At 40.0% G+C, this 279658-nt stretch overlaps 27 protein-coding genes, 3 long non-coding RNA genes and 3 other non-coding genes across 59 annotated transcripts; 14 read left to right on the top strand and 19 right to left on the bottom strand.

Moving 5' to 3' along the window:
- The first annotated feature begins 1678 nt into the window (after nucleotides 1-1678).
- LOC115756716 (phosphoenolpyruvate carboxylase 4) lies at nucleotides 1679-13723 on the top strand. The gene is made up of 20 exons (XM_030696593.2): nucleotides 1679-2042; nucleotides 2419-2582; nucleotides 2955-3069; nucleotides 3403-3480; nucleotides 3586-3654; nucleotides 3910-3988; nucleotides 4067-4143; nucleotides 4230-4325; nucleotides 5201-5342; nucleotides 6208-6339; nucleotides 6769-6842; nucleotides 6936-7217; nucleotides 8356-8481; nucleotides 8578-8679; nucleotides 8764-8910; nucleotides 9584-9682; nucleotides 9865-9953; nucleotides 11044-11170; nucleotides 11251-11457; nucleotides 12672-13723. Exons 1-20 carry the CDS (start codon nucleotides 1887-1889, stop codon nucleotides 13494-13496), a joined length of 3186 nt encoding a protein of 1061 aa, XP_030552453.1. The 5' UTR covers nucleotides 1679-1886; the 3' UTR covers nucleotides 13497-13723.
- Nucleotides 13724-18283: 4560 nt separating this feature from the next.
- On the bottom strand, nucleotides 18284-23923 carry LOC115727467 (probable isoprenylcysteine alpha-carbonyl methylesterase ICMEL1). 3 transcript variants are annotated; one of them, XM_030657684.2, is made up of 11 exons: nucleotides 23239-23923; nucleotides 22022-22098; nucleotides 21833-21902; nucleotides 21650-21730; nucleotides 21328-21402; nucleotides 20969-21070; nucleotides 20703-20843; nucleotides 20053-20118; nucleotides 19799-19942; nucleotides 19249-19339; nucleotides 18284-18752 (listed from the first exon to the last, which is right to left on the bottom strand). In XM_030657684.2, the coding sequence occupies exons 1-11, from the start codon at nucleotides 23652-23654 to the stop codon at nucleotides 18591-18593; spliced, it is 1425 nt and encodes a 474-aa protein (XP_030513544.1). In that variant the 5' UTR covers nucleotides 23655-23923; the 3' UTR covers nucleotides 18284-18590. The 3 variants fall into 3 exon arrangements, with proteins under 3 accessions (XP_030513544.1, XP_030513558.1, XP_030513550.1); XM_030657698.2 differs by lacking the exon at nucleotides 18284-18752 and adding an exon at nucleotides 18777-19198 and having other exon boundaries at nucleotides 19233-19339; XM_030657690.2 differs by lacking the exon at nucleotides 18284-18752 and adding an exon at nucleotides 18778-19187 and having other exon boundaries at nucleotides 19225-19339.
- Nucleotides 23924-45905: 21982 nt separating this feature from the next.
- On the top strand, nucleotides 45906-51166 carry LOC115728192 (phosphate transporter PHO1 homolog 1). Its single transcript, XM_030658532.2, has 14 exons — nucleotides 45906-46338; nucleotides 46431-46731; nucleotides 47191-47602; nucleotides 47708-47756; nucleotides 47878-47949; nucleotides 48235-48364; nucleotides 48815-48938; nucleotides 49035-49284; nucleotides 49386-49490; nucleotides 49597-49641; nucleotides 49730-49882; nucleotides 50035-50313; nucleotides 50567-50703; nucleotides 50832-51166. Exons 1-14 carry the CDS (start codon nucleotides 46108-46110, stop codon nucleotides 50920-50922), a joined length of 2379 nt encoding a protein of 792 aa, XP_030514392.1. The 5' UTR covers nucleotides 45906-46107; the 3' UTR covers nucleotides 50923-51166.
- Nucleotides 51167-63364: 12198 nt separating this feature from the next.
- On the top strand, nucleotides 63365-71345 carry LOC115725889 (putative phospholipid-transporting ATPase 9). Of its 3 annotated transcripts, none has more exons than XM_030655544.2 (12): nucleotides 63365-63472; nucleotides 64313-64893; nucleotides 65538-66889; nucleotides 67267-67377; nucleotides 67471-67747; nucleotides 68052-68140; nucleotides 68242-68350; nucleotides 68632-68841; nucleotides 68965-69090; nucleotides 69209-69307; nucleotides 69423-69614; nucleotides 70365-71345. In XM_030655544.2, the coding sequence occupies exons 2-12, from the start codon at nucleotides 64501-64503 to the stop codon at nucleotides 70992-70994; spliced, it is 3588 nt and encodes a 1195-aa protein (XP_030511404.1). In that variant the 5' UTR covers nucleotides 63365-63472; nucleotides 64313-64500; the 3' UTR covers nucleotides 70995-71345. The 3 variants fall into 3 exon arrangements, with proteins under 3 accessions (XP_030511404.1, XP_030511412.1, XP_048136007.1); XM_030655552.2 differs by lacking the exon at nucleotides 63365-63472 and adding an exon at nucleotides 63587-63910; XM_048280050.1 differs by lacking the exon at nucleotides 63365-63472 and having other exon boundaries at nucleotides 63936-64893.
- A 139-nt stretch (nucleotides 71346-71484) lies between these two features.
- LOC115727458 lies at nucleotides 71485-73760 on the bottom strand. The gene has a single exon (XM_048280052.1). It carries the CDS (start codon nucleotides 72767-72769, stop codon nucleotides 72269-72271), a length of 501 nt encoding a protein of 166 aa, XP_048136009.1. The 5' UTR covers nucleotides 72770-73760; the 3' UTR covers nucleotides 71485-72268.
- Nucleotides 73761-73904: 144 nt separating this feature from the next.
- Nucleotides 73905-78934, bottom strand: LOC115756722 (proline-rich receptor-like protein kinase PERK9). Of its 2 annotated transcripts, none has more exons than XM_048280051.1 (9): nucleotides 78640-78934; nucleotides 78065-78585; nucleotides 77166-77573; nucleotides 76968-77048; nucleotides 76299-76369; nucleotides 76132-76208; nucleotides 75841-75988; nucleotides 74485-74646; nucleotides 73905-74405 (listed from the first exon to the last, which is right to left on the bottom strand). In XM_048280051.1, the coding sequence occupies exons 1-9, from the start codon at nucleotides 78801-78803 to the stop codon at nucleotides 74226-74228; spliced, it is 1812 nt and encodes a 603-aa protein (XP_048136008.1). In that variant the 5' UTR covers nucleotides 78804-78934; the 3' UTR covers nucleotides 73905-74225. The 2 variants fall into 2 exon arrangements, with proteins under 2 accessions (XP_048136008.1, XP_030552483.1); XM_030696623.2 differs by having other exon boundaries at nucleotides 76968-77054; nucleotides 78065-78578; nucleotides 78648-78934.
- Nucleotides 78935-84145: 5211 nt separating this feature from the next.
- LOC115756738 (5'-deoxynucleotidase HDDC2) lies at nucleotides 84146-89502 on the bottom strand. The gene is made up of 8 exons (XM_030696637.2): nucleotides 89088-89502; nucleotides 88074-88198; nucleotides 87368-87405; nucleotides 86734-86844; nucleotides 86573-86652; nucleotides 86184-86220; nucleotides 84783-84824; nucleotides 84146-84701 (listed from the first exon to the last, which is right to left on the bottom strand). Exons 1-8 carry the CDS (start codon nucleotides 89496-89498, stop codon nucleotides 84616-84618), a joined length of 930 nt encoding a protein of 309 aa, XP_030552497.2. The 5' UTR covers nucleotides 89499-89502; the 3' UTR covers nucleotides 84146-84615.
- Nucleotides 89503-93894: 4392 nt separating this feature from the next.
- Nucleotides 93895-95541, top strand: LOC115756186 (putative F-box protein At2g19630). The gene has a single exon (XM_030695881.2). The coding sequence runs from the start codon at nucleotides 94178-94180 to the stop codon at nucleotides 95390-95392; it is 1215 nt and encodes a 404-aa protein (XP_030551741.1). The 5' UTR covers nucleotides 93895-94177; the 3' UTR covers nucleotides 95393-95541.
- Nucleotides 95542-99383: 3842 nt separating this feature from the next.
- On the bottom strand, nucleotides 99384-113495 carry LOC115726780 (importin-9). Of its 4 annotated transcripts, none has more exons than XM_030656843.2 (33): nucleotides 113144-113495; nucleotides 111889-111950; nucleotides 111268-111360; nucleotides 110173-110344; nucleotides 109734-109849; nucleotides 108930-109016; nucleotides 108707-108823; nucleotides 108542-108605; nucleotides 108301-108443; nucleotides 107943-107990; nucleotides 107786-107854; nucleotides 107477-107552; nucleotides 106276-106406; nucleotides 105622-105681; nucleotides 105391-105460; nucleotides 105245-105309; nucleotides 105103-105164; nucleotides 104902-105025; nucleotides 104768-104825; nucleotides 104574-104686; nucleotides 103534-103611; nucleotides 103365-103427; nucleotides 103147-103242; nucleotides 102936-103045; nucleotides 102067-102256; nucleotides 101547-101661; nucleotides 100880-100992; nucleotides 100731-100808; nucleotides 100369-100434; nucleotides 100163-100286; nucleotides 99943-99995; nucleotides 99778-99854; nucleotides 99384-99680 (listed from the first exon to the last, which is right to left on the bottom strand). In XM_030656843.2, the coding sequence occupies exons 1-33, from the start codon at nucleotides 113268-113270 to the stop codon at nucleotides 99626-99628; spliced, it is 3075 nt and encodes a 1024-aa protein (XP_030512703.1). In that variant the 5' UTR covers nucleotides 113271-113495; the 3' UTR covers nucleotides 99384-99625. The 4 variants fall into 4 exon arrangements, 3 of the variants coding, with proteins under 3 accessions (XP_030512703.1, XP_030512696.1, XP_030512692.1); XM_030656836.2 differs by having other exon boundaries at nucleotides 99384-99676; nucleotides 99774-99854; nucleotides 99943-99993; nucleotides 100158-100286; nucleotides 113144-113494; XM_030656832.2 differs by having other exon boundaries at nucleotides 99943-99993; nucleotides 100158-100286; nucleotides 113144-113494.
- A 2268-nt stretch (nucleotides 113496-115763) lies between these two features.
- On the bottom strand, nucleotides 115764-123879 carry LOC115727956. 2 transcript variants are annotated; one of them, XM_048281290.1, is made up of 2 exons: nucleotides 123484-123879; nucleotides 115764-116899 (listed from the first exon to the last, which is right to left on the bottom strand). In XM_048281290.1, the coding sequence occupies exons 1-2, from the start codon at nucleotides 123801-123803 to the stop codon at nucleotides 116062-116064; spliced, it is 1158 nt and encodes a 385-aa protein (XP_048137247.1). In that variant the 5' UTR covers nucleotides 123804-123879; the 3' UTR covers nucleotides 115764-116061. The 2 variants fall into 2 exon arrangements, with proteins under 2 accessions (XP_048137247.1, XP_030514143.1); XM_030658283.2 differs by lacking the exon at nucleotides 123484-123879 and adding an exon at nucleotides 117193-117783.
- A 2074-nt stretch (nucleotides 123880-125953) lies between these two features.
- On the bottom strand, nucleotides 125954-127639 carry LOC115728035. The gene is made up of 2 exons (XM_030658355.2): nucleotides 127159-127639; nucleotides 125954-126859 (listed from the first exon to the last, which is right to left on the bottom strand). The coding sequence occupies exons 1-2, from the start codon at nucleotides 127488-127490 to the stop codon at nucleotides 125995-125997; spliced, it is 1197 nt and encodes a 398-aa protein (XP_030514215.1). The 5' UTR covers nucleotides 127491-127639; the 3' UTR covers nucleotides 125954-125994.
- A 401-nt stretch (nucleotides 127640-128040) lies between these two features.
- LOC115728014 (pentatricopeptide repeat-containing protein At2g01390) lies at nucleotides 128041-133009 on the bottom strand. Of its 2 annotated transcripts, none has more exons than XM_048281198.1 (4): nucleotides 132176-133009; nucleotides 130672-131699; nucleotides 130251-130549; nucleotides 128041-128681 (listed from the first exon to the last, which is right to left on the bottom strand). In XM_048281198.1, the coding sequence occupies exons 1-2, from the start codon at nucleotides 132948-132950 to the stop codon at nucleotides 130687-130689; spliced, it is 1788 nt and encodes a 595-aa protein (XP_048137155.1). In that variant the 5' UTR covers nucleotides 132951-133009; the 3' UTR covers nucleotides 128041-128681; nucleotides 130251-130549; nucleotides 130672-130686. The 2 variants fall into 2 exon arrangements, with proteins under 2 accessions (XP_048137155.1, XP_030514202.1); XM_030658342.2 differs by having other exon boundaries at nucleotides 130269-130549.
- A 2096-nt stretch (nucleotides 133010-135105) lies between these two features.
- LOC115727393 (S-adenosylmethionine decarboxylase proenzyme-like) lies at nucleotides 135106-137949 on the top strand. Its single transcript, XM_030657612.2, has 3 exons — nucleotides 135106-135339; nucleotides 136247-136396; nucleotides 136554-137949. Exon 3 carries the CDS (start codon nucleotides 136735-136737, stop codon nucleotides 137779-137781), a length of 1047 nt encoding a protein of 348 aa, XP_030513472.1. The 5' UTR covers nucleotides 135106-135339; nucleotides 136247-136396; nucleotides 136554-136734; the 3' UTR covers nucleotides 137782-137949.
- A 688-nt stretch (nucleotides 137950-138637) lies between these two features.
- On the top strand, nucleotides 138638-138709 carry TRNAH-GUG. Its single transcript has one exon. It is a non-coding gene; the product is annotated as a tRNA-His (tRNA).
- A 3298-nt stretch (nucleotides 138710-142007) lies between these two features.
- Nucleotides 142008-145697, top strand: LOC115757408 (protein NSP-INTERACTING KINASE 2-like). 2 transcript variants are annotated; one of them, XM_030697622.2, is made up of 12 exons: nucleotides 142008-142194; nucleotides 142241-142481; nucleotides 142580-142712; nucleotides 142845-142916; nucleotides 143021-143164; nucleotides 143288-143359; nucleotides 143442-143501; nucleotides 143589-143683; nucleotides 143900-144049; nucleotides 144159-144500; nucleotides 144641-145020; nucleotides 145250-145697. In XM_030697622.2, exons 2-12 carry the CDS (start codon nucleotides 142379-142381, stop codon nucleotides 145571-145573), a joined length of 1875 nt encoding a protein of 624 aa, XP_030553482.1. In that variant the 5' UTR covers nucleotides 142008-142194; nucleotides 142241-142378; the 3' UTR covers nucleotides 145574-145697. The 2 variants fall into 2 exon arrangements, with proteins under 2 accessions (XP_030553482.1, XP_030553475.1); XM_030697615.2 differs by having other exon boundaries at nucleotides 142008-142481.
- A 178-nt stretch (nucleotides 145698-145875) lies between these two features.
- LOC115757425 (F-box/FBD/LRR-repeat protein At1g13570) lies at nucleotides 145876-148316 on the bottom strand. 4 transcript variants are annotated; one of them, XM_048280591.1, is made up of 5 exons: nucleotides 147995-148155; nucleotides 147906-147959; nucleotides 146757-147602; nucleotides 146435-146593; nucleotides 145876-146354 (listed from the first exon to the last, which is right to left on the bottom strand). In XM_048280591.1, the coding sequence occupies exons 3-5, from the start codon at nucleotides 147564-147566 to the stop codon at nucleotides 146061-146063; spliced, it is 1263 nt and encodes a 420-aa protein (XP_048136548.1). In that variant the 5' UTR covers nucleotides 147567-147602; nucleotides 147906-147959; nucleotides 147995-148155; the 3' UTR covers nucleotides 145876-146060. The 4 variants fall into 4 exon arrangements, with proteins under 4 accessions (XP_048136548.1, XP_030553493.1, XP_048136550.1 ...); XM_030697633.1 differs by lacking the exons at nucleotides 147906-147959; nucleotides 147995-148155 and adding an exon at nucleotides 148207-148316 and having other exon boundaries at nucleotides 146757-147587; XM_048280593.1 differs by lacking the exons at nucleotides 147906-147959; nucleotides 147995-148155 and adding an exon at nucleotides 148220-148298.
- Nucleotides 148317-152476: 4160 nt separating this feature from the next.
- Nucleotides 152477-159375, bottom strand: LOC115755247 (inorganic pyrophosphatase TTM2). Of its 5 annotated transcripts, none has more exons than XM_030694565.2 (12): nucleotides 159191-159375; nucleotides 157890-158250; nucleotides 156920-157034; nucleotides 156268-156463; nucleotides 156063-156176; nucleotides 155751-155924; nucleotides 155228-155422; nucleotides 154524-154646; nucleotides 154335-154456; nucleotides 153427-153550; nucleotides 153068-153340; nucleotides 152477-152797 (listed from the first exon to the last, which is right to left on the bottom strand). In XM_030694565.2, the coding sequence occupies exons 2-12, from the start codon at nucleotides 158224-158226 to the stop codon at nucleotides 152582-152584; spliced, it is 1989 nt and encodes a 662-aa protein (XP_030550425.1). In that variant the 5' UTR covers nucleotides 158227-158250; nucleotides 159191-159375; the 3' UTR covers nucleotides 152477-152581. The 5 variants fall into 5 exon arrangements, with proteins under 5 accessions (XP_030550425.1, XP_030550445.1, XP_030550438.1 ...); XM_030694585.1 differs by having other exon boundaries at nucleotides 157890-158238; nucleotides 159206-159357; XM_030694578.2 differs by having other exon boundaries at nucleotides 159206-159354.
- A 7437-nt stretch (nucleotides 159376-166812) lies between these two features.
- Nucleotides 166813-169786, bottom strand: LOC115755278 (peroxidase 11-like). The gene is made up of 4 exons (XM_030694596.2): nucleotides 169476-169786; nucleotides 168861-169052; nucleotides 168519-168684; nucleotides 166813-167650 (listed from the first exon to the last, which is right to left on the bottom strand). Exons 1-4 carry the CDS (start codon nucleotides 169713-169715, stop codon nucleotides 167211-167213), a joined length of 1038 nt encoding a protein of 345 aa, XP_030550456.1. The 5' UTR covers nucleotides 169716-169786; the 3' UTR covers nucleotides 166813-167210.
- A 1779-nt stretch (nucleotides 169787-171565) lies between these two features.
- Nucleotides 171566-173928, bottom strand: LOC115755312. 4 transcript variants are annotated; one of them, XM_030694657.2, is made up of 2 exons: nucleotides 173823-173928; nucleotides 171566-172781 (listed from the first exon to the last, which is right to left on the bottom strand). In XM_030694657.2, exon 2 carries the CDS (start codon nucleotides 172753-172755, stop codon nucleotides 171940-171942), a length of 816 nt encoding a protein of 271 aa, XP_030550517.1. In that variant the 5' UTR covers nucleotides 172756-172781; nucleotides 173823-173928; the 3' UTR covers nucleotides 171566-171939. The 4 variants fall into 4 exon arrangements, 3 of the variants coding, with proteins under 3 accessions (XP_030550517.1, XP_030550526.1, XP_048137546.1); XM_030694666.2 differs by having other exon boundaries at nucleotides 171566-172761; nucleotides 173821-173909; XM_048281589.1 differs by lacking the exon at nucleotides 173823-173928 and adding an exon at nucleotides 173503-173770.
- An 890-nt stretch (nucleotides 173929-174818) lies between these two features.
- On the bottom strand, nucleotides 174819-180517 carry LOC115755295 (ASC1-like protein). Of its 3 annotated transcripts, none has more exons than XM_030694635.2 (7): nucleotides 180139-180517; nucleotides 179159-179385; nucleotides 178900-179055; nucleotides 178378-178563; nucleotides 177141-177325; nucleotides 175950-175992; nucleotides 174819-175171 (listed from the first exon to the last, which is right to left on the bottom strand). In XM_030694635.2, exons 1-6 carry the CDS (start codon nucleotides 180274-180276, stop codon nucleotides 175961-175963), a joined length of 924 nt encoding a protein of 307 aa, XP_030550495.1. In that variant the 5' UTR covers nucleotides 180277-180517; the 3' UTR covers nucleotides 174819-175171; nucleotides 175950-175960. The 3 variants fall into 3 exon arrangements, with proteins under 3 accessions (XP_030550495.1, XP_030550504.1, XP_030550488.1); XM_030694644.2 differs by having other exon boundaries at nucleotides 174819-175175; nucleotides 175958-175992; XM_030694628.2 differs by lacking the exon at nucleotides 174819-175171 and adding an exon at nucleotides 175187-175376.
- LOC125315682 lies at nucleotides 177838-178189 on the top strand. The gene is made up of 2 exons (XR_007198971.1): nucleotides 177838-177970; nucleotides 178005-178189. It is a non-coding gene; the product is annotated as an uncharacterized LOC125315682 (long non-coding RNA).
- Nucleotides 180518-182609: 2092 nt separating the features above from the next.
- LOC115726650 (laccase-14-like) lies at nucleotides 182610-185654 on the bottom strand. Of its 3 annotated transcripts, XR_007198736.1 has the most exons (8): nucleotides 185434-185654; nucleotides 185098-185249; nucleotides 184719-184960; nucleotides 184496-184621; nucleotides 183710-184301; nucleotides 183241-183596; nucleotides 182772-182998; nucleotides 182610-182661 (listed from the first exon to the last, which is right to left on the bottom strand). XR_007198736.1 is itself a non-coding variant. In XM_030656619.2 (7 exons), the coding sequence occupies exons 1-7, from the start codon at nucleotides 185539-185541 to the stop codon at nucleotides 182859-182861; spliced, it is 1716 nt and encodes a 571-aa protein (XP_030512479.1). In that variant the 5' UTR covers nucleotides 185542-185654; the 3' UTR covers nucleotides 182673-182858. The 3 variants fall into 3 exon arrangements, 2 of the variants coding, with proteins under 2 accessions (XP_030512479.1, XP_048136715.1); XM_030656619.2 differs by lacking the exon at nucleotides 182610-182661 and having other exon boundaries at nucleotides 182673-182998; XM_048280758.1 differs by lacking the exon at nucleotides 182610-182661 and having other exon boundaries at nucleotides 182673-182998; nucleotides 185098-185317; nucleotides 185434-185553.
- Nucleotides 185655-188605: 2951 nt separating this feature from the next.
- LOC115726657 (serotonin N-acetyltransferase 2, chloroplastic) lies at nucleotides 188606-189473 on the top strand. Its single transcript, XM_030656632.2, has one exon. It carries the CDS (start codon nucleotides 188644-188646, stop codon nucleotides 189244-189246), a length of 603 nt encoding a protein of 200 aa, XP_030512492.1. The 5' UTR covers nucleotides 188606-188643; the 3' UTR covers nucleotides 189247-189473.
- Nucleotides 189474-194440: 4967 nt separating this feature from the next.
- Nucleotides 194441-195034, bottom strand: LOC115726665 (basic leucine zipper 8-like; the record flags this gene model as incomplete). Its single annotated transcript, XM_030656645.2, has 1 exon — nucleotides 194441-195034. A coding segment is annotated over one exon (570 nt), but the record flags the coding sequence as incomplete, so codon positions are not given.
- A 29729-nt stretch (nucleotides 195035-224763) lies between these two features.
- On the top strand, nucleotides 224764-224842 carry LOC115728866. Its single transcript, XR_004013882.1, has one exon. It is a non-coding gene; the product is annotated as a small nucleolar RNA R160 (small nucleolar RNA).
- An 809-nt stretch (nucleotides 224843-225651) lies between these two features.
- On the top strand, nucleotides 225652-225726 carry LOC115728875. Its single transcript, XR_004013883.1, has one exon. It is a non-coding gene; the product is annotated as a small nucleolar RNA R160 (small nucleolar RNA).
- A 13679-nt stretch (nucleotides 225727-239405) lies between these two features.
- Nucleotides 239406-240393, bottom strand: LOC115726482. Its single transcript, XR_004013550.1, has 2 exons — nucleotides 240264-240393; nucleotides 239406-239601 (listed from the first exon to the last, which is right to left on the bottom strand). It is a non-coding gene; the product is annotated as an uncharacterized LOC115726482 (long non-coding RNA).
- Nucleotides 240394-240401: 8 nt separating this feature from the next.
- Nucleotides 240402-244058, top strand: LOC115726461 (transcription factor bHLH49). Its single transcript, XM_030656338.2, has 8 exons — nucleotides 240402-241362; nucleotides 241443-241670; nucleotides 241758-241823; nucleotides 241939-242007; nucleotides 242279-242350; nucleotides 242462-242662; nucleotides 243281-243380; nucleotides 243467-244058. Exons 1-8 carry the CDS (start codon nucleotides 240436-240438, stop codon nucleotides 243505-243507), a joined length of 1704 nt encoding a protein of 567 aa, XP_030512198.1. The 5' UTR covers nucleotides 240402-240435; the 3' UTR covers nucleotides 243508-244058.
- Nucleotides 244059-245333: 1275 nt separating this feature from the next.
- Nucleotides 245334-247699, top strand: LOC115726448 (putative pentatricopeptide repeat-containing protein At1g68930). The gene has a single exon (XM_030656318.2). It carries the CDS (start codon nucleotides 245385-245387, stop codon nucleotides 247614-247616), a length of 2232 nt encoding a protein of 743 aa, XP_030512178.1. The 5' UTR covers nucleotides 245334-245384; the 3' UTR covers nucleotides 247617-247699.
- Nucleotides 247700-251934: 4235 nt separating this feature from the next.
- On the top strand, nucleotides 251935-264940 carry LOC125315350. The gene is made up of 3 exons (XR_007198570.1): nucleotides 251935-251947; nucleotides 255595-255611; nucleotides 264822-264940. It is a non-coding gene; the product is annotated as an uncharacterized LOC125315350 (long non-coding RNA).
- Nucleotides 252295-264097, bottom strand: LOC115726420 (DNA-directed RNA polymerase 1B, mitochondrial). Its single transcript, XM_030656278.2, has 19 exons — nucleotides 263095-264097; nucleotides 262312-262539; nucleotides 262082-262215; nucleotides 261937-262003; nucleotides 261752-261810; nucleotides 261425-261542; nucleotides 261068-261181; nucleotides 260843-260974; nucleotides 260332-260748; nucleotides 258569-258619; nucleotides 257683-257753; nucleotides 256806-256890; nucleotides 255909-256061; nucleotides 255761-255835; nucleotides 255189-255278; nucleotides 255055-255102; nucleotides 254531-254645; nucleotides 254344-254447; nucleotides 252295-253201 (listed from the first exon to the last, which is right to left on the bottom strand). Exons 1-19 carry the CDS (start codon nucleotides 263884-263886, stop codon nucleotides 253091-253093), a joined length of 2964 nt encoding a protein of 987 aa, XP_030512138.1. The 5' UTR covers nucleotides 263887-264097; the 3' UTR covers nucleotides 252295-253090.
- LOC115726433 (heat shock protein 90-5, chloroplastic) lies at nucleotides 264841-272341 on the bottom strand. Of its 2 annotated transcripts, XM_030656305.2 has the most exons (20): nucleotides 271924-272341; nucleotides 271427-271500; nucleotides 271169-271294; nucleotides 270983-271076; nucleotides 270785-270868; nucleotides 270521-270664; nucleotides 269709-269825; nucleotides 269158-269205; nucleotides 268995-269075; nucleotides 268703-268807; nucleotides 268488-268628; nucleotides 267671-267763; nucleotides 267327-267404; nucleotides 266989-267243; nucleotides 266248-266350; nucleotides 265966-266140; nucleotides 265785-265890; nucleotides 265433-265522; nucleotides 265042-265298; nucleotides 264841-264971 (listed from the first exon to the last, which is right to left on the bottom strand). In XM_030656305.2, the coding sequence occupies exons 1-19, from the start codon at nucleotides 272194-272196 to the stop codon at nucleotides 265062-265064; spliced, it is 2424 nt and encodes an 807-aa protein (XP_030512165.1). In that variant the 5' UTR covers nucleotides 272197-272341; the 3' UTR covers nucleotides 264841-264971; nucleotides 265042-265061. The 2 variants fall into 2 exon arrangements, with proteins under 2 accessions (XP_030512165.1, XP_030512157.1); XM_030656297.2 differs by having other exon boundaries at nucleotides 264841-265298.
- Nucleotides 272342-274331: 1990 nt separating this feature from the next.
- On the bottom strand, nucleotides 274332-277043 carry LOC115726469 (alpha/beta hydrolase domain-containing protein 17B-like). The gene is made up of 6 exons (XM_030656350.2): nucleotides 276493-277043; nucleotides 276376-276412; nucleotides 275750-275986; nucleotides 275589-275636; nucleotides 274829-275277; nucleotides 274332-274710 (listed from the first exon to the last, which is right to left on the bottom strand). Exons 1-6 carry the CDS (start codon nucleotides 276792-276794, stop codon nucleotides 274638-274640), a joined length of 1146 nt encoding a protein of 381 aa, XP_030512210.1. The 5' UTR covers nucleotides 276795-277043; the 3' UTR covers nucleotides 274332-274637.
- Between the last annotated feature and the right edge of the window lie 2615 nt (nucleotides 277044-279658).

The raw sequence follows: 279658 nt of genomic DNA, 5'->3' as shown, positions 1-279658 counted from the left end.
TATTAGATGAAAACGAATTTGATATTTAAATACTATAATACGGTGAAAACATATAATTAGGGGTTTGAAAACTTTTCAATTTGATAATTTCCTACTCTTATATCATGCGAAATTTTAGTTTTTAAGATTTAGATAAATGAATGATTTTAATATTTCGATTTGCAAGAGTGACTATGGAAAGTGAATCACTGAATAAAACTCGCAATGCAGCGTGCTGCGTGATGCTATCTTTGGTTGAGATAGATCCATCATCCACGTGATTTCGTTTTTGGTTGAGCAAAGTGAAAAAAAAGCATACTTTCATGTGACTCCCGTTGAATTTCAATAGAAAAGTGGGGGTTATACTACTGGCAAGGGAACCGATCTCGAGTTTTTTTTCACGGATTGGGACAAGTGTCTAAACATGTGAAGAACTAGCGACGTTCACTTGGTCCTAAAACGCAAACTGTGTGCCGTGACCCCGGGATAGCGACTCTAAAGAGAGCTAGGGACCACCCATTTCGAAATCTTAACGTAAATCCCCGAAATCGTTTGTTGGTCTCGAGATTGAACTTATATGGTAGTTTAGAGAAGTACGGAATTTCTACCGTGTTACCTTATCGATATCGAACCCGCTCTAGGCTAAAATCGATGAAAAATCGCTGTCTTTAGTATCCGGAGAGCTGGGAATTCACAACTTGACTCCCGTTCAAGCATTCATAGCCCGTATCTCGTTCAATTTAAATGAACTTTGTCGCAACAATAACAAGACATGTTTTGTGGTCAGTTCTTCTTCATATATTTTAAAGCACACGTCAAGGCATAGCGAAGATATTTGGCTAGAGTTAGAATTAGAATTAAGACTTCGATTGTTTGATGAAAAATGAATTGATTTGAAGAATATCGGCTCCTGTGCCGTTAGCTATGCCCTGCTTGGTCTCCCGAGCACGGCGAAAGCTTCGTAGCGCATCACGAGAAATTTTTATTCGTTCGTCCATTTTGATAAATGATTCTTTTCAGGAAAATGTTTTTCGATTCGCTCATCTTTCGGTGAATAAAAGTAAGTTTTTAGAATAAAGTGACACATTCCCATTTTAGCCCTACGGGGTCAATAATCTCGATTGCCCGGAAGGAGATACAAGTCAGAAGAAGGAAATTTACATGGGGCGAAAGCTAAGGGAATATCCCTGGGATCTCAGTCTGATTCGCAAGGTAAAGAATCTCCGATCATTTGTACTAATTCATAACCAACCAAATCGTCGTTGCCAATATTCTATGCTAAAGCATTTCGTTCGTGGATCTAGCAAAAATTACTAGATTGAAAGATAAGGAAGGTTACTTAAATTTAGGATGCCAACAGGATCGATTCATTGGACGGTCACGATAATTTGGTTCGCATCATGGATCTCTATTCGCTCCATGAACGAGTGAATTTTGTGTAAAAGATGAAGAAATATGCTTGCGGCATCTTTTTGAGATTAAAAAAATTCTTTTTTTTTTATAAGCCAATCCCAGGGATTCAGCAGCAGGAGCACAATCTCCGGGATCACCTGGCCACAAAGCGCAGAGCTTCAATTTCATGCACCGAGAAGACCAAATCTACCCCCCGACATTCCCTCCCTGCCCGCCATCTGCGCTGGGGGTATTTTCGTCATCACGGTGTCCTCGACCCCAAACAGAACTAAACCACTGCAGGGGGGGGCCCCGCATTCACTGCATTGCGCTCTGCAACTGAAAATCACACACTCTTCTCTCCCTCCCTCCGTCAAGTTCTCCTGCCTCGCTCGCTCTGCTCTCACCCTCTCTCTTTCTCTCTCTCTCTCTCCCTCCGTGTGATCGCGTCGCGCTGCGGTACGTCCTCTGTTTGGTTCTTGGTGCCTCTCGCGGCCGCCCTCTAGCCGGTGAAGATGACGGACACCACCGACGACATAGCCGAGGAGATCTCGTTCCAGAACTTCGACGACGACTGCAAGTTGCTCGGCAACCTCCTCAACGACGTGCTGCAGAGAGAAGTCGGAGGCAAGTTCATGGAAAAGATCGAGAGGAATCGCATTCTGGCCCAGGTTGTTCTCGTTCCTTTTTCTACGTTTTTGCTCTCTGTCTCTTCTTTTTTTTTTCGAGCTTCTGTATGCATGCTCTTTGCTCGTTAGAGCGTAGGTAGCCTGCCTGAGTTGTTTCGCCTATTGTTTTTTTTTTCCCCTTTCCTGCGGCTGTTTCCTGGATTTTGCTCCTTTGTCAATGGAAGAGAGGTGCCATGAAAATGACAAAAAAAGAAAGGGCCGTGGATGCCGATTTCTCGATTCCATTCTTGTTTTTTCCTCGTGCGCATTTACTTAAGTGAGGCGAAACAGAGATTGCCAGGCTAAATGGAAGAAAAAGAGGTACAATGCCTGCGCGACGGGATGTTTTCTCTCTTAATGGTTTTGGTTTTGTTTCCAGAGTGCTTGTAACATGAGGTCGGCGGGAATCGAAGATGCAGCGGAGCTACTAGAGAAGCAACTGGCGTCCGACATATCGAAGATGACGCTAGAGGAAGCCCTGACGCTTGCCCGTGCGTTTAGCCATTATCTCAATCTAATGGGAATCGCTGAAACTCATCACAGGTAGTTGATTTAGTGGCCGTGTTTGTTCGGGTGTTCCGGTGGTTCAGTTGCTATGCTTGTTCTCTGATCAAACCACTTCTATCTAAATAAGTATTGCCTATCGGATTCTGATCAGTGGCCCCCAGGAAATTTTTGGATTATACTCAAAATGGAAGAATTAGTGAATAAACGGGACTGAAACTGAAAGTATTACTGAATTCAGAGGTTGGCCAACATTGACCCGTGAGAGAATGAATTGAAAGGGCTACAAGCATCGACGAGCAGGAAGTTTTATGCATTTTCTAAGTTTACATGTTTTCTATGTGTTTGCTTGGTGTTGATAGTTTGATTTAGTATTTGTGCACTCTCAGGATCTTATATCATCTTGCGCAGAGTGAGGAAGTCACGGAATTTGACACATTTATCAAGATCATGTGACGACATTTTCAGTCAGCTGATTCAGGGGGGAGTCTCTCCGGACGAGCTTTATGATACAGTCTGCAAGCAGGTTCAGTGTTCTTGCTTATGTGCTTTCTGGTGGTCCTACCTGTTCTGGTATTTTGATTAGAAAGGATATCAGAGCAAAGAGCTAGTGTTTCCAGGTCACTTGCTATCTGAAAATTCATCTCCCCCATGCTAACTGATAAAACGATATTATCATCTTGGATCATAATTTAATGAGCTTGGGACAGGACTGTATGATGTAGTGAATTTTTTATCAGTAGCTATGCTTCCTCATTTGACACAATGATGCATCTAACATTCGCACCCAGTATGTAGTCAGTAATCTGGCATTAATATTCTGTCATGTGGCTGATTCATTTTTCTCTGGTTCCTTCAGGAAGTTGAGATTGTTCTCACTGCACATCCCACTCAAATTAATCGCCGCACCTTGCAATACAAACACATAAGAATTGCTGTAAGTCATTTGGTGGCTTCAACAAAGATAATGCGAGAGAACTGATGTTTGTCCCTGCAGAGCTCATTCCCCACCTCTATTTACTATATGCATCCTTTTCTTCAGCATCTTTTGGACTACAACGACAGACCTGATCTTACTCATGAGGACCGAGAAATGCTGATTGAAGATCTGGTATTATCTGTATTCTGAAATCTGGAAAATGGGTACTTTGTATGCATTTGCATGCTATATACTTACACGGGCAGGGTTGCTGGTATGCGTGTGCATGCATGTTGATGTTGTTTTCCCGTGTCTGAGACACATCCTTCTGCACTGATAGGAGCCACTCCTCTCTCTAAATTTCTTTGGGAGAAGTTTCTTTGAGAAATGTTGCTAACTGGGGTTTTTGTTTTCTAGTCATTTCTGATTGTCATTGTCCTTTTCTAGGTTAGAGAAATTACTTCCATATGGCAAACAGATGAGCTGAGGCGACATAAACCGACCCCTGTAGATGAAGCCAGGGCTGGTAACCCAAGATACATGCATATTTTAGATACGTGTTGGCAAAGATCTTGTTCATTGTGAAATATTTCATACATCTCAGGGTTGAGCATTGTCGAGCAGTCTCTTTGGAAAGCTATACCTCATTACTCGCGTCGCGTCAGCAGCGCTTTGAAGAAGGTTCATCTCCAGTAGCCCTGACAATTTTAATCCTTGGTTGTAATTCATCACTCCATCTCTAACAATTTCATGTACTTTTACCACAGCATACAGGGCGGCCCCTTCCTTTGACTTGCACGCCTATCAAATTTGGATCTTGGATGGGTGGTGATAGAGATGGAAACCCTAATGTAACAGCAAAGGTATTCTTTCCAACTGGAATAATGCATTACTTAATTGGTATGGAAGTTTTACAAGCAAGCCCTGCATTATGGTAGCCCAACTATAATGTCATCTTAATTCAACACTCAAAATTCCGAGCTTTCTGGGAAAGTGACAGATTGCTGATTATGTGTTGACACCCTTTACTTATGACCCGGAGAATGTTGTTGTACTTAAGATGCAAATACATAGGTAGGATTGTGAATGTATATATGTATATGTATACATCTTTTGATTATACGAAAACTTCAATGGTTCTGTTTGTTCGTCAAATTTGTCCATGAAATTTCGTTTTCCACTTTGTCATGTAGTGAAAGACTTGACTCCAACACAATTGAAGGTTATTATAGTGATTGGACCTCCACTTCACTCTCTTCTATTCTCTCAGCCACTGTTTCCTTTTTTGACGCTTCCCACTTTCTTCATTCCTCTCATTCTCTCTACTAGTTTTGACTCACACGTACCTGTGTGCTCCTTTACTAGTATATTCTAAAATGCTTAGAAGAGACTGGAACAACAAAAGTACGTATACAACCGAATATTTCTTCGTTTGGATTTGTGAACTGTGAAAAGTGAAATTGCTCTAGCGTTTCATGTTAATTTGTTATCCTTTACTTGCCTTGTCCTTCAACCGCTTAAAAGATTCAGATGAGAAAAAAAGAACCTACAAGTTACTCTCCTGCCATTTTCATGAAGAAATTTTATGTTATTTTCTGGGTTCCCTGAATAACAAAAATTGCATATTCCAATGTCCTGGGGACCGGACTACCTTATGGTCTTCAGCTTCATCCTTATGGGTGGTTGTGCCTTATATTTCGCCTTATATAATTGTGTGATCTTAATTTTCTTACTTCAGGTGACGAAAGATGTTTCTCTGTTATCAAGGTGGATGGCAATTGATCTCTACATCCGGGAAGTTGACAGCCTGAGATTTGAACTATCCATGAATAGGTGCAATGACAGGCTATTATGGCTAGCACATGAAATTCTTGAAAAAGGTTAGAGAACTAACATTCTCATGATAGGACTGGATATCCTGCCCATTGATTGGATGTCATAATTATTATGCTTTACTATTAGGAAGGCACTGGGAATGCACTGGAACTTAGTAGTTTGTGAGTCGTATTTTTGACAGTGATAGTGACAAATGCTGATGATCACATGATTGCAGTGGTTTCAATATCTGTTTTCAGATTGGAGCGTCATGCAAGTTTTGTTTTCAATTGAGTTCGTCAATAGGTTACCAATGAACTTTTCTGTTGGGATAAAAAGTGATTAATCCCTCTTCTCCTTTTGCTACCTTCATTGCATTTCGTTTTTCCCCTAAAGCAAGAACAAGAGACGGGAGGCGTTTAGTCTTCTGATATAAGATCGCCTAGGATGAGATTGGACTGGTCGAAAAAAACTCCTTAATTGTTATGTTCGTGTTGTTTTGAGAACGACAGTATAAGGATATATGGTATTCGAGCTGTGTTTAGTGTGAGTCTGGTCAGACTGGACTGGTTTTAACAATACTTCAGATAGGCGAGAAAAGAGGGATAGCTTTATTCGGCGATTATAGAATTATCAAATACTAATCAAGAAATAGAAAATAGCGAAGCAGGCAGTTGGTAGAGAGAGAAAGAGAGAGAGAGAGAGAGTGCCGTCAACACCATTGATGGACATGGCTGGTGAGACAACTGTGTGAAAACCTGGTAATAAATGATGATAAAGTTCAGAAAAGCTGATTCTCTTTTGCTTTTCCTGGTTTGTTGGATAGACCAGCATATGAACAAAACTTGTGCGGGTCTGACTATTATTCACCAGTCACTATTGTTGTTATTGGTTTTGAAGTTGAATGGCTCTTGAAAAAATTCTCTTCAGAAACATCTTCAGAGGAGAGGCTTGAGAGTCGAAGTCAATCTTTGACCAGAAGTCAAATAAAGCTTCACAATCAGCAACTTCCATCTCTTCCAACTCAACTCCCAGCTGGAGCTCATATGCCATCTTGCACAGGTTAATATTCACTATGTTTCTGGCTAAAGTTTTATGGCTCCATGCACATCTAGGATTTTCTTTTTTCATTTGTTGTTGCTTCCTTCGAATGGGGAAGTATGGGACTCCTACTTGCAAGTTGCTGTAACAGCAGTGAGAAGTATAAATGCCTTCAAGAAATTGTTTGGGCTGTGAGCATTTGGATAAACAAAATATTTCCAAGTATTATAAGTGGACAGCATCCCGAACTTGGTGGTTAATGGTTATTAGAGGCGGGTATGGGAAGAAGGGCATCTAATTCACAGACAAACTTGGTTTTGCAACTAATTGTTTTTTACTCTAATTTAGTTCTTATTGTTTATCTTCATTATTGGAAGCCAAATTTTTTTGGCTAGACAATAACGTCATTGTTGGCATTTTTAATTTTTGTTTAATTCATGTCTCTTGTAGAATGCAATGATGGTGACTCTCAGTATCCAAGACTGGAACTTCCCGGTAATGATTACATGCCATTAAATCGTCAGGTAAACCAACTTCTAATGCAATTGTGGTGTGCAGCTGCACCTTCGTGCAGTCAACTTTTTGAGACCCCTGATTCTGTAATAATTCTTCTGTAGGAGGGTCAAGGTTCTTCATGTTCAGATTCTCAGTTCCAAGATTCAGGGCACAGTTCTTGCAAACCATCTGAAAATGGAAATTTGGCTAGCTCCAACAATTTGCAGCCTGCTGGGACGCCACGTGGTTCCTCTTTTGCATCTGGTCAACTTCTTGCCCAAAGAAAACTCTTTGCAGAATCTCAGATAGGAAGATCCAGCTTCCACAAGCTTCTAGAGCCAAGTCTGCCTCAGCTTCCAGGAATCGCTCCTTATAGGATTGTTCTTGGCGATGTAAAGGATAAGGTATTTTCTCTCTTGACTAAGTGACCTGGTTTTACGATACGGAGATGCTCAAGTCAGATTGAACCAAACAAAAATAGAAAGATTCTCGCCTAAAGTTGCTAATCATAGGAGTGGGACCAGCAAACTTTTCTTCAGCCGTGTTGACTTTAAGAGTTCTTTCTTGGAACCCAGGTCTGGAGTTCAAAGGTTGGTAGGGAGAGGAAGAGGACCAGCCACTTCCTTCCTTATTACATTGGCTTAGCTTTTCTTGTTCTGTTCGTAATGCATCAATACTGTCTATTCCTCCCAGTTTCTCTCTCTCCCCCCCCACAGCCCCCCCCAAAAAAAAAACCCCACACGCAAAAGAAAAAATGCAAAGTTTTGGGCCTAGGATAAGTAAGCGAATGCTGGAAAGAAATTAAAATGCTCTCTTTTGCGGCATATCGTATGTAATATTCATCGTTAGCAATTTTCGAAATATATGCAGCTAAGGCTTTTAGGTAATCATGATGGTCAATTAAAAGCAAGCGATTAAGTGTGTGCACTGGGAGCAAAGCTGGTAGTCAGGTCAGATGATTCAAAACAGTCTCACAACTAAAGCCTTAGAAAAGATAAATTGCGTTTCAAATGTTTTAATAGATGCATTTGATGTAGTTTATGAGTTTCATCTGTGTCTCTGCTCCCTTTTTCTCTTGGACCGATCAAATACACGTGTGATACACCTGCTCATATTATTACTGGTATGAGAACTGTTCCTGGCATATTGTTATTTTCAACCATTCCAATCTGTAATTTTCGATTTAAAGTGTTACATGTGGCTTGGGTTTAATAACATGGACCAATGAGCTACCTCCCCTCTATTGAATGGTTAGGAAGTTGGCATCCGTTCAATATGCTTTGCAGGACGGTTATGAGGCATATCAAGTGAACCGATTGTGTTAAGGTGGTTTCCTGTTCTAGGTTGGTTTTGGTTGATATATATGGTTATTTCATGGCAGTCACTTTTGTAACTGCTCATCGAGTTCTTTGACAGTGAAATTTTCAACTACCTTTCCATGTAGAAGCAGGTCACATCAACCAAATCACATAAATGGCTTGTGTTTTTTCTTCTTTTCGTTTTAATTGTGTAACATGAAGTGCCCAAATTTCCTGAGTTCAGCTTATGAAGACACGTAGGAGACTGGAGCTTCTGCTTGAGGAAATTCCTTGTGAACATGATCCTTGTGATTATTATGAGTCATCAGACCAGCTTTTGGAACCTCTGATTCTTTGCTACGAATCTCTGGTACATAGCATCTCCTCCTAATGAGCTCCAGTCCCTGTTCCCACACTTTGACAGTGATTAAGCTCTATTCTCGCTGACAATTCTTGTTATTTGCAGCAATCATGTGGGTCTGGCGTGCTGGCTGATGGCCGGCTTGCTGACCTCATTCGGAGGGTGGCCACTTTTGGGATGGTGCTAATGAAACTTGACTTGCGTCAGGTTTGTAAATAGTAGGTGGTAATATGATCCTTGATGATTGCTACTTCTGCGACTCATTTCAAATTTTCTTCTTTAATGAGTCAGGAATCAGGAAGGCACTCAGAAACACTAGATGCCATAACAAAATATCTTGATATGGGTACATATAGTGAGTGGGATGAAGAGAAGAGACTGGAATTCCTGACAAGAGAGTTAAAAGGGAAAAGGCCTTTAGTCCCACTTTCCATCGAGGTAAGGTCTAGGATGGTACTACTGTAGTGGTAAGTGAGCTTTAAGTATGCAATAAGTAAATTTATGAAATGAAACGTAACTATTGCTAGCCCTAATTTGGTGCCAGTTGTTCCATGTTTACTTGAAAATTAATGTGTTCAATGATGAGAATGTTTGGATCTGGAATTTTTTTATTTTTATCTTATATAGGGCCTTGTTCATGAAGAATTTTTTGACTGGGCTCTTATGAAGTTTAATAATTTTTACTAAATAAACAAGAACGCGGCTGAGAAACATGCCGTTGCTTACGTGCACCTATGCTATATCATTATGAGGGCTTGTATTAAGGGCATTTCAACTCTGGCAATTAGTGGAAAGGACATTCTCTCACAATTCTCCGTAATTTGTCCTTAGAAATGGTGATTATATTATTGACTGTGGCATATTCATGCATAACACATGAATTGAGGAGTAAACAATAAGATATATCAAAGCAACCAAGTATATGTGTTGTGGAGCTGTAAAATCTCGTGTACCTTTCTGAAATACTGTTTCTGTCTGAAAATCGGTCTACATATTTTTACTATATCTTTCTCTTCTATATCTACAAGCATCATTGTACTTTGCCTCATCATGTTCTACTTTTTTCCCTTGTGGCAATATGTATACTGACTAGTGAGTTGAGCCTCGTCAGGTTGCCCCAGATGTCAAAGAAGTACTGGACGCATTCCGAGTAGCTGCTGAACTGGGAAGTGACTCACTAGGAGCTTATGTGATTTCCATGGCTTCAAATGTACTATTCTTAACGGTCAAATGCTATTTTTACTTAACTGCAGTCTACTTATTTTTACCTTCAACGTGCTCTTAACCTAGGAATTTTAGATGCTCACTGTAGTCTACTTATTTTTACCTTCAAGGTGTTGTTAGCCTATGATTTTCTGATGCTAAGTGTATTCCGGAATTGGAACATGGTAGGCAAGCGATGTTCTAGCTGTGGAGCTCTTGCAGAAAGATGCTCGCCTTGCAGTCAGTGGAGAGTTAGGGAGACCATGTCCTGGTGGAACGTAAGCTCATATGCTCTCTACTGTTGATACCTTATTGCAGAGCTCCTTTTCCTATCAAGAATCTACTTCATTCTCAGAATAAGATGGAGTGTCTGATTTGCCATTAGTCTGATCACTTGAGCCATGAATTGTTAGTTTAGATACAGCTATTGTCTGCATCTCGAATGCATTCATAAGTGATGTTGTTACAGATTATAGGCCTTTTGTCATGGGAGTTCATGCTTTGTGCATTACATGGGTGTTTGAACGTCAAGTGGTGCCATCATTTTTGATTGGTTGTTTCAAACGTGAAATCAAGCGGTACTTTCTTAAGAATTCTTGGAAAAGAAGCCACGTGTTTTATGACACTCGTGTCAAATTTTCACCAGTGGATTTATGCATTTACCTCCAGCTGATATAAATACAATATCATATTGTAAAGTCTCAGTTAATTCTTCTTTTACCCTGACGGTACTTTGTTTTGAGCAATATTAGTAGAAAGAACTAATCCAGGTGATTTTGACTAGTCCAGAACATGGATTAATGATCGCTTAACCAGAGACCATTACAGGAGCCAACAAAAACCTTTGCTGATGGTTGAAGATCCATTTTATGAACAAATATCCCTGTGGTATAAGAACACACAATATGATCCTATATGACACTTTATACTTGCATAAGTACCTCTTTCTAGTCCCATTGTGCTTCAGCTGTGACATTACAACCAAGAAAGTGAGTGAAATTGCACTCATCATAACTTCTTTTGGAGAACTTAATCTAATTTCTCGGTCATGTGAGCCGATTCACATTTACTCATGTTCTCCTTGGTTGCTATTTAAAGGAAAATGAACAAGAACCAACTCATAGTCGTGGCTTCTAGGTGTGTGAAATTTGTAATTATTGAACAAGTTCTAATGCTGGAAGCACTTTTTTCAGCAAAGGGAGGTATGCTTTTTAAAATTTTTCACTTTTTGCAAGAATTTGGACGACATGAAATTTCGAATTCAATTCAGCTTCTGAGGCTGTTCAACCTGGTTTGATGGAATGCTTGCTTCTTCTCCTTCATTCTCCCTTGCTTGGCTCTTCTCATAATATCTTGTACTCAAAATAGGTTGCGGGTCGTTCCTCTGTTTGAAACTGTGAAGGATCTTAGAGAAGCTGGGTCAGTGATCAAGAAACTGTTATCAATTGACTGGTACAGGGAGCACATTTTAAGAAATCATGGTGGCCACCAGGAGGTACACATTTTAGAATACATATTCAAGAACTAGTTAGATAACTTTCAGAAATATTAACAAACTTTTAATCGTTTACACAGGTAATGGTTGGATATTCTGACTCTGGTAAAGATGCTGGGCGCTTCACAGCTGCATGGGAACTATACAAAGCACAAGAGGACGTTGTAGCTGCATGCAATGAATATGGCATTAAGGTTACCTTATTCCATGGACGTGGAGGGAGCATTGGTCGGGGTGGTGGCCCCACATATCTAGCTATTCAATCCCAGCCGCCAGGTTCTGTCATGGTTAGTCATCTTGCAAGATGGATCCTTCAACATATATTTGACGATGAGGAGTGATCTGTAGCACATAGACACTCTACCATTAAACTTTTCATCTTGGCTATTGTGAGATTGGGAGGCTGTCTGACTGAAATACACTAAAGGAGCCCATTTGTACTTGGAAACAAAATGGTGCCTACAGGAAGCAAAATAACTGAATGAACTAATAGTAAACCTCAAACCGATCAAAATTGCTCCCGTCCAACTCAACCCAAATAATCGTAAAATCATTTGCAAGACATTATTCAAGAATGAATAAATATAGCATAAGGATAAAAGTAAGTCTTAGGTCCCTGAACTTAGACCCACTATGCAATGTGGTCCTTGAACTTTGAATTTATTTAGTGTGGTCTCTGAACTTTAGCCCAATGCCCAATGTCATTCCTAAACTTTTAATTTGTTTAATGTGGTCCTTGGAGGTTTGGTACATGTTCAATTTAGACTGTATGAAAATGTTAAATGTTGTTTCCGAACTTGAACTAATGGTAGGACAACATTCAACATTTTCATAAAGTTTAGCATGTACTAAAAGTTCAGGGACCACATTGAACAAATTAAAAGTTTAGAGATGACATTGCACAATGGGCTAAAGTTTAGGGACCACGTTGAACAAAATTTAAAATTCAGGTGCCACATTACATATTAGGCCAAAGTTTAGGGACTAGTGTCATTATCCCTAAATTCTGTATTGGATCCCATGTATGGTTGCCTGTTTGATACAAGGACACAGCATAAATGTTTTCAGGGAGAAGCTTTGTCTGTCTCGAGTCATAATTGGACCTTAATCTGGCTGAGAGTCTGTTTGATTAAGCCAATGCACACAAGACAATTTTCAGCCACATCGATTGAATGGTGGTTTGAACTCAAGATAGCACAAGCTAAAACCATGTGAATGGGCCTATTAACTTTCTGGAACATCTTATATTACAATTCATAAGCACTGTTTGTCTTCTCAGTCCAGAACTGCACTTGTACTCCTGTAAACTTAAGGAAATGGGGAGTCTTACTGCACTTCTAGTGGTTTATTGTGCTTTTTTATACATCTAGTGCTGTGTAAGTACTATGACAGTTTTGAAGTTCTGTTAGCTTGTTCATTATATAAAGTAAAGCTAGTTCTGTATCGAGTAGTCAAGAAGCATACAGAACCATTTCTTAGGTACAACCATGGTGCTTGACAGGGTACACTTCGCTCAACTGAGCAAGGAGAGATGGTGCAGGCCAAGTTTGGGTTGCCACAGACAGCAGTAAGGCAGCTGGAGATTTACACTACAGCTGTTCTGCTTGCTACTCTACGGCCCCCACTTTCTCCTAGAGAAGAAAAATGGCGTAACCTCATGGAGGAAATCTCGAAGATCAGTTGCCAAAGTTACCGCAATACCGTATATGAAAACCCTGAATTCCTTGCCTACTTTCATGAAGCTACACCACAGGCTGAACTGGGCTTCCTCAACATCGGAAGCCGTCCCACTCGGAGGAAGAGCTCAACAGGAATTGGACATCTACGTGCCATTCCCTGGGTGTTTGCATGGACTCAAACTAGATTTGTTCTCCCAGCCTGGCTCGGTGTTGGAGCAGGTCTAAGGGGTGTTTGCGAGAAGGGACATACGGCAGAGTTACAAGAAATGTATAAAGAGTGGCCTTTCTTTCAGTCCACTGTAGACCTTATTGAGATGGTGTTAGGGAAGGCGGACATACCCATTGCCAAGCATTATGATGAAGTGCTTGTATCAGGGAGCCGGCAGGAGCTCGGTGCTGCACTGAGGATGGAGCTTTTAACGACAGAGAAGCATGTCTTGGTAATCAGCGGGCATGAGAAACTATCCGAGAACAACCGGAGCTTGAGGAGGCTGATCGAGAGCAGGCTACCTTATTTAAATCCCATGAACATGTTGCAGGTGGAGATACTGAAGAGATTAAGGCGTGATAATGACAACAATAAGCTCAGAGATGCATTACAAATCACCATCAATGGAATCGCTGCTGGCATGAGGAACACCGGCTAGAAAGTGTCCTGTTGGTGGTTCTACCGAATGACCCTGCCGACCAACGAAAACTTTTTTAATCCCTAAGCCTGACTTTTTGGAACAACGTCGCTTTACTGTTTATAAGTGGTGTAATCCGAGGTACACGACAAGGAAAATATGCACTGTTGAACCATGTTTCTAAGTATGTAGAGGATGTTATGCTTGAATTGTTTCATAAAGTAAGCCGAGAATGCTTTCTCGTTCATTGTCAGGCAATTTGTACAGCTCACTAGATTTCACTGACGAGGCAGGCATATAACTAACTGGATCTTAGCTTCTGGCTGAGCTTGGAGACGCAAATGCATTTCCTGCATCCGAAACCCTATTCTACACAGACCCACTGACGCCTTTCTTCTGACGATTCAAACCAAGAGAAGGGAAAGGATTTGGATTTGCTTCTGCGTTTTCTTTGATCCTCATCTCTAAATCTTCCCAAAAAGTGGGGGGCCAAACAGAACTTTAGCGGACGAATTATTTAATTTCTGTCCGCTTCCTCCCTCAAGATTCTAAAATATTGCCCTTTTTCTCACTTTCATGACGGAAAAGATATGTAAGTCACTATAAACAAAAAAATAGATAGATTCACCTAAGAGGTGGAAAATTTAAGGCTTTGACAAATAAAAATTAGTACAAAATAAGAGAATACGATAATTAGCGAACTTTTAAAAAGAGTTAGTAATTTCCTTGAATTTTAACTCATTGTGCAATGGTCACTAAACTTTGATTGTTCAATGTCGTCCCCGAACTTTATTCTTATTATGCAATATGGTCCCTGAACTTTTAATATGTTCGATATGATCCCTGGATATTTGGCACATGTTCAATTAAGTTTTTCTGAACTATATGAAAATGTTCAATATTGTCCTTCCATTAATTTAAGTTCAAGGACAATATTAAATATTTTCATAAAGTTTAGGAACTAAATCGAACATGTACCAAATATTCAGGGATCACATTAAACAAATTAAAAGTTCAAGGATCACATTGAATATGAGGGTAAAGTATATGAACCATATTGTGTCAAAGTCTAGAGACCACTTGTATCATTTTTCCTTTCATAAATTCGTTGGTAGGTGGCCCACAAGTTACTAGAAAATCAAATAACCGGTGACTTTACTCATCAATAGTCTTTGGGACTACTATCTCTTCTCGGACTCTATAAACATAGAAAAAGACATTCTTTTTTTTTTTTTTCAGAACGAAAAAAGGTAGAATCGTTCTTGTGCCCTCCAAATGAAACGTCGACAACGTTTAGTTGACATAAGATTCCCACATATGTGGAAATGGGAAGATATGGACCAATAAGGTCGAGACATGTCATCTCCGCATCTAGCAAGCTGAGGGAACATGTCCAGATGGGGATGTGGATGTGACAGGTGAAGTCGTTTGGCTGAAGAGGGATCTGATTCTACTTTTGCATGGTCAGCTAAGGGCGGTGGCATGTGGAAAGTGCCCTTCTTTCAAAAGATTGTGAGGATGGTTGTGCGCCGGCGGTCGTCCATTATCGCCAGCTAGACCCCTTGTCCCACAATGTCTTCTTTCAGTGAATAGAACAGTCAGGACTGAATTGACCCTCGTTGATTACACTCAGAGTTTTGAATCGGTTGACTCGGTCTGAATTATAATTACTCAGCAGAGCACCACCAGAAAAATAATGTTACAAGTTTATGTATTGCATCAATATACCTGATTAGGATGATGCAAATTGAACGATTTTCACCATCCTTATTTAGAACTTGTGAATGGTGTTACAAGTTTACCATTGAACTGTTCTTTTTGGGCCAAACAGAATTTTAGACACATCTAAAGTGTAAAATCTTGTTCTAAAAGGCTATCAAATGATAACGTCCCAAAGATGATCATGCAACTATTTTTTGCACCGTCAGTTCATCAAGTAAATTGATTCCCATGTAAAATATCTCTTCTTTTTTCACCATTTGAGGCATAGATGCCTGAAAAATTGACAGGCCAAGAAAAGAGTTGTGCCTAAGAAAATGCTGCATCACAATGAGCATATTTCCTCAATTATGGTGTCAGGGAAAAATATGCTTAAGCAAAGCATCTGATACAGGCTTCTTTTTCTGAAAGATCTCTCCAATCTCCATTATTATTCCCCAATTCAGTTGCACATGATTCTGATATTCCATGACATTGTTGATGCAATCGATCGACTATAAATAAAGGGTCACTGGAAGAGTTACCCTTGAGGCCAGCAAGATATTATCTCTTTTCTGAAGAAAGAAGCCCTAGGAAAAGACATGGCATCCCTCAAGGCTGAGAAACCTGCTGGTGCTGGCTCTCAATTGCCTGGCCAGTCCAAGCAAGACCCTCCCAAGCAAAGCAGCAGTGCCCCGAAAGCGCCGGCGACCAAGCCTGCCCCCAAGAAGGCCGAGCCGAAGCCGGCTCAGCCTAAGAAGAAGGTATAGTGTAACACCCTTTCTTCTCATTCAGAGTTAAACGCAATATAGATTCAAATTACGGATATTTTGTTGAAGTTTGCAAAGTGAAGATTAAATGTCGTTTATCATAACTTCATCAAACAAAGTGTTGTCAGGCGTCCGGTGCCAAGAAGTAGATGATGGCGTCGGCGGATTTTGTCGTGCCAGAGACTCGGCCATGAAGCTCGCACTCATGAAGGGCTCTCTCTAATAAGTGTCGTTGATGAATCCGGTGTTGTACTCTAGCTTTTGAAGTTCAACCATGTCCTCTCTCCGTTTCGGCTTGCCTTGATGAATAAAAGATAAAGTATTGAAAAAAACAGGCCTTGTTATATTCTTTTTGCTTGTTTGGTTGCTACAAACTTTGAATGTGAAATGGATTCTCCCACAGCTTTAACGTTACTACTTTGGGAAATCTAGTCTTTTAACGGTTTTTTTTTTTTGGCCGGTAAAAAGATGTACTTCAATTAACCATAAGTTAAAGAGAGAATTCACATGATTATCATAATGACGATGGCTCGACAACGGTCGATCTCTTTGTGACAGTGATGTGGATGCGCAGCTTGCTCATATGACCCCACTTGATCTTAATTGTTCAATTGCACGGATTCTAGGCGGGACTTGCGTTATTCGATAGACGAGATCTAGGTGTGATTACAAGCTCCCGGAACATGCAAGAATTGCTCGGCGATGGTGTTTGTTTTGTAGGAGGAGTAATATCCTATGGATGGCCGCTAAGGCATATTGACTATTAGTATTGACCTCTTGCATGTGTCTGTCACCTCGTAATGGTAGATAAGCCTCCGATATCTCAGACTATTAGTATTGATCTTAATTGTTCAATTGCACGGATTCTAGGCGGGACTTGCGTTATTCAATAGACGAGATCTAGGTGTGATTACAAGCTCCCGCAACATGCAAAATTGCTCGGCGATGGTGTTTGTTTTGTAGGAGGAGTAATATCCTATGGATGGCCGCTAAGGCATATTGACTATTAGTATTGACCTCTTGCGTGTCTATCATCTCGTAATGGTAGATAAGCCTCCGATATCTCAAACTAGCACAGTACATTTTAAAGTCGGGATGGCGCATGGCGATCCGCAACTGGAGCGAAAAATATCCTACTGGCACGGCCCGTATAGAGCTACGCCCACTTGCTTGAAAGTTAGAAGAGCAAATTTCATTGAAATACTTATCAACCGAAGATCTTACCATTGATCTTAAATATTTACTGCACGATTTATATTTGTAACAATCCCAAATTGAGCAATTTCATGAACTTGTGAACCACGATTTTATGCCGAAGTGACAATTGCGATTTAGATGCGCAATACATTACACGATACCCAAATTCTGTGGCTGATAATCAATTCGAGAAATGGCGTTGGGCTTCTTAATGATCTGCAATGATCAAAACAACACCCCTGACAAAAACATTTTTATCAGAAAATTGATAACGTGAATAACATGTTTGAAAAATCTACTGATCCTACATTTGACTGTTTGGGAATGTAACTATGCCATGTTTGTAGTGGACTTATCACGTCAATCTTGCTTTTCTAACTTTGATTTGTGCAGCCAAAATGGACTTTTACGATAATAATAACGAAATGGATGTACGTTGATCTATTCTATAGCCAATAGGCTTCGTCCTAGTAAATAATGTAAGGCTTATTAGTGCTTTTAGAACTAATTAGGATGAAAACAACATTTGTCTTCATGGATCTAAACTAGAATGTCTCACCAATAAAGTGTTGGCTTAGATGGCAGTCGAGCATACTATCAGTCTTGTTTGGTTCACTACAAAGATTAAAACCCGGAAAAAATGCACCAGGCCGATTTAAGGGAGTGCGTCTTTAAGATTTCTCGGCTAAGATGCACTAGTGGCAATACCCGAAAGCTGGTCCGGACATCACCGGACCGCTAAACAAAATAAAAAAAGCTAGAATGCCTTTATCTGCATATGTCTATACACTATGATAGTCTCATAGATAGTCAAAAACGCATCCTACAAGAGATTCAAATTCTAAGATTTTACGAAATAAATAGCTCTATGCTTTTTTATGACTTGATCCAAATAGATTCCAAAACTAGACAGTTTGGTGGTTTGAAGCTACTATAAAAACTTGACACAAAGAAGAATAACTTCAAACACGATTTCTATCAGTATATTGCATCATTTATCTGTCACGGTGTCTGCTTCAATCTTGTTCCTCCAATGAGCTGTAAGCTGCAAAATCTGGTGATCGTAAAGAACCATGAACGTAATTTAGTTCACTTAATATGAAAAGCAGCCAAGAAAATGCAAGTTCCATCGACAAAAGTTAATAAAGAACATCATAAAGCCACGTTTTTGCTATATGCAAATTCATTACAAATACTTGTATCTGTGGTATACAAGTGCATTTTACATCAAGAGCAGTTGCAGGAACTATGCAGTTCAAGGGATCTTCCTTGGAGATCTGAAGAAAGAGATGAAAATTTAAATAGCTAAACAATGACAGTAAAAAGTAGGAGAGGAAGAGAAATACTGTAGCAAAAATACTAAAGTGAGACTTGGAATAGGGCCTAAGCTCTAACTATAACTACCCCGAAACGTTGGTTGTCTTTGCGCTACCAATGACTATATTACAGTTCAAAATGGGCTGACAGCACGTGCTAACTTCAACATACACTCGGGTACCATCCGACGTCTAGGAGGAGCTACTGCATCCTTGGCGAGAGCTTCTGTATCACCAGCATGTATGTAGGCCACCAAATCTTCCAACATATCATCTTTGCCACCCCTCATAGGATCCTGGAAAGTCATTTAGGATAAGTTCGAACCCAAATTCAGCAAATGGAGACTCATCGTAGATGCCAAAATATACTAATGAAATTACCAGTATTTTTTGAAGTTTTAACAAATCAGGCAGTTATTGAACATCTCACTAAATCAAGTCAATTACTGGGTAGGAGATTCAGTAGACAGTCCAATGAAGGATCAAACTGGGGAACCGATTTCAGGAGGAATGAAGCATTTGAAATAAGTAGAAAAACTCCATTAACTTGAATCGGTAACAAAAAGGATTTATCATGCAAAAATAACTTATGATATATATAAATCAGTTCAGAGCATGCTTAATGCAGGAAACTTGGAAGATCCATTGGATGAAATGAATAAGAAAAGGAATTTACTAATTCTTTCCTTCTACCATAGACTCAACCCAAGTGGAAAAGAAGTAAAGAAGACCTCAAGATGTTTTTTTTTTTTTTTGGTGTAAGAAGACCTCAAGATGTTAGCTTCTCCTAACCTGGAGAAATAAATCAGTGTGGGTTTTCCCTTCATATAATATTGATTCCGCTTTCACTCCAGCTCTTCGAAGAGTCTCCGCAAAATTTTTACTGGGAAAAAAATATGTCAGTGGAAGCTATGTGAAAAACAATACCGACATACAAACATCATTCTGCTCGGAATGGCAGCCTCGAGAATAAATATTTATTCATCTTTGACGCACTCAAGCAACGATTACATAGCATATCCACATGGGATATCATTGCTGATGAAACATCATTGTTAGTCAAGAGATATACACGATTTTCAACAAGTTTGAAACAATTTGCATGGTTTACCAACCAGAATTGTGTAGAACAGATCATTGTCTAATGATATACTTATCTTGGTTACAGTTAAATGTCATGATTATTAGCACTTTGCGATTTGACAAGTAGTGTTTGTCACAACATGGCAGGCTCTTTCCAGCACCTACTAGGCCATCCAATTCAGTTTATGCAAGTAGCATTGATGATTTAATCTAAGAATTTATCCTTCATTAGACAATACATCCTGGAAGAAACACAAACCTGGCATCTGATGGAATAGAATAATCTGCAGTGCCGTGAAACAAAATAATAGGAGGCAAACGAGAGACAGCAATTCTTATGTTGGGGTCCTGGGCCACTAAATCGGGAGAATATCGTCGCAATGATGGTTCACCCTCCATAATGCTTTGAAAACAAGGAAAACGAAACACCTCAGATCCTTCAATTTGATGGAATCAACTGCAGCATCGAGTTCTTATAAAAACAAAGATAGTGCACTGGGAAATGGACGGTACCCCAGGAAGATTGAGCGGTACAGGCCTCGACGGTGGAAGTGATCAACGAGTTCTAACAAATTGTACCTGTTCACAGAAATGTACGTAAAAATTGTCCAACAATCAGAATGCAGCAAGTAGGACTCTCAAAACCAAGCTGTAATAGTCAGAGTATTCATGAACCCTAACTTATACAGGTCGAAATTTCAAAGCAATTCGGATCACTGAATTTCCATGTGAAGTTGATCCCAGATTAGCTTTGCTGTTAGATGATACAATTTGAGCAATGAGATAAAAGTGCAATTGGATTGACTAAGACTTCAAAACCATAAGATCTGAACCACAGATACACAAGAATACGGAGCATAAACCAATAAAGCTGTTGTCTCACTACTGACGAAACCGTTAGTTTCAATATGAAACTGAATGCTTAAGGAAAACTTAATCTAAAGTTCAATCCTTGCCACTGACATATGCATGAACTACCAAGCTGTATTTGATGTGGGAAGTTCAAGACTAGCTCTTCAAAGATCATTTACACTCCAGATAAACTCTCCCGTGAGATGGTCCAAGATCAATCAGACACATTTCACTACTCGACGACGACCATATAATTCTCAAATGGCAGTTATGAAAATCGAGTTCACTGGAAGATGTCAAGAGATATTTACCCTCCAGATAAACCAAAGTACGCTTTAGTCTGAGACACGCTCCAAGAAGTGCTCTCTCCTTCACCACAATCTTTAATTGCTTGCTCCAAAAATGCGCAAGCAGCAATATGTGCCCCAGCTGACTGTCCCATCACATAAACTCTACCAAAAGAAAGCATACGCTGTCATTATGACTATAAAAGTTCGACGCCATGTCCCCTCAGAAACTGGCAAAATAACATGAACTGAGTGATTTAACTCTCTTAGGACTTAAAGAGATCTTTTACCTGTTTGGATCGCCTCCATACTCAGCTATATGGTTGCACACAAAAGAGATACCCTGGGAAGCATCCTTAACCATATCGCCAATGGTAACTTGGGGAAAGTTTCTGCAAGCAGGTGCCATTGAACAGCTTGAGGATTTTGCTGATAACCAGAATACTCCTTACCATGCCTATTGAGATGTATATCCAGTGCTTTTGAAAAGGTAAGCATGGAATGAAAACCGTAAAAAGTTATCAGATTTTGCCAACTTCTCTTGGCCAAGTGTTATAAACTAATTATACACGCTCCTTGTCCTAAGGTTTGACTCACTAAAATCATGTAAACTCAACAAGTTTCTGCAGAAACTGAATTCAATGTAAACCTGTAGTCAATGCAGGCCACCATGATGTCTCTTTCTGACAATTGTTGACCTAAAAGAGATCCCCATGCTTTGTAGCTGCAAGAAGAGAAAATTGCAGTAGACTCTTATATCTAAATCACAGCAAATGAGACAGAAAATTTCTTTTCCTTCTTCATCCATGAATTCTGTCAAAAGACCAATGATATTATCCTAAAAGATCTTTCATGCAAAATTTTTAGCAAACATCGCAGTTCTGCCATCACAACTTCATCAAGGATATCCATTCTCAACCAAAGAATTCACTCTCACATTTTACTCCACCGACACATTGAGAAACACTCACCCAATTATCCAGGCTCCACCAGTTATAAATGCAACAACTGGCTTTGGCCCATCCATGTTTTTCGGTAGATATAAATCGAGCCTGCACCAAAAAATGACTTCCAGTGATGGATAGATAATCCGCGGAAGCACATAGGATGCACCTATTTGGTGCGTCTGACATAACAGTCAAGTTTGATGTTACCTATTTCGGGGTAGATCACCATAAACTATTCCTCTGCGTACCTGCTTAGAGAAGAAATAGTAATACCCAACTGCAAAAAAGTAGAAAATTGGTCATATGCGTACGGCATGTCAACACTAGTAGCACAAGCTGGAAGTAGAAAATTAATGTCGGAATGGCGTAGTATGACAAATATAGTAAGGTACAGACCTTGAACAAAACCAGGCATCAGTAACAAGGAATAACAGCCAAGAGCAAGAAATCTTGTAATCCATCTGTAGCCTACCCTGAATAAGAATTAAATGATCGGGCAACGTCAAGAAGTTGATATGGAAATGCATACGAACCTTGTACTTCATGTTTAAAAGGAAATAAAATTCCTAGATGATTTCATATTTTAGCTGAAAAATAAAGAAATAGTATGCATTGCACCCCTTCTAAGCAACAAATAATGAACTTCACTTCCCACTACTCATTTCATTTTTTTTTTTAATATGCCAGAGCCTTTCCAGGTGCATCAGATAGCATCCAATCTCCATTTACTCTTCCACAGTCTGAGCAGTTTAATTACATGACAATCTCGTTGATCGTTCACACGGCAATGTTTGTCATCGTCTCATGTCCAAGTGCCTACACAACAAAGGCGCCACTAAATGCTGAGGTTTCGAACACCCTGATATTTCGTAGTGCTGAAGAATCAACTTCCAGCCACATAACAGTAGTCAGAAATAATGTACGACAGTGAATGGGGTGAGGAGCCACAACTTTTACGTCAAATTTGCATTCACTAGCAAAGAGCTCACTCGAAATCCAACTTAATCCTGCTTAGCAACCATGATCAGGTCACCTTTCTCGAAAGGCTGCTTATGGTTTACAACACATGAAAAACCAGCTAATCTTTAATATGACTTTCTAGTTCAACTCCGGCCCCACAGGTTAAGTTATAATGTCCATTGGTTCTTCTTGCGTAACGCCTACGACCAGCACCCCACATCGAAGTACAATTACTTTAGGGCACTTCACTCCACCCCAAATCAAGGACTCCATGAATTGTTGATGATTTTCCTTTTCTCATTGGAAAAGGAAAATCATCAACAATTTCCAATGCCTATCTGGATGACATGCATTTTCCAAATTCCCGATACTTTTTGGATGCGGCTCAGCCAGACTTTTGCCCAAAACTCAATCAGGTATACAGATCAAAGCATGACCGCGCCCTTGTTTAGTCACGATCATGAGAAAATTAGAAACTTGACGTGCCAATAAGGAATACACTTCCGGGACAAAAGATGAACTCAACGAGGAAATTACTACCCATGAAAGATCGCAGTCAAGTAAGAATGCCATGGGGCTTAATAAGCTAATAACATTACGAGTTCAGCATTCATTGTGCAGAGTATGACCAAATAAATAAACTGCCACATTACCCGAGACATCTCAAGAGCTTCAAGCTGAGGCGAGTGAGCACGAAAGTCTCGGAAGCTGCATCCGCGACCTCGCGGCCCAGCGACTGGTGCCGGCCGTCGTCGGACATCGAGGAGAGGGAGCTCTCGCTGGCGGACCGCCGCCGCCGCTGCTGATAGAAACCGGAGGGGGCGGACGCGGGGGTTACTGTGGAGGCGTAGCTGGAGGCCCCGGAGAGGAGGGGCCTGACGGAGGCGGCCTTCTCGTCGTCGAAAGGGGAGGAGATGAGGAGATTCGCCATCGGGTCGCCGTGGGCGGCGGCGCCGTCCTTGGAGAGGAAAAATGCGGATGACGGAGAAGAAGCGAGGCAGGAGACGGGGTCGAAGGAGGAGGCATGGCGGGAGGACGTATTGGTGATGGGCAGGAGGGGAGATGGCATTGCGATCGGGGCTGAGCTGTGGATTCGCTGTCAGAGCTGGGAATCCGCTTCTCTTGGGGTTGGCTTCGGTGGAGACCCAGAAAATGTTGGGGGGGGCGAAGGACGCTGACGAGGATCGATTGAAGATGAAGGATCGTCACTGTTCCAGCAGAAGCAGAGGAAGAGAGGGAGAGAGATGATCGCAGTTGCAGAGAGAGAGAGAGAGAGAGAAGCCAATGGCGGAATCCAAAGTGTTGAAGTCTGATTCGGAGGCTGCTGGCTTTTCCCCTTTCCCCACTTTCTTGCATATAAATACGAATGGTTAATACATTGTAACAACTATAAAATTCCCTTAATTAGTCGCTTAACAAGAGACGCCCCATGAATAGAAGCTAATGTTTGTGACTTCACGTAACATACAAAAACCGGGATCGAAATTACGAGTCTGGCTTCGCTTTGAACGATGTATCAGCGTCCGGGCAAATACTAGTCGAACATCCGTCGTGATTGCATGTTTCGATTTTCAGAGAACGGATTGTACGAACTGGGAAAAAACAACGCGTTGAAAATACTGGGTTTGGCCCCGTTTAAAATTTTAAACGAGTGTTGCGAGAATAGCCGCTTTTTATGATCGTGCATGCAATAGCAAAATTCATGTAAACGAGGCTTTTCAATATTAAGATGCATTCCGGCTCTATGTAACATGATCAACAATGGAATTGGTGGATTTGTTGAATTACTGTGTTGCCAACGTGATCGGTTCAACAACAGCTCCAGGTTTGAAAATGCCGAAAATGGGCTCATCTGATCAACGGCCAAATTGTTCGGATTTAAGTAAACTGAGATCCACGCGAAGCAAAAGTTTTGTTTTTTCTTTTCTTTTCTTGTGGCGATGTATTTGATGATTTAGATTTGGCGCAACTGCCCAATCTGATCTCTTACTTCTGGACTTAGCCAGACTATAAGAACCAGCAGAATAATGTTAGAAACTAGAATCACATGATTGATGTACGAAAACTCCGATCGATCTCCGATGACGCCGAGCTCATCTAGCTAATGTGAATGGTCGGACTCCTCACCCCGCGTGGGTGATAACTTGACTCTTGGCTAACAATTTAATCCATTTTAACCATCTTTCATCATCTTTCTCACAAAATTTGACTTAAACATCGGAGGGCCTTTTTAAGAGAAACTAACTACGACTTCTAAACTCTTCGATGTACGGATCCAAGCGGTTGGAGGAACTTGGTGTCATTGAAGATCGGACTGAGATTTCATGCATCATCACCAACCCCATTGATTTATAATCTGGAGTCATGCGAACATCAGTTTTTGATAGGCATCACTTTGGTTTTACAATTTCACAATTTTTCCTTTTTTATAGTTTAGATGCTTCCATCGTTGCAACTCCTTATGGATTAGAAGCTCAAGATGATCCTACCAGAGAATGGGGTTCAGTGTTACGGCCCGGTTACGTCTTTTGGCCCAAAAGGCATACTAAAAGGCCGAATGATCGGGCCAAGCCTACGTGACTCTTGTAGCCACAAAGCCCGGCCTATTAAGCCCTAAATGGAAAGCATTCATGAGTAGACAAGACCATTTACTACGGCCGACCAGCCCATCGCCTCCACGCACCACGGCCCGATTTCTTCCTTATCTATACGAGCTTTAAAAGCGGTGCTTCGGGGTATTGGGATGAAGTGCGAGAATTTAAAAGAGGATGGTACAACTGGGTCGTGAGAGAGTGGCGTTGTGACGTTTGTGCTTAGAGCCCATTGGGCCATTGATCATCCCTTTTTTTTGGCTAGGCCTATATCGCAATCGAGTACCATCACATTACCCATCACGGACAAACACCAGATCACGATTAGTATCGTCGAAGAGCCTAACTGTTGCCCGTAATAATTGGAGTTTGAAAGGGTTTTTTTTTTTGGTAAAAATTGGAGTTTGAAAGGGTTCCTTTCCGCAAAGATCAAAAAGCAAAATAAAAGGGTCAAAAAGGAAAAAAGGGTGACCTTTTACTTTGTAAACCATGCTACGCTTCTCCATTATGCATCACTACTGATTTTGTTGCCAAACTTGTTATGCCTGTCACTTTTCAGAAATTTAGGGGTGAGCATGATTTCAGAATAGAATCGGGAACCGGAAAACTGAATCGGTGGAAACATGGTAGGTTTCCGATTTCGGGGTATGTATGATAGGTTTCGGGTTCCAAAATTGGGGAACCGGTTCCGATGGGCAGATTCCAAGTTTTAAGAGGTGGAACTTGGAATAAGTATTTATGTTTTTCTTGTTATATGTCTTCGAGCTTCCTGCAGTTTTGCGGGGTGTAGGATGATGAGTGTGTAATTCGGAACTATTAGTTTGTACTTTCATTTTCATCGATATCTATGATCGAGACTTTTACTTTGTTAACATTTCATATCCTTCGTATGTATAAATATGAGTTATGGTTGGGAGATTGTAGCAGCAAATGGTGGTTATTAGAGGTGATAATTCACTGCAATTGTTCAATTAGGAAAACAAATGAAACTTGAGTAGACCTTGAAACCTATGACATGGTAGGTTCCAGGTTTCATATTATGTATAGTAGGTTTGAGGTTCCAAAAAATGGGGATTGGTTCTAATGGATAGATTCTATGTTTCACCTAGAACTTGAAAGGAACTTGAAACTGCCCATCGCTAAAGAAATTGCATCTCGTTCATGAAGAGGCCCAAGGTAATTCTGCCTTACCCAAAAGAGAACATCGATATCAAATCGTCAGACAAATGGCTGATTTCATTGAACGTATGGAACTCGTGTCTCCTCAATTACCACTCCTCGTTGTTGTGTAGAACTTGTTCTATCCTCGCTGCACAAAAGTTTACGTGACAGCGTATGCATACGACTGCGTTGAACATGCAAAGACACCGTCGGATTAAACAAATGGTAATCCGCATCGGAATCGCACTCGACCTTTCGCAAAAGCTCAACAACGCAAGCCGAAACCACAGTGTCATTCTCTCTCTCTCCCCCTAAGAGAAAGATATCAAGAAGAAAAAGTAAAAAGCAGCGATGATTGCCACAAAGTTCGATTCATCGCTGTCTTTTCCCCGCACGAATGATCTTGATTGTTTATCTTCATTATTTTTCTTCGATAACTTTTTTAGGAACAAAAGGAGTGGGGGAGATCAAATGGGTATTGAGAGATCATAATGATCTTGGAATAGATTGTTTTGTCTACTAGCTTAAGACTAACAAGGAAGAATTGCCGATTTTAAGAAAGTCACGCACCTGTTGCGTCAAATGCTTGATCTTGTGAGGTATGCAGCGGCGTTCAAATCATCTACGTGATTTGCAATTGCGTTCATTCTGATCCTAAAAGAACTTGACAAAGTTTGAATCACAAGTTAAGGGTTATAGTTTCTTTCAAAAACAAGAATTTCAAATTCTAAAAAAGTTTAGTTCTGGTTGGGTCAAATGATTGATCTTATTAGGTTTAGATGGAAAAATTTGTTCTAAAAGTCCTAAGCCTATTGCACTTTGCCAATTTAGTCTTATACATTTTAAGTTTGTCAATTGAGTCATAAGCTTTTTTACTTTTTACCCATTGAGTCCATTTGGTTAATTTTGACTAGAAATCGTTGACGTAGACGCCGGCCGGCATTGTTGAATAATATAACGTCCGGAAACTAACCATGATCTTGCAAATAAGTCAATGCGAAAAACCCAGAGAAATAACAAGAAACGATAAATGACATAAGATATTACGTGGTTTGGATCGAATATCGATACCTATATCCACGGGAGAGCGAGCACGAATAATCCATTATAATCGAAGAATCAGAATTACAATTGCTCAATATGCTCGTGTTTCTCAAACCTAGATTATACCCAAATTTCTAAGTGTTCACAATAAAACAATTCAATTGGATATATAAAATTCACAAAGCATAAATTACCATTTGATTAGAAAATCACTAACAGAATGCATCATCATTCTGTTATGTGTCATAGATTTCGCGGACAACCTTGTCGACTTCCTCCATACGGAGAGTTTTATCCTGTGAGCTCAGAAGTTCGAAACGCGAGTGCCACGAAAGAACCTGTTATTCCGAATCTGTTCGCTCGCTTTGGCTCCAGTGCTTGCCCATATAGTCGAGTGCGGCTCCTTTACTGCTTCGGTAGTCGTCTTATCTAGAAGTGATTTTCTAATCAAATGGTATATCTTTTGCAAGTCTTCTCTACCGATTTATAGTTCGATTTAGATTTGAGTGCTCATCTATTCCGATCTAGAAATAGATCTAAGACTTACAAGGCATTTTATGTGCTCTTTTAACTTGTTAGGGTTGTTGTTAACTCTATACTGGGATGGTGCCAGGGACACATAAACTGGGGACACATAAATTTCTAAGTGTTCATGCGACGTCCTCTTTGCTTCTTTTTTCACTCCGTGCGGCTTCTGCAGGCTTTCTTTTTATTTGACAAAGAGCACATCTGGCAGCCACAATAAAGCACATGGGACAACCTACGGCTCCGCTAAAAGTAAACCTACATTTTCTCTCTTTTCTTTTTGTTCTCCTTTTTTTCCCTTCGATCTCTAATTGCCTTGCGCCCCACATTGCTTCCTTTTTTTTCTTTTCCACATTCACTTCTTGGTCAGACTAGTCAAACGTTGAACAAGGCCAAATAACTGGTGCGTATCTTGTGCTTAGACTTGGATATTTAACAATCCAACAGTATCGGGGTTTCGTAAACAACTCAAACTCCATACATAATATAACATGCATGAATTGGTAAACAAATAATATGTTTAAGATTTTTAGGACAATTTTCCCGATTTAGAGCTTTCAAATTATCTAATTTACATATAGTTATATTCAATTTTGGTTGTAAAAGAACCCCACAAAATTTAAAGCACAAATTAAGAGTCACGGTTGGTTTGGATTGCACCTGACCTTTTCCAAAAACTCAACGACATAAGCCCAAATCACAATCTCGTTATTGTTGCCACAAAGTTCAATTCATCACTGTCTTTTCCCCGCACTGAGCGATTATTTTGTCAATCTTTTTTAATTTCCCGTAACTTTTTTGGGCGCAAAAAGAGTGTCAAAGATCGAATGGGGATCCAGAAAATTATAAAGATCATTGACCAGTGTGTTTTTATTTTGTCTGCTAGCTTGGACCGTCTGACTCCACTTTCTCTCATTTTTCCTATATTACTTTTGAGGATTTTCTTTTTTGGTTCAATAAGATACTTAGTTTATCGTACTTTGATCGATTCAACTATGCAATAGCACCATCGTCAAAAAAAGATAGAAAAAGAAACTATGCACTATTAACAAAACATTTGTGCCCTCGTCCGAGACTCCTAACCAAATTAGTAAATCCTCTAGTGTGCCGTAAACACGCCTTGGTTCGAGTTTAAGCCAGCTTAATGTCCATTTTCTGAAATTTCCCTTAAAAAAAGAAGATACTTATGAGAGCGGTAGAAGAAGCCCCTCATCAAAGACGTGTTGTAAGATAGAGTAACTAATGTATCATGGTTAACCCCATCAGTCATACGCTTAAGTTCTTGAATGAATGTGAATTTAACTGATATGTTGAGTGGGTTCGGACTTGGATTTTTACTGAGTGATCTTTCCAAGATGAAGGTATCACACATCTACTGTGAGAACCGATAGAGCAACAATCTGATTTCGAACAAAAAAGCTAAGCCAAAGATAAAAAAAAAAAAAAAATTAAAAGTGAATATCAAGCCAAAGGCCCGTCGATTTCATGAGTTATGCCAATTTGAAATTCATGCAACCAACAATCATCTCGGAGGGAAGTTTAGGTTTAGCAATTAAAGAGAAGCACTCCAATAAAACGCATGAAAGTGTGAAACAAACAAGGCGTTTGTGATTCTCAGAAAGAGGATTATTGGCCCCCTAAAAGAAACAGAAACTATAGATTAGATGCTGTATGAGCTTGAAAAGAGCTGATATAAGCCGAGCAAGCAAAAAGAAACCGAGAGAGATATATCCGTTTCTAAGAGCAATTTGCTCTCCTTGTGTTTAATTAAATCCACACCCCCAAAAAAAAAAAAATAGTATGTTTGTACTATTTCAATAAAATGTGTCATAATTTTGCCGGGTTTCCATCGTCGCGTCTGAGTCGATATTCTCTACAAGTAGTTTTTGAGCTTTTCATTATTACTAGCTGAAGTAGTAATTCTCACCATGGTGAGCTGAATATTTGCCTTTAATTTCTTCAAGTAAATCTAAGGGCCTGTTTGGTTCAGCATTTGACGAAGGGACTTTGAGAAAATGCAAATATCTTTGGACTAAAGGCCTTTTCCAAAATGCAAGTAGTGTTTGACAAAGTATATTTTAAAAACATATTGGAAAGCAACTTTGACATAAATACTGTTTGGTGAAAAATACACCTTGTAAAGAATTTTTACTTTCCGAAAAGAAAAGTGGTAGTCGACGGGCAGCGATGGGTGGTGGTGGGCAGCGGCGGCGGCGGCGGCGGTAGCGGTAGCGGTGGTCGCGGTGGTCGGTGATGGCATTGGCGGTCGCAGTGGAAATTAGTTGCATTCCGAAAATGCAACTTTCCAAAGTACTTCTAAAAATATGTTGGGCTAAAGGCCTTTATGGGTCTTTGAAAATGCAATTGTATTTTTTCAAAGTTGAGCAAAAAACAAACCAAACGCTATTTGCATTTTGCCATGGGACTTTAGAACCCTAAAGTTCTTTGCAAATACTAAACCAAACAGACCATAACTCCCGAACAGTCAACTTTATTGTTGTGAGATTTTGTGAGATCATCCTAAATGGTAGGCTGGACTTTGGCCTTAAGCTTTGGGAGCCGAAATATGCAATTACAGAGGCAAATATGGATATGAAAAGATTTAAACTGAGGACCTCTTACTCTATATCACGTAAGATGAAGACGCGATTCAATATTTAACTATTCTAACAACTGGTTTGGATTGTGCACTAGTTGTACTCCTTATATGTCGATCCTAGTCAACTTGGTCGTGGTAAATGGTTCCCGACCGTCTAGCTTTGATGCAATTTGCAGAGACCTTAGACTTGAGCGTGGCGATAGAAATGCGTTGAAACTATGACGTGCAAGCAAATAAGAAAGCGGGCTTTTGGATTTGGATAGCCTAATATTGGGATTTCCGTGACATCCATGACATTACTCAAATCAGGCCGTCCAAATGAAATTTACGGCTTGATTTGAGCCATGTCATGTGTTGAAAGAGAGGGAAAAAATGTGGGCGGGAATTTTTTTGGGGTTTGAAAAATTTTGAATCTCAAACATGGCTCAAATCAAGTTGTCCATTTTCATTTGGACGGCCTGATTTGAGTAATATCACGCATGTCACGGAAACCTCAATATTAGGCGATCCGGATCCTGCTCTATTGAAGATAGTACAAAAATACTAAAATGATTCATTTGCTTTCCTTAAAAAGATCGAAAGTGTGCAAGTTGCTCTTACAATAATGTCTAATTCTCTTACTCTCAGGTTGTTTGGTTTCCTCGACTTGTGACAAAAGCTCACCCGCCTAAGCCACTTAGCAATATATGCCCCCTACTGTTTCCTCTCTTCCTAAAATCGGCGCCCAACCCCCCTCCTTCTGCAGCGACTTTTCTAAGAAGGAAAGGCTCTCCCTCTCCCTCTCCCCTCCCTCCCCCTCTTTGTTTCCCTATCTCTCTATATCCTAATCTTCTTTAAGACTTCTTCATAGATTTCGTGGACAACCCCATCGACTCCCTCCATATGGAGAGTTTTGTCCTATGAGCTAAGAAGTTCGAAACGCGAGCGCCACGAAAGAATTTGCTATTCCGAATCTGTTCGCTGCCTCTGGCTCCAATGCTTACCCATATAGTCGAGTGCGGTTCCTTTACTGGTTTAGTAGTCAGCTTATCTAGAAGTGATTTTCTAATCAAATGGAATATCTTTTGCATGTCTTCTTTATCGATTTATAATTAGATTTAAATTTGAGTGCTCATCTATTCCGATTTAGAAATAGATATGGACTTACACAGCATTTTATGTGCTCTTTTAACCTGTTGGGGTTGTTGTTAACTCTATACGGGAATGGTGCTGAGAATGCAGAAACTAGGCGTGTATCACCTTTTGGCAAAGCTGTAGTTAATGGAGATGGAAATCTTCGTGTGTGCTTATCAACGATATTGATACAATATGCGGTTGTCGGCCGCTGGTTGTGCTTTGAAGTTATGACAGATCCTTCTTTGTGGAATGAGCGAGTATCTCAGAGATTGTATCAAATTGATTTATCTTTTAGACTTACTTTCTTTGTTTGATTTGCATCTTTATATTGAAATTATTTACCTCTCTTTCAAGTAAAATGATAATTTTCCAGCTGAAAAAAAATAATGTAATTTAGCAATAGCATACCTTGTCACCAAGGTGTCAAAAAACTCTTTTTATTTCCCATGCATAAGCATGCAACACCACACCACGCAAGTGCTTCACATGTGCACATTCGATGCATCATCATAACATGCAAACGTACTTCATGCAGGAAAATTGTTCAAAAAGTCCTAAACCTATTGTATGATGGCCAATCTAGTCTTAAACCATTCAATTATGTCATTTTAGTCCTAAACCTTTTGATAATTTTTAATTTAATCCTAAATCTTTTGATAATTTGTTAATGTAGTCCTTTCAGCCAACTATCAAAATAATAGGTTTATGACTAAATTGGAAAAATTTTAAAAGGTTTAGGACTAAACTAGCACAAACGAATGTTTAGAAGTGAATTGGCCACCGTACAATAGATTTAGGACTTTATCCTTATTATATTAAATTATATAAAAAATAACAGTAGGATAGCGAGAGAATTAGAGAGGCGTGTGTCTTTAAGAGCAACTTTCTCAGTTTTGTGTTTTTAGTGAGATCTACTAAATTGTTGAGTGTCCCTATACAATTTCAACATATTTGTGGCCTTTTTTTGCATATCATTTTTTTTTTCGGGTTTCCACCACCACACTGAAGTCGAGATTTTCCACTATACGATCTTGAAGTTGATATTACATAGAGGTGGCAAAATGGGTCTAAAGCTCATATTTGACCCATATTTCATGGTGGTGGATCATAAATAGGTTCCTTAAAGTGGGTATGACTCATAAATAGGTTTTAAATAGGTCATAAATGGGTTAGCTAAGAAAATTATAAAAAAATTAGCAATATATATCTTTAAAAATGTATAAGAACTAATTTTTTCTAAACTGGATTTTAATATTAAAGTGTTTTAACAATATACAGAGGGTTGGGTATGAGTTACTAGATTTGTATAGCATGAAAATAGGTCAAAACAGGTTAAATGAGTTAATATGAGTCGGAACATATTCTACCGACGCATCTATTTGACACCTCTAATATTACCTAAGCGACGAGTAAGAACTTCTGAAAATTATTATGGAGAAGACATAAGTTCAAATAGCTCGTGTCCCATCAAGAGCAACTATTTGTTCCTCACGAATACCAACATTTAATTTTTGCTGAAAACGTATATCATTGCTAAATGTTGCTTATGCGTACCTATTTTTGGTGAAGCCCATATGGACCCGACGAAGTAAATTAGGTTTAGCACTCCTTTCTTTGGACGTGTTTGGATGTGTTTGGGTGGTACGCTAGAATGGAATGGACTGGGATCACTCTCCTACCTTATATCCCGACTTTGATGGACGGTAAACTTAGGAAAAAGTATCAAAAAAGTCATAAACATATTCTATTGATGCTAAATCAGTCCTAAACAATTTAATTGGATCAATTTAGTCCTAATTTTTTTACATTTGTGTCTGTGTAGTCCATTTGACTAATTTTTGCTAGAATCACTTACATGGGCACCGACTATCCTACGTGGCACATGTTGAGGTCTGTTTTATCATGAATAGCTATTATTATGTATAACGTTTTTCTCTTGTAATTGAGAGTTATAATAAAGATGTGATAGTTGTTAATTATAATGGAATTCTTTGCTAGATGTAACCCTAGTTTAAGGGTAAATCATAATAAACCTTATGTCTTGCTTGCTCTTTTTCATATTTAATCTCTATTTTGTTATGGGTGTGTGCCTAATCCTAATAGCACAACGAGTGCTGATGTGGGCAAATTTCACAGATTTTGTAATATTTTTTTTGAATATTTTAAACTTTTTAATTATTTTTTCATTGTAGTCGATTGTTGGGCGAGGGCCAGGCAGCAAGGATGGTGCCCTTGCCCTTGCTGAATTTGGGGAGGGCTTGGCAGCCCTTGCTCATGGCCGACAATGGCCTAACCGAGAGCCGTGACCCTCGCAGCCACAATGAAATTATTGAAAAAGATAAGAAAAAAAATAAAACCATTAAAAAAATTTATAAAAACTATCAACGTCGGTGTTAAGCGTGCCAAGTAGGATGGCTAATGTCCATGTTAGTGAATTTCGACCAAAATTGGCCACATAGACTACATTGATAAAAATACAAAATGTTTAGGACTAAATTGGTCAAATTGAAAGATGATTTAGACGTGAATTGACACCAATATAATAAATATAAGACCTTTTGGTTCTTTCCCCGGTAACTTTGGAACTGGAATTGGGGAATTGGAATTGGAATTGTGAGCATAGCCTTTTCTACAAAAGTATGAATTTCTCTTCTCTCTTCATCTTTAAATGTAGAAAATCTCAGTTTCCGTGTTTCTCATATCTACATATTTGTAAACACATGGGAAAAGAGTCAAAAAAGTCATAAACCTAATGCCTTTGTACCTATTAGTTCTAAATCTTTTGCATTGATGTCAATTCAATCCTATACATTTTACATTTCTGTTAATTGAGTCATTCCGGTTAATTTTGGCCAAAAATTCATTGATATGGACGTTGGTTGTCATACATGGCATGGCTAGCGCTGTCGTGGATATATATATATAATATATTTATGTTTTTAATAAATATTTTGGTTTTTCTTCTTTTTCTTTTCTCAATCATTAAAAAAATATTAAAAAATCAACGTCATTGTCGGTCATGCCACGAAGAATAACCGACGTCCACGTCAGCGAATTTTCAATCAAAATTAGCAGGGTTGACTCAATTAACAAATATGCAAAAGGTTTATGATTGAATTGACACTAATGCAAAAGGTTTAGGACTAAGTTGGTATCAATAAAAAGTTTAGGACTGAATTAACACCAATATAATAGGTTTAGGACTTTTTTTTACACTTTTCCCGTAAGGACATTTGATATTCGAAAGTGAACATTTTTGCCTTAGGGTTTCTATTTGCATGCAAATTTGTAAGTCTCATTTTCATTCATTTAATCCTTTTTGCTCGTTCCATTCCATCCCTGTATCGCACTTCATTGTGCCAAATCATGCCGAGCCAAAATGATGAAAAGACAAAAAGGAAAAAGTGGATATGGAGTTGCATCAAACAATTGATTGAATCATTCTTTTCTCTTTTATAATTAATTTAGGGACATGAGCGCAGCGGCTTGACTGTATAAAGATCCATACAGCACTCTGGAAGCTTTTGGCTCATGATTTGATCTTGATCCAGAGCAGTTTGCACCTAGTCTACAAGATTTGAACGGATTTATATTACTAATTAGTGTCCGTTTAATGTAAGGCTTCGTTTGTTTCATGAAAAATATGATAATTTTAGAAAATATTTTCTAAAAAGTAATTTTCAAGAAAAATGGTAATAGTTTTCGAGGTTTGGTTAAAATCCTGAAATGAGTTGAAAATCAATTTTCCTTTCCAAAATGACTTTTACATCTACCAAGAACAATACTATCCTTTTTATCTGGAGGCTAGCTATTCCTTTAATTTGGAGGGGTATTTCGTCGGATCTCCAACTCTAAAAGATAGCTACAGAGATATATTTTTCAAGCACTTTATTATAGCAATTAAATGATCTAAATGTAATGCTCTGTTGAATCTGTTGCTATTGCTGCCTTTTCTCTTTCGCGTGACGTAATTACTTTAACAAGATCACAATGATTTCCAGTCCAATTTCTTTGAGTACTTTACACAAACATTTGGTGAGCGAAATATTGTGAATATCGGAAATGTCATTCAAGCCATCTTCATAGGACCAACACTAACAAATCGAGAAAAAGAGGCGATTTTTCATTTGTAAAAATCGAAGACTTGAGTATTGAGAATATATGAGTATTATTTTGTGAGAGCAAATATCTATCCCTAATTTCTTTATCCCCGAAGGTCGATTATTCTTTGGTGGTGAGCCAAAGAACCTTTATCCACAACTGGTAGTTATCCTTTAGGCCGTGGTAAGCTTTCCTATCCCAAAATCTATTATCTTTGGTAGGTGGTTCGTCCTTTAAGTCTTGGTGGTGAACTTTGTCTATCTCGATCTTTATCCTTGGTTGATGGTGCATCCTTTATGCTTTGGTGGTGATCGTATTTGTCCTATATTTGTATTCCTCCATCAACATCATCCCCACACACCATGATCTATCCTTGATTCCTTTATTTCTTACTCAAAACATTTTTCGCCCATCCCGCACACGCATCAGTTGACTAACTAATTTTCTGCAAACAAACGCAGCATACAATGTAGCTTTTCTTCAATATGAAAAGGCGAGTATCATTATAAGGTGCATAGTTGTTCGAAAATCAACTAGGGAATGCACGTCATCTATCCATCTATCGTATTGATTTGACTGGCTCGATTAGCATCAAAGCCAAAACTATGGAATAAAAAGTCAGTGTTCTCATTTGAATAAGATGTGTCACATCTTTAATTTGCAAAAGAATCCGAGCGACGATTTATTTGGCCCCGGTCGAATCACGGTATCAATTTAGTCTATTCGAGCTTTTGCTAACTTTTGTTACCCATGTCTATGAAATCACTTCACAGAATTTGATGTGTCAGGGTCAATACGGAAAAAGTAGTTCCCAAAAATGGTTCAAATGCTGCTCATGCAAAACTGCCACTTAACCCGCCACTAAAGGAAAAACCACGAGCCAATTTCATGAGTTATGCAAAGTGGAGCGTGCAACTTTTCCCAAACGAGGGGCTTCAAATGCTATTGCTCTGAGGGCATGGCAGCAGGCAAGGGGTGATAGATCTTATCCTGATCATTTTGTTGCTCCACAACCCGTATACGTAACAAGTTCGGATCGCATGCAACGCGAAAAGACAACCCTCGCGTTTCTTGTTCAACGTCCGCGGTGAGCAATTTGTGACCTGATCATGTATCGTGGCGAGCTGGGACTAGTTGGTCCATTTGGCTATTCTAATAATGGTGAAGAGTGTTGGGAGCGCCTTCACATGGAGAGATCGCCAAGAGAGAGATCTTTTTCTAAGATGACTGACACATGCATTTCAACAATCTATCTCCATATCCGAACCATAAGACTACTTGGAAACCACGTAAGTCTTGAGATTCTATCATGAGATATCCACCAAACACCTGAATACATTTGAGGGCCTCTTATCTACCAGCGGCTCTATTTGTTGGAAGCGTGCGACAGAAGCCCGATACATTTATCCGGGAGATAGATAAGAGGAAGCCTCAATTCGAGCACATCAACATATTCAATTTGACTCACATTCACTTAAAAACTTAAGCTAATGACTTATGTATCAACTATAATATATTAATTACTTCGAATCACACTAGTTCTTCGATAGCGAACCCTTTTCTAACTGTGTTTCAACAAAGAGCAAGAGCAATGTCCATTTGCGCTTTCCTTTTTTGCTTCTTCTCTTCACATAGCTCATGATATTTCTTAGGTGAATTGACACGATGGAGATGACTAATGAGCTTAGGTAATCTCATGAAGTTTCACTCTATGCGGAGGTTATGGTTATGCAATATAAATAATTACGATCATAGTTTTGATGGAAAAATTACCAAAAAAGTCTTAAACCTATTGCAATTGTACCAATCCAGTCCTAATTTTTTTTTTTTGCCAATTCAGTTCTAAACCTTTTGCAATTATGTCAATTCAATCCATCCGACCAATTTTGATCGGCCAAGAGTCCGACGACATAATATTTTATTATTTTTTTGGAATTTTTTATTTTCTTTTTCATTATTTTTTCTGTTCTTGTTCTTTTTTTTTTTCTCTTTTTTTCTTCTTCTTCTTCTTCGGCCAGCGACTAGCTAGAGACGATGGCCGGCGAGGGTGAGCCTTGCCATCGCCGGGTGAGGTCGACCACTCCAAGGGTCGGCTAGGCCTCACCTCACCTCACCGTGGCTACGCAAGGTTGAGCCTCGCTAGGCCATGGCGAGGCTCGCCCTTGTTAGTGGCAGGCAGGGGCGAGCTTTGCACCTTTGGCCGGAGGAAGAAGAAGACGAAAGAAAAAAAATAAAAAAAATAAGTCAAAGAAATATTAAAATATTATGTCACCGGACGGCCAACGCCAATCAGCCAAAATTCACTGCATAGACTGAATTGGAAAAAGGTTTAGGTTTAATTTAGGGAAAAAAAAAGTTTAAGGTTGGATTGGCGCAATTGCAATAGTTTTAGGACTTTTTTAGTAATTTTTTCTAATTTTGATTACAAGTTGGAGAACGTCTCGATGCCCTTGTCGCATAAGAAAGATGCTAAGCTTGATGAAATGGGAGACCAAATTGTTTAATTAAGTAAAGTGGTCGGTTATGATTAAATATTGAATGCGACTCGCTTGTTTAAATAGCCACTTACAATCAGTCACATCACTCCGTAAATCAATTTTGTAAATCTGATCTTTGTAGACCCGCATTTCATCTCATAGAATAGGGAGCGATGATGCCATGAGATCAATCTCCAATTGGTTGATTATTCACTCAAGTATCACACGTGTGGTTCATAAAAGAAAAGAAAACATTTTGTCCTTGTGCTCACATATATGCCATATGGACCTCATCTCCAAGGTCAACGGGGCTGACCTATACATCGAGATTGTGATCATGCATGCATACTTGCATAAGTACATACATGGAGTAATATAGCATATACCGCCGGTATAAAAAAAAAAGGAAAAAAAACTCGCACAAGCGATCTTATAAATCATCGATTTGAGAGAATTGAACAAGTATAATACTCAGATGAAGGGTGAATAAGGCAGCTTGTGTAAAACGTTCTTTATACACTGGCAGCGTATGAATTATCTTTTCATATGTGTGTTTGTGTGAGTGAGTCACGAGATCGGAATGCCTAATTTTGTTGATGTTTCCAATTAAAGGTCTCAATGATCGAAGCTATTGATCGATGCAAATAAAGGTGATTATCAAAATAATCAATGATTGAGATTTCTTGAGGCACCAATCGAAGCGCCGAGTGGATAGAGAATCTTTATCCCAATTATCACTATAGAATTGGGAAAGAGGCGCACATTTTGTGCACATTGTGTGCACGTTATAAAAAGACAAACTTGATATATTCGTGTAAGGACGGTACAATCTCAACCATAGATCCACACATCATTATCGTGTGTTTTGCATAAAACATTCATTGATTGGAAAATTGTGTGATCAGAAATAATTATAGTACTGTTGGACTGTCGGACTAGCAGCTCCCATTCATATATTGCACTCTCTTCCTTATTTGTTTATTTATCGAAGAAGGCTTTATATTGTGATTAGAAAAATCATCAGCACAAAGAAATACGTAAACTCTAATTCGTGGGTTTATAGAATGTTCCAAGAGTTTCCAAATAACCAGGATTCCCGCCCACATCCTTGAACGATTAAGAGAAAGTATTTTCTCTACAAAAGTTTAGCCGACTTGGAAAATGTTAAATTTAGGAGAAAGAAAAATTATCCACAAAGTCCTAAATTTATTGCACTGTTGCCAATTTACTCCTAAATATTTTAATTTTGCCAATTAAGTCCTAAACGGTTTTACATTTTGCCAATTGAGTCTATCTGGACCATTTTGGTTGAAAATGGCTAACGTGGACGCCGGCCATCCTTCATGGCATCATCGGCACTGGCGTGTACAACTTTCAATGATATTCTAATATTTTTCACTTTTTTTTATTACTTTTTTTTTTTTTTTCAATTTGTTTTTTCTTTTCTTAGCAGCTGAGAAGGTTCCAAAAAATTATTAAAATATCAGTAAAGTTTATCCATGTCAGCGCTTTTGGCACGGCCAACATCCACATCAACGCTTTTTTGAATAAAATTGACCGGATGGGCTCCATTGGGAAAATGTGAAAAGATTTAGGACTTAATTGACAAAATTAAAAGATTTAGGACTCAACAAAGGTATAATAGATTTACGACTTTCGGGACAATTTTCCCTTTAGGAAAATAAGTACATAAATATACGATCATTTGGTTCATATAATACGTATGTTGAAAATCCTTTACGTGATGATATATTATCTTATCAAAAGTTGCTTCGATTCTCGATAACGAGACGACCAACGATCACGTTCTTGATTATTTACCCGACGGACTTTTCGAGGGCTTTATTTTCTCTAGAAACGGAACATACCTAGGAAGATTATATTATCACAGTAGGTTACTTATTTCCATCACACGTGGAGTTTCACGGCATAATTTACAGGTATATGCACATTTTTCTTGTGACGTCATATTCTTCTTGCTAATTGTTCCTCAAATCTTAAGGAATATTTGTTTTTTTTTTGTTGGTCGAAACAGGAATATTTGGTTTACTTTTCTAGATTATATCTTACATTTTCCAACAGCATCAGTTATTAAAATGCAGAGCCCAACATAAAATGTGATTTATATAACCATCTCTAGGCTAGGTAAAGTTCTTCGATTAAGTATGTTATTATAAGCAGGAAAATTACAAGAGAAGTCCTAAATTTAATGCAATCGTGCCAATTTAGTCGTAAATCTTTTGCATTTATGGAAATTTAGTCCTTCGGATCAAATTGGCTGATCGGGATCGATGTGGCAATTTTTAATAATATCTTTATTTTTTTATTTTTTTTAAAACTTAATTTTCCCCCCTTTTTTTATCACTTGGAGGAAGAAGGAGAAAGTATAAAGAGAAATAAATAAATAAATAAATAAATAAATAAAATTCTCAAAAAATTTATTAAAATATTAGTAAAAACTGTCACGTTAGCACCGGTCAGCAAAATTTGGCCAGATGGACTGAATTGATCAAGATGCAAATGTTTCATAACTGAATTGACAAAAAAAAAGGTTTATGATTGAATTTGTATAATTGTAATAGGTTTAGGACTTTTTTGGTAATTTTCCCAACTATAAGCACATTTTTGTTTTATTGGTTTGATGTACATGCACTTATTCGATCGGAGAACCTTTTGCCCTAACGTATATGCCCTGCCCTCCACTCTCCAGTGAGAAAGATTGTGGTTCTTCACCTGCTCACAAGAGAATCCGAATCTCTACTCTTACCATTCACTATCATATGCTTCTGTTCGGACGATTGAAGATGCACAGTCGGAGCATATACTTGAGGAGAAGTAACTGTTGGGTGGCTAGGGTTTTTTCCACGAACACAAAAAAGAAAGAAAGATCCTGCAACAAATATGACCCTCCAGAAGCGCACGTTTAGAGCTCCAAGAGGGTATTTAGCGCGAGCATATGCTGGATTTACCGGATCATCTCGAGCTTCCTTTGAAAAGGATGACGAATCGATCCGTTTTACAGGAGACAGGGTGCATATTATTACCATTCTTTTCCTTTGTACTGGGCATTGGATATTCTCGTTTTGTTTTCGTTGTTCAGAACCTTGACTATTCAAGTCTGGCAGTACAGCACCTCATAATCTGGAATCACATTCTCTCTGACAATCGATGTTTTTATGGTATTTTTAGGAGTATAAACCCGACCCCCAATTGAATTATACGAGTTTTCTTGGGAGTGTCGATTGAATATTGGATCAGAGTGGATGGAGAATGGCATCTTGATCTGGAGAGATATGGGACATTGTGATATTCTGCAATGTTCACGACAAGATTAGAGTACTGTGTCGGCAGTTTTAGATGTTAAAGACTCATTGGTTGGGTTCGACCTTTTCTCTTTGGTAGTCGCCTAATTCAAATATAATTGATGCTTTTATTCTTCTGAAGATCATGGCTATAAACTAGGAACAATGGATAATTGATGTTTCCATTAAATGTCTCATTGATCGAAGCTATTAATCGAAACAAATAGGGTAGTTATCGGAAAAATCAATGGTTGAGATTTCTTGAGGTACCACTAAAAATGCCAAGTGAATGGAGAATCTTTATCCGAATTGTTATTATACAATTAGGGAATGGGAACGCCTTGTTGTGTGTGCATTATAAACGACAAATTTGAAATATTCGCATATTGTTCTCTCCTCCTTTATTTGTATATTTATCCAGGAAGACTTTGTATTGTAATGAGAAAAATCATTAGCACAAGAAATACGTACACTATAATTCTCATGAGAGTTGGAAAAAAAAAAAACCCAAATAAACGTAGATGAGTAATTCATATGAGAGTCGAGAAATCCAAAATCAGCTGGCAATTTAATTGGAAAAAAAAGCTGGCGAGTTGCTTGAACAATTATCAGTGAAGTCATGGAAAAACTGGTAAATTTAAGGTGACTGTATAAAAGGTAAATATTAGGAAAAGTTGACGATATGCAAACTGTCAAAAAGACTTGACAATTTCATAAGACGGCCGGAGAACAACCAACAAGTTGCCGGTCAATGACGTGACGGTCAGTCTTTGTTCGATCGACAAATGCTCGACACTCACCAACTCTTTCAGAAATCTATAGAGACAGAACTTGTCGCCGGACATTGACACGTTGCTGCCGATATTCAGCAAACAATTAGACTAAATCAAAGGAATACCATCCCCATAACCCTCCCCCCCAAAATAAAAAAGAAATATCATCTTGTTACCGTTCGAATTACTAGGGGTAAACATGATTTTATGATAGAACTTAGAACCTGAAATCAGACCAATGGAGAACTTGCGTGGTTCCAAGTTTTAAGGTGTACAGGTAGGTCCTAGGTTTCAAAAATTGGAAAATCTGTTCCACTGGGTAAGTTTCAGATAGATGAAATATGGAACCCGTAATGTAACCCGTAGCAAGTTTTTGTGTTTTTCTTGATATATGTCTTTGCGCAATCCTACAGTATTTCATGACATTCGACGATGAGTGTATAATCTAAACCTACTAGTTCGAGCTTCCATTTGCGATAATATTTATTACCGAGACTTTCACTTTATTAATATTTCATATTTATTCGTGTGTTTAAATATAAGTCGTGGTCGGTGAATTATAGCAGCAAATAATGATCATTAAATGTGATAATTTATTACAATCATTTAGTTAAGAATAAATGTGGAATTTGAATAGATCTTGAAACCAACCCTAAAACCCGTGACAGAGTAAGTTATAGATTCCAAGGTATGTAGGATAGATAATAGATTTCAAAAAATGAGGAACTTGTTCTAACAGCTATGTTTCAAATTTTAAATAGAACTTATACGAAATTCGAAACCGCTCGCTCTGACAAATGACTGTCTCCGTTGTTCCCGGCTCCCGGTTTTCACGTAAGATAAGCATTGCGGACGGCCACATGTGTGACGCATTCGTATATCCTGCTTTTAGGTAAAGAAAACGTCAATTGCGGGCAGAACTGTAGGCATGTGAGAGGACTGATCTCAAATCCAAGTGTCTGACCTAACAAGGAACGAGAGATGACAGAGATCTTCATCATCGGATTGGTTGCGTACCTGCGGGGGCGCAACCCTGCGTAATGCGATCTGAATCGACCACCATTCCCATACGCAGCTTCCGATTGGCCCTTCCATTAGTCTAAAATTTGGTTTCTCCTCCTTTCACTCAAAAGAGTTTTCCCATTGTTAAATCGGATTTCTCTATCCCGTCCTCGCTTCAGAAACGAAAATTGGTTTTGCACCAAATGTTATTAAAGGCAGAAGCCAGGTATCGTACGAGAGTTCCAAAGATGAAAGGGTGTTTTTATTTTGTAGTCTAGATTCTCTTCCCGATGAGACTCGTTGTACACGTTTAGATGCCCCCGCTTGCATCACAAGATAAAGTGTTCGAGCCCTGACAAGCGGATTGATTCCATATGTAGATTGAAATTTTATGCGTTTGACTTATACCCGATTTGACAAGGGCCAATGTAATCGTCGACATTCTTTTAAGATGGTAGGGGACGCAGGAGGGACCGAGCTGCACATCCAATAGATCAAGTATCGCCAAGGCGACACATGTCGACATTCATAAGGAAATCGGTGCATTTGAGCTCGGCCTAGCCCCACGCAGGTGAAATTTCCAAGTTGTGCATCGCGAGTGACCATTTAGGGTGGGTCTTACTTTCGAACTGCGACGCGAGGTCTCGTCCATCTCGTGCGGGTCTTTGAGATGTGGTACGCGGACTAAACTTGGAAAAGTGAAGTGTCTCGTCACTTTAAACAATAGACTCATCTAAACCTTATTAGGGTCAGTCGTCACTTTAAGCAATAAACTCATTTAATCCCATTAGGGTCTGGAATCCAATTAAACCCCACTCTTTGAGAGAGAGAGAGAGAGAGAGAGGCAAAGTGGAGCATCTTTGAGTCAGCCAACTTAAGCAAACCCTGTCCATTTTCCACAATCATAGTGCAGAAGTTACAGTCCACATTCACAGATACCCCAGAGAGAGAGAGATAAAGATAGAGAGCAACGACTACGGATTTGACAAATTTTTCTCAGATTTTGTCCTCATAAAGATTTTTGGGCCACCCTAAAAATAACAGTATGTCGTCAGCCATAAATTCTTAAAGGAGTGGATTGTACAACAATTTATAATTATTTATTATTTGCCTTTTTTTTATGGTCTAGAATCGACTGTCATTCTCACAATTTATTCAAGACCGTCACTTAATCATTTCTCTTTATTTTGTTCGGACAGTTTGTGAAGGCTTACACCGATAAAATGGAATCATGTTGACAAGTGGACTGAAAGAGTGAGGGGAGTTTGATTTCACACATAAGGGAATTTTAGAACTTGGAACCTTCTTCCCCATCATCCCTTTCGTCCACCATTGTTAATAATGCTTCTTTTCTTCCAAGCAGCCTCAGCATATTTCAATCTCTCTGTACATAAAAAAAAGCTCCAAGCTTATCCTAAAAGTGCACATCATCATCTCCCATAGATACTCCCCACATTTGCCAATCTCCCCTCCTCTTTAGGAATAATCCAATGGCCAAACCGCATTCCCCTCAAAGCAGGTGAATTGCCTCATGTGCGCAATTCCCATCCATCATCCTATCTTCCTCTAGTGGAGGAGAATGATCACGACCTTAGCCATTGTTTATGGTGGCGAAACATAATTAATCGTGAGGACGGGATGGCATGAGGAAAGCGTGGGAGATGATCGGAGATTAAGCGAGATGTTTAGTGCCCATTGTTAGTGCTAAACGTACTTAGTGCCTCGGGTTAAAGATCATCGATGCCCGCTTAGGAGGAATCTGTGATTATAATTATGAGGTAATGCATGCTAATGATGGTACTTGCGTTTGGCTCAAAGCAAACTCCCTCCAATGAGCTCGACTTGAGCTCAATCCTTATCTCTAGAAGTAACAGTAAGATCCATCTTACTAGCCCTTGTATAGATAGAAGTTCTATGTATGAAATGCAATGGAAGTTTTTCGACATTCTAGTTGGCGAAGTCAAATCATATCCTTTCCGGTAAGTGAAATCAAGTGCTTTTGACGGGAAGGTCCGGTCCAGGACCTGATTGTACCTTTTAAAAAGTTCAGGATTTTTTCGCATTCCGCTCGGAGTTTGATGATAAACAAGATTATCCGATAAACACGGATATCTCCCATTAAAAGATGTAGCAATCCAATCCAATGCGCGGGCATTCAAGCACATATATTCCCATTTCATTGCCTTTTGGTATGCAAAACGCATGGGACTTTCTGGTTATCATCAACTGGTGGAAAATCAGGCTGGTCTAATTGGAGGCAACCTTTGTGCATGGTGTGTGTGCGTGCGCACGCGTGTGCCTATACATTGATTAACCCAAATGACCTTCCTTCCCCCAAAAAAAAAAGAAAACAAAGTCGCCCATCATTTTTTGGTGCTCATCCTAAACTAAAAGATCAATACGTAATTTAAGGATGTGAATATTACAAACTTTGCAACCTCTACATTCCATGTTATATAATCTCCCTCCAAAGGGCTTTTTTCTTTCCCCTAAATTCCCGCAGGTTTCGAACGATCCCCATAGAATGCATAAGTTGGCCAAGAAGCTTCTTGCAGAGGCGGTGGCGGCGGTCCGGTCAGTCTCCGGCGAATCGCGCCTTTGAGAAAAAAAAAAAACCCCCTTACAAGTGGGAGGGAATCATAGGATCGAATTAGTTCTTGCCAAGTGATATTATATGAACGAATGTGCCCACCAGGAATCAGTACTTGCTGCCTCATCATCACACATCTCAATGCTCACTCTTTCGTTCCTCTTATAAATACATGATCATGAGCTTCAATTGAAGCACTCAAGCAGCTTACTGTCTCGGAGAGAGAGAGAGAGTGAAAAAGATGGTGAAGTTCTCTAAGCAGTTTGAGGCTGAGCTTGTGCCTGAGTGGAAAGATGCCTTTGTGGATTATTGGCAACTCAAGAAGGATCTCAAGAAAATCCATCTCCTTAACTCAGACACCTCTAAAACTGACAAGCACCACCATAGCAGCTCTTCTCGGAACATCTTCTTGTCCTCTCTCAGGAAGTTCTCTGCGCTGGGCCACAGGCACAGAGAAAATGGAGTCATTGAAGTAAAAACATTGCCCACTGTACAGTCTTAACTATATGCCTGTGCATGGGCATGAACTCATTTGCCTGTTGTTCTTGTTGGTGGTGATTCTAGGTGCACAGAAAGCTCGCGTCTTCCGCTAGCCTGGGCGACGTCTACGAGACCGAGCTGCACGAGCAGTTGGCTGATTCGGAGGCCGCGAAGGAGTTCTTCGCATGCCTGGACTGCCAGCTCAACAAGGTGAACCGGTTCTACAGGACAAAGGAGGAGGAGTTCTTGAACAGAGGGGAGACACTGAAGAAGCAAATGGATGTACTGGTCGAGCTCAAGGCGGCACTCAAGCAACAGCAAGGCGAGGGGGCTTCGAGCCAGGATTTCAAGGAGGATGTTTCCATTTCATCCCACATTTCCTGTGGTATCTAATCTTTAGCCTTCTGCTTTTTTTTGAAGTAATTATATAACCTTGAAACTGTACTGGTTCTTCTTGGAAACCGTTGCTCTAGGCCATTGTGACTAGTCGCATGCTCTGTGTTTCCTCGTTAAAGAAACCAACTTCATTAACATCTGGGATAGATCAATGCCATTTTCCTAATACACTTGTATGACATGCTTGTACTAAGGCGCTTCAGTAAATATGATCACTAAGTATGTTGTAGGGAGTAATTGTAGATGATCAGGTAAATTCTATAGGATACGTTCTCTATGAGTTTGATTAAAAAAATGTGAAAGGGTGAAAACCACAGGATTTAGTAAATTTCGAAGGAGAAAACATCAGGATCGTGGCCCTTAATTTTGACATCTTTTACGGAAAGACAATTATAAAGCAAACTACAAGGAAATGATCACTCAAGTTCTCGCTTTTATCTTGCTGCAGAGGAGGAGTCAGTTAAGGACAGAGCAGAACAAGAGCAGCAGCAGCAGGAAGCTAACATAGATGACCCAGAGACAAATGAAATGCCATTCTCAGAGTTTCCAAAAGCAGAGGAGATTGGGAATTCGAAGAGAATCAAAAGAGAGGACAGCAGACTGCGGTCACTCTCGACTCGCTCTTTCAACTGCCAAGGAAAGAACTTGAAGATCAACATCCCTCTAACCACGCCGACCCGTACGTTTTCTGCGATCACCTACCTAGTTTGGGAAGACTTGATCAATCAATCCTCTAGAAAGTGCAATTCAGATGGTGGCAAGCCGAATATCAACAAAACAAAGTTACGCAGAGCAGAAAAGATGATTAAAGGAGCTTTTGTTGAGCTTTACAAGGGTTTGGGCTACCTTGAAACTTACAGGTATCTGAAATTTTGATTCATACGAAAAAGTTCAGAAAAGTTTATCGAATCATCTGATTCAGATGAGTATCTTTCGTGTTAACCAAGATGACCGTTTACCATCAGGAACTTGAACATGCTGGCTTTCGTAAAGATCTTAAAGAAGTTCGACAAAGTAAGTGACAGTGGACCAAACTTTTGAGTCTTTCTCTACTGTATAAACATATCTCCCGATATCTTTATGTCAAAAAAATACAAGAAAAGTAAAATGGGTATTGGTTTCTTGATTGATTCAGATGACCGGAAAGCAAGTCCTTCCGATTTACCTGAGAGTGGTGGAGAGCTCCTACTTTAACAGCTCAAACAAGGTAAAAGTTTCAAATCTGTTAGCAAATTATTTATCATCTGCAATTTCCGAAACAGAACAGACCCCATGAAAATCATACATTTGAGACCGCTTCAGATGATGGCCACAACACTACATTTGTACATTGCCGACAGGACAAAGTGGCCCATCGTTCCTGGATTTCACGTGTGTCGTGTGTGCATAGCAAATGTCCTCCTTTGGATTCTAGTGTTTGTGCTCGGATATTCTTGTCTAAACATTGAAAAAAGAAGAAAAGCAGTTTGCTGAAGAATGTGACAAATGACAGGTGATGAATTTGGGTGACGAAGTCGAGGAGCTGTTTATCAAGCACTTTGCCGAGGAGGACCGTACGAAGGCCATGAAGTACCTGAAGCCTCGTCAGCGCAAAGACTCCCATGGCAAGACCTTTTTCATAGGTAACTTTCCTGATCTTTCTCTTGCTAGCTTCAAACTTGATAATGTATAAAAATGATCTTTTTCTGGTAGTTAATGGAGATTTCTTTAGTAATCTCTTCGAAGGAAAAGCAGGAAACAGGGCCCCATCGGGCTACTAGCAGTGGCGATGAGTGGTTCAGTCTTTCCTTTTTCCTGGTGTGATAGAAAGTGACTGTGAAAGTGAAGAGGCCCCATGCGACAACGCAGTAATAGTATCAAACCATTAGATGACGAAATCATTTAGAATTAAATCTCTAGATGATGGGAGGCAATGAAACTTGGTGAAAAAAATTAAGTTAATCAATTGAATAGGTTCTGTCTATTAGTGACTCAAAACGACAAGTTTAGCATATGCTTGAATTTTAAGCTTCGACGGAATTGTAATTAACTGGCTACAGAAACTAACTCAAGCGTTTCTCTGTCCTGATCAGGGATATTTACTGGCTGTTTCATTGCGCTTTTGGCTGGATACATAATCATGGCTCATATGACCGGGATGTACAACAGACGGAAAGGCGACACGGTCTACATGGAAACTGTCTATCCTGTTTTCAGGCAAGTGCATAATCGAATTTATGAGAGCTCTGGAACTTCGTGGTATCCCCGATTCAACTAAGGATATTGAACTTATTAGTGGTTTGCACTTTGCAGCATGTTCAGCCTTTTGTTTCTGCACTTCTTCCTATACGGATGCAACATTTTTGCATGGAAAAAAGTGAGGATAAATTATAGCTTCATCTTCGAGCTGGCCCCTACCAAGGAGCTTAAGTACAGAGATGTTTTCTTGATCTGTGCATCGTCAATGGCTGTCATTCTAGGCGTTATGTTCGCTCATCTGTCACTACAACAGAAAGGGTATTCCTCTGCTCAAGTTCAGGCGATCCCAGGACTGCTTTTACTGGTAAATCTCTTACTTTCACAATAGCAAGAACGAAGATAATAAATCGACTGGATTCAAATTCTTCAAACTGATCAGCATATTGCTCTTACTTGGCAACGCAGACATTCCTAGTTGTCCTCGTGTGCCCATTTAACATTCTCTATAAGTCGAGCCGTTACCGTTTCCTTGGTGTGATGAGAAACATAATTCTGTCTCCTCTTTACAAGGTACTAAATTCTTCTACTTCTGATGGTGCAATCTAAGGTTTTGAACCCAAATTTGTAGGGGAAAAACATGTCAATCTTAGTTGTTCCTTCTTATGGCTTAATGCAGGTTGTCATGCTGGACTTTTTCATGGCTGACCAAATGTGTAGTCAGGTAAGGCTTTAGGACTCGACCCATCATCAAGAATCTGATTCCCTGAATAGGAGTTTGTTCTGACACCTAATTTGTGAATTCATGACAGGTTCCGATGCTTCGAAACCTTGAATATGTAGCATGTTACTACATAACCGGCAGCTTCAAGACTCAAGACTACACCTACTGCATGAGGACTAAGCACTACCAGGACCTGGCATACGCGGTGTCCTTCCTGCCCTACTATTGGAGAGCAATGCAGGTCTGTTTGATCACTGTGCCTCCATGGTCCATATAAATAACATATTAGTGTTGTGATTCTCATATCTGGAAGGGTCAAGAGAGATCTATCTCATATCTGAAAGGGTCAAGAGAGATCTATTTGATCAAATACCAAAACCATTTGTTTTGCAGTGTGCTCGCCGATGGTTCGATGAAGGAGAGATGAGCCATCTTGTGAATCTAGGGAAATACGTGTCGGCTATGTTTGCAGCCGGGGCTAAAGTTGCATACGAGAAAGAACGAAGCATTGGATGGTTGTGTCTTTTTGTGACCATTTCGAGTTCCGCGACTGTGTACCAACTATACTGGGACTTTGTAAAGGATTGGGGTTTGCTCCAAATGAATTCCAAGAACCCCTGGTTGAGGAATGAGTTAATGCTACGCCAAAAAATCTTATACTACGTCTCCATGGTATACAAACACATTCTTCCCCAAGAGAATAGCAGAAATTACCAGATGTCAACTAATTTTTCAATTGATCATGTGAGAAAAAGGCTCTTTTTCCAAAATCAGATGAAAAGCAATCCTTCTTTAAGATGATAAGAGAGATTTTTGCAAAACACCAATTATGATTTCAGCAGATGTCGGGTTCTTTCATTGAAGCAACTTGATGATCTTTGATTTCAACATCATTCTGTGACAAAAATTATTGTATGTCATGCAGGGTCTGAACCTCATTCTCAGGCTTGCTTGGCTGCAAACAGTTCTTCACTACAGCTTCGAGCATGTCGATTACCGCGTGACGGGGCTATTTTTAGCAGCCCTTGAAGTTACTCGGAGAGGACTTTGGAATTTCTACAGGTAACTTTGATTCCAACTGTTATTCTCAATCGTATGCATGCTCATGTGTTGCCGAATATGCGAGCAGATAAGAATAGTTCCATTACAGATGCACAAACGATTGCTAAATTTCTCCCACTTGTATGCAGGTTGGAGAATGAGCATTTGAACAACGCAGGAAAATTCAGAGCAGTGAAGATAGTGCCACTTCCCTTTCATGAGGTGGATGAGGAAGATTGATGCCGACTTTAGCTACAGTTGAATTGCTTAGAGAATTTGATTCTTTGCGAAAATGAGCGGCGGAACAAACCTCTCCCGCAAATTTCTCCAGTCCTTAATGTCCTTTTCGACAAATTGATGTAAAACTATATCAGAATCTTCTCATTGTTCAGTGGCACCCGTAAACAATGTCCATAACTTGTACACAGAAATTTTTCTTTCGACAAAGATAAACAAATTAATGCTTACTTGTTATGTTCATTCATCGGTTGCCTCATGTCTCGACATTGACTTTGGTTTCGCCGTCTGTTTGCCTCTAGGATCTGAAACGTTCCTCCCGATATCGAACTATCTAGTGACTTAGAAGTCCCCATTGCAGGAATTAGTAAAATGATAATAGTGCACACATTCTTGATCAGCCTGCTATACCATTCAAACTTGCAAGTGAAAAAGGACACAAACTACGAGTTCCGAGAATGCGAAGAACAAGCCTCCTTTGAGAACAGCCGGTTCCTATGGATATTTACCTTTAAACTTGCATCATCCCTAGCCCATGTTGCCTGTGGGCTCGGCTATCCCGGCAACAACGCCAATGACAACGCCTGCGAGGATAAACAGAGTAATTGCCATGACGGCGACGTTGGCAATGTCCTCCATGCGCTCAGTTTCGTCGTGTACGTCCATCAGGAATGATCGAACAGAGAGCTGATGAGAAGTTGGTGTGGTGTGGTGTTGTGGGGGGAACAAGAAACAGAGTCTCGCTTCTCTTCTCTGCGCCTTCTGAAATGCGAGGAAAGGGAATGACTTCGTCCTTTGTCCTACGTTAGTTGAAGCAGTTTCATTCGTGATCAGACGATGGAGGTTGGGAAGACAGCCGAACCGAGTTTCAGACCTCTCATGAACGCCAGAACCCAAGAACAAACTCGACGCTCGCACGGCTTTTCTGGGCAGGTTTCGGTTATGACGTACCACCACAACCGACGACGAAATTTGTTCGACTGAACGCTTGTGGGCTTTTTGGTGACCTTTTGCGCAGATGAATGATCACGGTCCGCATCGGCAAACCTTCGAACTTCTGTTCATATTTGGCCCATCAAGCTCGAATACCCGAAACGAGAACCAGACTCGGGCTTTCGAGCGCGAAGGGCATCAACAACAACAACCTAGCAACCCACCGTATCAAACGACACGCGTTCAAGATTAAATTTTTGAAAAAGAATAGCCTTTTCACCAAAACCTAATAACAAGCTAAAAAATAAAAATAAACATAAAAACACTTTCTAGTGTTATTTCTCAAACCCGTCAATACTGTGAACCAACCACTTAAAGTGAAATAGGCACAAGGGAAGAGCAATGGACCGGACTAACCTATAAAGATGAAACGGTCTCTACATAACCAGTCATCCATAACATCACATAAATCATTTTCGTTTTTGGTAAATTTACCAAGGGCGATACTCATAGCGATCCTCCTATTCAACTACTTCAACCATTTTCAAACACTTCATGGCATTTTCTGGGCATTTGAGGATTCGATCATATATATATGATTTGATTTCTCATACACGGCCTTAATGAGTTTCGAAGATTTTTTTTAAAAAAAGAGAGACCTTTTTTTTTTTTTTGGTCCATAACCTGAACTAGGTAAATCTATCCCGCCATCTTATAAAATATTGAGTATGTCAAAACCTCACCAAACCCTAAGCCCCAACTGGCCAATTTTTCCACAATAAGCACACACTTTAAAAAAAAAAAGAGGAGAAAATCTTGCCAAACAACAATTAATTGCGCCTCTAATTTTCAATTCCGATTGTTCACTTCGTCAAATGGCAATTAAGGCTTTGTTCCAAAAGTCAACGGGTCACGAACACGACATTACGAAGATGATACGCATCTAATGAGACGAGACCAGTTGTTAAGCGTCGATTGGGTGCCCCGTGTATTGTCATGGTGAAACGACAACGATGCTACGTGCCGTTCATAATCTTCATACCACGGCTGACGTTCCTGGGGCCAAACCGTAATAATTTAACATCTGTCGCCGTCGTGCGAGGTCGAATCAGATGAGCTTCTTTGACAACGTTTTCCACGAACCCCAACCAAAACGGCACCTCGTTTTTTCAGATTGGTTCTGAAGTTATAACAAGCCTTCCCCGATTTCCGGAGTTGGTCCGATTAACGTCCTTCGTGGCTGACAATTATCCGGACGCTTCTGCCAGGGATCACCGTACCCTAATCTAGCACTTGTGTTGTATCTTACATACTCCTGTTTATTTTCAGCTTGGAATTTCTGCTAGAATTTTAAGTTCTATTGAGACGTTTATTCATGGTGCTCGGCGCACTAATTCCAATTCATATAAGTTTATATCGAATTGATGCATCATTCCGTGCTACTATTTGTTTTTCTCGACATGTGCATTAACAATTTAGCATGGAATTTTTGTGGGACCGATGTCAGCTGTTTTAAAAACTTAAAGTTTATAAGGCATATGAAGACCACATGTACATAAAGAGCACATAAACCCAATAATCAAGCGATGTGAGATATTTCATCGTCCACTTTCATGTGCTAGTCGAAGTGTGAATAACATGGGGAATTTGACAAATGGGTAAACACACACGCAAAATAAGTTGGGGCAGAATGCGACTCTAGTAATATGAGTGATTTTGTGGGACTACTATCATTTGTTTTAAAGGCTTAAAATATTTTAAAAAACTTTCTCGCACGATGTTAAAACATTAAGTTATAATTCAAATCTTTCCAAGCCCCTATTTGTCTCCCAAATTAGATATTTTCATGTTTTAGGATGAGACCATATTTCAATATACATGTGAGGAGACTTGTTAGAATATAACATATAAAAATTATACTGTGTCTTCATCTAATAGTTTAAACTTTTGAGCTAGACTTTCTAATACGGGGCTCTTAACTCATAAGTTATATTTTACAACTCTAACTTTGGGAGATGTATAAAAAAAAAATCCTAAGCATATTGTGATTGTGTCAATTCAATTTTAAACTTTTTTTTTTTGGCCAATTCAATACTAAACATTTTGCATTTGCATTAATTAAGTCCATTCGGCCAACTTTAGCGGGCGGGTGCTGACCTTCATAATTTTTACATAATATTTTTCCATTTTTACTTATTTTTTTAGAATTTTTTCATGTCTTTTCTTTTCTTTTGTTAGGGCTAGTAGGAGGACGTCGGCCACCTGCCAAGGCCCAAAGACCTCTGCTGGCCACCGGCCGAGAGCTCCTGAGCCCTCGCCGGTAGCTAAGAGAGGAATTTGATGAACGGGTGGACGCACACGCGAAATAAACTAGGGCAAAACCAACCACACAAGATTAAATAAATATATATATCTTAAATTGACCTATATTACAAAAAAAAAAAAAAAGAGGAAAAATTGAGAACAGTCCTTAGCTGGCAAATTTTCTGGTAAGGAATTGTAATCTCAAATTTAAGAGTGTCTCGTTAACAAGTGTCCCTAAGATACTACTCAAATTGATTAAAAGTGAAAATAACACCTTCATTCCATGACACTTTGAAAATGGGGAAAAACCGTACATATTAATAAATTTAATTATTTCAAATGGTAAATTGTGATTTTTCAGAGCGCATTCAAGTGAGAGTTAAGACATGTTTAAGGAACACTTTTTTGATATTCTCCTCTTGAATGTTGCACGAGGAGAGAAGTCCATGGATAATTAATAGGAAAGTAATGTTACTGAGAAGAAAAACAATGATTATTTCGATTCAAAAGAAAAATTCAGTAAATTATCTTTTCAGTTTGCTTTATACGACAATGTGTATGTATAGATAGACTTGAATCTCTTCCAGAAACAATCAAGAACAGATCAAAGTCCTAGGAAACCCTAGTTGCCAACTTTGTGGACCGTGGAGGTTTTCTTCGAGATGGGGCGATCTGTACCAAAAATTTGGACGAGTTCCGATTTAATGTAAGTTCAACATTTGTCAAAGTTTGTTACATTGGGGTGGTTTTGCGCATCACTAGCTTCGTGGGCCATCAACATTACAAGGAAGCTTTCATTAATTCATCCATGGAAGCTGAAGCATCACGCTTGAGGTATTAGGTGAGAGTGGTGGTCGTGGAAGGTTGGGCTGAAATAGAATTCTAGGTCATTCCATCGTGTGGATCTTCAGACATGAGAAGTCAAACTTGATCCAGCCCGAGCGGAGTATCGAGGCTCGCATATTTGAGCTGAGTCGAGCTCGAATATTAATTTGTGTCGGCTCAGTCCTCCGGTCGTGTCCCCATCTCCGTGCTTTGATTCTCGCTCGAGACGTCGGCCAAAACTCGAGACATACTTAACAGCGCGACAATAATATATTATGAACAGAGTTCTCTTCCGAGTCAGTAGATCCCAATTCTACATTTTGTTTGGCAACTATTAGAGCTCTCTCTTCCACAGCAAGAGTCGAGACCGATGGGAATTGTTTAGGTCGGATTACACGAATCCTCTAAACCAGAAAAAAAAAAATTATATCTAAATGTCCATTCTCTTTCCTTCTTTGTTTTACTAATTCATGACCGATGTCCAATTCGCATTGGCACGTATGTCCCACTTAAAAAACGCTTCATACGAAACTCAACTCGGCCCACAAATTTGATTCGTCCCCCTCAGTTGAATATAAAGGATCGAGCTGATCTACCGATATTAATTTCATCCACGTTGACCGTTATTATCAAAAAAATAATATCATATCAGAGTCATTGAAAATTGTAGAATTGTCTGTACACGCTTACGCAAAAAAAAAAAAGAAAAAGGAAAGAAGAGAAAAACGTTGGAAATTGTCTCCAAAGTCTTCCTCCGCGGAGCCCCCGCCACTGGCCAGGTTGCCGTCATGTGGACCGCGTGACGGCGGCTTTAGGACAAAGACTTGATAGTTGCCTTGCGTTCCATGCCCAAAATAGACGTTTATTTTCGTGTTTGACCCGTTCGGTTTTAATCTATTATTGACCTTGTTATAAATTTGCTCAAATTGGACCCGTTTTCGTTTTAATTGCCCGTGCTCATTTGGTCATTTTCTTGCATGCCCGGTCTCGTCTCCTCGCTAGCACACTTCAAGAAGTTGGTCAATAGAGAGAAAAAGAAAATCTTGCATGCGTTCGGTTCGTGTGATCCACCGGCGCACGCGAATTGGGCTCGCTTAAACCGGACGCACCCAATACTTACTCTTGAAATCCAGACGCTTGCGCTGCGTTTAACCCATTAAACTATCGAACGCACGTCGCTCGTCCGTTTCTAAAACATCTAGTTCAATTCCACCGTTGCTATGCAACCGTTCAAATGTTGTGCTCGCTCCTCGTCGTCCCTATCTTCGCTCATTAACGTCATCGCAGGCGTCTCTCTCCATCTGTAGACACTCGAGGCATCTTGCTCCGTGTTTGATGGAGACGAGAGATGAATGCACGAAGTGGAGTGAAGCCCACTTGCACATTAGGCGTCGAGTCATTTTCGATGCGCAATTAGAGTCTCTTATGTCACTTAAAGGCATCGAAATTTATAATCCCATTTGAGTACGTCCAATGCTACTTTGGCGAACAATGTTTCACATCTATCAAACCCATCTGATAGCGACATATGACGTTTCACGTTGCATATAACCTTCAATCGAGAAAATTACCAACAAAAAAAAAAAAAAAAAACCTTCAATCGAGAAAATTACTAAAAAAAATTATAAACTTGTCAATTTAGTCATAAATTTTTTTGTTGTTGCTAATTGAGCTCTAAACCTTTTATAATTGTACAAATTCAATTCATCCGATTAATTTTAACAAGGAGTTCACCGATATAGATGCTAGCCATTCTACATGATGCATCAGACGTTGACGCGGACAATTTCTAATGATATTTTAAAATTTCTTGGAGGTGTTTAATGATTTATTCTATTTATTTTGTTTTCTTTTTCTTCACTTCTTCCTCTAGCCGTTCATCGAGGTCTAGTGATCGGCCAGAGGCAAGGGCTAGCGAGGTCGGCCTCGTCCGGCCACCACCGGGCTCGACCTTGCCGGCCCTTGCCTCCGGCCAGCCGCCAAGGTCCCTCGATCGGCTAGAAGAAAAAAGGAAGAAAAAAAAGAAAAAAAATTTAAAAAATCGAGAAAAATAGTGAAGTATTATTAAAATTGTCCACATCAACACCGGCCGCACGACATAGGATGATTGTTGTTCGTGTTAGCAATTTTAGGGTAAAATTGACCGGATGGACCGAATTGGCGCAAATACAAAAAAGTTTAGGATTTAATTGGCCCAAAAAAATATTTATGATTGAATTGATGTAATTGTAATAGGTACATGAATTTCTTGATAATCCTCCCACCTTCAGCGTGCACTGTAGGTTGGCACAATTTCAGTAATCAATTGCACTTGTATTATCATTTAGGTCGAGACAATCCCTTTATGTAATAGTCCAGCTGGACTTAGCTTGTTATCAAAGACAAATCAAGGTCTTGTTTCAAATTATAAGGATTGTGTGACATAAGCTTAATCAGCAGCACAAGAAATGCATCCACCATCGTCACAACAAACCTGTACTTCGTAAACCATCGATATCTGACCACCACCCAACCCCCCTCCCTCCTAAAAAAAAATAAAAAAAAATCCATCTTTACCATTTGCAGGCACGGGTATCGACCCGGCTAAAATACGGATCTGTACAGCTATCGAAATGGGTTACAAATTCATATTCTAACTCACATTTATCCAAATGTGTCACCTCAATCTTAAAATATAAATCATAATTAGTTTTAAAGTATTTTTTTTTGGGTCAAATAATGAGTTTTAAAGTTAAAGGTCCAAAATAGATGGGTTTTAGTTGATACCCACATTCAACTTGTTTAATAAATAGGTCAGACTTAACTCGATTTGGTTATTATTTATTAGTCTCTTTTCTCTCCCTCTTCGATTTCAAGACTCGCAACCTTCTCCATTTGTTCACTCTTGTTTGGCCAGCATTAGGTTTTCTTGAACCTCTCACTCGTGACTTCCATACTTTCACGACAAATTGCACTTTTGAGGAAACCCAAGCTTTCATCACCACTTTCACTCCTCGTTCATAACCCCGAGTTCCCTTCCTAACTTGACGAGCCCGTTTGTGAAGTAGCCCATTCTTTAAAAGTAACAATTTAAAGAGAAAATTTGCTGAAATTGAATTCTTGGTTAGGTCGGGCACATATTGAGTTGGGTATAAGTAATTAAATTTACATTGGACATAAAAAGATCAATTTAATTGGATCGTTTTCGACCCCCCCCCCGACATACATGTTTGTTGGACGGATCTATCTCCCATTGTTTGCTAGACTGCTAGTCTAGTCTAGACCTAGAGCAATGAACATATGTGGCCCAAAGTTAATCAATGTCGCATCTTTCTCAATAATGCAAGAGAAGAGATGATCAGTCTCTTTCAGTTCCGGAAGTTGTTCTTTTCCTTGGGGATGAAAAGAACATCATATTCCAGACATATCGAAATAACAACTCCTCTTTCCTTTTCTTTTCTTTTTTTTTTCTTTTTTTTCTGTTTCTGTTTGTCTGAACGTCGTATGATAAATCTTTGGAATATTTTCCAGGGAATATAAAAATGAGTCGCTTCCCTTGATAAAAGACAACTTAAGTAATGCCAAAAACAAGAGGGCGAGCGACTCTGATCGTGCCGATGCAAAACAAGATTTCTGGGCATGTCACGAATTAAGCACTCATCCCCCTCCCCTTTAATGGCTTGGACCCACCAAAGGATTACGTTTACCATATCCACCACGTAATCACGGATTTGGATCTCGAAAAGGGGATTATCTTCCAATTACGGCAAATTAAGGTCTTCGATTCGTTTAAAGATGTGACCTTTTTGGGACAGCCTTTTGGTGGAGACTTTGAATCTAATGCAACTTGCAGGTTGGTTGCTGGGTAAAAACCTAACAACGTTGACATCGATCAAGGAACGATGGGACCGGCTCATGGTACGTGCAAAACGTAAGGCTGACATAGTACGTACAGGTGATTCTTCCTCTTTTTAATTTGGCTGAGTTAATCCTAAATTTTTTGATAAATTTTCAAAATAATTCTTCTGGCTAATTTTCGTCGAAAACTGCCAACGTGGATGCTGAAGGTCTTACATTGAACGGTCGGTACCGGCACGAACGATTTTTGATCGAATCCGATTTCATTCAAGATCGTGTCTCGTACATAGAAAATAAATCTATACCTCAGAATTTGAAATTCCTCGTTTACTTTTACTGCTATTTGGATACCACGTTCCGGATGATCTATTTAAACCGAACACGCCAATTCAGGTTATGTTCTTTTAATTAGGTGAGAAGAAATTTGGTCATAACAAATTATATTAGAAAATCAATGCCTGGGAAGTCGATTTTTTTTTTTTCTGGGTCGAGCATGGTTAGTTGATTTCGTAGTGCGCTTGTTAATAGTACAGTTGGTGGTTGGTCTTTAATATAGTTGTGGATGTTAATCATGATGATAATCAGCTAATTAGCGTAGGTGATCGAGTATGATCATCTGACATGGCAATTAATTAGGTAACACACGCTTGCCATCATTATTTTAAATTTAAAGTGACCCACTAAATTTAATTTCGGTGAGATTTGTGCTTTTTGGCCGAAATTCAATTCACGGGAAGTTGATTTTGTCCTATTTTGTGACCCGAACGCCAGGATTGCTGGGCCTTGACCCATCTTTCCGTGGACTTTGACTGCTCCCTCTTCTCTCTGACAAGTTCAGCTTCTCATAGTTCGACACGTGGCTTTACTAGGTTGCGGTCGTGTCGTGTGGGATGCTCGTTCTTGTCGGTGCTCGCTTCGGGGGTGGCGATCGTTGGCGGGTGCATTCTCTCTCTTATGTTTTTTTACTTTGTTCCAGCGTGGATTTTACGGCTCTTAATCGGGATGATTGTGTTTATCATGTGTTTATCATATTTTGTCAATTTTGTTGACCTTTTTGTTTTTAAAACTTTTTTTGCAGAAGGTGTGATTGGGACAGTTCGAACGGTTAACTAATCTCTCTAGCTGTGAAGGTTTCTTATCATACTTACCATGGGAATTAGCAGGTTAGTAAATTCTATGCTTCTAAAATTGGTTAGAGTAAATGCGTAAGTATGGTGATTCGGAAGTTAATTTTTTTTACTAGAGCAACCTTTCAGATTTTTTTTTTCGAGTAATAAATTCTATTCCCAATAAATGAATTTAAAAAAAAAAAGTACAACAAGAGATAACGAAACTTTGATTTTAACTTTTGTAAGTGACACATCTTAATTGGATTTGGATTTTTTTTTTTTTTACGAACTACTGACATGGCGAATATGTGGCCAATCTTCAAGAAGCTACGTTACTGTCTTATCAACAATTCACCTTTTTCTTGCCTTCCTTTGGATCCTTGAAAATTTGGTCGAATTTCGGGCAAAGTGCACTATTAGCCGTAAATAAAAATAAAAATTGAGAGTATGGTGGTTAGTAGGCCAAGCTAGAGTTCTAGGACCATCTTCAGTACTCTATTGGCAAATTTCACCAAAATTTAAGTTGCTGCAAGGGAAATTTAGCCATTCTCGTCTCTCTCCCCTTCACCCTAGGAATTGATCCTAAGACCCTCGACTAAGCGCTCTAACCACCAATCCCCTCCGCCGGCTTATTACTACTACTACTACTATTATTGTTATGGAGTGTTTTCTTTTAACTCATAACGGATTGAAAAAAGTGATACCCGACTTCAAAAGGCTTAGGCCTCCTTTAGGCTGGCGGAATCGCGGTTATAATATAGTAGCTCTAAGCGATCTTTAAATCGGCGTGTGTAATCCCTCTTAAATTTCTCCTAACCTCGACAACAACTAGCATGCAATCAGTAAAAAAGGTGTATTTGCTTTCTAGATGATGCACGCACCACAAAATCTTTCTTCCAGCAGTTTTGTATTTCATTGTGAAAGTTCCACGACTCTTAGGTTCCAAAGGAATAAAGCGAAAGAGCTAATGGACGAAGAGGACACACGCTTTTGACTTCGATTAGGAAAAGTCCGTCCGAACTTTCTCTACGCGGATAGACCCCGAGAATTAAATTTTGCCGCGGAAAAAAAATGCCTTTATTTTTTTATGTATGATCACATGAACACAGCTTTGAATTAATTGATCGATCGACTTTGGATCCATTCAAATTGAAATTGTCGTTCGAAAGGGTATACCTTTCTCCGAAAAAAGATGGTAATTTGAAATTGATTTGTTCAAGGGTCAAGATAGTCTCCCGCGCAAATCATCTTTGAAAAGTAATCGTTCCTTCGTTCACACTGTATATGCTACTAGAGGATTAAACTTCTCATCGTAACAGATATAATAATACAATGAAACAAGGAGCGTAGTTTTGTTTGAGGTATATAATCTTGTATTTTTTTTTTTCAGAAACCGTGTTAATGTAGTAAATATCGCTAGGAACTTGATAAACCCTAATAAAATTTACGGTGGGCGTATTAGCGTTTTGGTGTAGCGTTATTTCTCGGAAACAGCGTGATCCTTGCTTGTCCGCACACCATGACTTTCGCAAAACAAGCGGGATAGAAAAATTGTCAAAAAAGTCACAAACCTTTCATACTTTCGCCAATTCAATCCCAAACCTTTTAAGTTTGTTGATTCAATCATATTGGCTGGAAATCACCGACGTGAACATCGGTTATCCTACGTGGCATTGCCGATACCGAGGTGGACCATGTTTAATAGTATTTTAATAATTTAAAAAATTCGATTTTTTTCTTTCTTTTTTGGATTAGAGGCCGGCAACCCCAGCCGGAGGCGAGGGCCATGATGCCCTTGCGGCTGCGGTGAGGGGGTCGCAGCCCTCGCCATTACCAGATCCGGCCACCGAGGTTCCTCGCCTAGACAAATCAAGCCATGACGAGGACCGTGACCCTTGGCGGCCCTCGCCCGGGGTCCGGCAGGGGTCACAGGTGATCCTTGCCGAACCTAATCCGGCGGGGTTGTTGGCCTCTAGCCCAGAAAAGAACAAAAAAGGAAGAAAAATAATAATATTACGATTTTTTTAAAATTATTAAAATATTATTAAAAATTATCCACCTCGGCGCCGGCGGTGCCACGTAGGACGGCCAGCATTCACGTTAGCAATTTCCAGCCAATAGGAATAAATCGACACAAGGTAAAAAGGTTTATGACTAAATTAGTAAAAGCGTGAAGGAGTTAGGACTTTTTTGACAATTTTTCTCAAGGCAGGTCGATTACTTTTAGGGCGACTTTATAAAATATAAAAGATTGGAGATTCTCGAGCCTCCAAAATTCCAAAGGTAATACCCATCGCCGCTTTACTTATCCAATTGGGGGGAATTTCCCTTTTGCCTTTCTCGGTAGCAAAAAGCGAGCTCGCAATCCCCATGTTCCAGCACCTTCTAGGTATTTCATTTCATGCGCGTTGTTTCCTAGTTTTCGATTCTGGGCCAAGTCTTTCTTCTAGAAGGTCAAGTGATTAATTGCGAATACCTAAAAGGAAAGGAGAGAATCGCAACATAAAGGGAAGAGCTTACGAAGCATCCGGACCTTCGCACTAGCGATTCATTCACTTCGGTTCCATCAAACTCTTCGCCTCGCCGGATGCACTCCCCACCAAAGAAGACCCTTTTAATTATAACCATGAATTTGATTAGCTCCAATTCAACCCGCCTCGAATTTTTTTATCATTCAAAAAGCGTCGCTTCTTTCGTTCGGTAACGATTTCATCACAAGACTTGTCACGCACCTTGATATTCGTACGCTGCCGAATATGAATAAGGACATATTAAAAAAAACCAAATTTAGACACCGGACAAGGAATTAAAAAGGGACGAAATTAGCTTATCCTGATGAGGTGGGTCTTAGAGATAATTGAAGGAAAGAAATCAATGAAAATTGAACATGCAAAGACAAAAATTAAAAAATAATAATAATTAAAATTGAAGTGTTTCCTGGCGATTATTTATTTATTTATTTTTTTGTGTGGGAAGCAAGAAACAAGACAAGAGGGTCTTCGTCTGACAAGTCCCTCGCGTTGCAACTTCCACCTCGGCATGACAACGCATGCTTTGATCGATTCTCCTCTATAATTACTCCTCTTAATTTGTCCTTGAACCCTGCATTCTCGTATCCCAACCTCGCTAATCTCAGCCACAAAGACATTAAAAAGACGACAAAACCCCACCCCCGGGGCGCGGGGAGGAGGGGAGAGAACGAAACTAGGAATATTCAGTGTATTATAACCTGTTTTTCTTCCTCTCTCTCTCTCTCTCTCTCTCTCTCTCTGTGATCGTAAAAAGGAATGATTTTTAAGGAATTTACAATGTAATATTAGGAAATCTCTCCTTCAGTAACTTAGCAGGAGACAGCAAACTTGTCTTTGCAACTCCACAACAGCTAAAACGTGGGAATATATACGTAAAGTGGAAGGAAAAATCTGGTTTTTCTTTTGTCTCTTTCTTCTTCTCGGAGAAGAAGGCCGAGACCCAGCCAGCGCCCCACAACGTCACAGGGTCGGAGGTGGGGTGGGGGGGGGAGGCCTTTCCCGCTATATTGAATAGTAATTTTCCAAGAACCTCCTGTGCTTCTTCGTCTTCTTTTTCGTGTTCTTGTGGCAAATATTGCTCTTTTTTCTTCTTTTTCCTGTTTTGTTCTTTTACGTGGGGCAGGTGAATTTCTATGGGACGCGTAGTTTTTTTCCTTTTTTTCTTTCTTCTGGGAAATGGGGAGGTAGCGGGATTTGGTGCTTCCGAGTTTGTTCCTGTTGCTGAAGGTGAAGGGCAATGGCCAAAGGGAAAAAAGAGAAAAAAGTGTGAAAAAGAAAAATCCAAGAGTTGGAAAGTCAAATTTGTAGAGCCAAGCCAAGTCCACGTTCAACGCCTTTCGTTTGCGCTTATGTTTGAGGGAGAGGGAGAGGGAGAGGGAGAGAGCAAATCAAACGAGCGAATATTTATTCAAACCCATGTCCGTGGCTGCATTTTAATGAGCTCTCGAGAAGGTTGATGTGTCCTAGTTTAAAAGCCTCCTCCTCTTCCTCTCTCTCTCTCTCTCTCTCTGGGGTAGTTGTTACTGTTATATGCTGCTGCTTCTCTCTCCCCCTCTCTCATAGCTCTTGTTCTTGTTTATTCTTGGTCCAATTTGCTTAGGATCAGTATTTATTCATTGGTTCGTTCAATTTCTGAATACTTTTGAGCTTCTGGGTTGGAGTTCTTTTCTGGTGCTGTGTTTCTGGAGCTAGATCTGTCTTCACTTTCGAGCGTTTACTTTGGAAATTGTTTTTTATGGAGTTGGTGATTTGATTTTGGTTGGAAGAAGCTGCTTTCGAGGAGGATCTTTATCCTTTTAATTGCAAAATTTTCTTTCGGGGTCTTCAAGAACTCATTTTGAGTGCTGTTTCTAGTGAATTTCCTCTGGAATTCGGTGGAGGACTGCCGGACTGGGCTTTGTGCAGCCTGCAGAGCTGCATTATTTGCTGGGCAGGATCAGAATTTTCTTCTGGTTCTAGTGTTTCTCAAGTGTAGTATTAACTTGGGATTGTGATAGCTTCTCTAGCTGAAGGGAGGAGGTGGGAAGATAAACGGAGATAGAATGGCTGGTGGAAGAAGAAGAAAGCTGCATTTTAGCAAGATCTACTCTTTTAGATGTGGGAAGGCATCTTTCGAGGAAGACCATTCGCAAATTGGGGGACCAGGATTCTCCAGGGTAGTTCATTGCAATGATCCGGGTTGTTTCGAGGCCGGGATTCGCAATTACGCCGGCAACTATGTCAGTAGCACCAAGTATACACTTGCCACTTTCTTGCCCAAATCCTTGTTTGAGCAATTCAGGAGGGTGGCCAACTTTTACTTCTTGGTCACTGGAGTCCTCGCCTTCACGCCACTTGCGCCTTATTCGGCCGTTAGTGCCATCGTTCCTCTTATCTTCGTGGTCGGTGCCACCATGGTTAAGGAAGGTATAGAAGATTGGCGGCGGAAGCAGCAGGTAATAATATTTCTCTTGTTCCTCTTAACATATTCCCTCAAAGCCGTTGTCATCATACTCTTGAATTCTCTCTCTTGGTTAGTGTAATCAAGTGAATTTGATTGGTTCTGGGCTACTCTGGAATTCCTGAAACACTGATTAAGGTGAACTTGGTCTCAGACTTGGAAAGTCTCGGGTCTGACCCTACATAACGAATTTTTGGAACCTTACTAAGTACACTTGTGTGGAAGTACATTCAGATGTGAAGTAGATTGATCTTCCGGGACCTTATGCTTGCAATTGGCTGTATCACATAGCTTCCGCTCTTCCTTAACTAATGGTGCTATTAATAATTTAAAGTTCTATGCTGATTTTCTCCTTTTATGAAATCAGTCAGGAAATAGAAAAGGCCATACATTTTTTTATGTGTGGTTGTGTGATTTTGAATATATTAGGAATTAAATAAAACAATATTGTTAATTGCTGATGTAGATTTCCGCTTCTGCAGCATTTTAGTTTCATGCCTGTGATTTCACTGAACTTTCTATGTTGTCTTATGAAGATACACCTGTTATCTACTCACATCACCAATAAAGTCTGTATCAGTTCCTTTGGTATTGATTGTATCTGTGGGTATTTTGTTTAACCTTTCACATGTCATCCAGGATATTGAGGTTAACAATAGAAAAGTCAAAGTTCACCAACAAAATGGGGTTTTTGGCTACAGTGAGTGGAAGAATCTGAGAGTAGGAGACATAGTGAAGGTAGAGAAGGATGAATTCTTTCCAGCTGATCTTCTCTTGCTATCATCTAGTTATGAAGATGCTATCTGCTATGTTGAGACCATGAACCTTGATGGTGAGACGAACTTGAAACTAAAACAAGCATTGGAGGTAACATCAGGTTTGCATGAGGACAGAGACTTCCGGGACTTCAAAGCGATTGTGAAATGTGAAGACCCAAATGCAAATCTATATTCGTTCGTTGGAAGTATGGAATTCGAAGAGCAACAGTACCCCCTTTCTCCTCAACAGCTTCTTCTTAGGGATTCAAAACTGCGAAACACGGATCATATATACGGGGCAGTTATCTTCACAGGGCACGACACGAAGGTTATACAAAACTCTACTGAACCACCTTCAAAGAGAAGCAAAATCGAGAGAAAGATGGACAAAATCATCTACTTCTTGTTCTTCATTCTATTCTTGATGGCTTTTGTTGGGTCCATTTTCTTTGGCGTACATACGAAAGACGATCTGCAAAATGGGAAGATGAAGAGGTGGTATCTTAGGCCGGACAGTTCTAAAATTTACTTCGACCCTAAGAGAGCTCCAGCTGCTGCAATCTATCATTTCCTGACTGCAGTGATGTTGTACAGCTACTTCATTCCAATTTCACTGTATGTATCCATTGAAATTGTCAAAGTTCTTCAGAGCATCTTCATCAACCAGGATATTCACATGTACTACGAAGAAGCTGATAAACCAGCACATGCCCGTACATCGAATCTGAATGAGGAACTTGGGCAAGTTGATACAATACTTTCTGATAAAACGGGAACTCTGACTTGCAACTCGATGGAGTTCATCAAGTGTTCGATAGCTGGGACGGCCTATGGACGTGGTGTCACTGAGGTCGAGAGGGCTATTGATAGGAGGAATGGATCTCCATTGGTTCATGGGGAAGGGAATGGCACTGACCAATTGGAGCATTCAGCTGATCCAAAGCCATCGATTAAGGGATTCAATTTTAGTGATGAGCGAATTATGAACGCGAATTGGGTGAATGAGCCCCATGCAGAGGTCATCCAGAAGTTCTTTCGTGTGCTGGCACTTTGTCATACTGCAATACCTGAAGTGGATGAAGAGACAGGAAAGGTATCTTACGAAGCTGAATCGCCTGATGAAGCAGCTTTTGTCATTGCCGCCAGAGAAATTGGTTTCGAGTTTTACAAGAGAACACAGACGAGTATATCATTACATGAGTTTGATCCGGTAGCTGGGCGGATAGTTGAAAGGTCAGTGCCCTTTCCTTCATCATTATCAAATACAAAAGAAGCAAGAAACTAGTCTAGCCCATATAAACCATGCTGCCGTCTACTGGTTGTCACCTGGATTCTTATGATCTTAGTGGCCTATACTCCTGAAATATAAAATAGGAAACGAACTCAGATGTTCTAAAGTAGTTAAATTTTGCGTCCCATCTAAACTTGTCATTCAGAGGAAGAGTGATAGATGGATGAGCATTAGTGATGGTTCTCTTTTTTTCCCCTAGTAGGAGCACCTTCTTTTCCTTATCATCTTTTATGCTAGATTTTGAATTCTACCCTTGCTGATGAATAGACAACTTGTTACCACTTAGTTATTTTCTAAATAGTATTACTTTCATCTGCAGGGTGTACCAGCTTTTGAATGTTCTAGAATTCAACAGCTCAAGGAAGCGGATGTCTGTGATAGTGAGAAGTGAGGAAGGAAAGCTGCTATTATTGTGTAAAGGGGCTGACAGGTTTGTTTTCAACTGCCCAATTCAAGGCTTTGTCCAATTCCTCATTCATGCACTTCACTGATGTCAGAATTTTCACTATAAAATTATATGCAGTGTAATGTTTGAAAGGCTATCAAAGACTGGTCGGGAGTTTGAAGAGAACACCGTGGATCATGTGAATGAGTATGCTGACGCAGGCTTGAGGACATTGATACTTGCCTATCGTGAACTTGAAGAAGACGAGTATAGGAAGTTCAATGAGAAATTTAACAAGGCCAAGAATTCGGTTAGTGCAGAGCGCGACTCATTAATTGAAGAAGCGATGGAGACAGTTGAGAAGGGTCTGATTCTTCTTGGTGCCACTGCTGTCGAGGACAAGCTGCAGAATGGGGTAAGACAAGAAACATCAAATTAATGATTTAGTCAGCCATCAAAGAAGTTAAAATAACACCCACTGATCGGTGGCCGAGTTGGTTTGAGTTTAGTTCCTTTCACGAGAGGTCCTGGGTTCAAAACTCCTCGGCGCCGGTGTCTTAAAGTGGGGGGTCGTGGTGGTGGGCTCCTGCGCTAGCCTCTCCCGAGGACTAGTCGTGCTCCACCGCTGTGTTGAGCAAAGCTCGCCGGCCGCGCGGAACCTCGGTCATAAAAAAAAAAAAAAAGAAGTTAAAATGACTTTCCTGTGTCTTTGCTGGTAGGTTCCTGACTGCATTGACAAACTTGCTCAAGCTGGGATCAAAATATGGGTTTTGACGGGAGATAAGATGGAGACGGCCATCAATATTGGGTATAGTTTGCACATATTATCTTTACGTCGATATCATTCGTGAAGCCTTAACCTTTCGATAATGATTCATCATTCTAATCTCTGAATACAATAAATTGCAGGTTTGCTTGTAGCTTATTAAGACGAGGAATGAAGCAAATCGTAATCACTCTGGAGACCCCTGCTATTCAAGCATTAGAAAAGGCAGGAGAGAAGACTGCGCTAAGAAAGGTATGCCAGCACATGGAGAGAGAGAGAGGGAGGGGGTGGGGGTTGTGACAGAAGTGTATAAATCGAGTGTATAAAAGATATCCCTTTCCTAACACGTGCAACTCTTGGAAAACATTTAAACCCCTGATTTACTACATTGACAAACCGATTAGTTAAGGGGATGTGAACTCCTTTAATCTGTTTGCCATTAGTTTTACCTGCGCTGAAGAGGAATTGAAATAAATTGTATTTCTTACTTCGATGAGTTTCTGTGGACTTAATATCACTGATTGATCCTTCAGGCATCAAAAGAAAGTGTTCTTCATCAGATAAGGGAAGGGATGGCTCTGCTCAGACAATCATGTGGAAGCTCTGAGGCATTTGCTTTGATTATTGATGGAAAATCACTTGCCTATGCGTTGGAGGATGATGTTAAGGATATCTTTCTACAACTTGCACTCAGTTGTGCGTCTGTTATATGCTGTCGTTCATCACCAAAGCAAAAGGCACTGGTGGGTCCTTATGTTTAGTATGCATTTCTTATTCAGAGCATTGCATCTTTGCTTTTATGTCATTCAAGCAAACAATGCGTAACCTAGCAAGTCGCCTTAAACATTTGAAACTGGTAAATGCAGGTGACAAGATTGGTTAAAGCCGGAAATGGCAAAACAACATTAGCAATTGGCGATGGTGCGAATGATGTGGGAATGCTCCAAGAAGCAGATATTGGTATCGGAATTAGTGGGGTTGAAGGAATGCAGGTAATCATGAGAGTGTATTGTAATTATATAATCCCCATATTTTTGTCACAAGTGCATCAACCACCTTATCTTATTATTTCTTACATTTGCTATCTTTTTGCTGCTTCTCAAATAACAGGCAGTCATGTCTAGTGATATTGCCATAGCTCAGTTCCGTTACTTAGAGCGCCTGCTTCTTGTGCATGGACATTGGTGTTACAGGAGGATCTCAACTATGGTAATGCTCTTCTAAATGTAGAAGCAGGCATTAGTATGTCTGATTATGACCAATAAAATCCGATCTAATAAAGCCCTGTACTTTGTCTAAAGATGCTGCTATCTTTCTGCTGCAGATATGCTACTTTTTCTACAAGAACATCGTGTTCGGCTTCTCCCTTTTCTTGTATGAAGCACATACCTCTTTTTCTGCACAACCTGCCTACAACGATTGGTTTTTGTCGCTTTTCAACGTCTTGTTCACATCACTCCCTGTACTGGCACTGGGAGTTTTTGATCAGGACGTATCAGCCCGGTTTTGCCTCAAGGTATGTGCATGTTTTAATCAAATGTAACTAGAGTTTACCACAATTGACATTTAACCATATAGAGGATCAAATCATAGAGCAAAGTTCTGTTAAGGTTTACCAATTTCTTGTGGCAGACCCGTTGGACGAGTACGTTGGAACTCTGTTGTTAGTGATCTTATACATTTAGTCACCTTCTTTGGTGAAAGTTCTCTCCTCTTGCATTCTTATTCATCGCAGAGTTAGATAATTGCGGAAAATGCATGGCGCTTTCTACTGGGAACTCCAAACTAAGATCAACTTAGCCTGTGTACTGATCATGAGTGTCAAAAAATCTCTTTTTAGGAATGTGAGGAACAAAGGTAGTTAATCTGGATTTTGTTAACTAGTGAAGTTAATCAGAAAATGATGAAAATTTGTTATGTCTAATAAACCAAATTTTTGTTATGCATATTCACTGCTTTACAAATCAAGACATTCCTAACAAAATATGCTTAACAAGAACCCTGAAGGTACTCGTTAACAACACCCATTTGGCGTTAATAGTGGAAAGGACCTTTATGTTCCTTACGATACTTCATCATATGTTGCCTGGAAGTGGACCAAGTCTGATCATGGGCATGACTTCCAGAGTCTCTGGATGAATATTGTGGTGTAGAAAATAAATTCCATGATTGCAGCTCTAAATTTAATGGTTAACGTATTTATCCTGTCCTTGTGAAGATCATGAACCCAATAATAAATTTTCTTGCATTTGTTTTGTTGTTGCAGTTTCCAATATTGTACCAAGAAGGCGTTCAGAATATTCTCTTCAGCTGGCTTCGAATCCTTGGCTGGATGTTCAACGGGTTCATTAGCGCAGTTATCATCTTCTTCTTGTGCACAAATGCCTTAGAGCACCAGGCATTCAACAATGACGGTAAAATTGTTGGGATTGAAATCTTAGGAGCGACGATGTACACGTGTGTAGTTTGGGTTGTGAATTTGCAGATGGCGCTCGCCATCAGCTACTTCACTCTAATACAGCACGTCTTCATCTGGGGATCCGTCGCCATCTGGTATCTCTTCCTTTTGGTATATGGAGCCTTAAAGCCTACCCTATCCACCACTGCTTACAAAGTCTTCATTGAAGCGCTTGCCCCTGCACCTTCGTTTTGGCTGGTCACAATCTTTGTGATGTTCTCAGCCATGATCCCTTACTTCTCGTTCTCAGCAATCCAGATGCGGTTCTTTCCCATGTATCATGGAATGATACAGTGGATAAGGCACGAAGGTCGAACGGACGATATGGAGTATTGCAACATGGTGCGGCAGAGATCATTGCGGCCAACAACAGTCGGTCACACAGCACGTTTAGCTGCAAAATCTAGGCGTGTGCAAGATGGTAGTCATAGCAGATGACTAGCCGCTGTTACATCTTCTTGGGTAGCTGAAGGTTAGCATTTGGCAGACCGATGATCGGAAGTTCAAATACAAAACTTGCCCCGCTGTAGATGACTTTCACAGAAAATATATGTCGATCAAATTGGCCTCCTTCAAAGCCGAACTTTGCTCTCGGTATCACAATAAAGATGTATAGCAACACAGTTCAGTTGTACCATATGCCTGAGTCTGAAATAGGCTGTGCATTGTAAATTTTTTGGTGCCCAGCAAAACGTATGTAGGACATAGCAGAGAGTATTCATTGTTGGTGTGGATAGTGTACAGAACATATTACATGATTATCCAGAGGTTAGTCTTTCATTTCTCCTAGATACTGCACTTGAGTTTCTATATCGAGCTATCAATTTCCTGAAAGCACCCTGGTGGACAGTCACATCATTACATGCATTCATCAATTGATTCTCCGTTTCAGTGAAGTTGAAGCAGAAATTCTGCATAAGCAGCCGGAATGCAGAACTTCTCATAATGTATATAGGAAATACGTAAATCGTCGCAAGATATAGAGCAAGGAGCATTACGGTTGACAAACATCCAGCTCCAGTATTCATGGCAGGGCTAATGAACAGATGTTCTGGAATTTATGTTAGGTTGCTTTTGAATTTGCCAAAATAAAGACGTTGAGAATTTAATATCTTGCAGCATCACACCCGGTTGACCCATTACAAGTCTTTAAGAATACTATCTGAGGAATCAAAGCTTGGATTTGGCTTCAGAGAATATGCTCCGAATGATTGTTACTTGTGTTGACTTTTCGGTGATCATATCCTACTTGATTGCAATACCTCAGTAAATTCATAAGCTTCCAGCACTAAAATCTGTGTCAATTGAGCTGTACAGAGTCAATGCAGAGAAAGTCAAAATCAGAATGTTCCAGGAAGATACAGCCCTCTTTGTGTATTGTTTCCCTGGTGAGCTTTCAATAATGCATCATTCACGAATAAGATGTACTGTTTGATAAGAGTTTTTGTGCACAGGTGTTTCCTTAAGGAAGAAAACAGAATCATCTTCTTGGTGAAATAACTACTCTGCTTCCGTTGCGCACACGTGATGTTTCGTTTTTCTAGATCCGTGACCGACTTCTCTATTCTCTCATACCTTGCTCGAAGCACATAGTGCCACCTTGCAAGGACCGTGAATGCAATAGGAGGTATCGAAAGCTTTGGATGTCTTCTCAATTGAAAGAAGGTTGAAAATGTCGAAAACAATTCATTGATTTGTGACCCTTTGGGAAATCACGCATATATGATGGATTTACTTCCTCTGATATCTGTGGCTGAAGAATCAACAATTTCGATTAGATGAAACTGAACAACGCTGGAATCAAATCCCTGATGATCACATACACATCCTGAGAAGCTCCCTCCATTTTCCCCGCCCCAAAAGCTCCCAAATCCAAACACACCCTTCTGAGACATCTCTTCCAATACCTTCTCCACCTCCTCCATGCACCGCCCGCCTCTCCCCGACACGTCTAGGAAAACCCTGTCTTCCCCGACTCCTATAGAGCTCCCCGCGCCTTCCACAACCCGACCTTCACGTAAATGCCTTGTCATTTCGAGGCTTTTCCTTTTTCTCCTGGAATGCCGAAACCTTTTCTTGGCGAATTGCTTTGTCTTCTGGAATAGCCGGCATGGAACTTTCAACAAGACGAAGACAACAATCTGGAGGATCAGGCATTGGCAACAGCACGACACAACGATGCAATCTGCAGCAAGCGCGTTCCAGTCTTCCATGACTCGTGGATGCAGTTTGGAGGCGAATGATTAGCGGAAGACATCTTCTTAGGTTTAAGACACGAGGTTCTTTGTCTCTCTGGGGAGGTTATCAGGAAGGGTAAAGCAAGCAAGCAGATATCATGCGGCTAAAGCTAATAAAGGTGGCAATGAGTCATATGGCTTTAAATTGCTTGGCAAATCTTAGGATGCAACCATTGTTTTCACCTTGGCTTATCAAGGAATGAGAGGAACACTAAATTTCAAGGAAGCGAAAAGTCTTTCTTGTTCCCTGTCAAAATCTGGCAATCTTGGAGTCTACTCCAGTTTCAGCTGCTACAGGATGATTCCTGGGTTGCCAAGTCGTTGCTTTGATGCGATTCTCACGTCCTTTGTTTTCGGATAAAATACTTTCTAAACATGAAGATTATTGTTCTCATGTCTTCCTTCCTAGATCAAGCAATCATCTGCGCCATAACATCAACTTGATTTTATCCTGTCAGACTTAACAGGATCATCAAGAAAATTGCAACATTGTAGTAAATAAAGCTTTCTATAATACGAGATCTAATGGGTTGTTCACAGCTGGTCATTGAAAGGATTCTTGCGGTTCAAGTTATTGACTGGGACACAAGCAATTGGCAGGGATTATAATTTTTCAATAACCCTAATCACATCAAAATTTTAATCACACGCATGTTTAGAGGAACAGATGTAGCAATTCACGGGAGAGTCATTGTAACGATACAGTTCCCTTTACTGGTTTTGTGCACTTCTGAAGAACGTCGATACAAGAGTGCGACCTCCTCCAGAACCCCAGATTATAACCATCAGATAAACAGTACTGTTACAGTCGCAAAACTATCAAGACAGAAATTTAGAAGTCTCTGCAATCATAAAATATTCCTCGCGAAATGACCTCATAAGCTTTTGCATGCAGATCTCTAGAAAATTTTGTCTCCCAAACATTACTCGTGCAAAAATAAAGAAGTCATCCTCTTGCAGACAGTAATATTATGGAGTCTTTAACAATATCCCCTTTCGTTTGGAGTCACGAGCTCGATTCTATTGATGCAGATGCCAACTGTTCGTTCACCGATGCATAACATACTCTTCTCCCCCCAAACTCTTCTCCCCCCAATTTAAAGACAAAGTAAGCGCAGGAATGTAGTAAGATATTGCGGAGATTAATTACATTAGTGTGACTTTGAATACAATGAACAAAATTGAATCAATGAGATTTTCACACCACCCTAAACCTCAGTGGCAATAGAAGATTTGCTATAATACTGGCTACCCTAAAAAAATTGCGGTAAGGCAGTGCACCTCTCGACTTTATGAAGAAACCTACTTACAGGTACAAGAGAGCGAGTTTTGCCCTTAACTGGCAGACAAGCTCTTGAGAGCCACAGCTCAGACAACACAAACTCTCTTGATGAAAAATGAATCCTCGTGTAGTATTTACCAAAACCGTCCTTCAACTATTTGAGCTACACCGGCTAAAGAATTCTGTACTGTAATTTTGGCTGCCAAAAGCCATCCTCTGGAACAATCTGATCTCTGCAGATTGTTGAGCGGAATTAAACACCTCGCTCTCTCCTAATCTCATTCCATTGGTTAAGTCGGCAGCAGCCAAACTATCAAATGCTCTCACAATCTGCAAGGTATGACCTGACTCAGCATATCTTCACAGATGACAGATAAGTTCCAAACCAAAATGCATATTTAAAACTTACCTGTCCCATACGAGGTCTCTTGGCAGCTGAATGTCGCACACAAGCAGCTGCAGCTTCCATCATCCGGAACATTTCGGCTTCAACATAATTTCTTTCAAGCTTTGGATCTGCCAAACCCTCAAATTCTTCGTTATCAAGTGCATGGCTTAGCAAAGGTCGAGCCTGGAAGATGGTAGGATATATTGGTTAGTGAAATGAATGTTCCATTATTTACTACTATTCCATTTGCCATGTTTGTGTGTTTTGGATTAATCAGTTCATTGAGTTGGACCCGAAAAACACTCAACATTCTAGAGTAGAGGTTATGGCTATCCCATCGTTCATGACAGGGTCCAGTCTACCATAAGTTCAAAGACAACCGAGTACTCTGTTGGACTTGAATATAATGTGAAAATATTATAGTATCCACAATAAGATGAGGTGAGACTAAATACAATTGGCCTGTTGCCAAACAAGAAGTAATCTAATAGACATTATCTTCTATTGAAAACAATAACTTAAGGGAAAGTAGACCTGCTAGTAGTTCCTAAATTTACCAGAAGCTGGCCTGAGCAATTTAGCCATGCACACCTAATAATTATAGACTCCAAAGTTTTCCTGAGAAAAGGTAAAAATGCTCTAACGCCACCTTCATTCTCAATCTCAAGATGAATCTCAAGATGATTAAAAAGGGTTTCATTGTTTTCAGCCTTTAATGTATATAAGCATCTGTCCTGACTCAGGCCATAGACATTACATTACCAATTCCATCACAAAATATTTCCAAAGTTCAATAATTGCTCAGGTCAAATTAAATCTCAGAAAGAGCTTGTGAGTAAGATGATATTGAATGATGGACCTGCATAATAGATTTTGCTTTGATGGTCCGTAAGTTTCCCAAAACCAATTTGCACTAGTTATTTTCTTCCAACATGGACCTCAATGTCAGAACAGCAGTACAATATATGAGTAAAGACCCATCCAACTGTCATATCATAGCAATAGAAAAGCATCATAGCGAATACTAATAGATAACCTTTAAAGGGTGTAAATAAATGCACAATTAGATTGATCTGGCTAGGACATCATCTTATAAAGACTCCCACCATTAAGGATAGAACCCGATACATAAATTCTGTTTAAGTACTTGAGTAACAAACTCCTTTGTAATTCAGGGCTATCAATGGACCAAATTCAGAGAATACGAGTATGAACAAAACTACTACCAGATTCACCACATTGCTTTACGTGCTCCACAAAGACAGATGACCAGCATCTGTATTTGCTCTGCTAGATCTAACAGCTTCATCCAAGTCAATTTAACATGGCAAATCATGATCAACAAGCAAAAAAGGAAAACAAGGATTTATAAGTTACCCATTCAACTAAACTCTCATCTCCCAGGGGTTGTGATGCATCCACAGGCTTCCGTCCAGTTATTAGCTCCAGAAGCACAACTCCGAAAGAGAAAACATCAGATTTCTCGGTCAATTTGCCACTTGATGCATATTCAGGAGCCATGTATCTGAAATGTCACCATGAAGAATTTATGTTAATGAGAACATGCACAGAAAGTGCATGGGCCAAACATGCGACAATAGGTTCTCATAAAACTCAGATAGATGTCCTCTCTAAGAATCACAACTGACAATTGACAACACTACATACCCGAAAGTTCCCATCACACGTGTAGTGATATGTGTATCTGCATCAAGAGCTAATTTGGCAAGTCCAAAGTCTGATACCTGTTAAGCAAAGAACTAGGCATCAGTACAACCAAACTGTTTTTTCAGAAGGACCAACTAAAGCCCGTCCAATAGGGTTAGTAGGCACACCCGAGCTTCGAAGTTATTATCTAGAAGTATGTTTGACGACTTGATGTCTCTATGGATAACACGAGGATGGCCTGAAAAAGACAATCAAAATTAAGCAAAAATTACACATTAGTACCTCATGGGACAGAGAAGATTCCATGACAAATTCTACTAAAAGAAATGCACTGCTGAAAAAGTAAATCAAGCCAATTCACTCCAAGAACAAAAGCCTCTTGGAATTAGATCATTATTGCATCCTTTCGTATCTCAAGTGAACAAAAGATAGGCCAAGAAAAATAAGCGTATCTGTTAAGCTTATTTTCGTGCTTTGCTTTACATTTTAATGGACATCAATAACATGGTCCACAAGTAACGTTTGATCTTTGCCTTACATTTTAAATCGAGCTAATTCACTCCAAGAACAAAAACCTCTTGGAATTAAATTATTATTACATCCTTTCATCTCTCAAATGAACAAAAAATAGACCAAGAAAATTAAGTGTATCTGTTAAGCTTATTTTCGTGCTTTGCTTTACATTTTAATGGATATCAATAACATGGTCCACAAGCAACGTTTGATCTTTTATTCTTTTCCCAAAAAATATTGCAATAAAAAGAAAGGGATTTTATTTTGTATTTCTCAGATTAGCTCAAGCGAATGTGCATAGTAGTTGGAGAACCGGTGCTTACAGTCTTCATGAAGGTAAGCTAATCCACGAGCAGCACCAGCAGCAATCTTAACACGCGTTGCCCAGTCCAGCACTGGCCTACCTTCTCCTACATGTCAGAAGGGAAAAACTACAAATCAGAAGGGGTGGAACACAATCTGCACAAAGAATACTCTGAGCATCGAACCATTGAGAACTTTGAGATGAGCAATTACTGTACCATGAAGATGAAAGTAGAGGGTATTATTCGGCACATATTCATACACGAGCAACCTTCTGGTTTCAGCAATGCAGTAGCCTACCAACGACACCAGATGGCGATGGTGTATGCGACTGATGATTTCAACTTCAGCTTTAAATTCTCGATCCCCTTGTCCACTACCAACTTTTAGCTGCTTTACAGCTATCTCTCTCCCATCTGGAAGGAATCCTTTATAGACAGCACCAAATCCACCTTCACCCAATAGATTTTGAGATGAAAAACCATCGGTAGCCTTGAGCAGCTCTTCATATGTAAACCATGGCCTGGAATTTCCAATTCCTCCTGGCTCCTTTGGTGAGTAAGCATCACTCCCTGAAGTACTTCCGAGGAGGGGTGCAGAAGAATGTGTCTTGATAACAGATGAATCTGGACACATTTCATAATGTCAACTCATTATTCAAGTTAAAAACCACCACATATAGATCCCCTTTTAATTCCACATATACTCAAGAACAAGGATTAAAAGAGGTGAATCTCTTATGCCTCTCTACACCAATTCTGAACCATGTTTGGTTTTTCTTCAGAACACAGTTGAAAGTTTAATGAATTTGAAGATTTCAATGTGTTAAATTCCTTATTAGGTCGAACTAGACATCTGATATCATTTGATATATTCATGTTGCGTTGCTTACATATCTTGCGGCGCATGAATGCTTTATACTTCCAGCATTAACCACCCCAAGAGAGAAGTACATGTACTAACCATCATGCCAAATTGGAGTGTGGGCTTTTGTAAGATTACTGAGGCACCAAAACAGAGAGCACATTTTACGAATGAGACCACAGCGCACCCACACAAATGATACACAAAAGTGTATAAAAGATTTTCCGGAGAGGGGTTAGCATCTCTAGAGTACCTGTTCCAGGGGAAGAGTCCCCAGGTGATGGCACTATGTAGACTCCAGTAAGTCCAGTAACCTTTTTCCTTCGTTTTCTCATGCGCCAGACAGAAAATCCAATAAGGCTAATGAGGATGAAACCCACAGCCATAACAATAGCCACTATGCCAGCTGTTCCTATTCCAGAGCCAGAATTCCCCGTATCATTGGAACTGGAAGTTGAATTAGGATTGTTGCTTGCAGTCGGACCAATTGATGCAGGGGTTGGAGGGACAGGAGTGGAAGGTGGAGAGAGACCTGATGGCGAGGGTGGAGATGCTGAGGTTGGAGGAGAATTTGAAGGCGGAGTTGGTGGAGAACTGTGTGGGGGGGAACCAACCCTAGGAGGTGGAGTTGATTTAGCTGGAGGAACTGCAAGAGGGGAAGGTGAACTTTTTGGTGGATTTGAGGTTCGTGGTGGAGGTGAACTTTTGGGTGAGGGCGACACAGGTGCTGGGGGTGGAGGCGAACTTAGAGGTGTATTTGATGGTGGTGATGGTAGTGGTGATGGTGGCGGCGGTGGTGAATTTTCAGGGGGATTGGATGAATGCGGTGGTGGCGGCGAAGGTGGAATTTCAGGGGGGTTTGCAGAAGGCGACGAAGGTGAACCAGGAGGTTTTGCAGTTGGTGGAGGCGAACTAAGTGGTTGTGCAGCCGGTGGTGGTGAAATCTCAGGTGGCGGCACTGATGGTGGAGGTGGTGGCGGGGGCGAGATCATAGGAGGAGTAGCAACAGGTGGCGAAGGAGTAACTGGTGGACTAGGTGACGGTGGGGAAGTTGAAGGAGGAGGTGAAGGCGGGGCCTGACTTGCTGGCGGATCTGATGATTGTGGGGAAGGAGTTGAGGGGGGTGGAGCCTTGGAAGATGAAGGTGGAGGCGAAGTACTACTATGAGGCGGTGGCGACGGCGGCAGGGATGGCGTTGCTGGCGAAGTACTACTATGAGGCGGTGGCGACGGCGGCGGGGATGGCGTTGCTGGCAAAGTACTACTATGAGGCGGTGCCAACGGCGGCGGGGATGGCTTTGCTGGAGGAGTCTGAGGTGGTGGTGATGGAGTTGAAGGGGTGGTGGAGTCAGGTGGATTTGCCTTAGGTGTAGCGGGAGAGGAAGGCTGCGGAGGAGGAGGAGAGGAAGGCTGTGGCGGTGGAGAGATGGTAGTTGATGGTGGCACAGCGGAGGGGGATTTATCTGGAGATGGCGAAGTACTTGCCATCTCTGAGATCAACACAACCCAGACAACAGATCAATCAATCTCCAGTTCCACAAATCATGTCAAATCTTGAGGATTCTATTAACGTGTTGGACACCTCCACATTCCCTCTTCCAGAGAAGAAGACTCAATTTTGAGGACAATCCAAGCGACTAAATCAATTCTTGAGCCAAACCCAAAACCACAGACAGAATTACTGCTCTGCCACTCGGAGTCACAGGAAGAGCATCAGTAAACAGTATCAGCCAATGAAGAGTAGAAGACAGTACTGGGAGCGATGGAGCTCATCAACCCAGATGAACCAAGAAGGGCAACGTCATAAGAGGACACAGATCAGCTCCAAAAAAGCAAATGACAGATCACAATCTCCAAAAGAAACAATGATTCATGAGCCATAGACTGAACCTAGCAAAATCCAAACTTTTCTCATTCGATTCGGGACTTGAAAGAAAAAATTAGAGCCCGAATCTCCAGTACAGAAATGTAGCAACACCGACCCGAAACAAGCGAGCGTAGGCGAACCCCAAAAATGCTTCAGAATCACCAGAGCCGAACCTTTCGCGCTCCAAACAAATCTCTCACTGATTCAGCCATTTGAAGTCATCACATTTCATTCTTGAAATTAGACGATGAATGAGTCCGCGAAGCTTCTGTGTGCCTCTCTCTCTCCATCTCTCTCTCTCTCTGAGCAACTGCAAGGAGGCACACGGAATGTGGGGCCACCGATCCAAAACCCAAAGGTGAGGCGGACGTCAAGAGAATGCTTTTTGAGGGATTGTCCGAACTCAAACGAACACGACAGTGAAGGTCTACGATATCATTATCAACTCATGATCGGATAATTCAAGGTTCATTATCAACGCGGCCTTCTGTAGTAGAGGTTGCTTCATTGCAACGTCAAATCAACCCGCCAAGATTATTACTTTATCATTTCCTGGTGAGGTGTACGCCATGCCCTCCTCATTGCCAAGCCAAGATTTTGCATATCATAATCTATTTTCTTAAAGGTTGCGTCTTTTAAAGTGTAGTTTTCTTTTTTGTCGGGAAAAAAAAATTATGGCAGTATTCAGTTTATAAGCTCTCTTTCTTGCCGGCAAGGTACGGATATGATTTTGATTTTAGAACAATATTTCGTAGCCTCGTTCGTGATTCGATTTTTCAATCAGGTCCACTTAAAATTATGACTTCTCTTGCATACAATCTCGATTTGAATCGATTTGTTATTGCAGCATCTCAAGTTCCACTTCTCTGAATGTAAATTTCTATCCGAATAAATTCGTTAACGAGTTTATTTGGATTTTAAATAACTGATATTACGTCTTCTTTTTTCCCCGTATGAGGATTCAATAGGTTCATAATCGAATGTTTTAATAATGTGCTTAGTCGTATTGAGTCCGACTTATTTTAAGTTTGTGAATTTCGAGCCGGGCCGCGTTAAACTCAATTCATCTCGTGCTCGATTCATTTGAGATTTGAGTTATCCTTCATTCGGGGTAAAAAAATAATAAGTAAACGAAAACTCTAACACTCCTTCAGCACATTGTAGACCAAAAAAGCATGGTGTACTTTCCGGTTTTTTTTTTTCCCCACATTTCTTTTTTCGGAAAATTAGCTTAAAACATCGTTTAAGGATTAGTCTAAAAGATGTTTGCTGTATAAAAAACACGGTCTCCCATAAATTTTTTTTTTTTTTTGGTCGAAGGACACCCATAATTCAAATGTTTGATTTTGTCTTTGCGCAGCGTGTGGTGCTATAAACAAAATAGAGGTCATATACGTGTTTGGACATTTTCCTTTGGGAGCCCCTCTCTGACCGGAATAATTTAGCGGGACAAATACAGCTTGGTCTGCATGGATTTCTTGTGCTAATCATATGATTATTCTTTGATTAGAAAAATTAAACGCAGCCACATGTTTGTTCATAATAAAGACCCAATTTGTCCTCGTCCAGAACCGGTGGAAGCGCTCGGTTTATAATCTCTCCAGTGCATGGAAGTTAGATGGCAGAGAACATAAGAATAGCAGCATATTAAACGGGAGATTCTCTATGGTATGGCCCATGCACGCACGAGTGACTAGGTCATATGCAGAGTGGGTCCCAAAATGAAGCTCACAAAAGTATGAGTAGGTCCTTACTATTAAACAACGTAATTAAGGAGTAAATCGAGAGCGGAAGCATGAAATCTAGTGGGCCTCCCCCGCCATGGGACGACGGACCCGAGGAACGGTGGAAAATCCATGAGTGGTGGTGGGTCAAGATGCATTCCGTTAGATTCACCGAGAAAATATTTAATGACTTGTTTTGTGTGAGCCTAGTCAGCTCCACTCAAAAGGCGACACGTGTCCTTTTTAATGAAGTTTATCAGACAGAGGAGAGTGAAAAGAAAGCCTCCGGCCTTTGTGTCTTGTTCTTTTTTTTTTTTAGTCAGTCCATGTCATAGGACATGTGTCACCTTTTGAATGGAAATGACTAGGCTAGGCTCACGCACGCCACATGAGCCGACGACGTGGCGGGAACTAACCAATGACTAGGCTCACGCACGCCACAGATCTTTTTGGTGTTCATGCCACCAGTGAAGTTCCCATCTACATGCTGCTCCACGATCGGAGACTCAGCTGTGGTGGATTGTGACCGTCAACGACTCAAAGGAAAAGTCTACCATGACCGTCCCACCAATTCTGACGGTGGGACGGTCAAATTATGTCCACAAACTTGTTTTGGTGCAATCGGATTACTTGCTAATCCGGTTTTACCTTTTTAACTGTCAATTTTTTTAAAAAAAACTTTGAGCTAAAATTAAAAAACAAAATTATAAGAGGAAAATAATTTTTATTCCACACACCATCCTTCCATGTTTTGTATAAGGCACGTATTGATCCGGAAGATCGTATGGTTAAAAATATTATTCATTTAAAGGGTTAGCTTTTGTGATTTTGTAACATTTGACCCATTTTTTTATATAATTAATTTTGGAAATTTTGTCAACCAATTGCCCAAATAAGTCCCACTAGCATAATCTCATATTCGTGGCTATAAAAGCACCGTTACAAATGGTGCCGTCGGCTTCGCGGGCCCCGAATCAAATCGTATGCCTTGGCCATGGCCACAATGAACTTATATGGTCGTGAGCATTGTCACTGCACCCCACCAGTCCAGCCCTAATGTGGGACTTTTCCCCCAACACTTCCTTCCCTTTTATCTTTCTCCTCCTCCCTTTTTTTTTTTTTTTTTTTTGTGTGTTGACTCTCTTTTGCTTTTTGTCCTATTCTTTCTCTTTCCCGAATTTCCCTTGCTCCTTGGAGAGAGAAAGAAAAATCCTTTTTCTACTGTAGTTGTGGCCCGTTAAGGTGGGGAGGATGTGATGCAGTGAGAAGGATGACGTAGAATACGGACAAGGTGGCGACTTTTGACGCGGGAAGTGTCGGTGGGTTCGCTAGACGAGAGGCCGCAGGTTTGGGTGCACGCGTCTCTACGATTTTCACCAACACTAACATACCATGCGCAGAGACAACCTTTTAACACATGTATCAGCATCATTAGGCTTGTATTTGGGTTGGTGGCCATAGCCATAGACCAAATGACAGGTCCATATCTCCAACTGCGCACGGTCTAGTAACTTCTTCCCAGATTTCGGAGTGCGGCTATGTCTGAGAATTCAATGGCGGCGCGGAACATGTTTCGTTCTCCTAGCTGGGCTCAAGAGGTGGAAAGGTGCGTCTACGACTTTTTGGTGTTACGCTGTTTTCGCCCGTCTGAAAACGCAATGCAGTCTGACATGCTGAGGCCCTAGAGAGATATCTCTAGGGCCAACCCAGATTAAGAACGATCCGCTTGACAACTACACCAGTCACCATCCAGGTGCTCAAACCAACAAGAATGTGAATGACGAAGCCGAGCCGCCGGAGAGTTTGGTCAATAAGAAGGGATGGACAATGAATAATGGTGCTAGATATTCGTGCATTAGTAATAATCCCTAGGGTAAGTAAAGATTATTTCGCAAAAGCTATGAGAGAATTTTGTGAAACAATTCTCGAGTTCACGTGTAACCTTCGAGCCCGCGAAGCACGACCAAACCAAATCACTGCACACATATATGCTCAATGTTTAACCAAATCCAGTTGAAAGCCACCCCTTTAACATCGTCTTTTCTTCTCTTCCCGATCATTTTGAAATTTACAGCATGTGACTCTTCGGCATTACGGCAGTTGATGTGAGAGCTTTGAGAAAGATAAGGCTTTGGGAAGGGATGACGGGTTGGGGAACTAATATTTGGTTTGGACTAATGAGGACGGAGTCCCAGGAGTCTTTTCTACTTCCTTTGCATAGTTTTAACAGAGAAAAAAGAGCATGAAATTGGAAGTGCTTTCATAATTCAATGATGGAACTTTTCTGGCTTCCGAAGCTTTGGAATTCTATTAATTAGTTGTAGACGTTCAACCGCAAAATTCAGGCAGTATATGGGAATGAAAATGCAAGGGGAGCTACGCAGCATATAAGGATGCCAAAGAAATGGCAGTCGGAATCAAGAATTGCCCGATGGCGACTACAGGGACACTCAATTACCCTCGGAGCAAGCAGATTTCCATAATGCATACGACCCAAAAAGGTATCAGCAAACCCAGATTCAATCATCAAATCAATGATAATATCGCATGTGCTTTTTTAATTTACTCTTACCGATGTAAAAGCCGCTGCAAAAGTAGCCATTGTTACCTCTGGCTTGCTCGAAGTATAGCAGTGTAAGCATACCAGGTACAGAGACAAGTACCACGAGCAAGGGCAATAGGAATTCAGTACTCCGCATTCTCCCGAAAAAGAAAAGGCAAAGAGCATCGGCTGGCACGGAAAAGATCCAACAAAAAGAATACTATTGATTGAGTCATATTTTCCATTGCCAAGGCAGTTTGAGCACCTAGTCAGAAAAATTCATAAGGCTGCTTATCCGGATGAAAAGCTCAACATCAAACGATCCTTCATATCTCTCTATTCTATTTTCATTTGCTATATCCATACTCTCACACAAACTAATTGTGAGGAAAAAAATATATATTTTGTCATTCTACAGTTCATGCAACCATTAAAGGAATTCCATACCTGTAGCTGTCATGGAGAATTTCTGAGTTAACATTCTTGCTCTTTGGTGTTAGTGGATCAAATTCAGGACTTTGCTTCTAGGAGAAAAGCTATCAGTTTATACTCCCAATGCTGTGGGAGTAGCAAGAAGGGACGTAACTACTCGAGATGAAGTCCATAAGAAATCTTAATCCAGAAAGTTAGCCCCAGCTTGATGTGAAAGAACGGAATTCATCAATGAAGCGTTTAGTTCAGCCCATTCGATAGCCTTGAATTCCTCCTCGAAAGAATCTCGGCTGCCCAGCTCTTTCCTATTTCAGTCTGAAACTTACCTACATAATAGAACATAAGGAAAGAAAGACAACATTAAATCCAAATCCCAACCATAACGTGAGAAAAGAATCAGAAGAAACCTGCTGTTGAAAGGAAAAACTCATCCAGTACCATCTCGTGTTCTGCATGTAAATAGCATAACCTCTAATGAGATAGGTTTTAGGAAAGTGTAAAAGTAGAAACTAGGTCAAAACCAGAAATAGATAGGACATCTTTGCAGTTCCCAAATCTAATTGTATGACTGGAAATGAGCATTCAGACGTGAGTAGAAACTTCCAAAAGTTGGGTGCCATTGAGCATGTAGTGTCATTCAAGATACAAAATCTCAATCAGCATAATCAAATATGAAAGAGATAAAGAGGAAGGGCGAGGAAGAGAGGGGGGGGGGGAGGAGGGACAGACAGACAGAGGCAGAGACAAGAAAAATCAGTTTTATCACATGATTTGACCATATGATTAGTATACCTGTTGTCTTCGATTTTAGTAGCATCAATGAAATTAGATCAACAAAAGCAAAAGGCAGAGTCAGAAGAGCGGAGAATCCATCAAATTCAGTGTAAGTGCTCATTGTGAACTCTAAGCAAGTATGGTGATAATGTTAGCTCATGAAATCCCAAAGTAATACTTTTTGCTTCTCGAACTCCACCCACTAACGGTTCTACACTATGCCATTAAAGAGATGGAATCCTGGTCAGCACAATCATAAGCATGCTCATTCAGCAGAGAGGATAAAAGTTTAAAAGTATATTGCAGCCAAACAGCTAAAACTTTCTCTCACAACCTGGATTCTCGTATCATGTGCAAATTAACTTGTCATCTTAACACTTGCCTGTTTGGTAATAAGCAGCATTTTGGTAAAAGGCATAGCCACTTATATTGGTAAATAAGGAGCCAAAAATACATGGAAATGTGATTTTCAAGCTGTAGAGAGATGAAAATATTGACTGGACTGGAAATCCTTACCAAAAAAAAAATATTGACTGGAAAGCCGGTACACCTTTGCACCCGCTATGACACTTCCTTGTGTCATTTGGGGTACGAGGTTTTTGTGTGCGGCTTTCTCTTTGTAATTAGCGCTGTGGAAAGTTATATACATATTTACCTTTACCAAAAAAAAAAAAAATATTGACTGGAAAGATTATTCATTGATCAAAGCGGTTAAAACTAATTGCTCCTAAGTCTAATCAGCTCACTTGGAATCAGAACTTCTAAATCACCCAGTGGAGGTTCTCCAGCAATGTTTATGTCAGAAATTTGATCTTTAATTTTGCAGCAGTCACAAACTCTTCTGTACTGTTGATGATACCAGCTCATTTTCTTCCAAGTTTACCAAAGCATGTAATGTACAAAATCTTCTTCATGGTTAGCTCAGGTAACTTGATTGGTTAGCCGAAACAACAACAGGGAATAGGTAACTACACACACAGCAAATGTCTGAGGAGTCTGCACACACATGGAGAGACAGTAGCTGGGTGCATTACCCATCTCATATTCCAGGGCTTGCAGAATCAACTCGACCTGGAAAATGGCATATGTTAGTTTAATTGAATTACGGAAACCATGCCATCAAGAACAGGATCTGTTTTGAACAAGAAGCCCAATAAAGTGAGAAGTACTGAAAAACCGGCAAGCAAATGCTTCATAAATAAATAAGAAACTCTTACAGTTATAATAAGAAACTTTATCCTGCAGTCTTGTGCCGTTGAAGGCAAAATATCTTGCTTTAAATTATGTGCAAGGAAAATATCAACATCAAAGCGTAGCTATGAAATGATGATCAACCAGCAAAGACCAAACAAGACTATACTAGAAATTTAAAGAACTGGAGTCTGCCCTGCCCACAAAGTATTACATGCCAGCAAACACATACTTTGTCAAAATCTTTGACCAAATTAGCCTCTAGAGAAGAGTTGCTCTCATACTCAGCCCAAAGTTCCTTGATCTCTTCAGCTACAGAAAGAGAATTTAAATTGGAGTCAAACTCAGGAGCAAAAAGGTAATCCAAGATCTAAAAGATGAGAAGATTAGTACCCCTCATCCCTCCACCAAGAACTTGACACATTTCATCTAAAGCTGCCTGTTCTCTCCTACTCTTTTCCTCTTTAGGCACGCCATCTGCTGGTGTTATGTCTCCAACAATAGCTACAGAATTCAAGATGCAACTTCATTCAAATTGATCACACAAAATGAAGCCAGTGATGGTCTTGAGAGAATAAAAACTACATGTAAACTCCAAACTAAACTACAACCGAATCAATTCAAATCCTTTCTCTTCTTTCCTCTAGTAAATATCTATATCTATTCTTTCCTTTCTAGTATACCTCTTCCAAATACAAAGATATTTCCAAATAGTGGGCTAGACTAGACAAGACAAGACAAGACAAGAAAATTGAAAAATCTATAAAGGTACTAGTGCTATATGGAATAACAACAACAGAAGCTCCCCGAATAAAGTACTCATCCAATTAGAATGGTCTATGGAGATCCAACTGCAAGAATAGAAACAAGAATGAAATGCAAGATCATTTCTTGTGAGCCATTTGCATTTACGGTTATACCATACATGAACCAACAACAGCAACATCAAATCAGAAAAGCACAGAATGGGCCAACATAATCACAAAATTAAAGAAAACGAGCATGAAAATCAGACGGATAACTATACCTTCAGCAATATCATGCACAATCGCTATCTTGATGCACCTGTGGAAGGGGAAAAGAAATGACATGACAACACGAGAAAAATATAAAAGTGACATAGAACATCTACTGAAAAGTTGGTATGGAAGCATGTGCCATTTGGTCAAGAGCATTATGGCAAACAAAATCTTGACTTTCCACAAAAATAAAAAAATTAAATAAAAAATTAAATAGAGCATGCATAGTTCTTTCCTGCCAATAGGCTTAAACAGTCACAAACACATTTTTAGCAAGAGTTTCCTTGGGATACAAGGTTGAAAACTAGTCATTCAAATGTCACTACTTTTCTTTTGACAGTAAACTCTATACCTACTTTCAATCAAATTGGAGTAATTCCAAAGTTCTGCTCATGTAACTTCTAAAATGGTTCAAAGTGAAATTACTCCGTCACTCACCTGTGAGAAAACATAGAGACTGCGTGGGCTAACAGGGAGCAACGTGACACTTTATTCAGGTCACACCAAATACCACATCAACTTTTCCCTTAGATTTCTGACAGATGGCATGGTACCGATTGACCAAATGGACATCATTCGAGAAGTACAGTAACATAATTGCAAATTTTAAGGGATTATACAGAAAAAGATGATGAAAGATGAACAACTGTGAATGAATGTCACTCTAAATTTGACAAGCACAGAGATCTAAGAACATGATAAGGGTCCCCCAACCTTTCCCTATCTAGTCCAGGAAGATCATCAGCAATTAAAGCCATCAATGCCATGCGGTACATATGATCAGCAATCGACTCAGGACCGTCAATCCCTTGATTGATCCACCCTTTCCTTTTGGTTGTCTGTGAAAGAGAGCAAAAAATAATTTCTACTGAACATACTTTGTCAAACATGCCGCAAATCGCAAATTCCTACTTCGAGCATTTTCTCCTTGGTTTTGCTATCATCTATTTCTTTAATTGGAAATGATGAGATCCGATAAAACCTAGATACACAGACACAGAAATATCTTGTGGTGTAAACTCACCACTATTGGTCAGATAGAACCTAGTACAAGCGCAATGTCATGGCAAATGCTTGCCCAAGGTCAACACACAATCAATGTAAAGAGCAGAAATAGGCGTGATTAAGGGATGTGAATGTAAGTCATCAGGACAACCACCTCAAAGACAGATAGATCAAACTCAAGTATGAGGACCGCAAAAGACTTACGTGCAAAAAGTTCTCACTCAAAGGTCGAATAATGGAATATATTGAACAAGGTTCATCAAGGTAAAGTACCAAAGAAAGTGGAGTACAGTAAAGCACTCAGCAAAGTCCTGTAAAAAGTCAGAATAGGAAAAGGCAATCTAATGCTTAAAAACCAAAACTGCTGAAGAACAGATAGGAGTGTCGCAAACTCAGGGTTCAAGAGTTTCGACACTCGCTTCATGTCATAATCAAATCATAAATCAATGAGAGAGAAAGGTGCTTCCTAAAACACGACGAGAACTCATTCGTCAAGTTTTACAAGGAAAAAAAATCAAAGCTATCGATAATCAGGTACAAGAAGTAGTTAGCACAGAATAGAGCGCATTTTTGCAATCAGCTCATGCTCCGAGAGCTGCGGACTCTGATCAATCGCGAAAAAATGAGAGAGGAAACCTAATTGCTTCACACTTAGCTTTGACCTTCTCAAACTCGTAGCAAGATCAAACGAAATCAAGCCGAAACCGAGAATCTCATGCACACCTTGAGCCGGTGACACAATGTGAGGAAGTCAATGGCCGAAGCCGAAGAACGATGAGCAGGCGATCCAATCGGAGCAACAGAATAATCCGTCCGAAGCGAAGGTTCAAAACCTTCCGAAGAAGGAGAAGAATGCTTGCGAGAGCGCAAGAGAACGATCCTCGGAGCAGCTCCGAGGCGGCGGTCCGGCCCGAGTGATGCGCGATCGCGGAACGACGGAGGAGCGCGAGGAGCCAGAGAGCGATGGAGACGAAGCGGATGGAATGTCGAAGGATTAACCGCCATTTCTCCTCCCGCGGCGACGAGGGAAGTGGAACGGGAGAGGAGGATTTGGTCGGAGCACTGTTCGTTTCCTACGATGTGGTTTTGGCGAGGACGGTTTGAGGTGGTTGGTCTTTGTCCTCTGTTCGCCATTTATACAACTGACCGGAAAAATGAATGAGGCATAGCTAAGTAGACACTTCCCCTTTTTTCTAAATAAGAAAACTAAAAATGTTAAAATTTATCACAAAAATACGATCGAGTGCTAAAACTTTCAAAATGTACAATTAAGTCTTAAAATTTATCATTAAAGTGTAATCGAGTTTTAAAACTTTCAAAAAATGCAATTAACGAAAGCACTTGATTTCGCCAATTTGACAAGTTTTAGGACTTGATTGTATTTTTTAAATTTTTAGGACTTAATTAAAATTTTTAACAAGTTTTAGGATTTAATTGTATTTTTTGAAAATTTTAGGATTTAATTACACTTTCGTGATAGGTTTTAGGATTTCTAACGCAATTATCCCTTATTGATTTCTACTAAAGAAATATTTCCTAATCAAGCTTTTAGGCCGCAGCTTTTTTTTTTTATTTGGAAAAATTTCAATGAAGGTTCCGAAATGCCTTTATTTTCTTAAATATGAACCTTATTTAAATAAAGGCTTGAAGTACTTAAATTATTTTAAAGAAGGGTCGACCAAGGACATTTTTAATCGAAGTGCTCTAATTGTTCCCAGACCATCACTGGCCTCAGGCGAGGGCAACCTTGCGCAACGTCGGCCCAAGCAAGGGTAGCTAGATGCCGGCCCAGGCAAGGTGGCCCTCGTTGGGCTCTAGTGATGGCCTAGGGAGGGGGAAACAAAAAGGCAAAAATTAAAAATTAAAAAGAAATGGAAAAAATTCAAAAAAATAAAGGATGAACAAACGATTTGGCTAGGCTCTTTTTAAAATAATTTGAGCGCTTCATGCCCTCATTTGAAATAAAATGCACTTCAAGCTCTTATTTGAGAAAATGAAGATACTTCGGGCTTTTAATTGAAATTTCTCCTTTTCATTTTATTGAAAATGAATTATTTGAAAAATAATTTTCTATAAACGATTGTAAGTATGATTGAAAATAATAACCAATGAATAGTTTTTTTTATTACCAATAATAATTTATGCCTAAATATTTTCGTGAACAATGAAAAGGAAATTTGTTTGTTCATTTTTTTAAGCAATACAATCTATCATTTTTTAAAAGATATTTTTCAAATTATTAATTTTTCGCGAAATAAACGGAACCTTAATTTTTCATGATTAAGTCCATATTACATGGCGAGCTTGTGTACTTACAGATAATATGGCATTATTTCTCAGCATTATTTTAGGTTTATCGTTTTTTTTTTTTTTTTTTTTTGCTTTGAAGGCTTATCAATTATTGAAAGGGTGAACTTGATTGGAGAATTTCAATATAAGCACATGTTTTTCCTTTACGACGGAGAAGGAATACTATTTTTGAATCTTCTATGCCGCCATTGAGATGCTCACATGCACATATCACGGTCTAGCAACATCCTCGATCAAGGATGGATCATGTCACGTTCAATCGGCCATTTTATGATACATTCAATGAATTAATCCATGGCTGGGCGCAAGGATCAATCAGCATCGATCCAACTTAGTCAAGCATCGACCAAGATGAGCGGGCGGGTGGATCAGCGGATGAATCAATACATGGATCGTTGAACGAATCGCTGCACGATGCAGCACATGAACGGATTAAATCAGGGATCGATGTAGCGTACGTGCCGCATGAACCAGCGCATAATGCAAAACTCATGCGGGGTGAATTAGTGCATTGACCAGTAGCTAATCCTCGTGAACCATGCAGTGAACTACCCGAATGGCCAGCACGGCCACACGAGAGACCGGGCGAGCGATCGGGAATATGAACGGACGCTGATTTCTCATCTTCCAAAGGGCCTTCTGGAACGTTCATGGGGCAGTCCACCACATCATTCGGCCATGGGGGAGCCTAAAAGTCCCACGAGAGACGATCCACAAAAGACAAATAATGGGGAACTCAAACAAACAAGACAAGCAAAAAAAAGACGAAACTGAGGCAACCAGGGAGGGGTAATCCAATATTATAAATAGGGGTGAAACCTCACATTGTAATCACCTTGTATTCACTCAAACATCAAGCAATAGAGTAATCTCTCCCTCGAATCTCTCTCTCTCTCTCTTCCATCTTCTTCCTCTCCACCTATCGAGTGTTTCCCAGTGAGGGAACGACTAAGGCTTGATTCGGGCAAATCACCCACACACATAGCCCGAGTCGCTGCACGGTTGTGGTTCGAACATTGTCCCGTGACATGCACATATTAATCTAACGTGGCTGGAGTGCCACTTTTTTCCACCTTTCTCAAAAGCTTTTTGTTAATAAATATATATTCATCGAGCAAATAAATACATGAATGAGAAAATCATGACATTTTTCAAAATACTATTTCTTTTGTGGTATGCGAATAAATAAATAATTCGAGACTTCAATTAGACGGATAAAAAGCTCAAGGCTGCATTGCACGAGTAAGAAAAACTTGAAGTATTTTCTTATACCATTATGTCTGGGGAAAGTGATACAAATAGTATGTGAACTTTGGCTGAATGTGAGATGTGATCCCTAAACTTTATATCAATATGCAATCTAGCCCTTGGACTTTTAATTAGTCCAGTATGATCCTGGACTTTTGGTACATATTTAATTTATCCTTGAATTGTATGACAATGTTTGAAGTTGTCCCCTAATCTTGAATTAATTGAAGGACAACATTAAACATGTTCATATTGTTGACACCTAAATTTTGGCTGGTCATTCATAATTAATTGCGTTTGAAAATTTGGGACTAACCTTAGTCCCTACCAAAAATAATTAAAATCATTTTTCATATAGTCCGCCATTTTAATTTTAGCATTTATCGCATTACATTTTGCATTTAGACTGGACCGACGGTAAGTGGACTTAATTGAAAAGGCATTAAAGCTTAACTGAACCAATTGGATTAAGTCATAGGGCCGAAAATTACATGTGCACTGCCTATAAAAAGAAGACTTGTGACAGATAACCGAAGAGGGAGGACTTCATTCAATCGACGAACAACATCCACGATCCGAGACCCCGAAGGCGAAGCAGTTCCACAGCCTTTATCTCACACCGCTAACGATCCTGTGGCGATCAAATCTTTTCCCGCAAGGTTTCTGGGTGAATATCCAGCAAGTCGTTGGCCGGCTCTCTAGCGAACTCTGTCCCCACGCACCCTGTCCGGACGAACCAGCTGCTGTCCCCGTTCCTCTGAAGTCGTCTCGGACCCAACCAGCGACGGGACAACGATCTGCCTCAGTCACCCCGTGAGCAGCCTCGCAGGAAGATGAGTATTTGTTCGAGATGAGAGCCGATCCATGATATATAGTTTCAGATAAGTAGGCCGATGCTAGAGAGAGAGAGAGAGAGAGAGAGAGAGAGGCTGGTGCTTCTTAGTACAAAGAATAAATGTCAAACTGAGCAATAGTGTTGGAGAAGAACAGAGGAACCCAACCAAAGACATCATCAGCCGTTTAAGATCATGCAAGGCCGAGCTGACGGAAGTACCGAATTTACACATTTCAATGATAACTTAGATTTGAAAAAGTTTTTTTATGTTTTGAAGTTAAATCAAGAGCGAATATGGCTTAAAATTAGATGTTTATAACAATATTGAAGACATACCACGAGACAGAAAATCTGCTTATCTGAATTACAGTCCTTTTTTTGTACGGCTGGAAGAATAACGGCTTTTGCACGTGTATAGATAATGTCCATACTAAGGTTGCGTTTAATCGTCTGAATAAAATTTTTTATAGGATAACTTTTATCCTATTCAATATTTGGCATAATATAAATTCCGAATATGATCAGATATAATCCGGATAAAATAATCCCACTAAGGCTTAGGGATAAATGTGAATAGGATATGTGAAATACGGAAAGAAAAAAAAAATAAGCTTTAGAATATTGGGCCACTGTCTCATCTCGTCCCATTGTCACTTTCTTCTTCTTCTTCTTCTTCTTCTTCTTCCCCATGTTCTGCCTCCACTCCATCCCTCAAGTTTCAGAATATGTGAGAGACTGTGATCACGCTCCGTCGACTCTTCACGTGAAGGCACCAGATTTGCTCTTCTCAGTTGACCTCTCTACTGGAATCGCCTTAGACCACAGCTTCCAGCTCCACCACGCACTGCCCTGACCTCATCTCCGGTCGACGCAGACGAGTCGAAATCTGGGGTTCATGGTTGACCTAAACCACAGATCGAGGGCTTGTCACGTTGCCACTTCACCCTCTTGACGGCGTCGACAACGAGGCAGAGGGGACGGACGAGGGCGCGATGGAGTAGGATAATGTAAAGAGAGAGGTAGGGGGCTGAGAAGAGGGACGAGCCAGGGACAGAGCAAGGCCACGGCGGCTGGAGTAGAGGAGGGATGGCGTCGGCGGCTTTTTGAGACGGCGGAGGTGATTGTGGCGGACCTGGGCGGTGAAGTCGTGAATCCATGCTTGAAGATCTTTTTTAATATCTAATCAAGTTTTGGCAATGGACATTAAACACTTATTTGGATAATATTTTATTTAAATTCATGTTATATTCGGATGTTATCAAACATCCGATAGAAAATTTAAAATTTTAACTATCTTTATCCTGTCCTACCTTATTTTATTCGGTAAAAATATCCGGACGACCAAACCCGAATCCGGAAGCCCTAGGAGTAAATGTATAAAACCCTAAAACCCATCAACCAAAGCGGCAGAACTTAGAAGATGAAACGCTACAACCGGAGGAAGTCCTCCGGGACGACGGATGACGATTCGATAGTCCTCCCCGAAGACCTATTGATCGAGATCCTAAAGAGACTCCCCGTCAAGTCCCTCTGCCGGTTCCGTTGCGTCTCCACTAGCTGGCGCTCCCTCATCTCCGACCCTCGCTTCATCGACTCGCATCTGACTCACTCCGCCACTCGCCCAAACCTCATCGTCAGTTTCCCCGACCCAAAGGCCGGCCGCCAAGGAGGCCTACGGATCTTCTCGGCCGACCAATCTGACCCTCGGGACGGTCAACACCAGATGGCTAGACCTCTCTTTTCACTCCGTGGCTGGACTTCTTACGTTCCGCAGTCTCTCCACGGCCTCATCAGCCTGAAAGTCGGCAGTCATGTCAAGATCTGCAATCCCAGCACTAGGAAGTACGTGGCTTTCAAATCGCCTAGAATAAAACGGCGTTCTGGTCGTTGGTCATACTTTCAACAAACGGAAACCTTTGGGTTCGATCCTGTCGAGAGGACGCACAAGGTTTTAAGCACATGGGTGGTTATTGGGGGCGTTCGCGAGTTCATCATGGAGGCGTGGGTGCTCACTCTTGGGACAAAGGAGTGGAGGCGGGTCGAGGGCTGTCCTCCCCATCATAAGAAGGATAATGAGTTCTGCTTCAATGGGGTGGTCTACTATACGGCGTGGTATTTATCACACGGGTTCCGTCCAGACAATTGCCTGGTGGCGTTCGATGTTCGGGCGGAGAGCTTTCGCGTGATTACGATTCCCGTCGGAGCCATTGAAGTTGGACACGCGCCCCTCCTCATTGAATTCGAGGGGCGCGTCGCGATGGTGGGTTGTGGCGATGCTCTCTCTTGGGATGAGATTGTCATGTGGATCCTCGAGGACTCCGACCGGGAGATCTGGAAGAAGAGAGTTTTCGTCCTGCCCCCGTGTTGGAAGGACATGGTCGCGGATCGTCGAGTTTTTCCAGTGGGTACGGTTGGTTCCGGCGAGCTGTTGTTCGCACCTCGAACCTTACGGAACCCTGTGTGCGTGTTTTACTACAATCTGAAGACCAACGGCTGTAGGCGGAGTGAGATTTACGGGTTGCCCGAGCCTCCTGAATATTGTCATTTGACTTTTTCTGATCATGTGGAGAGTTTACAGCCGCCGAGAGGTCTTTCCGGTGGAAGCCAAGCCCGCCAACTATTCCTGGCAGCCTGAACTTCATACCACTCATTGATTGGTTCTGAAGTCTGCGCTCAAACTGTGTAATTGGCAATTTGTTTTGAGGCTGGAAGATGAACAGCTGCGGTAAGTATTAGTCTTGTTGAAGTGTCGGCTGCCGCATTAGCAATTTATTTCATGTTTACGCATCCAGAAATCTTGCTTTATCGACTTCCATTTAGCTCACTCTACGAATCACAACACTCCGAGAAAATACTCAATAACATGATACTCTGTAAAAGGAAACAAACAAGTTTAATAAATGCCTTCGAAATTAAAATGGCGGCCAGCTCACTCGACAGCTTTCTCCGATACTCTTTCGTTTCGGAAGGAGAAATGAAGTGAGAGAAACCCATGAGGACTTCTTCCACATAGTTTCATTGAGCACCCTACTGTGATTCGTGCAGCAGAAAGCACATATGTGGGAATAGAAGGTTGAGCACCGCTCCACTTCGATTGGTGCAGCAAAGAGGTTCCAAGGTCGGGCACCTCTGCACTCCCGTTCACGCATCACGAAGGAAGCTCAATAAATTGCAAGTCTAAAGGCTTGAGCCCATATGATAATCCATATGGAGAAATAGGGTTTCTCACCAATAATATGTCGTAGCAAGCTTTTGATCGAAGGTTGATTTGTACTTTCTAAATCAGGTTTTTCGTGGATTGAATCGAGCCGACCTTCCGGTGAGATCTATCTTTGATCTCTTGTGAAGTTCATGTGCATTGCCAAGAGCGGTGATTTCGATGTTATTGCTGCTCGTACCTCTAGTATCAACTAAAAAGGGATTTTGTTCGCCCATCACAAGAGTGGACTGGTGCTGCTTCGCACCTCTCTGCTGAGCGAACCTTCGCATATTTCTATTGCACTAACCGGAGTGGAGTGCCGCGCCTTAACTTTCGCGCATCTCTACGGCGTGTGAGGCGCGAACCGGAGCGTCGAACCTCTCTGTTGTGCAAACTGGAGTGGAGTGCTCGACATTTGCAACTCGCTGCTGCTGTGCGAAACCTTGGTTAAACCAAAAAAGAACTGAAGAAAGTTAATTAAAGGACAGAGTTTTCTAATGTAAAAGAGCGAGAGGGTGGAGAAAGTTGGAGGAATGAGTCAGCGGCCATTCCTGGATCAGATGAGGATATATGCATGCTATTTCCCTGAGACATTCCCTATCTTAGGAGGACTGCTGAGAGCGAATTAGTTTTACAACCGAGATTTTTCCTATGGCACCGTCGTTAGGAGTTTCCGAGTACGTTCTGCTGAATCGTGCCGTACAGAATTTTGAAGTGCCCGATGCCGTCGTTTCTCCGCATTTCCAAGAGCCACCATGTCAATGTGAATATCCATGATAAAGGCAACATGAAAGACAGCATTTCTCCGGAAAATTTGTCAAAAAAGTCCTAAAATTATTGTACTTTTACCAATTTAATCTTAAACCTTTTAATTTTTTCAATTTAGTCCTATATATTTTGTATTTGTGCCAATTCAAATCTAAACTTTTTGTATTTGTACCAATTCAATCCATCCGATCAACTTTGACCTGCCGATGTTGATGTGGAGACCAGTCGGTGCCTACGTCGACACCGGCGCTTACGTGTACAAATTTTAGTAATACTTTATTAATTTTTCCAAATTTTTTCCTTTTTTTTCTCCCTTTTGTTTTGTTTTTCTTTCCTTTTTTGTTTTCCATTTTCTCTCTCGCGGTTTCTCTCTCCTGCTCCTCCTTCATGTAGACCCACACCTGAAGAAGAACAGGAAGCAAGGGGGGACGAGCCTCACCGACCCTAGCCTTTGGCTGGTCGCTTGCCATCGCTGGGCGAGGCCCGGTCTTGCCAGGCTAGATCTGGGTGACACGACGGCGGCGACAATCGATTCTCCCTCCTTGCTTCCTGATCTTCTTCAGGCGAGGGTCTGTATGGAGGAGAAATCATGAGAGAGAAAATGAAAAAAAGAAAAAGAAAGAGAAACAATAAAAAAAAAAAATTGGAAAAAAGTATTAAAATTTGTACACATCGAATTCGAGGGTCGCGTTGCTGTGGCCGATTTGCGTAACCTTAACCGTGATGGCAGTGATGATTTTGTTTTATTGATCTCGGAGGACTTTGAGAGGGAGATCTGGAGGAAGAAAGTTATTGCATTTCCACCAGGTTGGAAAGAGATTCTTGCAGCTGAAGAGGTTTTTCTGGCCGGTACTGTTGGTACTGGTGAATTGTTGTTGGCATCGCAGATAATGTCACGGCCGCAGCAGCGAGTGTTCTACTACAACCCGAAGACCAACAGTTTTCGTTGGATCGAAATTAATGGGTTACCTGAATATAAAAAACTACTGCCTCCTGCAGTTTGGCAAACGTTTACACATCATGTGGAAAGTTTACCACGCTGAAAGGTCTTCATGACAGGCAATTCCATCTGACATGATCTGAAGATCAACTGATGCATGGGTTGGTTTAGAGGATTCTGCTGAAGCTGTCTTCACCTAGGTTTGCGGTCTTAAGCTGTGGAAGGCTTTAGCTAGTTGTTGACTGAATAACTAACTTTGGCATCGACACGTTTTATACTATGTTCCAAGATGTGAAATTAGTAATCCTCTCTGGCTCCGGCTTAAACATGAGTCTATCATTTTATTCTCTGAAGTTGTGGCTTTATGTGACATTTCCATCAGCCATGATTGTAGGAAAGAGGTGTTGCCTCTTCTTGTATGCGTAGTTGTTATTTGAAGAACCAACGAGGTATATTAACTAATAAGTCATTTTCGTTTCGTTGTTGGCAAGAAGGGATATATCCTCCTTATTGCGACATTTCTTAGAATAAAACCTTCAAGACAAGCCGATGCCTTTAAAATGCACAAACAAATTTTAATCTCAGTTTTATTACCATTCTTTTATGCTATGGTTAAAGATGTGTGATATCAAATCGAATTTGTTTTCTATGAGCTAATGTTGTCTTCATGGAGATCATATAGCTTCTGCTTTATTATGATTTTATCACTTCCCTATCTGAAGTTGTGGATTTTATGTCATCAATCTACTTATCCTGGTCAAAATAGGAGAATGATAATGCCTCATTGTGCATAAGCAGGAAGAAAGTCTTGCTTACTGTGGTGAGTTTTAAAGAAATAGAATAACTTTTAAGCCAAGTCGAAGGTTTAGAATGCATGAATGAGATCAAGGGCATATTGCTCTGGCTGATTGCCATAATCCTGTGTACGATGATGGTAATTACGTTGTTATATGTTTGCTCGAGGACTTAAATGGGGAGACTTGAAAGAAGAAAGTTTCATCTTGCCGCCATGTTTGAAGGAGTTCATTGCAGATTGAAGTGTTTCTGGCGACTGTCATTGATTCTAGTTTAATTGTTGTTCTCGCCTTTTATCTTATTGGAGACTATTTGTGTGTTCCAATATAATCTGAAGGCTTAGTAGTTTAGGAGGAGTGGAATTGGTGGATTACTTGACTACGAATCGAAAGGTGCTGCATATGCTAAAAGACTGTTTGTTATCGGAAAATTGTGGATTTTGATTATTCAAAAGCGGCGGTGAAAATGAGTTTTAGCACGAATCTCTGTACTTGGGTCAAATGGAACCTCTAGGCCAAGTATGATTGGAGTCTGATCTTGGTGTTACGCCGCAGTACCTGAGGCAATGGCACAGTAATGGGATTTTGCAAGAGGACTTCCCTATGCCTAAAAATCCCGAAGAGTCATTTGCATTATGTTAGTTTAATGTGCATGCAAGTCATTATTTTCTCTGAGGGTAAAGCTAGAACTCCATCAACGTTCCTTTTTGGTTGGTACCCTCTCTGTGAATGGATCCAACTCAACTCTGACCTCTAAGGGCAATCTGCATTTAGCTGGTGCAGGTGGTTCTTTTCTTATTAGTGATGGGAGTGTGATCCAGTGAAATGAACTGATGTTGGTTTAAAAAAAAAAAAAGCAGAGTATTGGTTTCCTCGCTTGTATTATAACTGATGACAATTGGAATTCTGGCTTTCACATCATGGGGAAAAAAACAGTTGGAAAATGAACTTTTCCCCCTCCCCCTTGGATTGCATGTAAATATTTCAGGGCAGAAGGTATCATTCCTTAACAAGAGACATCGCCTTTACAAAAGACAGATACTTCGACTTTACAACCTCAACCGTCAAAAAATTTCCACGTTCAGGTCTGTCAAAGAATGCTCAACACCGACAGCTAGAAGAAACCTTAAGTAGGAACAATATATTATTGTCCGAAACAGAAACTTCTCAGCGACCAAGTACTGCTTGAATAGCAGTGCGTTGAGATTGCGTTAGATTCTGCGAATTCACAATAATCACAGATGGAAATCCATGTGTTAGAGAAGAAGAGAAAGGATATTAAAACACATGCAGCTAAAGAGTTTGATAGTCATACAGGCCAGAGATGATCGAACAGATTTCTGTTGCTCTCGGAGAACTTAATGAGAAAGTCCACCAGGTAGTTGGCCAGATTAACCTATATTACATGACAAGACGTTTTAGAATGTCGGTCATAATATGCATAAACCAGATAATACATCTAGGACGTAAGATCCATCAAATACCTTGTTTATCGGGTCGTCAATACTTGAAAGGTCGTCGTCATCGCCATCTTCCTTTTGAAGCTCATAAGACATTCAAGAGTATGATCAAGCAAGTCAGGTGATAGTCCATTATTTTCCTCTTTATTTAGTGTATCACTACTTTTCACAGGAACAGTCGGTATTCAATCCAATATATTTGAAGTAAAGGGAACTTAAAAACGGAAATAAAATTGCACCTCATCAAATACTCTGGCCATCGCCTCAAACTGTGCATATCCTGGTCTGTCAGATGATACAGCAGCAGCTGCACGTAATATGTCTTTGTCACCATCCGCTGGTTCCACTTCTTCCCACTCCGAATCCTCCTGCAAATATGAGTTTAAGGCGAAAAATCCTCAACCCTTCATAATACTACAAATCCAACTGAGTCAGAGAGATGAATCCAACCTCTTCATCACCAACCGGAGCTTGTTCTTGAATTTCAATCAAAGCATCAGCAAGCAAAGCCAGTATCTACAGTATGGAGACAGTAAAGCAGATTTGTGAGATTGTTGGACAGTATAATTTCTAGCTGGATCATGAAGGATATAGTGCGGAACAGTAATAGCCATGAGTCATAATGTGACGATTAAATGACATTATGAGGTAATAAATCGATGTATGCCGGCAGAAGATATGTCAATTCCAAGGATTTGGCAACCATGATTAGGGATTAAGGTAAGTATAGCAGAATTGCTTTCAAGACCATGTTCCACGTTCTCCTCTACAATGAATACATCTTATAAACTGAAAATGGTCAAAAAGATTACTTTCGCTGGGAGTGGCATCAAAGTCCACTGGTCTGGAGCTGACTTGGCCTTTAAGCGAGTGGTTATCCCTGTGGCAGACTTCACATGAACTGCAATAAGCTAAGGAGCTAACATGATTCTAAATCAAAGTAGGCAGCAGAAATGGAAACCTGAATTAGGTAGCCTTGGACATTAATTTTCCCCAATTCACCATGCATTGTGGAAAGTAAAAGAGCCAAAGCAGTGGTCGTCACTTTGATTTGGTATGATCCCTGAATCTCCCCTGCATTTGATTTAATTGCAGATTTGGGTAATATATCTAACTTCCTTAAAAGTAAGAAGCATCCACATAAAGTCCCGAGGCAATTTGAAAAGACAACGGCACGAAGGAATCATTTCCTGAATTGAAGTTATTTTACAATAGTGTAGTCACCTAGACACTACTAAGGAGTACCTTCTATCAACAAAGATGACAAGTATTTAGAAGGTAAGTTCTGGCAAACCAGATAAAAGCTTCCATTGGTATTTCACTGGAAAAGATAAAGCACATAAGAGGCCTGTAGAGATCCAGTTCATGGTTTAAAAGTGCCACAAAGTAGAAGTCCACGGAACAATCCCCCAGATTGCATAGAAGCGGCAGACTCACTCTGGAGATGAAGAGGACGTGCAGTTCAACTCCAGTGCATTTTATTCCTAATAGTACTTTGTGTACTGTATAGGAATCCAAGAATCAGACTGAAAGAAAAAGTAGACAACCATCCCATACTCCATTTACAGTAGTGCAGAGCCGCCACTTTAACCATGCTTGGACTTCAGAATCTAGCAAGAAGCGGTTACCTTGCAGCTTTGTCCATTCAGACATCACATATGTGAAGGCATTATCATAACCTTCGGCTGGGACTGTCATAAGCATGTCAATAAATTGTTGCACATTGGGAACACTTATGTGAACCTGCAACATTTTGAAGAATGACAACCAAGACACTGCCTGATATTCAGAGATGAAAAGGCTAAAGATATTTTAAAGAAGCACAGTGGCTTGTTTGAGATGTAAATTGGAATTCTCACAAGCAATTACAAGTCACAGGGAAAAGGAAGGAAAAATCTCTCCTGGAGTCAAAATAATGTTCTTCATGAATGGCATATTAGAATTTGCATTACTTTAGATAGAAGCTTTGGCTGGACAGGTGCTGCTGGCGCACACAAATTACTGACTAGTTAATAAACCACAATTTTTACAGATTAATCAATGCTTTCTTGAAATGAATAATATCATACCAGAAGAACCAATTTCAGAGATAGTGGAGGTGGAACTATATAGCACTATCACAGAGTTTTGAAGGATGAAGTACCTTACCAATCTAGCAAATATCAGTATCAAGGAAGTTCTCAACCCAGCTATTTCAGCAGACTGCATGCGTCTGACCAGAGCAGCTGCCATGTCCCAGATATGTGGTGCAATTTGCTGTGGCAAGTGCAAAATAAGTTGCAGAATATAGTTCCCGACAAAAAGAGACCCAGAGCTTTCCAACGCAGGATCTAGAAGCCTGCATCATGATACCGATACTAGATTTGAGATCCACTAGAAGTACAAATGCACATGCACTCCAATAATTACTGACACTGTGAAATGAGGTATTCCAATCAGGACATGACATTTCAAGTAATAGCCAGTCATTCCATTAAGTAAGTTCAAGATCAAGTAGCATTTCCTTCCATGTTGTAATTTACAGAACAAGTACCGAAGTAGTTAACGGGAGAAAAACCATTGAAGCTTGACCCCCATAGATTTGGCCGTAGTAAACTTTCATGTAGCTGCCATAAAATGAGCGCACGTTGCAGGGTAAAGACATGTCACTGCAGTAGCATTGTCACAGCCACATGCTGCTGTTTCATTCTACATTAAAAAAATGAACAAAATTGATTCTTACAGTGTGCATGTAACATCATTAAATCTCCAAAAACCAGGATAATTGACGTTCAACGATAAATTTTTATGAATAAAAAACTAAACCAAAATACTTCAAAGCTGCATCTAACACATATGCCGTTGGTTTCTTCTATTTCTTTCTTTCTTTTTGGGGTGGCAATTTCAACTAAAACAACTAAATGCAAAAATTAAACATAAAACAACTTCAACAACTCCAAACAATGATCTCCACAATGCTGATCAATATAAAGCCAGAAAATTGGAAGGGTTTATGAGAGAAAGAAAATCTCCACAACCTCGAAGCTACATCTAGCAAAGATCTCATTGTGAACCCAGAATCACCACCCCAAGCAAGCACATCCTGCCTCCCCCCCGAGACAAAAGCAGCCAAGCATTCCGTTGCATTCTAATAAATGGCATGGCAAAGCAGAAAATTACTTAGTCACAAAGAGAATGCCATCAGGGTCCTAGCAGACAAAGGACACAACCCATGAAACACTTTAGCACCTGCATTTCACCATGGTCTTCACTTTGAAGTATTATACGAATGACAGCATCAAAACATGCATCGGATATCAATTTCACTGCATCAATAGGAGAATTCTGTACATTGTAGCACCAGCAGTAGCCAAGAATATAACAATTAGAAAGAACTTTCAGCAGAAAATTAAAGTTAACATATTAGTGAGACAGAGAAAGGATTGAAAAATTAACCTTAGAAATACCTTTAGTAGCATGGTCAACAGATCCAAGGATCCAGCAACTAAACCATCAGGTTGTTGTTGGGGCTAAATGTTGCCATCAGGATATATCACAACCAACAAATAATTCAACCACTGAGATCAAGGCATGCTAAATTGCATCATAATAAAATGAAACCAATTAAAGTCCTACCGTATTTAGGACTGGACCTACAAAAGGCAGAACCCGGGAAATCAGTGGGTGGACGCAACCGGGAGAATTTTTTATTGCCTGGTCAACCATTTTATAGAACAGAAGTTCCAATCAGAAGAGATACCAATATTAAAAGCATTATTTTGTCAATGGAGTCATCAAGGTTATTGTTTCAGCATGATGACTCGATATAGAAAAGCACCAGGACTAATAAAAGACGAATTAAAACCTTTTGACATTTTCAGATTTCTCAGCAGTCCACTGTAGGAATTAAAGCATCTTGGCAACAAAATATAAACTTTACCCTGGATATTCTAGTTTTCAACATCACAAGCACCGATCAGTGATTCTCTGTGTCAATAATTTAATATGAAGTGATTGGAAACGGCTAAGTTTGGCAAGGACCACATCCATCAATTTTACAAGTTTTTATTTACATTCAAACCGTCATATGGACTACCAATTAATGTACTTCATTAGTTACCAGCACCAATCCCACAGAAGCCATTAACCAAGCCTTATGAGCAGTGCCTAAATGCAGAGGAACTAGAATTTACAAGCATTTTGTATGATTTTCTGACATTATCATCATACTGCAATAGTAATCAAGAATATAGGGAAAAAGAATCCCGCAAGGCCACGATCCTCACGATGCATTTCAGATGTCTGAAATAAAATCATAGATTCTCGAGTATGGAGAAGTTGGAAATTTCGATGATTCAAAGAAGGTATTGACAAATTTTCAGATGGAAAAAGTTATAGATTAAAAAAACACCCCACATTAATCAGCAGAAAACAAACTAGGTACAGCAGACAATCAAAATATAAGGAAATTGGAGTAGAACCAACAAGCCATTTTTAATATAAGGCTTCACGTAATTGATGCTCTGCTCCTTACATAGCAACTAACATAATAAACAACATCATACTGAATAACTGAATATGAATGAGTGACATAATAAAGAAAATGATTATGAAATAAAGAACAAAAAACTTATCAGGACCCAATACCTAAGGACAGCATTTCAAAATGTAGTTACCTCCAAAACCTCAAGTGCCTCACCACTGACAAATGGATCTGAAATGTTAGATGCCCAAGTGTTCAAGAGGATGGGAGAAACATTAGGCTCCACAGCCACTATAGCTTCGCAGCCTAAAGTAAAGCGAAGAAGCTAGTTTAATGGCATCCAACATGAAAGTGTCAATTGAAAGCAAAAAACTAAATAAGAAATACCTGCCATAATTGCTGCTCTGATTGTTTCGAGAACCAAATGCAATGTCTCATCAGATGCCTGTGAAGAAAAACAAACAATTTTTGAGCTTAAACATCAAAATAAACTTTATGGAAAGCATACTAGCTAGTCTTACTTGACTAAGGAGATTTGTAAGTGATGAAAGCAATCCTATTATGTGCGGGAGAACAATTCCTTCATTTGCCTTGGTTAGGAGTAGAGAAAGGGCATGGCACGCACCTACTTTGACAGGTGGGGGCCTGTTAAGAGAGTAGTATTACCATTAGACAACTCAAAATTTCTCTCCCAAATCAAATTGTCAAATAGAATCACTTACACATCCATGCTAACCGTTGTGATAGATGCATAGAGAAAATTATCAAGAACTCCACGACTGATCTGAATGGTACGAAAACTAAGTAAGAAAATACTCATACATGACACGACCTAGTAATTTACAAAGGAATTAGAATAATTACCACAGAGGAGAACTTAGCAACTGACACAAAAATACGTGCATATAGAAACGGATATTCATGTACCCCTGTTAACAAAAAGAGAAAAGCTCTGTCTGTTCCCTGAATAACAGAAAGGTAGGAAGAGGAGCAAATGATAGGATGTTTACCAGCCCCAATGTCCTCAGAGATCATCTGCTCAATCAAGCTTCCTATGTTGCCACTTACCAATCCAGAAACCTGTCACGACACATCAGCAGAAAAGACAAAATCACACTAAAAATAAATTACTTTTAACATGCGCAACAAAGCGATCACTGTGTTCACTGGAATGCAATTAAATGTAAAAGATGGTGCCACACGAGCGCATGAGAGAGAGAGAGAGAGAGAGAGGAACAAACCTCAGCTTCAAGCAATTGTTCAGATAGTGACGCCAAGGCAAAAAGAATGGCCTCCCTCATCTGAAAAAAATGAATTACTACAAGAATTAAAGGGTGAATGAAGAAAGCAAAATAGGGATAGTACGAACGTGAAAGGACATGGACCGTAACTGGAGTTGTGAATATGAGAAAGGTACTTTCCAAGAAAATACTGTGCAAAGAAAGGATGACCACATGACAAATTAGGAAAAGAACATCACTATAGTATAGCATTGCTCATCTCTTCATGTCACAAATTTCGATGATTTTCCTCTCACGGTTCAGAGTGATAATTCTCCTATCCAATTGGGTTGTGTCTATTTTGCTTTCAACTACTATAAAGCAGGTTAAGGAAGATATTTGCAAATTGGTAATTAAGCTCACATGGTAGTTTGTTGTCAAATGCAATTTGTTACCTACTAACAAGGAGGGTGCAAAGCTGAGATACGAAAAAATAAAAAAGAGGACGTAAAATGTATTCAGGTACTTAAATGGTTTTTTCGATCCAAATATAAATTCAGAAAAGAGATGACAAACCCTTATAACTTGCAAATAATAAAGACCCAGCACATTAACAAAGTAAATTACTTCTTCAACAAGTAACAAAGAATAAAAAGAAAAGAGCTTCAATCTTACTCGCCACCAACCAGTAGAACTAGCACTCTTGTCATGCACGGACTCAGCAAATCGTCTTTTTGCAGCCTCAATAATGGCATCAACACCTTCTCTGCCACAGGAACTAACCACCTCTTCTAGTAAAAGTGCACCTGCAGACAACAGATCAGGGAATCCAACTGTGAAGTTTATCTAACTACGGTAACAATCATAAATGGAAAATCACATTCAGGTATACCATGGTATAAAAAATTTAGTTCAGGCATGAAAGAAACAGCTAGGTCTCTCTTGCCACTGAAAGTAGCTGACACTGTGTAGTTGATACAATTCAAAGCAGAACGTCATCATTATCCCCACTCATTTAACCACACAATACTAACAATAGCAAATGTAACAGTACTCGGGAGAGAATATCATACATTGGCTTCATAATACATCACTTCAATTATTATAAACAGAAGTTTAGCATGGAACACAGCCTTGTTTGCCACTTTTTACATTTGCCAATAGGGGCTTTTATATATTTATTTCTATTTTTATATAATTATTTCTTTTCCCTCAATCGGTTTTTCTTATATTTTATTTATTTTTGGGTTCATCAACCGCCGACCCCAACTAGTTTGGGATAAACGTAATGTTGATGCTGTTGATGTTGTTCCAAAATAAACAATTTACAGGACTCCACCCCTCCTCTGTCACTTTTTATAATTGTAACATTTTCATGAAGTGATCTATGCTCTAGGGAACTTCAGTTTGACCCATCAATGCAAGAGACACGGATGAGTGTCTACTGTTTTTCCTTCAATGTTTCATATTTCATCCCAATGTAGTTTCTTATGACGAACTGAGCTTATGCAGAACCAACAGATAAGGTAGGAAGATATTTTTACTCCACCGGGTGGACACTCATGCAATCAACTTTTTCACGTTCTGCAACCACTGAAAGGCACCAGTAGAGTGAAAACATGGAATATGACATTGCTTTCAGTTTGCATATTTGACAAAAATCAAAACACAACGGCACTTAAGTGACAAAAGTTACACCAGACCCAAGATCCAGCATGGACAGCCACCTACCTATAACTCTAAATTATTGTAAATGACATGATCCTAGTAATATAGGGGAACATTTGGTCAAGCTCAAGTACCATAATATTGTATAAGAGTCAATTTACCAGGATTCCACAATTTTACATTGTCTGGGAAAATATGAACAGCTTACCAGAAACACGACAGCTATAAGTAAGATCATCCTCATTAGCCACGAATTCATTGGCATCCTCTGACCAAGTATGGACCTACAGAAACACAAACGCAAAGACACGTACTTAGTTTAATCTATATATATATATATATATATAGAGAGAGAGAGAGAGAGAGATCAAATAGACTAATGAGGTCATAGTTATCATGCAGCCGAAGGATCTCTAGCGATTGAAGTTTCCAATTCAGAATCACACTCAGATAGATGATTAATGGAAAAAGTGTACACCATCTAGGTTTAAGCAGAAAATGCACAAATTGTATGTACCTGTTGTTCTGTCATTTGCAGGAAAGCCAGAGTGTAATATACCAACTCGTTGATATTATTCATCATAACCTACAGGGACAAATTCGCAAATATACAACACGGAAAAAATAACAGCAAAAGAAATATCTGACAACCACGGGTGTTTAGGTTGGCAAACCTTCACAAACTTCCTGCTGCTCACAATAGTCAATAGAAATTCAAACAACTGTAAAATCAAAAAATGAAAATGAGAATTTGAAGTCAAATGATAAATATGTACGCAAGACGCAAGAGAAAAATATATGAAAATAGAAAATGGTTCTTGCACAACGCTGGCTTTGATTGAGCTACTACATTTTGAAAAATTAGGATGTCCGTTGATATTTCTCCAGGTGAAGTCAAAGGCGAGACACTCCACCAACATTTCATTCATTATTCATGTCTCTCATGAGATAGCAAGTTTGGGAATGGGGAAGTTAGGACATTGAAACATCTAGACATGTAAAAGTTAACAATAACATAGAAAGACAGTTAACCTGAATGATAAAGAAATCAAGACTCTTCTCTGCACCATCCGAGTCATAGCTTCCCTGATAAGGATATTCTTGACCTTTAATTGATGATTGCAAATACACTTCAAGAGTGGATACAAATGTTTGCCACAAAGGTCCCATGATAACTGCATGAGAAAAGAATATTTTGAGTCAAGTCAATATAGAATCAGAGGAGCTCACAAAGCTAAAAGATACATTCACAAGATAACTTTAAGTAACATACCCACAAATTCACCTACACCAATGCTGGGAAAATTCTGAATTAGCTGATTTAAGCACTTAAGAACCTGGGTGGAGAGATGCAGAATATACACAACAGTTAATTGCCCATTCAACTCAAGAAGATACACATCCAGTCCAACACATCTCATGCCATTTCCAAACTGACCTCCATTCTAATGCTCCAATCATCAGGATCTTCTGATGGCACTGGCTCTCTTAAGATAATATTGAACTCATCCATCCATGGTTTGAGAAAAGAATTTATCATCTCAGTGGTCTCACTCTGGAAAAAAGAATAAACACTCCCCAGATCAGATAACCAACAATAGAGTCAAAACTAGTTCTAGCATATTCCAAATGATGAGAAAACAAATGAGGTCCATTATTACCTTATAAACACCACTCATTGCCCCCAGCACAGAGACACAAGAATAAACTATTGAAAGGGCCTTTGCACGCAAATGTTTGTCATAACTCTGTAACAAATTCACAAAAAGCAAAAGACACATTATAGAGACAGAAGATTTTCATCATCTTTTGAGAGTTTAATTCCCAAGGATTTAATGAAAGACCTAAATGAAGTGATGGAAGTCATAGAACTTTAATCACTTTAAACATAGGAGGGAAGTACAAAAATCTTTATGGCTTCTGTAAATTACAAGTCCCAGCATCAAATTTAGAAAGAAGATCACATGCTTGCTCATAAGCACTATGTGGCTTCTTAATTTTCGTAAAACACAAAATTCAAAGGTTTATAAGTTATATATTTCGCATGAAGAATTAGTACTTGCCAGCAACTAACCATGTGCAAATGAAGTCATCAAAAAGTTGACAAGCAAAGTTGCCCAATGACGCCATCACATTTGAACAAGTAACAACATCATACAGACATACAGTACCAGTAGAGGCAAGCAACACAACAACAAAAGCTACTGTAATCCATAACCAATTCTAGAAATACTGGTATTTGCTGATCAAATTGAAGATCTGCAAGAAATGAAAATCAGTTAAATTAAGTTATAACTCAAAATGCATGCATTCACAATTGCAACAGGATTTCGGAAAGCTAAGCTCAATGGACGGAGCGTCCCACTGGTCCTTATTTCAAACTCCAAAAGTGCCTACTGATTAAAAAAAAAAAAGAGGGCCAAAGTCTGAGAACAACTTCAAGCAGAACATACAATAAAACAAACCTGAGGTGAAGATACAATCTTATGCAAAGTAGGGAACAAGATAGGAACTAATGTCGGCACCACCGTATCGTCAAGATCTTCGGACAGAAGCGACAGGCATTTGAGAGCCCCTTGCACTACAACATTCAGCAAAATCCTTGATGTCGATCAAAAGTTTATAAGACCAGGAGTACCAAAATTTACAAATAGAAAGAACAGGAAAGTAGAAACCTTATAGAACTTCCAAAAAGAAGTAACTATAATTCTTTCTCTAAAATTGCAATTGGTTAACGTATAACCTCAAAAAATATTATCCCGTAGAAGCTTTTAAAATTCAAATATATTCACGAAATATGTCTCCTAATTTGAAGGATAATTAACAACTCAGAAGCCCACAGCATACAGGTAAGCAAAAAGAATTCATGTAAAAATGATGATGGTGCAAAAATGGAACAACTACCTCGTTTCATGTTAGTTTGATCATTAATCAGCATCAGAAGGTTAGGCAATAACTCAGGCCAATCCTCCGGCCAATCATAAACTGCGATGGATGCGACTGCCATACTAACTGCCGTGCAAATTTTTCTGTGAGAGTCATCCAGTGTCATCAGAAGATATTTGCGTATAACTGCCTGACAATTGATCAATAATGTTATTAGCTTAGACATTCAGAACATGGCATTTATCGGTTCAATATCATCATCGAAATAACAATTGGTTCATCATCTTATATCTTCCAAAGACGCGTGCTGAAACAAGTATTTCCTCCATGTCCAACATGCATATCACAGTTATTAGAGACCTAAAGGCACCCCACCTCCACCAAGAGGGGAAAAAGACTCCATTCTTTGATTAAGTGAGAATTTTGGTGACCTAGAGAACTGAATAGAGGAGACAGAAGCAATCAATGTGATTGGTCAACCTGACCTATGATTAAGGACAGCTTTCTCCACACACCCACTCTAAATCTACGACCAACTACAGACATCATCTCCCAAAAATAGCCCCATCTGCACCCATTCATCTCACCATTTACAAAGCAACATTTGATAATTGAAGAACCCTAACTCATGACCCAGCCTACAACATCTATGAGAAATGGATTAAGTCAGTTTTGCAATATGGCGAATGACGATGGCATTTCTTTCCCAATCTCTTTGGTATCACCACAGGTATTGCAAATAAAAATTTTCTGCTCTATTGTTCCTTAAATCTTTGCTCATTGGGTCAGGTGGAAGATTCACTAGACAAGCCAAAAAGATCGGAGTAGACTCACCTGTCCTTGGGCCAAAAATTCAAGAAATCTGGTAACACTACTCAAGCACCTTCTTTAGACAGTAATGCCTCTTCAACTCATGCTAGTAGGTTGGTAAACCTTATAAAAAATTCTAGACATCAATGGTTGAGTGGACCTACTCACAGAAAAGAAGGGTTGTGCAACCTAGGGAACCTTCTAAAATGAGGAGCCAAAAGGACAAATATGAGTTTATTAAGAAGGGTTATGTAGAAAAGAACAAGAAATAAGTCTACTTATTATCGTTGGCGTAAAGATTACCTTTTCGTCACTTGAAACCAAAGGATGCTCAAAAGAATCCTCACCCTCTTGCCAGTGTTTCTTAATGAACTGCTTCAACAGGACAGCAGCTAGGTAGAAGTACGTTAATTTTTTACAACATAACAGCCCAAATAGAGGTTTGACCCAAAAAAAAAAAAAAAAGACAGCCCAAATAGAGGTTACAATACGCATTGGATAACTAGAAGCAGAGAAGAAAGACTATGCTGGAATAGGATGCAAGGTTTAACCCTTCGTTTTCTTCATACATAACCACGCATTGATTTCCCTCTTTTATGAATAAGATGTCGTCAAGACAATAATTGTTGATCGTTAAGGGCATTTCCTCTTTCTATGAATAAGAAAAAAAGTAAGTTTGCTTTCCTGTCAAAATCTAAAATATGTACGTGTCAATAGTTGTATGTTGTAGAAGTTTCAGATATTTCGGATACAAAAGAATTCACAATGTGTGAACCACAAAATACAAAGGAAGCAAAAAGTACAAGCCATTCCAGACACACATTAATTAATTAGCTAGTTAACTAAGATAACGCGTATTTATTACTACGTGATGATAATGATAAAATAAACTAGCACGTGACGCGAGTACTAATATTAGGATATCTGGCGCAATCCAAACTGGAGCTCCCGGTTGGCTGCGACTTTTGATAATGCACTTCCAAAACCTGTAAAGTACAAAAGATAAATGCTATCAATATATAACCTCAAATGATGAGAGCGACATAAGTTATTTAAGAGCAAGAGTGAGGAAATGAACACAGTATGGAAGTTATTTACTCATCCTAATAGCTGACAGTAAAAACTTAGGCAGGTCAACCGTAGGCGAGATTAAGGAAGACGAAACTACGACATCACCAAAAAGGAATCTTCTTCATTTAGCAAAATAGTAAGTATTCTTTTTCTAGAGATGTGTAACTAAATTAATCCTTTTAGTTGTAAAATCCGTAAACGGAATGCTTCATTTACCTATGTTACAGCTGCCCCTTTGAAATGTGCCACTTGCACTTATGTCTCTTTACTTTCATCTGGGTATACTTATTACCCACAAAAATTCTATTACTTCCCTAGCAGCGAAGGATTACCAGAATCGTTTGCCTTCTCAAGCTATACCTTCCCCATTTGACATAAGTTGCTTACAACTATGTCTCTTGACCTTTAATGAGGTATACGTATTTCCACAAAAATACTATCACTTCCATAGCAGTGACTTACTTCAAAGAAAATTCCTAGCTCTCCAGGGCATTGGTGCAAAAGAACACATGACTAACCAGTGGACCCACAAAGCAAACAAAATCTGCTGTACAATGGATCCAACAGTGTTGTTATCTCTTCCCATATTTCTCCTAGGAGTTTTCATAACCGCCCCCTCACACAATGCCCAGCACATCTCGACAATTTGATTCATGGTCCATTCAAAATTACACAGATTCTCTACGTCTTCATGCCACACAACAATTTTGATATCTCTTCCCATGTTTCTCCTAGGAGTTACTTACTCATAACAGGCCCCCACCCACTCAGATGCCCAGCACAACAACATCTTGACAATTTGACCACCCATGCCCCATTGAAAAATACACAGATTCTTGACATCTTCTTGCCATGGATAGTTCTCTCTTCCGATAGCACATTAAAACGCGAAAACTAATGCAGTAAATGACCCACCAGCAGCTACTAACTACATGGGCACCCCCACACACACAACCAATGCTCGAACTCGTCCACGCGAGCATTCTCGAACTTTTATCAACCCAACAAACATCAGGCAGGCAAAAACCCAGTAACGGGGCGAACAACTTCTGCACAACAGACAACACATGACGAGAGACAGAGAGAGCAGCGAATCATCAGAGAATACCAGGTTGCAAGGACGCTTGCTGAAGCGAAGCCTCGGCGAAAGCGCGGACGTCGTGGCTGGGGTCGAGAGTAGCGGACAAGCAGTTCAGCAACCATTGCTGATCCCGATCGACCGTCGATGACGCCATCAGCTTAAAAAGAGAGGGAGAAAATTCGTACGAGAAGAATGGAATTCAACCGTTCTTTCAATTTTTCACTTCCTTCCGTCAGACGAGGTTGTGGCTTTGTTGCTCTCAGGCGAAGGAATCGCTGTGGAGGAGGCTGAGAGCGGTCTTGCTGGGGATTGTTTTGGCGGGGGTTTTGGGAAATGACAAAAGGAAGTGGAGCGATGTTTTACTTAGGGTTCAGATTCAAAAGAGAGAAAATAAAAATTGAATCTTTGTTTTCATAAGTACAAAATTTATGAATTTGTTTTGTCCGTGGTGCCTTCCTATTGTTTGGCGGTCGGACGGGGAGCAGGACCATGATGTCCGGGCGTCCCTTTTCGCAGATTTTCATTCAGACTCCGTTTGGCAATGATTCCGATCCTATGTTTCTGTTCTCAAAAACAAAAAAAGATCATAAATATGTTTGATAATGAAAAAAAAATGATTTTGATTTTGATCCCGAGAACACGATGAACTCCTTCAGTAGTTCGCCCCTTGCCGCGATTCACGAGCTCCACTACCGCTATTGTTGTCGCACTACCCCCGGTGAGTTCCATTTGTGAAAATGGTATATTCGAATTGTGCATATGACTATCAATATTTAAAAATAGAGAAAAAGCCACAAAAAAATCTTATATTATGCCCACCGTGATATGTTTGGCCCAATCTTTTTTTTTTTGTGATATAAAAAATCTCAAATTTATTTTCGCGTGACACATTTACCCCAAAGTTTTACAATGCGGCACATTTGTCTCAAAACTTTTTTTTTATACCAGAAACCCTAAATTTGTATTCGCAAAACACATTTACCACAAAATTTGAAATAAAAGTGTCACACGGATATAAATTTGGGATTTTTGATATCACGAAAAACTAATTTAAAGTAAATGTGTCACACGAGTATAAGTTTAGAATTTTTTGTATCGCAAGAAAAAGTTTGTAATAAATGTGTCACAGTGAGCATAATTTAAGGTTTTTGGTAGTGTTTTTTTTCCTTAAAAAATTTTAAAAAGTGCCCAATACTTTTTGCAAAATAAAATAAAAAGTGGAAGTGCCGCAAAATAATAAGCAAGGAACCAAAAACTAAGACTAATGTTTGGGTTCACTGCTAATATAACTTAAAAGAAAAAAAATCATCGTTACGCCTTAGATATCGTATAAGAAAGTCCAACTTAAAAGTTTTAGCCGATAAGTGGGGGGAGACCGCATGAATATAAAAAGCATACAAAATTTATTATTAAGTGATGCGAGACAACGACTTTAACAGATTCCATCCCACAAATAAAGGGTCGTGACCCGAGCATGCTAATGGTGGCTACTCGGCTCATGCACACACTCACTCAAATGTTTGGCCATTGCACACGAGAATCTACTGGTCTTCTATTCATGGCATGGATGAAGAGCATGTACAACACCCCGAGGTTGGCACAGTTGTTCAGGGGTGCTTGAGAATTTTCCACCGGTTGCGTGCAAATTAATCTAGGTCGGGGCCACTTGCAAATATCAAAGGTCTGGACATAATCAGCTCCGGATGTGTTACGCGGAACCAAGCGATCGAACAATAAATAGACAGAATAAGAAAATAAATCGGACACCAGATGTACGTGGTTCGGTCATAGAAACCTACGTCCACGGGGAGAGTAGCAACAAACTCCACTATAGAACGAGCGATACACAAGATTACAAGCCACACTCGAATTACTCAAATACTTTCGGTGTTTTCTTACCCCAATTACATCAAAAAACACACATAGTGTTTAGTTCTCAACTTCTGGGGAAATAATCTTTCAATCTCTTAAAGGAATTACACAAATCTAACCTCAATATTTAATTGGTTTCGACACTTGAATTCTTGATGTAATTCCACGAACAAAACAAAGTCCCAATATCAAGCACTCGCTTGGAAACAGCGCTTCAAGAACTCACGCAATGCGGTGATAATTTATATATACGAAACCTACTTGACCGAATATTGGTCTTGAAGTCCAAGTTTGACTTTTTCAATTCTTTACGTCATTTCCGCACGAAGAAAAGGATATCTACAATAGATTTAAGTAACCAAATAGATAACAATTAAAAGATTTCCTTATCTTTTAATTCTTCTTCCTTTTTCTAATCTTAGACTTTTCTCTTGTTCTTTTTTTCATGATAACAGTCCAACATATCTTCGGACCCCATCCTGCCAATACATCACCGACTGCAACAAGGAACAGCTTCCATTCTTGATCAAGATTCGGATAACATTCAACTTTATCTTGAGTCAGATTTCGTCTAACAGGTTTAAACTCGAGGCACAATTTCAGCAGGATGCTTGTAAGATATTGCACGGGCTTTTGCATAGCAGCATCCATATGACCATACCCCCGAATTATTAAATAAAAGAAAAAGTGTATGCTCTTCACATGCGGTAGCCGTACCTCTAATCTTTAAAAGAAGCATGCTTCAAATGAAACTAAAGCGCTGTCTTGTCTAACCTTAACCTAAACTTCTTATCCTTACTTCTTCTTACTTGCATTTCTCCATTGATTATTCTTTCATGGATAGACGGGGACAACATAAAAAGTTCTCCCTCATTGCTTTATATCCTCAAGGATAAAAATTACAATAATGTTTTTTTTTAACAGCGTAGAAGATTGATCAGCACTGGACGGAACAAGTTCAAACCAGCAAGCATGTCTAGCACAAGAACTTAGCTAAGCTTTTATGGACACCAGTCACAAAAACATCAAATATCAAACCCACAGAAAACAGAACAACAGATGAAGAAAATCTGTCACTCCCATTTGCTCCTCACTTGGTGAGTGTGCTTGAAGTCGTAGGCCAACACCAAAGTCCCACCCATCCTCTTCAGCACGAAGCTCTCCACCAGCACATAACACCCAAACCTCTTCCAACCCTCGTTCGACCCGCTCTTCATCAACTCCCTCACCCTCTTCTCTCCCTCATTCACCCAGCCCACCCTCTCTTCCTCCCACCTCATCCTCTCCACGATCGCCATGCTCAGTCCTATCGCCCCTCTGTTACTCCTAAACCATATCGCTCCGTCACTCGCATCGCCCTTCCCGGCTTCCTCGCCAAACACTGCGATGGCCTCCTTCTGAACGAGCACATCCACTTCCACATCACTGCCTTCGTTGCCATAGTTCTCACAGGCATGGACCTGTTCCCATCTCTGTTGCAGCGTCATCTCGTAGAACGGCGACGTCTTGATCTGCTCCCCGACCTCCCCGTCCTTGACGAACATGAAAGGGCAGTACCACTTCCCCACCACCACCGGGTCCGACCTCTTCCTGTCGATTGAGATGTCGAGGCTCGGGAGCTTTGACCTCCGAGAGTCGTCCACTCCCAGCGCGTCGTCGTCCAAGAGGAAGTTCTTGGGCGTTTTGCCACGGAGGGTCCAGCCTTTCCTCTTCAGGAATCTCGGAGGGTACCCATCCACGGCGACGGATTTAGCGTGGAAGCCTCCAAAACCGCACATAGTCTCACGCCGGTCGATCACGAACTGCTGGTATATGTCCTCGGGATCCAAAGGGCTCGGCTTCTTGTCTTTAACGTATCGGAAGCACAAGCAGGTGCCTTTGTCTTCTTCCCTCGAATTACCGTGCGCTTCCCTACACGGCCATGCAAAGATAGAATGATTTAGTACTTTCTGAGAACTGCCATCAACATAAATATGCAATAAGCAGCTGAACTTTAACTAAAAACCTATTTGCTAACTGACGTGATAAGATGTAGCTTCAATTGTTGCAACAAAAGCGAGTTCTTGCATAGATTTTTTTCACACCCTCAGCATCATCCATCCGATGATATTCCCCTGTCCTATTTATAAAAACCAACAGATTCATCACCTCATTCGAGAACAGACAGGAAGTGAAACTCTTCAAAGTACTCAGAAAGATCATACCCTTTATGCTTCCCGCGACGCCGAATCACATAGTACTGATTGGAGGACAAGGGCCGGCCGACGACTGGGATCATGAACACCTCATCGCTGTAGACCGTCGTGCTCGTGCCTCCCTGGCCATCACCGTGGCTCTCCGTGTAACTGACTGTGAGGTCCTTGTTCTGAGGGAAGGGGAAGTCGTAGAGCTCGCTGTCCTTGCACAGCCCGAAGCAGCAGAAGTTCTGGGCTTCCTCGTCCTGGATCACCAGGTATCCAGAGCCCGGCCCTGCCGGCGGAGCCTCCGAGAGGGCCTCGGGTTGCTTCCGGTACATGGACAGAGGCCGCGTCACGTACATCTTCCAAGAAAAGAGAAAAAAGAAGGAACTTCAGTATTCTAGTATGTAGTCTTGAAGCGTCGGAGATTTGTTCATCTGCGTGAGAAACATTAGTTTCATGAAGTACTGCCTCCCATTTATAAGAAGTTGGCGTTGCAATGTCAATGATCAAACCGGTTGTCTTGTATCACAAGGGAAAGTGGGCAGAAATTTCTTCCTCGGTTTGGTGGTCGGTCGTGATCAGCTCTGTTGACCCGGCGAAATCGATTGGATGTTTTGACCAGCAAGCAAGCTGTTGAAATATTAACACGCGGAAACTAATCGGGATCTTGCAAATAAGTCAATGCGAAAGCACAAAAAAAAAACGAAAACGATAAAGGACACCGGAGATAACGTGGTTCGATTCGAATATCGATACCTATATCCACGGAAGAGCCAGCACGAACAATCTACTATAATCGGAGAATCGAAATTACAATCGCTCAATACGCTCGTATTTCTCGTATCTAAATTATACCCAAACCCTAAGTGTTTACAAATAAAATAACTTAATTGGATATAATAAATTCACGAACAAATCTTTTCTCTTCAGACTTCTTCGTGCTATCCGAAAAACGTCTCCGTCTGCTCGTCCTTTTCTACGAAGATTACTCTGTGCTGCGTCTTTTTTTGTTTTGTACGGCTCGTCGTGCTCTCTATCTTGGCTATTCAGAACAAGGCTAGAAGAAGGGCCCACAAAATGTTCTTTTTGACCTTATATCTCTGGCGGCTAGTGCAGGGTAGAAATAAAAGCCAAGAAACCCTTGTTCTTTTGTTTCTTTCCTGAAAAAGACTTCTCTATCCCTAAATAATGAATACACATATTTATAACACATGTGCCCCTTATTTTGTCCTGTAGTGTCCAATATTCACTTTCTGTGGAACACGTCCTCCATTGCACGAGATTCAAAGAACTCACTTCTTGATTGGTCAAATCTTACATATTTAACAAATCAATCTATACCCGTATACAAATTCAAATTCGAGACATAATTAACACAAGCGAATCGTGAGATAGACTAGATATTTTCATTCAGGATGTGTATCATATCATCACGTGCTGACTCGTCTTCTTCGAGTTGGCTCCACCTTATTCCTCGGTGATCTTTGAAACTTCCATGGCACGCTTGCGTGGTCCTTGAGATTTCTGATTTTTTGGATTAGTTTTGTCCATTGCCCTTTTGTCGTTGCACGGGAAGGAACGAAAACGACGACAGCCCATAGGAATATCTAAGCTATCCAGGGAATTTTCACCGGTCACCATTGCTGATCCTGATCGACTGTTGAGGACGCCATTCATGGGAAAAGTAAAAGAAAATTCGTACACGAAGAAAGAAAATTCAACCATTCTGTCAATTTCGCTTTCTTCCAATGTGATTCGTCCAAATATAAACATTTGGATAAACAAAGATGGGCCTACCAATTCTGCGTGCGATTAAGAGTGGTTATTTTTCGGAGAAAACACTGACAATGAGGATTAAAAGTTTTTACGATTAAGTATATAATGATGAAATAACTTAATCACACAAATCAAGTTAAAATATTCAATTGCGTAAGTTAAAAGTTTGAGGATTTATTTACACATGTGACATAAGATTAAGACAACAATATTTTCCTTTCTTTCATTTTACGGATACGTTGAATTCCTCGTAATAACAACATCAAAATAAAGATGTTTCTTTTGGTTTTTTTTCTTATGAATGATTTTAAAACAACAGTATACTCTTATGCTTTTCTTTGTAATGATCTAACACGAGTAGAATTCCATTCACTAGTAACGTAGGTCATTGCTTGCTTTTTGGCTTACTTAGGGATACCTGTAGCGTACCACACACACTCAAACGGTTGGCCATTGCAACCTAGAAGCTATGGGAAAATTGTCAAAAAATCCTAAATTTTTTTGTAATTTTGCCAATTCAGTCATAAACCTTTTAAATTTGTCGATTTAGCCATATCGGCCAAAATCACCGACTTGAAGACCAGCCGTCCTATGCAGCACCGCCGGCATTGACATGGATAATTTTTAATAATATTTTAATATTTTTTAAAATATTTTATTGGTTAGTTATTTTTTCCATTTTTTCTATTTTTCCTTTTTATTTTTCCTTTTTCCACTGCTAGCCTCGGGTGACGGCCACCCTCGCTGAATCGAGCGAGGGTAGCCCTCACTAGTGCAAGCGAGGATCGCCCTCGCTCGATCCAATGAGTGCGGCCTTGAGGCTAGTTGAGGGAAAAAAAAAGAAAAGGGAAAAAAGAAAAACAGAAAAATAAAAATAAAAATATATATTACAAAAAATATTGAAATACTATTAGAAATTATCTACGTTAGTGTCGGCATCTACGTTAGTGATTTTCAGCTAATAAGAATGAATCGACAAAGGAAAAAAAGATTTAGGACTGAATCGACAAACTTAAAAGATTTAGAACTAAATCGGTAAAATTACAAAAAGTTCCATACTTTTTTGACAATTTTCCATTGCACCCTATAAACTATAGGTCTTTGTTTCGAGGCATCAATGAAGAGTGCGTACAACAATTCCGGAGTTGGCACATTTGGTTGTGGTGTTAGCTTCTAACTCAAAAATTGGAGATTGTTCCTTCGAGTCCCATGAAGTATTTGCAAACTGCTCTGGGTTAGGCGAAATGCACACGCCAAATGTCCGAATTGATCCATTTATGGTGCTTGCAAGGTGTTGAACGAGCTTCTAGATACTGCATCTTCAGGCCTATGTGCCCGAAATGTAAAAAGAGAAAAAAAGATTAGTGCGTTGGAAGTTCTAAAACTCATCAAGAAAGTGCAATTGAGTCCTAAACTTTCAAAAAGTATAATTGAGTCCTAAAATTTGATAGAAAGTGCAATTAGGTCCTCGGACTTTCAAAAGCACAATCAAACTTTAGTGAATCAAATCCTTCCGTTGATTGAATTTTTGAAAATTTAGAACTCAATTGCACTTTCGTGACAAATTTTAGGACTCGATTGCACCTTTTGAAGGTTTTAGAACTTAATTACACTTTATTAATAAGTTCTAGGACTAGATTGCACTAATTATAACTTAATTGCACTTTCATGACAAGTTTTGAGACTTCCAATGAACTTATCCCCAAAAAAATAAAGAAAAGAAGAAGAATGCCCAACAGTTTCAAGTGAATTGTATATGGTCTGCAGTGGCCAAACCTTTAGTTTTTGAAGAAAGTATCCTTGATATTCAACTATAGCGTTTGGTTCGGCTTTGAGAAAATACAAATGCTGAAAGCCTAAAGCCCTTTAGGGGAAATGCGAATTGCATTTAATAAAAACTCATTTGTGAAGCTAACTTTGGGTTACATATTGTTTGTCAAACTTCTTCTTACAAAGGGTTTTGGCTGCAATTTTTTTATATTTTTTTTATTAAAAAAAAAACTCAAACCCTTCGTAGTAGTCGGTGAGCCAGATTTAGCGCCGACGGTTGACGTCTAAGGTTGCACGACTTAGGGGAAACCCTCGGCGAGGGCCGCCTAATGTCGCGTGACTCGAATGAGGTCAATTTGGGTCATCACCTTAGGCAGCCCTTGTTGGGGTCACGAGACCTTCGCCTAAGGTCGCGAGATCCGAGCAACGATCACACGAGGTTGCGCGACTAGGTGGTGGTCACTTAGAGTGGTGTGACCTCGTTGGTCTCTAGCGGGCCTCTCACCGGCTCCACGCCGATTAGATCTAACCTCGCCGGCCTCCTTGTACACAGAAGTCTGAACAGTAACAACAAAGGCAAAATCAGAAAGTGAAAAAATTAGTGAGGGTAGTTATGCAAGAAAAAAAAATCATTTAACCCTAAGAGTGGCCTTTTGCAAATATTGAAAACGAAGGCTACTAGCCTTGGGCTTTTAGCTTTGCCAAGGAAGCATTTTGCCAAATGCTTAACCAATAGCTGAACCAAAGGCCTTAACTTTTTCCTAGAACTCCTTGGAAAAGCTAAATCATTCGCAGCTAAATGTAATTTCTTATTGCCTTAAAAAAACCTGAAATTCTTACCCTTATTTCTTACTTACATTTTTCCATCGATTACTCTTCGCGGATGGACATGGATAACAACAAAAGCCTAAAGCCAATACAACAATACTGACTCCTTACTCTAGTTTGTTTGGTTCAGCATTTGGAAGAGATTTTGGAGCTCTAAAGTTCCCCGACCACAATAGGTATTTAGGAAAGTTGCGTTTCCGGAATGTGATTACAATTGTTTTTTCTTTCAATTTTACCCTAGCTCAAATTTCATAATTCCGAAATATCCTCAAAAACCCTAGTTTTGGCAGCAAAGGACTCGACCGCCGGCGAACCGGGTCCTAGGCAAGGGTAGTCGCTGAAAGTTGGCCGGAGGCTAGATCCGGCTGCCCGTGATTGGCAAGTGCAAATAGTTTAAAATTTTTTTAAAAAAAAATTAGTAAAAGTCCTTTTTTTGTTCAAAACTAAAAGTCCTTTACAAAGTGTAGTTTTTACCAAATGACATTTATGTCAAAGTTGCTTTCCAATGTGTTTTTAAAATACATTTTATTGGACAGTACTTGCATTTTGGAAATCTCTTTTAGCCTAAAAGTATTTGCATTTTTCCAAGGACATTTCCCTAAAACTAAACAGGCCATATATGTGGAAACGATTACAATAATATAATTTACAGCATAAATGAAAGAACGACACTTGAAGGAACAAGTACAAACCCAGCATGTCTAGCATAAGAACTTCGCTAGGTTCCCATGGACACCAGTCACAGAAATGGCAAGATCAAACCCACAAAGAACAGAACAGTGATGAGGAAATCTGTCACTCCCATTTGCTCCTCGCTTGGTGAGTGTGCATGAAGTCATAAGCCAACACCAAAGCCCCGTCCATCCTCTTGAGCACAAAACTCTCCACCAACACATAACAACCAAACCTCTTCCAACCCTCGCTCAACCCGCTCTTGACGAACTCCTCCGCCATCTTCACCCTCCCTGTCTTCTCTCCCTCCTTCGCCCAACCCGCTCTCTCTTCCTCCCACCTCATCCTCTCCACGATCGCCGTGCTCAGTCCTATCCCTCCTCTCTTACTCCCAAACCACATCACTCCGTCCCTCACGCCGCCCTCCCCGGCTTCCTCGCCAAACACTGTGATGGCCTCCTTCTGAACGAGCACATCCACTTCCACATCATTGCCTTGGTTGCCATAATTGTCACAGGCATGGACCTGTTCCCACCTCTGTTGCAGCGTCATCTCGTAGAACGGCGTCGTCTTGATCTGGTCCCCGACCTCCCCGTCCTTGACGAACATGAACGGGCAGTACCACTTCCCCACCGCCACCGGGTCCGACCTCTTCCTGTCCATCGGGAAGTCAAGGCTCGGGAGCTTTAACCTCTGAGAGTCGTCGATTCCCGGCGCGTCGTCATCCAAGAAGAAGTTCTTGGGCGTTTTGCCATGGAGGGTCCAGCCTTTCCTCCTCAGGAAACTCGGAGGGTACCCATCTGGGGCGACGGATTTCGCGTGGAAGCCACGAGACCCGCATATGGTCTCGCGCGGGTAGATCACGAACTGCTGGTACATGTCGTCGGGATCCAAGGGCCTCGGTTTCTTGTCTTTAACGTAGTTGAAGCACAAGCAGGTGCCTTTGTCTTCTTCTGTCGAATTAGCATGCGCTTCCCTACACGGCCATTCAAGATTAGAATGGTTTAGACTTTCGGAGATATACATAGAAAAAAGAAATGTGGTAGAAGCAGCAGAACGTTACTAAAACTTATTTGCCAAGCAACGCGATAAGGTGTAACTTCAACTATTGGAACAAAAGCGAGTTCTTCCATTGATTTTTTCACACCCTCCCAATATCCATCCAATAATATTCGCTTGTCCTATTAGCAGTTATCAACGTATTCATCACCTAACTCAAGAACCGACAGAGGAAGTGAAGCTATTCAAAGTGCCAAAAAAAGATCAAACCCTTTATGCTTCCCGTGGCGCCGAATCGCGTAGTACTGATTGGAGGACAAGGGCTGGCCGACGACTGGTATCATGAATACCCCATCATTGTGGACCGTCGTGCTCTCGCCGTGGTGCTCCGTGTACCTGACTGTGAGGTCCTTGTTCTGAGGGAAGGGGAAGTCGTAGAGCTGGCTGTCCTTGCACAGCCCGAAGCAGCAGAAACCCTGGGCTTCCTCGTCCTGGATCACCAGGTATCCCGAGCCTGGCCCCACCGGCGGAGCCTCTGAGAGGGCCTCAGGGTGCTTCCAGTACATGGACAGAGGCCGAGTCACATACATCTTCAGAAAAAAAAAATAAAAAAATTCCTTGATATTTCTCTACGCAGTCTTGAAATGTTGGAGATATGCTGCTTTCCTTTATGCGAGAAACATTAGTTTCTTGAATTAACGCCCCTGTTTATAACAAGGTGGGGTTGCAATGTCCAAGGATCAAACCCGGTTGACTTTTAGTACGAGGGAATGTGCGCAGAAATTTCTCTACCAGTCCCGTGCACGGTCGTGATCAGCTCGGCTGACCCAGCGAAATTGATTGGAAGGCGCGGCCAGCAAGCAAGCTAGCAAGAACCAGAGTAGATATCTTTAATTAGATATCGTATTCCTATACACAGTCTTCGATTGGTTCTGTTCATTTGACTTTTTATCTGTAACATGGGAAGGATCAAACACGACGATAGCCCATTAAGAATTTTATGTTTTTCTAACGAATTTCACCGGTCCAAAGTCTTGGGCAAGTAGTTCAGCAGCCATTGCTGATCCTCATCGACTGTCAGATGACGCCATTCATTAAACAAAAAGAACAAAATTTGTACGAGTAAGAATGAATTTTCGACAGCTCTTTCCATTGACTTTCTTCGTGATAAGGTTGCGGTTTCCTTGCTCTCAGCGGGCTGAATCGCTGCGGAGGCTGACAGCGGTTTTGGAGTTTTCTTGTGGCGGCGGTTTTGGAAATGCCAAAGGAAGTGGAACGATGTTTCTGCGGTCGGACATGGACTGGGGATGTCCGTTTGGAGCAGATTTGCGTTTAGTTTTTTGCAAAAATTATGAAAATGATATGTATAAATGTGAAAACAGATATCAATATGCGAAATGAAAGCTTTCAAAAGTTCCGAATATTTATTTTACGGTAAAAGACAGGGATCATTGTACAAAATGATTCATGAACTTTGACTCAATTTGTAAATTTGTCAACTTTTAATTTGCTCAACATGGTGCATGAACTTTAACCCGACTATCCATAAACTTTAATGTATTTGATATGGTAAATATGTAGGGAGAAGCGTCAAAAAAGTCTTAAACTTATTGCATTAGTGCCAATTCAGTCATAAGCATTTTGCATTGGTATCAATTAAGTTCTAAACCTTTTATTTGTGCTAATTTAGTCCTAAACCTTCTGTATTATTGCCAATTCAGTCATAAATCTTTTACATTTATACCAATTGAGTTAATATGGCCAATTTTGATCGAAAATCACCGATATGGACATCGATTGTTTTACATGGCACAACTAGCGCTAACTTGGACATTTTTTAATATTTTAAATAATTTTTTAAGCATTTTTTTGGTTTTTTTCAAAATTATTTTTAAAAATTATTTAAAATATAAAAAAATATTTAAAAAAATATCCACGCTAGCGCCAACCGGGCCATGTAGAATAATTGACGTCCATGCCGATGATTTCTAATCAAAATTGGCCAAATTGACTCAATTGGTATAAATACAAAATTTTTAGGACTAAGTTGGCACTATTGTAAAAGGTTCAGGACTGAATTAGCACTAATAAAAGGTTTAGGACTTAAATGGCACCAATACAAAAGGTTTAGGACTAAATTGACACAAAAAAAAAAGTTTAGGACTGAATTGACACTAATGCAATAGGTTTATGACTTTTTTGATACTTTTCTCTAAATATGTAATTTAGCTACTCTATATGAGAATGTTTAATATTATCTTAGGTTGGTCTCTGAGAATTCATAGAATGTTTGCTTCAATCATTGCCTTGCCACTACACTTGGCCAACCTTTGGCTTTGATGTCACTGTTGATTTTTTTTTCCTTGGGAGCAACCGAGGTTGGAGAAACCTTGAGCAAAGCTGAGATGCCTAGTCCTTGTTATCCGATATAGCATGTTGGGTGGTGATTATGGAAGGTAATTATGGCTCTTGATTGTGATTAGAGTTCTTATGAGAGCTACTTTTGGCGAATTGCGATTATATGTCATGCCTAGAATAGGAACCTGAAGCAGAGCGGGCAAATGAAGAAACCAGAAACTGCAGAGGAGAGCACGTAGAACTTTGCTCCTAGACTGATACAATGTGTGCAAAAGCACTTTTGGTGAATTGGGATTTCAATACGTCTTTGCCTAAAATAGAAATCTGAAACAGAGCGGATACACTGAAAAAACCCAGAACTACAGAGGAGAGAGCACGTAGAATTTTGTCTAAAGCTTCAACAAAATCAATCAATTCTCCTCATCATTCCCATTTATTCCTCAGTTGATGAGGGTGCTTGAAATCATAAGCGAGCACTGGACTCCCATCCATCCTCCTCAGCACAAACCTCTCCACCAGCACGTAACATCCAAACCTCTTCCATTCGCCGCCATCACCACCATCAAACTCCTCCACTCTGTTCACCTTCACGTGGTGCTTCTCATCTCCATTGACCCAGCCCACCCTCTTCTCTTCCCACTTCATCCTCTCAACAATGGCCAAGCTCAACCCAACTCTGTTCTCTCCTCTCCCCTCGCCAACACTCCTCCACCACAGCACCCCATCGGCTACATTCGCATCCACGGCTTCCGTCCCGGCCACCGAGACGACCTCGTTTTGGATAACAACGTCCACAGTCACCCTATTGCCGCCTTTACCGTCGTTTTCGCTGGTGTATATCCGTTCCCATCTTTGCTCAAGTGACATCCCATAGTACATGGACTTGTTTATCTGGTCTCCTACCGTCCCGTCCTTGACAAACATGAACGGGCAGTACCACTTCCCCACGACCACCACGTCCGATCTCGCTCGTGAGATTGGGAAGTCGAAGCTTGGAAGGAGTTTGCGCCACGGGCCGTCGATCCCTGGCGCGTCGTCCAAGTAGAAGCTCTTTGGGGTTTTCCAATAAATCTTCCAGCCCTTTCTCTCCAAGAATCCTGGAGGGTACCCATCCTGCGCGATGGATCTAGCGCAGAACCGGCCCGAGTCGAACATAGTTTCGTAGGGATAAATCACGAATTGTTGATACGGGTCGTAGGGACGAAGCGGGGCCAGATCTGCATCCCTAACCAAGTGGAAACATAAGAAGGAGGGCGTGTCCTCTTGCTTTGAATTTGCATATGCTTCCCTACAAAAGGCAATTCGCAATACTAGTTAGCCTCTAGCTTCACCAAACCCTGCACTAAAAATTTGATCTTCGGTTTTTATTTTTTTTTGTTGGGTAAGTTGTATCTTTGTTTTCATTATATCATGACATGAGCTACGAGATAATAGCTCGTAACCACGTGATAAAACGAAGAAGAGGACGAACTTCTTTTCCCTTGCCAAGTTAAGTGATGAAATTTCGTTATTGAAGTTAGTGTTGGAACATTTCTATGCATAGGACAAACAGAGGAAACGATTTCAGGGAGCAATTTCGATTCCTACCCTTTATGCCTCCCACGCGGCTGAATTGCGTAATAACGGTTGGACGGCAGGGGCTCATTCAGAACCGGAATCAAGACTACATCGTCCCGGTACGTCGTCGAGCTCGAGTGGTTGTGGCCGGCTCCTCCGCTGGTCCTGTATTCGATGGTGAGGTGCTTGTCCTGAGGGAAGGGAAGTTCGTAGATCCAGGTGTCTTCGCACCGCCCGAAACAGCAAGTGTTCACGGCTTCTTCGTCTTGGATCACCAAATAGCCAGAGTTCGGGCCCTCCGGAGGTGCCGACAGGGCGTTCGGGAATTTCCTGAGCAGAGAGAGAGGCCTCGTGATGTACATCTTCTTCGCTTAATCCCCGCTACTTAGATATTATTACTTCATCGCCCAAATGCTCGGTATTTATATTGCAGAGAATGATTGAATTCAAATGCCGTAGACATCACAAACAAGCTAACCATATCCCTTGTTGACCAATCAGCCCTTTGACCATCTCTTCTCTGTTGTTGACAGACTAATTCTTATGCAGGAACAGAGAGAGAGAGAGAGAGAGAGAGAGAGAGAGAGAGAGAGAGAATGGCTCTTTTCAATCCACCCTGACCTTGGAAAAAATCTTTCCGGTCCAACCAGGAGAAGTAATCATAAATTCTGCTTCCTCTTTCCCTTTTACTTTTCTTTTGATGTTTTTTATGTATCGTTTCAGCGACAAGGCTGGTTACAAACACATGAGCGTATGCCCTCGAATCAAATCCCAGCACGCGGATCAATCGCTTGTACCAATCATTTCAAAACAAATGTGATAGATTGTGAGCAGGCTAAGAAGTCATTCAAAGCCATGCACAATCAGTATCTTCCCATTTTATCCTAATTTCATAAACGAATTGCTCCGCACCGGTAAAGTTGAGTAGGCATTCGTTATTCAGAACAGAGGCTACAGGCATCCTCATTTACAGACAAAATGAAGAAGACGTCGAGTTTTATTTAAGCAAGTTAAAGCGAGGCAATTACTTTCCACACAATCAGGTGCCTATCATTTACAGATCATATAAACTGACCAAATTGACGGGTGAATAGAAACAATTGCAACGCAACAGCATAACTTTTCTTTGTGGCGCAGGGATTTGATTCATTGTGCCCCATATGCAGCTCAATGGCATGGATACAATTGGAAGATGATGGCTGATTCAGAACCAAAATCAAGACGAGATCGTTCCTGTAAAGCTGCATGTTCCTGTCGCTGGTGATATATTGGATGGTGAGCTTCTTGTTCTGAGGGAGGGGGAGTTGGCTAATTAACTGAGAAGCCATCTTAAACAGCAACTCTCCGCAGCAGTGGCAGCGTGGTCATCTTAAATTACCAATAGCCCGAGTTCAGTCCCTCTGGAGGCGGCGACACAGCGTCTACGATATTTACTTAGCACTGAGATGGGCCTGGTTACATATATCTCTTGGTTGTTGTTCCCTTGTACTTTGATGTCCTCAATTACTTGCTAAGGTTCTCTCCTGTGTGCTTGAGGCGGCACCAGAAGATCACTGAAATTATCATCAGACCAGATTTACATTATTTCTAAGATCCTATGATTTTAGACAATATAGATGAAATTACACAACAATAAAATGTTATTATCTCAAATTTCACATCTTGTATAGACAAATTTTCTCTCAATAAATTATCTACAATTTTGATGGAGCTTGAAAAGTAGATAGACCAAAATATCCGTCACTGATTTGAGTGAATAATCACAGAAATCGCTGGCTTACATTTTTTATTTCCATCGTTTCCTAAAATCTAGCCGCAACTTTTTTCCTTTACCTTCAAACTCATTCCATTTCTCGATAGAATTTTGTCTTTTATATTTCTTTTAGTTTGTTGATTTTGCAGTTCTTTTCAACTTGCTACCATGTATACTGATGCATTTGATCATTTTGGCATTCTCCAACACAAACCTCCACCACAAAGTAATTTTAAATATTCTTTAAGATGGTACCAACAGTTTGTAGATAATTATGTGGCTAAATTATGATTACTCGTGAAAAAAAGTATGTTCCAGACTTCCAGTACATGTATCATATTTTATCTCTGGATGAGTTTAAACTTGTGAAAATGGACAAATTAGAGAAAGTATCTAAGGGGTGAAAGTCGTGCTAGAGAAGTCCAATAGAGCCACTCCAAATGTGCTCTTAGTTGATATGGTTTATTTCAAATATAATTGTTTAAATGATTTCCTTAATGATGTGATTTTAACTTAAATGATATGATTCGTAAATTCATAAAATCCCCTTTGACAAAGCAAAGAATAAAACAAATTAACAAGAAAATCTCCCTCTAAAACATAAACAAGAGTAGAACAAACTAAAGACGAATATTCTAGGCGTTTGCCCTGTGTATTTACGAATATATATATATATATATATATGTATATTCGTGGGGCATATTTGATAACTCCAATAAGTGCTGAAAATTTGTACGTCCATCACTTGATAAAATTAAGCAAGTTTGACAATATAATCATTTTCGTTCAATTAAGCAGAAAACATCATTTAATTCGCTAAGCAAGGTTGGGTGACTTAATTCATACAATCAAATAGATAAAAGGAATTCAAATCTTGTCTATGTCAATGCTAAAAGCCTAAAACCTAACAATAACAATCATCGTTTCATATTTGGTAAGAAGTTAACATTATTTAATACTCCATATGCATTCTCAAATAGAATTATATTTTCATCTGCAACACTAAAGGTTTTTAACGCTTAAAATTCAGTACCTAATATTTGGCTTTATCAAACAGGCCCTTTATCAATGAACTATTATCAATTCTCATTATAATTTGATTCAATGCATGAAAATTTAAATGAAAAAAGAAATGCATTGAACTTATTACTTTAAAAACATTGAGAAGGACAAAGCTCATAAAGTTTAAGTTTTGCGACACTACTTGTCTTTTTTATCTACAATCCAAATAATTCATTCTAAACTTGAAAGAAAAAAATAAAAGACTTCAAATATATTATACACTGATATGCCCCATTTATTAATATATTTCAATAGTAAATTCAACTAAAATACATTTAATCTTAAATAATATGCCCTTTATATTTACCTGTAAATGGGGCCATACCTTTGTTTTGTAGCTCCACAGTACTGGGAGCCGAGGGAACAGGGTGGTAGCCGAGATTCTTGTTGCAACGATCTTCAGTTGTCTATGCAAGTAGTTGGAGTGTCTTCAGGGTCATGGATCGGAGCTAAGTTGGGTAGCATGACCAATCACCAAGTACTTATACAGGGAGCATTCTAGCACGGGCGAGCCAAAGCATTCGGGACCCATCATGTTACCATCATTGACCTATCATCCTTTGGAAGCTGGTATCCGATCCGTGAGAGAGCTGGCTGCAGATAAATCTTTTCACAGATGAAGCAATTAGCAATGCTCCACGTGCAATCAAGCAAAGTAAGAGTCTTATGAGGGAAGTAATACATAATTCTCTAAACTTCTTAAAGAAAAGTGAAATAAGAATCTGTACCTTCCGAGTAGGATGTCAAGAGGTAGCATCACGAGCAAACAGAAGGTCACATATATTTTCCTCTGTGGAGACTCTATCTTCTGCACGACCGTCACTTAACCAACTCTTCCTTTCCTTCTTGAAGAGCTCCACTTCAAAATCTCTTCGGCTTTTTGTTAGACCAGCTAACAGCAAATCATAAGTTCCTGATGTTGGACGGATTCCTTCCTTTCTCATGCTTTTGTACACTTTAAGTGCTTTATCAGCAGCCCCAGCACAGAAGTACACACCCACCAGAGCAGTATAAGAAGCAACCGATTTAAGATCCTGTGGCAATAGATTGAAGACCTTCACAGCATACGTAGGTCTTCTAGCACGGCCTAGTCGATAGATTAGAAGTGAAGCTAGATAGGAACCTGGAGAATGCCCAGCTCTCATCATTTCCTCAATGGCATCTACTAATACCATTCTCCCCAATTCATTCGATCTAATTAAGCAACCTATAAGTGAAAGATATGCACCTTTCTCAATACCAATCCCCAGCTTCTTACTGTATTCAAATGCCAATAAAGCACCATCTACTCTACACCGTCTACAGTTTTCCTCAATTATGGTGGAGGTAATTGCCGCATCCAAGTACATATTCTTATCCTCCATCAAAGAGAGTAGAAGATCAATAGCAATGAGACTTTGCTTCTTCAACAAAAGCAAAAGAATCCCATTTTCAGAAGAAACAGATACATCAGAAGCATCTATCAAGGATTCAGCCGTCTCTTCTTTTGTCACACATTCATCAGAGAAATGACGATTGACTTGCCGTAGAAGTTCATCACTCTCCCCAGCACTATTCAAGAATTCCATTGCTTCCTGAAAAACAGGACGACGAAGAACGAGACAGTTTTCTTTCATGAAGAGAAGAATTTTAATAATCGTAGTCACTTCCCCTGCCCTGCAACATTTCTTGATCAATATATTGCACATCGCTTTATCGGGTGAAACACCAGCTTCTTGCATGTTGTTAAATATCTCGAGAGCTTCTTCATATTTTCCTTGAATGATCAAGATGAGATGAGTCACTGTGTATAAAGCAATAAATCCCAGCAAACAAAGCTCAAATTTTCACAACAATGCACAGGAATAAGCTCCTAAGGGAGAAGTTAGACAGAAACTGAAAATGTGCCACAGCACAGCATTAATGATTGCAGAAGCAGTCAGAATTACATTGTGTTTCCTAGGCATCGAACTCCGATGTGAGAATCTTAACACGTGACAGGAACAATTCAGAGAAGTTTTCATCCAATTTGATAGGATACCAGAATTTAGCGAAAAGCTATTTCCCAAACTGAATAAGAAACCAGAAAACAGGCAATTGCACGCAACAATGCAACATCGCTGGATCAAGCTACCAAAAGTATGGTTGTTGATGGGATCTCTGTGAGGAAATGCAAGACAAGTCAGCACAATGCACATAGGCAATGAAGCAAACACATCGAGGGCATCGTAAACACAGTCCAATTGCACTTACCACAACCCACAAGATACTCCATCAAAACAGTGTAAGTGTGACAAGTCGGGGAACAGCCGCATTCGACCATCTCCTTATAAACATCAGTAGCCTCCTTCACCCTATCATTATCGAACAAAATCTTCATATAAGCAGTGTAGGACACAACGGTAGGACAACACCCCTTCTCCTTCATCTCTCCCCAAATCTGGACCGCCTTATCGACATCCCCGGCACTGGAATGCCAATGCATCCGCGACGTGTACGTAACCGCATCGACCTTAATCCCCTTGTCCACCATCTGCTCAAACACGCGCTCCATCGACGACACCCTCCCCGCTTCCCCGAAGATATCGAGCATCGTCGTGTGAGTGTACTGGTCGTGCTTAAAGCCCCTCAATTTGGAGGCCCAGTTGAAGAAGAGCCAGGCCTTCTCCATCGGCGGGTGGGTCTTCAAGACCCGGTTGACCGTGTACGAGTCCCACTTCACGGGCAGCCTCTGAAGCTGCTCCTGGGCAGAGTCCCAGGTGGAATACTTGAGGATCCTGTAGACGTTGGCGATTCTGTCCCTCATGTACGTCTCTGGGTCGACATTCTGGCGGGCAATGGGCTTGACCGGCCTCTTCGCCGCTCCGCAGGAACGGTTGGCGCGACTCGGTCTTGCGGGTCGATGCGAGGAGTGGAGCCGGCATTTGCTCGATCTTCTCGAGGGAAGAAGGGAGAGACCGTCGAGGAGGATCGGAAAAGGGAGAGCTTTTCTCGAGATATAAGCCAGAGATCTCAAGGAACTGCGCATCGCAATGAAACGCCCGAAAGCAGAACCCGACGATCGAAGCTCGGCAAAAAAAGCGTGGAGAGCGACCCAGAACCGGGAACGATGGTGCACGAGCGAGGGAAAAGGAAAATATAAAGTATTAATACTGCAGTCCTTATATTTTATTTGAGTACTTTATTTAATCAATCTTCCAAAGACTTCAGTTAGCAAAATCAAACGAAAACTAATAATAATTTTATGTGTAATCTGTTACATTCATCGTAGATATTTTGTGTGCGCATCGGTTATGTAATAAGCCAATCGAGGGATTTAAATTTAAACGCAAGATTGATCTGCACCATCATAAAATTGACACACGCAAACACACACGTATATAAGAGTTAATATCGCCAAAAATTTCAAATCGGTACACATGTGACAAATTTAATCAAAATTATTTTTTAACCATAAAAAACTTCAAATTGGTACATTCCGAATGAATTAATACGCTTATTTTTCAAATGATTCATATCGTCAAGTGTACCCATTTCGAATTTCATTCTAATCAAATGATCCGCAGCTGCCAATATATCTCACGGTAATAAAAATGTATTGTTCTGAGGTAATCAATATTTAGTCTCCGATTCATATTTCGTCGACCAATCCTTCCTAATTCACATCTTTGTTGAAAGAATTTCTTTTGTAATTCCTTACATAAGGATTCAGAAAATACCGGATCTCCACCTACACAAGCAAATTGTTGATAAAACTCCAAAATGGCATTTTCTTTTGACCCCATTTTTTTTTCCATGACAAATTTACTCCAAACCGGTATAACTGTGATAAATTTACCCTCTGTTAGTTTTCGTTAAATTTCACCATCAAATTGTTGAGTTGGATAACACGTGGCAATTGCCAGGTGCACACGTTACCCTCCATTTGTCATAGATGTATCAATTTGAAATTTTTCGTGGTATTTGACATAGTTATATTAGTTTAGGGTATTTGGTGATAAAAAAATAGTTTGAGATAAATTTGTCACAAATATACCAGTTTGAAATTTTTTATGGTAAAAAAAATAGTTTGGAGTCACGGTGTACCAATTTAGAATTTTTCGTGATATTAAACTATATATATATATATATACACATATATATATGTGTATTTTTCTTTACAGGTCCATCGAATATTGTTGAGATAATCTTACGGATGGTGTGCTTATCTTTTTGCATAAAACCTTTGTTAATATCGTCCTTGTATTTTTTACAATGTTGCAAATCAATCCTTTAGCTTTTTTTTTTTTTTTGCCGGTCAACATTTGCTGACATGGATGATCATATTGCTCATATGGATATCGAAGTACACATGTCACCATCAATTCAAAACTATTATATGAAGCCAAATAGGCACCACGTCAACTACCATAAAAACTAGAAAAAGATGATATATTTATCGAGAGAAAGCCCGTCGAGAAGCCATATTGTAGCACTAGCAGCCACCACAAAGATTAGTGGTCATGGAAAATTGCCCATGATGAGTGAAATTAATAAGCTATAAGTGTTTTCATCATCGCCGCCGTGGCCGCTCGAGCTTGCGCTCACAGCCATCTCCTTAATTACTCAAGCTCGAGCTTGAATTTTGTGAGCATGATCGTTTGAACTCAAAGCTTGCGATCGCTATGGCGGCTGTCATGATTTTTCAAGCTCGAAGCTCACTATCCCAACCACTCGAGCTTGAGATTTAGGCTAGCGGCCATGAAAGAGCTTGAGTGGTCATGACAGTTGCGCGAGCCATGGCGCCGAAGGATGGTTATGAGCTGGTATTTATGAATCACATTGGTTAGGCTTCTTCTCGGAAATTGTAGGGTTCGTAGAAGGAGGAAAAATGCACACTCATTCCCATGGTAAGTGTAGAAGAAGTAGTAGTTGAAACACAAATACATTTTAATGGTAAGTGCGTAAATTAGTTTCTATTTTGACATTGGATTTAATAGAAATCCTGGTTAATTTTAAGTCGATTACTGTTAAGATTCTTCCTTATTTATATCGAATTTTAACCAAACGGAGACCGGCTCTAGAATTTCTCGAGGTGGGGAGGAAGTCGTTGAAGACGACCGGGGTGGCGGACCAAGCATCCTCGTCATTCCCACGTAATTGCCCCCATCCTCCGAAACTACTAGGAAAACAAAGAAAGCGACACATCCTTCAAGCCAACGCCACCATCCTCGCCTTCCGCCATCAATCCCTACCCTTCATAGCCAGCTCGCTCTTGCTCTTGCCCTTGCCCCTTCTCGCCCCCCAGAACTTCCAATCCGCACGTCTTCTCTCTCCTGCATCGATCTACCGCGGTGGGTTAGAATTTGCAGCTCATCGCAGTTCTAGGATTTGTGGGGAAGTCCTATTTGATTGACAGCTACAGGGGTTTCCATTTGGTGCGTATTCTTTCGTTTATTCTTCATTAAAGATCCGATCTTTCGTGATGCCTGGCGATTGTCGATGTTTGGTCTGTTTTACTTTATTTTGTTTCTTGGCTTTGTAGTTATGTCATCTGGGGCAGTCGCTTTGTGTTTTAAGCTTCATTTCTGTGCGTTGCCTTGTTTGAGATCTATGATGACATTGGTGTATGTGGGAAGGCTCTGGGGAAATCGTTATGCGTTTACAGTGGCTTCGTGGATTTGTCCGGGCTTGGAAAGGATTGGCCTTGAAGTGCTTCATTGGTTCTTTCTTGGTCGAAACCAATAATTATATGCATCTATTACCAACTAATCCAACCTCGACTCCCGAGCATTAGAAAGTCTCTTTTGGTAGTTAGACGCAACAGTCTTAATATTCAACAGAGCTGTGATAAGTTCACGCGATATTGATCGAATCTGCAGTTATTAGTGTTCCGTTATTTGCGGTAATCAGGGTGATTTGATAGTTCTATTGCCTGCTCTTTTCTTGTGCTTTCATTTCCATAACATCTTCCATCAATCTGGCATCTTGTCTTGTGCATACTTTATCCTTGCTTTGTTTATTTGACTGTTTGTGCGGTCTCTGAAGCTATTTAGACAGTTTTCAAATGACTATCGAAAATACTTGGGGATACTTTACGGGAATTATATGAGGTCTTTCTTTTTGGTCACTGGAAATCAGTCGAGGTCGATTGACAAGTTTTTGAAGGTTCTAATATTTTACCTTGTAATATAAAAATTAGCTGTGGCTGAAATTAAGAACAGTATTCTGGTTTTAAGTTCCCTGGATCTTGGAAGTTAGAAGCTCGCTTCATCCATTGCTTTGATTGTTCCTTTTCTAACTACACTGTCCAATACTCGAATAATGCTTCATTTCTTTGATCAGGAAAGATTCAATGATCTAATGGAGTCAAAAGGTGGCAAGAAGATGTGTAGCAGTAAATCTTCATTCTATGAAGCTCCTCTAGGTTACAGCATTGAAGACGTCAGACCCAACGGTGGCATCAAGAAGTTCCGATCAGCTGCTTACTCCAACGTATGTTCTTGTTCAATTGCAAATACATTGGTCAGAAGTATTTACAATTGTAAAGAGCCTTACATTAGTTTCAACATATTTTGGGGCTTTGTTCATCATTAAGCTTTTGTTCATTGAACTGAACATTGACAGACACGTCATTTTCTTCTCCATGCAGTGCATGCGCAAACCATCCTGACATCCCCCATTCGGCTTCTCGACCACTTGAGTTGGTCAATTTTCTGATCTAGAAATAAGTTCATTTTTTCTTCTCCTCCAAGAAAAAGTCTTTCTGTTCCTCTCTCCCTCCTCTCTGCGGCTTCAATCTCTCTGCAAGCTTGGGCGTCCTTGTAACAGCAATGGCTCTTGAAGTTTCTGCAATTGGCTTTGAAGGTTATGAAAAGAGGCTAGAAATATCTTTTTCTGAACCCGGACTTTTTGTTGATCCAGATGGGAGAGGTCTCCGGTCGCTCTCTAGGGCTCAGTTGGACGAGATTCTGAAACCAGCCGAATGTACCATAGTCTCGTCGCTCTCTAATGACTATGTCGATTCCTACGTGCTATCAGAGTCTAGCCTCTTCGTCTTCCCATATAAGATTATCATTAAAACCTGTGGGACGACGAAGCTACTTCTGTCCATTCCACCCATCTTGAATTTGGCGAGCTCTATTTCCCTTACAGTAAGGTCTGCAAAGTACACTCGCGGTTGTTTTCTATGCCCTGGAGCTCAGCCATATCCTCACCGTAACTTCAGCGAAGAAGTTTCTGTCCTTGACCGTTATTTTGGGAAGCTTGGCTCGGGAAGCAAGGCCTATCTGTTGGGCGGATGGGACAAAACCAAAAATTGGCACATGTATTCTGCTTCTGCAGATGAAGTCAAGTCTGTTTCCCCTGTTTACACCATGGAGATGTGCATGACCGGTTTGAACAAGGAGTCGTCTTCTGTGTTCTTCAAATTCCAATCGGCCAGTGCAGCTGCTATGACCATCGGTTCTGGAATCAGAAAGATTCTTCCCAATTCCGAGATTTGTGCTTTCGACTTCGAACCTTGTGGTTATTCCATGAATGCTATCGAAGGCTCTGCAACATCCACCATTCATGTCACGCCAGAAGACGGGTTCAGCTATGCCAGCTTTGAGGCAGTGGGCTATGACCCAAAGAATATCGATTTCAACCAGTTGATTGGGAGGGTACTGGCTTGTTTCCGGCCAAAGGAGTTCTCCGTGGCTGTGCATGCCGATGTTGCGGCTAAGTCACTCGAGCAAAGCTGTTCTCTGAACGTTAAGGAGTACTGCAGTGGAGAGCGGTGCCTTGAAGAGCTTGGAGCAGGCGGTTCCATCATGTACCAGAGTTTCATGATGAAGGGTTGCCTTGCGCGGCCTGTTACACCGGTTTCTAAAATCTGAACGCCGCTGGAGGGGGAGGAACAGGGATGCTTCCTGTTCTACTTTATGTTTGCATTTCTTAGTAAAATAAATTCACTGCGTACTTGTCAAGTCTGCTGGGTATTTTGGTGTTGCTGTATTACTCATCGTACTTCTTTTTCATCATCGGAGTATCATGGACAAAATTTAAGAATTTGTTATGTTGGTGAGGCAGGGAACTGATGCTCTCTGTCCTGTTGTCTCTGGTCTGACTTTTGTAACATTCATTACCCTGGGCAGTTCATCGATGACCTTCTTTTACTAGACAGGAGTTCGATATGCTGAAGTTGGTGCTCAGCGTTTTCGTTTTTTCTCTTCTCCTAAGTAAAGTATCATATCCCTAATCGAGCAAAGATGAGTGTACGTAGTAAATAGTCATCGAACAGAGCGCTCACCGGCCACAAGCTAAGCCGGCATTGCTCTGAGTGTCGAGTCAAAATCCAAAGGATCCCAAATCTACTGATGAAGCCTTTTCGTTTGCTGAATGGGAGTTCCATAACATAATAACATCTTATGAGGATACATAATTTGACTCTCTGAAATCGAAGCCGCTAGGCTGGCTAGGTCCGAGGTAATTCAATTTGCTAGTCCTGGGGATTGACCTCCGTTGGTCGCACCACAACGCCACTCACTAGCACTAAGGCCCGATGTCATAAAATATTTTTATTTCGGTGGTCTCAGAACAGCTATCATTTAACACAACTCTAATTTCGTGGCATGGTATGGCATCTTCACAAGCTAATGAACATATGGGGGCAATCAAGCTCGTCCCGCGGCCGACGACATTACATTTGTTTACTTTGTAATGGATAACTGTCGGAGCCCAACGTCAAGATTTGTGGCTGTAGTTTAGTGGTTAGAATTCTACGTTGTGGCCGTAGAGACCTGGGCTCGAATCCCAGCAGCCACAACAAATCTATGTCTTTTTCCTTTTCCCTCTTTTAAGTTCTTAACTGCTCTCTCCTTTTTCCTTCTTTCCCTTAACTTGTGCTAAAATCATGTTTAAGGAAGCGCAAATCGCTCCAAGAAGACAAAGCACGGTCAACACGCAAGCGGCGTAAAAAAAAATAAAAGTAGTAACGCAAGCAGAGGGGTTGGCTTTGGTCAACCCCAATTTCACCCACTTTTTTTTTTTTTTTTTGAACTTTTGACTGACTTTTTATGGGCTACAAGGCTGATTGGCAATCAGAGCACAATCTAAAGTTGCAAAGGAAGGGTAGGGACATGTCGTAATTGGAATCGACCCACAAAGGTTAATCCTGAAGGGGGAATAAAGAATCCGCCTAATTGATGATGCTCCTGACCTTATTGGCTTTGGCTGCTGAAGAAACGTATTCTCCATCCCTTAATTTATATAGCGATTTAGATCACTATACGTGTTTAAATTAATCGCATGGCCCCAATTGCAGCCATCGTAAGTGCTTCTGAGCTGGGAAAAGAAGGTTTGCCCTCCACTTCCCCCTCTCTTTTCTGTTCCTTCTTTAAACTATAATAATGTCGGCCATAAAGATTTGAGGAAAAAATCGCTAAAAATCCTACATTATGCTCACCGTGACACATTTACTCTAAACTTTTTTTTTTCAACACATTTACCTCAAACTTGTATCGATGTGACATATTTATCCTAAATTTTTTCTTGTGACATCAAAAATCGAATCGATTAATCTGTCGATCGATTTTATAGCAAAAGAAATGTACTGAGTTGACTTGGTGCGATGCTCTTGAATTGTGAAGGCAACAAGCTTAAGAAGAGATGTATGCCATTCACATACTTCCAGCAGCTTTCTAATGGGAAAACAACAAGAAGTCAAGACAGACCGACTAAAAAAATTTTTGTATGGAACGATGATCCTTTGGGTTCGGTTCTGCCCACAAATGATAATCATTTGTAACGTGTCGGACCATGTACCTCGGTTTGACCTAATGATGATCTGTTTGGTCCGAGGAAGGGCATTGCCGCATTGGCATGTGGAGTCAACGCCGATATGTAGTGCACGATGATGATGATGATGATGAAGATGATGATGAGGATGATGGTGATGCATGGGATCTGCAGTTGCACGTGCATTTCACGTACACTAGTGTTAAGTCGTCAAGATTGTTGCCTCTTTGAAGGGAGGACGACTAGGAGGGTCCCTACGAAATCATGTTCATGCACGCACTGGCTTCTTCCCACATACGGGGCGATTGCTTTCCATGATGATCTATTCTTGTTCCATCCAAACCCTCAGCAGGGTTTCGGTTTGGAAAAGAATTGTCCAAAAAATTCTAAATTTATTACAATTTTGTCAATTCAATCATAAATATTTTAATTTTATCAATTCAGTCATAAACTTTTTTTTAAGTTTTGCCAATTTGGTTCATAAAGCCAATCCTGAATAATTTTTAATAATGTTTCGATAGAATTTCCAATTTTTTTATTTTGTTTTGTTTCTTTTCTTCACCTTTTTTTTTTTGTTGTGGCTAGCGAGGGTTGCCGAGGTCCTCACGAGCCACAACGAAGAAAAAGTTAGGAAGAAAAGAAAAAGAAAATAATAATAATGATAATAAATTCAAAAAAATATATTAAAATAGCATTAAAAATTGTCAACGTCTTTACCCATCGTGCCTCCACGTCAACAATTTCCGGCTAAAATTGGAATCTACCTATGCTCGAGCGGTTAATGAGGACAGACTATAAATTCGTTGGCAATATATATCTATACAGGTTGAATGTTAGCTCGGCCCAACAATTCGGCTCATCAAACATTGCGAAGATGGAACCTTGTAGGAACCATTCCTTCATCAAGTGCGGTTGCTTCCGAGGTAAGGACACGATTAAGTCGTTCAATAGCAGACTTTTTTTCGGTAGACCAAAAGTTTCAAAATCAACCCTAACCGTGCTTGTTCAATCACGCTATCAACAGCTACGGCGGTCAACGCACTTGTCTCCATGGAGAGTCGCCTACCTGAAGAATTGACTTTGAACTTTTTTAGGATCCTATATTGCATGAGAGAGAGAGAGAGAGAGGGGCTTCGAGAAAGCTTCTTGCTTTTTTGAAAATTTCCCACCTCCCCATTTGCTTTTTAATTTTTTTTAAAAAATAAGTTAATGCATTATTAGTTGGAACAATCAATCACCGTCGGATCGTCCGAGGGGACAGTTGGATAATGCCATCCAACTAAGATTTGATCTGAGTGGGAGAGGGGCGAAAAGGGTTTGAAATAATTGGAGGAGGCAAAAGATCTCACGAGAGCCCATTACTGCACCAATCTCGAGCTCCCACGTCTCGAGATTCTCACCCCCCTTTTCCCTCCCAATTATCGAATTCACCGGTTAAGCTTTGAAATTTTTGGCATCGTGATCTCATGACCCCAGGGGGATGTTTGGATTCTTGATAGTCATGATACGAGGTTTTACCATTTGCCGCTACAATCGCCCCGATGCGCGGATGCTCTCGATCGGTATGAGCTCGGATCATGTTAGCTTCATATGAAGTACGCATGATGTGACGATTGACATCGGTCTAAACCATCTTAACACGACCCGTTCGCTATGAACATCCGATTTTTGCTTCGCTCTTAGAATCACTCAATTGGCCCTTTTCAGTTGGCTATGTTAATATTAGTCTTCGATGAAAAGTTCTCCCGAAGACAAGAAGAACAAAGAAAGCAACGCCGCACAGATAGGGAAGTTATGGGCGTTTCCTTTTAAGGTATATGAATCAACAAACCGTTTGTTCGCTATCCATTTCGCTCAACTTAGTTTTTTTTTTTCTTTGTTGGTTGGACACTAAACCTAGTTGAAAGGGTGAGAAATAAGATTCTATTGTTTGAGTTGAATTGGATGGTTTGTCCCCATTTGGATTGCTTTCTCCAACTAGTCGATGTCATTGAACATATTGAAATGGTTAGGGAATCTAATTTAATCTACTGAAAGTTCACAGATGATATTAAGCGTACGACACGGAAGTTTAGAGACCAAATTGAATCAAATGAAAGCGTATGCAAGACACTGCACATATTTGGACAAAAGTTCAGGGATCAACATTGTCCTTATAGGTGATAAAAATCCCTTCTTCTTTTTTCCTTTTCTCCCGGGGATCGATTCATAGCGACTTGAAAAAAAAAGCTTGATACTTCCACGTCCCACGTGCTTTACGACACTGATGCTCTGATGGAACAAACGCCTTTTCTAAACAAATATGCATGATTGAAGGAATTTTTTCCTGTATCCGTCTTTTGGGAGATTATCTTGATTTTGTTTAAGTGTAGTGCAGCTTTGCTTTATTAATATTCTCCCTCTTTTGCTTTTTTTGAACTAGTGGCAGGCATGGTGGTGCCCCTTCGAGTCATTCACTGCCAAACACATCTGATTCTCTCTTGGCTCTTGAGTCCCAACAAAGAGCTCAACAAGTGGGTTCACATTTGTTTTGCTTTCTTGATGATATGACGACATAAGCAAGGAGGACCAGAGGCAAGAATCTTTTTGTCCCTGGAGGCATCGCCCGTTTTCCTAGTATTGCCAGATCAAGAGGACAACCCTGAAGCTGTGTTTTTAGCTTCTCGCCGTCTGTTATTTTCTCCGGACCCGGCTCCGATGGGAGTGAAGAGCTCGAGTTCCTCCCTGTGCTGCGCGGTTTTGCTCGGCTTGTGGGCGAGTGTGCATGGGTTGCTCTCTCCTAAAGGTGTCAATAGCGAAGGTAAATCAGGACACATGCTGCAACAAGTCCTGCATCATGCTCATCTTTTTGACTAACATGTGGCTACTGGAAATGATCACTTTCTGTTGCCGGCGCAGTCCACGCTTTGATGGACATAAGGAGTTCACTAGTGGATACTCGCGACGTTCTGAACAATTGGGACGATAACGCGGTCGATCCTTGTAGCTGGACGATGATTGGATGTGATGCTGGTGGTTTCGTCATTGCTCTGTAAGTAGCGCTAGCTCATAAGACCATTAAAAGAACCGAACTTATACGAGTTAAGTTCGTGCTATCAAGAAATTTGCGCTAGGAAATAAGTTTCGAGGTTTACTGAAAAGAAAGGATGGTCTTTTGATGCAGAGGAATTCCAAGCCAGAACTTATCTGGAACGCTTTCGCCTAGCATTGGGAACTTGATTAATCTTAAAAGTTTGTGAGTGATCAACCGCTGCTCAGGACGAGAATCTTATTTGCGAGCTTACTGTTGGAAATATAATGTTCTGATAAGGGTGTTGGTGCAATTCTTCTTTTCCGCAGGCTCCTTCAGAACAACAACATTTCAGGATACATTCCTTCGGAGCTTGGGAAGCTCCGGAAACTTGAAATGCTCGACGTTTCCTATAACTCCTTCTCTGGTGAAATTCCTAGCGAGCTGTCCCATCTCAAGAACCTCCAACACCTGTGAGTAGATTTCAGATCAAACAGCAAAAAACAATGAGAGAGATTAAAGAGACTAGCACTGTTGTGGAGTCACTACTAAGACATGTTTTCTGATTTGTGTCTGAACTTTGTGTTGGTGACTAGGAGAATGAACCATAATAACCTATCGGGTGCAATCCCAGCATCCTTCACGAACATGACCCAGCTTGCTCTTCTGTAAGTTTCCGAAACACCGATCAGTCCTTCTAAACGAAAAAAGAAGAAGAAGCTTATGGTAATTTTATCTCTGGAATTCTAGGGATCTATCTTATAACAATTTGAGCGGTCCAATGCCAAAATTGCACTCGAAAACATACAAGTAAGCCGATTACGTCTTGCATTGTGTAAAGAGCTTATAAGAGACATGTTTGAATTACTAATGCTCCTTTTGTTTTACTGAGCAAAGTCTTCTGGGGAATCCAATGTGCGGCTTCGGACACGAGATAGAGTGTTTCCGGACTCCACCAACACCAGTTTCATTTAGTGGGAACAATTCACTAAGTAAGGATTTTTTTACCCTGTTTTAGCAAAGATTATTTAGCTTTTGTATCTGCCATTAAGATTTAATTTCAGCTTCCGTGATAATCTTCTGCTGTTGAACTATGCTTGCTGCAACTGTCTTTAGATTAAATCAGCTTGTGATAAAGCTCAGAAGGTTTAGTGACCACTAGGTTTGGCGTAGTGCTAACAAATGATTTTCTTCTTTCGCATGCTAAGTTTCTCAGCCTTCTGGTAGACCCAAAAGCCACAAAGTAGCCTTGGCCTTTGGTTCAACCCTTAGCTGCATCTCCCTACTCATCTTCGGATTCGGCTTCCTTTTCTGGTGGAGGCGAAGACACAACCAACAGATCTTCTTCGATGTAAACGGTTCGTAATGCATCTAACGATTAGGAACACTAGCTTGCTAATGGCATTGACTAACTGTTGCCAACATGAACATCGATCCTGAACTTTTGCCCTCTCTCTGAATCATCAGAGCAACATCACGAAGAAATCAACCTGGGAAACTTGAGGAAGTTTCACTTCAGGGAACTTGCGAGCGCAACGAACAATTTCAGCAGCAAGAACTTGATTGGAAAGGGTGGTTCAGGGAACGTGTACAAAGGGTGCCTCAGGGATGGGATGGTGGTTGCAGTCAAGAGGCTGAGAAATGTCGATGCCATCGGAGGCGAGATCCAGTTCCAGACAGAGCTCAAGATGATCAGCCTCGCGGTGCACCGCAACCTTCTTCGGCTCTATGGGTTTTGTATGACCACAACAGAGAGGCTTCTTGTATACCCCTACATGTCCAACGGCAGCGTTGCTTCTCGTCTCAAAGGTATCACACTCACACTCATCAGCCTGTTGAACATAATGTCTGCAGAAGATTCTTCCATGACTATATGTGAAAGAAAGAAATTGTGGAGATCAGCTAAACCCTAGAATCTCGCATGTATGACAATTTTTGTTGTCTTGCAGCCAAACCAACCTTGGATTGGAGCACAAGAAAGAGAATTGCATTGGGCGCAGCAAGGGGACTATTGTACCTGCATGAGCAATGTGACCCCAAAATTATACATAGGGATGTTAAGGCGGCGAATATATTGCTAGACGAGTACTACGAAGCTGTGGTAGGAGACTTTGGATTGGCAAAGCTCTTGGATCATCGGGATTCCCACGTGACCACCGCCGTGAGGGGCACGGCAGGGCACATTGCTCCAGAGTACCTGTTAAGCGGGCAGTCCTCTGAGAAAACAGATGTTTTTGGTTTTGGAATCCTTCTGCTCGAACTGATTACGGGCTTGAGAGCTCTTGAGTTTGGGAAAGCAGCGAACCAGAGAGGGGCCATGCTTGATTGGGTGAGTAAAATTTTGAAGCGCCCCTGGTAACTGTATGCTCTATAATGTTAAGTCTCCTTGTGATTTCTGAAGGGAAAAAAAATGCTGACAAGCTCGTCCAACGTTTGCACGAGATTGGCATTATGATACTTAGGCTCGAAAAGCCATCTTGCGCTCTTAATCTGGTCCCGTGGCCGATCAATTTATGTCTCAACTCTTTCCTATGCTAATTCAGAGGCTTTAACTGCAGGTCAGAAAAATTCACCAGGAAAAGAAGATAGAGACGCTAGTAGACAAGGACCTCAAAGATAAATATGATCGAATCGAGCTCGAAGAAATGGTCCAAGTAACTCTTTTGTGTACCCAATACCTTCCAACTCATCGGCCCAAGATGTCTGAAGTCGTCAGGATGCTGGAAGGCGATGGTCTCGTGGAGAAGTGGGAAGCTTCTCAGAGAGCCGAATCAACGAGGTGCAGAGCAGCAAACGAGTTCTCCTCCTCCGAGCGTTACTCCGATCTCACCGATGACTCCTCTTTGCTCATACAGGCAATGGAGCTTTCAGGACCAAGGTGAAGAAGTTACTTAAGATGGCAAAGAGCTATGGAGGAATGGAAGAAATATGTATAACACGATCATAGCAAAGTCATGTATAGCAACATTAAAACCAATACTAAGAGTGTACTAATGTTTCAGTGTATAGATTCTGATCCGATCTAACTGTTCTCAGCAAAGAGAAAAGAACTCTTCAGCACGCCACCATGACTCCGCAACCTAACCCAGCCAAAACAGAAGGGTACATAGAGCCGAAAGACATCATAACCCGTGCAGAGATTTTGATTTAGGATGCGAGATATCAGAAGAAACTCTCTGAAAACAACCGAAAAACTGATTCAAGGCATATAATTAGGAAGTTTAAAGTGCTTATTTACATTACACAAGGAATGCTATGAATATCCAACGATCCAAGAAGACTGGATCCAAGCAGAAACCCAATCTTCTCAGAGAAAGGACGAACCAATACTCAGTTGCCAAATTGAACGCAAAAGACAATAGTCAAAGCTCATTCTTGAAGAAATATGATTTCTGCTTCAGAAGAAGCCCTGCGGAACCTCAACAACTCAATTAGCATATCCATTCTATTATGCTTAAAATATGTAGAAGGGCTTATAGTCATCGTCTTGAGCACCAGAGAGCTGCCAAGCAAGAATTTTAAAAGTTCCATCTCATGTGGTATGCCATCTACATCAGTCATCTTGACTACTTTCAGTTGTTTAAATGTCCAATCTGCAGGGCATTCTCTCTCCCAAATATCTAAAGAATCAGGTGCTCCTGCAGGTGATGTGTTCGCACCAGCCTAAAAAGAATAAAAAGTAGGATAATAAGCTGCTGCATACTGTGCAAAGACTAACAACTAAAAGGAACTCGATCACTCACCGATATACGAAGTTCTTCTAAATTAGGAGAACTCGTTATCAACCGCAGAAGCACAAGAACCTCTTTCATGTCTTCGAAGCTCACCTCACACAACTCAATGATTTTCAGATGATCAAATGTGATGGACAGTGGTCCAGGATCATCACCTATACTCAAATACTTTGAAACATAATAATAATTATAAAAAAAACACATAAGAATGCAATAGAGAACAACCAAGAAAGTGGTCATACCAGCTTATACTATAAAACCCACTTCAATCTCTTAGCTAGAGGTCGAATACACACAACGTGAAAAACAAAATTTGTAGAACAGGTAGTACCTTTGCAAAGTAAGCACGTCCTGCAAGACTTTCAAGACGAGGTGCATGACTAAGGAACTTCACAAAGTTGCAATTCGAGCTTTGCTCAAGCTCAAATTGCTCAGCCATGTCGTCAGCCATGTACATAACTACAGACAGGTTACAAAGGAGAGGAGTATTTTCGAGGAAGATGTCCGCAAAATCGCCCTCCAGATACAAGTGCTTAAGATTCGGAGCACGGATAGTAATAGCAAGACTGTCATCAAAGTATGATAATGCCAAATTTTCAAGAAGAGGGCAATTCCAAATGAGATTCTCAATAGCATCGGCAGCAACCAAGACCCGATAAAGACTGAGGCTCCTCAAACACAAGAATCCCTTAAAACGAGGAGGTGGATCCAATTCACAAGAAGATAGCTCCAAATGAGTCAACTTCTTACAACTAAAAAGACAGGAGGGTATTCGTACCCATTCAGCCTCCCCTAACTTAAGAATCAATTCTCTGACATCACTACTACGGGAAAGGAAAAGTATCCATTGATCGATATCGGGGCAGCTATGCAAGTAGCACGTGGAGACCTGAAACTTATGGATCGGCCCTTGATGGAGAAACAAAACCCGTGTAATGAATTTCACAAGACTCCCCTCGATTGTGCTCCCTTCGTGCAATGAGCTGACACATTCGCCATCAAATACAAGTTCAGTAATTGAAGCCCATTTGTACCTCCATTTTCTAGACAAAATGCTAGTCTTCACAGCATCCCTAATCGGCAGCCGAGTGAGGATGCTTTCCAGAATACTCTGCGGCAGATCGCTTATGAGATCATCCATGTGTTGTAACCAGCAAGATCATTAGAACCCTATACCCCGGAAATTCAAAAGGCAAAAAATAAAAAATAAAAAACTTCGTCAACTAAGGCCTGCAAAGATATACTTCAACATCTAAGATCCACTCAACTTCATTTAACAACATCAAAGGAAACTTAAGAAAAACTTAATCAGCACTTAAGTTTCAGCAGAACGACCATCAGCATTGTAAATACAGGCACCGACAGTTGACAAAGTTCGAGAGAATACGACTCCACATGCAGGTAGATCGATCGGACCCCTACTTTCAAAAGAATGTCCAGAAACCAAAACGAAAGCAGAATTAGGAAGCCCCATTCACACTTCTCTCGAAAACCGTGCACACAGAATCCAAATGTTCAAACTTTCGGTACCCGGAAAGCATTTGAAGAAACACTAGTCAGCCAAAAGAAGACCAACGATTTCGACACGCAATTCATTTCTCAGAATTCCCAGGGGACAAACGGAAGGGGAACGATCACTCGCGAGCCGCACAAACATCGCGATTTCTGCCATGATCGGAGCCAAAAATGACACGCCACGGGCAACACCGACCAAGCAGACTGAGCGGACAAAAGAAGAGAAATCGAAAAGAAGAAGGAGCGAATCGACGGGAATGCAGTGCACGAAAGACATACCGTGAGTGCTATCTCTACCTACGTCGGCCTCCTGTAACGGGACGTCGCTCTCAGAAGTCCGTCGCCGAAAGGAACGGAGGGCTTCGCTGATACGGATACGTTTTGAGGTTTTGTCTATTATATCGTACCTACCTCGTTAAGGAGGTCCCGATTCGGTGCGGACCAGACCAGAGCATATCGTGGTGCTCTCTTGTTCTGTTCGGACATGTCCAAGCCCAGCAAGGTAGTTCTCCGGTGTGAAAAGCCTGGCCCACAAAACCTCTCGATTAACTTCGCCTACGCTTGGTAATCAGGATAAAACACGGGGATAGGATTAAATTTATCATATCCTGCGATTTGGTTCCTGATCGAGATTGTATAAAGTTAGATGTTAAGGGATATAGCTCGGATAAAAATATCTCATTGGAAAGGTGTGATAAAGGTGAATTTGATTTCTTATCTATAGTATAAAAGTTATTTCTCTTAAATAACAAACTTCTTAACTTAAAAAAAAATATGCATAATTATTAAACATAAAATACTATTAGGGTTCTAATATAGAAAAGATCATTCACAATAACAAAAAAAAAAAATGATGGACAATTTTCGCTTTTATTATATATTTGAATTTCTTTCTATCCTATAATATATTTTTTAATGTATTTACATATATATTATCTATATTTATTACAAATTGTAGGTATATTAATATAATTTATTATTTAATAAAATTTTTATTAAGGAACAATGGAAGGGAATAAAAAGAAATAAAAAAAGAGAGGAACAGTAGGAAATGAGTAAATAATAATGAAGTAGAAGAGTTTCAACTTTAAATGAACAAATTCAAACTTGAAACAAATATTTCTAATTCTCTCCGTCTCCTTTTCCTTTGTATTTTTCGTTGATGTTTTAGTTTCATGACTCATTCATAGCTCTCTGTTCACGTCAAAGCTCCACGAAAACGACGAGAGAGTCAACGCTTCTTTTCCTTCATAGCTCTTTGATTCACATCAAAAACCCATGAAAGCAACAGAGAAGTCGAATCCTTATTGTTCGTAATTCTATGATTCATGTTGAAGTTTCACACAAGTATTGAGAGAGTCCAAACAATATATTTTTCGAAATGCAAGTTTTAAGATTCTTGTCATAGTCGAATATGTGGCTCTAGAATGCTGCAATAAGCTCCTTTTATGTTTAAAATTTCAATCGCACAATAATTATGAATTAATTGATGGATATTATCTTCGTTTGTGCATTTATGATTTCTTTAGCAATAAATATTACCCTATTGTTTCCTTCTTTGTTTATTGAGTAGAATCGATGTCGTTGAATTACACATGAAAAACAAAAGAAATATGATAATATTTTGACCATTACAGTTCGTGAGAAGGACGATTTAGTAGTTGCATCTTTCATTATGTCTATTCTTACTTGATGGTTCATTTAGGGGTGAGCAAACTGGATTGGACTAGCCCGGGACTGGACTGGATTGGGCGGGTTTGTCCGGTCCTCGGTTCCGGATGGATGGGACCGGTTCGGACCGCCCGGATCGGACCACCCATAATATATATAATTATATATATATACAATTAAAAAAATGAAGCTTTCATTTGCTTTCAATATTCATTTCTCGAACCATTTCCATTGTTAGGCTGCACACTCTTAAAACTCGGACAGCTCATCAATGTTATGAATGCGTGTATTCTATTTATTATGGTCTTTTTCAGTGCATTGTGTGGTGAGTGTACGCTAGCATGTTCTTTCTAGAAAGAAATGATTCAATCAGTTCATTTAACATAATGGTAGTAATTTCTTACTGTTCATACGTTTCGGTTATTCATTTTAATAAGTAATCCTGTATTTTGTTTACGTACACTGCTTGGATATGAAATCCGTTTAGTGAACAACATCACTATTAGTATGTCTTCGCCAGCTAAGTTTTTTCAATTCTGTCCTTTATGTATCTCTATTGTGTCAGCGGTTAGACCAATGTCATTGTTAAACCTACCATTATGTGAAGACACGCCTTCATTATGAAGGTGAGCAAACTGGACCAGAGTGTTTTTTTATTCAACCGGGGGTATAGATTGTAAATTAACATGCAATCAATCAAAGCATATTGTATTTCAAGGGTTAGATTTTAGTGGTCCTACTAGATCGGGATCGGGATCGGACCGGACCGCCGGTCCTGGTCCGATCTGGTCTCGATCCGGTCCTTGGTCCCGAAAATTTGGGGATCGGACCGGCCAGGACCATGCACAACCTTAGGTTCATTAAATAACCGATGAGCGAGCATGATCGAGAAAGCGTATGGTTGTCAGAAATGATCGATTTTCGATTTGGGCGAGCAATCCGAGGTCTAAGCGATATGTGTTTATCATGCGAATAGTTAATCTCCCAAATCGCAAGCAAATATATCAATTCCCTTTAATGTGTATCTATCAACTCAATCATAACTCGAATTTTTGGCATGTTTATCTATCAAAAGATGTAATCTTGTGGTACCTTGAAGATATATGCTATAATTTGATAGTTTCAAAAGAGTCGCGTTTTTTCCACTCCCACCATAGCTAAAACACTCTCAATTAGGGTATTTTTGGCAATATTAACTCTTGTGGGTCCCATCTTCTTTCAAGCATTTTTTTGTTTGGTTATGGTATCACAGTTTAGATTTCTTTTACTTCTCCTCGCCTCTCTTAATCCAATCATGGTTAAAGCCTTAGTAGTTCCGTAGAAAAAACAAATTAACACTTTCCATTGTGATCTACCTTTGTCATTTGTCATCCAGGCCGCATTGTACTCATTGATTTTTTAATCTACAATTAACGTAAAGGCTATTGCATTGAACTTCTTAGCAGTGATCAGAGCACGTAGATTCGAATAATTGACGGACAATGGAGCCTCCTCATCGCATGAGGGCTAGGACATGAGGGCCGAGTTCGTAATCATCTCTTCGGCGCTCTCAATCGCTTGCGATGGCGGCTCGGCGACCAAGATTGGGACGAAAGAAGGAGAAATCGTGCGAACGAGGTGGGTGATGATGAATCTACAATGACGGTTATCGTAAGGACCAAGAAGACAAAGATGGAGAAGCAGATATTCCTAATGAGCTTGATGAGGATTTGGGCGAGCGGTTCAGCTCCTGCATTTAAATCTTCAATGGAGTTTTTCTTGTATTTGTGATCGATCAATCAAAGTGTTTGACGTAAAATCTGAAAACGTATAACGAAGAGCAAAAGCGATGGAATGAGAGTGAAGAGTAAAGAAATATGAAACGGTTTTTTCACTTACAATAGTTTTGAATTGAAAAAGTGGGTACAAAGAGGGTATCTGTAAATTTGGGCTTCAACTACGTCAATTGCTTGTCTCAGTGCTGGACGCTTTCTTTTGAGTAGGTGAGATACGTCTTCTTTTGTTTTTTTTGGTCCAATCCAATGATGAATGTCAAAGACTTGTCTATTATTGACATGAGAGGGGAGTTTTAGAAAGAGAGATCAGGGAAATAAATAATATGAAGAAAAGTCGCACAAAAAAGAGAAAGAAGAAAAACAAATGAAGAATGCTTAGTAAAGGTGGAACCTACAAAGGTTAATATTGTCAAAACAATATATTATGGAGTGTTTTAGCCATAATGAGAATGGAAAAAGCGCCACCCTTTCAAAATAACAAAGTTTTGCACTCTACATTGCAATAATACAGGAAATAGCAAATAAATATATATGGTTCACATTTAAACGTGATCCCGAACTCAACAAAACAATGGAAGTTATACTTTGTTATATCAAGTGCGATCCTAATATCTACTCCTTGCCCTCTTTCAGCTTTAAGAGTGGGAAAAAATGAAGGCAAAAAGATGCAAGTCACCATGAGTGAAAAGCTTTCATTGTTTAGATCCTCATTCTTGAACTCCAACACCAACTCATGATAGCAATGGAACCTTTACATTAAATAAGATAGTAGCTCAATCAGTTAGGCATGAGATTGCACAATGGCCTCCCTGTATACTCCAGCTATCATCTCGTAGGACAGTTTAAGGAATTTATGGACTTTCATTTGTTGCATCGAATTTATGGACTTTCATTTGTTGCATCGATCGCTTTCAGAATGTCAATGTAAGTAGCAAGTAAACTATCGCTACTTCTCCTGAAAGGGGAAGAAGAGAGAAAAAAACGAAAAACTCCGGCCGCAAGGATACAAAAATTGCTAGACCAACGTTCTCTTTTGCAACAAGGAACTTCAAGATTAGGGCACCCTCCGTTCTCCGAGCAACTGCTTTCTAGGATAGAACAGAATGATGGACTGCATGGCACTTGAACTCTACGTCAGAACAGGACTTTGAAATTTACTATCTGAAAGAATCAATTAGAGAAGCGAAAAGAAAGATCAATTTCTGTTTGAAAGACCCCTGAACACGAGAATTCCTAGACCGCCGAAAGCCAGGGTGCAAATAAGAGGAATTTTCACGCGGTCTGTGTCAAGCACACTTTTCCTGCTTGTGGTTAGATGGTGGGATCTCTCCCCTAAGGTCTCCCGGAGAAGATTACTGAGGTTGTCAAGCTGATGCATGATTTGTCTCTGCCCAAGTGCGACAGTTGATATCTAATCAAGGTATAACAGGGATCAGAAAACAATATGAATATGAAGAACGTTAACTAAACTCTCCATCTCAAATTCTGGGGAACATTGGATGGCAGAAAACTTGCACATCATGAACATTAACTAACTCTCCATCTCAAATTCTAGGATATATTGGATCACAGAAAACTCACACATGTTTGTTCATTCAATAATATACCCGAAACAGTCAAAACACCGACAAAGAAAGAGAGTAAGCTATAGCATAAGACATGTAAACAAGATAAAGTCTACCTCTTCCATCAAAGGAGACTCCTTAGCAAGTTGGGAGGATGATGAGGAATTGGGCATTATGGATCCGGTCAAAGAACCATTTCCCAAACCAGAAATAAAATAAGAAGTTGGAGCTGATCCATTGCAAGCCTCAGGATTAAGGGCCATATTTTGTTGGCTCAAGGAATTTTTCTTTATTGTTAACTTGGAATTCAATTCTTCAATACGGGTGGTAAAATCATCCATTCTTTCATTCAGGGAGGAAATTTGATCTGAAAGCTGAGTAATGATACCCTGTAAGGAGAAAAGGAAACTCAATGAGATCAGGATAAGATAGGCTTTACAACAACATAAGAGAACAACATTTCCAGAAAAGTCACCTGGTTAGGAAGTATTGTTGATGCACTCGAGATTCTGTCATCAAATCTTGGATTGCTGATAGCAAAGCCAGCAAGCTTCGACAAATTCTTGTCCCTTTGGGTTGAATATGAGTGTGACATACCACTGCCCAGAGAATTTACGTCATTCCAATATTTAGCAAGGCTAACAGAAGGGCTATTTTGTGAGGGTTTACCTATGCCACATAAATTCAACCATGTTTATCCTCCTTGAAAATAGATTTCAGCTGATCTAACCAATTTGTTCATCGGAATGACATGTAAATCATTACATCTGATTCCGGAGTACTTCATGTAAATAAGAGGTCCAAAAAGACAACTAGGAAAAATCTGTCAAGCTATTACTCAAGTCTCTTCCTTTGTAAAAGAAAGCATAAAGATGTCAATTTAAATACAGCAGCAACAAACCACTTAATGTGGAATATATGTACTAATTTACTGATCTAAGAAGGATGATCAATGAAAGTATCCAATGACAGAAACTTCATCTACGGCACACGTCCTATAGCATCGCATAGTGTTCTGCAATCTTTCCTTCTTTCTCTGTTGCACATTTATCGTGATAATCAATCCAGGAATTCAGGAAATCCTTATACTGTCCTATCAAACTGGAGCCCTGAACATGCACATGAAATGAAAGAGTTCACAATCAGATGGATAGGTAATGATTGGATAAAGAGTTTAGGGAGTTATCCAGGATGCTTCTGTAGGAAGCACTACCCAGATCTTTAATCATGTGGAAATGCATACAAGAAGAAATTGCCAAGCACAAGTTTACTCAGAAGATTATATGACTTTTAGAAAGCAACCATCTCTGAGGATGCAAAGAGCTCAAAATGGAGAAGACTGAAAAATAAAAACTAAAAAATTAAAGGATTAGACTATTGCACCTCTTCAGATGCTTACTTCTCATAGCTACCCTATCAGCAGATGCTCGAGAAAGGGCTTCTTTTGGACTTGCAACAAGATCCTCATCTAGGCTAAGTTTCGTCTTCAAGTCTTCTGGCAGTGCCTATAAATTCCTAAGTTTAGCATACATTCATAAGGAAAAACATTGTGAACTTGGGAAGTTTCCATACCATGACCTCTTTAACAAGCTTTTCCAGTTGTATTTGTTCTATATACGTGCGGGCAATATATGAGCCTTCCAACCCAAGCTGCTCGGCAACACTTCGAATGACATGGCGTTCTTTTCCTTGCACCTTTTACAAATGCCTACGGTTTCAGTTCGAATATCAAAAGGAAAAAAATTGACTGATGCAGACTATATTACCCACAAACAACTAAATATGAAAACACTCCACATGACTCCATCTCTTAAATTGGCCAGATCAGCAAATACAGCCCTGGGACATCCTACTTGTCTCAAAATTTCACAGAAGATATCTAAATTCTTGGCAGGTCTAGTTATCAGAGATACTTTTAAATCAGATTGAATACTTCAGTTTCATTCCAAGGAAAATCTCAAGTAACTTCTTTCGTACAACTGTTCAATTTCGATGGATTCATGTTGTGAGTACTCATAAATGCATTTCGGAAAAGAATACACGATCGCATCAAACAAACTGCCGCAAGTTGATAGTTAAACCAAGGACTTTCCAATTAGATATCATAACTCAGTGGGCAGAAAATAAAGATATTAAAACTCTCATCCAATGATCAACATTGTGTGAAAGGAAAAAGTACAAGACAAACGAATAGAGCACATGCAAGCTAGCACTACGGTTTACATGCAAAAGCACTCAAAGAGAACAATGGCTCATGTCAGGATATACAAAGTTACCTGTACATACTGACGGTTCAATTGTTCTAGCCAATCAATCTTCACAGTCACCCTATCGTCGGAGAACACATGGCTGCTTCTCTTGAGAATAGTTGCTATTGTGTATCCCAAGGCCATCAACCCACCTAGGAGGCGGACACTCACTTCAAAAGTTATTCTAGGTGATATCACAAAAGGGTTGTCAGTCACCCATTCCTGAAAGAAAAAATTATCAGATAAAATACCATGTCAATATTTCTGCCAATGAGGAGTGAACTTCTAATGAATTTATATCTCAAAGAAAAGTTGGTATCAAGAGAGATGGAAGCAGTCATGTTTTGAAAGCTCAATGCCTAAAATTCACAAGCCCGGAGATCAAAGCAGATGCCCCAAATGATTCATCCAATGATAGCCTCAACTGAAGCTTTCTATCTCATATTAAGCTAAGAAACAGTCACGAAACATATTCTTTTGCTGATGGTACCAGCAGCCGAAGCTCAATAACACGATAGTGAAAGTAGAGCTCTCAGCCTTAAATACAAACCTCAAACATGAGACTGTACTTTCCATCTTTATTCCGCATCCTCAAATACGATTGGCAAGATTCTGGATCTTCACCTGGGGGTAGAAGATAGATATCATATGTCTGCTCAGAAGTTTCAGCATGTTCTTCAGAAATCACAGCCTTGATTTGATCCACCGCTACATTCCTTGATGACTATAACAGCAGCAAATACATGATATGGTATCTCAATTTCTAAATTAACAGTAGCGAACACCTTCAGAACAAGGTGACGGAGAGAAGTAGCCAACAAAGCTCTCGTCCAAATAACAAACAAATAAGGAAGATGCATACCTTCAATATGTAAGTGGGATTCTGGAATCCCGTGAATGGGTTGAACTTGTTGATTATCTTAATGTGTGCTGTTTGAAGGTCAGGCTCAATAAAGGCTTTGTACATTGGATATACCTGTTAATCACAAATATCATGAAGAAGTGTTGCAGACGTACATGTGGTTAAATACACAAGTCTATTAAGTTTTGACATAGGAAAAGCAAACCGTTTCAGATATTTGGTGGATTATCTCCTCTGGTTCTTGACCAGCCCGCTGTATATCCCTCAAAACCCGCTTGACTAGGTCAAAATGAACTCCACCAGTGACAGATATACGAAGATCCAGAAAAGGTCTCAATTTTTCATTCAGTGCATAGATTCCCTCAATAATAGCAATTCTGGAACTTGGTACTTCAAGAGTCCTGTCAAAATTGCTCCATATAGAATGACTTATAAAGTAGGAGTAGGTTGTGTTTGAGAAGGTTTGCAAAGAAGAGGCAGAAATGATTAAGGGAAAGCCGAACAACAAAAATGTTCACAGATAAAGCGCTGCAACAAGACGCCGCAGCTTAAAGGAAGCAGAACTACAGAACCAACTATCATGATCAGACCATGATGACGGTGAGGAATATCATTTTTCTCACCTAAAAGGCAATGGATTAAGAGAGAAAATGCATTGTGGACTACAGGTGACAGCATCAACATGAAGACATAACTATGTCATGCACCACAAAGTCAGAGCTCCTTCATTCATTCGCTATGTTAAGCACTTGCAGAAAACTTGAAAGCTTATAGGAACTGATTCCCCAAAGTTTCTTCTATGGAATGGCATATATAAACTCAGAAGCCATATTATTTAGTAGTGAGGATCTTTCCACCTGTATCCCGTGCGAGAGCTAGTCTTGAAGTCATAAATAGGTACTTGGATTGGCTTCCCTGCTTTTAACTCCTCGACATCCCTGAGCAGAGTCTCATAGTCTGTTATGCGTGGATCTGTATGAAAAGAAATCACTATTCATCTTTAGAAAGGGAGGTATAGTGAACAAAACTAGCGAGTTACAACTTCAAGTCCCAATAAAGATGTTGGATTATTCATAGCTTTGAGAAAGCAAAAAAACTCCAGTAACAATTGACAGCTTATACTAGCACGTAGACTCCCTTTGGTCAGCTAAACCAGTACCCTTCTTCTTAGTCCCGTTATTATAGTAAAATGTCCTGAACACCAAAAGCTAGTAATCACTCAATTCAAAACACGGATTTATTGAAGTCAATGATCAAAGAAATTTGTGCACGCAGACTTTTTTTTTTAATTTGGAGTGGGGGGTTAAGTGATAAGTCATAATAGATGACCCTCCCCCAGCCCTCACATAGCAAGAAGCCTTCTGCGCTGGTGATTTCCCTTTTCATCTCTCCACTAAGGACAGATATTGTCAAAATAATAAATAAACAAATTCACCAAATCTCTTCAAGCACAATGCATGATGAACTGTAATTATATTTCCTATACTCCTTTCACATGAATCTGAAGATGATGAACAATATTAAGCAACATAAAGCATGATGCTGAGGTAAATTTACCAGTCAACAAGTTTAAAAATTGTGTGTGACTCTTCTACAATATCAACTTGAGGAAGTACTAAAAAAGCCATTAATGTGAGCTCATAGGGAGTAGCATTTCACAAGCTGGAGTATAAGTGTGAAAGATGTTGTAGTGACTGTGATCACTGGTCATAATAGTTGCCATGCCCAGAGTGAGAACATGCCCCACTCAAAGCTGTAGAAGAAGGTTTGACAAAAAAAAAAAAAGGGCTGTAGAAGAAGGAAAAAATAAGGGAAAAATTTATTTACCATCAAAGTTGCCATCAACAATTCGACTAGAGTCATTGTAGTTGTCCATTGATATAACAGATATGCTAGGCATAAAGTTCAGAATCTTCTCTGTAAATACAGTCTTTCCAGCACCAGAGGGACCAGCCAAGCCCACTAATATAATTCCTTCATTCTTCTGAGCTAGTAATTGGCATGCACGAATGACTATGAAGAACCCCTTCTCAGATGACAAAGGATCTTGGATGGGAACTATCTCGTGGCGATTACAGTCCTTCCTCTTAACTAATCTGACCTGATCTTTCAATAGTCCTTGCTTTCGTTGGTGTGATTCAACACTGGAACCATCTTGAGCCATTTTGCAATTATCCTGACTCCACAACTGAAAAAATCCATTTATAAGTACAGTATAGACAATATAGCTGTGGATTGGCACAAAATTATGCTTCTCAACAAGAATCTACAATAGAATGCTTATCAAGCGCCACATGCTCAATAGAGAAAAAGCTGATGGAATAAAAGTTATAACGCGAGGGAAAACAAATCTTCTGAAAGATAGGTCAGAGCAGCATAAATCTCCAACAAAGTTGCAAAATGGAAAAAAGAAATTGGCTGCAGAGACCACTCCATGCAGTACAAAGATGTGATCACCAAGCACTTCATTAACTTTAAAAAAGAGAAAAAAACAAAAAAATCATCAGCAGACTATCACAGACATCTTAAATTGCGTCAGATTCCATTGAATTACATCGAGTTGTACTAAAAATAGCATCTTGCAAGCACCAACTGCAAAAGACGCCTATGTTTCACCTTTAGCAGTAGTAGTTCGCAAACCACGCAAGTCGATGGAGACATTGGGGACATAAGCGAACATAGATGCGATGAAAAGAAAGGTTCAGAGACTCGATAACACGGCAAACACTTATGCAACTCGTGCAAGCGTTAATTCAACTTTCTCAAGAGAATCAAACGACAAAACAGGTCTAAGAAAACAGAGCACAATCCGAGCATCCAACGCAGTCTAACAAATAAACACGATCAGCTCTTCCGAGACTCCGAGCGCCTGAAAACACTCGAAGATCAGTGCTGGGACCACCACTCCACACCGAAAGAACTTGAGCAGGGCAACATTCACACACACACACACACACACACACACACACACATAGAATCCACCAGAACGAGGTCAAAACCTCCGACAAAAACCATTCGGTCCGATCCGCCGCCAACGAGGCGCAGGCAACCGACTCAGCAGACACCGAATCGAAATCCCGACGACACGAAAAGAACTCGCTCGAACGAGCATTGTGAAAGAAACAAACCGATCGCAAAGCGACCCAATGCGCCGATTCCAAGCAGCCGGAACAGGAGGTTGCCGAAGTCGCGGCCGCCAGCCAGTCACTGAGCGAGCCGAGGAGGAGAGAGAGCGAGCATGGACAATTCCTGGCGGAGCGAGTTCGACTCGCTTTATATAGACCGACTCCAATGAGGAAGGTGGTGACTTCGGTCTCGCTTTGGAAAAAATATCAGATTTTTCTGGGGGGATTTTAATGGGACGTGGGATTTTTTGATTTCTGGAGGATTTTGCACGCTCGCTCGAACTCTCTCTCTCTTCGGAGAAGAGAGAGGAGCTGGCAGAGAGGAAGGTTGATTTTTCAAAAGGATTCTGCAATAATCCTATTTATTTATTTAACGTTATTTTTTAAACAAGTGCCTCGTAACAATCATAGGCAAATTAGCAAAACGACACTTTAAAAATTGTGTACTGATATCACTTTAGTACCAAAAATTTCAATCGGATCACTTTAGTACCAAATTTTTTAAAAAAAAATAATCATTTAAGTTCCAACTCCGATATACTTTGTCGGAAATCTGACGCGGCACTTTTTTTTATTAATATATGGCACTGAGGTGGCTTGCCAGAAGTCCACTGTGGCATTTTCTTTTTAAATTTATATTCTTTAATTAAAATAATTTGAAAAATAAGCTGAAATTTTCAAAAAAAAAAAAAAAAAGCTAAAAAAAATAGTGAAAATGCTTACCAAGCAGCGAGGACTGTAGCCTCATCACCCCCATCATCGCCAAAAATGGCCAACGAGGGTCCTTGAGCCCCGACTAAGGGTCGGCAAGGGTCGCTAGCCCCCGGGCCGGGGCTCGGCGACCCTGGCGATTGCCGGCAATGGCGAAGCGGTGATGGCGAAGGTTATAGCAATTCTCGCCGCCTAATCTGTTGTTTTAGCTTATTATTTTAAATAAAGTTTTTATTTTAAATTTTTTCTTTTTTAAAAATCTAATTCTAATTTTTAATTTTCTTTTGGAATTTTGAAGTCCACATGGAACTCATGTGGACTTCATTTTTTTTAAAATACCAATTAAAATTCAAAAATTAATTAAAAATGCCACGTATTTTTCACCAAAAATTCTCGTCGAAGGCACCAAAGTAATCCTTTTGTTTCCGACATGGCACTAAAGTGGTCCGATTAAAAATTTTGGCACCAAAGTCTCCGTACACAACTTTTGGCACTAAAAGTGTCATTTTGCGAGCAAAAATTACTAAAATGTGTATCCCTCAGCCATACTTTCTTCTTCCGGACTAATCTTTTACGGAGCGATTTAGATTTTGGAATTGTGTGGGTTCGGTTGAAATGGGTTGCTCACGCTAGGGGTGAGTATGGTTCGGATGGGTGGTTCTCACCTTGAAATCGAGAATTGTCCACTAAGGATTGGTTCCGAAAGATTGAAATTGAGAACCTCCCCTATTGATTCCACTCGGTTCCCTGGAAAATCCATGGAACCGATCTCACCAAACTTCACCGACTAAATGGAGATTGAAAATTAGGGATTTTGTGACTAAATTGAAGATATAGATATTCGAATTTACATCAAAGGAAGATGATCGAAAGCGAGAGAGGGAAGTGATGAACAGTCGGAGACTTGACTGTGAGTTGATGGGAGTCGATAGATAGAGATGGAGATAGAGAGACCGAGGTGAGAGTAAAGAAAAAAAAAGAAAAAAAATTATTAAAATAAATATTAAAAAGTATAAGAAAAAAAATACATGTCAGCATTGGCCGTGACGCGTAGGATTGAGAGAAAAATATTATTAAAATAGCTCTATGTGTAAGTCGTTGAGGTATGGTCCATATTTTTATATCGACAGAAAGACATGGAGGCCCCACTCCCAAGTGAGCCGGGAAGGGTATAAGGAGAAGGGCTTTTATAATTTGAACTCATATTTTATTGGTAGTTTCAGCTTAAGCTCGTGGAGTTCTACTATTATATCTAATTTATTTCTTTGGTAATTAAGAGTTGTTGCAAATAAATAGGAAATGCTAAATAAAGTGGAATTCTCTATCGGATGTTGTCATAATTTAAAGGTGAATTAAGATAAATTTTACGTCTCGATCTCTTTTTTCGCATTAATTTTATATTTCGCTATGATTATGCGCGTAATCCTAACATGAGCCATTTGGCTCGAGAGTTCCAAATCGCATCTTAATCTGCTCCGTAAAAGATAGCGGGATATGTCTGGGCAACCATAACGATGTCATCTATCCATCTACGATTAGCATCTCCATATGGCAAATAACTCCCCATCGAATGAGGTCAGAGAAATTCGCGCCGAAAGGTGAATCCCCACTTGGGCTATGGTGCTTTTTGAAAGATCTACACATCATCGCTGACGATCTCGAGGTTTGATGCTCTTTGAACGCGACCCCAGCTCGCACCCCACGCCGCTGTGTCGGAAAACGGCCAGTCAAAAAGGTCGGCGTTGAATTCGTGCGCTTATCCTAAAATTCCGTATCGATGACGATCGTTCGTACATTTTTTTGGCGGAACCGCGATATTGGCAGTTGCCATGACCATGGGACGGTACCACCAAATAGGAATGATGGGTTCGAGAATGCGTAGGTTTCGGACCTGAAATTTATAACTTACCTATCAAGATTGATTTTTAATTTTTGAAACTTGAAATCGATTATGTTAGTCCAATTCCCTTTCTCTTTTTTTGTATCATCGAGATGAATAACCGTTACAGCTAAATAATATGAGCAAGAAAACGGCTCGAAGTAACAAATACGTAACGTAATTGGTGAAATGATAAAAGCCATGATTGGTGAGGTGATAATAGGAAATCTATACCTATGTAGGGCTATATAATAGAATATTATGAATGGAACTTTATATATTTGACTTTAGAATAGGAATAAAACATTTTTAATTAATATCTTACCAACCTACCCAGGCACGACACCAACACAACACATGGAAATTTCGTCTAGATCTTTGTCTTTGAAGTTAAAATTAAAAACGTATAAGACTGAATTAGCAAAATTAAAAGTTTTAAGACTAATAGGTTTTGGACCTTTTTTTTTTTTTTTACAATTTTCCCTACGTAGAGCGATAGAACAGAATATTATGAATGAAATTTTATATATTTGACTTTATTTTATGGTTGGAATTAAAAAAAAGAAATCTCAAATTATTTATAGCGTCTCATCACTCGCTCGTTTTTTTTTTTTTTTTTGGTTGATTTCCAATAATTTCAAAAGAGGATAAATTAACTGTATACTCCGCCGGATAGAAGGATCTCCTTCCATCAAAACAAATATTCATTCCAAGTTGGTTTAGTTTATTTTATGTGTATATAGCTATGGTAGGACTAAATGTAGTGCATAAAAAAAGGGTAGTAAAATTGTTTATTTGCGTATCTTTCAAAGGGTTTTCCAGAGGACCCGCAAGATGATGACGTTTAGTAAATTGACAGAGGACCCGCAAGATGATGACGTTTAGTAAATTGACAAAGCTATTCCACTAATACCTTAACTAGGAACATTGCTTTCACTTATGTCGGAAATTACTAAATGTCCTACCCACCTCCCTAGGTACGACACCTACACGGCACATGGAAATTTCGTCTAGACCCTTATCTTTGAAGTTTATAAAAAAAAAAAAAAAAAACTAGTGAGCATTCCTTATACTTTGACTTGCAATATAAACTTATATTTTGTTAAATGGTCTCCACTCAATCAGTCGTGGCTAGACCCACCTGCATTGGCCAAAAATGAAGAGGGCGCGATTAAAGAAGCAATAAATTAGTGCTCGGTTAAGATGATTCAAATCGATGTGGATGCATTATTGACGAAGAGATTGGATTGTTGGTGCAAGAAGATGGGGGGGACTTACCGAGAAGAATGAAAGAAAGAGGAAGCATAAGAAAGAGAGAGTGAATGAAATTGACTTGAACCTACGGGTGCGTTTGGTCGGGGAAAAACTTCACGAAAAAGGAAAGTGATTTTCAGAAAATCATTTGTTTGGTGATATGTTATAGAAAACGTTTTCCGGTGTTTGTTTCTCATTTGTGAAATAATTTCAATCTCATGACTTTATCCGAGGCTAAAAAATAAAATTCAAAATTTTAAATGATTTTTTGTGTTTATACTGTATTATATATTTATACATATATACATATATAGTTTTATTTTTCATTTATTTTTTTATTTCTCTTTTTCCTCCGTCGATTGATGGGCCTCAGCAACAATTGACGGCCGACAAGGCCGGTCGCCGGCCGTCACCGAGTCTCGACAACCAGATTATTTTTAAATGATACTAAATGAATAGCTTATTTGCATATTTTCAAAGGTTTTACTTGACAACCTTAAAATTACTTATAGCGACTCACATTAGCCGGTTCCCAATTTCTAGGACCTAGGACCGTCTACAGCGAGAAATTATGTAAAACGTTTAATATATGCAGAATTTGTTAATGAGTGCTTAAAGACACTTGATAAGTAGCTAATTAAAAACGTATCTCTAACAACAGTCCTATAAATATGATTAGTGGAAAAATATTCGGTTTCAAATCGACGACAATCGACACATCGGGAAATTGTAATATTTACTTCTTTAATTGCTTAACCAATGTTCCGCCAGCATTTTCTTATTTTACAAAATTCTATTTTCGTAATTTTATAAATCTCACTAACTCTTTTTTTTTTCCCTCACTTTGAATGAAAAAGATGAAAGCTAGTGTCTTGCCTTGAGAGCAGACATACCAAATAGGCTCTGAGTATTTAAATAAGTGTGATCCATATGTACAAACACATTTGCTTAGATACCTCTTATCTGAACGTCTTATAAATAGACTTCAATGTTAAAATGAATTATTAAGAAAATGCCCCTTGGATATTTGTTAATCAACCGATTATGAAATGTTTGCAATTTTCAACGCGATACGATCGCCCCTACGAATAATCCATCGATTCTATTGGACTGCTCGAAAATCAGACCGGATCGGGAACTCTTCATCTCTTGGTGGCTTCGTTGGGCTCGCCAGAAGCTCGTTGCATTATTCAAGAAAGTAAACACTGAAAGTAACAAATTATGGATGCAGTGTGCTTTGTGTGTTGTGTGGCATCATGGAGGGCACAATAAATGAAAAAAAGCATTCGAATCCAGTCATTAGATACATTTTGATTCGCGCACTGAATCGGCAGGTGGCAAAAGCATAATTGGTGAGATGACAATAGCAAATCTAGAGCCTGCAGAATAGAATATTCTGTGGAACTTTATATCTTTGAGCTTTAGTTGATGGTTGGAATTAGAAAAGAAAAAAAGAAACCTCAAAACATTTAAAGCATCTCGCTACTGCTCACATGTTCGGTTATAAATGCTGTTTGATGGGATTAAATGTAGTGGTATAGCTTATTCGCATTTTCTCAAAGGTTTTATTTGAGGACCTACAAGAGGATGCTTAGTAAATTGATAAAGTTATTCCAATAATGCCTTGTCATAGTTCTTAAGGAACAGAGTGAGCTATATGAACCTGTACCAACTCCAAACTTTTTGGGCCGATTCGGTAATCAAAGTGAAGCAGTCACATAACACGACACTCGGGACACATTGAAATTTTGGCTAAACCATTATCTTTGAATGTAAAAATAAATTGACGAGTATTCCATATACTCGGACGATAGAACCGTAGAATATAATATTATGAATGGAACTCTATCTCCTTGAGCTGTAGTTGACGGTTAGAATTTAAAACAAAAAACTTCAAATTACTTATAGTGATTCCCATGAACTAGTTCGTAATTTATAGGACTTAGGACCGTCTTCCGCGGAAACCGGTCCACATAGTGTCAGTCCAGGGTCTACAACCAACCAAATATCGAGAGCATTATCTTTCCATTAGAAACATTATTTATAACATTTAATATGTGCAAAATATGTTAACGAGTGCTTAAAGAAACCTGATAAGAAGCTAATTAAAAACGCATTTCTAATGACAGTCCTATTAAATACGATTGATGGAAAAATATAGACACTTGATAAGTAGCTAATTAAAACGCATTTCTAATAATGGTCATATTAAATACGATTCATGGAAAGATATTGTTTTTCAAAGGAAAATGGTTGAGGGGTGGCAATCGTTAGTAAGTTAGTAACGGTACTTTCTACACCCCACAATTTCCCAGGGAAATCGAATGACTTTTTTGTGCGGTTTCGTTGGGAAATCAATTCCCATGAATAACAAAATTTTGCTATAAGTAAGTTTAAAGAGAAAAAGATATGGAATTATTGATAACCAAAAGTCAGAAAATCAAATATAAGAAATGATGTTTAGTTGATTCAACTCTTTTGTTGCATGTGAAGGTGATTTTTCTTGTATTTTGTTTACATCAATCTTTAATCACATTTTTGTGACTTGCTACCCAATCGGCAAATGGTATTTTATTGGGGACTTAAACAGAACATTTTAGCAATGCATGAGGTTAGTTCCAACCCCTTCCAAACATTTTTTCCTTAACAAATTTTATTAATGTATCAGGGAAGTTAGTTTGAAAGGGCTTTTTGTTCAGACTCAGCTAGAAGAATTCGCACGGTTGTTGGACAACTGAATTGACTTAACTAACCAATGTTTGATCTTACGCCTTTGTGAAACTCTAATGCAAAATATATTGAGGGATTAAATATTTTATATGACATTTTCATTGTTTTATTTGTTTACAATTTCGAAAAATAGTTTTTCTTTTTACAAATTTCTGACACAATTTGAAAACACACTAAAATTCTGCAATCATCTTATTTTATTGTATATATTTTAGGCCAAAAGGTTGCGGTATACATTTGATTTTGGAATAATATCCATCACCTGAAGTTTATATCCCATGTTTTTTTAGGTCCTTATACATCTTCATATAGAGTTTCGAATCAACGGGGTAATTTTTTCGTCTACTAATTCGTTATTCATATTTTGATCTTTTCTTTATTTCATTTTTTATGCATGATCGATATCACCGGTCTTGATTTTAGGTTACTGTAGAGTCATCCTAGAGCAATTTGATTTTAGCCAAAGGAATGACGAGCCATTTCATTACTCAATAATTTCGTTATTAATTGAAAAGCCAACATTTCAAGTGTTTTTTTTTCCTCCTTTAAAAATAATAAATCTCCACATTGAGGATTTCCTATAGTTAGTGATAAATTTTCTACTTTTGATCTTCTATATTTTGGTATTTAATTCACTTTTTATCTCTTCATATTCAAGAAAATCCGATTAACCGGATTTAGGATTAGAGAATTTAATTAATTGGGATTTAATTTAGAATTAGAGGATTTAATTGTGTCTTGCTAGCAATACCAGAACAACGACGGGCTTTCCTCTGACAGTGGTTGCTTAAATACATATAATTTGGAAATGCCATAAGAAACGAATTGTCTCAATGTCATTTCCGTGCACGTCGAAACAATGGAAAAGAAAGAGTATTTCTTACATGGCCCGCCCTGCCCCCACTTTGTCAACTGTCTTGCGTCCGATAAATTGCATACCAATGAACAAAAGCAACAAGAGAACAACTTGAGCAAAGAATTTAAAAATCCGAGAATCAAAATATTCTTCATTAATTTAACAAACATCCGGAAAAAAAAAAAAAAAAAAACAACAACAACAACCGTTAACGACAATTAATCTTGTCAACGAAATTTCCGGACACTTTCCCGTGGGAGTCATCTGATTTGGACAACCGGGTCGTCTACCAACCAAATCACCGACCGAGCAATGATATTCCTCCACGAAATGATTCACGAACAACCTCAGTCAACAAACTCACGACCTTTTTCTTCGGCAACCCCACATCCAAATATGCTCTTAGCCATGGACCATTCCCTCTAATTTCGATGTGGAACGGTCGAGCGACACTAGACCAACTTTTCGAGAATCAAATCGCAAAACCCAAAAGAGAAGAAGAAACGAAATCCAAGAAAAGTTGTGATTTTTCCCGTGAATTATACATCGACGCAAGTTGCTTTCCATTTCGCTGTTGCATGAAAGTCGATTCCTCAGATCTCTGGAGCCCATGTATTGATGAACCTGCAGTTCTTCCGCACTTCGCCATTGACGGAGCTTTCCGGGTTCGTGATGTTCCCCATCCTCACCATCGACTCCGAGAACTGCTCGAAGAAGGCGATCTGGTCGGCCGCGTACTTCTTCACGATCCCCCTCGTCTGCAGCGCCAGGATGCTCGAGTACATCTCCTGGTCCGAGCTGAGCAGGCCCTCCCCCTGTTGGAGCAGCTGGTAGACGGAGTTGTCGAATAGGTCGGGGGTCACGCGATCCATGGGCGCGATGTTGTTATCCCCTCCCCCTATCGACGGGCAGATCGACCTCAAGTGGCCGAGGTTCGCCTCCGAGGCCGGGCTTTTCCCGGATGTCGCTTCAAAGTCCCCGTAAATCCTAGCCCGGAAATTCGCGCACCGTGCCATCCCGACCGTGTGAGCCCCTATCGATTATATACATCCATCAATTGTTAAAATTACATCACAATTATAAGGGACGTTGCTATTCTTCTTGTGAAAAGTCCACTTAAGGTCCCGAAGTGTCCTTATTTTATCAAATAAGGACATAAAGTGGTTATTATTTCAAAGAAGGACATGAAATGCTAGTCTTGTTTCAAATAAGAGCATGAAGTGGTTATACCTGTTTCAAATAAGGGCTTGATCTCTCCGGCCGGCTAATTATTCAGGCTAGTCAAAAGCATTTTCGGCAAAATAAATTTTTAATTCAATTTTTAGTTAAATTAAATTAAATTAAATTAGAAAAATAAAAACTAAAAATTAAAATTAAATAAAAAAAGACAACACAGGCAGTGGGGACGCCGGGAGGGATGCCTCCCCCCTGCTTTTGCTTTTTTTTTTTTAATATTTAGAAAATAGAAAAAGGGAAAAACAAAGAAATTTTTTTTAAAAAAAAAAGTAAATGACGAAAATACCCCTAACCAGCTGGTGAGAAGTCCTTTTTTGAGATTGATATGGTTACTTCACGCCCTTATTCGAAACCATATCTACGTCAAGCCTTCATTTGAGACAAGTTTTATTTCGGATCCTTATTTGAGAAAATGAGGGCACTTCGAGTTCTTATTTAAAATTTTCCCATTCATTTTTTCGGAATTTGATTTGGATCGTAGAATAAAAATTGGGGGAAAATTAGGCAATTTCAACTGACACGATTAGTCGCATTCAATCACAACATCACCCTGCAGTTTTGAGCTGAAATCTATTATGTAGCTGTCAGCATATTCATCCCGAAGGCGAGAAGTTACCAAAATCATAGTACATGAAAATTTACTAAAGATCTTTTAGTCGATTTACCGGCGAGAGCGACCGTGTCGGTGACGGAGAGGCCTTGGTAGAGGAACTTGGAGATGATGGACGGAAGGCTCTCATCAGCTGTCGGGAGGTTGGCGGCGGCAAGCTCGTAGCTCGCCGTCCTCGAGTCCTTTCTTCCCAAGGGAACGTCCCAGTAAGGTCCACCAACCTAGGCAAAATCCGAGAAATTTACCACGTTACTTATCGCATTAGAACTTAGTCTCCCCGGTATAGATTGGCTAGTAACATGGTAGACTGAATCAATGGTGCTTCGAAGGTCATGATAGATCCGCTCCACGACTAGCGATGGCACAAGGACATGAAAGACGAAGTTCGTGGACATACCAGAAGCGTGGCATCTCTCGCAGCAACAGTGAGTATGTCGGCGCAGGAGACGACTCCGGGGCACTCGGATTCGAGCATGGTCTTGATGCGGTCGATGATCCTGAACCCTCCTAGAGAATTTATGTTGGTGGGAGCTTTCTTCTCTCCTTGGAGGGTGATAGTGTCGTCCAGCAAAACCGACCCGTCGCATCCCTATGTTCGTCCTCTTACTCATTAGTAAAGAAAGAAGGATCCATCCAGCATTTACAGGTTCTAATCCGCTAGTTTAGCCTATGTTTAGCTTAATATAGAAACGCCCATACATTTGAAAATCTCAGATGGGTCGATATTAATGGTGACTCATTATTATATGTTATTCTAACTGTGGCTCCTAGGGTGAGCTCTAGACTTATTGATCATGTCTCACGTGTTCAAATCTTTCTGCTCACCGCACAATTGGCACTTAGAAATTGGGAGCAGCCCTTGTTGAGAATTAACCATTCACGGGGCAGAATCAGAAACATAATTACCAAGATATATAGACACATTCTTCCCCACGAAAATCTAATCTAGATATACCCCGTTGCGTCTTCAAAGTTTGCAAAGATGGCTACCATTGCAGCAATGAAAACGAACCTGAACGAAGCAGTCGTGGAAATGCAACCGAATGATCAACGCGGCGTTGCGAGGATTGGAGAGCACGGCGCATTCCATCTCCTTCCTCACGATCTCGAGCACCGACGGACACGACGACTTGTAGTAATCCAGCGTCAACGGAGGGTCGCCGGCGCGAGATGTTATGGCGAATCCAAACAAGAGAAAGAGAGCCACGAATTGGGAAAATCGGGGCATCGAACGAGGTGATGAAGTCGCCATCGTCTGTAGTGGCCTAGCGCTTCAAGGTGGAGACCTTAGGGGAGGGAGTGGAGGAAGATGGGTGGGACTCTTGAAAGATATATAAGTGAAAAGCATGTGGACTCAGTATCGGTGCGTTGAGTAACTATTTGAGAAAAATGTTTCGAGTCAAGAGAAGATGCAACTAACATTTGGCCCGGTTGGTTGTGACCCAAACCACAGAAGCAAATGCTTGTAAGAAGTTGCTTGTAGCACCAAGCTTTACACGCGTTCGTAGAAAAACCTTGGAAAAATTATTCAAATGTCAAAAACCTTTCGCACTTTTACTAATTTAGTCCTAAATCTTTTAATTTTACTAATCAAGCCATAAATATTTTCACTTCTTGCCAGTTAAGTCCATACGACCAAATTGACCGGAAATCGTTCACGTGAACGCCGGCCATATTATGCATCCACATCAGCGATTTCCGGCAAGAATTGACCGGATGAACTCAATTGACAAATTAAAATATTTAAGACTGAATTGGCAAAAATGCAATGAGTTTATGACTTTTTTTTAAACAATTTTCCTGAAAACCATTCGATATGGATTACATAGGACTGCAAGTCATTTCATAAATCTACCAATAGGTATTGAGATAATCCGATGTGATCTTCGATAAAAACATATAAGAGATGAATAGCAATATGTAAGTAATTTGTGTTTGATGGGTTCTCGTGCAATAGTGGTTGCTCTTTTCGACACTGCCTATCAAAACAAATCAAGGTGACAACTTGAACTAGTGAAGGCCGGAAGGACAACCAACGAATCCATCCCCGTAAATGCCCAGCCAAAAGAAACTCACATCCGACTTTGTCTTAACCAATTCTAGTTGTTTTCGAGCGCAAAAGTAGCTGATGAGGGAAAAATGGGAGGCAGGTGGTCTCAAAAGCATACCAACTTATGACGCCCTAAGAAGCAATATCGCCCGTCAACATTGTCCGTGACCGATTGAAGGATTCACGTGTGCAGTTGAGAAACTTGAAGCTGGTCGAATTCCCATATGTTTGTGTGTTCTCCAAGCAATATCAACAGGAGTATTGTTTGACGAACTGATTAAACAAATGGTGGATGCAACACTCATTGTTCATTTTGGCTTGACATAAAGGAAGGCTATCAGATAAATATGGAAGAAACAAGAAACCAGGTAGAGGAATGACTCATGTCTAGATGAACGACCTTTTAGACCATAAAGATTAACATTAACACGACAACAGTCCACAAGATTCATAAGATGAAGGTAAAACACGGAGGCTAAGTTACACAAGAGGTAGAGACAATCTAACACGAATCCATACTCCGCATAGCCAAAGGTTCAATCATCTAATTTCCACCCTTTGAGAGCGAACTTCTTCTTCTTAACATTCCACAAGACTCATATTGACATGAACCTAAATTCAGGTGAAAAAATAAAATCCAAATACTTTGGCCAAAATAAAAAAGAGGAAACTCTAAAGCATACTCAAATCTAATTTACAGTCGCCTCTGGCAAAGCCCAGCTTCACATTTCAAAGGCCATGTGCAAGACAAGTGGATATAATCTTAACCCATCCTAATGGACTAATAGCAATTTAAAGAAACGTGAAGCCTAAATACTGTATTGGGCGACATAGACTTTGCATGTTTTTGCATTGTGGTTGATTCTGTTTACCGTGTCAGTAATAGAATGAATATGAACCCTCACATTATGTTCCCAATGAAAATTATGAACCCCAAATGATCAAGAATAGATTACATGAGACAGATGTCCTTTACCAAGAGATATTGCATGAGAAACCCCATCCTTCTGAGATTAAAAAAAACCAAAACCCGTTCCAACAGACAGCAAAAGTTAACAGATTCAACTTTCATACATCTGTTGAAGGAAAGATGACTCATTCAAATTATAAAAGTGTAGGAAGAGTTTCCTGCTAAGAGGCATCCTCTAGCATAAAGTCTAAACCTGTAGTATTACCCCTTCTAACTTCTGTAGGCCTTCCAAGAAAGAATCAAAACTTGACAACAGTAAAAAATTAAAGCACTTGACACAACAGTCCAATGTCAAAGACAATTAACATTACAACTGTACTTTTTTGGAAGAGAAGAGAGAGGAACCAGCCTACCAGAGTAGACCTTTTTGTCGTTTTTGTTGCTCGTGTTTGGTTGTCGCATGGATTTTCCTTTCCTCCTTTTAGATCTCTACTTCAATTTTATAGTGAGAAGGTGTCAGGTATACAATTCAGGATCAAATGACTGGTTTTTGTAAAGAGTAGCCCTTGATAGCTGCTCCCCTCCATCGCAATTTAAGCGGAACCTAAAGTGAGGCAACACATTCCTCTGCAGGATAGATTTTATCATGGCTACGACAGAGCCATCAAATTCAGGCCATGAAACACAGAGCGCCCCTCTGATATTCATCATCTCACATCGTCCCAACAGAGCAGCAGCCAAGCCATCTATCATACTTCCTGATGGAAAATAGTCTAAGCCCTTTAGCAAAGATGAATCTCCAGAAACAGTATCTGCACCACTTCTTTCACGTGATGTCTCCAGCTTGAAAGCGAAGGTTTCATCTGGGGAGAGCCTCCCTCTGAAGTTCTGGCTCTGGATTGAAGCAAAAATTAGAACCCTCTCAGCAACAATACATTGACCGATCAACATCTTTGCAATGAGGTGACATCTTTCTGCAGCTACAGGACACTGAACAGTGACCAGTAGTATCGAATTATCAGCAGCATCATTGATAGCATAGATGTTGCAGGACTTATCTCCACGAGAAGGTTCAACTGAGATGCCAGACAAGGCAATCTCGGGGAGGATGAGAGTGCCAATTAGATTTTTAGAAGGTACTTGGTCGAAGATGAAGAGAGATGGAGAAGATAAGGCAACAATCAGGAGAGATGGGCGAAGAGGTCCATCATGTTTAGGATTTGAGAACACGAAGAAAGGAGTAGGAATAGGTGGCGATGGGGATATAAAGTTGTTGAGGTCTTCCTGGAAAAACCTTGATGGTGGAGGTATCTCAGTGAGTACATCTTCCATGGCTATCGCAGCCCACGTTGCGCACCCTGAACAATTACCACAAAATCACATTCTCAAGTCTCATCCCAATTTGCGGTTCTCTAAAGAAAGAGAAGAAGACCACAACAAAATGTCGGGCCATAGTCACCATACCAAACACCACATTTACAATATCAGAGTTCCTACACCTACATCCTGAGTCCATATGTGTGATTATGTTTGACTTAAACATTCATTCTTAACCTAAGGACCATACAATGTAGATGTCGTCAATCAATCAATTCAATACTTACCAATGCCCATGATTGTGGTGTCACAATCCACAAAAAAAAAATCACAAAACTTCAAATAGCATCAAATATCATTGTGCGTGAATCATGCAATATCCATGGTTGCAACTCGCCAGTCATTTATGTAAAGAAAGCAAGTACTTATTCTAACACAACACAGTAGGAGACGGTAGCATCTATTCCTACATGATATAGAGCAAAATATGAGGGACTTCTACAGCAATTCAAGTCGTACGGAAGTAGGTAGAATCGTCGGGAGCAACATCATCATTGGCCAATGAACGAATCATACTGTGGGAGAGAAACCGTGTGATGCATCATGCATCCAAGAAAAACTAAAACCTTTTTTTTTTTTTTAATCCTCTTTGCCTACTTAACTATGGGTAAAATGCATATATGTTATAAATGACATCTGCACTTGAACAACTGTTAACCATAGAAGACGAATTACAGAGGACGAGAGGAACACCGAAGGGACCGATTAACTCGAAGAGTCCTCGCTCGTTCACACTTCCCTAACGTCAAGGCAGACCAGAAGAACTAGATCTATTCAAACGAAAGCCGCCGCAGTCAACAGCTTCAGCGAAAGCAGGCAAATGCAGGGTCGACTCAAAATGAAACATACACAGTAGGAGGAAGCAAATTTGCGATGTGTGAGCTAAACCAAAATTCGAACAAAACCACCACCAGCCGAAACTAGTCTACCATGGAAGCATCGCCCAAGCTATAAGCAATTACGCAGGAAACGAAGAACAACAAAAGAGAAGTCACTTGCTAGAGAGAGAGAGAGAGAGGTACCTCCTCCGGTTGAATAAAGCAAGCAGGGTCAGTGGGAGCGAGCAAGAGAGGATTCGAGACGAAGCAAATCGCAAAAGATGTGATCCCAAAGCCCAACTTTTCTTCTCGCTCACGAAAACCGAAAAAACACAATCTTTCTCTTCCGTCATGGGCCGGGTAAAGCCCATAGAAATTTCGTATTCGATTGACCCGGACCCGGCCCAACTCGCCCCCCCTTAACAGTTCTTCCTCTAATTCATGTCTCTGCGTTGTCTCGTGGGCCGCCTATACTGAGAGGCGAAAGTTAGGCAAGCGAATGGGATTAGACACCCTAATAGTCCTAGCTGTAGACATTATATTCGTGTTTGACTTAGGCCCAATGCGGACACATCACAATTTTGAAAGTTGATCACAAATATGTACTTGTGCGCATTGACACGCCTGATGTACTAATGTATATAATTGAAATCTGTCTAAATGTGTCACAAACAAATTAAAAACATCGATCTGCATGCGAGATTTGTCACTCATATACAAATTAACATAATCAGGCTTGACAAGAACATGCTTGATTACGTGTTGATGCATCGGAGATAGATCACGCGAGTAGGTCTTGTAAAACCCTATTGAGACCACGACATAAGTTGCGAAGATATTATGTTTCGGATTCATTGAGTGAAGATTTCACGTTGGATGCTTTGGAGAAATTTTGCCGCTCCCCGTTTGCGCATAGATTATGTTACCGAGGCTGCTCCATGCCCGACCTGACCTGACCCGCACAGGGGCAATGACTTTTTAAGCAAAGGCATTTACCCTCCCATGGCCCGAACCCGAAGATCCATATGCAGAAATTTTTCCGAGCAGCCTTGTGCGGAAATTTTGATCTATCCAGGGACCGTCCAACGATCATCTCTAAAAGAGATAATCAAAAAGTACAAAACCCAAAGCTCAGAGAGAGAGAGAGAGAGAGAGAGAGATTCTTCAGGGAACATCTCAGCCTAGATTCCGTACAAGGTCTCAAATAAACGAACAGCTTGGTAAATTGTATCAACAAGAGCTCTTTTCTTTTTCTTTTGCTGGAATTGCACCAACAAGAATTCATTTCCTCAAGAATCCACTTTATTCAAATGATATACAGGTGAGAGAATTGCGTCCAAGTCAAGAATCAAGTTTTGGTTAGAAGAGAGAAGTGGCCAAGAATCAAGCTCTCTGGTGGACAATTCGAATAAATCTTCTAAAAAAATGCTTCCGATCCAGGCCTAAAAGAATTCGCACATCCCTTCGGGTCGCAAAAAATCAACTTTACGGAGAGGCGCTTGGTATCAGCAAATGAACATGTCGAGTAAATAAACTAGGCCGCTGTTTCCCATCTGTGAAACAAGAAAATCATTAGCCACAGTTCCTGAATAACGGGTAAACATAAAGCCCTGAAACAATTAAAAAATTCTAGCAACAGACCGAGCCATTAATGTACAAGGACCCCCAGAAGGGGAACTGTACATTTCAAAGAACCAATCATCCCATGTGATGTTACATAGAATTTCGAAATAGAAATCGTTTGAGCTCATTATGTACCTGAATTTAGCAGCAACTTAACATGTAGAAACCCCTTCATAAATCTGAAATCCGAGACTAGTATGTTCTGTTGAATATTTCGTTGGGGACTTACTTTTAAGAAGTTATATAATGCTGACATTTTTGTAATTTTGAACTCAGATGTATCTAACCAACCAAACATAAGATAGGATGGTAAATGTTTATATCCTGTCTCTTTTATCCATGATTTCTCAAACAATGCACGTGACATAAGAAATGTGGAGATTTCTTCAGCTATTTTATCCTATCCTCCAGTAGCCATATCCTATAACCAAATGCAGCTAATTTCTATGGCATTCGGTGGCCAAAAAGAGAGAAGAGAGTCTACGGCATTCCCACCCACATTAGAGCTTAACACTTCTGTAAAGAAAATCCAGTTGTCCCAAATGATAAACCAAGTTGTTGCAGTAACTCTAGTCTACAGTTGTCTACAACCTTGAAATTTATGACCATTTCATATACAACTTCATAATGTTTATGTGATTTAAACTTGCACACAAAGCATCCAAATGGCTCTTGCAGTGATCTTCTTTGGATGCTGTGGCAGCTTACCTGTTACTTGATCAATCTTCATGCCCATCTTCATCTTCAGAATCTGCAAAGAATGAAAGCTTTTGAGAGAGGCAGCATAAGCTCCTACGCCTTTTGTAAACCACAAAGATACATAGGCTATGCAAATAATGGTTCCTTAAAACTCCTAAAACACCCTGCAGTGAAATTAAGGAAAACGACCCACCATCGCGTCTACAGTATTTCCACAAATTGTAATTGTGTCAACTTCTGCTTGGTTCTTTACTAGTTCCAAATCAGCTAACAGTAACCAAAGACAAGGAAAAAGAAAAGGAAATCTAATGAAGTTTCTGTTGAGTGCATCAACAAGGGAGTGGCAATGGGTTGAAACCACCAAAGCGGATCTCTGAGGAAGGTTTCCTGATAAACAAGACCCTTACAGTGTATAAATCAATTATGACAACTGGTTAAAAGATGGAAATCTACACAATGTGCCATAAGGATGTTATAGGTCAGTGGCTGCCCCAAAATCCTGCATGGACTACTGAATATGCGATTAACGCGATCTTTTGAGAAACGCAAACTTTTCCTATTGTAAGTAATTTTGGCTTGGGAATTTGCTAGATATGCTTTCTGTGCCTTTTACCCTGAGAAAACTTCAGATTTATTTTTTCTCAAAAGAAAACTTTTAGCATGGAAAACACAAAATGACTATGCTTTTTGAAGATCAAAATTAACATAGAAAAGCCCATTCTTTAATGTCTTCCAATTCCCCATGCTCTCTTATCATTTCGTGCACTCTGATATCATAATTACGATTCTCATGCATTGAATGACGACAAAGTTTTCCATAAAACTGCCTTTGCAGATCACGGCTTCCATTTCAAACTCTATCCACACTGATTATTAGTTTTCCATCAGATTGGTAAGTTTGTCATTGTAAGTGGATGAATTAAATGAAATAGAAAATGAAACAAGGGGTACTGTGGAGATATATCTCCAGAGAGAGACTTTGGGATGCTATTCCTGAAAAGTTCACGGCTGAGATGATATTGTAAAGCAGGTTATTCTCTTTCTTCCATCAGGAGGCATTTTTAATATTAGACCAAGGAAGACTAAAAGTCATGAAAGTCATGAAACAGAAGGGAAAAAAAATCAGGAGTTCCACCGAGGGAATGATAATACGGCATATTCTCTATTGAAATTGTTAAAAAGGCCCATGCTTCGACTCACCAGATCTGACATCATCAGTGACCTGCCCTCTGGCTTGAATTTGCTTCACAAGCATCCGGAATATCAAGACCCACCAATAGACATGAAGAACAAGCAAGCAAAGCAGAAGACTATTAAACACATAATAATAAATTGGGCCATCCACTTGGTGCTTGTTCTTATCCAATGTCAACAGAACCTCATAGCTGGGATTTACAAATGAAAACAAAAAGTCAGATATTAACTCCCGCACAGGAGGCAGCAGCATATCAAAAGGCAGTCTTGTGGATGGCTAAAAGCTTATAATTGATTATACCTAGGAAAGCTAAATTCTACGCTAAACAGTGATGGTTTTCCACCATGATGCATGTCGATACCATCTAAAAATGCCAAAGACTCACAGAGATTAGCACAATTACCATGAAGCAGCCTTTATTTTCTTTGTTATACAAAAAAAGGACACGGAGCCATTGCCTCGATTTGATAAAATGCAAACAGATTTTGAAGTTTGGACCATGCAGCAATGGCGTGGAGCTATCTTCTAAGGAAAGATGGCAAGTATATGGTGGGAGTCAGGACCATGACAATTTTCAAGAAGGAAGATACGGAAAGCTTTGCACTTTAAGAATGCACAAAGTTGCTACCTTTTAGGAGAAACTAGAAATAGCATAACAAGCAACTTCAGCGGGGATTAAAGTCAGGTGGTTGAGTCATCATGTGCAATAAGTTTCATTGTCAGCATGTCCCATCATGTGCCTACGTGCCTCCCCCCTTATCCTGTAGTCTCTGAAGGATTTTGAACTATGAATTATTCTTCTGATAGAAAAGCTCATTGCCCCAAGTAAATGCACGTAGCTCTTAGCTTGTCATTCTTGTACAAGTTAGGAATATAGTCATTCAATTAGAGTTGCTGATTATTCTGTTGAGTCAAATAACAGGCGCGTGTTTTTTTCTAGCAAGTATGAGTGCAGCTTTACAACAGGACTTACATCGGCACTGACTGATTATTTCTGTTTGGCTTATAAAATTTTCTCAACAGGGAAGGATATGTATCAATTAAAACTACAGAACTTCAAAACCAAACCTGAAAACAATCAACCATACTAACATGATCACTCTATAGGTGACTAATCCAATTTGTTACTTATGTCTCAGATTCAAAAGACTCATGAATTGCGGATATGGAAAATGATGGGAACGCTAAGATCTTGCAAAAGATAAAGCAAACCAATGAGCATGCTAGGTGATAAATGTTTACCTAGTACTCCAAATGATCCAGAATGGGTAATAAATAAGACGCAAAATGATCCAAGACAAAACAAAGAGTATAAATGCACCACTGGCAATCATCTCTGCTCCACTGTACTTGGACATCTTCCCTATTTCCAGAAAAATATCACTGGCATCATGAAGAGCTAATACAACTGAACCCACTCGGGCAAACCTGCATAGGATAAATTTGGAGAAAAAGAGAGAACTATCATATGACATCTTAATTTGAATAAAGCGTAGAGCCAATGATGAAATAACTTTCTTATAGAATGAACCAAGAAGCATGCTATCTATCACAGGTGCCTAATGCATTAATGCATCTAAAGAACTAAGAAAGAAAAATTTTAGAAAGAAACTATGAAGTGTTATCCTGAAGCAAGAACACGCCTTGCTATGCACGGGAACCCAATGCATCTAAATTACCAAATAAGATAAGCCTTCTGCTACTCTGTGTCTGCCAATTTACACAAATTAACAAGTGAACTCTCCATCATATCTTAAAACATACCTACATATGTAAGATAGGACAATTAGAATTACAGTCGCGACATGATGACTCATTGACACTCCAAAGTCGGATCTTCGTGTTTCCCAGAAAACCAAAGCAACTATGGAGTATGTGTAAAATCCAGCAGCATACATGTACAACCCCTTCAATTTCAATCTGAAATTTCAAAAAGAAAGGTCATTAAGCCAATAAGCATACTTTCTGGAGGAAAACAGGATTAAACCCATTAGCATTTCAGTATGGCACACATGGAACTCACTTAATCTTCTGGTCAGGCCAAACCTGATCTCCCGGTCCTACCCAAAAGTATCTAGTATTAGTGAACCAAGGTTCATCATACGTTACATATAGAGCCAGAAGCTCAGCTGAAAGAAAGTAAACACATTTCCATGCTGACTCCTTGAATTTTCGTAGCTTCTTCCTGCTGTCCGACTCTATATCCATCATTTGCTTCCCCTTCCCCAAAATCAACCATCTACCAACTGCCTGTAGCATAATCAATTTTTCAGATGAAGCGCAGAGATTTAGAAAGCAGGCTAACTTATCAAAGTTCAGAAAATAAGGCTATAATACCATTGAGGGCAGCAGTTAATAGCATTTTCTGTATGTAAAATGCTTGAAAAAAAAACAATTCAGTAGACCGGCCGATGTACTCATTATTCATTTACCAACTAATGCCGAATTCCTCCAACACCCCAAAACCCTCTCTACAAACCGCTAAAAAGCAAACTTGATTCTCCAATAATGGTTCAGCTTGCACGACCAAAGTAAATATCCGCAATCACATGAATTTAATCCCCACCCGGGAGCCATGAAACGGGAATGCCAGAGCAAGTGTATGTTCGTTGCAAGAGGAAAAGACCACAGCCTCTGAAGTGAACCCAGCATCCCAACAAAAAGTGAACTCCTAAAATTCAGCCTCTTAAGCCAGTCAACGCCCAAGTCAGAACACGGCAAGGACAAGATGTAGCGATCGATCATCGCAAAAAGCAATCTCTGCGTGGCATAAGCGCATGTAACACATCCGTTGATGTTATCCAATGCTCCTCCACTCGACGCATAACTATTATATCGCACAGAGAGCTCGACCCTGTTATGCCCCCGCTCGAACCATCCCCAACACCCCACGACAAAGCGAGGCCGAGCAATGGCATTAATCTAGCAGACCTGAATTCAACCACACGAATCCACTGAGCAACGGACGCGGGAGGTGTGGCGCAAGAAAAGAAAAAATCTTACCTCGAAGATGAATCTGTCGAGGAAGAATCTGACGAAGGGGAAGAAGAGAGCGAAGAAGGGGAGGGCGGCGAAATCGCCATAGTCGGGATACGACTCTCGCTCCCAATCAGCGCGCCTCATCTCCTCAATGTACGCCATGCCCGATTCAATTCGAAAAAAAAAAATCCAGTCCTTCGTCAGTGGGTCCACTCGGATAACGAATTACGACGCAGAGGCAATGAGTCCCGGCGACGCTGATGGTGATGACGCCGGTGATGACGGCGACGGTGATGCTTTCTCTCTCAGGGCGCGTGGCGTTGAAATCTGAGAACTTGGAAAGGGACGGGTTTCGGTCAAACGATCAGAGAAAGACAGTGGTGGATCCTCGACGGTCGAGAAGTGGAGGTGGGAATCATTATCTTAATCGGGTTCAAGAGAAATTACCCCCGAATCGCAGCGATTATCTCGAAACTGCCACTGCTTCGGAGCCGAAACTACGCGACGAGATCGATGACCCGCCATAACGAACGATCACTTGCGCTGACCCGTCCCAGTCGCGCGGGGGGCCAGCGTCGAGGCCCACGCGCGGGCACGTGACCTAGGCCGAGATTCGCGCGACGTGGCCGAGCTCGAGCCCGCTGGCTCTCGAGTCGGAACTTGGGAGAAGGTCGCGACGGTTGGGCTAGCATGTTGCACTTTATATGCACCTCACTTCTCTTCTCTTTTCGAATTGACAAACAAGCTGACGAGTGCTCGACTAACTTTGACGGCCGCGGCCTGAAAATTCCTCATCGAATTTCATCGATCGCACGCAAGTTGCTTTGGTCCATTTGGTAATGCAAAAAGTCTTTGCAATTTTTATTTAAGTGACCTCTTTTCATTTTTTTTTTCATTTCGATGAAATTTTATTGTTTTTACGAATCAAACATGTTTTCAAAATTAAGAAACCAGCGAAAATGATTTAGAAAACATATTTTTTTTCACTTCTTTTAAATTTGTATTTGACAATATCTTCACTAAACTTAACTTTATCATTTAATTTTTTTTTTTTTTTGCTGAAACAGTCATTCCATTCCGGCAATCCATCAAAGCAGTCCAAACGTTTGCAAGGAGAAACTATGAGCCTCTCGTTAAGATGATGAACTAAGGAAGAATCCACTAACGCTATATTTTTAACTTTAAGACGGGAAATTATTAAAAGGAAAAGAATTTGCGGTTCCTATTTGATGAAAAACTCATTTTGCAAGCTCATGAGCAACCACGTTACTAGTTCTAATGATTCACTTCGAACTCTATCCTAGGTTGTTTCTAATTACGAAATGAGAGCCTAAGACGAAAGGATGAATGCGCCAAGGGCAAATGCCATTTTGTTGAATAGCATCAATTAACATCATGCAATCACTTTTAAAGACCGCTTCGCGGATGCCGAGGAATTGAGTAACTTCGGATAAAAGAAGAAAAGTTGTATCTTCCGCTTCCATCGGCGAGCCCTATCTTCCTTATCTGGGCCATGCTTGGACAACAGAACCTCTATCCCATCGTGCAATAATATCTATTGCCCCCTTTTTTTATCCTTTCACGAACCATCTACATTAAACTTTAAGTCTTGGTTTGATGGAGAAATCCAAGAGTTGGTCCTTACCTCGATAAAATTTGGTTCATAGCTTAACTCAACTTTATTCTCCTTCCTAAACATATTCAAATATTCCATTAAACATTTTAAGCGAATAAAAGTAATTAATAGGACTATTTTGGACTTGATAGATCAACTAGTTAATTTCAATAAGTTGAATTTGGCATATATTCTCTCAATCTCTCCTGCCTTGAAACTTGAAATTATCTTATATTTGTGGGGAAAAACTAATTAAAAATGAATATCGTGAAAACTATTTGTTTACATAAATACCCGGATAGACTGTCTTATATTAATTTTAAGAAATAATGAATCGGTGTGAATAATAGGAGTAAAGTAAGAAAATTATGAAATAATGGATCTTTATTACATAAAGCATACTTAACTTGGAATAGACTGTCTTAATGTTTCGATTTTCTAGGTTAGATTCTCCAACTGCTTTCTCTTGTTTAGTCCGCCATAGCCACTGCTAAAACTATTGACAACCACGAGCTCCAGCAGACGGGTTTGGCCACCCACGAGCGAACGGATTTCTGAGGGCGAGACGAGCTCCACCGTGGCCATATCCGCTGAATCCATGACAGTCACCGGCGCCGAAGGAGGCGATGAGCTTCCCCCGTCTATTTCATCACAAGCTGAATGATAGTAGGAGAGAGAGCTCAAGTACTAACGGTGAAGCAGAATGATTGGCAGCCATTAATAACCCTGAAAACGACTTTGAGCAGTTTTTACTCTCCATGACAAAAAAAATTAACTCGTCATCTTGCATTTCAAACAAGCGAGTGTTGTTCTTTCAAGAAGAAAATACATGCCGCTGTTTTTTGTTTTTGTTTTTGTTTGATCATTTGATAATCGTCACAGATCTCTTGTCATCGTCAATAAGAGTAATACGTCTACCCCCACAAGGTATTCTGTACATGGAAAGACGCAGATGCATCCGCTTCAAGGGCCTCATTTGAATGTGTTCAAATGCATATGCTTCCAGCTATAACAGCATGACTCCCAGCTAACTATGAAGCACCCGATTCAAGTGAAATCGACTGCATACGTGTCTCGCTAAGCACCGATCATCAAATCGATGTTAGAAAAAAGAGAGAGGCCGATTGATCTATGATCCCGGGCAAGGGGGCATGCCCGGGGGCATGTCGCGCATGCTCGTTTCCTTCGTAGGACCATTCGAGACGATGAAAGCCATGGCCATTCCCCAGCCCGCATGGCGTTCCAGATGACAGTGCATGAACCAGACTCCTAAGAAATAAGCCGAATAAGTTAGCTCGTACATGAAAACTGAATGGTAAAAAGAGAATCTTATCCAACTCGATATATTCAAAGCAAGTATCACATTGATGTACGTTTATATACTTTTCGCTTTCCTATGCTTCCGCGTGTTCATAAACTAGTTCATGTTCCTAAAAACCACAACTTGATGATATAATAGTGTCTATTGATTAGTGCATAAGCACTGTTGTCGTTTTGATGGGTGAACGTACCAGGATTATCGGCTTTGAATCTTATGGTTGCCCATCCATTTTTCGGAATTGCGACGGTGTTGATTTTGGGTGGACGGGGCAAATTGTATGTTGGTATGCTCGTGTTCGGAGAGAAATTCCCGCGTCCAAAGCCGATCAAGTAAAAGCTATAACCGTGTAGGTGCATCGGGTGGTTCTCCGCTGCCGGAATATTAGTCCCCTGGAAGGTTATTTCGACCTCTGAACCGTATTCGATCGGCTCCACCACTGTTCTTCCCACCACGGGATACGTCACATTATCACCTACGTCTCCCGTGAAGTTGAAATAACGTGGAGGCTGATCTGGAAAATCTGTATAGTAGATCCCCGGTAGCTTCCTGCAAATTAATTGCATAAGTTCAAACGCACGGTATGTATCTTGCCGAGAAGATGACTCTGCTAAATAAGCTATTGGAATCCAAGGTGCTCGGGTTCAAAGGCATTAAAATACCGGTAGTACGCCTGTAGAATGTCGATGTTTGGAGCCGTCCAGCTTATGTTATTTAAGCTCGCCGAGTGCCTGTTACCATTTGGCCCTTCACAAGTGTCGCCCTCAGCGCATTCGACATTGTTCACAGAGACCGTGAGGTACAAGCGTTTCGTGATGTTCAGCGGGACCTTAATAGGATGCTTGTCATCGGCCAGACTCTTCAAAAGCCGCATGAAGCTCTCGGCAGAATCCCTATCTGTTGAGCCTGGAAGGGTGATAGAATTAGGATATTTTCGTGGTTCGTAGCCTCCATTGTAATGGAGTATCGCCGAGGGCGTAGTCGTATCAGATGGAGCTTGAGTGTCCGCAAAAGGACTGCCGAGCATGTAATAGCGACCCGGTTCTTGGTCTGTCATGACTAAAACATCCATGGTTTGTCCCGGAGCTATCATTATGTAGCTGGTGGTCACTTGATCTAAGTAAGCTCCATCCATCCCGACGAGGGTAAGGGCGTGGTCGGCTATGCCGAAGAACATCTCTTCGTTCATAATAGCGCTGATGATCCGTAGAAGGTAAGTCTTATTAGGATCAACCGTCATCCGGTAGGTAGATTCTGCATCGTAATAGTGTCAAAAGAGTCGAGTAAGGTCCTGCCTATTTATCGAAACTGTGATTGACGTTAGGTAGGCTAGTGTTTCGCTTATATCGTGTGGTTGGAGCTTTTATTGCCGTTTGAAGATGACATAGACAACATCAACTGTAACGAATGGAACATGTGAACGAACTTAGTACTGAACAAATTAATACCTTTGGAGCAGTGATAAAAGTCACCGGGTTGGCCATTGATGGTGTAGGCAACCGATGTGTCCACGTCTCCGCCGGTCCTCGTTGCATTAATGACCATCTCGGTGAGGTTCTTTTCATACCATTCGCCTGCCCAAAACCGGCATGGAATTGTGCTCTGCTTTAGTTTGTGTACACATTAACCTTTAAAGTGATGGTCGAATCGTGTACGCAGGCCTGGCCTCACCGAGTATGATGGTTCGCTCCGCGTCGTGTTTATACGGGTGCTCATTTCCAGGTTTAGGGTAAATAATGAGAGCGCCGTGCACGGATGCTCTAGCCCAGTCGCTATGCGCATGCCACCAGAGCGTCCCTTCTTCTCTATCAAGCACGACCGTCTGAGTGAAGTTTTGCTTGGGTTGGATGGGGCACTGCGTCACGTACTCTGGGCCATCGTGCCATGGATTGCACATCTGCCTCGCGCCGTGCCTGGGCGTGCGATGCTATTCAATCTTGCCTTTTTGTTTGGTTCGAAAACAAAACTCATGCGCCCAATAGACTATATACATCTCGTTTTCTGGTCTCTATGATTAAAAAAGAAGAGCAAAGAAGAAAAGAGACTTTACCAGTGAATTGTGACGCCGTAATTTCCGTTGTTCACCACAGTAACGACGACAGTATCTCCTTGGTGCGCCCAAACCGTCGGACCCGGGAAGCTTCCATTGGCCACTAGAATGCTTTTGTTCTCACATAACCTCTCAAACTGGGTCTCTTGCAGCTGCATCGTGCATCACGATTCAGGTCGTTTCGAGCATGTAAGTATCGTGGTCACAGTTGATGGGCAAGCTTGTGATGACGATGGTCAGAACGTCATAACAACAAAGAAAAGGCCAGAAAAAAGAAGAGCGATTCCCAAAACGACAGCGTCAAATCTGCACAGATGGTAGATGATGTTCACTCACCACGAGCGTGTAGGTGTGGACGTCGCCTTGGGCCATGCAAAGAAGAAGGCCGAAAGTGAAGAGAAACCCTAAGAACACAGGCCAAGAGCATCCCTCACAAGCTCCCATTTTTTCCGAACACAGAGCACGACAGAAAGGAAAACTCTTTTTCTGCTTGATTTCTCTGTCTTAGTGATCCTCGACGCTGCACAGAATGGGCGCAATTTATAGAGGGGAGTGTTCACGTCTAGTATCATTAAAATCAGGACATCTTCACGGATTTATCCAAAAGGCGGCGACGACCCCCGCGGCGAAATCTCGAACGCCCGTACGAAGAAACAGAGCATCCAAACAAGAAAACCTCAATATGATCGATGGCAGAAATGGTACGAAAAGAGCAGCAGCAGCAGAAGAAGAGGGCCGGGGGCGAATCAATTGACGAAGTGGCCTATCTGGAGAAGGATAGAGATTTCCCAACTGCGAGAACGTGCGAGCATGGGGAGAGAAGGTGGAGAGAGGGAGGGGGGGAAGGGCGTGGGAGAGGAGGAAAGGAAGTCGAAGTGGCGGCGGCGCCTCTCCGACTTCCTTCTTTGGCTTTCTTTTCCTGCTTCGCCGGGAACCGAAGAAAGAAGAACGAGGAGGAAAAGAGAGGTGTTGCGTTGCGGGGAGAGGGAGTGGGTAAGAGAGAAAGAGAGTGGCTGGCGCGCTTTGACTTCAAGTCAACGGGAAACAGTGAGAGGTTGAGAGAAGAGCGGGACAAGTGCGGGACCCACCGTCCTTTAATTATCGTCTTTTTGTTTCTTCTGCCCAGGACTTGCCATTCTAATGATATATTTTTACTTTTTTGGTTAGTTCTAATCATATTCACTTAATATGAATACTGAATATCTGCCCGTACCCATGTGGAAAGTACCCATGAGAAACATGGGACCTCAAAAAAATAATAATAATAAAAAGTGCCAATCTTTACCTGAAAAAAACATGATTACTTTGGTTTGTTGCTTATTCACATTGCAATGTTAATATTTGCAGTTGGCTTATCGGCCGATGATTTCATTTGAATTGAATGTCACGTATCTCTGTTCGAGTCACGGCGCCACTCATTCAGAGCAAACGGTTGCGATTGTACCATTCCCAGACATCAATCAAGTACATATAAAAGGATCGATTCTTGTTTTGCCTATCAATTAGAGAAATCGATGTGCGCAATTCCGAGGCGCCGACGGGAAAGGTGGCCCGAGCGCAACTCAATTAGGGTAAATATATTAGGGAGGAAATGTGGGAAATGAATAAAAGCATAAATAAGGATAAACAAAATGAAGACACATCAGCCCTTGAACTTGAAGGTGCTAATCTCAATTTCTTAATGGGATAAATTGAAGATATTAATTATTTGCTGCCTAAATTGAGAGTACCCTAATTTTTCATGATCACCCGGAATAACATACACAACAAACAAGAGAGAACGTGCTAGCTCTATTTTCGACTTGTATTGCTCTTTTTGGATCATTTGGTAACTTACGGGGAAAATTATCACGAGAGTCTTTAAATTATTGTAATTGTGCCAATTGACTATTTAACTTTTTTAATTGCGCCAATTGAGTTCTAAACCTTTCACATTTTGTCAACTGAGTTCATCCACATAATTTTGATCAAAAAGTAATGACATGAATGCTGACCGTCCTATGTCGTGCAGTCTATGTTGAGTTGATTTTTTTTTTTTTACATTTTATTTGAATATTGTATTAGTTTTCTTTTCTTGTTCCTTTTTTAAATTCTTTTTATTATAAACGGCAAGCAAGAGGCCACCGACGACCGCCGCAGGCCACTAGGCGAGGCCTGCAAGCTCTCACTTGACTCTAAGCTGTGGCTGCGAGCTCTCCCCCAATGGCTTGTGAGGGCTTGGTCGTCTATTTGAGCTAGGGTTGTAAGCCCTCGCCTAGAGGCCCACAGCCTTCTATCGGCCCTCATCAATACAAAAAAAATTAATAAAACTTTTAAAAAATAAAAAAATTTACGCCGTCGGCCGTGCTACGTAAGACGACCGGTGAATAAATACCAAACACTAAGGAAATGATAATCATATTAATTTTGTAACAAAAGCTTTATTCCAAATTAATTCAATGCACACCTCCAGTAATAAAATCTACAGAATTGCAAAATGTCACATTCAAAATACATAAGATTAAAAATCATAAAATGTACACAATAATTTAAGGCTTGATTTTTTTAAGGTTCCGTTTATTTAAAATGATTTAGAAAAGATTTTTCTAATTTTTGTCATTTATGTCTCTTAGAAAAAGAAGTAATAGAAAATACACACATTATTAGGAAAAAAAATATATTTAGGCATGAGATGTTGTTAATAATGAAAGAATTTTTTAATGACTCATTTTTGTAAGCAACAACAATAATTATTCGAATTGTTAGTCTTTTACCAAACAAATGGAGCCTGAATTATATTCTTTATATTTATATTTGCACTTTGATATCATTGCAATTGACTCTTTGAAATGGTTTCCAATTTCCACATAGGAGAATTAACAAAAAAGTCATAAACCTATTACAATCGTGTCAAATTAATTTTAAATATTTTTCTATCAATTCAATCTCAAACATTTACATTTGTGCCAATTCAATCCATTTGATCGGCCGGTGCTAACGTGACATTACCAGCCCCGACGTGGCCAATTTTTAATAATTTTCCAAATTTATTTATTTATTTTTATTTTCTTTCTCTTCCTTTTTTTGTCTTCCTTCTTCTCCAACCAACCACCGAGCTCAATGACTGGGCAAAGGCGGGGATCGGTGGGCGAGGTCACGCCTCGCTAGATTGGGCAAGGTCAAGCCTTGCATGGGCAGTTGGCTGGAGGAAGAAGGGAGAAAAAAGAAAGAAAGAAAAAGAGAAAATAAAAAATAAAAAAATAATAATTTAATTTAATTTAATTTGAAAAATATTAAAGTGTTATTAAAAGTTGGCCATATTAGCGTTAGTCGGTTAAAATATTTAGGATTGAATTGGCATAATTATAATAGATTTTTGATTTTTTTTTTGATAATTTTCCACGGTGCAGATGTTGGCTCCTGTAATAGAAAAGATGGAAAGACACTGCACGACTATCCTTGTCTCAACAAGAAAATATTGTAATGTCAGCCACACATATCTCACAAAAATCACAACGTCACAACACTCTCCAACTTCTTCCCACATCCAACTCTCCCTCTCAAAAGATGCTCCTGCGTAGCACCACCTGCATCCCTCTCCCCACCTCCCTCCACCTCCCCACCACCACCACATCCCGCCACCAACCCCAATCCATCTCCATATCCGCCTCGTCCTCCTCCTCATCATCGGCCAGCTTCCCCGCCACTGCCCTCTCCATCTCCGACGCGGAGCTCGAGTCCCGGGGCTTCTCCCTCCACCGCGACACCACGTCCCTCAGCCTGGACCAGCTCAATGCGGTGTTCGTGGCCGTTGGCTTCCCGCGGCGCGACCTGGGTAAGATCAGGGTGGCGCTGGAGCACACGGACGCCCTGGTGTGGGTGCAGCACCAGAGGACAGAGAAGCCGGTGGCCTTCGCGAGGGCGACCGGCGACGGCGTGTTCAACGCCATTATATGGGACGTGGTGGTGGATCCCTCGTTCCAGGGGATTGGGCTAGGGAAGGCCGTCATGGAGAGGCTGGTCGGCGACCTGTTGGCCAAAGGGATCAACAACATCGCGCTGTATTCGGAGCCCCGCGTGCTCGGGTTCTACCGGCCACTGGGCTTCGTTGCGGATCCGGATGGGATCCGAGGGATGGTGTACTCGCGGAAGCAGAAGAAAAAAAGATAGTCTTCAGGATCAAAAGGGAAAGTGATTGATACCAAAATCATTCACAGCAAACAGTTCGAGAATGACTTCGTTTTTGCACATGTTACGGTTTATTTAGTTTAGGACCGTTGTTTTCCTTTGGTTTTTTTTTTTTCCTCCGAGGAACCGTAACTGACCGGGCTCAGGTAGTTACGTCCTTCCTCAAGCATGATGAAACAACATATTCCTTGAAATTGGTTTTAAGTGAACTTTATTGTTGCTCGCGGCTAACCGGACCTAATTCAAAAATTCAAGAAGTATCGAACTTGCTTCCCGGTCCATTTCAAGAGTTTTTTTTTTTTTACAATCGTCCTGGGCCGATGGCGGGAAGTGCACAAGATCATAGAACTGAGATATAAAGGATCACTTGGTGAAAGTATCCGAGTATACGAACTCCAGTTATTCTAAAAATGCTGAAGTATGTTGTATAACTCTGGCGTTTCAGCAGAGAAAGACAGCAACTAAGGACTCGAATGATCTACTTTCAGGAGAAGAGGCTACTCTAAAAAAAAAGAGGACTCGTTCAGATTTGCATGGTCTAGAGTTTGACCAGTACAGAACAAGAGGTAACTGGTGGATGAAGAAAGACCAATCCTGGCGTGGAGACTCAGCAAGATAAAGTGCCAATCCACCGAGGCAGGTTACAGGCAAAGAAAACCAAATGTGCAAATCATGTGAATAGATTCAATCACTGAACCCTTAAAGAAGTTTTGGTTGCCTTGTACCGACAACTCAAGAACCTGGACTAGTTGCACAACCATGCGCATAGCGCTATGAAGACAGAGGTGTCCGAACCGACAAACTCACTACAGTGCAAACAACAGGAAATGCTGCAATTTCTTCAAGGAAAAAAAAAAGAATGAGGAAGTATGTCAATCGAACTTTTCCTAGCGATATGTAACAGCATGAGAGGGTTTGCTGGCAAGGCTATTATTCAGCATAATCGGCAAAACTTCATCAGAAACTCAAAATCTCAGTTTCTCACAAGCTTTTCTCTGTTGGATGCATGAAAAGAGCGTCCATAGTCCATGGGCTATCTGAACACAAGGCTTGGTTTCAACACAGCCTACTGCTTCCCAGGAAGCACAGGAATGCTGTTCGGATCTTGTTCCCGCATGGCTCCATTCGAATATCTACACATAATCAAATCAGAAAAAGAATTACTTCCTTGCACCATTATGGCCGAATTTGAAGTGTCAATCAGAAAAGCAAGAAAAGGGTGAGGGGCTTCATTATTTTGACACAAGTCATGTATGCCATCAAAAGATGAGGTCGAACCCAATTACTGGGCCTTTCTGATTTTTTAACGAAAGCATGTTTCAGACGTTGCTTAAATCAACCCTTTCCTCAAGCTGCTCGCACACCTGTATATGTTATAAAGTAAGAGAAAGAGAAACCAATCCATGGATCTGAAATAACATACAACGACATCCAATTGAAGACATGGAATTCATACGCAGTTGAATTGATCTAAATCACTTCTCCACTTGACATATGATGACACAATAGTTTACCCGGTAAGCAATATGAAATGCAGCTAATTTGGTAGGCAGATCACAGTTAGAAAACAGAGCAATAATTCAAAGGTCCCAACTATCTCCAATCTTGATGCACATGCCCTATTCAAGCTGATGCCACTTATAGTGCCAAATAGAAGTGTGCTCTTTTGATTTCACATCAAAACTTGTAATCCGTCCTTATTCTCTCAAAAAGAGAAAGATGGCTTCTGGAGCCGCCACCCCTTGCATCTGAAGATGAATTTAGAGGACCCTTCTGCTCGGTTCTCGGAAACAATACAATCTGGTGTGTGCATCCTCCTTTGATCGAGGTTTGCAAACACCCGGAAAATTAGCTGTCTTGAATGAAGTTTTTGGCAAGAGAGCGGTCAACCAATCTAGAGATGCCTCAAGAGGCTACACGTTGACAGAACCAGAAAACTGCCACGTCAACCTGCGCAAAGGTGAAGGAGAAAGGGAAAAGGATTCAAGGCGAGATAGGTCGGTGACACGGTGCTAGGATCATTGGAATTGGCAGTAACGCCAGTACCAAGATGCAGCTAATGGAAGCAAATGTAGGTCAGCAAAGCACAGATTTCTCATTTCTCAAATGCTAATTGGATCATCCAGTTTCAAGTATGCTCCCTGGAGAGTATGAACTACCTGAAAAAGCCCCTTTTTCCTTTCCCAACAGAGCATCATCACTTAAAGCATCTCTCCCTCTCTCTTTGAGAGAAGAAAGAGGAAAATTTTTTGGATAATTTCATGCGCTCTGTGAAGGATCCACTTAATCCTACATCGAAAACGGGAGAAGCACCACGATTGCGGACCCAGAAGACGGGGAAAACCCAAACTAGACCACATGCTTCGAGACAAATTCATCATGAATTTCGGACGGATTTTTGCGAACCTGGGACGATTGTCGATCAGGAGACGTCCTTGACGTTGTTCAAGAAAGCAGCGGAGCAGAGAATGGCGGCGACGAACGCGAAGAAACCCAGGCCGATCACCAGAGAAACCCCCGCAACCGCCAAATCCATCACGCACTGCAAGCTCACGCCCATCATCGGCATCGAGAATTTGGAAGGACGCTTCGCAATGACGCTTCAAGGTCCAAGCTTCTGCGAGAAATCGATCCGAGGAACGAACGAGATGGGTTCAGTTCATGAATTTGAAGCAGGAAGGAGGATCGATCAATGGCAGCCGATTACAGATTCGGGCCCAGACCGACCCGAACGGATGGGCCTGGCTCTTTTGGGCCTGGCCCGAGTCGAAAGTGTTCGCACAAAGCCCGACTGTTCATAAAATTTTTCCAAAAAAGCAAGGATTACGTGGATGTCCTTAATTTGATATTAATAGCATGTTTTTTGCCACAAAAGATAGATAATAATTAAACATTATTATGTGGTCAACTCCTTCAAGAATTTGTGGCCCACAACATGCTATCAATCTCAATCACCTAAAAATTATTATGCTAGTAAAGTTTAACAAATGTTTCTATCCAATTTCATAACCCAAACATACAAAAAATCAATTTGGCCAAAAAAATGTTACAAACCTTCGTTGAAAAAAAAAACATCGGAATAGTACACCTTAGTTTTTCGGGAGGTACAACCTTTGGAAATCAAAAAAATGTGTTCAACAAGTATAATACGGAAAACTCATTTTAACATGCTTCAACGGCAATCTCCTTAACGGAATTTCTGACGCGATATGTTTGTTTAGCTCATTCATTATTTAGCCATTAATAATTCATGGCTAGACAGGCGTTTCTAAGAAAAAAAAAATTAAGTCCAAACTTTTATTGCTAAAAGTTTTTAATCCCTAAACATATCTTTCATCCTTTAATTCGAAATATATTTAGTTATCAATGGTTTGTTTTCCCTAAAACTTTTGACTTTAAAATGGCGATACCTTGCTTGTCTGAAAAAGATTAAGCTACCTAGATAGACAAAATGGGCTAGACATAGCTGGAAACATGCGTTGGAGACCTAATTTTTCGAAAACGAGCTGGTTCCAGTAAGTTATTGGAGATTCCCAACATTATCCCCTGTACAGGGAAACTGTACGTAGGATCCGTGGGTTTCCTGTTGCTATTGCAGATTGCGTTTGCACCATGAAAGAAAAAGGAGTGGTGGCGGTGGTGCTGATGCTTCCTGAAAACAGAGGAGCTGGGATACTCGCTGTTCAAGCAACACCTGAAGCGTAAGTGTGTCGTGCTGCGCAATATCCCAACAAGGTGACAGCACCACCACCTCAGAAGAACAATGCCTGGACCAAGTTTGGCAGCCCTTCATTTTCTTAAGAGGAAGCCAAACGAACAGCCAACAGTGACTCTCTCTCTCTCTCTCTCTCTCTCTCTCTGAGTGTTTTAGTGGATAGAGGCGCAATTTCCAGCAGTAGAAAGTATTGAATGATGAGCCACTACCACCAGCACCTCCACCACCTTCTCTCTCTCTCTCTCTTGGCGATGATGACCATATTGATTAGTCCCTCGTGTGGATTTCATGGATGACATAATGTGATCATTTGTGTTCGCTTCCGTTTCTGCAAAAAAATGTGGATGATCTCGATTACGTTCATGTATTTGCACCATCCATGTTGTTATACTATTTAAATAATAGATCATGCATTTATCTAACAGTTTAAGCTTTTAAAATAGTTGGCAGTAGTCACACCAAATCGCACATGGTATCAGAGCCGACCAATCTGTTCATGTATTTAGTGAATATCTCAACGAAGGAATTTGGTGGCAATAAAATTTTTGGGCGGTGGGCATTGTGGTGTAGCATTGTGGGCCCGATAGCGGTCTTCATGGTTCGATCCGGCATAAGAAACTAGGGATGAAGATGTGCGTTGATGAAGATTCAAATTGAGATATATTGGTGCAGATGGATATCTAAATTAAGGAGAGCAGACCTAACATAAAGCTCACACGTGACGGGGGAGTTGCCGAAATGCACATGTGAGTTGTGTTAGAGAAGTTCATGATATAAAACAATTAATATAAAACTCATCGGCTTAGACTTTTGAGTGCAGATGGGTTTAACTAGATATGTCGATGGACTCGAAATTGGGCTCTCTCTTGGCATGGTAGTGGTCTAATCAAATCTCACACATGCATATTCATTATTGATATAGTGTCCTATTATAAACATATGCCTAGTGGGTCTCATAATGATTAACAAGGATGTGTAGCCATCGCATGCACATAATTTAGGTCAACATTAAACATGTCTCTAGAATGTTATGCTGGAATATCGCTATCTTCTCGTGCCTTTTCTTCTCTTCGTTTGACGCGGCGAGGAGACTTAGAAAATGGTTGCTCGAAAGTACGGATGGATAACAATTGGCGATGTAAGGAAATGTCCTTAGGCAACCAAGATTTATCGAATTAAGAGGTGCCAAAAATAAAAATAATTTGAGATTCTTTTTTATGATTATTATTGTGGAAACTTCGTCCGAATTCATTTGCTAAGCAGAACAAATAAAACTTGCAATAAGCAAATCAAAAGCAAATGATTCTCGTTTTGAATACCCCGAATTTTATTTAATTTTTTTATATACGGTGATTTCTTCCCGACAATTTTATTTAACTCACATAAGTTCATTCTCAACGTTGAAATGCTAATCAAAATCCATGGCTCGCAGTGAAGCAATTCGAGGAACACGTCGTTAATCATCCCTTGCACATGATCGCAGGACTAACTCTCGCTATCGCACGCGACCTCTTCCAGATCTCTAATGCCGCCACTTGCGTCGTCGTAAGGGCTGTCGAACCTCACGTCCCTCAGCAGCTGCCGCAGATCCGACACCTCCTCCCGGAGCCTCGCGATCTCCCGGACGGCCCTCTCGTGGCGCTCCGTGGCCTCGCTCAGCCGCTCGACCAGGCTCTGGTTCTCCCCCTGGAGCCTCAGCACCTGCGACCACAGCTCGTCCAGGTGCCTCTGCTTCCGCATGCGCGACCGCCGTGCCGACTCCCGGTTCGATATCATCCGCCGCCTCCGCCGCTCGTCAATGAGCCGGAGCTGGCAGTCGTCGGCCTCGTCGGAGGTGCTGTTGAGGCACGACGTGGCCACCGTCTTGGCGGATAGCGTCGCTTGCTGGAGCATCTGCTGAGGGTTCGGCACGTCGTCGAAGACTCTGGCGAAGTTGAAGGGCGATGCCGACGGTGGCGCGTTGTGTCGCATGGCGGGGAAAGGGGCATGACAAGGGTCGCGAATCATTTCGGTGATTGCTTCACGGGGAACCACTTTGATGGATCTTTTTCTTTTGTGGTTTTAGAAGGTGTGCAAGACCAAGAAACGGAGGGTTTTTATAGGATGAAGATGATGATTAGAAAGGCAATCAAAGTGGAGAGACAGGACAAGTTTCTTCTATGGAGAAACTGTGTATCATGCGCTTACGCTAGCTCATATTAAAATCTATCAATAATGCTAGGCATGGGATAAGAAAGGATTTCTAAAAAGTTCGATCTCAAGCGATGTATAAGGACATGTAGATATGCAAAATCTTCATAAAGATTAGTGCATAAGAATATATGCAGCCACTGTTAAACATTTGCTTTTGCATTACAAAAGAGTGTTTTCGATGATTGTCTCGCCGGTGGATATGGACTCTTTAAACTTTAGGAGTAAAATTAGTATAAATTTTAATCCGATTAATAAGATGAACGTGTTAGTCTCAATTATCTTGAAGCGTTAAGATTTCCTATGTACTCATGTTTATTCTATTTTTCTCTATGTTTTCGCCCTTCCTCTTTCTAAAATGCCCACCGTAAGAACTGCCGCCACCGCCCGTCTCCAACCACCGCCTAGTCGTCGCAGCTCCTCCTCTCTCGCAAGACAACCGAACCTTAGATTAGGGGTCACCGACCTCGGCGCCATGGTCCTGTTGTGCACGACCACGAACTGTGAGGCACCACTTTAGTAATTCGGGTTTTCCAAATTTTGGACATATGTGCCTAAGCATTAGTCTGGCCCGGACAAATAGTGACACCGACAGCAGGGACGTGCCCTAGTACTCTCAGGATTTTGCTAATTGAACCTGGTCATGCCGAGACCCGGGCCCGGCCACTTCCATCACCATTTCTTCGTACATATGATGTTACTCTTGCATGCGTTTTGCTTTGAATTAAACTATTAACATCCACAAAACAAAGAGAGAGAACGATGACGACAACAACGAAGCTAGGTCACCTTCAAGGGCGACTCTGGGCAATATAGAATTCGCATTTGATGGTAACATCATTTGTTTTTATAACCACAAGCCTAGTCACGGGGCACTTCAGTTGAGAGACAACTAGGACAAAGTGAAGGCGCATATCGATCTCGGTATATTCAATTGTTTCCGTCGCGTACCTAACTTCCAAGCATATTTTCGAACATGTCACGTCTTCTTTTCTTTTTCTCTTTTTATTTTTTTTTATTTTTTGCCTGGTTGATATTATCGCCGCGCGACCCTGTTGATTAAAATCACTAATCTCTTGATTTAACTAAGCTGTTGAACAATTTGTCTGCCCAGTTCCCTCGTTAACATCCAAAAGATGTTACCTTTAATTTATCTTCACCAACTATGGGACTCGTAGAAGGGCACGCAGCAACTTGCAAACGCATCGGCCGCACCAAGTTTAATTATGAATAGATTAGTGAGCAGTCGCGCACTAATAAAGCTGCAGTTTAGATCACTCTCCACCGTGCTCCTTAAATTACTATTTATAACTAGATTAAAAAAATGATTTATACAATGACCATAATTTTATAGTTTTACTTAAGTACATAGTAGTAATGATATAATAATCATTGCGGTTTAGTTTGATTTAGGCAATTGATGACTTTACGAAGAGATAATTCTGTCAAATGAGTTCTTTTCTTTCGCAAACTTTAATTATTATCTCAATTTTACCTTTCATCTCATAAAAAATCTCCAATTAAGTCCAATTCCCATCTTACTCTAATTTTTTTTTTCTCACAAAAATCTCAAATTTTATGTCCAGTTCCCATTCTACTCCAATTTTTTTGTCCCATAAAAAATCCTTAACATTAGGTTATGTCTTAATTCTACCCTAAACTTTTATTGTCCTATGAAAAGCCCCTAATTGAGGTCTTGTCTCGATTTTACTATTTAATCTCGAATTTTTCCTAAAATTTTTACAGTCGCATGAAAAATAATAAACTTTTACTTGAGTTACAAATCTGTCCCTATTAACTTACGGGCCAATTTTTCTTGTTGACAACCGAGAAATGGCTATTCAAGCGTCCCGGTTGCAAGCTCCCCGACCGCGAGAGATGGAAGACCGAGATCAAAATCACTACAGACGATTTCGATGAGGGGTTAATGGAGGCAGATTTAGGACAAGTTGGTTGTCTTTTATGTGACAAAAAAAATTGAGTAAAATTGAAACTGGACCTAGAGTTGAGATTTTTTTTTTATAAGACAACGAAGAGTTAGGATTTTTTATGGAAAAAAAAAAAGTTTAGGGTAGAATTGAGATTGGACTTAATAAGATAAAAAAAGTTTAGGTTATAATTGGGATTGTACCTAAATTATCGACAAGGTGGAGGGCAAAACGTTTTGGAGACGCACCGCTCCCGATTCCTCTCCCTCTTTTTGCGGGTTCGATTACGACGTTAGATTAGGCTCGCCCATGGTAAACGAGCTAGATCTGGCTCCAACAAGTTCACTGAAGGTGGGAGGAGAGAGAGAGAGGATTAAAAAGTTGTGCATGAGTGTATCGAATTTATGAAGTTTAGTTGAGTCTAAAGTCCAAAAGAGAAACAACAAAAAAAGCTGTGAGATTCTTATTGTAATATCCATCCTGCTTTAAACCCCGATGGGCAACCGAACATACACGGATTTGATAAATTTTCGGTTCGATACGAGTACACATCTTGTCTAGTAATCAACTTCGTCTTTAAGAATCTCGTCCTTCTACTAATCCCCTTAACCGAGTGCCCTTTTGACGCCACTTGCAAGAGCTCGAGCTCGCGCTTTTTTCATCGATCACCCGATACTCATCGACACGAGAATCATGCGCTCAACGGGAATTAATCAAATTTCCAATGATATGGAAGAAAAGTTTCATGAGAGAAACTGTTCTATCCCATGCTATCCTAATCCCACCACTGTTTCCCCAATATATGTAAAGACTATCATGCTCCACTCAAAGACAGGGAAGAAGCCGCACAGAAATGGCGCGGCGACATATGAGTACGGTGGGAGAGAAACATGATCTGATAGATGTAATTTCTTGAAAGGCAGACTTCAAATGATGGAAAATTGTACGAGCCTCCATTTATGTATTTCCTTCGTGACAAGACAATGATGCATGGGAATTTATCCCAAAAAAAAAAAAATTACGCCAATTGTAATTACATCAATTCAGTTACGTGTCTTTTTTTTTTTATTTATCAATTCAGTCTTAAATATTTTGTATTTGTGACAATTCAGTCCGACCGGCCGATTTTGGTTGGAAATCGCCGACGTGGACGTCGGCCGTTCTACACAACATGACCGGAGCTGACGTGAATAAATTTTAATATATTTTTAAAATTTTTAATATTTTTTGCCTTTTCTTTTATTTTCTTTACTTTTTTTTTTTTTTTTCAGGCTTAGGGCCGGTGAGGGCATCCAGCCCTTGCCTGTGGCCGGCTGTCCTCAACGGCCCTAAGTGTAGGGAAAAAGAAGAAAATGCAAAGAAAATAAAAAAAATATAAGAAAATTTAAAAAATTATTAAAAATTGTCACATCATTGCCGACCACACCAACTTAGAAATTTCTGGCCAAAATTGGCAAACAGACTGAATCGATACAAATGCAAAAAGTTTGGTACAATGCTAATATATGTTCATCGCGAAATAGGTCAAAGCCAATTATTGAAGCTTTGCTTCATCCCCTATTCTTCCAGTTTACTTTCGTCTTAGGTTATGATGCATCCCGTATTTAAGGCCAGCTTGCTCAGCCAAGAAGATCATCCCGCACTCAAGCTTGACAAGCCTCTCATCGATAAGTCTAACATTGATAAGCCCTCATCGGCGAGAGTGTCATCTTCCATGCATTGGAAACTTACAACAAGAGACTTTGGGACAGCCACAAACATTGTAAATATTGAACTTTTAATGGCTCCTAGGTTTTATGTGCCTTTTTTTCTGGTTAAACATTTCTATGTGCTTTAATAACTTCCAGTTTCTAGATTTGACTTTATTCTTTTGCTTTTCTTTTATTTTGCTTTAAAAGACCATCAAGTTTCTATAGGAAGGGCATCGAATTTGATCGATGAAACTTGCTTAGTGCAATTCACTTCAATCTCAAAGAGTTTATATCCCTTGAAAATCTAGAATAGTGTCCATTCCGTTCTTGAAGAGTCGGAGCTTTTCAAAAGTCTGCATCCTTAAAGAGTTGCAGCCATCAATCGAGAAGAATTGATGCCTTTTCAACTTCTTGGAGGCGTCTCTTCGGAGACATCCGATAAAAAAAAACTTCTTGGAGGCCTAGAAGAGCAACCACTGAAATTTCTATCTTTTTCTCATTCTGTCCATTCACGTTCGTCCACTTCCTCCCCAACTTCGACCTTCCTAAACTACTCGTCCTAGAAAACTCAAAGCAGAAAAGTTACGATCTAGTCATTACAATCTGTATCGAGAGTCATTTTACCGAGCTAGTGCAGAAATGCATAATCGAAATTTCTGCTCGTTCATCTGACGGGATTTTCATGTGTATAAGTCACTCTCCCAGCCTATTATCTGAGCAGCCGATCTTGGACTACACGATGCTCGCCGACCACCACGGCGTGGTCTCCATTCGCGCCACTTCCCAAGCTTTCCCACGATCAGAACTGGCCATCGAACTGTACGTACCATGTGGGCGTTGTCTCCACTCCATTGCGTCCCACTGAGCTACACACGCAAATCACAACTTTTTTTTCTTCTCCCTTTTTCGCCAGTCATCATTGGAATTTATACTCTCATGATGTCATCGCATCTTTGCAAATCCATCCAAATGTTTATATCATGATTTGATAGACGCGAAAAGCATTTTGGATAGGATCCGTTAGATATCGTAGTAAAGAAAAATGTTTATTCCGTCATCGATAAATAGTATTGACATGTCTAACACACAAAAAAAAAAAAAAATGCTTCATGTGATTCATGTATTAATAGTCATTGCAGGCATGTCGATACCCGACACTTGTACTCAAAAATAATTCTTTTCGCCTTAAAGAGACGAGGAACATATGATGTTTGGTCGTGTCATAGGATATGGATGGATAGCCTTTATCTTTCGTCTTATGTCGATACAGATAATCATTCAGTTGAATATTCGAGAGGGTGGTTCGATTTGTTTAGTAAAATTCAGGTTTTGCATAAGCACACTTTGGTTTATAAAGAACGTCGTCCCACTCACGATGTGGATGTTAAAGTTGGCTTTTCGTGCATTCAAAAGTGCCTTTTGTTTATCTTGTAAAACTCGGCCCTCGCCGGCATGCACGCACGTGTGGCTGTGGCTCTGGTTGTAGTTCCGCGTGTGAGTTCTTCTAGCCACATGCATGAGCCAAGATCACCTAAAGACTCCAAGATGTCTCGATCAAAATTTATTTATCAGTTTTAATCGAACAGTTTAAACTGTTGGCAAGTAGGTCAGTCCGATTCGCACGCGAGACTCGGCTCTACCGGATGATAGACGGAGCTCTTGTTCTTGTGTTTGCAAGTTGTGTGAACCCGATGCCTCGAGCAACTAATGAGTTTGAGAGGGAGCGCAAGGATTCGAACCTTTGACCAATGCTCCGAACTAGACTAACCGGTTTTTCTAGTAACTTAACTCATTAGGAAACGTGTCAACAATTTGTATTTATATAACGTCGGGGTAAGTGCATTGAAAATCTTAAAACTTGTCACGAAAGTGCAACCGAATTATAAAACTTTTAAAAAGTGCAATTAAATCTTAAAACTTGTTAGATAGTGCAATGGATATTAAAACTTTCAAAAAATACAATCAAGTCCTAAAACTTGTCAAATTGGTGAAATCAAATTGTTTCGTTGATTGCATTTTTTGAAAGTTTCTTGATTTTATTAATTTGACAAGTTTTATGACTTGATTACACAATCGTGATAAGTTTTACGACTTGATTACACTTTTCAAAAGTTTTAGGATTCGATTGCAATTTCGTGACAAGTTTTAGTACTTGCTTGTACTTTTTAAAAGTTTTAAGACTCAATTGCACTTTTGTGATAAATTTATGACAAAGTAAATGCTTGAAGGCCAGCATGCTAATTTGAAGTCTAGACGGCTCCATTCTAATCTCAGAAACTTACTTATCTAATGGGGACATTAGGTAGTTTCATATAAGATCTGTCTAGTTTAATTTAATTTGATCATGTTTTTTCAAGATCTAAAAAACTTGACATCTTAAATACTTGATTTTCATTTCTTTCAAACTTGATTTTCTGTTGCACTTCTCGAAACCCAGGTAATTTTTGAAGAGTAAAAACTCATTAAGGGTGCATTTGTTTATGGAAAAATGAATGATTTAAAAAATATTTTTCAAAAAATGATAGTTTGTATTACTTACAATTATGAATGATTGTCGATAATGAAAATATTTATCATTAATTAATTATTTCAAGCATATAAGCAATCATTCTTGGAAAAATATTTTTTAAATTATTCATTTATCGCGAAATAAATGGAGCATAGAGAAACAATGATTATATGATTTAGACCAAGCAAGCATGCTTAGAACGGATCCATGAAGCTAGACGATTTTAAGATCGCTGATGAGCAATGAAAACCACGTGGAACGTGCCCGCACCGATCAGCCCCCATCAGTCTGAATGATTCTGGACAAAATGAATGTCCATGTCTCTCTCGTCACCTTGTCCCATTGTGCTTGTTTGGTTATTAAGGTTTGGTTCGGTCATCAAAAAGTTAATCGAGCTTGTCTTCTCTTCAATTCCTAGTGCCCTAATTCCTAGCGGCATTTTTTTTTACAGACGCGCCACTCGAACTGATCACGCCATCCACGGAACGCGGGATTCTGTCCGACCAAAGCAGATCGAGCGGGTCTAGATATGATCGTTACCTATCTTGTATCCTAAGAACAATCTGTTTAATTAACTCATCGGAACTTAGTTTTTATCCCAAATTATAGTTGGAACCTAACGATATTGACCGAATGATGTGCTTATGTGAAATGTGCTAATTAAGTTTTACGTGTTGTGAATGACCCGCCCTACTTCCGGTGGGCATAAGTTGCGTTAGAAGAATACATATATTGCACTCAAATTAACTCGTTATTTGGAGACTGTGGGCCGGCGAAAGCAATGTCTATATATGGCAACAGATGTCTGGCCCAACCTTGGAAGCATATTACTTTTATGCATTTATTTCACAAAAAATAAATTATTTATACAATTATTTCCATAAAAATATCACTTCCAAAAATGAATAAACAAAGAATATATTCATCGCAAATAAAAATAATTTTCATAAACTAATTATTTCGAGCGGTACAAATAGCCATATTTGAGAAAATATATTTCTAAATTATTTAAATTATGCTTAAAAAAAATAGAACCACCGGAAAAGTAAGGTAGGGGAGGATTGATCAATGCAGTTACGCTATCGGCTTTATCATAAGGGTCTCATACCCGCTACAGAATGTTTGGTTTTACCGTAGTTACTTAGTCCATTGGTTGAAATAAGTCAATTACCGCAATCCCACAAGCGTGTCACAGAAGGCAGTAAATGCCATTAGTCAAAAGTTTTGCTCACGAAGCATGTCATTAATTGCTATATACCAAAATGAGCGAGCACACATTTGCAAGGAAATTGTGGGTGGAGTGTGGGCGTCTATCTTCAGGTGTGGAGTTCGACTCTCATGTTTTACAAAGAGGCAAAGTAAAATTCCGAGAGAAAGAAGAGAGTAAGAGAAAAAAAAAATTCTACTTGATCATTGTCTTTCGTGCTAAGGAGATTTGTTGATTTTGTAAAATCTCATAATTTGGAACAACAAAATGGATCTCAATGTTTATAAAAAAGGAGCAAAAGAATCCTAAAAAAAAAAAAGGTCCAACCTTTTACACCTGGGATAAAAACACCGTGACATTTTAAACGTTCCAAACAAAAACCCAACCTTTTGCACCTTGGACAAGAATAACACAATGCACCAAAAATGTGTTTTGTTAGAAACTCGTACAAGTAGGCATCACGTGCCGATTTACCTGTGATGCGTATTTTGTTATGTGTCTTTGGACGAAAACTTAAAACTTTGTCCTTAAATCATTGTTAGAGATAAGTTTTTTTTTCCAATTTAATTTAAAAAAAATATTTACGAAATTATTTTTTTAAAAAAATATTTACAAGTTTGGGCCTCGCTTGGCGGTTGGAGTGCTTGGCGAAGCCCGCTTGGCAGCCCAACTACCGAGCAGCTTGTGCTGGGCCGGGCCCCACCTGCTCGGTAGTTGAGCCGCCGAGCAAGCCGGGCTATTTTTTTTAAAATTTTATTTTTTAAGTGTTTTAATTATTTATACTTATAATATTTAGTTTATTTCGGAATTTTTTAACATGTTTATATTTGTTTTATTTATAATTTTTTTTCTTGTGAAGCTTATCTTTTTAACATAATTAGTAATAATTAATATAAAAAATTATTAAGATCTATAATTAATAAATAATGTTGTAATTATGTAATTAATTAAAAATATTCATAAAATAAAATTGTAAGATATATGAAATTAAGGAGGGCGAGGATCCGGATGTCATTTCGTAAATTTTTTTTTTTTGAAAATTAAATTGGAAAAAACCCTTCTTTTGCCCTTGTCCCTACATTTCATACATGACAAATTTTATCAGTTTTTGTAGTTTTGCCGGAGTCCCTTGTCATATTCCCCAAGAGTCGCGTTAGGACAAAGGCTGCTCGACCGATAAAGCTAAACAATGCACCGACACTCGACTTGTCACGCATCACATGCATGAACCTCCTCCTTGATTTAATATCATGCAAGGCCGTATGTTCGATCGTGACACAACGGAAGTGTTAACTGAAAAAGCTTTCCAAAGGGTAAACTGAATTTGACAAAATGATAACGTAAAAATTATATAGGGCGGACGTCTATTATATAGATAGGACTCCTTTAGGAATTAGAATTACTCAAAGATAACATTAAATGAATCAAATCTATTCTAATCAAATGGAATCCAAATCAAATATTGCGATTATCTATATCACTAAGTTTTCTAAAATTAAAAACTACCCGAAAACCTATATAAACGACTCCGAAATGCGAAAATTCATCGTACATCACAGGAAAGCTATGATGATTGATTAGAAGACCATTTTGCTTTAGCCGACTGAATTTGAGCACAATTTGAGCTCGCTAGCCCCAAATCAGTGAAATTTGTCCGATTTTTGACGATCACGTTTTTCCAAAAAATCGCACGCCGGTTGTTTTACATCAAACTCATTCTGGATAGTTGAGTGGCATTATCTAGATTGAGTATTTCATTAGTTCGGTATGCAATAGCCAATACCTACTCGTCCGTGTGATCATACGGCCTTGCATGATATTGAATTAAGGAGGAACCCATAAGATGCGTGATAAGTGAAGTATCGGTGCATTGTTCAACTTTATCAGTTGAATAGCCTTTGTCCTAACGCGACTCTTGGGGAATGTGACGAGGGACTCTGGCAAAACTACAAAGGCTGATAAAATTTGTTATTTATGAAATGTAGGGAAAAGGGCAAAAGAAGGTTTTTTTTTCAATTTAATTTTTTTAAAAAAATATTTACGAAATGACATCTGGATCCTCATCCTCCTTAATTTCATATATATTATCAATTTTATTTTATGAAAATTTTAATTAATTACATAATTACAACATTATTTATTAATTATAGATCTTAATAAATTTTTATATTAATTATTACTAATTATGTTATAAAGATAAGCTTCACAAGAAAAAAAATTATAAATAAAACAAATATAAACATGTTAAAAGAATACGAAATAAACTAAATATTATAAGTATAAATAATTAAAACACTTTAAAAAATGATTTTTTTTTTTAAAAAATAGCCTAGCCCTCTCGGCAGCCCAACAACCGAGCGAGGCCCAAACTTGTAAATATATATATTTTAAATAATTTAGTAAATATATATTTTTAATATTAAATTGGAAAAAAAAAACCCTAAGTTTGGAGGACCCAATTGTAACCAATGGTAATACATGGTCAGGTTCGAGTAGTAGTATGATGACGATTTTTTTTTTAATTATTATTGTGGTTGTTGGTGTTGTCGTCATTGTTTCTATTGGCACACAACTTCACTGCAATACACAATGTTTTTCCACACAGTCTTTATCACTCTGTTAAATTATCGCATTCTACATATTAGGATGAAAGGGAGATCAATAGAAAATTGGTGACGTGGTTTCTCGAGGAATTTATAATTTTGATTTTTTTATTGTTGATTCCGCACTTTCCTATTTGTAATTTAGTCAAAGATAACTATTATCTCCGGCAAAAAAGAGGATAAATTTAATAGTTTTAATATTTTTTCTAATTTCACACTTTACCAATTACGCTGTTAGTTTTAAATGTACTATTAAATTTATGCTCTTCGTATTAAAGTATTATTTAGTATTCCACTATTTATGGAAATAATATTTTTATATTAGATATTTGAATTATAATTTTCCAATTGGGATTCCAATTGCAATATTTATCGCTACATTGTATCTACATATCAAAAGAAAATTAGAGCGACACTGATAGATGTTGTGGCTACCTTAGGAATTATTAATGCATGTTCCTATTTGAAAAGTTGAAACCAATAATAGTAGTTGTGGTGCAAGCAAGCAATCGAACAATAAAGTAAACCAAATAAGTAAATAAATCGAATACCAAATTTACGTGATTTGCTCGATGTAACCTACATTTACGATGAGGTTAATACTGAATTTCATTATAGATCAAGTGATACAACGAAGATTACAATCACACTTAAATCATTCAGAAGTTGAGACTTTCAATTAGGAAACCTATTCCAATTAAGAAACCACTTAAAAGACGAGGGCAAAGGTCAACCTCACCGGATTTGTTGAGCGGAGCCTCGTCGGCGATCACCCTCGCCCGGGCAGAGGCCAGAGAGGCCGACCCTAGCCTATGGTGGGCGAGGACGATGCTGGCCAGGCGAGATTAGCCCTCGTTGGCCATTGCCTATGGGCGATGGTAGTTGCCCAGCGACCAGCCACTCGCAAAAAGAAAAGGGAACAACAAAGGAAAAAAATTGATTTCTTTTTTATAAATTATGAAAAAGTTGTCCATGTCAACTCGGCTGCACCACGTAGGACGACCGATATTCATTTCAACTATTTTCAACCAAAATTGGCCGAATAGATTACATTGAAAAATAGTCAAAAGATTTAGAATTTATTTGATAAGATTGAAAGGTTTAGGATTAAATTGGCACAAAAAGTATAGGGTTTAGTTCTTGCTTGTAAATTACCCCTATAGATATCTTATAAAAAGAAAAAGGCTTAACACCACGCAACATCAAAACTGATACACATGTGATAAATCTATCCCAATTAATTTGTTGACCGCCAAAAATTTCAAACCGGTACACCTATGACAAATCTGCCTCGAACTAATTTTTTGACCACCAAAAATCCTAAACTGGTGCACCTATGATAAAAGTGAATAAAAACCCTCAAAATGTATCAACTGTCACGTATCATTCAACTCAGCAATTTGATGGTAAAATTTAATGAAAATTAGCGGAGAGTAAATTTATCATAAGTGTACCGGTTTGCGGTTTTTGGAGGTCAAACTAAATTAGTTCGAGATAAATTTATCATAGGTATATCAGTTTATGATTTTTCGTTATATTAATCCAAAAAAAAAAAAAACAATGGGATGAATGTGGGGTTTTACTTGTTTAAAGTACCCAGCAATTTCGTCGCTCATCTATCTCTATCTGCAAATTCGGGCCTTACGCGTCTTCGCCTTTTTGACTCCACGCTGAGAGCAACGGAGAGAGAGAGAATACAAACAAGGAATTAAATATGAGGGGGAAAGTCAACGAAGAAAAAAGGGCAATCCATGGCCAGACCCGACCCCATTTGACAAAGCAAACTCAAACTAACCACACAGTGAGAAATAAGGAGAAGCCATGTGGCGGTTTCTAGATTCTCTACGTCTCCTTCTCTTGTAGTACAGAGAAAATTGCGACGGTGCTCCTGGGAGTGGGAGGGAGAGCTCCACAGCGGCAGACAAGGAAGAGAGAGGGAGAAGAGATAGAAAAATTCTTGCGCACGGAAAAAAGGTAGAACTGAGAAGCCAAACCGCGTCCCCGAATGCAGAACCAAGAGACTACACCACCTATAGTTCACGTTCCCTGAAGCTCTCCTGTATTTGCCTCCTCTCTCCCCCTCCCCATGTTCTCACGCCAGAAACCAAGAGAATGCCCAAACCTCGAGCACCCTCGCCATGTTCAGTTGGACTCGCCTCCGCTCGAAAAGCTTATATTACATGATCCACACTACACACACGGCACCCCCAGCGTATGGCTTATTTCGCCTAACACCTCAAAAAGAAAGAAAGAAAGAAAGAAAGAAAGAAAGATCTTTGAAAGCCTATGGAGTCGGGAGAAAAAAAAAATTTCCTTTAGGGAACTCGAAAAGAAAAACAAAAAAACAGTTGAGGGTGATCGCCTAAATGAAGGTCCCTCTTCTGACAAAAATAAAATAAAATAAATAAAGGTCCCTCTTTCTTGTTATCGTTCGTTAAGGTGGATGTGTGGAAAATGGGAGTGGCAGAAATGAAAATGTTACTATGGATGTGTGGTCATACAAGGATGGATAAGATAAAAATTGAATATATTCGACGAAAACTTGGATTAGTACGGGTGGTAGAAAAGATGAGAAAACATAAATTGAGATGGTTTGGGCATATTCTTCGAAGATCCCTAAATGCTCCGGTAAGAACAGAAGTTTGTTACCGGGGGCATGACATGAAGAAAGGAAAAGGTTGGCCGAAACTTACTTGGGAGAAAGTAATAAAACAAAATTTAATGAAGTTTGAAATGGATTGGCGTATGTTTTGTCTTCCGATGGAGTGGACGAAAGTTATTAGCATTGTGGATGGATAGAATTCCTATGTTCCGGACTATCTTTTTTAATCATTTTTCCTTATATATATTTATATATATATTTTTTTATTTTTATATAATTATTTCTTTTCTCTCAATTGGTCTTGCTTTTATTTTATTTATTTTTGGATTCATCGATCGCCGACCTCAACTAGTTTGGAATAAAGGTGATATTAATGTTAATGTTTTGGAATAAAGGTAACATTGATATTGATGTTGATATTTCTCGTTATTCGTTCGTCCTTCGTGTGTCGAAAGAGGAAAGAACACTCAACATTCTCGGAACCTACACAGACGTAAAATTTCAACTCCTCCTTTCCTGGGAAATTCATGGGAGTTAACCTCTTATATAAGAGTCAAAGCCTACACTCGTCACTTGTAAAAAGCCGGTCTCACATGTTCCGAGAACACATGCTCCCCAATTCGCATATCCTTGCCCTTCTTGCCATCATGGCGGCTGTCGAGCGGCCACGTGATGCTGCTTCTTCTCAGGTGGACGATGCCGGACCTGCACCAGCGGCCCAGGTTGCGACAGAGAAAGACGTGCCGTCGGCTCTCTCCAATGGTGACGCAGTCCGATTGCCGCTCTCTGTTCGTGAGGCAGCCACGTCTCCTCTCTCCGATGGCGATGCGATCCGCGGTCTGGATTGCGTCCCTCCTTTGCAGCACCAAGATCTCCGCTTTCGGCGGGTGAGGATCCGCATGAACCCGCCTCTGGAAACCCTGCTTGACTATCACACCGTTGACATTGAGCTAATACGAGCGGCCGACAATGACGACGAGGCAGGAAGGAGGAGGCTTCCGCAGGTGAATCTGGGGAAGGTGTTCCTCGGGCTCACCTACCAGGCGATGGTGGCTTTCATGGTATTCCACTTCTCGTCCTCCGTCGACGTAGCTAAACTACGCCTCTCGGCGCTTCTTTCATTTCTCCTGAACTTCTCCGAGGTCACGGTGGTGGTAGGGTTTGCGGCTTCCCTGGTCGGGGTTTTGATGCGCGACCTAGGGTACACGGAGATGGCCATGGTCGCTGAGAAAGCGGGGTCGGCTTCTGCCGTGCTAGGGTTTTTCCTCATGATGAGCATGCTGTTGAGCAAATTGTCTATGGGCATTGGATGGGTTTGTGGTGCTGTATCCTTTGTGGCATTTGTCTTGGTCTTCGTGAAGATGAGAAAGGCAGGCTGATTCATAGGTATACGACATTAACTAGGTCGACTTTGGTCTCGACGGGCATCAATCTAGTTACAATGAAAAGAATAGGAGCCAGAAGCAACTCCCTAACTATAGTTGGGGGAGGGCTATAGGAGAAGTTTAGTGGATAATCGGTGATGATACGACTTTCCATTTGGAGGGGTGCACATCTTTTTTTCCAGCAATGAGATGTACAAATGTTTTCATACGTAGAGTATGGAAATTTGTAATAAAAATTTCCAACTTGAGCTCGAAGGATATTCGTTCAGATCTCATCAACTGCATACAGATTACTTTGAGTCAAGTTCGCCTTTGTAGCTCAAAAGTCTGAACCTAACTCGTTCATAGGGTTTGAGCAATTGAGGAACGTTCCATAAATGAGTTTTCGGGTAGCCGAGTTTATGCATGGCGGTCTGCATGGCCTCCATTGTGCACGGTTGACACTCTCTTTCTTGTCCCGAATCCCTTTTCCCCTCCTTAAACAGTACTAGCTATGCTAAAATTGATCTTTAAAATTGGTATAATTTGCGACAAACTGTACAGTAAGTGTGACGCTAACAGTACTATATATGGCTTCATTTAGATCTCCAAATTCTCTTTCCCCTTTGGATGATAGCTTCCTAGATATTCGTTGACTCCTCGAGCTGGCAGGTATGTTTTTGGTGCTGACTTTGATAAATAACAAGCGAGTTAGCCCGCTTGAGACATGCTGATTTGTGTGACATGTGACGTAAATTCGCATATCTATAGGTACAAACTTTGAAATTCTTACAACTCGTACTTAAAAAGTCTGATCATATGCCCAGTACCTTAGTAGTTACACGCGTCCAAGACCAAATAAAACTACAAGAGCCGATCATACACCCATGTATAGGCTTGAGACACAAATAATCATCCCTTAGGTACATTAATTACTACAACACCATCAAGCCCCCGGGGAGCGGACCTGGGACATGGCCAAGACGAAGAAGAAGGCGACCGCGGACGTCATGGAGATCACGGATAAGTAGCAGCAAGCACTGGCGATCCCGGGTATGTGGTGGACCATGAGAGAGGAGTAAGCTCCAGCGAAGGCGGTCATGAGGGAGAGAACGAAGCCTTGGAAGGTCGAGGAGGATGGGCGGCCCTTCAGGAATAGGGTCGGGATCGGGTTGCCATCGACGAACTCGCACGGGAGCTGCACGAGGGCAGTGGCGGCCGTGAAGGACACCCAGATGATGCACTGCAAGATGGTGATCCTGGTGGTTTGATGAGCGGTCGATGGGCCATGCGACATGGTAACGTGTGCGGTTCAGAGGAACTACGCTGGATGGGGGAGGGTGCAAAAATCGCAGAGAGTTCAATTATCCGATTGAGCGGTTTCTCTTTCTTATATTAAAGGACTTAAAAAGTTAGTCAACCAAGGCTGAATCGACCGGTTCATAGGAATCGCATTCTCTCTTCTTTGAACTTTCCAAGTAATTGAATCGCATCTCTTTTGCTCTTGTGGGCTTATCGTTGGTCAAGGAAAGTCTCCATCGACCGTGTCTTAGGAGTTGCATTCTCTTTTCTCTGAACTTTCCAAGTAATTTGTCACTTTTCCTCTCTCCTTTCTAGCGTTCTTTCCCCTCCCTCTCAGGGTTCACACATTCGTCTTCGTCAATCTCCATGGAGTGGAGAGGGGAGGGTTTGAGTTAGATCTCTTCCTTCCCTCCTTTTTCCCTTTTCTTTGGCTAATTTGGTTCCCTGATTTCTTTTTCTTTTTTTTTTTTTTTTGCTTTTCTCTCGTTTTGAGGTGTTTTTCTCTTTTGATCTAGTCTATATCCGAAAGATTCTCTTTCCCATTTCGAGAATGTTTCTACCCTGATCTAGCCTAGATTTGGGGATTCGTGTGTGCATGATTTCAGGTTTCACAGTGCACAAGTCCAGCTTGGATGGAGATTGGAGAAGCTTCGTGAAGATTTTCGTCTCACAAATATTAGATCCGTACTCGTTCGACCTTATTACTCTGAAGGATAATGGTGTTGGGGACATCGAACCTAGGCACGCACCGCCTAAAGGCAAAGCCGTAGCAGCAATCCGAGATCTCAGCGTGTGGTTATTACTGAAGGCGGATTCGGTAATTGGCCGCCGATTTTGGTTTAAAGAGAGTTACGGATATGTATTATATGGAATGTGTCTTGATTTGCAACTGGATTATATGGTTTCTTTCTTATACTGCTATGGAAACGAACGGAATGTTATTTTGATTGACGATGTCGAGTGTGATAAGACGCATTGAAGGAGTCTATGATCGGTGGCTTGGTGGTAAGTTTCTGGTTCAAATTTCATGCTCGGATTTCCGCAACTGTGTTAAGTCGCGTCATTGAGAAAATCATATTTAGAATCTTAATAAGTCTCTTAAGAGCTAAAGATTCACTTAATGGTGGCAGAATTGGTATTATCTTTTAACTTTAAGAGATCGAGCTTACTCGCTTCATCAAACTTTTAGCTTTACTTGGGAAAGGAGAGAAGGTTGAAGAAGGCAAATCACTCTTTCTTAAAAATTAAAAAGTATTCTTAAGGCCTAAGAGTCGGGCGAATAAGTGGGAAAAGCTCTCCGTTCCTAGTTCTCCCGAAGCACGACATTGAGTTATTACGAGAAATCAATTACTACATAATTAATTCCAAACAAGAAGAAAATCAAATACAAATAGGAAGGCATCACATGAATTATCAACTCTTACGAGGAATGAGTAATGCCTAATTACTGCTAACCAAAATTAAAGACTCAATTTTTTTTTTTAACTTTTAGGGCCAGATAAAGAGTTGAAATCTTAGGGCACGTTTATTCTTGATTAAGCTTAAAAGTAAGCGGTAACTCTATTCTTTTTTGATAAAAATTTTAAATTTATCAAAATTCCAAAAAAAAAAATATTAGGAAAAGAATTACTACGAATTTTATTGTGAAAATTTTGATTGCTTTCGATTAGAAAAGTCAAGGTGCGCACACACCAGGGGTGAGCATGGTCCAATTCACTTAGGAACCGTGGACCGGACCAGATTAGTGCGGTGCGATTCTCGGACAGTCCAGTTTAATATAAATAATAGTGAATTTAAAGTAAAAAAGAAAAAGAAAAAGAAGTTCATTGTTTATCACTAAAAGGCTTAGTGACTAGTATTAAATGATTGAGAAATAACTTCTGTTCCCATTTGTTGAACTTGATAAAAAGCCCCAAATTAGGTTTTGTATTAAAAAAATAAAAATGGGCAATCCGTCCTGGGCTATATATCGGTCCGGTTTCATTCTTAGAATCGGGAACCGGACCACCCTATTGCCGATTTCATTTTGAGGAACTGAAAATTGGATTAGAGCTTCCCAAAATCGGAAGAACCCATCTAGTTCTGTTTGACCTGTCCATTATGCTCAACTTTAACAGGCACGGTGCTTGTTTCAAATAAGATGATAAGTCGATTCAAATTGGTGAAAGTGCAACATTCACCACAAAAAATATAAATGGCAAAAGAAAAGGCAGAAATTGTGAGTCGAAACCCTAAAATTTGGGAAAATTTTAAATGAGGGCTCCAAGTATTCTTAATTTCTCAAATAAGGGCATGCAGTTGATCTTGTTTCAAAGAAGGGCCTGAAGTGCCACCATTGTTTCAAATAAGGGCCTAAAGTGGTCATAATTATTTTAGATAAGGGCTTGGTTTCGCCGACCGACCGGCCGACCAAATACTCCTTCTGATCAAGGGCTTTTTTTTTTGTTTTTTTGTCAATTTAGAATTTTAACCTAATTTTTAATTAAATTAAATTTAAAATAAAAAACTCAAAGTTAATAAAAAAAAGAAAAGAAAAAAAGAAGTGATATCCAGCCGGGACGGGCTACCTCCCGCCTATGGCCGCCACCCCACCGCCGGCGACCCCGCCGACGAGAGGCGAGAGAACCGCGACCCTCTCCCGGATTTGGGTGAGGTTCGCCGGCCCTCGCCCAAGTCCGGGGGGAGGGCCGCGGCCCTCTACCGCACCCGGGTGACAATCGCCACTCTCGTCGGTCTCCATCGGTTTGAATGATTCTAAACAATATGAACGTTCACATCTCTCTCGTCACCTCGTCCCTTTGCGCTTGTTTGGTTATTAAGGTTTGGTTTGATCATCAAAAAGTTAATCGAGCTTGTCTTCTCTTCAATTCCTAGTGCCCTAATTTTATGTCACACTCGGAATAAAAAGTGAACTTGGAATTGATCAGTAGCATTTTTTTTTTTTAAAATAGGCGTGCCGATCAACCTGATCACGCCCTCCGTAGAACGCATGGTCCGTCCGACCAAAGCAAATCGAGCGGGTCTGGATATGATCGTTACCTATCTTGTATCCTAAGATCAATCTGTTCAATTAACTCATTGAAACTTTGTTTTTATCCCAAATTATTGTTGCAACCTAACGATATTGATCGAATACGATATGCTTATGTGAAATGTGCTTATTAAGTTTTCTGTGTTGTAAATGACCTACCCTACTTCCAGTGGGCTTAAGTTGCGTTAAGAGGATACATATATTGCACTCACATTAACTCGTCATTTGCAGACTATGGACCGGCAAAAGCATTTCTATATAAGGCGAGAGATGTCTGGCCCAACCTTGGAAGCATATTATTTTTACTAAACAAAGAATATATTCATCGCAAATGAAAATATTTTTGCATTTAAAATATTATACATAATAAAAATATTTTTCATAAACTAATTATTTCGAGCATTACAAGTGACTATATTTGAAAAAGTTTATTTCTAAATTATTCAAATTCCACTAAACAAATAGAGCTGTTGGAAAAATAAGGTGAGGGAGGATTGACTAATCTAGTTACCTTATCGACTTTAACATAGGCGTCTCATACTCGCTAAGGAATGTTTGGTTTGATCATAGTTACTTAGTTCACTGGTTGAAATACGTCATTTACGCAGTCCCACGATCGTGCCATAGAAGGTAGCAAATGCCAAAATAGAAATTAGTCAAAAGTTTGGCTCACGAAGCATGTCATTAATTGCTATATACCAAAATGAGCAAGCATAAGTTTATAAGGACATTGTGGGTGGGGTGTGGACATTTATCTTGAGGTGTGGAGCTCGACTCCCACAACAAAAAAATTCTATTTGATCATTTTCTTTTGTGCTAATGATATTTGTTTAGTTTGTAAAATATTATAATTTGGTAAAACGAAATGTAGCTTAACGTTTATCAAAAAGGGGTAAAAGAATTTTTTATTTTATTTTAAAAGTCCAACCTTTTACGCCTGGGATAAAAACAATCTAACATTTCAAACGTTCCAAACAAAAACCCAACCTTTTGCACCTTGGACAAGAATAACACAATGCACCAAAAGGGCATTTTGTTAGAAACATGTACAATGTGATGCATATTTTGCTATGTATTTTTGGACAAAAAATTTAATTTTGTCCTTAAGTTATTGTCAGAGATAAGTTTGGAGGACCCAGTTGTAACAAATGGTAATGCACGGTCAGATTCGAGTAGTAGTATGTTGACGATTTTTAAAATTATTATTGTTGTTGGTGGTGTTGTCGTCATTGTTTCTATTGCCACACAACTTCACTGCAATACACATGTTTTTCCACACTATCTTTATCACTCTGTCAAATTGTCACTTTCTACATTTTAGGATGAAAGGGAGATCGATAGTAAATTGGTGACGTGGTTTCTCGAGGAATTTATAATTATGATTTTTTTTTATTGTTGATTGATTCCGCACTTTACTACTTGTAAATTAGTCAAAGATAACTATTATCTCCGGGGAAATATTGATGAATTTACTAAATTAATGGACCAAAAAAGGGGAAGAAGAGGATATATTTAATATATTTAATATTTTTTTTTCTAATTTCACACTTTACTAACTATATTTTTAGTTTTAAATGTACTATTAAATATTTTTTATGTTCTTAGTATTAAAGTACTATTTAATATTCCACTATTTCATTGAAATAAAATTTTTATATTAGATATTTGAATTATGATTTTCTAATTGGTATTCCAATTGCAATATTTATCGTAACATTGCATCGATATATCAAAAGAAAATTAAAGCTATAGAAATAGATGACGTGGTTACCTTAGGAATTATGAATGAATGTTCCTATTTGCAAAGTGAAAAAGGATAATATTAGTTGTGGTGCAGGCAATCAATCGAACAATAAAGTAAACATAGCAAGAAAATAAATCGAATGCCAGATTTATGTGGTTTTGCCGATATAACCTACATTTATGGTGAGATCAACACAATTTCATTATAAATAAGCAATACAACAGAGATTACAATCTCACTCAAGGCATTCAAAAGTGGAGATCTTAAATTAGGAAGCCTATTTCAACTAAGAAACCACTTAAAAGGCGAGGGAGAGGGTCAACCTCGCTAGATTTGGTGAAGGAAGCCTTGTCGGTGCTCACCCTCACCCAAGCGAAGGCTAGGAAGGCCGACCCTCGCCCGTGGCGGGCGAGAACGATGCTGGCCAAGCGAGGCTAGCCCCGATCGGCCATCACTTGTGGCCGATAGCTAGCGCATGGTGACCGGCCACCGGCAAAAAAAATAAAGGAAAAAATAAAGAAAAAAATTGAAAGAAAAAATTCAATTTTTTTTTTTATAAATTGTTAAAAAGTTGTCCATGTCAATCAGGCCGCGCCACGTAATTCATGTCAGCTATTTTCTGCCAAAACTAACTGAATGGGCTACATTGACAAATGGTCAAAAGATTTAGGACTCAATTGGCAAAATTGAAAGGTTTACGACTAAATTAACACAAATGTAATAGGTTTAGAACTTTTTTTTCAATTTCCCCAATAGATGTCTTATAAAAAGAGAAAAGGTTAATACCACAAAAAATCAAAACTAATACACATGTGACAAATCTATCTTAACTAATTTTTTGACCACCAAAAATCCTAAACTTGTACATTTGTCACAAACATACCTCGAATTAATTTTTGGATCACCAAAAATTCCAAACTGGCACACATGTGATAAAAAGAGGGTAAAAATCTCAAAATGGTACATCCGTCAAACGTATCATCCAACTCCGCAATTTGATGGTTAAATTTAACGAGAACCGATGGATACTAAATTTATCACGGGCATATCATTTTGTGGTGTTTGGAGGTCAAAAAATTAGTTCGAAGTAAATTTATCATAGATATATCAGTTTGAGGTTTTTGGTTATGTTAAACCAAAAAAAAAAAAAAAAAAACAGATCAAGGTGGTGCTTTACTTGTTTAAAGTACCCTGAAATTCGTGGCTCATCTATCTCAATCTGCAAATTCGGACCTTCTCATGTAGTATAGCGAAAATTGCGACGATGCTTCTAAGAGATTATGGGATTCTTGCGCACGGCAAAAAGTTGAACTGAGAAGCCGAACCGCGTCCCCGAATGCAGAACCAAGAGACTACACCCCCACCCCGTTCACCTTCCTTGAAGTTCTCCTGTATTTGCCTCATCTCTCCCCTCCCCACGTTCTCACGCCAGAAACCAAGAGAATGCCCGAACCTCCGAGCACCCTTGGCATATTCAGTTGGACCCTCCTTCACTCGAAAAACTTATATTACCTGATTCATAGTACACACATGGCATTCCTAGCGTACGGCTTATTTCGCCTAACACCTAAAAAAAAAAAAAGATCTTCGAAAACCTGTTGAGTCGGGAAAAAAAAGAGAAACATTTCCTTCGGAGACTTTGGGCTTAAAACCCAACTTTAACCTCTATCCCAATTATATCCAAAAAAGAAAAATTTGTCTCCTAAAAAATCCCAAATCTGTGGAGTTGGGAAAAAGAAAAACATTTCCTTTAGGGAATTCGAAAAGGGAAAAAAAAACAACAGTTGATGGTGATCAAAGTAAAGATCCCTCTTTCTCGTTATCGTTTGTTAAATATGTCTTAAATTTTATGTACCCGGTCCGATTTATCACCCGATCTGACATATTTTTGTGTGGCCCAAAAAAGTAGAGGAAAAATTGAGATTTAGTTTGTGACTCGGACAAGCGAACAAATCTCCTTTGCGGTGCGAACAGATCTGCATGGGGGTTCGGGGCAACGTCCCGAGAAATTTTTTTTTTTGGCTCTATTTTTATACTGCAGCTAGGGTTTCTTTTCGTTTGGTATTGAGGATTTTCCTTATGTGAAAATCGAGTGAGCCGTGTACTTTTGTTCGGTCGAAAACCGACTTCAGTAATCTGTACTCTCTTTGATCATAGTGGAATTTCGTTTTGCTTCGCCCGTGGACGTAGATCACCTTGATCGAACCACGTAAATCCTTGTGTTCTGTGTTCGGTTTCGCATTTGTTTTTCAACAGTTCGATCTTCGTGTGTCGAAGGAGGAAAGAGCACCCAACATCCTCGGAACCGACTCAGACGTGAAATTTCGACTCCTTTGCTGGGAAATTCATGGGAGTTGACCTCTTGCATAAGAGTCAAACCCACACTCTCGTTGCCTTTAAAAAGCGCGGGTCTCACATGTCCCGGAAACACATGCTTCCTAATTCGCACACCCTTGCCCTTCTTGTCATCATGGCGGCTGTCGAGCGGCCAGCTGATGCTGCTTCTTCTCAGGGGAACGATTCAGGACCTGCACCGGCGGCCCAGGCTGCCACCGAGGAAGACAAGCCGTCGGCTCTCTCCGATTTCGATGCGGTCCCGTTGCCGCTCTCTGTTCACGAGGCAGCCACGTCTCATCTCTCCGATAGCAATACGATCCGTGGGCCGGATCGCGTCCCTCCTTTGCAGCACCAAGATCTCCGCTTTCGGCAGGTGAGGATCCGCATGAACCCGCCTCCGGAAACCCTGCTCGACTATCGCACCATTGACATTGAGCTAATACGAGCGGGCGACGATGAGGATGAGGCGGGAAGGAGGAGGCTTCCGCCGGTGAATCTGGGGAAGGTGTTCCTCGGGCTCACCTACCAGGCGATGGTGGCTTTCATGGTATTCCACTTCTCGTCCTCCGTCGACATAGCTAAACTACGCCACTCGGCGCTTCTTTCATTTCTCCTGAACTTCTCTGAGGTGGCAGTGGTGTTAGGGTTCGCGGCTTCCCTGGTCGGGGTTTTGATGCGTGAACTAGGGTACACGGAGATGGCCATGATCGCTGAGAAAGCGGGGTCGGCTTCTGCCGCCTTAGGGTTTTTCCTGATGATGAGCATGTTCTTGAGCAAATTGTCTATGGGCATTGGATGGGTTTGTGGTGTTGTATCCTTTGCGGCTTTTGTCTTAGTCTTCGTGAAGATGAGAAAGCCGGACTGATTCCTAGGCATACGACATTAATTAGGTCGACTTTGGTCTCGACGGGAATCAAATCTAGCTACCATGAAAAGAATAGGAGCCAGAACCGACTCTCAAATATAGTTGCTATAGGAGAAGTTTAGTGGACAATCGGTCATGATACGACTTTCCATTTTGGAGGGTTGCACATCTTTTTTCCAGCAATGAGATGTATAAACGTTTTCATACGTAAGGTACGGAAATTTGTAATAAAAATTTTCAGCTTGAGCTCCGAGGGTATTCGGTCGGATCTCATCAACTGCATACAAATTACTTTGAATCAATATCGCCTTTATAATTCGAAAGCCTAAACCTAACCTGTTTATGGGGTTTGAGCCTTTGAGAAGCGTTCCATAAATGGGTTTTTGAGTGGCCGAGTTTATGCGAGGTGGGTTATCCAAAAAAATAAAATAAAACGTGTCCCCAAACTTAAGATAGGTCCGTTTGGCCACTATCACGGATAGTTATAATAGGTGGTTTTTCATGACCTCGATTGTGCACGGTTGACACTCTCTTTCTTGTCCCGAATCCCTTTTCCCCTTCTTAAACAGTATTAGATATAATAAGATTGATCTTTAAAATTGGTATAATTTGCGACAAACTGTACAGTAAGTGTTACGCTAACAGTATTAGATGTGGCTCCATTTTGATCTCCAAATTCTCTTTCCCCTTTGGATGATAGCTTCCTAGATATTCGTTGACTCCTCGAGCTGGCGGGTATGTTTTTGGTGCCGACTTTGATAAATAAGAAGCGAGTTAGCCCGTTTAAGGCATGCTGATTTTTGTGACATGTGACGCAAATTCGCATATCTATAGGTACTTTGAAATTCTTACAACTCGTACTTAAAAGTCTGATCATATGCGCAGTACCTTAGTAGTTACACGCGTCCAAGACCAAATAAAACTACAAGAGCCAATCCTACACCCATGGATAGGCTTGAGACACAAATAATCATCCCTTAGCTACATTAATTACTACAACACCATCAATCCCCCGGGGAGCGGACCTGGGACATGGCCAAGACGAAGAAGAAGGCGACCGCGGACGTCATGGAGATCACGGATAAGTAGCAGCAAGCACTGGCGATCCCGGGTATGTGGTGGACCATGAGAGAGGAGTAAGCTCCGGCGAAGGCGGTCATGAGGGAGAGAACGAAGCCTTGGAAGGTCGAGGAGGACGGGCGGCCCTTCAGGAACAGGGTCGGGATCGGGTTGCCATCGACAAACTCGCAAGGGAGCTGCACGAGGGCGGTGGCGGCGGTGAAGGACACCCAGATGATGCACTGCAAGATGGTGATCCTGGTGGTTTGATGAGCGGCTGATGGGCCATGCGACATGGTAACGTGTGCGGTTCAGAGGAATAACGCTGGATGGGGGAGGGTGCAAATATCGCAGAGTTCAACTATCCGATTGAGCGGTATCTCTTCTTATATTAAAGGACTTAAAAAGTTAGTCAACCAAATCTGAATCGACCGGTTCATAGGAATTGTATTCTCTCTTCTTTGAACTTTCCAAGTAATTGAGTGGCATCTCTTTGCTCTTGTGGGCTTATAGCTGGTCAAGGAAGCTCTCCATCGACCGTGTCTTAGGAGTTGCATTCTCTTTTCTCTGAACTTTCCAAGCAATTGTCACTTTTCCTCTCTCCTTTCTAGGGTTCTTTCCCCTCCCTCTCGGTGCTCACACAGCTGTCTTCTTCAATCTCCGTGGAGTGGAGGGGAGGGTTTGAGTTAGATCTCTTCCTTCCCTCCTTTTTTCCTTTTCTTTGGTTAATTTGGTTCCCTGATTTCTTTTTCCTTTTTTCTTTTTTTCGCTTTTCTCTCGATTTGAGGTGTTTTTCTCTTCTGATCTAGTTTATGTCCGAAAGATTCTCTTTCCCATTTCTGGAAGGTTTCTACCCCGATCTAGCCTAGATTTGAGGATTCATGGGTGCATGATTTCGGGTTTCGCGGTGCACAAGTCCAGTTTGGATGGAGATTGGAGACGCTTCGTGAAGATTTTGCTTTCACAAATATTAGATCCGTGCTCGTTCAGCCTTATTACTCCGAACGATAATAGTGTTGGGGACGTCGAACCTAGGCATGTATTGCCGAAAGACAAAACCGTGATAGCAGTCGGAGATCTCAATGTGTTGTCATTATCGAAGGCGGATTCTGTAATTGGCCACCGATTTTGGTTTAAAGAAAATTACAGATATGTTCTTTGAAATTATATGGAATGTGTCTTGATTTGCAACTGGATTACATGGTTTCTTTCTTATACCGCTATGGAAATGAATGAAATGTTATTTTGATCGACGATGTCGAGTGTGATAAGACTTATTGAAGTAGTCTATCTATGGTTGTAAAAGGTATGGAAAAGGCAGCGCGGTCACATGAAGGGGGAGACGAAAGTAATGCATATAAACTCCGACAATGCACATTCATTGATGTTTACAAATGAAGGACGACAATGGTTGCGTCGACGTGCGAGAGAGAGAGAGAGTCCAGCCATGGGTACTTTCTAGTTTACTGACGATCTGTGCAAAAATTGACCAAAAGCGACAGAATTTTCTGATCGCCTTAGGTCCATATTTCGTCCCTTTTCTGTTTGCTCCGTCCTCTTTGCTTAAGGCTATAAAATTTTGAGAAATAATTATGTGGTTATCATTAATTCATTATGAGATTAATAACTTATTTGGATCATAAAAAATATATAATAAATAATTTAAAATTATTATGAGATCTACTACTTCAAGAATTTATGGCTTATTATTATTACTTTCACGGTCACCCAAAAACTATTGTGCTACATTTTTTTGTAATTTTCATATCCTTTTGGTCTGTCTAAGGCGACAAACTTTTGTCGCCTTTGCCAACTCAAAAGTGACGAAATCTTATTGCCTTAGCGTACCCTAAGGCGACGAAATTTTGTGGACTTTGCGCATTCTAAGGTGATGAAGTTTTGTCGCCTTAGGGTGGCCTTTGGTCTCTTGTCGAGAAAAAAAGCTATCGGGACTAAAATTTTTGTCACCATTGGCTCGTTTTATGTTTCTTTATGGTGATATTTCAGACATGTTACCGCGACAATTTGCAATAGCTAGGTATCGATAAACCTCATCGTTTGGCGGGGGCCTCCGTCGATAACTTGTCTAATTCCGTCCTTCCGTGAATTCAAGTTAATGAAATCTCGCGACGTGAGTTTTAGTCTATTAAGTCTAACATTGGATAAAAACAAAGTTAAACATAGATTATTTAAATAAGATATTCATCGCAAATCGATATATATATATATAGACACACACACACACACACACACACACCACGTCATCAAATAACGAAGAACATGTTGACGCCTTAATTTTCCTTTTCCTTTTCTAAAGTAGATGGATGAAAAGATGGACAAATTGACTCGTCATTTTTAGAACTCTAGGTTAGCATGTAAAAATCTACATAATCAAAAAATGTTCAATTTATCATGTGAGCAGAAAGACTACGTTGAATATTTATTAATAGTTCGAGGACCGCATTAAATGCGAGTTTATGGGTCGTGGACTTACTTTCCTTCTAGCAATTTCCGAGGAAGTTGTCGGAGAAATATCACGAGATAAAGTTCATATAAGTTGGACGTGCTACTTGGGCGAAGAAATTTCCTATTGATTTGCTAAAGAAGTATGTCTAGGAAAACTTTTACGTCACGCAAGAAACATTGGCTGTTGCAAACAGGTAAAAATCGAGGAAGAGTGAAAAATGGTGAACGCTTATATTATCACTTTTGTAATGGACAAAAATCTGATCATTAAGGGAGAAAAATTGAAATGATTAGTGCCCAAGAAAAGGTAAAAATGTTCCGCGCGGATAAATTACAGTCAATATTCGCAACTTTCGAAAATTGAGGGTAAAAGAGATGATCGATGGCTTGGTGGTAAGTCATGCTCAAGATTTCAGAACTGTGTTAAGTGATGCCATTGAGGAAATCGTGTTTAGAATTTTAAATAGCCTCTTCAGAGCTAAAGATTCACTTAATGGTGGCGGAATCAGTTTTGTCCTTTAACTTTAAAAGATCGAGCTTACTTGCTTCATCAAACTTTTAACTTTACTTGAGAAAGGAGAGAAGGTCGGAGAATCACAATCACTCTTTCTTAAAATCAATATTCTTAAGACCAAAGAGTCGGGGGGAAAAAGGGAGGAATGCTCTCCGTTCTTGGTTCTCCTAAAGCATGACGTTGAGTTTTTAAGAGAAATCAATTACTACATAATTAATTACAAACTAGAAGAAAATCAAATGCAAATAGAAAGGCATCACCTGAATTATCAACTCTTACGAGTGAGTAATGGCCAATTACTGCTAATCAAAATCAAAGACTCAATTTTTTTTCTTTCTTTTTTACTTGTAGGGCCAGATAAAGAGTTGAAATCTCAGGGCCCGTTTATTCTTGATTAAGTTTAAAGGTAAGCAATACCTCTATGCTTTTTCGATAAAAATTTTAAATTTATCAAAATTCCAAAAAAAAATCAGGAAAAGAATTACTACGAATTTTATTGTGAAAAATTTGAGTGCTTTCGATTAAAAAAGTTAAGGTGGGTACGCCCCAAGGGTGAGCATGGTCCAATTACCTTAGGAACCGCGGACCAAAGCGAACCAGACTAGATCAATCGATGGGGTCCGATTCTCGGGCGATTCGGTGAAACCGAAGTTTAACATAAAGAATAGTGAATTTAAAGTAAAAAATAAAAAGAAGTTCATTGTTTATCGCTAAAAGGCTTACTAGTATTAAATGATTGAGAAAGAACTTTTGTTCCCATTTGTTGAACATGATAAAAAGCCCCAAATTAGGTTTTATATTTAAAAATTAAAAAAAGAAAAAGAAAAAAGAAAAATGGTCGGTCCGGTCTGAGTGGTCCATTGATCCGGTTTCATCCTTAGAATTGGAAATGGATAATGACATAAATAATCTCTGAACTTTGATCTAATGAGCATTACGATCCCTAAACTTTAAATTTGTTTAATATGGTCCTTGAACTTTAGCTTAATGTTAAATATGATTCTCGAACTTTTAATTTGTTCAATGTGGTCCTTAGACTTTTGCTACATGTTCAATATAGTCCATGAACTATATGAAAATATTCAATGTAGTCCTTTCATTAATTTTGAGATCGGGGATAATAATGAACATTTCATATGGTCTAAAGACTAAATTGAATATGTACTAAAAGTTCAAAGACTACATTAAACAAGTCAAAAGTTTATGGATCATATTGCACATTGGGCAAAAATTCATGAACTATATTGAACAAATTAAAATTTCAGGGATCCATTACATATTATATCAAAATTCATGGATTATTTGTGTCATTTTCCAATCGAAAATCAGACCGCCTAGTTATCGGTTTCATTTTTAGTAACCAAAAACTAGACTAGAGCTTCCCGAAATTGGAACAACCAATCTAGTGTTGTCCGATCTGTCCATTATGCTCAGCCTTCGTAGGCACGGCGCAAGCTTCAAATAAGATGAAATTATAAATCGATTCGAATGGGCGAAAGTGCAATCTTCAGCACAAAAAACATAAATGGCAAAAGAAAAAGCAGAAATCGTGAGCCGAAACCCTGAAAATTTTAACGTTGACACGTCAGCCCTAGTTGAAAAGAACAGTTTCTCTCTTGCAAGGCTCAGCCTCAGGCTGGCGGCTGCGGAGATAAAATGAGAGATCTGCCTCCCGACTCTTCAGACTCAGGTCTGTCGGTCGCTCAAACGGCTTCAAATTTGCCGATTCGAGCGTCCATGTATCTCAATTTCGTCCTAGTTTGATGCACCCACAAGCCCCTTGTTTCTCTAATGTCTGGATTCAAGGAAAAATTCGAGAGAAGGTGTAATCGAAGGTGCAAAATTCAAAGATTGGCAGAAACAGAGCATGTGCTGTGCATTGGATTAAGATGGCATCCTTTTGCACAAACTCTGCTTTTGCCAACAGATCAAAGTCCCTTCGTTTAAGCTCGTGCCCCCCTTTTTTTTTTCTTGGGTTCCCCTTCATTTGCCTTGCTCGCCTAAATCTTTGTCCTGTTTAATATCTTATTCGCCTTCGTAGTTTTATTTGCCACTGTGCATGCTATGCGCATCCAAAATGTTGGCCAAGTCGATTAAGGATGACGTCGTTTGATCGGCAGTGTGTAATTTGTCGGGGCAGTGTTTTATCTTATTTTTTTATTTTTTCGCTTTTCTTTGCTTGTCTGATCGGGGAAAAGTGACAAAGGTTCCACTTTTGTTTTGGTGTTAAGCTTCTGAGATGATATTGATGCAGTTTTATGATGTAGTCGATCGCGTATTATCGTCGTGGTTTTTTGAAGCTGGGGGGGTCTTTTAATTTGACTAGTTGCTTGGTTTCATGCCTGTATTTTCATTGCACTAGATGCGGTTGAAGCAAAATGATGAGTTTCTTGTATCTGAAAATGGTGTGGATTCCCATATTATATAGGTCTTCAAAGTTCTCTGATTGCTTTCTTGATATGTCAGAAGTTAACGATAAATACTGAAATTTCCCACTAATCATTTCGTTTTGAATGTTTGTGTGAATATATGGTTGTTCCTGATGTAATTATGTTGGTCTACGGCCTGTGGTTGCCTGGGTCGGTTCAACATTCCAAAGTTCTTTTTATCTCCTTTCTAATTCTCTGAGTCTGAGTGTATCTTCCCTCGATCAGATGTACTTTGCTGTGTTCAGAGTGTCATATGCTGCTACGTCTGAATAGTTTTTGTAATCATAAAGTAATGCGGATGCATAGTAGTATAGTCAGTTCGTGTGTAAATTAGTGGTGTTAGCAGTGTTTTTGACGTGTTTAAATTATTTAATGCTATTGTTCTTTTCGAAAATGGTTATAATCTTCTTAAATGGAGGTTGATTGTAAGACCTATTATGCAAGATGTGCAGGATTTTTAACTCTTGCTTTCTTTTTTGTGGTTTTCCATATGGAATGAGACTTATGATGAGGCTGCAGTTCGTTTATCGTAGGGTTAGTTGTCATACTAGTTTCTTATTATCTGGGTGTTTTCCCCTTATTTTGCTCCCAGAGGTTCCTGAATGAAAATAGGGAGTAAATCGAGTTGGAGATGAACATTTCTTGCCAAGTGACACTAGTGTCCTTTTCGGTCCGGATTAGAGTTCAATGCACAGTTGCTATATCTACAATCTTTTGTTACTGCTGTCGATTCACTAGCTCTTGCTAAGCTAACAAGTCTTTCTTGGCTACATTCTAAAAGCTGTATTTGTTACTAAATTTGTTCACAAGATCTTGGCTTTCTTGAATCAAAGCAAATGATGAGCTTATGAAACCGAATTTCATGTGGAAATCAACATCATATGGTCTTCAAAGTTCTCTGATGCTTTATCTATCTTCTATCCTCATGGCTCATGCTTCTGTAAGAGCTAGTACATCTTTGCGTGGCTGGGGCCACTGGGGTGACTCTGTCACACTTCTTGGTGGTTAGTATGTATGGATTGGTGTTTGAGTGTCCTATAACTTTTGGTAATATTGGGCGGAATCCAGATTAAGTCCCTGAAATTCTGGTTGAATGTCTGATGAGATTCCTTTCAGAGCCTAAATTCCAACTGTTTGTTTCTGTTCAAGCTTACTGATTTTCTTGCTACAGAGCTTTTATTTGCTCGAGCATGTGTCTTCAGTATTTGAATATGGACTTTTTTCTGATGGAAAATCAGGCACCATTATTCATAGTCTGTGATGCACTTGTCTCACAGGCTATACGAGCATGGTGCAAGAGGAAAGACTCCCTTCTTGTTCAGCTTTGCTCACTCGATCAGCTGACAGATGCAGAAGAACTGGGAAGGACACATCTTTTGTCATATTTTTGCTTCCAAACATGCATGCTCCTATGCTTTACTCAGTAGTTGTTCTGGGTTCTAGGTAGCATTTACAATGATCTGTAGAGAGGAAGTCTTTCTGCCCCTTGAGTAGCACAATTTTAACTTTTCTTAGTTGGATTTATTTGGTTTGCTCTCTTCTACCTGCTGGAGAGATGCCGCCTCTTCTGAGGCAATTTTTCTTTTCTATCATTGGATATGCTTTTGGATCAAACTTTGATGTCAACAGTCAATTTAATTGCTAAGCCATCAAAAATTCGCAAACATGGGGAAAGGGACTGAAAAAAGTGGAGGGGGTACACTGCACAATGTCTATACATTGATTTCTCAAACAGATTCATCATAAAGCATAACAAGGATATGATTTTGTGGCATATACTTAGTCCATAACCGTACAACACCGTGCGCATGCGATGATGTTTGGACAGCATAATTAGCATTTAAGGACAATGAGCGCCTCTGCTTGAACATAAATGTGTCCTCTAACCATCATGGAAGTTCTTCAACAGGCGTGTACTGTCATCAGGCTCCCTGCAACTGCAAATGCATGTGATGGCAGATGTGAAGGGTATTGGCCGAACATTCTTATTGGCGAATGGTATATGTGTTGCTTCATGGGCTTATGTGAAGATGATGATGGGAGTATCAATCGAACCCCCTGTACCTGTACATTTTACATGTAGAGAGAGTGAGCTGTGTCATTTTGTCGATCCGGTTCTAAGATTTTCATATCAGCTGAAAGCCGCCGATTTTGCCTTCCTTTTGGATAAGGTTGTCTTGTTATTTATAAAATGGTCATGGTAACGAATGTCCTGTGCCATTTGTCAGAGACGGTCGGATGGTTCTAAGGAGGAAAAGATTGGATTTTATACACCATCTGCACTGCAGTATGATTGATCATGTCTACGTACTGGGTCATACGTAGAAACGAACTCTGTTTTATTAGTTCATGAAGCTTGATCATTGGCCACAACATGCCATGATATGTTCACACCCAATTGAGTTCTAAACTTTGTTTTCCCAATTGAGTTCATACATCCAATTTTGGCTGGAAACTTTTGATGGATATTTTATTAGTAGCATTTTAATAATTTTTAAGTTATTTATTATTTATTCGTTCATTCCTTTATTTTTTTTCTTTGTCATCGAAGGGAAAAAGGACAAAGAAAAGGAAAAAAAAAAAGTGAAAAAGGAAAACAGAAAAAAATAAAGAAAATCGAAAAAAAAAACATTGAAATATTATTAAAAATTGTTTAGCATGTCACGTAGGGTGGTCGGTGTTCACGTTAGTGATCCGTCCAAAGTTGGAATCGTGGAAAGGTTTCGGATTTAGTTAGTAAAATTAAACGGTTTAAGATTGAATTGGTAAAAATACAATAATTTTAGGACTTTTTGGACACTTTTCCTCGCACATACCCTACAATAAACTTGATAGCATACCCTATCAAGTTTATCCTCATAGAGGCGGCATCCAAACCTTGTAAAGAGAGATCAAATGGTTTATGAAGAATAAAGGAACTAACAAATTTATTTTATTTTGGCAAGTCCAGCAAATTCAAAATCATATGTACTTCCAGCAAACACTGGGCTTTGTATGCTTAATTGTGTTTAGCATTGAATTTGTATTACTATTAGAGCCCAATTCTCCCATACACCTATGGAAAATTTGTCTAAAAGGTCATAAACTTATTATATGTTTGCCAATTTAGTCCTAAACCCGTTAAGTTTACCGATAGAGTCCTAAACATCTTCATTTTCTGCGATTGAGTCCTAAGCCATTTCATTTTGGAAGGACATCAATGATGTGGACGCAAGCCATCCTATATGACATGACTGGCTTTGGCGTGGAAAATTTATAATAGTATCTTAACATTTTTTTTCAATTTCTTATTAATTTTTCTTTTATTTTTCCTTTCCTTTGTTTTCTTTTCCTCGGAGGTAGGCGAGGGTCACTTAGCCCTCAAGGCTGCGCGGGAGGGTCGCGACGCCCTCGTCGACCGCCGGCAAGGGTCGTGATGCCTCGCCAAGATCTAGGCAAGGCCGGCCTCGCCGCCGTGGGGGAGGGTCGCGACGCCCTCGTCGGCCGCCGGCGAGGGTCGCAATGCCTTGCCAAGATCTAGGTAAGGCTGGCCTCACCTTCAACCGTAATCCTCGCCCGCACTCGACGAGGGTCATCGCAAAAAGCGACCGACGAGGGCCTGGCGACCTTTCTCGGCCACCGAGAGAAAAAAAAAAAAACCAATAGAGGGAAAAAAAGATAACAAAAATAAAAAAAGTATTACAAATTGTCCACGTTAGTAATTTTTGGTCAAAATTGGCTGGATGGACTCAATTAACAAAAAGTTAAAAAGGTTTTGACTCAATTGGCAAACTTAAAAAGTTTAATGCAACAAGTTTATGACTTTTTGGACAATTTTTCCTACAACCTATAGCGATCTATTATTTGTTAAATCAAACCCTACAGAATTAGGAAGCTAACGATAGACGAAATTCAGTGCCATGTTAAGGCATTTTGTATGATTCTTTTCCTAATAAAATGCTGGCTGATTTAGAGAAGGAAAACGCATTATGACGAATGGCTTTCGAACGTGCCGAAACGGACCGCAACCTCAAATGCCATCGTTCCCCTCAAAATCGTTGCGAATTCCCCCACATACTTTCACGACGATCGAGTCATAGCAAGCCCTCTTTTTTTTCCACATTCTAGAGGAGCCATAAATGAGATGCCTCGCCCTTGATTTGATTCACGTAAGCGCCGTTCGAAAGGCCTTCCCAAAACAAGATCGTCTCCGACATCCGAGGAAAGATTGCTTGGTTACAAGACAAAACGAGTATCTCAGGACATGGTAAAGACCAGTTTGGTATTTTGCCGATGTGGGCAGAGAAAGGTTTTTGTCCCTTTAAGCGAGAAAAACGTGCCAGATAAAGGACCTTGTCCTTACCCCGATTGATCTTTGGTTTTCCACCCGAAAAAATCAATGGAACCCGCCAAGAAAAATTAACTAGAAAAGAGAAGGGGCCGAGGCCTTACTTAATGTGGTACGTGATCGATGCAATGTGGGAGGAAAGGACGCACGAGGTTTATCCAAAGTACACATGCAGTCACCAGAGAAAATCTTCAGAGTAGACGGGCGACTAACTTCGACCACCCCCCACCTATCGTGGGTAAAATTGGCTAAAACCGGTTCGTACTCAGAAGAAAAAGGACACCATGCTCGTTGCTAAATCAAAGACTCTCCGGAGATTTTGGTCGGTCCAAATTCGGCCTTGGGCCCCGCTCAATGGTTAAAATATATCTTAAAAGTTAATGTGTGTATGTGCGTTCCACCTTAGGTGCGTTTGTTTCACGGAATATTCGAGATTTGGAGAATATTTTCTGAAAAATTGTCGCTTGTATCGCTTACACAAATGAATAAATAAAAAATATTTTTATTATCCACAAAAAAAAAATTAGTCGTAAATTTTTGTTCACAAAGAAAATATTTTCCATTGATTAATTTTTTTAAACAATATAATTGATTACTTTTCGGAAAATATTTTTTAAATATTAATTTTTTCGTGAAACAATCGCACTTCTAATTTTGTTTGAGGGGGGAGGAGAGGGGGGTGGGGGAGTTGGGGTGGTTGTGGTTAACTCCTAGTGCACGATAAAATGGATCCGGATCGCCTAACATTGAGATTTCCGTCACATGCGTGACATGCGTGACATTACTCAAATCAGGTCGTCTAAATGAAAATGGACGGCCTGATTTGAGCCACGTTATGTGTTGAAATGGAGAGAAAAAATGTGGGCGAGAATTTTTTTGGGATTTGAAAAATTTTGAATCCCAAACGTGATTCGTATCAAGTCGTCTGTTTTCATTTTGACGGTCCGATTTGAGTAATGTCAAGCATGTCACGTAAATCCCAATATTAAGCGATCTAAATCCCGACTAAATGAGGTTGGATCACAAGAAAGTACTTAAGATATTCCAATTGGGGCGAATGGACAAGGAGGCGAACTTAGTTTGAATTTGGGAATGCGATGAGTTTAGACTTTGCTTTTAGGAAAAGGAACCTTGACTTAAAAAATGTTTTTATTGAAAAGACATACCGTTTGATAATTGGTACTTTCAAGTACTTAATTTGACGTAGCTTCAAAATGAAAATCGAAATTCAACCAAAAAAATGAAAGAGAAGTGAAGACAGCTAGAGAAGCATTGAGAGCGACTAGCGCCGTCCTTGGCACGAGAGGTACATTGCAGCCTCACCAAAGCCGCATAGACGGAGGAGCCACTCGAGTCCGGCGATATCCAGCTAGTCCGGAGTACCGAGGGACCGCGGTGAGGTGACACTAGGTCGAGCGAGTTGCCTCTGTTAGACCAAATGATCACCGCCACCTGGTTGCGGGAAGATAATCATTCCGAAACAATCGGGATTGTGTATTTCCTATTGCAATAGACTTGATAAGCTTTGCGTAAGATTTCCTTATCAAGACCCTAGCCCACGTTCAATGGACAATATCCGTGGTAACTTGAATAATCAAATCAACCACAGAATAGGATATACAATATTTTCTTTGCAAAACTTCTGAAAAAGGATGACTTTATGTTGCCTTAGTTTTCCTTAATTTTATTTATATCACGGACATACATGGGTACCTAACAATGATGGCCACCTGGTTGAGAATAAGTAGCAAAACCATTCACTAGACAAGTGACATTTACCCGCCCACGTGTCTCATTTTCGTCCGATTAGCCCTGCAGGGGATGATGTCGCAATAGGGCTTGTCCTTAATCGATTAGGCAATCTTGACCCCAACGAAAGGACGAAGAAGGAGGGAAAATTTAGACAAGGCAATCCCTCTGATGAAGATCAGAAACGGAGGACAAATACGGGGCGACGAATTTCACATGGCATTAACTTTACCAATGACTATATTTGGAATCCAAAACATGTGCTGTGGTATCTTCATATAAGCTGAGGGACCTAGTGTTGGGCTTTGCCATGATTTTGCTTCGTACAGAGCAATGATATCACGATTGATGAGCTGATAGGTCTAGTGTGGGTACGACGTCTAGCACGGTTGTACACGGATTAAGCCTTCCAAATTACGAGTACTTGATAAGATGGTGATCGTCTGAAGACGAGTTTTACTCATACCCACTTCGCAAGACACGTCCCGTTCGAACGGGAATTTGGATTGTTACCACTATATGTACTTCATCTCTGTTAGAGTTCATGTACAAACTAACGCTCCATTCGAGTTGCAAAGTTGTACGCGGTTGTATTTATCCTGCTCAGAGCGAGTGATAATTTCATCTCTACCCACAAGCTGCGGCAGCCATGGGTAGACTCTCGTTCTCTGTTCAGGAGCAATCACAAGTTCGGATCATTTCTTACAGATGTCCTGGATCGACTCAAACTGAATCGAAATTTTTTATTTTTCGGGATCAAGTTCATCTCGACGAGGGCATTAAATGGGCATCTTGATAGTTCAGTTCGTGTCATATAACCGGACGGAACCGAAACACGTTATATGTTGAAAAGAAAACCTCGAACTCACGTGCTCCATCGCTCTCTCCATCAACATCCTAGCTTGCTTTAGAACAGCTCTCTGCCCGACTCCTTCCCACCGATTCTTCGTCTTTTCTCGCGTCTAAGGGCATGAGACAAGTTTTTCGGAGCTGGAGGTAAGAGAAGGGAGAAGATGGGGCCCCCAAGCTCGGTGCGATGGCGGGGGGGCGGCGGAGGCTCTCTGGAGGCGCTGCAAGGCTAGGGATTTGGTGCCGGTGGCCAAGGAGTCTTGAGGACCTCCATGAGTGAGACCTCGCAGGTGATTGTTTCCGATTTCTTCACGTATTTGGTCATTTTGGCGATGGTTGCCATTGGCAAACATGGAGCATCATCGCCTCCAAATTGTGAGGAGAACTCCATATCTTGAAGAAGACAGAATGTACCGAAAGTCTTAAAATTTGTCATGAAAGTACAATTGAATTCTAAAATTTTGAAAAAATATAATCAAGTTCTAAAACTTATTACGAAAACTTACAAAAAGTGCAATCATGTTCTAAAATCCTCCTATTAATTTCATCCAACTTGACAAACGAAAATGCTAACAAGTTTTTGAATCTAATTGAACCAACTTGACAAGTATTAAAACTTGATCGCACTTTTTGAAACTTATAGGACTTAATTGTAATTTTGTAATGAGTTTTATGTCTTGATTGCACTTTTTGAAAGTTTTAAAATTCAATTACACTTTCATGACAAATTTTAAGATTTTCAATAAACTTATCCCAAATAAATAATAAACAAACCAAGAAATCTATACAAAATCAAATGGGCCATGTCTCGATTCGGGTCATGAAAACTCTACATCATTCATATTCGTGTATTGTTAAAAACCCAAATAGTCTCGACCCATTGACACCCCTAAAATTAGAATTTACTAGCACCCAGCAACCCTCTTGCTAAAGAGTCATTTAACTCTATGTTACGTCAACGAGGACAAAGGTGTCAAAAAAGTCTTAAACCTATTGCATTTGTGCAAATTTAGTTCTAAACCTTTTATTTGTGCCAATTCAGCCCAAAACCTTTTGTATTAGTGCCAATTCAATCCTAAACCTTTAATTAGTGTCAATTCAGTACTAAACCGTGTCAATTCAGTACTAAACCTTTTGTATTGATATCAATTCAGTCCTAAACCTTTTGTATTTGTGCCAATTCAGTCATAAACCTTTTGTATTTATGGCAATTGAGCAAATCCGATCAATTTTGGCAGGAAATCGCTAACGTGAACATCGATTGTCTTACGTGGCATGGCTGGCCCCGATGTAAATATTTTTCAATATTATTTTAATTTTTAAAATATTTTAAATATGTTTTTGTTTTTTTTTTCTTCTTTTTCTTTTCTTGCACTTTTCTTTTTTATTGGGGGCCAGCACAGGTCGACCCTTGCCGGCCCTAGGCGAGCGTCGGCAACCCTTGCCAGTCCCCAATAAAAAAAAGTGCAAGAAAAGAAAAGGAAGAAAAATCAAAAAAATATTTAAAAAATTAAATGTTGACATCATAAATCTTGACACATTTAAAACTTTTTTGACACTTTTCCCGTCAACGACACTAAAGCAATCTCCCATTAATCTTTTGCTTCATGTTGGCCACCATAAAGCGGGAGATGGAAAAAAGGATTAGGTTTATAAGGAAAAAGTGAACAATCTTTATACACTATTAGGCAACATCATTTCTGCAATAAGGCAAAAAAACATATTATATGATAAATGAAGAAAAAGCTAGCTAGTGAAAAAGTAAAAAAAATGAATGAAAAGAGACTGCAAAAGCTTGCAAGACGTAAATAATCATTCTTCAAAATCTTCTCATGATCCGCAATGATGCTTTGATGAAATTCATGGAAAAAGGAAGGAGATATCATTGCTTGGCATATAATCTCTTTAATATCCAACAGACATTCCACCTCTCTACCATTCAATTCGACATGTCTTTGACAATCTCTCGTTGATATATTAGGAATAATCGAAACTAGACTCTTGTTTTAACTTATTGAAGAGGACATAAGGAATATATAATTATTGAAAATGTAGGCCTATCATCACTAAGAAATAATTAGGAGCTAACCATACTTTCAAATACCCTTTTGCTTGGTGAAAAATAGAAAAAAAGGGGGAAAGTAGTACTAGACTATCTATATGTAGTACTCCCTATAGTTAAGTTTCGGAGAAAATTAGGGAGACAAGAAATTAAAACCGTAGGGGTTAGACTAAGTCATCTCCACAGTTACGGTTATTATATTATATAATTGCCCCTCGAAATGATAGTCTCCCTACCTTTCTTAGCTTAGTCTAACTTATGCAGATTCACTTTTGTTTAATTGTGAGGTTCTCTTTCATTATGCGTCGGACATCTTGGATTATAACTTTTCAAACTCGGAATCTGGCAACTCCGTGCCGATGATTACTTGTCCAAACTATTGATTCGATTTTCCACGTCGTGTGCGATCATTTTACAGCACACTTTGTAAAACTTTTCCATGTTCTTGATTTCAATTCTTCAGTCGTGGAACCTTTTCATGGGTACGATGTAGCTGATTAAAACAAAACGGAGCAATGCGAATTAATTTGAGCAAGTGTGGTCATACTAGCTAGATTGAAATAAACAAAACCGGAAAACGTGCATCTTTTTCAATTGATTAAAGAGCTGATTATGACCAAACTGCCTATTTTTTCGTTGTGCAGAGAGAGAGAGAGAGAGAGTAATGATCAAGGATTTAGATTAAAGAAATACTAAGCTCTTGTCAAGAGATCTCGAATCCCCCACTCCATCCCATGTCTGCTTTGGTGATGTGATTTGGTTTTTGCTTGGGTTGTTTTGCATAGCTTTTCCCTCAAAAAGCAGAGCCATATGCCAACCATGAGCCAACTCTCACCAATTTAAATATGCACAAAACCTGCTTAAACAAAACACTAAAGAATTCTGTGATCTCTCATCGTTTACCTACAGGACATCAAATCAACAGGGCCCTCCCATGAAAGGGCGCACACCACACGTGGCACTGCCCTACTGGCCAAGCTCTTGGCTTTCCTCATAATCTAATTGGAGAAATTGGTACAAAAGGAATCTGATCCTCTTTTCTTTAATAGGGGCTGAGGGGTCTCTTATATCATTATTGTCTTCTTCCTTGGACTCTTCTTTCCTCAAAGATCCCTGTCCAGGGTTTCTTGTACAGTGCACAGAATTGTAATGATATGAGTGTGAGACTGCATGCATGGGTTTGTGTAATACAAAAAAAAAAAAATAATCTTTACTTAGCTTTCTTTATTCCCCATTTCTTTGTTAATACTCCTAGTGAAGCTAACCCCAATCAATACAAATCATTTTGGGTCCTTGCTTATTCAGTTTTATAAAGGGTGTGTGTACAAGTTAGGGTTTTGAGAAAGAGAGAGATAAGGGAGAGAAAGAGAGAGATTCCATTATTTTAAAAAGCTTAGGTCTCTGTGATTGCAAGTCCCTATGCCAACTAATAATGACATGAGAGAAAGAGAAGGGGGTGAAAAGGGACAGGTCCTACGGTGGCATGAGATGTAAAATGCAGGTGATTTTGGAAAGGAATAATCACCCATGAAAAGATTAGGTTTTTTTTTTTTTTTGGTCAACATGAAAAGCTTAGTTTAAAGAACCAAAAATCATACTAAAAAAATAGGAATTAATATGGCCAAGCGTGAGAGTTGCAAGTCAAGCTACTGTGCCATCATCAGATGCGTCCATTTTGCTGTGGAGAATTGAAAATTTTCCTAGCTTGGGCAGGTCAAATATAGTAGGTTACCTTGTTTTTTAAGATTAGAACAACTGACGTGGAGTTGGCATGTTCAGATTCAATAGAAATGGCCAAAAAAAAAAAAAAATTACGTTTGACCTGTACACAAGTGGACGTTAATGTAATCCAAGTTTAAGCAGACCTACATGTCTACTGCAGAGGTTTATTGCAGCTGACAATGACACTGAGAATGTGATTAAATAATTTATGGGAAAAAAAAAGAATCATAAAACAAGCACCTAATTTCTCCGGGCATCATTTATTGATGCTTCCAAATCGCGACATGTACTCTCTATATGAAATCCTCCAAGTATTGTAACTTTGATTGTTGTATACATACATTCCATATTGGGTGTAGGACCCGTATGTTAACACTTAGACTGCGTTTGGTCATCGGGATTTCCGGTCATGATATGATTGGATATGATAGGATAAGAAATCTAGAGATTTGGCCATATCCTATCCACTATTTGGTGAATCATGGATTTAAAGTCGGATATTCTTATATCCTATCCTATATTGCATTTGGTAAAAACTATATATCAATATAAATGACATATATGCCCCTACGTGATGCTAATGAAATATTCCGATCTTATTACTATAAAAATAACGTTCTCATACACAAAAAAAAAACTTGAAAATATATACATTTTATTAGATTTTCAAACCTATTTGCAAAAAAAAAAAATGAAATGAAAATAGAAAGAAAAGAGACAAGAAAGTTGTCATCATTCTAAAAGTTAGCTTTTATATGACGGATAAGAGAAATCTTATCCGATCTTATCTTACCCCATTCCCTCGGATTTTTTTATCCCGATTATATCCCCTCTATATCCGACATTATACTATCCGGGACACCTACCAAACACAGGATAAGATAAAACATATCATATCCCGAATTTTATACGGATGACCAAACGCAACCTTAGAGGGAATCGTTAACGCTGCCTGTGTCTTCCCACCGTTTAACTTAACAAAAGATACATATTCATATCTAATAATGATGTGATCCTAAGATAGGGTAACATCGAAAGTAAAAAATAAATACATTGCTCATCGTTTCACACGTTTCTGTAAAAAATTATTCAGAAAAGAGAATATCGTAAAGAGTTCGTTTCACCTAAATATTATATGGTACCATGTATCTTTCTACAAGGTAGATGGTGGTACGAATCCAAACCCCGAAACCTACTTGTGATTATCGGTTGTGGAATTTTGGAGTATGGAACCCATCTTGTGATCTCTAATACATATCCTCATATCTATTCAGCGGTGCCGATTCCAAAGGTTCCGCCGGTTCCACATGTTTCCTTGCACATCCCGGAGGGAGATGACCCTAGGGCATGCTAAGAGATTTGAGAAGATGCCTTGCTTAATCACTCTGGCGGATCAAGAAATAGAATTGAATAGGATGAGGCCAGCGGTTAATTCTGTGTGATTGTAGTTGGGAAAGTTGTCAAAAAAGTTCTAAACATTTTGCACTTTTGTTAATTCAAACCTAAACATTTTAAGTTTGCGCATTTAATTATAAACATTTTCATTTTGCCGATTAAGTCATATTAGCTAGAAATCGTTGATGTGGACGTCAACCGTCCAACGTGACACCGCCAGTGCCAACGTGAATAATTTTTAATAATATTTTACAAATATTTTTATTTTTTATATTTTTCTTGTTTCCTTTCCCTTTTCTTTTTTTCCCTAAAACCGCATGGCCGGATCGGGCGAGGGTAGCCCTCGCTGGCCCTTGGTGACGGTTGCCCTCACCTGGGTGAGCGATGGCCGCACTCACCAAGGGCCAACAGGGAAAAAAAGAAAAGAAAAAAAGGAAAGGGGAAAAACATGAAAATAAATAAATAAAATAAACAAGAATTATTTGAAAAATATATAAAATATTATTAAAAATTATCCACATTAATGCTAGCGGTGTCACGTCGAATGGCTAGTTTTCACGTCAAAAATTTGCAATCGATAGGGCGGGATTGGCAAAAGTTGAAAAGGTTTAGGATTGAATTGGCAAACTTCAGAGGTGTAAAACTAAATTGACAAAAATGCAAAAGTTTTAGGACTTTGTTGACAATTTTCCAATTTGTAGTAAGGAGTGTTGAAGGTGGGGTCACTCACTATGGCAACGAAGTGAATTTCTATTCGAAATCTCTTTTCAATGCCCGAATAACCTATACTAGATTTTAGTGAGACATTTTTCATCCTAAGTGTGTTGCCTAACGCTGGATATTGCCGATTTTAAATAAACCTATGAAAATGAGTGATAAACTTATTTCTTGACCCATATATGATGGACTGAGTTGTTATATGAATTACTAATAATTAATAAATGGATTTAAACATTATATGAGTCTTAAATGGATCATAAATGCATCAAAAGTTGGTCATAAATAAGTTGACAACTTATTTAAGGTTGACGACTTATTTAGACCCAACCAATCTCCATCATTCTTTCTTCATTCTCTCTTGCCCTCACTCAATTTCGTGCTCACTTACTTCGCACTCTCACCTTAGTTTGGATTATGCTATGGCGGATGTAGTTGACTGGGGACCAAGACAAAGAAAGTGCTTGTATCGGAGAGGCCCACTCTTCTTGTCTTGCATCGGTTATGAATTTTCCTAGATTTGATTACTTATAGAAATGTTTTAGGAATATATGTCAGGTTGGTACGTGTTGCTTATGTGCTGGGTCAGGTATATGTCACTGAATTTGTATTGCATGAAAAATGGATAAAAAATTGTCAAATTAAGTCGGATTGTTTTCAATTTGACTCGACCCATCCATTTGACGGGTCTTATTTCAACCAATCCAACTCTTTGCCAAAGCTAGGCGTGGATTAAGCTAAAGACAATTTTTTGGTAGGAAGATTCTTTCTAAACTTAGGAAAAATAATGCATCGGTTAGCAAGAGCTGTTCGGACACAAATCACGCGGACAAAATTGCCATTTCCACCTCCAGTCAAACAGAACCAATGAGGACAGACAAGACGGTCAAGCTATCATCATATCTGGAGATACCACCAGATCTCTCCCTGCTCACAGAGCGTACAGATACGCTGCGCGACCCGTATGGCAACCTGGTCGTCTTCTCCAATTTAATTAAGTCTGCAGTCGGGGCTTTCCATTTAATGAGCCAACGAAGAAAGAGCTAGATTTTCGGTTCCTCCTGACCAGCTAAGCAAAAAAGCAAAGGACAAACCTCCACCACAATTTAAAAAAATCGAGATGCAAATTTGTTCGCACATCTCCCGAGACAAGTGTTGCTTTTTCTTTAATGGCAGGACAATGCGAAAGAGATAGACGAACGAGGGGAAGCCCCTAATGGGCAGAGTTGGCAATGTCAGTGGCTTCTCCAGCTCGAACTGGCGTTATTAGTATTTACGTGTCTTAAAACAGAATTCCCCATTGCTATTATGCTGGATAAAGTTAAGAAACAAAGAACAAGTGTTGCTTTTTCTTTAATGGCAGGACAATGCGAAAGGGATAGATGAACGAGGGGAAACCCCTAATGGGCAGAGTTGGCAATGTCAGTGGCTTCTCCAGCTCGAACTGGCGTTATTACCATTTACGTGTTTTAAAACAGAATTCCCCATTGCCATTATGCTGGATAAAGTTAAGAAATAAAGGACCACCCTCAAAGGAAAAGCTGAAACGCGAAAAGCAGAGAGTGGTGAAGAAGGGTTATAGTTAATTGTGCATTAGTGCAGTTGATGAATTCTTAATTTACAGTAGCAGTGGCGGTGGTTAATCATCAAGAGCTCTCTTTTCGATGCAAGCGTGGGTATAAAGGCAGGGAGTTTTGCTCTTGCTTGCTTCCCCCTATCTCTCTCTCTCTCTCTCTCTTCCTTCACTTTCTCTCACTTACTTTCGTGTTGACAGTGTCCGTGACAGATTTTCCTTTCCCCCCTTCCCTCTGAGCAAAGGAAAGAAAAGAAACAGCAGGGGAGAGTGGGGGGGTTTCCTGAGTGGTGAAAAGCTCGAATGCGATGGAGTGTTCCGTGAGAAGGTTTTTGGAAATGGGGGGAGAGATCAACAAAAGCAGAGCAGAATCTGAAATGGGTATCTCTCTCTTGCTACTTTTGGCTGATTTTCTTTTGAAAAAAGAAAGGTCTCGGGGCTCCCTGCTGCTTTAAGGGTTCTGTTAAAATTCTGACTAGGGTTTTGAATGCTGCATTTATTGTACTGAAATCACTGCGTGGCTTTCTTTTGATTTTTCATCGATTGACTGCTTCCTTGGACTTTTCCTCTGTGTTCCCCTCAGGCTCTGTGTCTCTGTGTTCATCATCTTCCTTTCTCTGAGTTCGCCTATCTTTTTCGTGGTGAGGGCTTCATTTATGTCGTTTGGTACTTCAATGTTTCAGTACATGGCTTTTCAAAAATGTTTGCTCTCGAAAGTTCGCAACGAGTCTGTGATCTCTTTACACAAGTCGGTCGTGTTTCTTCGTAAATTTGATGCATATATGCCTTCACAACCCTTTTCCCTTTGGTTAGCTTCATCTGGTTGCATTTCTTGTTTGTTCTATTGTTCTGGGTATGCTGTCTCTATGGAATATTGTCCATCCCATTTTTCCAGCGTTATTTTTTCCTTTTCCTGAAATTCTTGTTGCTCCGTTGTCTGGTTGAAGCTTAATTAGTTGTTCTTGCAATGTCTTTTTTCCAAACTTTCACATCCTATGGTTTTTCTGTGCGTATCGTTAACTGGGCGGTAGTCTACTTTCCAGGTTCACCGTTTGTTCTGGTACAGGCCTAGAGATAAGAAACAGATTCCCGGTTTTCTCTTCACTAGAGAGACCTTGGAGGTAGAGAGATAAGAAATAGACCTAGGGTTGCTTAACCAGAAAAACTTCGGAAGGACAGAGACCTCGCGCCGGCTGCTGCTCATTTGATCGCCCAACAGTGATGGACTCAGATGACAAAGATAAGTTTGAGCCGGCTAAACAGAATGAGGACCCTATGGACTTCAATTCAGCTAGCATTTCCTCAGACTGGCAATTCTGCGGTGCAAATCTTTCAAGCGCGCCAATGAATTTGATTAGACCGGGCAATTCAATGGCTGTCTGTAGGGAAGATCTGATTGGTTCCTCTTCTTGTTCCTCTGCTCCAATGGCAGACTCATTTGGCCCAGCCTTGTGGGACCAACCCTCCACCATGGAAAACTTGGGTTTTGTTAATGTTAGTGCCCAAAACAATTTAAGCACGTCAAATCTTCTGGGAATTCAAAAAGTTGGTCCTGAATCTGTTAGAGGTGATATAGGATGGAATCCACCAAGCTCAATGCTCAAAGAAGGCTTGTTTGTGCCAAGAGGACTCGGAACATTCCCAATCCCTGAGTGCTTACCTCATTTTCCTACCGACTCTGGATTTATAGAGCGTGCAGCTCGTTTCTCATGTTTTGGTGGAGGAAATCTCAGTAGTATGGTGAACCCTTTTGGAATTCCTGAAAATGCTGGTCTTTACCCAATTGCTGGGGGTTTGGTGCTCGGACCACGGGATATCTTGCCGGTTAGCTGCCCAAAGCCCGTGTCTGGTGCACAAAGTGAGAAGAATGAGATGAACGTTGAAGCTTGTAGAGATGTTCATTTGGCTGCTACTCGGGGAACTCCTCAAGGGAGCTCCTTAATAAATGAGGGTGAAAGTGAAAGCCTTGCTAGATCACGTGGTGAAGCAAAACAAGGTGCCACCGCTGGGTCCAGTAATGAGTCTGATGAAGCTGAGTTCAGTGGTGGTGGAGGTGGTGGTCAAGATAATCCGTCCATGTTAGAGGGTACTGGTGGAGAAGGTTCTGCTAAGGTTTTTGACTGTAAAAAGAGAAAATGGAGTGGAGAGGTAATTTCTGCTACTAATACTTATGATTTGTTTCATATGAAAGTTGTCTCACCCGCATGGTTTAATTGATCTGCAAATAGGATGCCGAAATTGATAAAGGGAAAGGGGCCCCTCAGCTTGCTGAAACCACGAAAGATGACGGTAGAACTCAACAGAAACTAGAAAATAACCCCAGCTCCAACACCAGCAAGGCCACTGCAAAGAATAATAAACCTGGAAGTCAGGGTTCAGATCCCCAAAAGCAAGAATATATTCATGTCAGAGCACGAAGAGGCCAGGCAACTAATAGCCACAGTCTTGCTGAAAGAGTAAGGTTCCAACAAGGAAGTAAATCCATCAAAGCTAACTTTTTTCTAAAACTTGGTTGGACTGATTAGTGTTTATGGCGATTGAAGGTGAGAAGGGAAAAGATCAGTGAAAGGATGAAGTTTCTCCAAGATCTGGTACCTGGATGCAGCAAGGTAAAATTTTTTTGTGGAAGTCGCTTCAACAGTTATTTAACTCAAAGAATGCCACTACATTCTTATTTTGCCATTCCGGCTTGTAACAAAAGAACTGTGTGTGTGTTTTTTTTAGGTCACTGGCAAGGCAGTGATGCTGGATGAAATAATCAACTATGTACAATCACTTCAACGACAGGTTGAGGTACTGGAAGAGGACATGTTGACATAAGTTTTCTTTTGCATTACGTTTGCCGTTGTCTCTTTGACATCTGCTTTTCTTATATTTCTCAGGATTAATCTGTCTTTGCATTTAGAAGCATTGACATTAAGTGGCTTGCTCTTAGGATGAAAGTTAATACTTTTGAGCTACTGCAAATGATTGATGATTAATGAATGTCCTTTAGATGAACTAGGTGTCTGAAATTTTGTGTTTTCCTATCTCATACTTGGTTTGGTTGTCCCCTGTTTTGCAGTTTTTGTCCATGAAACTTGCCACGGTGAATCCAAGGCTGGACTTTAACATCGAAGGACTCCTGGCTAAAGATGTATGTGATGCTATATCAGATGCTACTGTACTGTTACCGTGATTCAGGGATCTACTCAATTCTCTTCAATAAACTTTTTTCCTCTTATCTGAATATGAATTTTCCATGCAGCTTCTTCATTCGAGAGCTGGTCCTTCATCGACTTTGGGACTTTCACATGACATGCCTATACCCTTTCCTCCAATGCATTTACCACCACACGGACTTATTCAAGGGGGGCCTGCAGGTATCGGGAGACCTGCTGATCCATTGCGGAGAGCCATGCAGAACCAGATGACGCCATTGGCTGGAGGTTTTAAGGAACCTTCTCAGGTACTAACTCTCTCAGGAAGTTCCATGATGTGTTGCTTCAATTTCATGTGCTTTCTTCTCTTGACAATCATGAGTGTTGTCTGTGGACTATAGAGTATAATTAGGGACAATAATCAAGAAAATTATGCCTGAAGTCGGCCCTTGATTAGTGGGAAAGGCTTTGATATTGCTGTTGTTTTCATAGTGTTCTTCTAGTGTAGAAGAGGCTTGATAATTTCAATTCCCTACCAGAAGATGCCCAACTGCATTTTCTGCAGTTGAATCTTATCGTTTGTCTATTTCCAAAGAGCTAGGTGTCCTATCCCGTAGTTTTGAGTTCATAGGCAGATGGGGAACATAGTAGTAGCTTTGAGTCGGTAGCAATATCTCTGTCCATCTATTGTAAGAGGGCCTCAACTGCCAATGAGAAATCACCTGTTAAGCTTAATAAATCATCTCCTTGAAGTATTTCGAGAAATTTGTGCACCTCATTTCATTGAGATCCGTGTTCAGAAAAAAGCAATATCCATGTTCCAAGAGAGTCTTGTTAGTTTGAACCACTCAGGTTACTCTACTTGTCCCCAAAGTCTCCATGATCACAATTCGGTTAGTCTTACTCCATGACATTTTTTATTGCAGCTGCCCCACCCATGGGAGGATGAGCTGAACAATGTTGTCCAGATGGGTTTTGTGGGCAGTGGCGGTTCTGGTGCTGCCCCAAGTGGTCAAGATGCAGAGGGTATTCTTATGAGTTCATCTCAGCTAAACTTAATCACTCTCACCTCTTTTGAGGAAATTACGAAGTTTTCAATCTTCATTTTGCAGGGCCTCCCCCACCACCGAGTCACACGAAAGTAGAAATGTGATGCAATCGCATCTAAATTTTATGTCATATAACATCCTGTACAGCTTATCCTACACTCAGCAGCAACCACAGGAGGTGGATGAATTTGCTAGGCCTCCCAGCTATGTGGGCTTCACCATTATGTAGTCCTATATTGGAGGATCGAGCTTTTGAAGTTGCCTCACGCAAAACAATGGAGGATCACTATGTAGTTCAAGCATACGGCCTCTAGCAGATTGTCAGCGAAGTGGTTTCCGATACTTAAGCCCCACAAAGTGCATCAAGTTTTTGATTATTCGTAAGATTGGGTGGTCATCCTACATTGATACAATGATATTTGCCATCGGGAGCCAGAGAGTGGATACGGAGAGGTTATGGTTTTATCTTCTGATGACGTTGGGAGAATGAGGACTCTCAAGCGCGGGGCTTCTCTCCTCCTTGGTAACAACACTAGATTTAGTGTCCTGTGGCCCATTCTACCAGATTGCTATGCAAACCATGCCCATCTTGGTAATTGTCAAATGATGATTATATATATATATATATATAAAATGAGAGATGCATTTTGATTCAGTTGACTGATTACTTTTACACGATTGTCTACGACACTGCGGTGAAGACGGAGATCTTTTAGTATGGTTTATGGAGGGTGTCTGTAAATCAGCTTCTCTGCAAATAGCATCCCTTGAATACTAGGACTACAACCATGTTGGCAAGGCGATATTGACCTTTGCATTTTGGAATGTTTTCAAATTCAATTTCATGTCGGTCGAAGGAATTCCGATTCCAAAAAGGTAAGTTTTCGCAGAGTATACAGGTTCAATGTCATGGTGGAGCTTTAGAGCATTTTGGGGATTGCAACTGTAGAAAGGATGAAAAATTAGCATTTAAAGTTAGCATAAACCCTGTAAGGCACGATGAAGGTGTGAGAAAGCTTATCCTTTTATGTGAAACAAGATAGTGGAAGAGAGAGATTATGCTTGCAAGTATCTTTATACGCCAGCCACCAACTTGGCCAAATGTTTTCGGATTCAAAAGGGAAAATTTCAAATAATGTCCCAAAGTGAAAAGAAGGGAGTTTAAACCGGACCTCGTTTCAATGGTTTGATCGGACCACACCGAGGGTGAGTAAGTTTCTAATGTTACACTCACGTTCTGCGGTCTTCCATTTTCTTCCCGTGGGGATCTATTTCATGTACTTTTTTCGCATTTTTTCATAATTATTTATGGATCTTAAGAGTATTAATGTTATTATTGGTCCGGCATCTTCGGCACGATATAATACGGTTCGCGCTAGCCATATTTCACATCCAATCACCTTGTAAATAGAAAAAACAAAATCTTTTAACCAAAAATCAAAAAAGAAATAATGGAACTGCTAAAATAAGACACATAATGGTAGCTTTGCTCCCAAATTTAAGTCCCATCTTTTGATTTTCTCCAAAGACAATTGGAAGAACGGACATATCTTAAAATTTGCATTTTTGGTAGCAGGAAAATTACTCGATTAAAAGTTTATTTCAATCTCTTACAGGTAACAAATAAGACATTTGATGTAGCCTCGTCATTACCCTTTTTTTTTTTTTATTATTGTTTCCTATCATAAAAAAAGTAAACGGACAAATCTCGATGACCTTAACTTGTCAAGAGGACTAGTAAACGATCCGAATTGCACAACATTAAATAATTAGGTAATTTCAAATTTAAAGTCATAAACAGTTTTAGGTTGTTTAATTAGACTTCACATTCTCCAAGTTTTTTATTATTTGAATTTTATTCGAGGGAGAACATTTAATTTTTTTCAAAATTGGTATATCAATTCCATGATAGTTTTGGTATTTCTTTCTTCCGCCTCCGCGGGCAATAAAATGACTCGCCGGACTCCAACGGTCAAAGGAAATGTCCGGGAGCTCCAACCACTACTGTTCCTTACTGAAGCTCTGCTTCGACACCCGCAATAAAAACCAAGCCAAGAAGCTTCATTGTCTCATCGTCAAGAGCTTGACCATCCCCGAGACCATCCTATCCAACACCCTCGTCAATGCCTACGCCAAAGTCGGCAATCTAAAGTACGCACGCCGTGTGTTCGACCATATTCCGGAACGGAACCTCTTCTCCTGGAATACCCTCCTTTCTGCTTATGCCAAATCGGGGGATATGACCAGGACGCGACAGGTATTTGAATCGATGCCAAACAGGGATGGAGTGTCGTGGAACTGTCTCATTTCAGGGTATGCGAACAGTGGGTTGGTGATTGAGTCGGTGAAGGCCTATAATGAGATGTTGAGAGGTGGGATCGCGAATTTGAACAGGATCACCCTCTCGACGATGCTCATATTGTCTTCGAGTAAGAATCGTGTGGATTTGGGCCGGCAGATACACTGCCATGTGATAAAGTTCGGATTTTGGGAGTATGTGTTCGTGGGTAGCCCTTTGGTGGACATGTACTCGAAAGCAGGATTGATTCACGATGCAAAGAGGGTTTTTGATGGCATTCCTGAAAAGAACATAGTCATGTATAACACAGTGATGACAGGGCTTTTGAGATGTGGGATGGTCGAGGAGTCCGAGCACATATTTTGTGGAATGAAGGAAAGAGATTCGATCTCATGGACAACGATGATTACGGGATATATCCAGAATGGTTTAGAAAGAGAAGCTATCGACTGGTTCAGAAAGATGAGTTTTGAAGGCTTGGCAATTGATCAGTTTACGTTTGGGAGTGTGCTAACTGCTTGCGGGAGTCTGGTGGCTTTGGAAGAAGGGAGGCAAATCCACGGATATGCAATCAGGACTGATCACACCGACATTATCTTCGTAGGTAGTGCTCTTGTTGACATGTACTGCAAGTGTAAAAGGATCACATATGCTGAACAGGTATTCAGAAGAATGACCATTAAGAACGTTATATCATGGACAGCAATGCTTGTGGGGTATGGTCAGAATGGGTTGAGTGAGGATGCTGTCAAGGTTTTCTGTGATATGCAGAAAGATGGCATTGAGCCGGATGAGTTCACACTTGGGAGTGTGATTAGCTCGTGCGCGAACCTAGCAAGCATAGAAGAGGGTGCACAGTTTCATTGTAGAGCCTTGACTTCTGGTTTTATTTCATTTTTGACAGTTTCAAATGCTCTCATCACCTTGTATGGTAAATGCGGAAGCATAGAGGACTCTGATCGGCTGTTCAATGATATGAGTATCAGGGATGAGGTTTCCTGGACAGCACTTGTGTCATGTTATGCTCAGTTTGGCAAAGCTAAGGAGACCATAGATTTGTTTGGGAAGATGCTGGCCCAGGGATTGAAACCAGATGCTGTCACTTTCATTGGCGTTCTTTCAGCATGCAGTAGAGCAGGATTAGTTGAGAAAGGACAAATATATTTTGAATTGATGGTCGAAGATTATAGAATTACGCCGATTGCTGATCACTATACTTGCATGATTGATCTTTTTAGCCGATCAGGAAGGTTGGAAGAAGCCAAAAATTTTATACACAACATGCCCTTCCCTCCTGATGCAATTGGTTGGGCCCAGCTGCTGAGCTCATGCAGACTTCACGGTAATATGGAAATTGGGAAATGGGCAGCTGATTCACTATTAGAATTAGAGCCACAGAACCCAGCGAGCTATGTGTTGCTCACAAATATCTATGCAGCAAGAGGGAAATGGGAATTTGTGGCCCAATTAAGGCAGGGTATGAAAGAGAGATCAATAAAAAAGGAACCAGGATGTAGTTGGATTAAGTATAAGAACAGAGTACATATCTTTTCAGCTGATGATCAATCGAGCCGTCATTCAGAACTTATAACTGCTGAGCTGGACAAGTTGACTGCTAGAATTATAGAGGAGGGTTATGTGCCAGACATGAGTCCAGTTCTCCATGACGTTGAGGAGTCAGAGAAACTGAAGATGCTCAATCGCCACAGTGAAAGGCTTGCAATTGCTTTCGGATTAATATATATTCCTTCAGGCCTCCCAATACGCATTTTCAAGAATCTTAGAGTTTGTGGAGATTGCCACAATGCAACAAAATACTTTTCTAAAGTCACTCAGAGAGAAATAATCGTGAGAGATGCGGTTCGTTTCCATCTTTTCAGAGATGGAACATGTTCATGTGGAGATTTCTGGTGATATCTTCTTGGTGTGATATTTGTTCGAGGGATAAGACTACCTTTCAGGTTACGATTAGGGACAGAGATTTTGTTTTACATGGATAAAAAGGTTACTAAAGCGTTTAGCTTCTTCAGCATCATCTTCATAGATACCACAACAAGGGCAGTGAGTATTTCCTGAGAAAATCTGCAGGGCTTTGATGCCAAAGTTGGGTTTTTCTGCAAGATCCTTGTGAAGTAATTGATCCCAGTAAACCGAGGTAACCTTTTGTGTGAAAGGAAATCTTGATAATGCCCGTTAATCTTGATTTGGTGAGGAAGTGCATAAATTATAGAAAGCTCTTTGTTTTTATCAGGAGTGCTGAGAAAGAGGAAAGAACTACTTTCTTCAATCAGAGTTTTGGCTAGCTCTTGCTCTCTCATAACATGGAGGTACTAAGGAAAGAGGTCATTGTTTTCAAATCAAAATTACTTGCATTTTCTTTTGAACTCATTCGCTGTACAGCTACAGCGGCGATTATTGTTCTTTGTCAGACTATGGATTTACAACATGGACCAAGATGTGCCTTGAACTCCTTACGGATGGTCAAAGCCGACTCAGACATCAATTTGAGGCAATTCATTTCCATTTCACTGAAAACACGAAAGCCATAGAAGGAGCAGATCAAAACAATGGGCTATTGCTGGTCATGGCAATTTTCCTCCGGAGGAGAGAAACTATCACAGGCCGATTTGTAGGGGAATGTTTGGTCAGAAGTTCTCAGGTTTTGGAGTTTCTCTTCTTTGTCCGAGGATTAGAATGATTGTAGAGACAATAACTGTGAGTCAATGAGGCAGTCTTCCGCTTTCACGTCAGAGGAATTGTACTGCAGAAATACACTCTGTAACTCTTGCAAAGATGATCGCCTATCAGTGCCACAACCAACACAATTTTGGGTGACTCTTCTTCTAGTGCACCAAGCAAAGGCAATGCCGTAAGCCAGGTTTTTTGTTGCTCATTATTGAGTCTCTCCGGGAGAGTACTGGTTGAGTTCTTTATTTATTTTATTTTTTTTGGGAATAAGCACAAATGAAACAGCAAACACGATATAGATGAATAAAAGTGAGCAAACAGAAACATATTGTGGTTCCGAATTTCTTCACCAGTGATTTTAACTTGTGCTTGCTGTTCTATTGTATGGAACATGGTTGGTTTTTCAGTATCGCTCAACCCTCGCAGATTACCGGATGGATACGTTAGTTTCACTCTATGGTGCACTTACATTCACTTTCTGTGAGTTGGAACATGGTTCGCATTGCTTTAGTCTACTACGATGACACACACAGATCCCCGAACTTCCACCAACTATTCATTGTTGTCCCTTACCAACTATTTATTGTTGTTCCTTGGAGGCCTGAACGTTGTTTGGTCAAGCGACTACTTGAGCTATGGTCCTTTTTCATTCGCGCTCCCTTGAAATTAAAATGGGCATTCCAATAGACAAGGTTCCCAGCACTACAGGGGTCTGGAGAGGGATTAATATACCGACGCCAGAGTGGACTTGTGCCGTCCAAACACAGCCGCATCTGAACTGGTTTTTATCAACCCTGGCAGCCATGGCTCCTATGAATGCTGCTCCTGGAGTTTTTGCTGAATTCGTTGAGATCTTGCCGCCCCAAATTCTTGGAAGAGCTGATAATTCGCTGGAGTCGCAACTGGATGTTGGAGGGCGTGTGATTTTGGATGATGTGGTTCCATTGCTCCCGCAAACACCAATAAGTTACTCCAACCCTTGTGGGAAAATCAACCAGCGGAAAAAACATTCGCCCAGGATAGTAATTCAGACTGGATAAGTTTCTGACGAACACCATCATACTGCAATATATCAACTCCCCAACCGACGTGTCGCTGAACTATTCTGGTAACAGGATAATGTCAAATGAAATGCAATGACGACTCTTCCAATCCTTCAGATAAAGGGGGAAGAGAATTCCTCAATTGACTTTTGGTGGCCAAGCTTTCCACGGAGAGGAAGTACACTTACAGTGAGATTTGGCAGAGATATTAGTCCCGGTTGTTTCCATACAATAAACTCTACGTCCTTCAATAGGTAAGTTTTCTTTCCTTGTTCAAAGACTGTAAAGAAGGATTTGAAGTTTAGATTTAAAATGCATGGGAGTTTTATAAGATAATTCCATAACTTGTTTTCAAGGTGAGAAGTCAACTCTATAGCATTACCATGCAAAATCATTACCTATTTTAATATATAGGACCTGGAAGAAACTTACTCGTTGAAATTTGAGATTGACGGTCGCCTTTGAACAGAGGCTAGAGAAGGAAAAGAAGGAAGAGAGAGTGACGGGATCATGTCAATGATCGCGGTCGGTCATTGTTTGTATGTGATCAAGGTGGTGCTTATATTCTACTGACTTTTGCAATCCTCGGGACTCCCTGAGTTCTACGTTCGGACTTAAGCTTGTTTTTAATTTACTAGGGCCGCTTTTCGGTCCCCGTATGAAAAAACAGGGGCCAATCTTGGGTGCAAAATTGACCAGCTATAGACAGTTATTACTTACTTTGGTTGTAAGCTTAATAATAATAAGAAGAATAATATTAATGTTGTTATGAAATTAATTGTTCCTTTTAATGTCTACATGGCCCTTAAGATAACTAAGCGCAGTGTCCATCGTTGCAATGGATGGCGCTTGTCATGAGAAACATGGATAGATATATTGACTTCTATATTTAACTTCTTATTTGTCCCGATTGCAACATTTTATCTGGTGATATTTAAATCACTACATTCCCTGTTGTTTTGCAGCGTTCAATGATCCTTGATCATCTAAACCGATGGTTTTTCAATGTCCCTTCAAATTTCTGCAGCATTCTTCCTGGTTCCAACCATGACTTCATCAGTCCAGCATAACGCGTCGTGCTTTCTTCTCCTTTGGCATATTGTCTTAAACTTACATATTCAGTATGGATTCTTAACTCGAGGAATGTTCATTTTGTCTTAAACTTACATATTCAGTTCACGTGTTCTTATCCATTCCTACCTACTCTTAAAACTGCTTCGCATCTGCTTTCCTCTAGATGTTGCGGTATGGTCGAAGATTTCACTCCTGTACGGACTTAACTTCTTAAGTAGCTAGGTATCTTTTGATTTGAACACATTATCATTATGTAATGCCTTGTTTGTTGAACTTGAATCACCGTGCGTTTCTCGGCCTGCACTCCTTCCCCTGAAGAGTGAATTTAAAGAATCCCCAATTGGCTGTATCTTCTCTACATAAGATAAGCATTGGTTAATCTTTTTGACTTTATGAGAGAGCAAAAGCATTGACTACATTCCTCGTCTAACAAGAGCTTTTAATTCTTTCCCGCTCAAATATGATATTTTTGTCAATCTTTCGGTGTCACAAAGTGCCTCGAACTTGCAATCGTAGTGCCAAAACAAAGGCTTTAGGTTCTCAAAAGTATGTCGGCTTCATTGGATATGATACTTGTCCTGTTTGAAGTGCAGATGCCTGATGTTGCCTACTATAATCAACCGTGGTTGGGTTGTTGCTTTTCCCCGGGCACTATAATCTATGGATCTTGTTAATTTCCTCAATAAGTGAAAGTATAAATAACTTGGTTAGACTTGAAGCTTCGTGATTAGTATATTGGACAGTCATTCGATGCTCTTGAAGGTCACTTCTTTCATCGTGGAGGATCATCGTGAGAGAATCACTGAGCCTCTTTCTGCACATCAATATTGGAGAAATGGCCGAGAAATGAGATGGCTCTTTCAGAGCTGAAATGGGGGAGAGAATTAAAGCACATCAGACATAACCTAATTGCGGATATTAATTAACTAAGTTAGAATTCCAAGTAGCTCTACTTCTCAACTTGTAGCTACAGAAGTAGAAAACCCCACATTCGTTTGTGTTTGTTAAGAGAAAAAACCAAAGCGGCCAGAAGAACGATTAGGATTTGGGGTTGTACCAATGGAAAGTGAGTTTCGAGAGTTCCACCCTTATGTTAATTTCGAAGGGTCCGATGACCGCTATTTCCAATGTGAGTTAGCCGCGTTGACAAATGGATTTAGCTTAGTGGCCTGAATGGGAACTTGAATTGTCAACGGAGTGCAATGCCAGTCCCCTTCAAAAGAGCAAGAAAAAAGGTAAAAGGTATTTCAGTTCATAAGATTTTTTTCCTTTTTTCGATCAAGCAGTTCATAAGATTGAACGGCACTAAAGGTTGGGAATAACTTGTCGCCCGTGTCTCCTCAAAATGGAGTCCAATGCCTTTGCCCGTACTTGACGAGGGCAAGTAGCCCTTGCTCCATGTGTGAATCTTTGCACTTTTGAGCAAGTCTTTACATGATCGTGTAGTATCAACAATACTTTGCCACGATAATTTTTTGGCATTTGGTCGCTCAAGGACCAAAATGACTATTAAAAAAGAGCTCAGAGATTTAGTTGCACAACAAGAAGATTCATGGACAACATTTAACGACTAATGGAATTTCATGGACTGGGATTCGTCCGTCCTTCCTCACGAACGAAACTGGAAGATTTTGAAGTGCAAAAGTTAAATATTTTGAATCGAAACGGGGCTTATTACTTCTGTACGTCTGGAGTGCAAGAATCATACTGCGATAGCCAATTCAATTCACACATCCACATGCAATGTAGTTGGAGACAGCTTTATATGTAATGTTGAAACAAAAACTGAAGACTAATCAATTCTCATATCACAGTGGAAATAAATCAAAATGGGTGTATTTTCTGTGCATGGCAGCAATTGCCTCGTATCAAAATCTAGAGGCAATAGAACGTTCGCAAAGAATATAGATTACAGGTACCTATCGAAGTCCGTACGCTAGTTTCCAATTAAAAGAATGGTACACTATTGAAAACTTCTGAAACATCACCTACGACTTGGTGAGAAATCCATCAGTTGTTTTCCGTCGTCATCTGCAGGAAATAAGTATAGGACCGTCCATAAGTAATCAATTTTTACATACCAGTAGGATCCTTCAATCAAAGTCTTCATCTGATTCAATTCTTGTCATTTGCAACACCACAATCATCTTTGAGAAGTATGAGCTTTCTTTGAAGTTGCTCATGACTGATTTCGACGAATTCTTATTGCAGACCAAGCATGTCAAAGTGGCCCTGGAGGCTGGAGTTCTTCAACAATAACCCCTGGGGTATATGCATCATCGTGCATCCCTCAAACCTCCGAGAACCTTAGGTCCAACAGGGATACATGTGAACTTCAAAACTCAAGCTGGAAACTTGAAGATCCTTCGCACGCATTATCTGTATCTTCCTGGACATATATACAAGGAAGTCATCATGTACATTCTTCACGAGGGAACATTTTGGCCTCCTTGCCTCTCTACCACCTCAATTATGTGCAAAGAAATTGCAGCACAGGCCTTTAACCAAATGCCAAACTGCTGTGACCTTCGCTTGAATGACACAGTTGCTGAGAACAAGTGATACCAGTACATGTGCTTTGCTTTAGTTGAAGAAATACGGGGACTTCAGGACCTCTTTTAGATCAAAGTCTCCTCTCTCAGGTAATGGAGGGAAACATGATTCAGGAAAAGACTTCTGAAAACTCTCCAACAACTGCAGCCACAGACCCAAAGAACAAAAAGAGAATCATCATAGAGTATACACAAGGGGTTAGTCATGCATCTAATATGCTCTTTAACTCAACCAAAAGGAATACACCCACAAATCCAGGGTGCATTTGCTATTCAGAAAACTAGAAGTCTGAAACACCAAACTTTCGGAAGAACTAACTTAGAATATACTATTGTTAAATGAAAAGATAAAAAGCATGTTCTAGTTGTAAAAGGACCTGCAATAGTATCTCAAAAGAAACCTTCTAAACACATCAATGTCAGTCATTGATGCTAGTTAATCCCAACCAAAAACGGGAAGAAAAATTGTAGTCAGATCCTGGAATCAAACTTCTCCACTGTTTCAGTGGCTTCTTGGTATATAAAAAGATGCCGAAGAAGAATAGTTTTTGCAATTTTATCCAAATGTCCATCTAAGTTATCTTTCAATTTGATAATCAATCGCTATATATCCCTCTTTCCTGAAAAATTTACACGACATTACAACCGTTGTGCTGTATGTTACATATCTATTAACTTTCTCAAATTTCTGAACTGAGCTATCTGAATTCAGCATAGTTGATAATTCCAGAGAGATTGACAGATATGAATGCATAAAAACGAACATGTACTTACCTTTTATCTATCAATGAACATGCACTTACATGCAGTAAGCATTGTTTACCAGAGTTCAAAAAACAGGACCGGTGAACGGACTGTTCAATTGATAGACCGTATGCTTAACTCAACTGGTCCATCAGCTTTCGTTTAAACTGCTGATTCACAGTGACATAACTAAAAAGGCTAAAATTGTTTGGAACCACATAATATTATCGCAAATATAAGATGGCAGAGTGAGCTTTACCCAACCTGGATCAACAGAAATTCAATTTTTTGACATTCTGACTTATTTCTTTTTCTTTACCTACCGGGATTTATATGTATAATACCATGACCAATTTAGTTATGTTTTGTGCCAGGGTACTCTGCCCATTTAAGTAGTCAATGGAGCAATCTTTATTTTAGCGCCATTTATTTATACAACATACAGAAAACTGCAATAAAAACAAAAGGGAAGAAATGCCAATACCTAAAAAACATTATAAGATAGCATTTCAGGCTTGTTGAAATGAAAAAGGTACTTACATTCTCAAGTATAGGGGCCTCATACAGTTCAACAAACTTCTCCCTCAGAATCTTGTTCATTTCATCCACATCGCATGCGTGCGTCCAGTAAGAATCATGGACCCCTGTCACCAGATTACCAGTAAAGAATGAGAATAATTCTCACAGACGTTCAAAAGTCCACAAAAAACAAGTAAATATGTAAGACCTGCAAAGTTTAAGCCAGCATCTTTGCATGCAACAGCAGTCATCATCATGTGCGAACCATCAAGGGAGTGGACAAAGTTCGGAGGAAAGGCCGTCCTCTGCCGCTTTACCATGACCTGGGGAAAATTACAAAAAAGAACGTTACATTTCACTACAGATTGTTTCATATGACCGGTGACCGTACTTTTGTAAAAGCACCATTGGGCGGTGGTGATCCCACCTTCCCTCTGGGTGTCAAATCACAGCCTATCCTAGAACTACCTTTGCTTCATATATGTCTTTGTCGGATAGTTATTTCCTACTGGTCCTTAAATTAAATCACAGTTGAAAAGGAGTTTTTGCAACAACCTATTGCATGGCCAGGCAATTTAAAAGTTTCTTTACAATAGCATGCTGGCATGTGAGGTCAACGTCCACAATGGTGCCGGATGCAAAAAGCAGCTCATATACATTTACTGGTGGTAAGCCACTTAATTCAAAAGGCTATTAACTCAAAAGAAAAAGTAAACACTACACCTCAATTACCTGATCAGTTTCTCTTTGTAGCGTCAACACCTGGAGGGAAGTTCTAATCTGCAGGCAATTCATAGTTGGATCATTCGTAACTGATATGATATTTATGGGACTGTCCGGAGTAAAAGATTCCTTCATAAGATTACCAAGTGCCTTCCCAGCTGTCTATAGGGTTGTACAACAGGCAGTCCCAGAGGAGTGGTCCACCTCACTGGCTTATTTTCTGAGGCTATTACCTGTTGAAATTGGACTTCACCATCAGCACTATAAAGAAATATCACACAAACTAACAAAAACATACAAGCACTGAAAGCAAGCAAAAGTCTTGATTAAGAAATGCAACATGAAACTCAGAGAGAGAGAGAGAGAGAGAGAGAGAGAGATCTTCTACTGTGATTTACAACTTGCTTGTAATTGACAGTTGTTGTTATTTCTCTTATAGTTCTTACTGGTGCTTTTAACAGCTGACTAAATTGATTGCTTTAATTGATGCATTGATGACCGATATATCAGTTCAACATAAGAACACTAACAAAAGTTTGTTCAACATAGACAAAAAAAAAGGAGAAGTCTATAAACCACCGACCAAATTATTTTACATCAATCTCATCTTGGCTCATGAAAATCTACTTCATCTACTTTGCATTTTAATCTCCATCGGACTTCAAGCAGACATTAAATGGCAATGAAAGCAGTGAAATCTGCATGCAGCACACACCTTAGCACATTCCCCCAACCAGCCCATAATGCCTCTTGCAGCTTCAAACATCTCTCCCAAGGCAGTCAGCGTGGTCTGCTCATGCGTAAAATCTCAGTGAAATTGAAGATTAATTGAAAAGACAACCCTTAAAGTGAGAGATACTTACTTTTGCAACATAGCAAGATGCAGCAAACAGCTCATCATCATCTGCAATAGCGTTGCGTTCCCTCAACCTCCTCTTGATTTGGTCACGAGCACCAACATAGGTGACTCCATAAACTGAAGTCATCACAGTCTGCTTTACCAATTTTCTGTCTACCTGAAATAATGCAAGCCACGGTGAGAAACCGTTAGTTTAAGCATTTAACAGAATGACACCAAGAAATTAAGAAAACAAGAATAGCTTGTTCATAGCGTTCTTAAAAATCATTGAACAATCATTCCAGGCGATTACTTCAACAGGTGCGACCTAATCCTATAAGCAGAGAGGCATCCAGTCTGGCAAGTCATTGATAAAGGTCTCCCAGGGAATTCCTTCACACAGTCATAATGGAACATCTACAATTAACTATTTTCTTCTCATTTTCCACTAACTTAACTGTCTGCGAGGTTGGGATTTGAACCCTTAACTTCACATCAGGCTGTCCCCAGACTCCCCAGTCTCTTTCCCGCCTCTCGACAGCTCAGTGGCTTAGATTATGACGAAGTCCTTAAACATTGCATTGGTTTTCAACGAGTCCGTTGGCCTAATTATCCATGGCAAAGCTGATATCTGGCGCCTAACTTTCCATTAGAAACTGTTGTTGGATTATGGTTTCTTTTCAACAATGTATGCAACTGTTTGCATTGCCACCTATCTTAAAACATGAATAAAAAGATCTACCAGATGAAAATAGACGATTGAGTTTTTTTGCGTGATATGAATCTCCACACATACATCAAAGAGACCAGACCATGATTTTATCAATCTAACTTCTAGTTTGTCCAAGCGCATTGCTTCAACTAGCATTCCCTGCTCAAACCTTAGTCCAGCAGCCATTTCAGAATCATGAACCCATGGTACCTGATTGATTAATCGCCTAGCATGACGGGCATTTAGATTTGTTGCAGGGTCTTTCTCCGCATCCCTCTTCATGACATCAACAACCCTGAGACATGAAAAGAATAGGATGTAAGTCACATTAAAATTTTGTTCTGATTATGGCATATTCATACTAAAAAAATACTCAGCAACAGTTAGGCAAAGTGCAGAATGTTCGGGTGAACCAGAAAAGGGAAAAATTAGCAAACAGAATAAAAGCGACACCAACATCAATAGAGGCATTTTCAGTGATGTTTGGGACTGCTTCCGAGGAAAGTGGGTTTCTTCTGAAAAGATAGAACAGCTCCAGCACAGTATCTATAAAGTCTCAAAAGCAAGAGCAGTCGGAAGACGAGATAATAAAGCTAATTTTCAAGACACAATTTGGTAGTGGTCGATTTCCCACTCCACAATTGCATTACAAGCCGATCATTATGAAAACACTTTCTAAAACCATGGCATTTTTAAATATCATTTGCTAAACCCTTTTTATGGCCACACCTACAGCACAACAAAGCGTCAAAGATATCTTGGGAACCCGAATGCATTCCTTTCCACGATGTCACCACTGTTGGCAAAAGGAATCTCATTTTAGATCTTTATATTGCCATCTGAGATAACTCTAGTTGTAGATGTGGTTCTTGCTATACTCACAAGATTGTGCTTTAAAAAGGTTTTTGTTTGTCCTATCTATAAGATTGCCAAGTTCAAGGGCCCCTGAAATAGCACCTTCAACTTATTCAATCATTGATGAAGGTTCTGAACATCATACCAACTCACTAACCTTGGCCTATTTCTACAGTAGTCATCAACCTCATTGTTGCGAGAGAGAGAGAGAGAGAGAGAGAGAGAGAGAGACCTGGAAGCAATTTCTGAGTACACATCAGCAGGTTTGTCTCCAGTGACCAGGTTCACTGCAGCAGCTCCCAACTACAAAATAAAGTGGTATATCTTCATGGAAACACATCCAGATGAACAGGACCAAATAGCATATTATACAGATCGCATAGAGCAAAATCAAAGCATTTACTGTATCGGTCATTGGCTACTTCTCCAAATTGGGAAAAGAATAAGTACGACTTCCACAAAAATGAGCTCGTTTTATACGACAGGTACTACATACTTTAGGGGAAGAAGATTGGACTGAAGACAAGGTTATGTGGTACTCCAAATCCAATAAGAATATTAAGTAAGACATTTCCGAATCATCTCTGAAGCTGATTGTTATGGACAAGTACATGCCCGATGTAATTAATAGCATTAGGAGTTATCATGGAAAGCACAATGTGTGTGCTTCCATTTAGGTTGCATTAGGTTTCTACATATGATAACTCCAACTGCAAACTCCAGATAACTTCAATTGAAGTGTATAAATTGCACAGAAGCATACATGGTACAGTTTGTCATATACCACACAATGCCTTCAAACAAACAGTTCAAGTTAGAACTACATACAAAATTCACTTTAAAAGAGAAGCAGCTAGTGCCAGCCATGAAAATCAAAACGCATGAATAAATTGCACAGAAGCATTCATGGTACAGTTTGTGATATACAACACAATGCCCTCAAGCAAAGAGTTCAAGTTAGAACTACACACAAATTCACTTTAAAAGAGATGCAGCTAGTGCCAGCCATGAAAATCAAAACGAATGAACACTAGTGGGTCTCAGGCAAGGACAATATAGAAGTATGGCATGAAAAATACTGCAGTCCTTAAGCAAAGAACATTAAAAGATCTTGTTACCTTATCCCTCCCAAGTGCAGCATAATGTTGCAAGCCATTGCATGAACCATCCTTGTACCAACAACTTCCCAGGTTAAGTTGCATTGTATATGTACCAAAACACAAAAGCATATACTATACTATATAATCAGATCAACTTCCAACTTCAGTGGACAGACTGACAACATAGTAATTGTATACAGACAGACATGAATTTCAATGTAACGCAAACATTGATGCCAAAAACAGAATAGTGAATGCACTAAAGCTTAGGAAGCATAATACAAAACTGCACAAAATTTCCTCATGAAATTTCAGCATGTGCATCCAGATGTCAATACAGTCAGTATGGTCAAGTCGACAATATTTTCCACTATTGAAATATAAGAACCGATATTAATATGGATAGAGGTAGCCACACTAAGAATAAACAGACAACGCCAGCATCTAGTTAAGAAAAAAAGGATATCCAGTCAAATAAAACTTAGATCTCAAGATGCTTAAGCAAGATAGAGAGATGTGGCTCTATGGTGAGGGTTTGTAGATGGCTTGTGCAGTAAACAGCTTGATGCATAATAATGATGCCATGGCCTCACGATATCAAATTAGATTGCTATTTCATTTTGAACAAAAAGTCCACTAATAGCAATTGCCATAACCACTACTGAACTACTACTCCTTATTGTCTGTCAATTCAGCAACATGCACCGGATTTTTTCTCAAGTCTGATCAAAATCTAATTAATCACCCACTCTATTGAATATGGGGTTAAGTTTCTCCAGACTGGAGAGAATTGATGCAGAATGCTTAATAGATGGTTTGAAGACAATAGGAAGGAGTGTTAAATTTGGAAAGATTGATTAGATAATTGACCAGAAGTTGTTTTTTTTAAAATAAATTAGGAGTTAAGTTTCCGATTTCAGTTTTAGTAGGACATTATGTTCCTATTTCAATTACGTTTCTTTCTTATAGATCCTCTATTTCTATTAGGAGTAGAACATTAAGGAGTGGTTACAATTAAACTTTGCAAGAATTTGCTTCGGGATTGAGAGATGCAATTCTTCTCTTAATTGTGATGCTTAAGAAATCCTAGGTGTGATTTATGCTTCACTATGGGACACATTGTCCTACACCACTAAAAAAGTTACACAATCAAATTGAGTGTCTTGGGGGTTCTTTTTCCATTGGTAAGTATATAGAAAATTGGCTTGAAATAAAATTTACCAAGATCTGTTAGCACCTAACTCATATGAAGATCTAATATACAGAAACAATTATTATTTGGCATGTGTCTTGCCAGTTTGAATAAGGTCCGTCATACAAAGCGATATTTTGGATTATACGAATGGTATAACTATTTCGCCATCTCGATGACATTTTTTGCTTTACTCATGCTCCAAGAAGATTCAATAATGAAACACTATAATGAGTTCTAGACACTACACAGATCACATCTGCATATGCCATCAAATCCATCTGTCTGTTGAAGTGAACTTGCATCAAAAGAAAAGCTGGATTTAAAGTTTGCAGTATTTTCAGTTTCAGAAAAAACTCATTCCCACTGAAAACAAATAATTTGCATTAAAATTTTATTTCTGGCACGGTGAATAGTTCATTAAATTCAATGCACAGCTAAAAAATCTTTTGCATGGACAAATTATACCAATCATGACTCAACACCCAATTACCCACATGATTATATATATCCATAAAAATGTGCACCATACGAAGTCTTGAACCTCAGTACTCATTAAAGCAATATGTTATCCCTTCTCAATTAGTACCTGGTGAATGGGCATATGTGAAAGATATGCCTCAGGAGAGGAGCTTCGTAATGCTTCTGTAAGATTAATACACACTGCCAAGCATTGAAAAGGGTCCTCTGCTTTCAACCACCAACGTCTTCCTTCAAGAGGCCTATCCGCAGAATCAAATATCTCATCTAAATGCTTTTCAGTGAACGCAATTCGATCCTCATATGACTGCTTGTCCACACCAGCAGCATACAGATTTGCCAATTGAATCTTTAGCCAGCGTAAGCCAGACTTTCCTAGAGGGCGTCCCTCAGCAAACTCAAGAATGCCTCGACACAGATCAGAGCCAAGATGGTTTAAATATGGATGCAGTGGGTATGCACGACCACGGAAATCAAGGCTGTGCGGGTAAAAGAATCCCTCTTCATCCTTCATTTTGCGTGCCACCTTCTCCCACCAAAAGCAACATGGTAAGAAGTAAGCCAGATGGCTGGATAATCAATGATGAGTGGTGAACTCAATTTGCAGGTGAGATTCTTACCGCCAATTTCAGCTCAATATCACATCGCTGTGAATGTCTCTCGGTGTTTTCCTTTTTCACGGTTTTTATTTTCCATTTCCACTTTCGCAATACTGTTTCATCATCTGTGTCAGGTTTTTCTGGCAAGGGAACCTTCACCAAGGAAATGAAAAGGGAAAGATGAATATCTAAATATGATTATGCTCATAGAAAGGTAGATAGAAAAGGTGAACAAGTGTGACACACATCTTCACGGTCAACTAGGCCTCCCACATGACCTCCACTAGCCCAAATCCTGTCAACGACAGCAAGTGCTCTTTTGTTTACTCTCCATTTGGTGTTTCCAAGGGTATCCAGGGCCTGATACACAGGATTAAAACAGGAAACAATAACTAAAGAGAGATCTCCACAGATTAAGACTCTGTTAAAAGAGTAGCTGTCTCTGCAAAGGGGATGATAAAGGTATTTAGTGAAAGATTGACATTTGCCAAGCAAAGCAGAAGCAGAAGCATTCAAGGTTATCAAATGAAAGATATGAGGCTTGGCTTTTGTAGAAAGAATATTCCTGAAAGAGACTAAATAAGATGTTTTTTAATTCCCTACCTCAAAAACACGTTGTAACTGATCTGTTGGCGTCCTCTTGATAGTTTCACGTTGTTGTCTCGCCCCATGTGTACGCATAACATACGATGGTAAAAAGAAATATGCTCCTTTATCATAACTAAAGAAACATTGGCATTTAGAGAGAGAACAATTAACAAGCAACAATCAGCACAGAACTCTCAACAAACATATCCATGCAAACAAATTTACTGCATAAAACAATAATGTCCAAATAGGCTTGTTGATCCTAAGAAAGGGCAAGGAGAAATCTACTCCTTTCCCTTCTACAAAAATGAAAGGGAAAATGACACGATTATAGAATCTTACCCTGTCCATTGTACTGGCGGCACCAACATCGGCATATAAGGAATCACCATATGCCTCGCCTGTCGTGAAAAATTAGGCGTCACTAATTTCAATTACTAAAAACACACTTCAAACTTCACATTCAAAATTACTGAAGAAAAGATATGCAGCAATGTGAAAAACTCTATAGGTAGTGTTATTCTTACACTTATCTCAAGACCCCTACGAACCAGCGGGTCACATTCAATAACTCCGTATCTCCTGGTACCTTTCCTAGAGAAAGGACATCCAAAGTATTAGTACAAGCACGTGCAACATATATAATATGTATATATATGAAAGCATTCTTACTGAGCATCTTTTGTTAGCGTCTTAAGGACGTGGGTGAATGCAGGACGAATATCAGGTGGCCCGTCTCCTAATTGATCTACTGGTGGTTGTATATATGCAGTTTCCAATAATAACTGAATTAGACGACAGCCAATCTGGAAAGCACAATAACCAGCATCCACTATTAAGGAAAAGAACCTTCACAGTAAGTACTTAAACAGAAGAGATTCTTCCGATGAAACTACACAGACCTTGACATGGTTTTCCTGACCCCAAGGCTTCGACTCATCCTGTGCCTTCACTAACCCTCTTACTTGCAACACCTTCTGCTTTTTCATCAGAGTAGACACCCTTTTTCTTAGCTTTTCCTGTTCTTCAGTAGGCTGACCTTGAGATGTCTGAAGATCAGATTCACCTTCAAGATCCTTACTTTTTGTGGACTTTTTCTTTGTCTTCTCCAAAAACTTTTGTAGCATAGCCTGTTCACACGAGGATGATCAAAGTAACATCCAACCACCATATAGGCACCTGGGTGTCAGAATTAAGCTCCAACCAACTAGAAGGAATATGACCTGTCTTTTGCATTCCGACAGCTTAACATGATTTGATGATGACAAGATGAAACGATAGCAAACTAGAGGGGAAAAAAGGGCCTTTTCTCCTTCACTGGTTCGGTAGATGAATCTAATTATAGCAATGCCCCCTAAATTACTTATCATGATATACAGACAAAATTTGAAGAATTAGAGACTGCCAAGCGATGACACTCTTCCAAAGGCTTGTAAACACCAAAGCTTTGCCTTTCAACATTTGAACATATCCCAACATCAATTAGTCTCATGCAATAGATTTTGAATGCAGAAATATTAGACAGTGCGAACTTGTGTATATAAGTATGATATAGCAATTTCCTGGAGAACTATCTCCTATTCTATTTTTTTGGCCAGAGTGAACTTTAATTGTTTGTACCGAAGTTTTTTCTCTTTTCCCCGCTTCAACACTGATAAAGTCGCATAACATTATTTCCTACCCACCTCATTTTCAAGGGCTTCACCAATCTGGCAAGCAGCTAGAACAACCCTGCAGCTGCCATTCCCTCCATTGGTAGACAGCAAGAGTCCCATAAGCTTGTGCATCGTGATCACAGCCATCATATCTGCCGGCAACTGATCAACAAATGAAGCATGAGACGGCTTCACCTTCTTTTTTCTACAAAGCTCCTGCTCCGCCACTATCGCATCCCTCAAGGGCTCGAACCAACCGAGGAACAGAGACTTCACGTACGGCAGGTTGGGCGCCAGCTTCTGCTCGCACATGTCCGTCAGGAGCTCCTGATACTCCCTCGCCGCTTCCTGCCACGCCTCAGTCTCCATCTTGATCTGCCTCCTCTTGAGCATGAAGTACTTGGACATTGCCATCCCGCCAATCCTCTTCTGCGGTGGCGGCGGCGGCGGCTGAGGCAGCATCCACCTCTGAAGATCGGGAGCAACCTCAATGTGCTTCTTCATCTCCTCCATCAGCTCCTGGACTTCCTCTGATCCCGACAGCTCCTCCTCCGTGGTCGAGACGATCGCCTCCGCAGCACCGGCATAGTTCCTCCAGCAACCAAAAGGCTCAGGCGCTACGAAATCGTCCCTCCGCAAAGGCATCGGCCACGCCATCCGCGGCAGAAGCGGCGACGACGAGAGCCATGAATTCAGACCCTTCTGAGCCTCGAATGCGAATTTATCGGGGGAATTGGAGCTTTTAGGAGCTAACGATGAAGCGGAGACAGGAGTGGAGTTGAATTTCCTGGAAGGAGCTCGTCTGCCCAAGTTCCTCCACATCCTGTTTTAACTCTTGTTCGGGTCGAACGAATCGAATTTGAAAGCAGGTCGAACAAGAAGAAGAACAAGATTGAGGAGATGGAGTGAGAGAAGATGGGATGGAATCGAAATCAAGAGCGAGACTGGTCGAAGAAATGAGAGGAGGAAGAAGAAGGGAGGCTGTGACGCCGCCTGGCTAAAACCCTGCATAAACCTATGCTCCTCCTTTTTATTTCTCTTCAAGCGTTGTAATAAGCATACCCCGACGCGACGTCGTTTGGCAATCTCTCTATAGATTTATTCCATAAGCCTCTCGTCAATTCTAAATTTAAATTAATTTTCCTATTTTCGAAGAATATGAGACTAATTATGAAAAATAGCTTATCAGAACTTTCATATTCTAAAACCATTCCCTATTAAATTGCAAAATAGGGATAAATATGTAAATAATCTTTAACAAAATCCAATCAACAACCTATTTTCTCACTCTTCTTTATAAATTCACTCCGTTATCTTTAGTAAAAAACCAATTCCTTAAATTCGGGAATAATGAATGAAAGAAAAATATTTTCTCTCGACTTCAAAAAAATAACAGCGAAGAAGCTAGACATCACATTACCTTCAACTGGCTATTACCGGACAAGCTTTTATAGTAAAGACCCGCGCCTAAAATAAGTTACCAAAGCTTCAATTCACAGTACTTGTTAACCAGCTTGCTGACAACGTATAGCTAATTAACAAGCACTGTGCAAAGTAATTACTCTCTCTTTTATCTATATCGCTTGTATAATCAAAGGTAAAATACTTTCCTTTCACAAAGTACGTCAACATGAAAAGTGATCCCACATGTAAATAAGATGCAATTTTCGACCGAATTAGGAATAGGAGAAAGGATGATAATTTGTAAAGTGCATGGAACCATATTTTTCTTTCAATTGGCCAATAAGTACCTAAAGAAGATGCATAAAGTTCCCCAAAAACACATTATCAATAGCAAAATTTCACAAGCCATTCAATCACCTAATCTGTGGGAGTACAAGTGCAGGGTGACACAATTTCACTAGTCTTTGCCAACCCATAAGTTGTAGAGATCTCTTATTTGCCTTTCCAATCCCACACCACATTGGTCCAAAGTGGCACAATTTTGCCTAAGAATGTGGTATTTCCGAAAATCTCTTCAATCCAGAGACCCTCTCTTAGTCATTCCAAGGATCACTCTCCCCCCTTACTTCTGAGGGCTCTACCACCTCGGCCTCGGCAACCGCAGGTTCTGCAGCACTCGATTCAGTAGAACCTTCCTCTGACGACTCCATGGCTTCTTCTTCTTCTTCTTCTTCTTCTTCTTCTTCTTCTTCCAGTCTCCCCCATCTCCCACCAAGAGCCATTGCCATCATCTCGTATATCTTGTTCCCCAACTCGGCTGGGCTGTCGGGCTGTTCAATAGGAGCAAAGAGGTTGGAAAATGTTAAAAGATAAGTGAAATGCCCAAATGACTCCTATTTTGTCATGAGTTCATAAGTATGATGTCTAGAACATAGTTCGAAAGGAAAGGGCAATACGAGCTTACAGTAAATCCACTAGAGATTATTGCTGTATCATATAGGAGGTCCACTGCTCTCTTGGCATCGGCGCTGTCTGGTGCATTCTTGCAGGCAGCCTGCAATCAAAATTACCACTGTCAAATTTCTGGTCTTCGTACATGTAAGACTAGTCTCGCATACAAGAAAATTGAAAGGAATTGTTACTATTCCTTCTTGTCGAACTAGATTTAGAGAGAATGACAAGTAGAGTCGGTTTCAATGAATACGTTTAACAGTAAACTTGAGCTTCAAAGATATTAGCAAGGGAGATGGATTCTTTAGTATTAACTTGAATTAGTCATCAGAATGTATGAGCATTCAATAAAAGATCAGTGTTACGTTTAGGTCTTTAACAATGGGGTGATCGGGGTTGATCTCCAATATTCTTCTGCCCCTCATGAATTCCAAACTTGAAGTGTCCCCAAGAGCCTGAGCTTTCATCAACCTGCGAACAGAGAATCAGCCCACCTCCTCATATACAATGATATTGGGAACTGACTCTTTCAGATCATACACCAACCTTTCCATATTCGCAGACCATCCAAACTTTCCAGAGACAAGAACACAAGGAGATGAACTCAACCGCTTCGACACTTGTACTTTAGCCACTTTATCCCCAAGTTGTTGCTTTATCCAATCGCACAGCAGATTATACTCTTGTTTGGTCTCCCTCTCCTTGACCTCATCCTCATCACCTACAATGAGTAGCAGTCGATATCACACCCAAGAATCTTACACCTAGTAAAGAGAAGCCATGATAGAGAAAGTGCTCCAAAAAATGTTTTAAAGGGCAAGCACTAACCAAGCTCCAAGTCTTCCTTGCTAATGTCCACAAACTTCTTCTCTTTGTAAGTCTGCAGATTCTGAATTGCAACTTCATCGATAGGCTCAATCAGGTAAAGAACCTGCAGCAAAAAAACGCATAAACAATCTCTAAAAGCAGATGGAATAAGGAACAGACTGAAGGAGACAGATTTAGATTCAAGAAAACGATAAAATGTAAGTGAGGAAGGGCACAGGAGGAGGAGGAGGAGGAGGAGGATGGAACAATGAAATAGGAATAAAAGACACTGCTCATAGTAGCTATCCATTTCTTGAGCGTTAGACTTTCCACTCACAATGAAATATCTGAAATCGTTACTTTAATCTTACTGAAGGGTTACCACAGATCCACTACTCTTACGTGTAATCTCCACTACCCCTATGGCAGTCCAAGACCGGAAAACACTGCAATTCAATTCATCAAGTTCCCTAATTTGTCAAGGGGAAAAACTTTCACGTCCAATTGCTGCCCAGATTATTCAATTGATATTGCTTAAACCAACACTACAGCATTGACAGAAAAGAAGGAAACAAAATACTTCTTCCTATCCTTGTAAACGTAAGAGTTAGTCAACCAGTGATGAAGCAAAGACTAAACACCCTCCCCATCCCCCTTATTTTATCATTTATACAGTGCCAATTCTTTTATCAAGTCCACTTCATCAGAACAAAGGAACTAGATAAGGCTCAATGACACTACAAGCAAAGACCAGGTACATACCTCAATATCCTTTTGAACCAACTTCTCCAAGAACGGAGCACTCCTTGCACTCTTCAAGCTGTCTGATGCCAAATAATAAATGGCCTTTTGGTTTTCACCCATGTTTTCAACATAATTGTCCAAGCTCGTCAACTCCTCCTCACTTTTGGAAGTGTAGAATCGCAACAGTGGTGTTATGCGTTTATGATTCCCTGAATCCTCAATGCATCCCAACTTCAAAAATCTCCCAAAGTTTTCCCAAAATTTTTTGTAGTCCTGAAAGCACACGAATCTAAGTTTTCAAAATGCAGCAAGCAAATCAAACAAATAGACACGAGAGATCTCTAAATGCTTCCCACCTCCTTATTTTCACTTTCTGAAAGCTCTTGAATCATGTCAAATGTTTTTCTTACAAGTCTCTTCCTCATTATTCTTACCTGCAAACATAGTGAAAGAGACAGATGGCAACTTATAGATCCTGAAACTGAAACAGTCTGGACAATATAATGCTCATTTGTTTTAACAGGTAATTGACAAAATACTATGCAAGCATAACGTTGTACTGAATAAGTAGGAGTGAGCTGTCAGCACAACCAAACAAATGACACGTGGATGTTAATGTCTATTGAGTAAGACAGAACTGACAAACCATAAATAACACAACAACATGAGGAGGCAAAAAAATTGACAACTTAACACTTACGACTCGGCTTTCTTGAAGAATTTCTCGCGAAACGTTGAGTGGAAGGTCATCTGAATCCACCACACCTCTTACAAAGCTTAAGTAGCGTGGAAACTGCAGATACAGGATATAAATTACTTAAGTATAATATTTCTTCCAAACAGAATATTTAGACACATCAGACAGGCAATGATGGAAACGATACCATCAGAAAAAGATCCAGAATAGTTTTTTAATGTGGTTATCAACTACTACACCATATCTCGGAAACATGGGGCTTTATGTCCAGCATACAGGATGGCTTGGTTAATCTAAATTGTGACATAATAAGGTTTTTTTTTTTTTTTTTTTTTGTGACCCAGGGAACCCCCACACGGCCGGCAGCCGGGAGATAAACCCTGGGGGCAACATGTGCTAGCCACCACACACGTGCCACCGGTTAAGTCACCCTGCAACGCCCCTGGGATTCGAACACTCGACCTTTTGCGAGAGGAAGAGTGCGCGAACCAGCGGCGCCACCCAGGTGGGTGGTGTGACATAATAAGTTTAATCTCTGCTACTTACTAGAAAATGCATAAACAGTCCTTAATAAACACCACATCTCAACATAGTAAACCTAAGACCCATCAGCTCATTGACTAAAAATGTGGAGACAGACAGACAGGAAGGTATAAAGTAGTGGGGGTTTGCATGTGTGTCTAAGCAGCCTCGCCCTGAAAGTACTGGTATCGTGATAAATAGCAAGAATGCTCAAGAGCTGTTTATGTTTCATTAAGCAAACTTTTGCTGAGAAGAAGAAGAGTTTCTCTATTCAGTTTGAAGCCGCATTAAAACTTACCAGTTCACCATCAAAATCATCAGAAATGAACACACGCTTCACATACAAGCGTATGTTCTTTGTTTTGGGGTTTACTACGTCTTCATTGTTGAGAGGTCCCATTCCTGGAATATATAAGACACTCCTGAACTCCACCTCACCCTGCAGATATTTTGAGTCAAGCTCCACATGAAGGAGAGCATTATGCTAGATGAAGGAAGAAGATTATGCAGTACCTCGGTGGTGAAATGAGTGTATGCAAGTGGATCAAGAAATTCATTGAAAGTCTTCTTGTAGAATTCTTGATAGTCTTCTTTCTCAACTTCTTTGGGGCTCCGCATCTACAGCAGGCAAAGGACTATAAGTTCGGCAGGACATAATTAGCAAGCACATGTTGACATGGCGCAAGAGCAAGCAACAACACCACACTCACAGAAAATTTCAGCAGAAAAGAATAATTTCAATAGAATCAAAATGTGTTATCAAAAGAAGTAATAGAAGGAAAAACAACTAGACACTACTTCTTACCCATATCGGTTTTGTCTCATTGGCCAATTCCCAGTCCCAGTACTTCTCAGTTTTAGTTGTCTTCTTCTTCTTTTTCTCCTCCTGCATCAAAGAAACAAACCCACTTAAATGTCCTAGTAGCAGAAGATGACCCATATAACATGAATGAATTCGCATAAATTACATCTGGCTTTGCTTCGTCTCCCTCCTTGGGTGGCTCCTCCTCTTCGACCTGGCCAAATTCAGATGCTGACATCAGTAAACTGAATGCCACCATTTAAATGAATGAAAAATAGAACTCGCATGAAAGTACTACAGTGACAGAGTGCCTTCTAGCCTAATATCACATCCCTACCTTATCTCTATGCTAAAACCTGCATAAATTAGTCAGTGCAGGTTCAATTTTTAGTCACCAGGGTCAACCAGAAAATTGCTCAATCAGATAATACTGGGCAGTCCACAGAAAGTTGTCGCAGTATAAACAAATGCATTGTTGACATTATATGCCTAAAATTATCTAAGCAAATGAATCGATTTCAGAGGAAATTAATACCACAAAATTCCTAGTATTATACCAAATAAGGAAAAAAAACCAAAGAATTGACTGGGCATTCATGGTTCTAACGTTCAATTTCCAAACAATTCTCAAAAACATAGAGAGCATATATTCACGGACTTCAACCCTAGCAAAATCACAGAAAAAAAAAAAACACTTTGCATACAAAGGGGACCCACCTCAATAGTCCTCGATTTTTCTTGCCATGTATAGATGGGGAAGGAAACAAACTGCGAATAATTTTTCACTAGATTCTGTATCCTTGTTGGCTCTGAAAACTCGTATTTGTCATCCTCCTACAACAATAAAATTGATAGTGTTAAAATGCCATTGCAAACAGCAGAAACTGAACAAATAGTTTTCAAGAGCTAATAAGCTGATGGTTAAAACTTATAACAAGGGGAGTATCATAGAGTTCCCAAGGGACATGAACTAGTAGACAGAACACTCTATCATTAACAGAATTAAGAAAAAGCAGAACCAACGCCATCACATGCCATCTATTATCGACGTAAAAGTTAGTGCCAAGGTCTTTCTCAAAGACATACAAAGAGATCAAATATCTGGGATAAAAGGAGGATGCACTGAAACTTTAAACCGCAAGCATGTAGCTTACTAAAGTAATCCTACTAGTTACCCATATGAAAGTTCAAACCAAATCAAAAAATCACAAAGTCAGTCGGTTTTCATGCACCAAATATGCTCCAAGACAATAATTTGCACAGAAAAGTCGGAATATAAATTGTTCTACTTGCATAAGATATGCTTTGACTCTTGACTCTTGAGTACAACAACCTCTTATGTTGACTCCTCAGGCTTTAGTATGATTTATGGACATATATTAGATTCAAACGTCGAACTCTACAAAACTATTTGCAATAACCGCAGTAAATCCTACAGGCCCAAAATTTAATGGAAACTAATTAAGGTGGATAACTTGATTTTAATGTCCAATAAGTAAACAAAGTGCGCAATCAAACTATCACAATACCCGCAAGTAAAGAGTAATTTGTGTTCCACGACGAAGAAGATTCTCAGGATCTGTCTCCTCTCTGATCACATACGAACTGCTATCAGCTACTCCTTCCCACACGTACTGCTTATCTGATCTTGGGCTCTTTGTCGAAACAACAACCTATTAGCCAGGAAGATTAGCATAGCCTCAGGAAAATCCTTGCGATGAAAAGTAAAAATCACCATGCCAGTGTAAAAGAACATATAGACGAAGGTTTATTAATGGTTAGCTAAAGGAGACCTTCTCAGCCACTAAAAAAGCAGAGTAGAAGCCAACACCAAATTGACCTATCAAACTATTGTCTGCACCAAGATCCTGATTTTCCTGAAAGTAAAAGATTAACTAGTTAGGTTCAAATTTTTGGATATCAATTGTATAGCAACCAAACTATCATATGATGGAATTCAAGGAGTGGCAAGTGGCAAGAGAAACAAGAACCTTCAGAGCCTTCAAGAATTTTGAGGTACCACTCTGAGCAATAGTTCCAAGACAGTCAATGAGCTCCTCCTTTGTCATTCCAATACCAGTATCTCTGAAATCTCATATATCACCGTCCGCATCCTATGAATTCCTCGGATATTATAAATTAAAACACTATTGAACTATAAGCTATAATAGACTTACGTTATCGTGATGGTTCCATTGTCAGGATCTGGTTTAATTCTTATCTCCAAATCACCAGCATCTCCAAGAAGTGCAGGCTCAGTAACACTCAAGAACCTCAACTTATCAAGGGCATCACTGGCATTGCTGGTAAGAGGGAAAAAAAGGAAACCAAATTCAGCTATAAATCACAAATAAAGGCGAACTTAAACTCTTCACTGAGAATTTAGAAGCCGGTACACATAGAAACGGACATATATGTTCGAGTGAAATGCTCACCTGACGAGCTCTCGAAGAAACACTTCCTTATGGCTGTATAAACTATGGACAATCAAGTCCAATAGACGACTGACCTGCAAAAAATGCGAAGTTTAAATTTATCAGCACAGAAGCGAAGGGTGCAGTCCTACACAATTATAATAAAATCCGAAAGTCACACTCAACGTGACAAATGCAGTGAAATTACAAGTTCTTCGAAACAATCAACCAATCATAATACCTTTCAGAGAAATCCTTGTGTACTACTCATGTCATTTTAAAAATTGTACATGCCCATCTCCTTCAATATTTTGCAATGTTCAGCAACAACCATTCCAAAAAAGTAATCAAGCTTCCATTTTCAGTCATCAAATATGCTCTCAATGTCAGAAATACCGGACATGTAAACTCAAGAAGTCAACTGCGACGTTAAACCTCAATTCTTACATAGCTCACACCAAACAACTGCAAAAACTCAGAATCCTGCGTGATCAATCGAAAAACATGGCGAAACCCACCTCAGCTTGATACTGAAACTGCTCGCCCGAAGTCTCACCAGCCTCCTTCTCAGCGACCGCGGCCTCGCAACGGATTGAAATCCGATTGTTCCTGTTCTCGAGCTTCCACTTCAACCCGCCGCAAGAGAACCCCGTTCTAAGCCCATTTTGCGGTAAAAAAGCGCTTCTCAAGCTCAAAACTTTATTGCTGTTCTTCAGTGAAAACGAAGATGACGATGATGGGAGCGAGGCGAGAGAAGCAATTGCCAAGCCTCTGCTAAGTGCTGGAGCCATTTGGGACTGAGAAACCCTAGAGATTACGGTTCAGGAATTGCAAAGTTCTTATCTTTTGAAGTGGGTGTGACAGAGAGAGTGAAGAAACAGGAGGAGGGTTGAGAAGGGTTTAAGAGGAGGGTTCTAGAAGTTGAGACATTGGAGAGAGGGAGGCTTTGCTTGGCAGTATGTCCGGAGAATTGTAAGGCCTAGATGCTGCCATTTCAGCAGTGACAATATCCTCCAGAAAGTTTTTCTTTTTTCTCCATTTTGGGCAACAAGGAAAAATTCCAATTAAGTGCCCGCACGTACTTATTTTCTCAAATGAAAATTTGAAGTACTTAAATTATTTATAAAAAAATCTGACCGAAGTGTATTTATAAAAAAATCTGATCGAAGTGTATTTTCATCATTTACTTTTTTTAATTTTTCTTTTTTCCATTTTTTCTTTTTACCTTTTCTTTTTATTTTTTATTTTTCTTTTTTCTCCATCCCCTCCTCTTCCTGGGCCTCGCCAGCCCAGGCGAGGGCTTCCCTCGGCCAATGCCGGCGAGGGTCTCCCTAGCTTGCCTAGACGAGGGGGCCCTCACTCGACATGGACCTGGCAAGGGTAGCCCACTACTGACCCAAGTGAGGTGCCCCTCACCTTAGGGAGGGAAGGAGAGGGGAGGGGACGAGAGAAAGGTGAAGAAAAGAAAAAATGAAGAAAAATAGAAAAAAAAAATCTCAAAAAATATGAGGACGAAAGTACCTTTCGGCCAAGTCGTTCTTTGAAATAATTTGAGCACTTCAGCCATTATTCAAAACAAAATCCATTTCATACCTTTATTTAAGAAAATGAGGCCTTAATCGAACTTTTCCCAAAGAACTATTTGGCTCCTCTCTATGTTTTTTTGAGTGGAGAAAAAAACCCTTTACTTAGAATAATCAATACATGTCAGCTAGGGGTGTCAACGGTACAGTTCGGTTCGATTTTTTTAATAACCGAACCGAATCATTATGGTAAATGGATGAACCGAGCCGGATCGCCACTCGAACCGAATACGTACGTAACCGAACCGAATCGAATTGAATTTTCGGTTTGGTACGGTTTGATTTTTTGGTTTTCCTGATTGTTCCCCCCCCCCCCACAAATTTTTTAAAAAGAATTTACCCTTTAAAATAAGAAAATAACTTTGAAGGAGGGGATGGAATCGAGGAGGCGAAAGGCACGAGGGAATGTGAATTTCGTTGCAAATACGTCGGGTTGAGCCGTAATCGTTGGACTTGGTGGCCAGGTAGCGATCGGGATCGATCTAGAAGATGGCGCAGGGCTTGAGGTCGCCGTTCTTCCAATTGGCGTGCTTGAGGTGCTCGACGCCGATGATGGTGAGGTCGAGCTCGACGGGCTTCAACGACGGGATGCTAGAGGAGAGGCCGATTAGGGTTTCACGGAAGCTTTTTTCATAGGGGTGAAAAAGAATAGAGGCATTGTAAAACGTTAGGTTAATAAGATGGGTCTTTTTTTAGTTTGGTTAACCGTGTACCGAACCAAATCAGTCATAAGTTTCCCGAACAAAAAAAAAAAGAATGATTTTGTTGTTTCATTATCTAAACCGAAAACCGTACCAAACTGAAATGCATGAAATTTTCGGTTCGATTCGGTCTTTCGGTTTTATTTTGACACCCCTCGTCAGCCGACTCCATCAAGAATTAAATCAAGTGGATCTCACTTCATCGTCAATAATGTCTAAGATAAACGGGTTGCTTTTTATTTTTCTGCCTTTTTTCTGTAAGTGCGAGGTTTGCTATATCCTAGGATTTACTTGCATCATTGCACTAAAAAAAAAAAAGTTCATTTGGAAGGCGATTGGTAGTCGGTGAATCATTGATGTGGTCATCCAGTCATAACTGAAAAAGTCGATTTGGAAGGGAGAACGAGCGAATACACGCTTTTGCACAAAGGTCTTCTCTGTTTGTTTTTTCATCTGTTTTCCATTAGGTTGCACAAAGCATCAAGTGAAGAGAACCAAGTGCTTGTAGGGGTTCAAGCAGCTACCTCGTCCAGTTTAAATGTCGCGATTGCCACATTCTTCGATACAGCCTTCCACGACAGAACTTCCAGCTAGCACATAGCAGAAAGAACTGGAAAACAGTAAAAGAGATGCCCAGTAGGCTTATAAACAAACGATGCCGAGTACTCGTATCAGCATAAGATGCGTGAATGCGTGGATAATCAAGTACTTAAAATAACTAGAGAATCTAGAGATTGCCCGATCTCTGGATCCCAATCTTAAAATGAAAATACAATCACCAGAGCAACAACAATGTGCATAATCATCTAATCCTTCCACTCTTTATTCTTTTGCACTGGATCGCCGTGAAGATATCTGAATATCAAATGGAACCAGCTAAATAAACTCGATCGGGGAAATGGGGTATCTGTACACAAGTTGTCACAAGCATTGGCACTTCCTTCAAGCTCAGGCTTCTAAAGCTGTTGGCTTCAAGCAATCGGCATTGCACAACCCGACCGACCTCACCATATCTCCCAATCTGCATAATCAATTTCAGAACCCAAATACTATAAGACCAGTCACGAACAGTAGTCATTAACTGCTAGGCATGCAATTTCACAGTAAACAAGGAAAAAAAAAAAAAGAATCAATCTAACCGGTCAAAGCTGTTCCTAGCTTTCTCCGGCTGATCTGTGCTGTTTCTTGATTTCAGCAGCCGATCCACACTCTTTCTCGATTTTTCTCTCTTGTCAGTGCTGGATCTCGACTTGTCTCTGCTGTCCGCGCTTAGCCTTGCCTTATCCTGCTGCCCAGTGCTCAGCCTCGATTTCTCCCTATGATCGGTGCTTAGCCTGGACTTATCTCTATTCACTTCAATGGTAATTAGAGGAAGTTCAGAATTATCTGTACTTTGTACAGATACATCGTGAACGCGAGGTAGTTTCTCGATGGCAGTTATGAACTTCCTGAGATGCCTCAAGTACTCGGGGAAGAGCTCCAAATTAGAGTGGTTCCCTCCTTTAAGCCATAATGGTTCATACTTCTCTTTGCACTGCTCCCACAACTGCTTGCCGTGGGAGAAATCTACTACATCGTCTTCAGTTCCCTACATATGAAACAAGACGCGCAAGTCAGTCATAATGCTTCAGCAAGATGTCGTTCATATGAATTCATGTTTGTGTTCACTGCTACAGCACATCAGAAAATAAAAGAGGAACACAGAAAACGCTACTCAGTGTCTATGTCGCACCGTTTGATTTGCACATAAGGTTCGGATGATTTTGACATATTCACGAGATAAAAATCATAAAAGTGGTGAGTACTTATCTAAGAGAGTAGATATGAATATCTGAGCAAGTGAATTGTTCGACAAATTGTGAAGTGCATTGACAAATTGAAAGCACTGTATAAACTCACATGAATGACCAGAACCGGGCAGTTAACCAGAGGAATTTTGTCGATATTCTGCAACAGAGTAAAATTAGTAGCTCTCAATAGACGAGGCGATCTATCTCGGCAAGTTGAAGCGATTCTTTACGAGTAATCAAGAAAAGAAATCAAATTGCAACAAAGGCAACCTTATATATGTCAAACCAGAATGTTCTCTTCACGGGATACATGACTCGAAGACCGGACAAGATCGGACTGTGAAGAATTACAGCCCTCAAACAAGGCAACCGGATCGCAAGCTCTAGAGTAGGTCCACTTCCGACCGACTGACCGTACAATATTACGTCTTCCTCCTTCACCCCGTACGTCTCTTGAAGGCACGTGTAAGCTGCCTCTATGTCAGCATATGTGTCCTGCTCGCTTGGCTAATTCAAGAGATACTAAACTGAATCAGCTCAACGGGCTTTCAGATCTCGATTAACCTCAGCCGAACAAAGAGAAATTGCATTACAACTCAAGTACCACACTAGTGGACCACAATGCTTGTGTCAACCTATGCTTTGAGCAGAAAGGGTAACTTAAAATGGCCATGGAAATGGAATGCTGGAAAATCTGTCCGCCAAAATGTCGATAGTGACAGCAGATGAATACTTGATCATACAAGCAATTGCAAAGTCAAAGTCCCTTGTCTATCATTTGACGACAGACAAGTCAGAAGGTTTGACGTACTCGGAAGACTAGTATTTCCTCTTGAGAAAACAGATAAAGTCCATCACATCACCATGCACTCTACACTGAAAGACAAAAATCGTACCTTTCCCGAAGATTGTCCATACCCTGAATAGTCATACCTGAATTTGGCACAAGAAGCTCATCACTTCCCACTTCGCTTCTCTATCTAAAATAAAAAGATGAAATCTTCTCCACGTACCCAAGAAGATTGATGCCCAGATGGAGGCTGAGCTCGACAAAAATGTGATACATCTGGCCAATATCTGCCGCGTTCCCATGGGAATAGAGGAGGGTCATGGAAGCCGACGGATTCTTCACGTACATGGCGACGATCTCGTTCCCTCTCTTGGTCCTCAGCTTCATCACGTCCACGTCGTCTCTCTCGCTTACATCGCTCATCCTCAACCTCCCCGTCGATGCGTCCGCGTAGATGCTGTACGAGGGCGGCGTCGGAGGAAAGAAGGCGAACTTCGCCGCCATTGACGACGTTGCAGAACCCATTTTTTCTCAGAAACAAGAAAAGCAAACCGAGAGAGAGAGTGCGCGCGCTTACTTCTGGGTTGCCATCCTACTTGGGTTGGATTGGAAAAGTCGAAGGACGAAGAGGAAGCATGATTGACGTCTGCTATTCGTGTGGGAGTTTGTGTTTCTGAACCAGCGGAGTGGACAGCTTCAATCCAAATGAAAAAGGACAGTGGATTGAGCAGAAGATAAAAATGAGTACTTTTTGGTGTGGACACACAGAGAGAGAATATTTGTCGGAAGGAGGAGGAGTGATTTCCGGCATAATAATTGTTTCGGAGCTGGCTGGAAAAGGAATGCGTCCCTGTTTTCCAGCTCAGCAATTGGGCAATAAATGATTCTATTTCTTTCTTCTCTCTTTTATAATTGCAATTATAGTGTGATTGTTACAATCATTTTTATAAAATATTTCAACTTATCCAAGGGCGATTCTCATTCTAATATTAGGAATGATACCTCGTTGTCATTCATAAAAAAAAAAACATCAATCGATAAACCTCGCAATTTTGCAAAATTAAAAGATTAAGACGCGATAAAGTAAAAGGGAAATGATTTCCTTCCCGTACGACCATGGACCGTACAATCTCAACCATAGATCCATTTATTATCAACGCGTGTTTTTAAATAAAGCACTCATCGATTGACGGATCGTATGATCAGAAATAACCGATTATCTTGTGGATGTGAGACCGTAATGGTAGCAACTCTCACAAGAAGATATCTTACAATTTGCACTTGAGAGGGGCAAAATAAATTTTCTTCTTTGATCCATCACAGGTCACGGCCCCTATTATACACTTTGCCCTTTCACTACTTATTAAAATCTAGTGTCTTGTTAAAATCTAGTCTCTTATTAGATTTTGACTATTCTTCTTCTTCTTCTTTTCTCCGAGGAACTAACTTATTAGCCAAATTATTGGAGTACCGTTTACAATTTTTGATGCACATCGATTGGGCGGTAACATACATCTATTGCAAGCTTTTAGGGTATACAAATTGGTAAAGCACGGCATTTTCATCTAATCGAACCAATCAATGAACATGAACTTCACTTGGTTAGAAGGAGAAAAAGGAAATTCATAAATACTCGGTATCCGATGTTGGTTCGAATGAAAAAAGACAATGTATAATTCACATGATATAGTGCACTCGATTTGTTTGGAGGGACGAAGACATCATACATTAAACGGGGCATGCAAAGAAAATTTTTTGGCACTGTTATAGAATAGCTAAATGAAAACCTACATACCTCGAATTACTTAAAGTGAAGAATTGATTTTGCTAAAGCCTGCTTAAATGTATTAAGGTTCAAATGGTTTCGCGAAAAAATGAATAATTCGAAAAGTATTCATTTTAGAAATAATCGATCGTTTCACTTGAAATAATTAGTTAATAATTTTTTTGTTATCGACAATAATTTATGCTGAAATATTTTCGTGAACATTGAAAATATTTTTCATTTATCACTTAAAATGATTAGTTAGTGAAAAATATTTTTATTATCAATAACAATTTATGTTAAAATATTTTTCGTGGGACATTTAATATATTTATTAAAGTATTTATTTTTTGTGAAATAAATGGACAGTGAAGTCCAACTGTTCCAAAAGATGACATTTGATTGCAGACGTGGCTCTAGAAATTGATGAGTTGGTGGGGCCCGTCTTCCCTTTAAAGCATGAATGTGGTCCTAAAGGCAGACGAAGACAGAGTAGGAATGTCCTCTCATTCCTTGGTTCTTATATTAAGGACCGTCCTTTCTTTTCTTTTTTTTTCTTTTTTCATTGGATGCTATTTTAATGACTTGTTTAATTCTATCGCATCCTCGCCTCGAAAACCATAGTATTTCATTTGAAGGCATAACCTATCTCTATGCGCTTCATATTCGCCTGGAGTTCACTTCCAGAAATATAACCATCACTACCCACTCACGTTAATCTCACGAGCTTCTTATTCATATTCATTTGATCACGGCGAGAGAGTAAGTCAAAATAGAAAAACTCGTATTGATTTTAGGAATAATCGGGCTCGAAATGGTAACTTCCACCACGTCAATGTGACATGCTACGACTGAATTATACCCTTTTCTCGTTCCCATCGAGAAATAAAACTAACTAATCCTAAAAGACAAAGGGTTGAGAAACTCAAAGCCATTATTCCATTATTCTTGAATAACTCGGAGCCGAATCTTAGTTTCGCATTTATAAAAAATCTTTTCCTTTTACTAATAAAAAATGTAATTCTGGTTATCTCTACTTTTAGATAGAGGAAAACGATTCACGCCAAGCTTATTTTATCATCGACATCCTAAAAGCCGTTTTCTATTTGTTATAAGCCTCGAGCTTACAATTTCATGAGAAGGTTATTTTCGATTTCGAGAAGTTGCTAACCCTAGATAGGTCGCCATTTACCATTGATAATGAAAAATAGTGCCATCCCTCACTACTAGTAGGCACATGCATACATATTCGATATGAAAAACTTATCTGTCACGGCAAAAAAAATGATTGCTATAATTACTTGCTTCCCAACATATTGAATACTAGTTAAAAAGCGGAAAAAAAGACGCTGCAATTGTCATAACTTTTATACGACGCTCGCTTGAGTTTGCGTGTAATATTTTTTTTATCACTTGAGTGCTTAACTTATATACGAAGCTTACTTAAGTGTTATAATTTTTTTTTTATCATTTGCGTGCTATATATTCTTTCAACCGATCACTTGAGTATCATAACTTTTTGAAAACGTTCACTGTAAGTATTATGCCATGTCGGATTTTTGGCATTTGGGTGTACAAATTTAAATAATTTTTGGTATTTAAGTGATCGATTGAAAGTTACGGC

This window comes from Rhodamnia argentea, chromosome 6, assembly GCF_020921035.1.
Source record: "Rhodamnia argentea isolate NSW1041297 chromosome 6, ASM2092103v1, whole genome shotgun sequence".
Lineage (NCBI taxonomy): Eukaryota > Viridiplantae > Streptophyta > Magnoliopsida > Myrtales > Myrtaceae > Rhodamnia > Rhodamnia argentea.
Note: the sequence above shows the minus strand (reverse complement) of the source record. Positions and strands in the feature narration are given on the sequence as shown.

Coding starts and splice junctions, on each gene's coding strand:
- LOC115756716 (XM_030696593.2), top strand. CDS start 1,887: ATGACGGACACCACCGACGACATAGCCGAGGAGATCTCGTTCCAGAAC. Junction 3,655..3,909: donor AAATGCTGATTGAAGATCTG/GTATTATCTGTA, acceptor GTCCTTTTCTAG/GTTAGAGAAATTACTTCCAT. Junction 4,144..4,229: donor TCAGCAGCGCTTTGAAGAAG/GTTCATCTCCAG, acceptor CTTTTACCACAG/CATACAGGGCGGCCCCTTCC.
- LOC115727467 (XM_030657684.2), bottom strand. CDS start 23,654: ATGCCATCTCCCCTCCTGCCCATCACCAATACGTCCTCCCGCCATGCC. Junction 20,119..20,702: donor TACTTTGGTTTATCTGGAGG/GTAAATATCTCT, acceptor TTCTGTGAACAG/GTACAATTTGTTAGAACTCG. Junction 19,340..19,798: donor TCTATTCCATCAGATGCCAG/GTTTGTGTTTCT, acceptor TTTTTTTCCCAG/TAAAAATTTTGCGGAGACTC.
- LOC115728192 (XM_030658532.2), top strand. CDS start 46,108: ATGGTGAAGTTCTCTAAGCAGTTTGAGGCTGAGCTTGTGCCTGAGTGG. Junction 47,603..47,707: donor GGCTACCTTGAAACTTACAG/GTATCTGAAATT, acceptor GTTTACCATCAG/GAACTTGAACATGCTGGCTT. Junction 49,883..50,034: donor ACTATTGGAGAGCAATGCAG/GTCTGTTTGATC, acceptor TTTGTTTTGCAG/TGTGCTCGCCGATGGTTCGA.
- LOC115725889 (XM_030655544.2), top strand. CDS start 64,501: ATGGCTGGTGGAAGAAGAAGAAAGCTGCATTTTAGCAAGATCTACTCT. Junction 66,890..67,266: donor GCTGGGCGGATAGTTGAAAG/GTCAGTGCCCTT, acceptor TTTCATCTGCAG/GGTGTACCAGCTTTTGAATG. Junction 68,351..68,631: donor AGAAGACTGCGCTAAGAAAG/GTATGCCAGCAC, acceptor TTGATCCTTCAG/GCATCAAAAGAAAGTGTTCT.
- LOC115727458 (XM_048280052.1), bottom strand. CDS start 72,769: ATGGAAGACTGGAACGCGCTTGCTGCAGATTGCATCGTTGTGTCGTGC.
- LOC115756722 (XM_048280051.1), bottom strand. CDS start 78,803: ATGATCTCGCCCCCGCCACCACCTCCACCATCAGTGCCGCCACCTGAG. Junction 77,049..77,165: donor CCTCTACTTTCATCTTCATG/GTACAGTAATTG, acceptor ATGTAGGAGAAG/GTAGGCCAGTGCTGGACTGG. Junction 75,989..76,131: donor CGTGTGATGGGAACTTTCGG/GTATGTAGTGTT, acceptor GTGACATTTCAG/ATACATGGCTCCTGAATATG.
- LOC115756738 (XM_030696637.2), bottom strand. CDS start 89,498: ATGGCGAACAGAGGACAAAGACCAACCACCTCAAACCGTCCTCGCCAA. Junction 87,406..88,073: donor CCTGGACTAGATAGGGAAAG/GTTGGGGGACCC, acceptor CCCCTTCCACAG/GTGCATCAAGATAGCGATTG. Junction 86,221..86,572: donor TGGTCAAAGATTTTGACAAA/GTATGTGTTTGC, acceptor GCCATTTTCCAG/GTCGAGTTGATTCTGCAAGC.
- LOC115756186 (XM_030695881.2), top strand. CDS start 94,178: ATGAAACGCTACAACCGGAGGAAGTCCTCCGGGACGACGGATGACGAT.
- LOC115726780 (XM_030656836.2), bottom strand. CDS start 113,270: ATGGCGTCATCGACGGTCGATCGGGATCAGCAATGGTTGCTGAACTGC. Junction 107,553..107,785: donor TGCAAATGACAGAACAACAG/GTACATACAATT, acceptor GTGTTTCTGTAG/GTCCATACTTGGTCAGAGGA. Junction 102,257..102,935: donor TTGCTAGATGTAGCTTCGAG/GTTGTGGAGATT, acceptor ATCATGATGCAG/GCTTCTAGATCCTGCGTTGG.
- LOC115727956 (XM_030658283.2), bottom strand. CDS start 117,527: ATGTACGTGACGCGGCCTCTGTCCATGTACCGGAAGCAACCCGAGGCC. Junction 116,900..117,192: donor CGTCGCGGGAAGCATAAAGG/GTATGATCTTTC, acceptor ATGGCCGTGTAG/GGAAGCGCACGGTAATTCGA.
- LOC115728035 (XM_030658355.2), bottom strand. CDS start 127,490: ATGTACATCACGAGGCCTCTCTCTCTGCTCAGGAAATTCCCGAACGCC. Junction 126,860..127,158: donor CCGCGTGGGAGGCATAAAGG/GTAGGAATCGAA, acceptor TGCCTTTTGTAG/GGAAGCATATGCAAATTCAA.
- LOC115728014 (XM_048281198.1), bottom strand. CDS start 132,950: ATGCGCAGTTCCTTGAGATCTCTGGCTTATATCTCGAGAAAAGCTCTC. Junction 131,700..132,175: donor GGAGTATCTTGTGGGTTGTG/GTAAGTGCAATT, acceptor TGATCATTCAAG/GAAAATATGAAGAAGCTCTC.
- LOC115727393 (XM_030657612.2), top strand. CDS start 136,735: ATGGCTCTTGAAGTTTCTGCAATTGGCTTTGAAGGTTATGAAAAGAGG.
- LOC115757408 (XM_030697622.2), top strand. CDS start 142,379: ATGGGAGTGAAGAGCTCGAGTTCCTCCCTGTGCTGCGCGGTTTTGCTC. Junction 143,502..143,588: donor TTGCACTCGAAAACATACAA/GTAAGCCGATTA, acceptor TACTGAGCAAAG/TCTTCTGGGGAATCCAATGT. Junction 143,684..143,899: donor TAGTGGGAACAATTCACTAA/GTAAGGATTTTT, acceptor TCGCATGCTAAG/TTTCTCAGCCTTCTGGTAGA.
- LOC115757425 (XM_030697633.1), bottom strand. CDS start 147,566: ATGGATGATCTCATAAGCGATCTGCCGCAGAGTATTCTGGAAAGCATC. Junction 146,594..146,756: donor GACGTGCTTACTTTGCAAAG/GTACTACCTGTT, acceptor TATGTTTCAAAG/TATTTGAGTATAGGTGATGA. Junction 146,355..146,434: donor TAGAAGAACTTCGTATATCG/GTGAGTGATCGA, acceptor TATTCTTTTTAG/GCTGGTGCGAACACATCACC.
- LOC115755247 (XM_030694565.2), bottom strand. CDS start 158,226: ATGGCTCAAGATGGTTCCAGTGTTGAATCACACCAACGAAAGCAAGGA. Junction 154,457..154,523: donor AGCTTGTTAAAGAGGTCATG/GTATGGAAACTT, acceptor AGGAATTTATAG/GCACTGCCAGAAGACTTGAA. Junction 153,341..153,426: donor CAACAATACTTCCTAACCAG/GTGACTTTTCTG, acceptor TTCTCCTTACAG/GGTATCATTACTCAGCTTTC.
- LOC115755278 (XM_030694596.2), bottom strand. CDS start 169,715: ATGGCGACTTCATCACCTCGTTCGATGCCCCGATTTTCCCAATTCGTG. Junction 169,053..169,475: donor TCCACGACTGCTTCGTTCAG/GTTCGTTTTCAT, acceptor GGACGAACATAG/GGATGCGACGGGTCGGTTTT. Junction 168,685..168,860: donor CGAGAGATGCCACGCTTCTG/GTATGTCCACGA, acceptor GATTTTGCCTAG/GTTGGTGGACCTTACTGGGA.
- LOC115755312 (XM_030694657.2), bottom strand. CDS start 172,755: ATGGAAGATGTACTCACTGAGATACCTCCACCATCAAGGTTTTTCCAG.
- LOC115755295 (XM_030694635.2), bottom strand. CDS start 180,276: ATGGCGTACATTGAGGAGATGAGGCGCGCTGATTGGGAGCGAGAGTCG. Junction 179,056..179,158: donor TGGCCTGACCAGAAGATTAA/GTGAGTTCCATG, acceptor TTGAAATTTCAG/ATTGAAATTGAAGGGGTTGT. Junction 175,993..177,140: donor CACTGATGATGTCAGATCTG/GTGAGTCGAAGC, acceptor CATTCTTTGCAG/ATTCTGAAGATGAAGATGGG.
- LOC115726650 (XM_030656619.2), bottom strand. CDS start 185,541: ATGGGAGCTTGTGAGGGATGCTCTTGGCCTGTGTTCTTAGGGTTTCTC. Junction 184,961..185,097: donor TACGGCGTCACAATTCACTG/GTAAAGTCTCTT, acceptor TCGCACGCCCAG/GCACGGCGCGAGGCAGATGT. Junction 184,622..184,718: donor GGAGCGAACCATCATACTCG/GTGAGGCCAGGC, acceptor GGTTTTGGGCAG/GCGAATGGTATGAAAAGAAC.
- LOC115726657 (XM_030656632.2), top strand. CDS start 188,644: ATGCTCCTGCGTAGCACCACCTGCATCCCTCTCCCCACCTCCCTCCAC.
- LOC115726461 (XM_030656338.2), top strand. CDS start 240,436: ATGGACTCAGATGACAAAGATAAGTTTGAGCCGGCTAAACAGAATGAG. Junction 241,824..241,938: donor TGGTACCTGGATGCAGCAAG/GTAAAATTTTTT, acceptor TGTTTTTTTTAG/GTCACTGGCAAGGCAGTGAT. Junction 243,381..243,466: donor AAGTGGTCAAGATGCAGAGG/GTATTCTTATGA, acceptor TTCATTTTGCAG/GGCCTCCCCCACCACCGAGT.
- LOC115726448 (XM_030656318.2), top strand. CDS start 245,385: ATGTCCGGGAGCTCCAACCACTACTGTTCCTTACTGAAGCTCTGCTTC.
- LOC115726420 (XM_030656278.2), bottom strand. CDS start 263,886: ATGTGGAGGAACTTGGGCAGACGAGCTCCTTCCAGGAAATTCAACTCC. Junction 260,975..261,067: donor GCCTAGTTGACCGTGAAGAT/GTGTGTCACACT, acceptor TCCTTGGTGAAG/GTTCCCTTGCCAGAAAAACC. Junction 254,448..254,530: donor TGCTGGCTTAAACTTTGCAG/GTCTTACATATT, acceptor ATCTGGTGACAG/GGGTCCATGATTCTTACTGG.
- LOC115726433 (XM_030656297.2), bottom strand. CDS start 272,196: ATGGCTCCAGCACTTAGCAGAGGCTTGGCAATTGCTTCTCTCGCCTCG. Junction 270,665..270,784: donor CTTTTTTAGTGGCTGAGAAG/GTCTCCTTTAGC, acceptor CCTGGCTAATAG/GTTGTTGTTTCGACAAAGAG. Junction 267,764..268,487: donor ATGATTTTGATGGTGAACTG/GTAAGTTTTAAT, acceptor CTGTATCTGCAG/TTTCCACGCTACTTAAGCTT.
- LOC115726469 (XM_030656350.2), bottom strand. CDS start 276,794: ATGGGTTCTGCAACGTCGTCAATGGCGGCGAAGTTCGCCTTCTTTCCT. Junction 275,987..276,375: donor ATGGACAATCTTCGGGAAAG/GTACGATTTTTG, acceptor CTCTTGAATTAG/CCAAGCGAGCAGGACACATA. Junction 274,711..274,828: donor GCTAGGAACAGCTTTGACCG/GTTAGATTGATT, acceptor TTGATTATGCAG/ATTGGGAGATATGGTGAGGT.